The sequence below is a fragment of the Grus americana genome, chromosome 2 (assembly GCF_028858705.1).
Source record: "Grus americana isolate bGruAme1 chromosome 2, bGruAme1.mat, whole genome shotgun sequence".
Lineage (NCBI taxonomy): Eukaryota > Metazoa > Chordata > Aves > Gruiformes > Gruidae > Grus > Grus americana.
The window spans coordinates 40,644,734-40,906,067 of record NC_072853.1 but is presented as its reverse complement, the minus strand read 5'-3'; the positions used below and the strand labels follow the sequence as shown (position 1 = coordinate 40,906,067).

Below are 261,334 nucleotides of genomic sequence, written 5' to 3'. Positions count from 1 at the left end.
CACAGAACTGTAGGGGTTGGAGGGGACCTCTGAGGATCATCTAGTCCAACCCCCCTGCTACAGCAGGATCACTTAGATCATGTTGCACGGGATGGCATCCAGGCAGGTTTTGAATATCTCCAGAGAAGGAGACCCCACAACCTCTCTGGGCAGCCTGTTCCAGTGCTCGGTCAAAGTGAAGAATTTTTTTCCTCATGTTCAGATGGAACTTCCTGTGTTTCAGTTTGTGCCTGTTGCCCCTTGTCCTGTCGCTGGGCACCACTGAAAAGAGTCTGGCCCCATCCTCTAGACATCTGCCCTTTAGATATTTACAAGTATTTATCCCCTAATCACTTCTTAAACACACACTAGTTATTTCTATTAATGTCAGTCCCTTTGAATTATTGCTCAACCACATGGGAAAAAAACAAACATTCCCCTAAATCATCACTGATTCTGGTCCATCTAACTGGAAATCCATTTTCCTCTTCAAGCAGAGTCTCACATTTTGAAAATAACAGTCCTAGGAGGCTGGGTTCATTCCCTTGCTCCTTGAAACAGTACTTCGTTCATGCCCTCTATTAAGTTCTTTCCTGCGGTAGCTTTCCTGTGGGACGTCTGTTCTAGAATTTCATACTTAGGAGGGACAACATAATCAGACCTGCAAGTTCCTGTTTTGTAATAAATAGTTTTCATGACTTTCCATAGTTTTCATGGTTTCCATTTATAACTGAATTTAAGAACTAAACTACTTAGATTTGTTGCTTTTCCTTTTAACCTTTCCATTCTTTCCATATCTCTCTGCAAAATTAGGCATAGCAGGTAAAGCTGAATAGTTGGCATTTCTTTCTTCCCATATGTCTGCTCAGTTGTTTTCTGCGGAAATATCCTATTTCTTCTGTAGTTGCCATCAGGTGTAGCATGATGTTATCAGCAGTTTAGATTCCACTGAAGGTTCCTATGACTCATTTGATGGTAAAGTGTGTAAGTAAGAAAGGAGTTCATGGGTATGTCTCCACAATGACATGGAGCATGGGACAGAGCCGTCACATTTAACTCCAACCACAAATGCAGATAGTGACCTGACCAACCTCTGCACAAGCCGACTCATTCATTTGTGGACCCAGCTTCAAGTAGAAGGACTGAGACAATTAAATGGAGATAGTGGCATGTTCTAAGCCTTGTTCAAGATCAGTGGGATTTGGTCTCCTTTAATGATGTAGGCACTCTTGAAAGTGGTATGCTCTGTCAGTCCATTGTTGTTCCTCTGCACAGGATATCGACGGTGTCCACTGCCCTTTGCCACATACTGATGGACTGTGCAATCATCTAGAAACACTCACTGGTGTAGTGTTATGTTACCTGATATATTTGCCCCAAGGCATCCACTTCCACTTCACAGTTCCTTCCTCTTTAATTAGGTGCACTGTTTGTGGGGATCACATGGTTTATGCCAGCCATCTGTGTTCCATCTCTCTCTTAAACTGACCTGACATCGATCTTCAGAAATTTTATTATCACTACACATCTGAAGTTGAAGTTTGTGCAGAAGTTCCCGATAGTTGACTTTACTATGAAAAGATGTAAAATATATAACTATAATACACATAAATAAACTCTTCATTCTGTAAAAATGCATTGCTTGTGGTGTTTGCTACATTGGCTCAGCATATTGAAAAATCTGTCAGGAGGCATAGTTAGGGCTAGTATTAAATTGATGGGCGGAAAGTAGGAGAAGCCCAGCCAATGTGACCTTCTTAAGTGACATGGCACCTCACCAGCAGAAGCAGGAGCAGGGCACCTCTCTCCTGAATCCTGGTTCAGCCTTTGATTCTGTGGAACATGCTGGCTTCTTGTTTAACTGGGATTAATGATCACACCTTTTGATGATACCAGGAAAAACAAGCTCAGGCACAGATCCAGGGCTTAACAGTTCCTCTTTGAACTCAGAGGACAGTAGTAGAAGCAGCAGAGTCTCTGACATTCCCTTTTGTAAAATGAGAAATGGCATTTTGAAACATATTTGGTATAATAGTTAATCCTGGTGAGAGTGCAAACAACTATTCTTGTATTTCCTAGATCTACGTATACCTATTTGTTATACTGTTACCTATTTTTTCAAAAGAAAATACACCTTCCCTAAACACCTAAAAATGTAGGTACTGGGAAAACCAGGCCTGAACCAAAATTCTGCATCCAAACACTGTGAAATTTTTATGTGTAAATTGTCATTAATGACTAGCAACATTTTTTTAACAGGTTCATTTTCAATAACTGTACTTACTGATTTCACCACCCTGAAGGGAAGAGTCCAATGCAGAGAACTGTACAGGTTACAAAGAAATCAGTAGGAAAAAGAAAATCAGAATTACATACAAGTAATTTTAAACTATACAGTCCTGCCTGCAGGACTCTGTGCAGGCCACAGAACTGATAGCTATTTCTCTGATTCGAGGGATGAGAAATTCAGACTGTGAGAGGATCATACTTCCTTTATTATTCACTTTTTACTTTATTACCTTGCTGCCAACAAAGAGCAGTTGAGGGCACGCAGGACTTAATATTATGATAAGGAAAAACTGTTCTGTGGGATATCAGAGTATTCCATTTGGGGCAATTCAGAGTACATTTATGCTTCTCTAATCCAGATCTCAGTTCTTGCCAAGGTGTCCTGAAAGAAAAGGCAATGTCCATACAGCAACATAGGCAGCGTAAGGGATTAGGAACATCTAGCTTTTTTGGTGAATAGGGCTTCCTATCTTGCGTCCTGTGTCGGACTGTGAGGTTAGCCAGCAATCATCTCTCATGTGGTCTTGTTTCTATCTTTATTTCTTGCCAGGTTAGTCTCCCAAATAAGTTTGATTCTTTTACAAACTTAGAAGTGTAAGCAGAAAGTTTCTGCATTTGACCATTAAAGTACAAGCTTATATATAATACAATTGAAAATCTCTCTGCATATTTTAAAGGAACTTGTTCATTACAAGAAATAATATTCTAGTATTCCTGGAATAATATTATGTGCCTGTCCTTTTTTTTCTGCAGCTGAAGTAATGTGTTGCGAAAAGGAAAAGGATGGTCAAGTAGTATAAATAGTCCAAGATGAGAAGGTAAAGAGAGACCATTTTCAATAAAGGGACCATTTATAGCCAAAAGAAACCACTTCCAGTGAACAACTCCGTATGTTTGCCAGTCGGGTTTACATTGGCAAATGCTGTCCTGCAAACATTGCAAAATATGTCGGCTGGATCCCAATTTCCCCTTATATCCACACCAAAGGGTGGTTTCAGTGGCCTTGCGCGTTTTGTGGTCTGTAAGTGTAAATTGTGCTTCTTGGCTTTGCCAGCTAATAGGATACCAGGCTGGTCCTGCACACACTTCACACATTTCACTTTACAATATTCATAGTTTTGGGGGGAATTAAAAGATCAATATATTGATCTGAAAGTGCATACACAAGTTTTTCTACAGCACAGGTATAAAACTCTTACATGCAAAATTGCGTCTGCAAGAGTGCACAAGAGATGAAGGGAAAATGGGAACAGGCCAATATTTCTGAACTAATGAGCATAATTGGCATGTATTCTCCCAGTGTTCAAATGTGTAAAACAGGACTTATGGCTGCCCGTGACAATTCACCCATACAGCTAGAGGACACTAAAACTATGACAGGATAGTTTCAAGTTCTTTAAAGAAAAGCCAAGGAATAGGAAGCCATTTCTAAGGACTAAAAATACCACAGTCAAAAGGGAAGCAAAGAAATAATAAGAAAAAATACAGTGTAATTAAGGGCATACTAAAAAAAATCGGAGAATAATCTAGAGTAGTCTCCTGGAGCTTTTCTTTTCCCTACCAGGGTCAAGCCCTGGAAAAAATCTGTAATGAATTTTAAAAAGTGGCGAAGACAACAGGAACTGCTGATGAAGTAAAATAAGTACCAAAATAAAGCGAAATCCTGCAGACAATAGAAGAGTAGAACGGAAGTTAGAATTTTTTTCCCCTAGTAGGCTAAAAGGAAAAGAGAGATAAAGGATGAAATAAGATCGCTCTGAAACACAGAATGCAAATGATAATCAAGAGCCCTGACATGGCAAAACTCCTATGTAAATAGTTTTTTATTTCTTTAGGAAGGAAGCAGAACTAAAGATACACTCAGACCCAAATTGAAGGAAGATGGGAAGCTCAGAGGAAAAATCTGCAATAAGGAGATGATAAATATTTATTTACCTAACTGTAATAATTTCAGATCTTTAACATTAGATGAGATTTCTGAAGGATTATGAGTTTCATCTAATACCTATTGAAATGAAGTGGCTCTTTGTCAGTGGAACTGATGTTAAATCCGCTGCTTGCAAATTAGATGTTTAAAAAGGAAGCACTGAATCAGGGAAAGACATAATGTCTTCTACTGTTTAAAATAAAAGGAGAGAATGAGCTAAATAATGAGCCTGAGCAGTTTTTCCCTAGAAGAGCACAAGCAGGTGTTGGCTTAAAGGTGTTGGCTTTTCATCTGGGAAGCTCATGAGAAAGGGGAAGCAGTGATCAGGATTAAGTGGCAAGGGAGTAACAACATATTTGAGTCTGTAAAATGATGGTAAAAGTCAAGTCAGTTCTTCATTCATTCTACTAATTTTTTCTTATGAATGTGTAAACATCCATAGATCACAAAGTGCTCACGTGCCCCGTTCTGGTAAAGCTATGAAATCATACATTCAGAGTGCAATCTGGCTTCCTCTATCACAAGCTATTACATTTCACGCAGTTACTCATGTATTAAGTTAATTATTTAGCTATCAATAAATAATAACTTGCATTTTGCCACAGCATATTTTCCAGAAATGCATGACCTGAAGTCTTCAAGAAATGAAGAACTCATTAGTTTGACAGTTTGTTCCAGTGGTTAATCCCCTTCAGTGTTAACTAATGGGCACCCCATTCTAATTTGAATTTATCTGACTTTTACTTCCAGCCACTGGTTCACATGATGCTTGTTTGCCTTGACGGAAGAGCCTTTATTGCTTTGTTTTTTCTCTCAAATGTACTCACCCACTTTAGTCTGGTCACCTCTGTGTGGTCTAAACAAGAGGAGCTCATTAACGTTTACTTGAGGGTTAAGACCAGGATATTTTGGTTTTAGCTTTTCTCTGCACATTTTCCCGTTTTCCACATTAAAAGTACAGACACCAGAATTCTCCTGTGTAGCTCTTGTTTTTACCTCTGTGTTCTCATTCATTTCTTTATTATGTGAAAAAATTGACCATTCATATTAGTCTTTTTTTTTTTTTTTTTTTTTTTCTGTTGAATTAGACATTGGAGCTCTTGTTCTGCTGCTGTTTAGTGTAAACGTTAAATCTTCTTTCTGAGTCAGGGCACCCGGGAGCCAGTCTAGAGAATATGGACATAGCCTGCATTATCATTTTACATTTAGTTGCCCTAAAATACCATTCATTTGAATGAGCTCTAGTGCTCATTTTTAATCAAAAGCTTGTACACTAGTAAATCATATGCCTCATAAAAATCTGTAATCTCATTATATGTTTGTTTGAAAAGACATACTTTCTGTAAAACTGTTGTCACTAGCATTAATTATATTCCTCTCCATCAAGCTTTTATGACTGTAATCCCATATCAATGGTTTTCATATTTTTCCTGGAACTGTCATCAGGCAAACCAGACAGTAATTACGTAGATTATCTCATTTCTGTCTTTTTTTCTTTAATATTTACATAATGTTAAAATTCTTTAAGTCTTTTAACATTTTCCTAGATTTGTTACAAATTGACAGAAAAGACTGAAGATCTGTTCAGCCAATTCTTGTAGAACTCTAGGATGTGAGTACATAGATTTAAATCAGATTTTAAAAAAATCTAAGTTTTATGATGTTGTATAATACCACTTAGCTATTAATAAACTGCAAAATTCTTTACCCACACATGATGTAAGAAGATCAGACTCCTTCTCTCCAAACATGGAACCCCCAAAATATTTATGAATATTTTATTTCTTTATCATCGTTAACAATTCCACAGTCTCAGCCAGTAATTGACTTTGGTTTTCTTTTCTTACTAATGCAGTCAGAAAATGGTTACCTGTTTGTGTGAACCCTAGCTATGGATTTTTCTCTAAAGTGTTCATCAATATTCACATAGCCCACAATTTCTACTTCATATCAATATTTGTTTAATCCTTTTTCCATTTATTACAGCTTTTATTTCTAATTGTTTTTTCAATTCACCACTGAATCAGCACCAGATTCTAAGTACAGCTGCTTTTTTTTTCACTTGTGACACTTTGTCACATTTTATAGCAATTAAAGAACTCTGTTTTCATTCCATTTTGTCTACCTTTTCCCTCTTAAGTCATGTCACTTGTAATCTTAGCTATAGAAAACAGACCATATGATTTCAAAGTATATACAGCAGGAAGCAAAAGATATGGAAAGTAGTTTGCAGTTTCAAAGTCCAGTGGTCAACAGCAGTTAATAATTATGAAGGAGCAAGTATTTAAAGGGAGACCAGGCAATAAATGATAGAGGACAGTGTGAGATCACACTGTAACGCTGCTAGAAAGACTCTTAGCTCACTTCCTTGGTTCAAATGGAACCTAGGAACAGGGTTTCCACTCAGATTTAGATTTTCCATCTGTAAATCATTTTTCAATGTAGATAACTAGGAAGAAGCAACAGATTTTGTTCTAATTGAAATGTTTGGAGTAGGAACACTGAACGCTGATTTCTTCAATTAGTGTTCTTCCAGGGTGATGATATCATCAAAGATAATGTAGTAATACCCGCCTTAGATTAGATGTGTTGTAAAAAGAGTCAGTAAATGGATTTATCTTTGTATTCTTGTCTTGGTTTCAGCTGAGAGAGAGTTAATTTTCTTTCTAGTAGCTGATATAATGCTGTGTTTCGGATTTAGAATGAGAATAATGTTGATAACACACTGATGTTTTAGTTGTTGCTAGGTAGTTGTAGTCCCTACACTAAGTCAAGGCCTTTTCAGCTTCCCACACCCTGCCAGATGCACAAGAAGCTGGGAGAGCACAGCCAGGACAGCTGGCCCAGACTGGCCAAAGGGATATTCCCTGCCGTATAACATCATGCTCCGTATGGAACTGGGGAAGCGAGCCGGGAGGCAGGATTGCTGCTCGGAAAGAGACTGGACATTGGGTTGTTGTTGGGTTGGGTTTTTTCCTTCTGTTGTGGTGAGCAACTGCATTTGTGCCTCACTTGTTATTATTATCTTCCTTTGTTATCCTATTAAATTGTCTTTATCCCAACCCACAAGTTTTTTTTCCATTCTCTTCCCCATCCCCTTGGGCAGGGAGGGGTGAGCGAGCGGCTGCGTGGTGCTTAGCTGCCAGCTGGGGCAAAACCATGACAATCCTGAACTTCAGAAAACTGAGATCTTGCATGGATGGTTTATATTCAGAACTGCACAGGGACTACTAACTTTCAAGGCCACTAAACAACTTCAAACAGCTGCCATTAAAAAAAAAAACAAAACACCTTTCACACACTGAATATGAAATCTTTGCCCAAAACGCCCCAGATTTCCATCCAGTAAGTTATCCAGTGGCTTTAATGTTTTATCCATGTCCTGCAATACATCCATATACAGCAGTTATAAAAAAGGGGGATAAAAGAGGCATGAGAGAAGACTAATTTGCTAAAAAGAAGAGTTTGATATAAGTATTTTTTATTTTTTCCTATAAGATTTTGTATTTTGCAGTCTCCACCCTCCTGTTTAAGAATCTGAAAACAGACGTTTTCTGGTTTACAGTGAAACACAGGAGTCTTAAATACCTCTTCAGCTGCTTCCTAATGTTTGTTCCACAGGAAGGGAGTTAATTTGTAGCATAGTGTGCTTTGTTGTATCTGCATCAGCAAAACTGATAAGCTCAGCCTCTCTTCATCTGGAAAAGGGGCAGAGGAAGAGCACCAGGAGACAGTGCAGTACTTAAGGATTGTTTGAAGGTTTCAGGGAACAAGACGACTGTCAGGTAAGCAGAAAAGGTCCTCTGCTATTTACATTCCTGTGCTGCTTCCCAAACTGCTCAAATATGGGTAAGCACTTTCTCTGAAACAGCTTATTTTTGGCTCCCAGCTGTGGGTCAGTATTTCTCCTAGTGAACTGAAATTCTCCTAAATTCTATTATTATTCCTGCTTAGCACTTAAAATCTCATTTTGGCACTGAAAAGCTCTGTCTTGGGTATGTTGTCATACATTCAAGCATCGGGTATTCCCTTCACGCAGCTGATGGCCCATCTCCAGCAGTTCTACCTGACACGCTTGGCCTAGTGTCGTATTGAAGGAGCCGGCAGGGCTTTTTGCTGAAAATCTGACACTCCATGAGATTTGGCTACCTATTAAACAACAGTTTGCTCCAGAGAGAGCTTATCACATGAAAAGGCAGGGTCCTCATGAGTCGTCACGTGTTTTTGGCTTTGGCTGATCCCTCCTTGGAATTCAGGGAGATGGAAAATACTTTTCAGGTTGAAAGGCATCATTTATAGTTTCTTGGGACTTTTCCTAGACTGTCTACATTAGCAATAAGTAGAAGGCCTGCAGCAATAAGTCTGATGGCACTAAATCAAAGCATCTACAAAGCTTCTAAAAGTACGATTCTTCTGTCAGCTTCCCGTGAGTGCTTTCTCCTCTACCCTCGGACTTCTTTTAGCGTCTCTGCTCGAGGCTGAGCTTTTGGCACAGTCATCAACACACAGCTTTGTCAAGTTGCAAATTAGGAACTAAAAGTGTGGAAATACAAAATTAAAAGCTTGTTTATCACAGAGCTTCTTTGGTAGTGTAGGGCATCGAAGCAAGTTGTTCTGTGACAGGAGGGCTAGTGCTTTTTCAGTGTCACGGGGAAAGTGAAATCTGTGCCAGGCAATGCAGTGCATCCAGCCCAGGAAGCTGCAAGAGTTTACAAGAAAAACTTCTCCTTTCATAGTTAAAATCCCAGAGACTCTATAAAATCCCTGCGACGTGGTGTTTAAAACGAAGTACTGCAAGAGTGGCAAATAATGGTGGGCATGCTCCGCTAATGAGGGCAAATTGTGCCAGCTCTTTACAAACAATAGCGTGTTTGCACCCACAGCAAAGCAGCTGTGCCGATAGATGTGGAAAGAGAGGGAAGAGAGGCTATGGCACTCTCTATTCCTTTCTACTCACCTCCGTCTGGCATCTCATAGAGACTAGGGATCATATGGGATCTAATCTTGCCCTTATTGAAAAATAACAATTTTTTTGTGTGAGAGTTGGATTGCCTAGGGGGAAAATGGCAGTATTCAAATTCTCACCACGCACCCAAATGTAACATGCTCTCAGATTACATTGCTGTTCACTTTAACAACAATAATATGATTGACAACAATAAGATTGTGGCCTTCATTAGGTTCAGGAGTTAAGACGCTGTTTGTTGTAAATGATATTTTACAGCTACAACTTCAGGGTATTTATATGCAGATTCAGACAGTGCTGCAATGTATGGAGAGCATCCAGTTGGAGGGCTCCAGTTTATAAGAAATTCTGTAGCTCTAATAGCATTCAACTAAAGCAGACATTTTTCCTAGTATTAGGCCTTTTTTCTTAAGTACTTTCTCTGGTAATTTAATAAATCATTCCTCATATCCTCATGTTTCAATTATACTCTGATACAAACCACATCCATCAGAGTTGATGAGAGTGCAACAGTGCATGCTGTAACTTCCAAAGAGCTGGCATCTCATACCCTCATTAGCAGAAATGTATCTGGAAGTTATAAATGCTTTTCTAAAGATACGTACAACACATCTCCCTGTGACTTACTCACTTCCTGCTTTTCTCCAAAAGCAGCTGAAAGAGGCACTCTGCGCCTCCTTTCTCTTTGCGCTGACATCTGTTTCTACATGAGAAAGGAGGCAATGAATGTTAAGCTGAAGGGACTTATTTTTTATGTATGATTGCAAAGATTCTTGGCTTGAAAAATCAGTTCAGTTCCAGCGCCTTTCACCTTCCATGCTAAGCAGGGAGACAAAGAGGGCATTCATAGACACAACACATGTGACATGGGGCAGTCTAATGGCATTAGAACAGTTCAGTGAGGCATTAATGAATTTACAGTGATGACAACAGAACAGTGCTAGGATCTAATCTACTCTGTGGTAAGTGGTTTTCGTAAGTGACCTCAAACACAAATAACCAGTTAGGACGCTAACTAAAATCTTTTGTTTTCTGACAAAACATAAACAACTAGTTTTCTTTTGAAACCAGCAGCCATTCCCTTGTTTGCTACGTCGCTGGGGTTTCTCCAGTCTATGTCATATCTCAAACTGTTTTCACCAAGCTCAGGGAAGACTTCAGCTGTTACGAACATCTGATATTTCAAATACATTTTTGCCCATAATCTCCTGTGCTTCCCGTCACTAGCCTCAGCAGCTGCTTGGAACTGACATCCACAAAAAAGCCTGGCACAGAAAAAAATGTGGTATGATCTTGTCCGTAATGACATGTTTTTATTCCAACTTTATAGTCACATCCTTTTCTTCACCATCATTCCTCCTTGCTGTCACATATCTGTGCTTACCCATGTATTTGGGTGAGGTGGACATATAAGTTGTTAAGTAAAAGTCAGATATCAGCGAGGTTCTTGAGATGAGGAAAGATGTGAGTGCTGGCTGTTTACACAAGATCTTATCCTGCCTCACTGACATCAAAAAGGTTATTGCCATTGACCTAAATGAGCACGGTGACAGAGACAGCAATCTCTGCTAGACTGACTGCCCATTTCCAGAACCCTTGAGAGGAAGGTGTTGGGCTTCAGGAGGTAAATATGTGTGGGAGCTTCTCTTCACATTCTGCCAAGAGTGGTGGTCACACATTAGTATCCACAAAATTATTCACAAGAGTAGTAATTTCATGGTAGATGTTCCCTCGTAAGGAGAACTATGAGTTCTGTACTTGAAGCAAAGCAAAGCACAGTAAAATTAATTCCAGTATTTCTTAAATGTCTGTGTTCTTAAACATATCCCCTTTCTCTAAAGAAATAGGTGTTCTTCCAAATGCTGTAAAGATACATATTCTAAAGCACATCATCCCTTCCCAGTAAAAAGGGTAATGAAACTATACTGGAAACAGGCAAGGAGAACAAAGAGGAGAAAAAGTGCCCATTCTTCTAAGTTTTCAGGGATCTGCCAAATGTCACTGAAGATGGATTTCAGTTACTTAGATGAAGGCAGGCTGGAGTGGGAAAATATGACAGTAAGAAGTGGAGATACACTGCGGTCTGCGGTGTTCCAACAGCATGGGTAAATACAAAGCAGCTTGCCTTACTTTAGTTTACTCCAGCACTAATACCAGTGAAACCAAGCAGCGTGGGGTGCAGTGCAGACCGGCTAATTGCAGACATACCCAAAGGTCTGGGAAGACTGGTGTAGCACAGCAAAAGCCTTTGTGATCAGTACCTGCATCAGCAAGATCAAAGGTAACTTTCGTAGCAGCTGGAGTTTATTAGTATACCGGTAAGATCTATAACTGCGCTCCAGGTGCGCTGTAGCAGTTTTCTTACTCAAAGACAATGTGGTTCTAAGGACATTGTCATGAGAGAGGGACTACAGAAGCAAGGCAGAACAGAAGTGCATCCACAGAGTTTTATTTACTCCCCAGACTGCTTGTCAATTGATTTCAGTGGGACTTCTCATGTCAGCAGGGATTGCTGGGAGAAGACAAATCTGTCCTTTTTCTATCAGAAATACTTTGCGAATCAGATTTACAAAAAAAGGTTATATAGGATTGATTGCCTTCATTAGCCTCATTTCAGTAATATTATTAGCTATAAATCACAGAACAGTTTCATATGGAATTACATTCTTATTAATATCACAACATCCTTATCCCCCCACCAGTTATCAAGTTCATTCATTGTACGCTCAAAATCCTAATAAAATTATCTAACTGGAGACTAACAGCATGGCTATATCTTTCCCTCTTCCATATGTTCTGTTAGTTTGTTTTTATCTTTCTTTAATTTTTTGTTGTCAAATTGTATTGCAGAGCACAGAATGCTTTTCAGGTCCTTACCATGTCTCATACATTAAAAATGCATTAGGGAAGATATCAACCACCTCAATTTGCTTTAAAATGTTGTCTTTCCCTCATAGCCACTGAAAATAAGACTCATGAATGCATTAATCCTAAACAGAGTGAGTAGTGGTTCCTCATTTATTAAAATGCAGACCAAACCTTACTATTAAAAGGATGATGTAAAAACACACACAAAAAAAGTAGTTTGCTCCATGTGCTTGATGTTCAAAACAATTCATTGATGATAATAATCATAACAATAATAGGAAGCTGAAGAAAAAATGAAATGACCTTGTCTAATTCAAACCTGGGAAGAAAATGAGTTTGCCTGAACAACCAAAAAAACTGCTTTCAGAAGTGGTTTTATCTCTGTGGAATTGGTGCAAAAGTCATGCTGTTACATATTCCCTCTGTTCAGTACCTAAAAGGCTGGGGGAGATATTTTTTCACACATATTCCCAGCCCTGCTCTATTCCCTTTGTGCTTTGTGGGATCAGCACAAAAGGTCTAGAAAGTAGGCTGGAAAAATCAGCTGCGGGTTCTCCTTGAGAGAAGGGCTCCCCAGCTGCCGCAGTGCCAGCACAGCCAGCTGTCCCCCACCAGCAGCTTGCTCCTCCTCTCCAGCACACTGGATGCACCGAGGTCGTGATCTTCGCTGTGCTCCTTACCTTGGGACGGGACAGTCTAGCCCCTAAGGGCTGCGGCTAGTGAGGAGCGGCAAAGCATGCCCCATCTACCCCAGAATCCGGGTGCCAAAAGGTCCCTGCAGTCTCTCTGGTTGGATGTCAGCATCCTGCATGCAACTACGCCCCGCGGGTTTATACGGGAATTCTTTCTAATAGAACTTAATAACACCAGAAAAGCATGATTTCATCCATGCCTATAATATGGGGCTTAATATAGAGATAGCATTCTTTTTAATTATATAAGCAATGATTTCACAGAATGGCTGAGGTTGGAAAGCACCTCTAGAGATCATCTAGTCCAAACCCCCTGCTCAAAGCAGAGTCAGCTAAAGCAGATTGCTCAAAGCCATTTCCCACTGGGTTTTGAGTATCTCCAAAGACGGAGACACCACCACCTCTCTGGGCAACCTATGTCAGTGTTTAACCACTCCCAGAGTAAAAAAGGGGACTTTCTTATGTTTAAGTGGAATTTCCTGTATTTCAATTGCCTCGTTGCCTCTTGTCCTGTCACTGTTTCCATCCTCTTTACTCATCTCCATCAGGTATTTTTTCACATTGATGAGATCCTCCCTGAGCCTTCTCATCTCCAGGCTAAAGTCTCAGCTCTCTCAGCCTTTCCTCATGTGAGAGATGCTCCAGTCCCTTAATCACCTCTTGGCCCTGTGCTGGACTCTTTCCAGCAGCTCTACATCTCTCTTGTACTGGGGAACCCAGAACTGGACACAGTACACCAGGTGTGGCCTCACCAGGGCAGAGTAGAGGGGCAGGATCACCTCCCTCAACATGCTGGCAACACTCTTCTTAGTGCAGCCCACAAGGCTGTTGGCCTTCTTTGAGCATGGGTGCATTTCTGGCTCATGTTCAACTTGGTATCCACCAGGACTCCCAGGTCCTTTTTGTTAAAGCCGCTTTCCAGCTGGTTGACCCCACAGCTTGTACTGGTGCCTGGGGTTGTTCCTCTCCAGGGGCAGGACTTAGCATTTCCCTTTGTTGAACTTCGTGAGATTCCTGTCAGCCCATTTCTCCAGCCTATTGACGTCCCTGTGGATGGCAGCACAAACATTTGGTGAAGCAGCCGATCGTCCCAGTTTTGCATCATCTGCAAAGCTGCTGAGGATGCACACTGTCCCGCTGTCCAAGTAACTTACGAAGCTGTTAAACAGTGTTGGCCCCAGTATCAACCTCCAGTGTACACCTTTGGTAAGTGGCCTCCAGATGGACTTCGTGTTGCTAATCACAATCCTTGCAGCACAGCAGTGCAGCAATTTTCAGTCCAGCTCACTGTCCTCTTACCTAATCTGTACTTCATCAGCTTGCCAGTGAGAATGTTATGGCAGACAGTGTCAGAAACCTTGGTAAACACAAGATAAACAACATCCACTGCTCTCCCCTCAGGCACCAGACTACTCATTTTGTCATAGAAGGCTACCAGGTTGGTCAAGAATGATTTTCCCTTCCTAGAAAATCAGCCAGCTCTCCTGAACTCCTCCTCTCTTCTTCAAGAGGTCTCACAGGATTCTTCCAAACAGGTCCCTGAAAAGGCCAGTGTTTGCTCTCCTAATGTCCAGGGGTTTTAACCTGCTACTTGCCTTCTCTTACGATCCTGAGCTCCACCATCCCATGGTCAAGGCAACCACAGCTGCTCCTGACCTTCACATTCCCAATCAGTTGTTCTTTGTTTGCAAAAATCATGTTCTGCGGAGCATCTCTGCTCTTCATCTTCTCAACCACCTGTCAGGAAATTGTCATCAATGCACTCCAGAAACCCCCTGGATTGCTTTTGCCCTGCTGTGTTGCTCCTCCAACAGATATCAGGGTTGTTAACGGCTTCTGTGAGGACCAGGGCCAGTGAACATGAGATTTCTTCAGGTTATCTGAAGGAGGTCTAATGTGCTTCTTCTACCTGATCAGGCAGTAGCCCACGTTGGTCTGCCAGCCAGCCCAGATCCATCAGCTCTCAGCTGGCTCATGGCAGAGCTCCATGCATCCCTGCTTCTCTCTCAAATACTGGGCAACTGTCCCTCCCCTCCATCCCACCCTATCCTTCCCACAGAGCCTGTATCCAGCCATTGCAGCACTCCAGTTGTGTGAGTGTGATTTGCCCATTAATCAGAGATTTCTAAAAATGTAGGCTCCATCTACTGAAGAATTCAAAGGTGAGCATTTTCCTTTTTTCATTTCTTTTCCAAACAATTGGCAACAAACAGAAAGTCCATTTCTCAGTACCATTGCAAAGTGCATCTGCTATGGTCAAATGCATCCTATGCTACTGTTAGTTTTGTAACAAAGAAATATTTCTATCAAATGGTTCTTATCAACAAAATTAAATAGAAACGATAAATGGCTTGCTAATATTTTTCTGTGAGCCAGTTTTTAAATGGGTCACATTTCTTCTCTTTACTAGCAACCTAAAATAGAAGTTATTATATCAACAGTGGTTTGCACATAATAGAATGTTATCTGAAATTGAGTTTGGTAATGTTTTCCTTGAAAATTAAGGCTATAGTAGTATAGTTATTGAAAATTATCATAGTTTACTTTTTATTTTTCTATTTAAAAGCAATATTCTTGATAGTAAAAATTGCAGTTGGAGTACTCACTAAAGAAAATGATCTCTTGGTACAGGCAATAAGCAAAATGAATGCTCATGTTGAGCGCATAGCATTATTGAGGCTTCTTTTCCCTTCATGGGCCAAATTCTTTGCCAGAATATTTGATGCAATTCCACATACCTCAGTGGGACTACACCAAATTGTGTTACAGAGAATACAGGACTTTTTTTTTTATTGGTTAAAATTGAACTAAGTTATAAAAATAAGGATATAATTTAAGTAAATGACAGCATTTTCTTTCACAAATCTTGCATTTGAGAGGCTATTTAAGAAAATCATACTGTGGTCCATTTCTCCCCGGAGTATCTTGCAGATGTATAGCTGTAGCTCTTCAACACCAAGGAAAATATGAGCCACCCGCGGACACCAACATAAAGCCAGATACATGCAGCCCACCCAAGGCGTGTGGGGCCATCCAAGGGTCACCGGCATCTCCAAGGGAAATTCAGATATGTGCAGGGTGCAAGTTGTTTGGCCCAGCTGAGATTTGTGCATTACTGCAGTGCTGGTGAGGACTGTGCTCAGGCAATGCCACGTGCAGCTGTAGAGAATTCCTTCTCAGAGAACGGATTTCCCTGCTATCGTGTAAGCAGCTTCTGCTCCCACTCAGCTCTCAGTTCAGGATTAAAGGGCATCTCAGGGCTCCACTTCGGTGGCTTAAGTTAAAGTAGGGCTAGAATGGTCAAAATCATTTGCAACCCTTAAAAACATAATAAGGGAAAATAAAGAGGTCTTTCTACCCCCTGCTGAGGAAAACGCAAGCACAGGAGAGAACAGACTTGAGTACAAGGTCCTGACTACGCCTGGGACCATGCGTTAGACTCTTTGGGGATTTCTTCAGAGAGGTGAACTTCACTTGCACTGAGATCAATGAAAACCTGCGCATTCAATCTGTTTCTCGTAAAAAAATACCTGTGAGTCTCTCCAGTGTGCAAGTCAGAACTGTCTGAAAGTCACACGGAAATGAAGGGCTGAAAGGCTGAGAATTTCATGCTTCTTTTTCTTTTTATATACTCTTTATTCCTGTAGATCCTATGGGAAGCATAGAACTTCAGCACAGGGACAGCCAGAAAGATTCAGGGCTGTTAAATTTGTAGCTTGTTTAAATCCCAAGGTAAGCTAGTTGTGCTAAATTAATCTACGAAACCTCACATGAGATCTAGAGCCTCTGAGCAGTACAGATATTTTGAGATGATCTAATTGTGGTCGGAGAGAAGGGAGAGTATGGGCACGAGTAACGCTATACTGTGCGCTGCAGCGGGGTTAGCACACAGCACAGTGCAAAAAGCTGACACGAGCAACACTGCCAGAGCACCAGGGATCAAAGACGGCTAGGCATTTCTAAAAATTAGTTGCTGGAATAATCATAGGATCCCAGATTTGAAATACTTGCTAGAAAACACAGGGAGATGTGTAAAGCAAAAAATGGGAGTTTCTGGAAGTGGCAGAGGGATTGGAAAGAGCAGGGAAGGCTACTGCTGCCAATTAATAGGTTAATAGATAGGAGCTGTCTCTCATGGGAGTTTTTCCAGCTCTCAAGCAGGAATCAGAGGCACCCCAGCTAGCTTTGTTTTATAAACACAGGCAGGACCACTTAACAGTAATGCCTCTCTCTGGAGTGAATTAGAGGATGCAGGTACTGCCATCTTTAACATCCACTGGGAAGCAAGGGACAGGTCTTGACAAAGCGAAGGCTGCGCCATGGAGCCGAGCGAGAGCAGCAGTCGGGGTAAACCAAGGCTCCTTCTGGACAATGCTCTTTTGTGAGTCCAGCGCTGGTGGACGCTGTGGCCTGGAAGCACTACATCCATCCCCACTCCACACCTAACCTAACGTCAGCACTATCAAAGCACACACAAATTGTCATAGTATTGTCTAATTTAATTGCTACAACCAAACAAGAAAGGAATCGAGAAGACTTCCAATATACCGCTGGTAAATGTGAAATTTGTAGTATATTGGTATATCCACCTTCATTGGGTGGATGACATTTATGCACTGAAATGGACTTTTTTTATAAAATTCTTGAGATTACACTTTTGTTTTTACCCCTCTGCATGAAGGTGGAAAGCATTTTTTTTAAACATGCTGCAGACAGAAAATAAAATGAATCAGCATTATGTAGTTTGTGACTCCTTCAAGATGTGATTGATCATTGTCCCATTGCCACAGGTCAACCTCTGCCATAGAAAACTCCAGATAATCTTCAGCTGCATTTCCTAAACCATTAATAGGATGGACAAGGCTAAGATAACAATGCACGATTTATTTTCCAAAAGCAGCTGACAGGAGGAAATGGATACCAAATGAATTAACTCATTAGAACAGTACGGCACATTTGGAAATTCAAAACAGACTGCCTGGAATGATTTAAATCTAGCACAAGGTTAATGTCAGTCCCTTGCTTAGGCATGTCAGTGTGGTAATCTAGTGCTCCAGTTTTAGAAAGGTGGATGGGTGCACACCCTGGGGCTTGCATGTTAGGGTGATCCTGGACTTAATTAATTACATGACTACAATACCACCTACCACGGCCACACACAGGTTGTGCATTATGTGCAAGGGCTACATTCACATGCATGGACACACACACACACACAACACACAGGCATACTATCACTTTCTAATATAAACAAAAAATTCTATTATTTGCTTGTTGAGAGCCATTATTAAAAATAGCAGGTATCTTATGGGCTGTAAATATGTTCTGTCTTTAGGAAATTGCATCTGTATCCAGGGCGAAAACTTGGCAGTCATCTCAAGGGAGAAAGGTTTCTCTCATGCCTGATTTATAACTAAAAGAGAATTTCTTAGAAATTGGGATTTACCATTTGTCAACCACAAGTTGTCAACCAAGCCTATTTTCTCCTGGTAAACTTCCACCTGTGTCTCTTTCAAAGTTACAGGAGTGTATTTTTAGAAAACTGTAGACCTTTATTCAGCATACCAGACTCCATTACAGCACTGCTAAAGTAATATGTATATTTATAGCAGTCATTGTATATTTAAGAACTTCAGTTGCTTTTTATCCTTCATGGGGTAATAAACCATAATTAAAGGCGTCAGGGGCTGTATAACAGAAACATTTGCCACCACACCTGTAGCACAAAGATTACTTTGCAAAGAGACAACTGGCAACCAAAGCAGTTCAGGGTATTTCTTCACATACACATGGCAAAGGCATGATAGCACTTTTCATTAAAAAAAAAATAAATCTAACAGAAGACCTTGTTAAATCACTGTATCTGAAAATGGCTCACACTTGATTAGTGTGTGCAGATAATGGGGACTAGGCAAGACCATGAAAATGGTCCTGCTGATGGATATCTGAGGAGTCCACACACAAGCAGCTGTAAAAAGCTCTTTGCACTCCTTTTGGTGCAGGAATCACTTGGAACAAAGGTCATCCCAAAACAAAAGCAATTCAAGCAGCCTATCTGAAAGGAAGATAAGGAAAGAAGGAGGAAAGCTTATTTCATCTTCTGCACTGCCAATCATTTTTACATCATCCCAGATTGTGCAATATACCATAGCAGGGACTGTGAAGCATGAATACAGCAGGAAAGGGCAGTCTTCGTTAGCACTGTCTGCTCCACAATGCATGCTCTCAGGTGTCTGAGGTGGAAAGGTCACAGCCACAGACTTCACAGCATCTCTGTCCAGCTTCATTCTACACACACTCTTGATTATCCAGGGTTATGAGGAAGAGAGGTTAAATGCTTTCATGTGAAGTCTGTGTTTATCCGGGTGGCATATAAAGAAGAATCCAGTTAAAATCAAATTAATTAGCTCCATTCTTAAGAATGACATTGTTACTGTGCAGTACTGCTTCAAATAAAATTCTATGAATTAAGTATCTGATTTCATTTTGCAATGATGTTTTACAATGTGTACTGTCCAACAATATATAGTGATAACCCTAAAGAGAGCACATGAGGATTTACAGTGTGTAATGATGTGTAATGTCTTTGGTGCTCAAACTCTCATTCCTTTGTTTGCAGGTAAACCATAGTTATACAAACTGTCTTGGCATAATCACAGAATCATAGAATGGTTGGGGTTGGAAGGGACCTCAAAGATCATCTAATTCCAACCCCCTGCTGCGGGCAGGGACACCCTCCACTAGATCACGTTGCCCAAAGCCTCATCCAACCTGGTCTTCCAGGGATGGGGCATCCAAAACCTCTCTCGGCAACCTGTTCCAATACCTCACCACCCTCACAGTAAAGAATTTCTTTCTAACATCTAATCTAAATCGACCCTCCTTCAGCTTAAATCCATTACCCCTTGTCCTATCACAAGACTTTTTGTCATCTGAGAAAAAATCAGCTCTACTGGAGTGAGGTAAAATTACAAAGATAAGGGCAGAATTACTTTAGTTCAAGGGACTATGTCATATGGTCACAACCCTTCTTTTCCTGGAGCATCTGGGTTTATTGTGATATTCCAATAATCTTCAGAGAACTGTTGAAAATCTTCTTTTTAAACTGTATTGGTCTCTCTCCTTTAACTGAATTCCCCACATACACACACACTCAACCTTTTTCGTTATGCACCAAAAGGCTTTCGTGGAGCCCCACGCCGCAGCACTTCTGAAATCAAACATGTTGGTGTTTTATGGAAGCTATCCTGCAAATTCTTGCAGAACAGATGTGTGATCCCAATTCAAGGCAAGCTCCATGCAACCTGCCAGCTCTGTATACAAATTGAGAGTCCAAATCAGATACAATCCTCTTCCTTTATTTTGTTCTGGCTTAAAAAAGCTCTCTGAGATCAACCTCATTCATGCAAATGTCCCAAAGAGAAATGCTAGGTTTAGCTGACAGATGCGTAAAATCTCATGTTGTCACAGAATTCCCCAGTGTCTACTCAGCACCAGATGTCAAAGAATGCAAATCTGCAGCTGGGTCTGGTGTTCATTTGTGCTCCAAATTCCCTCCTTCACAGCTGTTGTTTTCCACTTCCATGTACATAGAGCCAAATTTTCAGAAGCAGAAGATAGACTATGGCTCCCTATATTGATGTGAATATACATGTTTCTTATTTGCCTGGAAAACGCCCATTTTACTTGAATAATAGTGTATTTGTGAGGGCATATTTGAATATGCTAACCCACCAGTATTGACAACAACCTTGTTCATCTTTCAAACACAATCTCTTTTAAAGAAGTTCTCTGGAACCAGACTTGTCTTTCCAAATATCTGTTTGAAGGTACAGAACAGGATTTTCATCCTTGCTTAGGCCTCCTGGGCACCATGGAAATAATAATCATAACCACAGGGATACAAAACAAAAGACATGTAATCATGAGGAACTGCACAGCAGTGTTTCTTCAGTTATCTGGGGGGGTCTTTGCTGGCCATCCTATGTGTCCCTCAGGAAAGGAAGCTCTAGCCTGGCACTATAATGACTGTTTTAAACTTTTGTATTCCCTTGTGTAGATATTACCAGCCTGCACAACTTTTGAAGTATAGTCAGCAAGTGCCATTAAAATGATATGTTTGCAAGAGCTAAATTGATGTCATTTTCCCCTTTTTTTTTAATCTAAATGGATGGAAAATTTGAAACAACAGGTAATGATGACTACAACAGTCCACATTTGTTTTCCTGAGCTTCCTTTAAATTAATTCAGATTTCCAAGGTTCATCTCCAACAGCCTCAAGTGTAGTTTAGATTTCATTTTCTTAAATGAAGGTAAAATGCCTATGGAGATGTTTTCTTTCCCTTTACTGATGTAATGATCTTCAGTTCACTGAGTTCTCAATTGTACAGGTAGTAATCATAATCTAACCAAATACTTGTTTTCTTACACCTCTGATTTTCAGCCAGACTTGAGAAAGTTGGTTTCACCTAGGGCTGAAACGCATGACTGTGTTTAAAGTCTTACATGACGGGAGAGGAAAGTACTCAAAACACAAGCTCAAATTTAAACAAAAAGTCCGAAGTGGACAATCACATATAAATACCTGATTTTTAAAGAAAGCATAGCATGCACTTTACCAGTGCAACATGCCTTATATCAGACTCCATTAGTTTCCCAGAATGTTTGTCTTTTCCCAAACTGTTTTTATTGGCTTCAGCTAGCACAGGATATTTTTGTCTTGGTTTTATGCCCCTGAATGTTTCAATGCCTGTGCCAAACGCAATTCACCTAACAGCACTGTCTCCCCAACTTCACTGAGACCTGAGGTGGTAAACCCGTGCTGTAAACAGTGTTGTACAGATTTCTCATCCAGTACCTGTAAAGGGTATAGACCAGCCTCACTAGAGTTACTGCACACTTCAAGTCCTGACCTGGCCCACATGCACCTACCCCAGCTCTTTCTACAGCACCGCTACCCAACACTTCCAGCTCTGGCCCTAGGGCAAGCAGAGCCAGGTCAGGTACCTGCGTCTGCCATATGAATACTCTTATGTATCTTCACACTGCCAATAAGATTGAATCAGATGATAAACAAATCTGGCTACAAAATACTGAAAAGTTGACTCCTAAAGTTGCATAAACTAATGCCAGAGGCCTATTATTGTCATGAAATGTTTTAATGTAATTCGAATCATAGCTATGAAACGTAAAAGTGGAAGAGATGTAGGGAGAGTCCCCAGCTATTTCTGTATTTATTAACTGTGACCATAAGACAGAGCAATGGTAATGAAAATGTTAAGTGTTAAAAGCACTTTTGGGCAGTCTAGCAGTGTTCATTACTGCTATTATTATATACATATCCACAATATCCATTTTGAAAAGTAGACAATAGTCTCAATTTAGGAAAACAGTGATTGAAGATAAAAGAAAAAGTGGTGTTTGCTGGTTTTACAGTAAGCAATAGCAGAGATATCCACCTATCAGATAAGAAAAAAGGAGGGAGAAGAGTTTAAAATACTTTGTTTGAAGTGATATGACCCGGAACAAATAGCCTGAGTGACATTTTAAGACCAAATAGTCCAAGCATCAAGTACATGTACTTCAAATCATGAAGTTGTGACGAGTTCAGCCTGATCTGCTCAAGCAAAGGAGCTAGTGCCTGGGTGACAGAGACTTTTATTTAATTCTGAGTTTCTGAAGTTTATCCTGCATATTTTTACAAGTATCATCAGGTTGTACTTACTTATTTACTTGGCTTCGAATACTTTCTAGTGATAATATCCCAATGCAGTGTTTTATACAGTAATTAAAAGTGCATCTACCGAGTTACATTTTTAGGTTAGTGACTGTTTTCCTGAAAGAAGGGAAGGGAATTACTACCAAGGCAAAAGCAAATAGTTCTGAAATTGATAAAGAAATACATGTTCAGACATTTAAAAAGCAAAGCAAAACAAACCTATCCAGAGATGACATTTAAATATGATAGTTCATAAAAAGAACATTAGAATTGTTTAATAAATACTACACAAAGGTAGGGAAGTCAGGGAGATTTTCAAATGGTCTGCACCATCAAAAATACATTTAGATCTGAGACCCAAACTGTGAGAAGTCAGCAGGAAAACAAAGTGCTAATTGTGCCCAGAGTAAAGCACAAGAGGTGCACAAGGAGGGGGTTTAAAAACCTGCCTGCGGTTGTGTTTGGAAGATGTGGGGGAAGGATCATTCTGAGGCAAACGGGCAGGTGGGCAGCCGTTGCATAAAAAATAACTGTGGGGAAAAGCAATGTCACCTATAAAAATCACTGGAAAAGAGGGTTAGAAGTTTTTTCCGTTGCAAAGGCTTTCATTCATAGGAAACAAAGAAAGGACGTTTGCGCAGTAAAAAGCCGTCTGTCAAAGCCTGCCCCCTACACAACAAACATCACTTCTGTTAGAAAGGAAATGTACGTTTTTCAGCCAGCATCGCTCTCGGGGACTCAGTACGCTGCTGGAGATGGCTACTGCTGTGGAGCACGCTGAGCCCCGGCAGGACCCACGTGAGAAACAGGCTGCGGAGAATCAGGCCACAAGGAACAACCGTCGCTGCTCATCCAACGCTCACTGTATAAAAGCAGATACCTTTGGATTAATTATATTGTATGGCTGCTTTAGGTTCATTATCATAGAAATTTATCTCAGAAGCAATGCCTTCTGCCCAGAAAATAAATGTTTCTACTTTGCTTCATTGCCTAATAGCTGGAGGAGTCCATTATCTTGGGAAAACATTTTTTCCATTTACGCTGACTCTTAAATATTTTATGATCATTTTCCTTTCTAGCTTTCACAGTAAATAAAACAAATACATGAGAGACACAAGATGTTAAATAGTCACCAATGTATATAATTTAGTGTATACATTGAATCCTCACCTATTTTAATCCTGACTTTCTATAAATTGTACTGTATACTATACTGCTTCCTTCAATTACTTTCATTTACTTTAGACTGTCAGTGCCTAGTCTGACTACCATTCAGTCTCTATGTTATAAATACTTCATAGTGGGCTTCAGGAGGCACAGCTTTTAAATGATGTTGCTCCAGGACTTGGTGTTTGAAAGGCATTTAATTATTACTTCTCTGCAGTGACATTTCAGTGCAATACCTCTGCCACTAACTCACTTTCAGTTAGTTTAGAATCAAACATTATTTTCATCAGCCTGAAAAAGATGGTAGAAGAATTTTTTTAATAATCAAATGTAATAGATTCTGTAGCTCTGCACGTACAGCCAAAATAGCTCATGTAATCCAGCTGCACTGGTTGAAAGCAGAGAGGAGGGGGAGACTCAAAGGCATCTTAGGGATGCACTGATTGAAAATATCCCTGAAAACTTATTTCTATGGCACTGCTTTGGCTTGCCTCCTCTCTGTTTTTGAGATTCCCGATGAAAGAATGGCAGTAAGATCACCTGCTTTCACTTGCATATATCAGCTGCATGGAAATGCCCAGGTACGTACAGGGAGATGGAGCCAAGACCTCCCCAACACGGGAGCAGACTCTGCTTTCTATGCTGAACCGCTCCAGACCAGAGGTTGTAGGTAATAGGCAGTGTCCTTGTTGCATACGTAAAGCACAATGTGCATGCGTGATGCCATACAAGTAAAGGGATGATCAGTATAATAATCACAAATGCTGCGCAGTCAATTAAACCAAGATTTTGTAACATTGCAGGAAAAACACATCTAGGCTTATGATGGTCTGTAAAATCTTGTAAAATCTGGCTTGGTTTTTTGAGTCTTAAGTTGAAAACACTTTGAGGAGACATGCTTCTCACTTTCTGAAATGGAAAAAAAATAGACCTCTTTCATACATTGTATTTTGACTACCAAAGCCAAAAAATAATTAGTGGCTCTGGAAAACCTCATCCTTTTCCATAAAATCTCCCTCTTCGTTTTGCTGGTGCAAAATACACATTGATATTGAGCAAAATGTTTCAGGAACTCCTACAATCTTTGTGAAACTGTTACTTTTACTATGTGCAGGATATATATGACATCAATTTTCAAAGGTCGGGATACGAAATATTACATTATTACAACATATTAACTGCACCCACCAGCTATCACCATCTGTACACCATTGACTAGGCATCACAGCATTAACATCTTTTCTCTGAAAAAGAGAAAAATACAGGTCTTGAGAGCACAGTCTTTTTCCAAACTACCTTCTCTGAATCTTGCAAGCTTTAGAAATTTGGTCTGTTTCCAAGGAGTAGTTACAAAAGAGGTGAGATTTAAGACTGACTTCAGAGCTGGGCACATAAGCTTTTGTATAAAGTAAATGAACTATGGGGCACTGGAACTAAGGAACTTTGGATAAAATCAGCTAATAAATTCAGCCAGAAACAGGGACTGACTGGGAAGAATAAAAAGGTCACAATATTTTAGTTTCATATTTTCCTTTTTAATGAAACTCCTTATTTTGAAAGCACTAAATATTTTGTTATGATAGCTTTTAAACAAAACATTTGACATCATGTTTTTAACTACTTTTAATTACTAATTTTTTTATTTTAATAAGTTAATCAAAACGTCTTAGCCCAAAATCTTAAAACAGCCTTTTGATCTTTAAAAAAAAAAAAAAAAAATCCAAAAATGGGCTTCCCAAAACTCTTGGAATTAGTTTCTCCTCTGAACAAAAACGTTGGCTCTTCAGATGACTTTCTCATAGTGAAGCACAGGGTGTTGAATCTGCTAAGCTGTAGCAATTGGATTTACTTTTTAGAACGTTTTCTGAAATGTGCTTTATAGATATATTCATTTGACCTAAATTTTGCCTAAATCCCTGGGCCTGTTGTCTCTTATTGGCCAACTCTAGACCTTCAGAGGTGCCTTGTTAATAGAGAGCACTACTGCTCAAAAATTTAACGGGTTAAGCTGTTTGAAGGTGGTCCTAGATTTATTGCATTTCCTTACATTGAACTTTCAAAAGCATATATATAATATCTAATACAATGCTTGACATTTTTTTTGTTGACTGTTCATATGGTTCATTTCTGTCTCCACTAAATGAATAGGAATATTTACAGGAATGTTGTCTGAGACTGTTTATTAAACCGTCATACTGGGGAATTGTACATCATGAGCACACTCATTTCTTAAGTCATACCGAGAGGCATGACAGCAGTGCTATTATGAAGAGGAATAGAATGTATCCAAACTATATATTAAGTAAATACTACAGAGTGCTTGTTTTTTGCAAGCCTGGACAGACAAGTCACTCTATTTGTAATATTAGAACTTAATTCTCTTTCTATCAAAGAGTGGCAGCTTGCCATAGTAAATAGAAATCTGGAGCCCCTGAGTGCCAATTGCACCACTTCTCTTCCACATCACCCAGAGATAACATGACTTTATTACCACAGGCTGCCATGACTCATGTTTTAGTTGATGCACGTTCTCTAGCTAACATATATCAAAGGTTCACACAATATAACGGACAAGCTCTATTTTGCTAAAGCAGAGAAAAGTGTATGGTTTCTGTGTAACGTTGGAAAGATCTGGGAAAAGACATTCTTTTTCCTGTTGAATTTCTACATTGAAAACATTTCTACGCTGCAATTCAGGGTGAAGCAGTAGCATTGGCCATAACTTCACTGAAACACTAGTCAAGGAAATATCCTCAAAGTAGTTTAATTTCCTTTCAAATATTTATTTCAGTGTATATATTTTGTTCTTATTTATAGAAATTAATATGAACCCATTCTATCACTTTAGATATCCAAAGCAACATATTCCTTAACATTCCCTTCATCCCATCCCCAGTATTCATCACACAAAGACCATCCCATAACTTCATTCTTGCTTTGCATCCCTTCCTTCAACTCCTGAAAAGGAGTAAAGGAGAACAGAGGCTTTCCAGCCTGCCCTGAGGGAGAAAATAATCCAGGACTAAGGTCAGGAGCAATTTCTGAAGTTGAGGAGGGCACATGAGAAATCATTTTCCTCCAGTCCCAGAAGTCGCACAGGTATAGCTGCAATTTCAGTTCTTCCACAGGTGGGCACTGAGGTACAGAGCTCTGAGCGCTGAGTAGGAAAAACTGCTTATTTCTTCAGGCCAAATTTTTCTTTAGGAGTGGTGTTTGCTTAGATTGTCCAGGTCATCTGAATAATTGGGGTTCTCTGATTCCACACCAGACTAAGAAATACACAAACTGTAAAGGAAGAGATATTATAAACTTAATATTACTTCCTTGCATTAATTATTTGTACCCTATTGCTGATTGTTGTTTTTATAACTTCGGCTTCATGCAAAAGGTACTCTTCAGATAGTATCCATGCAAGAAAAATCCCTCTGGCTCATCCAGGTTTTGCTCGAATAAAAGTAAAGGAACAAGTCTTTGTTCTCTTAACTTGAAGTGCTCCATCTTTCCTACGTATCCTCATACCTATATGACAAACAGTGCTATTATAAATAGAAAAAACTACCTACTGATAGTAAAATGGATGCAAGCTTAAAGTATTGGATTTGTCACACTGGAACTTAGCCCAACTGTATTTCATCTACTCTCTGACAGAGGCCTCATCAAGATGTCTCTGCAGAAAGCAATATCATCACTCTCAGTGCCTACAAAAATTCTCCACAATGCATCTGATCGGTGTTTATTCTCACACAAATGACTCTGACCAGAAGCAAGTGAACAAGAATACCATCAGCCAATTTTCCTTGCTCTTTATGTTGTTTTGTTTTCCCAAATCTCATAGCTAGAATCTGCTTAGATAGATAGATACAATTGTGAGGGATTTACAGAAAATATCTAAACACTGCATGGCATCGCTTAATCTATATCCATTCTCTTGACACGATTCAAGAAGGGTAGGGCTTAGCTTTACCTCAGCACTAGAGATGGCCTTCTGCTTTTGCAAGCCCTGTTTGAGTGTCTGTCACACGCGAGTCCCCAGAGAGCACTTCCTTTTCTTTCATCCTCTGATTTCCAGCTGGTATTCACTGCGGTTTAGCTTCTAGGAATCCCGTCTATAAGAGCGAAATGACTACACTGAGAGTTTTGACTTGTTTTTCTACCTACATAACCCAGCGGACAAACCTCTGCGCTTCATGAAAACACAAATGCATGAAGCAAAGTATGGGTGTTCAACGTTGACTTTGTTTATTTTCTGTAACTATGTTTCGCTGTAAATTTAGGATCTAAACACTCAATTTGAATCCAGGCAGGCAGAGGCGTGCACTTATACTGTTTTTTATTACTACAAAAATAATTTTCCTACACCTTGATCCACTTACTAATCTTACAAAGACTTTCTATTGAAAAGATATTTTTTTTAAGCTAAATTTTATCCGTTTAACATATAATGATTTATTATAAACATTTATGGTAAATCTTACATAGCTTAATATAACTGGCAAACAAAAACATACTATCCTCCCTCTCAGAAATATAAAAATAAATCAGCAATATATGTTGGCCTATGTTAATATATGAGCACCTCCATCATTCCTCAGCATCTGGTGCCTCTTCCTCGACAGGATCTTTTCCCTGCCTCTGCTGCCTTCCAGTGGCTCTCTTGCCTTTCAGCTGTAACTTACTCTTAACGGCATTCGTTCATTCTTCTAGGATCTTTGTGGTCCTTTGGCTACACTCATAACTCTTGTTTTACCCTCATTTGCCACATTTATTTTATGATGAGCATTGAGAGTGGAGGTTACACAAGCTTCTCCCAGCCTCCCCTTTCATTTCTTAATTTGAACTGTTTCTTTGTAGAGGAAATTGGAAGGAGCTCAATTTCTAGAATACTTCCAAATGGTCGAACATCCCCAAAGTCTAGATATCTCAAATTCTTGATCTGTCTGGTAGTCCTCACTGTTATTTCTTTGTCATTCTTCTCTTTAAAAAAAAAAAAAAAAATCTACTTCTGGCTACAAAGAGCCTCTTCTTTTTTAAGCATCTCTCTCCAAGTATGGCATCATTCCTCATCTGATCCAATGGAAACATCACAGCACCATTTATCAAAATGTGAAGCATGGCTAGGAACTTCTTTCAATACCATTAGAGATCCCACAACTTTGTTCCACACTTCTATTTCCTGCATCCATTTGGTAACAGCCACCTTAACAAGAAAACCCAGCTCTCTGGAGTTGTCTCTTCTTGATGCTTGTGTGAATGACTGTCTTCTTTCAAACTGCAGATAAGATAAACTTCTTAGAGAACAAACAGGAAATTTTTTACTAAAACAGAAGCGTATGAACAGCGTAAGTCTCCTGATGAAGCTCAGACAGGGTTCATTATGCAGACAATACAAGCTATTAAAGCAGAAAAACAAAATTAGCTCTTATATCATTCAACTGTGCCTGTGCCAAAACAAGAAGTAAATCACTGAAGCTGTGTATTATGCATGAAGTATACAACATTGTTGAAAATTGATTTTTTTTAAATTATAAAAGGGAATTTGCACAGGAGTGAGATGTGATTTTAAATTCTTAGCCTAATATCATTGCTAATTTTAATTGCTATTAGAAGAACCTTGTTTTCCTCTAAGGCATTATGTAAAGAATCATTCTAGCCCAAATATGCATGGGAAATGTTTAAGGGCCATTACAGAACAAACAATGAATATGAAAGCAACAGCAGTAAACTAGCAAATATCCCTAGCTATGATGCCAGGACTTGGCTGTTTAGCTATCAAGCAGACGTTAACAGATGACACATAAGTAATTATTCAACAAAGTTGGATGGAAAATGCTTAAATGCGTCCAAACAATAATGCAAAATAAAATCTAAAATTTGATGAATGGGAAAAATTACACATAACATAAGAACATAATTTCTGTGTAATATCCTTAATTATGAAATATTAACATTTCAGCATGCGAGGTTTTAGCAGCAGTTTGGAATCCCATTTATGAAACCGAGTCCTACACATTTACATATAATTGGATCTGTGCAAAAGATTCCAGTCTGGGCTGAGAACAGACTTTGGCGTGCAGTGCCTGGGAGGGGGAAACAGCACAAGGGCCACTGCATCCTCTATCTTGCCTAGACGCTTTTCTGCTCAGAAGCAGAGCTGTCCTGCATAACAATAGCTACAGCCAGAAGCTCTTATCACCTTGCAGGAGGTGACCTTTGCAGGAAGGCAGAAAGGGTCTTTAAAGGCCCACCCTTTTCCTCTCCTGACCTCAGGAAAGCCCCGCTCTTTGCTGAAGGGAGAGAAATGACACTGGTGAAGGACAACGCGTGGGATAGTAGTGCCCACAAGAGATACCAGCACATAGATAAAATGGAGTGCTTTGCAATGGATGGGGATTTTAACACATCTAACTAAAATATATGAAATTACAGAGAAAAAGGAAATCTTATATTTTAAGTAGCACGTGAGTAAGTATGACTCGGTGATGAAAAAGCAAAACACAGCAAAACTAGAGAGGGATGAACAATCAACTAAAACCAGCGGAGGGATGCAACAAGAAAGATATTTATTAATGTTGTCAAAGACATAAGTAGTTGGTGTCTTCACTGAAAAATAAAAAAGCAAATAACAAAGAGCAAAAATATTTTTAATCAAGTTTTCTAAGCAAGTGTAGCTTCTCATAAGGATGGGAATTGAAATAAACCAGTGCATATAACCAAATCCAGCATCAAAATCCTGATCATTGTGATGGCACAAACTCAAATGCCTGCTTCATAAGTATCTCCTGTAAAGTGTATTACTAAATGGGAGAATAAGGAAGCAGGAGAAAAAGAATACACAACGCAGAGCCCAGCTCAGTAGCCAAAGCATTCTCTAATAAAGAAGGACCTAATTTGTGCTATTCTGCAATATAAACTCAGAGAACTATCCAAAGTAGACAGATTTTAGGGTAATTTGTAAACCAATTACTTACTTGTTAACACTGTTGTGAAGAAGGCTTTGGACATTGCACAAACATTTGCCCAAAACCACAACCAATTTGGGTTTAATAGCAGAGAAGTGCCTGTAGCCAAACAAACATGCAGGCCATAAGTAGAACAATTTCACAAAACTGATAACTATATTGAGTCAATTTATAATCAGTTAATTTGAAGTAAAACTGTAGTTTAAAATATCCCATGAGACACGTAGGTGCTAGAACTTTTGCTGTATGCTCTGTGTTGTAACTGGCAGGAACAATTTGGTCAAAACAACTATATTTTAATTAGTAACAAAACAAGGAGGTAATATAAAAGATATAATGACAAGTGAGAACAACAAATCCTGGCACTATAGTCTGGAAAAGAACAAATAGAAAACAAAGTATTAGTCATAGTAGTCACAACCCTTCATTTGGAAATATTTAAGGGTGTGAGAACAAAACTGAATATTGGCATAAACATTTTTTTCCTGATCAAGCAACATAAATCTTTTTGTGGGTGAAAAGATGGAAAAATGTTTAGACAGAGTCAAGTTAAACACAATATTCTTAGGTCATAAAAACATCTGAATTACTTTTTTTTGTCATAAAAATGTTATTTGTGTATAAATACAGTCTGATTGGTAATGGCTGGAAAAGTTGTCTGTATGCTAACTCATAAATTGCTTATCAAGTATTAACTTGGAATTGTAGTTAACTATTTCAGAATTTTTCTAGTGAAAGATTACTTATATTGTTCGACACGGATATGCATATCTTCTGCCATCCTTCGTTGCTCAGTGCTTTCCATATTTCGTAGGAATATAAGATTGGAAGCCCCTCTCCTTTAGTTACTAAATACATTCCCTGCTGACAAAGACAACCATGTGAATAGTTTGCTATCATTCAGTTATTATTAGATACATTAGACAGCTTCCTTTTTCTTTTTTTAATAATATTGTCCAGGGAAGCTCTGTAAGTCTCATTATGTTAGGTTCACTGCCAATGCTCATGAACAAAGGGGAAAGAAGTACAATAAAAGCAAAACCAGTTATCTTTTAACCACATGTGAATTCCTGGCATGACTGAAGTCAATGAGTGCCTTGCCATTTGTGCGGGATTTCACCCTGCCATTACAGAAAGGGGATGTTCTCACTCTTTTGGGCTTTTCTCATTTAGCAATCAGAAGCACAAGAGCAAGGATGGGAATATAAAGCTAGATTCATAAAAAGATTAGGGTCAAGGATTTACACACTGAATCTAAACCTAACCTACCTGAAGCCTTCACTCAGCAACTCCTTGCTCTGGAAATGCCTACATTTCCAGATACCTAAATTTTGCCAATAAAATATCTGGGGCACACCCAGAATTGCTTATGTCCTCAAAGGGCATTCCCAGATTATAGAAGTGCCATTGCCTTTCTCCCTTGTGAGGCCATATGTGACACATGTTCTTAGACACACACACACAAAAAAAAAAAAAAAAAGCAAGCTATTTCTTCTACAAAATTAAGAAAAAAGTACTGTATCTTTTGTCTTCACCTTTTAATGTCTTCGTCATTTATTAAAAATTTAGAGGACAACTTGAACCACATCACCCACTTCCCTGGGGAATATATTATCACCATTTCTCAAAAATTCTTTCAATTAGTCCTCTTAAACTGATTCCACTTTGCATACAGCAATTTGAGAGGAGTTCATAGGCTGGAGAGATCTGAACAGTCTAAGTCCATTCAACTACCTCATAAATATGCAAAAGTTCCATCAGAAGAAACTATAAAACCCACTCTCAACTCTCCCTGCACTGCCATGACCAAAGAGGGAAAACCAAGTTTGAATATGGCAGAGGGTGTTCCACAACGCTGAATAAATTGTATTGGATCTGCCTCTTGCCTGCTTTAGGGATTTCTGAGAAAGTGCATCTCATTCAGGAGAGAGTTACTGAAGATGGAGAGCCTTAGCTTTTTTAAGGAGCAAGGCTTACGCTCACTTGGGATTTCTTGTTATCATTGCATGCTGACAAGTGGCTTCCATAGACCCCACTCTTGCACACCTTACTCTCCACATATACAGTATAATTGCTTAACTACTGAGTTCTCCACATTGAGAAGATGGCCTCTAAAAATTCTTTAACTGACGGAGGATACAGGCATAGAGAATAAAAGAAAATAGAACTTCTTCCTGTCACTCTTTAGTTCTACATTAGTAATCTTACTGATCAAATGGGATATAATAACGCCAGTGTGAAACTGGACTGTTAAAATATTTTCCTGGGAAAGTAATACTTCTGGGACTTGAATAAATGTTCTTGTGTTCATGAAAACATGGAGTTGATTAAGTACGTTTGGACTGAAAATCAGTATTTCCCTTACACAGAATAAGTCATGCAGACTCTCTTAACCAGTTGCAAAATAAGCAAAAAATGTCAGCTTGAAAATATGCTTGAACTGACAGGTTAAGGTAAAAGATGCTTGCATCTGCTGTCTTCAGAACACAAAATAAGGCTTTTACTTTCCAGCAGATAGTGATTTTTCTTACACATTTGTGTTGTGCAACGGTATTGTTGAGGTCACTTTTACACAGTTGCTTTGTGACAAGAGGAAGGAGTCCACAACCTTCCTCCTTGTGAGTTTTCACTTGTTCTACAGATGTCACACTTTAAAACAAAAATCTCCGTCATTACACCTGAACTTTGTGTCCCATGATTTTATCTCTGTCTGTGGACATCTTGGCTCCTGATCTCTTCTTTCTGCCTTAATTAAATGGAAAACAATTACTCAGAGTAGCCAGTTATCTGGAATGTTTCCATACAGAGAGATCTGAAAACAGGAGGTTTTTTCTCAGTTAGGCTCTCACTTCTGTTGCTTTGAAGCACAACCAAGATAAATTATTTTCTGTTCTCTGTCAATCATATAATATTTGAAAGTATGTCACCCTCCTGTAGCATTACCTGTACCGGCACACACAGGCTGTTACAATGGTTACAAGAGCTGGCAGAGCAAAACCTATGGTGAAGATGACTCAAGAATACTCTTACACACGGAATATAGTGCTAGAAAATGGACCAAACAAACAATTCTCAACATAGCAAAGACATTAATAAACCCTCCCTACCTGTGTTGAAATTAGAGGATCTTTTGCTTTGCTGATCAATTAATCCTTTTCAAAGCTGTACCATCCAAAAAAAGAAAAAAAAAAGTGCAATTGTTAGCTACTGTTTTATTAAATGATAATATCTAGATAAACCATTCCTTCAAAAAGCAGATAATGAAGTAGAGGTGATTTGTAAGATATAAATACAATAGCACTCCTTACGTCTACCATGTTAATTTGGTACTCTGACATGTGCCTCAGTTAAACACTTCTGAACACTTTTAAGCACTTATGAAAACAAACAGGAAATGTTTTCTCAGAAAGCAAAAAGGAAAAGCAGAGAGACTGTATTTCATTATCACCAAACCAGAAGGTGCAAAACTGGTACAATGCAGAAGTCAGAAGAGTTGCTGAGATCTAGGTTTCTGAGAAGCAATCTGCATTTACCAGATTTTGGGATGGGTTGAAATAGATTTTCCTGTAGTGATGACACCCGCACCCCCCCAAAAAAAAAAAAAAAACCCAAAACAAAACCAAAAAGAGTTTTAAATTCAAAGAAGTCAGTTTTCCTTAGAAAACTGAATCCTTTGCTTTTTATACCCAGGAAAACCAAGGTGGTTCAACCAGACAAAATAAAAATTTTTTAAAGTTCATGAAAAACTCCCCGTTTGCCTTCCATACCTTTGCAGATGGGCCTTCTTGTGTCCAGGCTTTGTGACAGCCAGCTCAGTGGCCTTCTGGACCAAAGAAAACTGCACAGTCTCCTGTGGATCCCAGGAAATTTCTCTTTTCCTGTCTACGGACGCTCCTGCCCCTCTTGGAAGTCTCTTGCCCTGAATAGCAGTGCCCAGCTCATGCTGCAAATCTCTCTCTGCTCTTCTCCCACAGGCTCCAGTCAATGAAAGTTTTGCTCTCCAGCTGTGCCCAGATGTTCCCATGGGAAGAAGTCATGTTCTTCCTCCTTCAGGTAGTCCCTCTGACTCAGTCACCCTTTTACCTTTTTCCCAATGTACAAGCTAAGAACAAACAAACAAACCAGAGAGATTCTGTCCATAACAGTCCATTGCTCACTGTCCCTACTTTTCAACTTGTACAAGAAAAAGAGAGAAAAGAATAACTGGAAATAAGAAGAGTCACTAAAGGTTGCTACAAGCTAAAAAGGGCATTAAATGGCTGGAGATATCCATTCATTTATCTGCCAAAGGACAGAGATGTCCACCCTCCCCAATTTTCACAGTATCTTTTATGCTGTAAGCATTGCAGGTCAAGTGAAGAAAAGGCTGTCATACCACGGTACAGAATATGCATTAAGGTCTACACTTCTACCAGTCCTGTTGACGTACATGACTTTCATGGTTTCTTGAAACAACAGCGAAGCCTTTGGTCAGCGGCCTTTGCTGTGTGTGCACCACCACTGTGGATCCACCAGCAGGAGACCTTAGACCACTAGAGCAATCAGACCAGACCAACTTTTTGTCCACCTTTCCTTATGTTTATTACCCTTTAGCATTGTCTGGCCTACACCTCCTTTCAACCAGATTTGCTGTCACTCAACCCATGAACATAATTCCTGTAGTTGGGTTTTTTCAGTTCAAAGTGTACAAATAATGAGATTTCCTTCTCACTGGCCACCAGTGTAATACCAGTGCTATGCAATGTGTCTAGAGAACGATGCGATGGATTTTGGGACACGAGTGGGTGTTGGACACATGTCCTGGCAGACAAAGTCACATTCAGTGCAGCCCTCTGCTAAACTGTCTGGGAGATACCCTAAAGCAAATTATCAACTGGACCTGGATTTACATTTGGGTGAAATGTAAATCGGGGTTGGAACTAGATGATCTTTAAGGTCCCTTCCAACCCAAAGCATCCTATGATTCTATGAAATAATTGCCAGCTTCCAAAGGGAGGTGGGCATGATGACTCATCAAGGAAAACGAGGCCCAGAAATGGAAACAAGGAACGAACAAGATAACGTAAGAATACCTTCACATTCCCCAACCCTAACGCAGGCCTTCATCATGCCCATGAGGCAAATTCATGCACTACAAGAAAACCTAAATCTCAGCTACCACTGTCACATGTCTTCTGTCTCACATCAGTTCTTGCAGCGCTTGTACAGGATGACACAATCCCAGGGCACTCCCAGGGTGGTGGGGCAAGTCTGGCAGCCTGTCCCATCCCACCACCCCAGCCAGGAGCAGCTGGGGGCTATCAAACCCTCACCCTGGCTCTGACTTTCATTCCTGGCAGGGATTCCCTTTCGTTGGTGGGAAGAAAATAATGTTTTGCCCCCTAATGATCAATGCCCCCTTTCTGCCCCAGAGGGCCCTACAAAATGCCATAACAAACTTGGCTCTTCCAGTATTGGGTTTCCAAATGATAACTCCAGCCCTAAATTCAATCTTAATTATGTTTAATTAGATATGGCCTCTAATTCCAGTAATATCTTTTAAGAAATTGCCCTTTCCAAATATGGGTAGACCTTACCTAAGAGCGGAATATACTGTACTTTTGATGCTTTAGATTTCTAAGCTCTAAATTAACTTCCAATCCTGAATCTAAACTTAACTATTAGCAGGAGTCCCTTCTAGTGTTCTCCCCTATATTATTTAGTAATTTTTGAAAGCTATTATTTTATAGTAATTATTACTATAAATAAATATTAATTCTTTCTGGCTTTGTAAATCACACAAAGTGCAAATCCTAATGCAAAAATTAATTATATGAATGAATTGAAGGAAGCCCAGAAGTAAATGAAAACATAAAGGATTGGCCCATCCAACCATTTTCTCTATTTGTACTCATCTAGACCCTCTAGAATGCAAACAATAAATAGGTTCCTTTAAGCATTAAGCCCAAAACCTTAACCCTAGCTCCAATCCTAATGCTAACATCAACACCAGCAGTGAGCAGCAATGAAAGTGAAAGAAGAACGTATTCCCATAGAGAAACACGTCATCTTTGTATTTCCCTAGTCCCTGGAGAATCCACCCATAAACTGGGAACAGTAAACTTTAGATTCCCAATTTCTAATACTAACCCCAGCCAGTACAGCTGTATAAATCTAGCCTCTACAAGAAAATGTACAATGATTCTTTCCAAAACCTGCCCATTTCCAACAATTTAGGAATAATAGGATGCAGCAAAGCTCTGGGCTCTTAGGAAGGAATGTGTCAGTAAGGGAGAATGCCTCTTAACCTGAAACCTAACCTCAGTCCTAAATTTAAAGCAAGTTAGCGCTTTAACCTAACACATAGCCCACCACTAGCCCTAATCTTAGTTATAACCTGGGATGCATACAAACAATAAAATACACAGCATTTGCCTTTACCAGCACCTGTTAATCTTGTCTGCTGAACTCTCTGCAGGCCACAAAGAATATATTATAAACTGGAGTCTTGAAAATCCAGTTCCAAACCCTATGTCTGACCTTAATTATTCACAGGGTTAAGAGCATAATAAAAGAGCACATCCAACCTTCTACCCTGTCATCACCTGCCCTCTTCCTAACTCAGTCAGGCCACCAGAACAGAGACATGAACAAATATCTTGAAGACTTGAATTCCCAAATCCCAGCTATAATAGTTGCATTAATTAAACACATAAATAGTAAAGAAGGATATCGAGCATTTACCCCTTTTTGTCATCTTCCTTATTCTTCACTCCCCTGAGAAAAACTCCAATTCTCTCTTACACTCCCAAACGCCAACTCAAAACACACCTTGAAGCTTAACATTGGCTAGCACACCCAAACAAGCAATGGCCCTTTCTGAATTGTCCTCTTCTAAACATGTGGGTCCTAGAAGCTTTTCACTTTAACTCTTACATAAACCATATACCACTTTTTAATTATTTTCAGCAGACAAATGTGAAGATCACAAATTCCCGGCAAATTTGTCTCCACAGATTAGTCCCAGCAGATTAAGAAAAACTGGCCCCATTACTCTTTATTCTCCTCCCACCTGCATGGGACCTACAGAATACTGCAATGCACCTGGCTCCTGAGTCTGCAGAAACTCCAAAGTTAACCCCAGTCCTAATTCTACTTAATGGTTGGGACCTATATCCAACACAAAAAGGCACGTTAAAATATTCCCTTTTGTTGGCATTTGTGCTCTTCCTAGTTCTGAGGAACTTGATAACTTAATATTGGCCATGACAGAACCAGGGAAAATAATAAAATGTAACATTGCCTTAGTTTATGATTAACTGGGATCCAGTTAAATAGGATTTTTTAAAAATAAAAGATTTTTCACTGTTTCTAACTCTAGACGGTCTGCATTGTCAGCACCTCATTAGAATGAGCTGGATGGTGAAGAAAAATGTTTTAAATTAGTATATTTCATAGAAAAGTTGATAACTACTGAAATCAACTTTTCCAGCTAATATATCAAGAAATATATGTTAATCCTTTTATTAATTTTTAAACATAAATTAATACAGGGTTCTACAACCTCACAGAATTTCTACACTACAAATTTAAAAGTGCTCTTCACCAGAAACGATAAAAGGAAATGTGTTGGGTTTGCGTGGCAAGGTTTTGGTAGCGGGGGAGGGCATAGGGGTGGCTTCTGTGAGAAGCTGCTAGAAGCTTCCCCTGTGTCTGATAGAGCCAATGCCAGCCGGCTCCAAGACGGGCCCGCCGCTGGCCAAGGCCAAGCCAATCAGCGCCTCTGTGATAACATATTTAAGAAGAAGAAAAACACTTAGAGAGAGCGAGCTTTTGCAGCCGGAGAGAGGAGTGAGAAGATGTAAGAAACTCTGCAGACACCAAGGTCAGTGCAGATGGAGGGGGAGGAGGTGCTCCAGGCGCCGGAGCGGAGATCCCCCTGCAGCCCGTGGTGAAGGCCATGGTGAAGCAGGCTGTCGCCTGCAGCCCATGGAGGAAGGATGAGGGGGTGTAGAGGTTCCACCTGCAGCCCGTGGAGGACCCCACGCCGGAGCAGGTGGAGGCACCTGAAGGAGGCTGTGGCCCGTGGGAAGCCCACGCTGGAGCAAGTTCCAGGCCGGACCGGTGGACCCGTGAAGAGGGGAGCCCACGCCAGGGCAGGTTTGCTGGCAGGACTTGTGACCCCGTGGGGGACCCCACGCTGGAGCAGTCTGCTCCTCAAGATCTGCACCCCGTGGGAGAAGCCCACGCTGGAGCAGTTCATGAAGGACTGTAGCCCGTGAGAGGGACTCCATGCTGGAGCAGGGGAACGATGAGAGGAGTCCTCCCCCTGAGGATGAAGAAGCGGCAGAAACAACATGTGATGAACTGACCGTAACCCCCACTCCCTGTCCCCCTGTGCTGCTGAGGGGGGGGAAGGTTGAAGCCGGGAGTGAAGTTGAGCCTGGGAAGATGGGAGGGGTGGGGGGAAGTGTTTTAAGAGTTGATTTTATTTCTCATTCCTCTACTCTGTTTTGCCTAGTAATAAATTAGATGAATTCCCTCTCTAAGTTTGGTCTGTTTTGCCCATGACAATTAGTGAGTGATCTCTCCCTGTCCTTATCTCGACCCACAAGCGTTTCGTTATGCCTTTTCTCCCCTGTTTAGTGAATGAGGGGAGTGAGAGAGCGGCTCTGGTGGGCACCTGGCCTCCAGCCAGGGTCAACCCACCACAGGAAAGTATGATGCAAAACCTGTTCAGTTATTGGGAGTTTAATTTTTGCAGCAGCGGCTAGCATCTGAGTCCGTGCGCACCTTTTCAGTTGCATACTTGATGCAAGTTCTCCACCTAGTGGAGTAATTTTTAATGCGCCAAAGGATCACGGTTCCTTGCATGTCATCCCTTTTATTTCTGATTCGTTAAAGGAGTAATAGCAACAGTTTCCTTACATAACTTATTGTAAGTATTTAAGCTATACAATAAGTTTTTGCGAAATTAAAATTCATTTCACACAGTGGCTGAAATATTTATAATGGCTTCAGAAAACATAAAGGCCAAGAGAACTATAAAAGAAAACCCGGTCACAGCAATCAAACTGTATTCGCAGACTTATTTCAACAAAACAACCTCAGATATTTTGTTCATCTAGGTTTTGGTAGCTGAGCAAATTTCTATTTTTAGAAGATCCTATACACTTCACAAATATTAACAACAATCATATTTTAAAGAAAATTTTAGAGCAGGCAACGTACCTGCTCATATAACATTGACAAAACAAACCCATCCAGGTACCCGAGTGAAAAGTAGCAATTTCAGCAACTTCTCATGGGACACAGTAAATTCCATATCACCAAAAGTTCTTACTTTGAGGCTGGGTAGAACTGTAAAATATGTATTCTGGTCTGACCACATATGTATGTGTGTACATACATCATGCAGGAATTCTGGGGGAAAGTAGAAGGAGCATTCCCATGCAGAAAGTCAAACTGGATGAACAGTCATCCACCCTGCTTAAATGTATGAATCATGGTAATATTCCTCCCCGTGCTTGTGAAGAACAGCCTCTTGGGAAAAAAATACAAAGGTAAGAAGTGGTCATACAAAATATAGTTTGCACCTCAGACCTATTAAAACTTAAGCTGGCCCCAGCTCCAGTACCTGGAATCACAACTGTAGCACACAGCACAGAGAAATAAATGTCCCTTCAGACAGGTTGGTCCTGAGCCACTTCAGGAGACAAAGGTCAAAACCGAGGATATGAATTTAACCTCCCTTCTTGCCTGCGACGAGTGGACTCCCAAAGCAATTGGTGTAATGCACTGTGCTCCTTGCATGACACATTACTTAATAATTGCATGGCTGCATTTCAAGTCACCTTCAGTTCACAGCAGTTTTTAGTTGTGACTTGACAGCAAGACTGGGTTACAGTTATCCTGCACTTGAGATAATGAAGGTATAGATTATAGCAGAGAGCCCACATCAGACAAAAGAGGTCACACGTCCCGACTCGATACAGATCAACATTATAAACTGGATCTCATATAACATGAGCATCAGAAAGGTGCCTTGACTCGTTCAGTGCACTTACCAGAACTCAATTTGCCAGTATGGGAGATCATATTCTCTCGAGCTGATGAACTTCCAGTTTAATATTTCTTACTGTACCGGCTGACTCCACCACAGCACCAAGTCTTGCAGGTGCAGGTAGACTTACTTGGGTAACCTAGCTGTCAGCCAGCGCACCATCTCACGTGCACACCACGTTGCTTGCACAGCAGCAGCAGGCAGACGTACGTCCCTGCTGCACAGAGGGGGAAACTGAGACAGCAGGAGGCTAAGGCTTATCTGGATGGATCGCAAACAAGCTGCAGTGGAGGAAAGAGACTTAACTGAAATCTTTTCCTGTATGCTAATAATGCATAGCCTTCAAAAACAGTGCGTTATCCTTCTATGCAGGAAAATAGTACTTAATCCAGCACAAAAGATTTCTTAACGCTATATTAGGCAGCAGAAACACAGTATCCTGCAGGGTATGACACCAGGCAAGAAAGACAGGAGAGTTTCCTTGTGATCATGGGATTGCATGTAATACTGTCTTGTACAGTGCCTGACTTTCAACTCTGGCACAAACCTTAGCACATGAATTTTATTGTATTTACTCTTAGAGAAAAACTAAAATATGGAGCTGTATAGCTAGTGGAGTTGTGCAACTTTTTTTTTTTTTTTTTTTTTTTTTTTACACATTACTGATCTCTCTGAACTCTCACCAAATTTTGGCCATCCAGAAGCAACTTCAGTACACTTTTTACTGTGATTCTGGTTCATGATCCATCACCAAGACCAAATCCCTCTTTCTCATTTCTGGAGGTCAGAGTGCAGGCTTTAAAAGCCAAGCCAGTGGAAACAAAAGGATTAAATTGGAGAACTCTCCACCATCACCTCCCCAAGTGGAGCCTGCAAGGAATAAAAGTGTATGGCAAAGGTTAGGGGTGGAGCTAACAGGACCCAAAAGACTGTGCTAAGAAAGGTCTTCACCTCCTCAGCAATCTTTGCTGTAAACTTTTCACTTTGTTTTCAATGTACACGGGGTAAATTTTGTGACCCCTCTTATTGCAGAGGGCTGCTTAGGGAGGTGGGGCTGCCTGATCGCACTCATGCGTGCCCAAAGCCTACGTCCCAGCCCTTGGCGTGTTCCAGTAGTCATTCGCATGGCTGAAGTCAAACAACATTGCTTTACAAGGTCTGCCAAATATTAGGGTGCAAATACACCAAGCACAATGACAAGGAAAGATCAGACTTAGTAGCAACTAAATCAGACCATATGAGCAATCTGGTTGAAGCAGGAGGGCAAAATTCATGACCCCTCTTCACTGTTCTCCTGCCTAGAAACATGCCTTCTGCTCTTCAGTTGTAGTTACGCTGGCCTTTTGCCAACGTACTGCTTTTCAGTTTTTCTTCTTCAGTGCCAGTAGTCTACTGATTTCATCTGCTACTCCTGCTTATAAGTTCCCTTTATTTCTTCCTGAGAATCAATAAATATTACTGTCCTTCAGAGGCAGGAAGATAGACTGAGTAATGACATTCCCTGCTTGCCAGGTTCCTTCCACTGAGATTGCAACAACAAGGTTTCTGGTAATGAGCTAGAAAACCTCCGCAATATTCTTCCATCCTGCTGCCCACAAAGAAGGGAGTGCATGTGCTATACGTTTATATTCAATTAAGTCCTAAATTTTTGTAGTCCGACTGAAATTTGTTTGTTATCTGAATGAAAACTGACCTTAGGTTCCTTGCTAAAATGCTAATAACCAGAAGGAGAAAAAGACATCCTCAGACATTTGAAAAAATATCCTTAATTGAAAAGTATGCCTTGATTTTTATACTTGATCACACAAGGGTTGCTGAGAAATCTCTTGATACTGAGAAGCTAGTCATTTATAAGGATGTAGCTACAAGGCACTGCTTCAAGAGTAAGAACTAATGCAAGTGCACAGGGCTGAGGGGTTTGGGGTTTTTTTTAATTTCCTTATGGAATTGCATGACGTTTTCAGTACGCCAGCAAAGCAAACTGAATAAGTCAAAATGAAGTTTGGGAGCACAATTCAGAGCTCCTACCCTGCCAAATATCATCTTGCTTACCACCTACTGCTTTGGTTCTAGGATTGCAACAAATTTTAAAATAAATTATTATGAGAAGAAATATTTTTTATTCATCATGATAAAAAAAAGAAAGACTGAATTCTTCTGTGAAATTTGTGCAAAAAACCCCCTATGAATCAGAAAATGTAACTGAGGCATTTAAGTTTCTAGAAGTCGTGAACACATGGAAATATTGACGAACAGTGTTAGCCAGACTTGCAACTACTACACTGGAGTATGCAAGCTTGCTATGTACTTTACTTTGGAATAAGGTCACAACCATTTACAATTCACACTATTATCAGTGCTGGTGCCCTTTTGCATTGGGGTGGTTTTTTCAGTTATATTAAATTAAGCTGGCATCTGGTGTAGACTTTGGGCTACTTGGTACTTTCTTAATAGCATGGCAGATTCTCCTTTCTTAGTTGCCGTTCATGAGAGGATGCCTTAAAAAATGTGTGCTATTACAAGAACACAGCTCACAGTTAGAAAACATATATACATATATCTACAGCTGAAGGCAATTTTCTGCAGATTGCCGCTGTGCAGATAAAGGAAGAGAGGGAATATTTCTTCATTATATTATCTTTATAATTAGGGACACAGAATAAGTATCCCTTGGGACTGGACAGTGATTCCAAATTCTTTTTTTTTCCTAAAGATGATAAATGCAAAACATTTTAAGTAGCTGTTGTTCCTTTTTTATCTAGAGTGGATAAAAATGGACAAAATCTGTCACGTATTGTTCTTTTATGAATTGACAATTTACTACGTACTTCAGAAATTCTAAAACACCTTTCACAGTCAGACCTTGTTTGTTGGCAAGGATTATATTCAGAGTTACGATTGTGGATATTGTGGGAGATATGTAGTCTATTTATGTGTATATGACTTGGTTTTTCCCTCTCATTGGTACCACAATCCCTAACTGAAGATTTACACGAGAAGTTTTAGAAAATCAAAACTTTCAGCTTTTATTGGCTTGTACCACCGATTCATCACTTGCTTGTTACCTGCTAAAATAAAGCCCAGAACACAAAGAAGTTGATTTCATACTGCCCAAAGTAAAAATCCTGGCTCCATATACAGTTCATGGAGCAAGACAAGTCAAACTGCTATCGGAAGGAGCTTCTGAATTGCTTTCTGAAGATCTGTCTTTCTCCATTGACTAGAGAGGGAACTTAGCAGGGCTGATGGCTAAAAGTTAGAAGTTTTGGGGAAGATTTTGATGTAAATTAGGATAGCCTCAAGGAAGTAACTATGTTAAGCTCTGAGATTGTTATTGGGACAAGAACAGGTAAACATTTCTATCTGCAAGGCTGAGGTCATCTTTCTTCTGAAAGCAGCAATGGAAGGCTTAGCTGGGCAAGGGGGTGGTTGCTATTGTCATGACATTAAGATTGTGATATGCAGATTTTTTTGAATGTTCTTTCCATTCACAGTTGCAGTCTTACAGTTAAGCAAAATGGATTGCCATCCTGCCCTTTGAATTGGCCCTTCAAATCCTTGTGTTTTCCTGCCTCCCTAAGATAGGAAGAGATTAAGGGTGACTGACAGCAGAAAAAAATTATGCAGCCACATATATGTTAATCTTGCCATCTTTTCTGCAGGATTTGGAAGGAGAGGGATATTTATAACTGTTCCCTTTGTCTTGCTTTTGGACTAGCCGCTGATTTCCCAGCACCCTAGAAAACATTTCTAAAGGTCTGGGACAGAAAAATAATTCTCTCAAGACAACTAATCTCTCCATTCATGTCATTCATATGAAAGTAATTCTACACCCTTAATATTGGCCAGAATATTTGGTCTTGAGTCTCAGGCCAGGAAAAGACTGGGAGACTCTGATAAACATTTCCTTTATCATAGTCTTAGCGAACTCAATTTAATGTAACATTTGAAATTAAATCAGCATACTTTTGCATGTTGGCAAACTTGGGACAGCAGCCTGTTTCTGGCCACAGGCTGCAAAGGTTTTTTTGACCTCAAACACAACCAAGGTCTTATCTGAAGGCTTTCTTAATTGAGAAGGGCTCAAAATCTTGACTTGTATAATCTGGCTACATAACTGTTATTAATTCAAAGATGTTAACCTGGTTTATAGGAGTTAAGATCCAAGATTTTTTTAATAATAAGTTAAGGCCTATTCATTTCTCAAAACAAAAACAAAAAACCAACCAAAAAAACCCCTCCAAATCCCCTCTAACATTTGTTCTCCTTCATGTATTTTCAGCATTGTTAGGTCCCACTTTTCCAGAGTTCAGCCTCAGAATATTGGTACCTTTGCATCTGAAACAGACCTTTGTCTTTGCCTGTTCAACCTGGCATTAAGTACCAAAGCAGAAAAGTAATCTGCTACATATCCCTAACCACCATCATTTGTTATTACTACTTTCTTGAGATGGCCATATTGGATACCATGACAACATATTCTGGACGAGAATGACAAGACTTACAGGGAACATAAATGAATGCACTTTGTTCACTTACAACTAAGTCTGATCACTTCCATTTTTCACTTTATTAATATTTTACATACATAAAGATCTTTTTGTCCTAATGGATTCCAAAGCAAACCATTAAAAAAGGAATAGGAGTGATTTAGATATTACTCCCCATAATTGGATTATATGTTCCTTGCTTCTGTGTTAAATTACTGTAGCAGTTCAGCCTACAGATGACCAAAGTCTCTGATTTCTCAGTTGAGAAACAGTCTTTTCTTTGAGCAACAGACTTGTAATTGTAGCACAGAATTTGTCAAAAGATCCATTCTATCCTCTGCTGAATTAAACTCATAAAAGATGCAAGAACACATTTGTGCTGCTGATAGTGACAGTACTAGCTCTGCAGATGTCACTGTTGCTGTCACTTTGCCCCACATAACTCAGGCAATCTTGGGTATCTTTCCAGAAACTAGCACAAAGCCTGATTCAGTCCTTCCCTTTTAAACGTGGCCTTTATAGTACATGGAATTACAGCAGGCAGGAAAAGGAGGATGCCGTGTGAAGAGTAATTTCTAATTAATTTATATTTTCAATCTCCGAACTACAGTTTCAGCAAGCTATTGGTCCTTAATTTGGCCCTTTGGGGTTAAGTCCCTCTAGATCTGTGGCTTTGGAACACGTTTCTAAGCCAGTGGGCTCAGTGTGAAGTGCTGACTGATGCAGAACAAGGTTTTTTGAAAGATCAATATTCAATTATATTTTAGAAGTTCTATGTTGTAAGCGGTTAGTGGGATAGCCACAGGACTTCTAAGGGGAAGCCAAACTATACTTATAAATGTTCTATTTCTTTCAGGATTGGAACTCAAAGAAAGAGGTAAAAGGGATGGATAACAGGATTGTAGCAGTCATGTTTTCTTTGTTTTATGGAAAATCGACCAGTACCCATGCGAGCTATGGTATGAGGGTTTTTACGTGCCTCAAGTTAATAGATCTCTAGTTTTAAGATTGCCCCTTTTAACATTTAACTAGCTCGGCAGGAGAAGCTGAAATGTTAAGAGTCTCATTTACCTAATGCAGATTGCTCTAGGAGAAGTGATTGTGGCAGATTTAGTTACTCACAGGTATAATCTAATGAATAGTTGAAAGATTTTTGCATTGGGATAGGAGGACTCCTGCATCAGCTAAAGAACGAACATTTCAGAGAAGTCTTTGAGTATTATTTGAGGGGAAATGGCACAGAATTACAGCAAAAATCCATTCTCACAGAATCAAATATTAAATTACTTAAAGAAGAGCTAGAAAAATGGAAATGAACTTCAACAAGGGGGAAAAAAAGAAGGGAGAATTCAGAAACACTATAACGAAAAACTAAAATTGACATACTGTTCCAAAAAAAGCATAAAGGAAACTATGTGCCAGTGGAAAATCTGTTAACCATCAAAAACCAAACCCGGAACAATTAAAATAAAACAGTTTAAAAACGTAGCTCCCTGTAAACGGACAGATAAGTCAGCTTTAACTGGTTTGGTTTACCATAATGGAATTGGGATTTGACCAGAGTATCCTGGATAATTGAAAAAGGGGAGTGTTAATTTTGTGAAAGGTAGTATTTGGGACCGGTGGCTGAGATACAGGATTACAGAGTAGTATCATCCAAAATGTCATGCAGAAGAATAGCAAGTGAACAAACACAAAGCAGAAAACACTGGCATCTAAAATACTGTGAATAAATTAGAGTTACTAATTTAGTTGGAAAGAGAAGAGTAAAAGATGAGTTTTTGTGGGACATTGGAGGCCACAGGCAGATGATTTTCTGTGGATATGCCCTAGAAAGTTTGGAGAGTGAGGAAACAGTGTGCCTGACTGTTAGTGGACATAAATACATTAGAAAGTATAGAGGGAAATCTTTTTTTAATTAAGCACAAAGGCTACAAAGTTAGTCATTAATTGTCCCCAACTGGACTGGGCACTTGATCAATAGCTACAATATTCCTGATATTATAAACATAGTGCAGTACAGTACAGTAATATGGCTGCAGTTCACTAGCGTGGTATCAAAATTGACCTTGCTAAGAGTGTGGAATATATTCTTCATCAGGTTGACATTTGTGGACATCATTACATTCCTATAATTTAGGCAAACTGAAAAGGAAAGGAAAGAAAATTAATTGTTTCCCCAGAGAAAGTCCCTAATGTGGCATGCCGGACTTGTGGACTTGGTTATTGAAAATTTAACAGCAGTATTTTGGAGGAATGCTACTGCTCAGCAACTTGAGAAAATAAAACATACTAATCTAAGTATTTTAAAGAATTGTATTGGTGTTATTTTAAAAAGGCAAGACTGTTGGTACATTTACAGATACGAAATTGCAGTGGACACTCAGCATGCATAGGTGGAATCTATCTGGAAAAAGAAAGAATTTGTGTCTTAGATTAACCAACCCAGAGAATAGCTGTTTTGAATCAGCAGTAAGCCACTTATCGGAGATGTACAGGAAAATAGCTTATAAAATACTAGAAGAAGAGCATTCAAACATCTTTGAAGGATTAGACTGGATCCCTAGTCTGCATGTATTTATTAAGAAATATGACCAGTAACCCGTAGAGAAGACGTACTAATGTCTTACCTAGTATACCAAATGATCAAGGAAAACAAAAAGGAATGGTAAAGTTAACCAAACTCAGGGTCTGAGAAACTTGAGAAAAACATACTGGTACACAACAGATCTCTCAAGTCCAGGCCTTTCAGCAGGTAAATCTTGCTAATCACTCTTAGAGCAAGAAAAAGCCTATCACTGAGGGTTAAAAGTTGAACAAAGTATAGTCTTCTGTAGGCACAAAAATCCCATTTGGTTGAGCAAGTATACATGAAGCTTGTAACAATGGATAAAAATATTGTGCATAACTTCAAGGTGAGATATGTATTCCAAAGGTGGAATAGCCTTATTGTTGTCCTGTCGCCACTGAAGACTATGCAGTGAGTGTAAGAAAAATGTTGCAGCTATCGTAACATCAAATACATCTGGAAGTTAGGTAAGCCTTCAAAGAAACCTCTTTGCTTGATTAAAATGGGCTGAAATTCATCCTCCTGTAAGGGACTTAAGATTCATTGGCATAGTATTGGTGCAAGTTGTTAAACTTCCTCATCTGCTTTCAGATACACATTTGAAATTTTTTCAAGCACCAATACGTACAAAAACACTAAAGGGAGGAAGGGAAGGAAAAGATAGATACTAGCAAAATTGGATTACAGAAGTACACGTTTTCTACTGAGTTATCTAGTTTCAGTTGACTACGTATCTAATATGCTTGCATTGCCCCAATTACTGTGATATCTGAGATCTTCAGTCTTTCTTGATCCTGGTAATATTTGTGTAATGCAAGAAAGTGCTAACCAGATTTTTTACCAAGACAACAGCACATTTATGGTAAAGCAGTAAATTCAAGTGACTAGCTGGTGTCCCAGTTCTTAAGCCAACTTTCCATGATATGGTGTAAGTAAATTTAAACCCTCCATCCTAAAAATACCCTACTTCCACATTTAAGTGAAGTTTTGCAGCAAGAGAAGCTGGCAGTAATAAGGTTCTTTGCTGTTTCTACATTATTTAACCAGGAAGATGTCACTGGGTGGATGGTAAAAGTGACCTTGAAATTTCTTTGTGTATAATAAAAGTAAATTTTGTAATGTAGGCCTCTCAATTAACATAGAATATTGCAAAAGAAACACTGACTTCAATAACCTATGCTAGCCTAAATTGTTTATTTTGACAGTCACTCAAGAAAGTGATGTTTCAGCCGTGACTGCTGACCTTCCTCAAGGCTTCTTCCAAATGAGTCAAAGCAAAATCTCCAAATACCTAGAAGAAACGCAATGTCAAAACAGTGTACTTCAGAATAACTGTCAACATGTATGACTAAATTAAATTAACCTGAACTGAAGATTAAACGTTGTTGTTCTGAAATACATATCAATCTTTGTATTTATTGAGGGAACTGCACCAAGATAACCTTGATAATTTCTGTGGATTTGGGGAGGAGGACACAATCATACAGCTCCTTAAAATCAGCGGTCAGCAGTCAGTGTTGGCCCATGGAAACAATGAAAAGTCAATATTTTGTTAAATGAAACATCAATAATTTCAGTTTTAAGATTTAATATCTGAGGTATTGACAATGTTGGATACAAATACCATAAATCATGGTTTGGGGAAAGAAGCTCTACGTTCTGAAGTATCAAACCACCATAGTTATTTAACTGCAGTAGTGTTGTGGAGGTTTTTAATGGTTACCTCTAATTTCTTTCTGCAGTTAGTAAGAGCATCCAAAAACTCAAATGGTAGCCTGTAGGAAACAACTGCAGTGCATTTAGCTTTTAAAAGCCAATCATGTTATTCAGCTCGCTTTCACTGGTAATAAAATAATTACAGTAAAGGAGGAATAAGCTCCACTGAAGACTAAACTACAGGGGTTACTATAGCTGCTATTTACAGAAGCAAAGCCTGGAGAGATTTTATGTAGCTATTATTCATACATACAATCATCTCAAACATTTAGGCTTCCTCAAGCGAGTTGGATTTGCACTGCTTAGCCCTGAGTTAATTATATACATCTAAATTGTCTATTTCTCATCTCTTTTAATTCAAATTCCTGGCCGTATAACTGTGAGAGTATATGCGTGCTTCTATACACACAATTTTTTAAAATGATTTAACTGAAAACAGACAACATTGCAAACTGAAAAAAACCAACACCTAGAACAGGCTGTTAGTTGTGAGACGGACATCGCTGTTTAGTATCTGCAAAGTCAAGGCTGGGTTTTTTCCCCTTGATGTTAACAGATAGGTTTCCTATTTAAACTCTCAATAATTCCTCTTTTAAAGATCCACTATCACTTAACATGCCAGGAAAAGTACATGAGCCAAAACGCATCTTTGGGGAGGTGCTATGCTGCTCTGAACGGCTGACTGTTCCAACATTATAATCTATGGTTCTGTCATTAGATTACGGATGACATTTAAACCTTCGGGATCTGTGAGGTTTTGAGGGGAAATCAGTCCAGTAAAAAAAGAAGCTACTGGTAAATTTTAAGTGGTTTCTTTCCTTTGTTTCTCAATGGAGGCTGCTATCATGTAAACTACTCCACAGCCTTACTTAACCTTACTGGTGTAACTGCAGCTCCAGGAAAAGTTTGCATGCCACTGCAATCCATGCAGTTAAAGGAGCTAAATTATTCAGTGAAGCATCTTTCCCATACTTCAAATCTTGGCAAAGCCTGCTACTTAGAGGAAGACTCTACTAGAATGGACCATCACACTCTGATTCCAGCAGCTCCTCCTTCCTGTGGTTACTAGCAACTCCCCAGAAAAAGGCTTCTTCTTAGGTTTGCAATTTCTTATGAACATAAATAATTCTTAAGGTCTCTTTCCTTTCTTATTCTGCACCTTTCAGCCATAACTAACATACTGTACCAAACTTCCATTGCCCTTCCACAACTCTGCCTTGAGGCAAAAGGACTGAGAAACTCTTGCTGACCTTGTTCCACCATTGGAAGAGGGCTCTGGAGTGCTCATTTCCCCTTCTTCCCAACACTTCCACAAGGTAGCCTTCTCTGATGAGGAGTTATGTTTGCCCTTGTACTGCCTTCCTTTCAGCAACAGTTCCCTAGCCATTGTCAGATGCAAAGACCATTATTGTCTGACAAAGAATTTAAACTCTTTGACTCACGTCTAAAATCTGATCTTGTTTCAGTATCTGAGGAAATTTGCCAGGGGCTGACCTGATTTACCTTAATAGATTCAGATTCTGACTCAGTAGTCTAAGTTCAAAGCATCCTAAATATACTCTGAGCCCAGTTCGTCAGCTGTAACTGAAATCTGAAGTCCTCAGGCTGATGGTCCTTGGTTACTTTTTAAGGCTTTTCATTCACAATGTGCTTCTTGTTTTCTGTAATGTATTCTCCATGATGTTAAGTTTCTCTTTATTGCATCACCTACTATTTCCTCCATGAAGAGGCAACAGTTTGTAAGAAGTATTAGTGTAATACTGAAAATGCTTGTTCTTAAATAGTGTTGAAAATCAGAGAGAGGATACAAAGAAATATCAGACACAGTTAACTAGGTATTTTCAAAAGAGCAGGATAAGGAATGTATATTTTTTCTGACAGAAGAAAAGATTTTCTTATAAATAAAGAAGATAATACATGTGACAAAATTATGTCAGGGATCCTTTACTGCAGACAGCTGTATTTATTTCTTGGAAAGCATTGTTGCTGTTTTAAGAGTAACATCTAGTGATTCATGCATATAATTTGAAGTAGGTTTGGGGAATGATGAGTATATCTCTCTTTGTGCCTATTTTAAAGATACAAAGCTTCTGAAATAATGTTATTCTTCCCATCTATTTCCGATACATGACATGTACATTTCCAAAGTGTTTTAATGCCACAGAGCCACATCTTCTATGTCTTCCGGTCTGTGGCAGTACTTTAGTCAAAAGTGCTTTGAACCCTCTCCAGCACATCATTTTGTTTCACATTTACCTTAAATATAAACCAGCATATACACTGTGTCACAGCTTTCTTTGGACTTGTATAATTTCTGTTTATCAAATATGATACTAATCATATTAATTTGTTATAAATAAACATATAATAGGTAATGTATTTTCCCCTCACAGAACTGCCCTCATGAGAGTTAAATTTGTAATTTCATTTTTTCTGGTTCAATAGACAGGATTAACAGAACTTCAATTCTGATCAAGGTAATTACTTTAAAATAAGGCTCAGCAAAGTACTATTTCTTACTGGTTGGTTTCTCAGTTCCAGTCTACTTTTCTCTAAAACTCAGCTAGATCACATGCATTACCAAGCATCAGTTACACCTCATCCTGATTTTGGCTGGGATAGAGTTAATTTTCTTCCTAGCAGCTGGTATAGTGCTGTGGTTTGTATTTAGTATGAGAATAATGTTGATAACACACTGATGTTTTAGTTGTTGCTAAGCAGTGTTTGCAATTAAGTCAAGGACTTTTCAGCTTCTCAGGCCCTGCCAGTGAGGAGGCACAAGCCTTCTGCAGGAGGTGCACAAGAAGCTGTGAGGGGACACAGCCAGGACAGCTGACCCAAACTGGCCAAAGGGATATTCCATACCATATCATGTCATGCTCAGTATATAAACTGGGGGAAGTTGGCTGGGGAGGGCTGCGGCTCAGGAACTAGCTGGGCATCAGTCAGCAGGTGGTGAGCGATTGTGCTGTGCATCACTTGTTTTGTATATTATTATTATTATTATCATCATCATCTTCCTTTTTTGTCCTATTAAACTGTTTTTATCTCAAACCACAAGTTTTACTTTTTTTCCATTCTCACCTCCATCCCACTGCGAGGGGGTTGAGCAAATGGCTGTGTGGTTGTTTTAGCCGCCTGCTGGCTTAAAACACAACTCTCTAATTCTCTTTGACAGAAAAGGCAGACCCTGATTTATATATACAAAAATGCATGGAATTTACTCACCTCAGAACATAAGGTCAAGCAGCTGCTTACTGCAAGTATGGTATTTAAAGCTATTTGATCTTTACCTGAGGTGTAGGAGAAAATGTTTACATGTTTTAAGAGACATTCGTAAACTTAGCGTTTGTAAAGCTGAACTATTCCAAACAATGGGACAATTCCATGTTCCAAATTGACTTATGTAAAACAAAATAAATATGCCTGTTGTCATTACAGCAAAAGTTTCATGTAAGAAAGTACAGTGACATCTTCAGTAATTTTTTCATAATTTGAATGCAAATTACTGGCAGAAAATTCAACTTATTAAGATGAAACCTGAAAGAATGAGCCACAGGGTGCATGGAATGTTCAGCAAATCCATCCAGCTCATGTCCCAAAAAGTCCCAATTACAATTCTTCTTTCCAGTAAAAGTGGAAAGAGAAGCAGGCTTAATTCAGACAAATTAAGGATGAATTTACTGGGAAATGTTAACAAGCCTATGAATCTCTGTATGGCCCCTTTGTTTTGGAAAACAGTCAATTTGTATAATTGATCTGTACTTCTCTCTTTGTTTTCTTTCTCTTCTCTTCTTCCTTTCAATGTCTACTGTAATCAAAATTTTTTTTCAAAAAAAGTTGTTTTTATTTTATACGTGATATTGTACAATTTAAACTGGATATTGCATTATTTCCTCCATTTTCATTGGACCTAAATATTGCAATTGTCATAAGCTTTTCTCTCTGTTTTGTCTTTGCTTCAACTGACATTATACTAGAGGAACTATATTTTCATTGCTTTCACTTGAGGGAACTGCTTTAATACCTTGATTTGAGTCATCAGGATACAAATATTTTGATCTCTATTTAGTCTAACTCATGTGAATTAGATGAGAGCTGTCATACCTTTCTGGGAAGGACAAGTTGCATTCCCAATACATGGAAGAAATTTATTGCATACCTTCAGCACAGTAAGTCTGATGCACCACGGGAACACCGCATTTACTGAGTAGGTAAAGACTGATTGTGTTACACAGAGTATACGCAACAGAGAGGATGGCTATGGTCTGACAGCTAATGCAAAAAGAACTCATCTAGTATGCTCCTGGTCGTGCTTTTTGTCAGGGACAGCTCTGCTTTTCCCCATCATTTGGCTAGGTTCATGTGCATGGCAACAACTATGGAAAATTTCCACATTACTGGTTGTTCATGTATGATTCTCCATTTTTTCTCCTACAGCACCAAGGAATTCTGCAGAAAGACTGGACATCTTACCTTTTGAAAACACAGGAATAAAATACCATGACTGAAATTGTTACCTAGAAGGGCATTTTGTCAATTTTCATTTATTTTTTGACCACATAAAATAAATGAAGGTCATTCTGCAGAAAATACAAATAGGACTGAGAAACAGAGCAGGGAAAAAAATGCTGAATAGGAACAGGGTTTGGAGAAGAGGACTGTCAACATACCACAGGGCGAGCCTTATAAAATGAATCATAGAACCATAGAATGGTTTGGGTTGGAAGGGACCTCAAAGATCACCTAGTCCCAACCCCCCTGCTGCGGGCAGGGACACCCTCCACTAGACCAGGTTGCCCAAAGCCTCATCCAACCTGGCCTTGAACACTTCCAGGGATGGGGCCTCCACAACCTCTCTGGGTGTTGCCGCATTACAATTCATTTTCTTGGGTTTTTTGCCTTTCTAGGATGCACTGTTTACCTTTCACAGCCAGTGTATGAATGGCAGACAGATAATGATATAGGAACCTTAATGAAGAGAAAAAAATTAACACTTGTCCACCTTCAGATCTGTGGAATTAAAGACTCCCTAGCTTATGATGTAAGGCTGCAATGGCACAGCTTGTGTGGGCAATAACAGCTTTGGTGTAACCTTCACGGTCAGAAGATAAGTGAGGGAAACTGTGCTGAAATAACCTTAACAAGGCTGAAGTTCCGAAACAGACTCAATCAAATGAAGGAAAATACATGCAGAAGCACGTGCTGCCCACTACATCAACAATGGCTGAATACAAAAGGAACCTACATATGTATTTGTTAAAGTAAAACATCTTCTAATTTAAAATGGTTAAGATAAAGCCTATTCATTGGAATGCACACTGAACAAGTATTTAAAAGAGAAATAAACCTCTAGTTTCATGCTATTTTGGTTTGTTAACATTTAAATAATTTCAATAAGAACGTAAAGCCTTTTTACGTCATTTTAGCTATGGTTTAGCTGCAAGCATTTTAGTTAGAATTACCAGACATTGCTATCATACCTTCTAGGATCTTAGGCAGTTCCTTACTTTCTACAGCCACCAAAAAACACCCATGGAGGTGTCTGAAAAGGAAAAAAATCATTACTATTGGAAGAGAAAAAGAAAACTTTTTTTTTTAAAAAAAAAAGCTTCTTTGTAACCCTTTCAGACCAAAATAATTTCAATTTGAAAAAAAAAAATGCGACCAGGCTTGCCTACTCCTATTGTCTTTTAAGCAAATCAATTGCCTTATAGTTGTCTCACTTCTTGCTATAAGTAAACAGGAAGTTTTCATGATTTTCACTTCCTGTGAGCCTGTACAGTAGCTCTTTATTTACCTTCCACTTTCTCTTTACTAAACCATTGTCAAATCAATTTTTAAGAGCGATCTAAGGAAAATTATGAAAAAATCTGTCTCTAAAGTAAAAAAAAAAACCTGAAAATTTGCCTTGATGCCAGTTTAAGTAGACTTCTATATTGTTCTCTGACATTGTCTGTGTGGCCCTAATACTCCATGCTCTTGCGATTCTTGTGACATGAGCACACATTTTCTAATGTTTCAGAGAATAATTAAAAAATCAACATATCTTTTCAGTTGGTTTGTTAGCCAATTCAAGGTTATTTCAAGATCCTTTTGTTTTCCCAGTTTTTATGGGAAAAATGTGTTAAAATGTGCTTGTTTGTCAAACTGGTTATTTTTACGTCAAGCTAGTGAAAAACAAGGTTATTTGCAAGGAAAAACAGGGTGCGATGATAACAGTGGCAAAGGCCATTAGTAAATAAACAGCGATAAAGCAGAGTTCATGTAAATATTTCCATGGGTGCACAAACCTAAACTATTAATACAGCTGGGAAACTGAAGAACTATACTTTTACTTTTTGTTGCAGTGGCTTGAAAACGTAGTCTCAAGATTGTACTTTGAAAACAAAAAATGCTGTTAAACCTGATTTTTTTTATTCTCCAAAAATTATTTGTCAATGTAGTTGATCTGTATTAAAACATTAAGTAACTATAGTGATTGGAGAAATATGGTGTCTTGCAGAATGCATTACTTTTCTTTTTAGTGTTCAGCTAATAGCATTTAACTAAAGCTGTTAGTTAAAAACTACACTATTCTAAACAAAGGTTTTAAAAAAGAAACCCACTTCCAAACTTTTTTCACCAGATCAAAAGCAACAATGAAACTTAGCTTAGGTCTTTTGAAAATATATTAACTGCTGTATTTCTGAAAGCAAAACAGAGGCTACAGAAATTATGGGGAAACAGCCTCCGCATATATGTTCCAGCTGTTAGCTGAAATCCTAGCCAAAGCTGCCTGGGCTAGGACCCTCAGAGCCCAAGTTGCCTGTCCCTCACAGGCACATATTTCTAGTAACTCTGCTCAGAAGCCTAGTCTCCAGTTTCCCACTTCTGCACTCCAAAATTTTAATTTCTCAACTCTTTGCCTCTAAACCCCCTGCAGGGTCTTCCAGTCTCTTCTCCAGCTTTTCACTGGAGGTATTTCTTCTCATATTGCCCCAAATCCTCTCTCATTCCAATCCCCAACTTCTCCCAGCACAAAGACCCCTACTCTTTCTATTTCCTGCACTCACTCTCCTCATACCTGAGTGGGAACAACTAAGCACTTTAATTTCTTTGCTCCAGACCATCTGTCCCAGAGTCCAGCAGATACCTGCTGCTCTGCCCCTCCTCGTCCTGTTGTTCTTCACATATACAGCCTCTGCTGCTTCCCACACTCTGCGCCTAAATGGCATAAAACATAGTAGAGATTCTAATATGATCGCTATGTCGTGAATTACACATCTAACAAACCAGTCAGAAAGTAAAGGTTTACATCATTCAAATGTTAAACCATACTCACATTCTTGAGTGCAAAAATTAAAAAAGCAGTGGAAGACAAGCCTGTATTCCAGCTCCACAAGTGAACATCCTATTATGAAGCCCAAGTGAAGGAGGACTGGGAATTAAAAGACTAATTTCCTTCATTCTTTCTGTGCAAACAAGAAATCCGCATGAAATCGCCCATTCAAGATAGACAACAATCCATCAGATCCATCTGAAGAACACAGATTTCTGTCTGCAGGAGGTAAAGAGACCAAATGCCCCTGAGCCTTTCCTAATGCTTCCAAAAGCCCCTGTTACAAAATTAAACCAAACACAAACAATAAATGAGAACCTTGCACTGCCCAAATCAAGTATCCCAAGCTGTGCAACTGGAGGGAAAAATGGAATTTCATCACTGGACTCAGCTATAAAGTCCAGGGTGTAGGCTGGAACACTTCAAATAAGTCCCAGTCAGAAACCAAAAGGGAATTTCAGAATTTCTTTCAGAAAGGTTGCACCAGCAAATTTCAAAGTTAAGGACAAAAAAAATACAACAAGCAACTTCAGCAGCTCTCTGGCTGCAAGTGAAAACTGTTCCCACATCTCAAGGATGTACCTGAGCATACAAGATGCTTGCATTAACAGACCTAACAAATGACATGCCAATTTTGCAAGAGAACACTAAAAAAAGAAAAAAAATAGTGTGCCATCTATCTCATATTAAAGATAAATTAAAAAAAAAAAATCCAGTGTGGGTTGTGGTTGTGGTAATCCACAATGAAAGTAAAATATCCGTAATTTCACCACAGACAACAGAAAAAGTCAGTAAATACCACTGCTTAATACTGCACATCAAAGACATTACATGGGCTTCTACCATTACTTCAGTCTACAAGTCTGGGACAAGTAAAAGTGTTATGAACCTAAAAACAAAGTACTAGACTCTTAAAATCCTAGATTGGAAGGAGGAGGTACTGCACTGATCAGTTGACAGATCTTTCTATATGCCATTAATGTAATGATCATTTTATGATCATTTCAGAGGATTTATCAATAGGCCGGATTGTCCCTATAGTCACTAATCTTAATAAAATCTAAAAGAGATTCTACAATGGAATTTATAAGACCTCAAAATATCCTAGATCTTCTGTAATTGAAGGAAAACCTAGGATGGCTAACAAGGGGCCATTCACTTTTTATGCTAGAAATTCTCTTTCTAAAGGCAGAACTTCATGGAGATTTATATACATTTAGCTGTCTTCCTGCATGATCTGCTCTGCATATTTCCACATGAGGTGGGGTCCCATTCTCAACACTTATAATAAATAAAATATGTTATATATTCCCTTGCTAAATACATAAAATTCACAGATAAGATAAATTGTAACATATAATTAATGTTCAGAAAAAGCACAGACAGATTAAATGCCAGACGCTAGAAAATAACATTTCCTATTCAGCATCTGTATAAATAATTTAACAGCACAAAGGATGGATTTAAAAATGGTAAGCTAAACTGAAAAGCGGGTAGAGATTGACTTCTAACGGTTAAATGATAGTATAGTGCAAATTATAATTAAAATGTGGTTGTATTCAAATGTTGTGCTGGGGTTCTGCTTTTGTGTTTTAGTTTCCATAAAAAAATTCCCATCTAATGCTTTGCTCTGCAGAGTAGCTAGAGCTTTGGATGCCTCTGTGGCTCTTTCCTAAATTGTACTATTAGTGGTAAGGATCCTGCAAATCCTAAGGCTTTGCTAGAAACCCCAAGTGAGTTTGCACAGTGATAAATGACAGAAATTTAGGGAAAAACTGAGTTATACAAAAAAAGTGCAAACTCTATTTTTCCCAAGTGTATCAAATTTGCCAGAATATAATCCCAATACTGTCATCTTAGTGAAATATTTCATATTTCTAAAGAGCATGTTCTATAAAATCACTAACAGATAGCATGTATTATTCAAGAGAACATTAACAAAAAAACAAAAGCAAAGGTACCCTCTGCAAGCATTATGATTCAATATTGTATAACCACTGCTTCTTTTATATCTCCTGGCTAATAATTTTTTCAATAAGTGAGGCTGAGTCCATGGTACCCTTCTATTAAAGTATTAATGCTTAACAAAAGAAGATACTAATTTGTCTGGAAAACAGAAATTTAGACAGGTGAGAGGTAAAAATTAAAAAAAAAAATACAATACCTATTTACTTACGTGCCTCTTAAGAGCACTTAAACAAATGTATGCGTGGTGGACTGACCCTGGCTGGAGGTCTGGTGCCCACCAACGCCGCTCTGTCACTCCCCTCCTCAGCTGGGCAGGGGAGAGAAAAATATAACAAAAGGCTCATGGGTCAAGATAAGGACAGGGAGATCACTCACCAGTTACCATCACAGGCAAAACAGACTCAACTCAGGAAAATTAATCTAATTTATTGTCAAACAAATTGGAGTAGGGTAATGAGGAATAAAATCAAATCTTAAAACACCTTCCCCCACCTCTCCCTTCTCCCTGGGCTCAACTTTACTCCCAGTTTTCTCTCCCTCCTCCTCCCCAGCAGCACAGGGGGACGGGGAATGGGGGTTGTGCTCAGTTCATCACACGTTGTCTCTGCTGCTCCTTCCTCCTCGGGGGGAGGACTCCTCACACCCTGCCCCTGCTCCAGCGTGGGGTCCCTCCCACAGGAGACAGTCCTCCCTGAACTTCTCCAACGTGAGTCCTTCCCATGGGCTGCAGCTCTTCACAAACTGCTCCAGCGTGGGTCTCTCCCATGCGGTGCAGACCTTCAGGAACAGACTGCTCCAGCATGGGCTTCCCACGGGGTCACAGCCTCCTTCAGGTGCATCCACCTGCTCCAGCGTGGGGTTCTGCATGGGCTGCAGGTGGATATCTGCTCCACCATCAACCTCCATGGGCTGCAGAGGACAGCCTGTCTCATCATGGTCTTCTCCACAGGCTGCAGGGGGATCTCTGCTCCGGCACCTGGAGCACCTCCTCCCCCTCCTTCTGCACTGACCTTGGTATCTGCGGAGTTGTTCCTCTCATATATTCTCACTCTGTTCTCTGGCTGCAAAATTGCTCCTGGCTTTTGTTTTGGTTTGTTTTTTCTTTCTTTCTTAACTCTGTTATCACAGAGGCGCTACCACTATCACTGATGGGCTCGGCCTTGGCCAGCGGCGGGTCTGTCTTGGAGCCAGCTGGCATGGGCTCTGTCAGACACAGGCAAAGTTTCTAGAAGCTTCTCACAGAAGCCACCCCTGTAGCTCCCCCCGCTACCAAAATCTTGCCACGCAAACCCAATACAGTATGTTAAACATAACTTGGAGGAAAAGCAATTTGCATTAATCTCTAGTTGGAGGCATCTGAGATTTGCAGAATGGCTGATAACAATAACTCAAGGATACGACCTCTTATCCAGAAGCAAATTAGCTTCTATTTACCATAGGACAGCATAAGCAACTACTTCTTGCATGTTATCCTTACAAACCTCTACCAAACACTGATTCCGTAAATATCCCAACAGCAGCATCACAAGCAACTGAAATACTCCACAGTCATGCACATCTCAATCTTCTCAAGCCCTGCCAGCTGCCTGGCAAAGCAGAAGAGGTCTGGCTACCTATTTCTTCACTGGGTAGCTGCTGACACAAGCCAAGCAGCCACTGAGCCAGCCAGCAGGGCATAGCCCTGCCACGTGGGTCGCCTGCAAGTTGGTTACCTCTCTGTCTTACTAGCTGCCAGAGCAGAAACAGGTAGAGCTGCCATCCCTCTGAACTGTGAGTCACATCAGCAGGCTGTTAGACGGCTAAGCAGTGGTGTTAGAGATTAGGTCTCCTGTTTCGCTGGAGATTCTACAGTGTCTGTATTTTCTCCCCACCAGCAATCTGCACTTTTACAAACTGGAAATTCCCTTTTCTGATCAGATTTCATTCAATCACGAGGCCAATTTTGCTTGTGTCAAACCTCAAGTCTAGATCACATAATTTGGAAACTAGGAGACCAAATCCCATCAGCGAGGTAAGCTCCCTTGAAACTTACTGCACTGGGATGTTGAGGACAGATTGCCAAGGCTTGGACAGGGTAATACCCTGTGGCTCAACTATGTAGTAGCAGTTGGAGACTTGGAGCATGTCATGAGTGAGAGCAAGGCTCTGGAGGAGAAGGTGAAGCACACAGAAGCCCACACAGTTCTCCTTCATCCTGCCAGCCATGATAGAGGTGCCTGAAGGAGAGGGCTCATCCTGAGAGTCATCCTGTGACTGGTCCTACAGAATGGGCTTTAGCCTTCACAACCACAGGACCCTCTTTGAGGAGTGAGGACTGCTGGGCTGGGGTGGGATCCATCTGACAAAGCTGTCAAAAACATTATAGTTTGTTGGCGTGGCTGTGGGACCCAGAATGAATTTGCCTGAGAGCTAATATGGAAAAATTAAAGCATAGCCACTTCTGTTCCCCATTCAGCAGATGACTCTGATAGCGCCAGAACAAGGGAGGGTCCAAGAGCGGGTTAGTGGGGGCAGAGGTGCCCCATCTCTGTTAGCAGCAACCTTTACTTATACTGGGTGAGATTGTATCTGCTTACCAGTTTCCTGCAGTTTGATTCCTGTGGTTGAGGTCACATAAACCCACGTGAACAGCGTGAACGCTGCATGAAGGGCTTACCTGTAGAGGGAGCAATTAGGAAGCCGTGCTTTAGTGTGACTTCATTAGGTTTAACAGCCAACCCGAACTGCCGCTTTTCCTTCGGCCAAGGCACTCTACTTCATCTAGCTCCCAGTTTTCATGATCGTCATTTAGGACGGGGAACATACAGGCAGACCCCTACACACATGGATATGTTAAAACAGAAGCCTAACTTTCATAGGAAATGAGGCAAACCCCTGTTTTTCTGAGAAAACTCATTCATAGGAATTGTTAATTAACAAAAATTTATATTGAAACTTCACTTCTTGTATGTAAAATAATGGGGAAGTGGCTTTCTTCCATGTGTAAAGGGTTTTTAAACTAGGAGAAAATTTCACATGCCGCTTTCCAACGCTCTGTCCTGTCCAGGCAACACATATCCGATATTTTCATGAACAACTTGGGTAACAGAATGGCTGAGATGGAATAAAAAGAAAAAAATCAAATATGTTTGACAAACTGAGTGGCCCTGGCCAAAACTAGTGAAATTTAGCAAAGAGACAGTGCTTAATAAGGAGATACCAAATGTATAGATACATTTGGGTAGTAACTGTCTAGAATAGGAATCTAAGATGAAAAATAAAATTTAGATGCTACTGGGGAAAAAAAAAAAATCATGTTCAGAGAGGAGCAAGACTGGAGATACTTGTATGACTGTTCTGAGGTGATGAGGCTGCTGTTACAGACACATGAGAACTGCTATTTTGGACTCCACACCTGACAAATAATGTTGAGAAACTGGGAGAAGTACAGAGGAGAAAAAAAAAAAAGAGGAGAAAAATGACTGACAAGGGAACATGGAAAACGTGAATTTTTCAAGTGGAAAAGGTAGATATAATGTTTATAATTTATAAAGGAGCTCCTGTCCCTTTATAGCAATCATTTTTTGCATGTCCACAGGGAAGAGGACAATAAAAAAATAAGGTTAATTTTGTTGTTTAGGTCATGAAATATGGAAACAGGATTTGGCATGATCAGCTTTACTGAAGGCTTTTACAAGTAAGTTAGATGTGCATCTGTTAGAAGTGGTGTACGTCGATGTCGTCCAAGTTGTTGACCTGATGCACCACAAATAAAAACCTTTATAAAGTTAAAAGCTACTAGACTGTGAGTTCATATGAGGAAAATGCCAACAGGCCTTCAACAGTCCCACCAATTCACAGTCAACAAACAGCTGAGCTGAAGGGCACCCCAAAGCATCATCAGCCTTAGCACCTGACTGGAGCGTCCTACCACATTACCATGACCAGATATCTGACGTAGCCTTGGTGTGGAACCAGCCCATGAGCCAAGCTACCTTTAACTGCTCCAGGTCCAAAGGTCTGGGTACATGGGACACTTTACGAAGCAGCTTAGGCTAAGGAAGACCTTAAAGTTTTTCCAACTCACCAGTCCCATGTGAACTTTACGTAGAAAGTCCTGAACAGCAGCTGTGAACTTGGGCTGCCTTCCTGGCTCTCTGCTTCCAGTTCGAGGAGGAAAGGCAGGAACGGAAAGGAAAAAGCCCTTTCCAAGCCAGAACTCAAGGTTGGTAAGTGATGAAAATAAACTTGCAGAGAAGCACTCACTAGTGTTTATGCTTAAAGGCTTCTCTAGCTCAGAGCTGGCTTCACAGCCTTAGATCAAGCTTTTCTCCCTGGATCCTCTTAGCCCGAAACACCATAAATACTTCAACCAGCAGCCCTGGGTTTTGCTGCATCCTCGTACTTCAGCATCCCCGACCCCGGTGCCAACCAGGAGCTCAGCAACGCCTAAGAAAGGCCCGATTGCCTCCACTCTCCTTTTCCCTGCCTCTCCCCGCAAGGCAACTTTGTCCCCCTCCCGTAGGGCAGGTTTACGGCAGGGGAGACGCCACCGCGCCCGCCGCCACGACACCCCCTCTGACAGAACCCCGGCCTCCCGGGACGGGAGCACCTCGCCACTTATTGCTCCCACCAAAGCGAAGGAAAAATAGCGGCCCCAGGCCCCGGCACCCGTTAGAGCGGACGAGAGAGAAAGACCAGGCCACGCAAGCCCCGCAAGCGAAAGGCCCCACGGCTCCGCTCTGCCGCCTCCCCTCAGCCCCGCGGGGCGATGGGGCGGGGCCTGCGGCGGAGCCCCGCCCCCTACGCCGGCGGGAGGTGTCCGCGCGCGCCCGCCCGCGCCGGGCCAGCGGCTACCTCAGCACTTCCGGGTCGGGGGCGGGGCGGAGCGAGGAGGTGGGTGCGTGACGTTGCCGGAGGGGTCCGGGGCCGCTCGGTGCCTGTTATTGTTCTCGCCGCCCGCTCTTCCCGCCGCCGCGTCTGCTTTCCCCGGCGCCTCGGGGAGCGGCGGGAGGGCAGCAGCGACCGAGCAAGCCCGCAGGGGCGGAGGTAGGAGGGAGCGAGCGAGCGAGCGAGCGGTGCCCGCGGAGACGCCCGGCGGGAGCGGGCCGCTGCCCGGGGGCCGTTAACCGTTTCCACCTCTCCGCAGCGCGAGCCCTGACAGCGGGGGCGGGGGGAGAGCGCGCGCGTCACGAAGGAGCGAGTGAGAGCCGGAGAGCCGGGGACCGGGCGGCCATGGCCTACGCGTATCTCTTCAAGTATATCATCATCGGGGACACAGGTAAGGGGCGGGGGCGGGGAGGAGAGGCCGCCCCGGGAGCGGGGGGCGGGCAGCGTGGAGAGCAAGGCCCGGCTCCCCGCTCCCATTTCCGCAGTGCTGGCGTCGTCGACGTGGTGGCTCTGCGCGAAGAGGCGGCTCCCCCCGCCTCTGCGCTGGGCCCCGCCCGGGCCCTGGGCCTGCCTCTCGGCAGCTCCGCGCCCGGCGGCCTTGGGCCCCGCACCAGGCCTGGAAGCCTGACAGCCGCCTCCGAGCCTGGCTGACAGGCCGCGGGGCAGGTCGGGCTGTGTCACGCCACAGGCTGCGGCATCTGAGCGGGGGGGGGGAGGGGGAGGAAGAAGGCGCTGTCACTGCAAAACTTGTACCCGCGTAGTGCCCCTTATTTGCATCCCTACAGCAGTGAGGCCAGGGAGGTGCCACATGCCATCCTGCAGTTTTGTGATGCGTCCAAGACTACTGCTGTGAGGTACCTTTAGCTCGGGCCACAAGGATGGCCTTTCCAGCCCCGGCTAGAGGTGCTGTAGCAAACTGTTAAAGCATTGAGACATGCTGTCAAAGGAAAATTAAAAGATCTGCCTCTCCCCTTCTAGTTTATGGGGTTTGTTTTATTTTTTTTTACTGCTGCGTTCCCAGGTGCTTCAAGTTGCTTCTGTGGTCTCTTCACTTTCTCACCCATTTGCTTGCTGCTTTTTAAAAACCTATTCCATTCCATATGTCGCTGGCTGCTGTGCAACAAATAATAATTAATGCTTAGAAGTGCTGCTGACATAACCATATGCTGATAGGAATTGCTCTTTGAAGCCCCTTAGCCAATGTATTCTATGCTTCCTCAGTATAGTGTGGATATAAGTAGCATACTTGCATCAAACAGTTGTCAGGACAAGGTAAAACATGGTTAACTATTGTGCCTGTGTATTGTGCATCTTTCTTGTTGTTTTCCTCATACCTGAATAAATGCCTTCTTTAATAAGATTGATGACACAGCTGACATTTTACATTTTATAGGGATACCTGCATAATTGTACTTCATACCTGTGAACCAAATTATCTGTTGCTAGAGTGTAATTATACACTAGAGTTGCATTACATGTGAGGTTGGATGCAACTACTGTGTGATTTTATTGTTTTTTAAACCTACCTTTAAACTCTGGAAGCTTTTTTACAGCTGCTGCTGCAGTAGTCTAGTACAAATGAATCTTAAGAAATATATCACAGCTATAATGACTGTGTTGGAAGCATTAGGCTGTAGATGATGACTGAAAATTCTGATTTTTCTTGAGTATTTCAGTGAGTGACAGATCATTAAACCAGAGGACAGGAGATTACCTGAGCAGATTCAGGGGAAGTAGGAAGAGGTTTGTCTGCCCAGGGTGATGCAAAATGGTAGTGCAGAACTCAGAATGATAGTGCTTCAGAACAGGTGGCTAATTCTGGTGCATCTCTAAAAACTGTAATCGTTAAGGTGGTAGAGACAGCAGCAAACAATTGGTTTGGTACATTGATCGTATACTGATTAAATTTTTACTATGAAATATCTTCAGTGTAATGGTCTGTGCTGCACTTTTGCATTTCAGTTGCTTGAAATGTGAAATACAGAATGGATGTGCATCGCTTCTGAAGTTGTTTCAGCTGCGTAAGACCCAAATATGGGAAGAGTGAGACAGAGGAGAGGAAAGCAGCTCACAAGTTTCTCTGGGGTTTTTTGTTTTGTTTTGTTTTTTTAAATTCCTGTGGCTTTTATTCAGAGTTGCTACAGGAAGCTAATTAATACTACTGCAGCGATCATTCTTGAAGTAAATTAAATATGCCAGTAGTGGTAAGTTCGTTTTGCTTTTATTTAGATCTTCTATGAGCCCTTTAAATATTCTAATATAGCTAGTACAGCTAGTAGTGAAGAGCCAATTTATGTAGTGCACAATCGTTTGTTGTCAAAATTACTGTGATGGTTCAAGTGTTACTACTGTTCCTCAGATGAAAGCAGCTGAACTCACAGCTCTGCTGATGGAAGTTAAGAGAGGATCAGGACTGTCCTGTTCAGTTCCAGTAGTGGTCTGCCACAGCATTCCAACCAATGAAGATATCCCAGTGGCCTTGCAGGCCATATAGTTTTCATAGCGATCAAGAAATTTATTTTTGGGACTTGATTTAGATTCTTTGGAAATGAATCAGCTGCCTGGTGACTCAGCAATTAGTTGTAAACAAACTGTAGAAGAAGAGTAAGACAGCATCAGCTAAAGACAGATGTTAACATTTAGTTCATCTTCCTTTTCAGCACTACAAAACAAAGTTGGTTATGCAAGCCACAGACAAACCAACGAAAAACCCCTGCAGTTATACAAGATACCTGCATGTGTCTTCTCTGAATTGTGACTCCACATGCTTTCATCTACTTAAAGACAGGAATTCAGTATGATCTCAGTCTCTTAAAATGACAGACACAGAAACTGACTGTGCAAGGCTGCTTTTTTCTCAACAGCTCTTGTCCCCTTGCATTGCTTGCTTCATTGGTCATTGACATTCAGTGACTTTTTTCTTTAGCTTGTACTTCAGGCACAGTGGCTTTATGAACATAGAATTGATTCTATTCTGGTTGTTACATTTTCTTTTTTTTTTAAAGTTTTTTTTTTTTTTTCTATGTAGTTGGAATTGTTTTAAGATCTAGTTAGTTTTCTGTTTTGGGAGAGACCTGAAATGGCATGGTTGTCTTTCAGGTATTCAAACAACATTGTCATAAATCTGTGTGGGTTTTACATTGTATCAGTGGGACAGTACTTGTGAATTTCATGTAATACTGACTGCTGAGTTAACCATGAAAAATCTGGATATTTCCAAAACATTATAGGAGTTTGCATATAGTTTTTTGAAGCATAGATGGTGCATTCTGCTTAGGGCTTTGAGACCTTTGCCTTGGTGGTTGATAGTGTCTGTTTCAATTTGATTGCTGGTAGGAGTTGGCATGTTCGTCCACTCTTCCCTACACATCTGCTTTTGGCCACCAGTTGAGGTGGACTTTGATCGGATCCAGGATGAACACTCTTGGCACACAACCGTTGCCTGTTTTTGCAGTCAGTGACTGAAAGTCTGTCATTTTTTTTTTTTAGAAGTTTTTCTGTATGATGGTGAAATCTTCTTTTCTGTTTAAATGTTTTTGTTACCAGCAGTCTACCACATGGGAATAAACTAGGAATGATACATGAGATTTCTGTGAAGACTACAGCTGGAATTTTTTTCCTCAGAATATTTAAAATACATTAAACAAGATTTTATTATATTAGAGTATCTTTACTAGATTTCACCAGAGAATGCTACTGAAATTTAGTATACCTGAAATAGCAGTTTTGCAATGGTCAGATTCTTGCCACCAACATAACTGTCAGTTGTATCCCATCTAAATGTCTCTTTATGATCAGTGTTGCTGCATCTTCCATGAGCAGATATGTCTTCTGCTTTTCTTGAATGTGTTAGTTCAGCAACCCTCAGAGCTTCTTGCATAATAAACTTCCACTTGCCTTTCAATTTCAGCAGATAGTTGCTGGTTATAAACCAAAGATATCTCAAAGTTATTCTTATTAGGGGAAGATGATGAAAGTATAATTGCTTGGTGATCTAATTCTCCTTAGTCTCTAGAGTAAGCTGTCTAGTCAACCATTTCACTTGTCTAGGAGATTCTCAAATGTTGAAATTAAGCAATTGAACTGGCTTTATTTTTCACTCCTCCTTGTGAAATGTTTCTAGTGTTAGTGCACTTTGTTCTGGAACAGCAGCTGTTATTAGCTAGCAGTGTGCATGACCAGAGCCTCTTGCCCTTATTTTCTGTGAGTATGTAACAATGCTTCTAAACTAAACAGGTTTTCCTCCCATTAGAGATGGTGTTAACACCCCATGATAGTTTGAAAACTTGTTTATGCTGAAAATCAGAGTACTGATCTGTGCTACTTATATCTTGCTTTGAGACACTTTCGATGATACTTTGATCCCTAAAAGAGCAGATATTAGGTGTTATACATCATCTTAGCCTCTTAGAAGTTAACTAGAAATAATAAAGTGTAAGTAGATGCCTATACAAATGGTTTCATGAGACTGTTACTGTGCACCTTTGTACTAATTCTAACCTTTAATTAACCACTCCGCCCCCCCCCAAAAAAAAGTCAACGAAAAATCACGACAAAAATACACACACACACACCCCTTGACTAAAACCATTTTCTTATGAATGGCTGGCAGTTTTCTAAGTCTTTTGTGATCATCCGGGACACAAAGAGGTTTTCTACAGTGTCATGTAGTTTAATTTTGTTTGGAAATAATTTTTATTTATTTATTTTTAAAACTTGCAGAGTTAGCAATTGGGTAGTACCATACTAAATGAAATATGATAAAGCTGAACAGCTCCTTTTAGTTTATAAATCTGCAATTTTTATGTAGAAAGGAAAATTTAAATCTTTGGCTTCAGATATGCTGTTGTAAATAATTTGCAGCAATGTTTAAGTATTGAAGCTGAATCACCTTTAAAACAGTTAAAAATCCATTTTTATGACATTACTTTTCCCAAACTTATGTAGCCATGATGAAGGATTTTGGAGGTTGTTTTTCTTCCCTTCTTGTCCATGCTGTAATATATAATGGTATGTTAAGCCCCTTTGCTCTATAACTGGCAATTTGGAATTTTATACTTTCTTCTTCCTCTTAATTTAAATAACATTTTCCTGTTTGATGACAGAGTTTTGTCTAACAGATAACTGGCTGAAAAGAGATTAAGAAAAATTTTTGCTTTAGTTTAATGTCTCATTATGCTTAGGCCTTATGAAAGGGTAATATTGCACTTTGCTGAGTTGCATAAAGATGCTGTAGTTGGAAAGGAAGGAGAGTGGAAATGAATTGTGGCCTGTGATAAGAAAAAGGCTTATAAAACATCTGGAAGCTGTGCAGACTACTAGAAAAAACTAGAGGTGGCTCGTAAGCCAGGTTAGAGGCATGTATCTTGTGACATTTGTACCATTTAATTACCCTTAAAAAAGGTAAAATCTATTTTAAAATCTATGTTATTTGAGACTTGTCTGTTGTTTGAGACTGTCCTTAGTCTAAAGTTTTATTTTTGCTTGTTTTCTAAAGGGAGGTAAGAGAAGCAGGAAGCTTGTTTCAGCTCATTTGGTATCGGGGATTTGGTTTCATGGGCATCCAAACTGACATAGTTGATTACACATGAAAGGAGGAAGTCTTGCTCCCCTTACCTTCTGGTGACTTTGATAGTCTACTAAGAGTTAATTAAACTGCTAATGCATTAGAAAGATACCAACTTTTTGGGTTAACTTTTTACTTGGTGGCTGAGTTGGCCTGGGGAAATGCTTTCCAAGGTCTGGAGTACTTTCAAGGGAAGTAATTGGACCAAAGAGGATTGGTGAGAGCAAGATATCAAAGGGGGACTATATCTTCATTTGTGTGGGTGCTGAGCTGATTTATCACCCTGCCTTGTGAAGCAACAACAATAAAAATGTAGTTCTGTGAGATGGCTGGGTTAATCCAATGTTTATCTGCTGCCAAAATGGGTGGACCTGGTTACCACTCCTTGTCTCAGCTATGAACTTCTGCTTCTTAGCTGTCAACATCAGTGCTTGTCTGATCCTTCAGAGAGCCAGTTCAGCTCACAAAGATGATTTAAAAAACAAAACCAAACAAATAGCAGGTGCAGTCAGGAAAGTGTAAGGGCCATTTTGAGTAAGGAGGTGGAACCATGTGGAAAGGAGTAAGTCTGCCCATCAGACGCAGATTAACTAAAGGTTTTTGCCTTCAGGCTTCAGTTTTGATACCTAGGTTGGGATGATTGCTGCTGCAGTTCTTTTCCTCTGTCACCTTTGTTGACCTATAGTGATGCTTATGTGAAAAAGTAAGGAAATTATCTTAGCCCCCCTCTCCCTCCTTTCTTGAGGCATTTTTAGTTTTGAACCATATCAGCTTTCTAAGACACCGAAACATCATTGGAAGAAACAGGAGTGCAGCGGTTGGTTTAAATTGTTGTGGATCCTTTTCTTCTGGCTGTAATCTGACAGTGAATGAGTTTTGTCTAGTGATGAGAAAAGCCTGGAAGTTTTCCTCATGTTGACAGTAGCACACCTCTGACTTTGCAACTGACGGCTGAACTTTCCTTACCCTTTGTGGTGGTTTAACCTTGGCTGGATGCCAGGTGCCCACCAAGCTGCTCCATCATTCCCCTCTTCAGCAGGACAGGGAGGGGAGAAAAATAAGATGGGAGAAAAAAACAAACAAACAAACAACCCTCATGGGTCATGATAAAGGCAGTTTAATAAAGCAAAAGGAAAAGGCTGCACATGGAAGCAAAGGAAAAACAAGAGATTTATTCTCTGCTTCCTGTCAGCGGGCGATATCCGGCCACTTCCTGGGAAGCAGGGCTTCATATGTGTAGTGGTTGCTCCGGAAGACAAATGTCAGAAATGACGGATGCCCCCCCACCTTCCTCCTCCTTTATTTTGGCTTTTATTGTTGAGCAGATATCATATAGTATGGAACATCCCTTTGGTCACTTGGGGTCAGCTGTCCTGGCTGTGTCCCCTCCCAAGATGTTGCCCAGGCCCAGCCTACTGGTGTGGAGAGGGAAATGTTGGGAGAGACAGCCTTGATCCTGTGCCAGCACTGTTCAGCAGTAGTCAAAACACTAGTGTGTTTTCAACACCTTGCTAGCTACCAATACACAGCAGAGCACTGTGAGGGCTGCAAAATTAACTCCATCTCAGCCGGACCCAATACACCCTATTCACAGGGAGTCACCAGACCTGGAAGGGGAGAAGGAAGCAAGTCAGCTTTCTTAGCAAAAGCCATTTAACTGGCTCAGCTGTATCATCACCTGTGCTGTAGTTCCAGAGCTGCTTTTTTTAATTGCCATAAGTGTAGCCTGCTACTGAAAAGAACAACCCTTCCCATTGCTATGTATTTTGTAGCCCTAGTCTCAGGCACATGCTAGTGTTTTGGGTGACTGTAGTTTTATGCTGGATTCATTTCTTGGTTTAGCTCACTGTGTAACCTCATGAGTGAGAAGGGAGAGGTTAGTTTACCACTTAGCTGTTCTGGCTTGCTGAGCAGTGAAATGAACACTAGTGTTGATATAAGGAAGGGAGGTGTCAGAGGGCGCCTGGGCCAAGGTGGACAATAGCAAAGTTCTGGCAGCCCTTTGCCTAGGGAAACTGACTGCAGAACAGCACCCAGATGAAGAGGAAGCTGGAGAACCAACTCAACCTGATAGTTTGGAATTCAGAGCCAGATGGTATAACTACTGTCGCACAAGTTCCGCTTCCCATCACTGTTTGGGTACTAAGAAGTGATTAAGGGATCCTAGAATAGGCACTTGCAAAGAAGCATGCTGTTCCCCTCTGAACACATAATCCATTGTTTTAATTTGTTCCTAAGCAAGAGCTTTTGTTTACTGTGTGTGGTGGTGAAGTTCTAAGCTTTGCTCATTTCTTCTTTTAAGATACTAAGATTTTTCCTCTGGGGGTGGTTTTTCTGAAGTTATATTAAAGTAATTGTGGCAGTGAAATGGAGAATGAGTTAATAAATAACCGAATCTGTCCCTTTTGTGTTCTACAATTGACTATCATAAGACATTCAACTACTTTTCCCAGAGTGTCTGCCTCATTTCCGGTATAAGTAGTACAGTGCTAAGTGAACAAGATACATGGCAAACAGTCAATTTGCTTGTAGAGTTAACCAGTGTAGTTACTTTAAACCATTTGTATGCCATGGAATTGGCTGCCATGCAACTGTTAATTGATCTTTGCAGCATCTGTTTATGTCACAAAGTGGTAAACTGCTTGGGGGGTCATATACAGCTCCTGGTCCTGATACAGGTTCCTGGCTGGCTGTGTCTATGATAGATGGCACAGTCTGCTCAGGCTCTGAAAGAGAATGCACCACAAGCTTTTCTTAGAAGAACCTTCCTGTTACAAACTTGCGGTGTCTTAAAACTATAAAATTAAAACAAAATATTACTATTAAATGTAGGCAATAAAATATGTAAAAGTGCTACCTAAACCAGATTGTAACCTAAACTTAACAGGCACTACAGCTTTATTTGCAACTTTTTGAACCTGTTTTTCGGTCAACATCAGTACAAAACTTAGGGACTTCCAGACGTTTTTTGCTGTAAGGTTATGAAGTAGCAGGGATAGCACTAAACAGAAAACTAGTTATTTCTTCTGTTTCTGTGTGTGAACCCATCAGTCTGCTCCTGAAAGGCATGCTACATAGAAGTAACTAGAGGTGCAGTTATCTTGTGCCGGTTTGAGACAGTGCTTGCATCAAAGGGGCTGTGCTTGTCTGTCATCTTTGCTGTGCTGATGCTAGTTTGTTTATGTTCTCCTGAACCAACAAGTTGGTCGCCAGCCTTACAAGAAGAAGAAATATCAGATTGCTGTTTAAGAACTAGTGCTGGGACACCTAATCAAGTGTTACTGTTTGGTTTTTTTAATAAGATTTGTGCTTGAATATTGGATAGTTTTGAGGTTCTAGTTATTTGAATATCATTGGATAAACTTTGTAAGGTTAATGGCAAAAGCTATTCTACATTCTATTTCTGGTGCGATTTATAGGTTGTTTTTTGTAAGTGGGGTGGTGATTATGTTCTGTGATGGGGCAGCTGTATTTCGTTGGTGGTATAAAAGTTATCTGTAAATGCAAACAGTATTCTGTGAGTAGAAGAATTTTTAATATTTTAAGGTTCCTTAAAGACTTGTGTTTTCTGCCCCTACAGCTCCAGTATTCAGGAGCTATTTGTTGGATAAGATCCATACCTGCTTCCAAGCTGCTTGTGTTCTGACAGCTTGCTATCATAAGCCAGAGAGCTACAGAAAAGAGCTCTGTTGCCTTGGGCTGTAGATTCATGCCAGTCTAAGCTGTTGATCTGCTGGCTGCTGCATTTCTTTTCCCTCATTTGAACTATCTCTCGTGCTTCTCTGACCCTGCATTAAGCCATTTGCGTCCGCTTTGTCACTCTTCTTGTCAGGTTAGTGTGCTAACCCAGCAGACAACTGAAATGGCTCAGATGGGTTCTGAAGCAATATGGAAAAGGGGGCATGAACGTGTTGTAGGGAATAGAGTAGAGATAGCAGCACCAACACTGGCTTAGGCTGCTGGAACTGCTGCATCGCTTGGGATATTAATCTCAGCGTGTCATCAATTTGTCACAACTTGTTTTGTGACAAAACTAAATGCAAGTCTCCTATTTCTGTGTAATTTGATTGAAACCGGCCACTGGTCTTAGCTTTTTAAGACCAAAATGACAGGTGGGCAGTGATTACAATTGTATAGGCTTGGTTTCCTCATGAAACCATACTAAAAAACTTTGAGATGCTGAATTTAGCAGTAGAAGGATCAATGTCACTATATGTAAACTTCTGGTATACATATCTTATGTCTTGCAGTATGGTTCTTTTCCTTATCCCTTTGTTTGCTGTCTTTCATTACCAGATATGTCACTTGTGATCAGCTGTTGCTGACCTCTAGTATGTGGCTAAAATAACCTTATCTTGCTGTACAGATAAAGCAAAGTACAGCAGGAACTTGGATGCTACAATATTTATTGTATGTTATGTGATACAGTTCAGATTTTAAATGTATGTAAACCAAACGTATGACTGTCAAGTTTTAAAAGGCTGAAAATAAGAAACTTGAGCAGAACAGAAAGAATGACCCCTCCAAGTAAAACAACAAGAAAATTAACTGTAAAAAGTATATTTACAAACCCATGTACTTTGAGTACTCCCATTGACTTCATTAAATTTTCTGTGCTTTCACATACAGAAGAAACTGCCCATTTGCTGACCAGTGTCCAAGTAATGTGATGTAGTTAACCGACTTGGGTCAGAAATCAGGATATCTGAGGGGGACAATGTTAGTGTTGTCTGTCTGGCTGTAATGTGAGCTCAGTTGTTGCCAGTTCTGCTTAGACTGGTTTTTTTTGGCCTAGTGGGAACCAGTGGGCAGTAGCACATAGTGGTTGTAAGCAGCCATATATATACTGCTGTTACCTCAGCTGATAAATTAGGAGATGGGGGGGGGTGAGGTGCTATTCAGCATCTAGTTAGCTTGGAAGAAGGCTGAAAATACTGAAGGGGAAGCAGACATAGGGTTGTGAGGAGCAGCAAGACCTGTAGTTACTGTGGAGAGAGGATGTGAAACAATACTTTGAAGGTCTGTTAGGAAACTCTTTTCTACTTAATTTTAAAGGCAGAACTATTTTTTTCAAAAGAAGAATTAATTTTTGTTCAATATTTGAAAATGACTGCTTTGACTTCAATGTTTCTGGAACTTTGAAAGCTGTTACAAAAAGGTTGCATACCCTTCAAAGTAGGTGAAATCTAATATCTCAAGTTCTAGTAATGAATTTTAAACAATATATATTATTCACTTTAATTTCTATTGGTTCTTAACAGACTTACTTGAGTTTGCTTAAAACTTCTTTCCTTTTTTTTTTTCCTAGGTGTTGGGAAATCATGTTTATTGTTACAGTTTACAGACAAGAGGTTTCAACCAGTCCACGATCTCACTATTGGTAGGTCTCTTTCATACCCCGCAGTGTTAATGGTTAAGCAGCTAGGGTACCTCAGCATGCATTTGAGTTTGTTGTGCTGCAGTAATGTAGGATTTGTGCCGTATTAAGGTAGCAGTGAATCTTTAGCTGATGAATTTTTTTTTAGTTAAAGCCAAGTGGAGGCCTTTTTTTCTTATTGGGAAGGTACAATCTGAAACAATTTAAAAAATTCATAGCTATAGTATCCCAACTGTCTCTTCAGAAAAGCTGAAAGCTGGACATGGAAGCAGAATTGGCCAAGCTTGAAATGCATGGATGGTGATGCAAATGGCACATTTTCCACTGGGGAAATATTAGCCTAGCCACAGAATCTTGAAGGCAAGTTACAGATAAACTAAAGCAGAGTTAACCTTAAAGATGAATAAACAAATTTACTATTTGGGAAGACTAACTTCTGGATAGAGAAGATTGATGTGTGAAGGTATTCACTGTTTGGAGGGGACAGGGGATTTTCTTCCTGACTCCTTAATTGGATATGGGCCATTTCTGTTAGGTATGATTTGATATTGATACTAGGGGAAATGAATATATGTTGACAGAATGCATTGTCTCTGACCTAACTACAGTAAATTATACAAACTTTTGTTTATCTTTCCACATAAAATATGAGGCATAGTGTGGGAATAAATTCTTCTATAGGCAGGCTTCTTCTTCAGATCAGTTTCAGTGTTAAGCATAACAGATGCTAGCCTTTGATAAGGTTGCTGAACCTTCTTGATGTTATTTCAAGGAACCATCAGCTCTAGTCATGATGAGCCTTGCACAAAATGTATCCCTAGTCTCTATTTTTAGTTTGTGCCCTGGAATAGGTAGGCTTCCTGTGTTTGGGAGTACTGAAATAGATGCTTGAAATATAAATAAATATTTTTTTCATGTCACAGAATGTATCAGGTGGCTTGGTTATGGCTTCCCTTTCTCTCTTGACAGTGTCGCTGTCTAATATAATTTAAATTCTTAGGCTAACATCAGTTTTCAAATATTTCTGAGGTCTTGGCAGCAGATAGGCTGGCTGAATAAAGAGCCTGAGTTCTTTAGGGAGGCATGAGTTATTGTCATCTTTTCTTCTTTAGGCGTGCCAAATATTTGACACCTTATATATCACTGATGCCTTTGGCAGCTCTGTCACGTCAGCAGACTGATAGGCTGTGGGAAACAGCTTCACCTCAGCAGGGCGGTTGTAGTACCAGTTCTTTGCCTGGCATATAGCTAGCTGAAATCTGGGGGCAGAAACTGAAGCTAGTGGGATGAGGAGGTAAACCTAGATAGCAACGTAATGAGGGATGTAGGAATGGAGCATGGGAAGCTGCTTGGAAAAGGAAGAAGGAGCATAGGCTGGAATTGGCCTCCTTTCTCCTAACTGATAGGGCGTGTGTTTGTTTTGACCAGGCGAATGCTGCTACCTGGTACTCAAACAGATTTAGAAAGAGAGAGATAAATAAAGAGTATGGGTTCAATGTCATAGGAGTGCCTGCGCAGGGTGAGATGTGGTGGGTTGATATTACCTAATGCACTTCCAACTGATGATGTTAAAGCTCCTGAGAACCTGTAATTGAATAAAAAGTCTTGTGTTACATAGGCAAACTTTTTTCAATATAATACAATGATTTTAGCCTGTGGAACTGCAGATTCTATTCCTGCTGTGAGCAACTCAGGAGAGAAGAAGGGAAAGTGAAATTGGACATGTAGAAAAAAGACATTTCATCTAGAGTTGTGCAAAATTCAACCCCAAGTTTTAGTATAGCTAGCCTAAAATGTTATCTCTAATATTTAAGAAATTCTGAGAAATGTTACCTCTAATGAAATAAGATATGGGGGGGAAAAGGGAGGAGTAAGAAAGATAGAATACATAGAAACAGGTATTTTTTCTGGTTTTTGAGCTACATTCACAATTGTGTATAATTGTAATAGTGCACTCTAAAAGCACTTAAAATACAACACCTATCTCTGTTTTTCATTTGGAAACTGAAGTATCTGTTATTAAAAGAAATGGAGTGAGGGAGAAGCTGCATGATGCAGTTGGGGAAAAAACCAAAAACAAAACCAGAAAACCAAACAACGAAAACCAATCACATACACAAAAATCTAACCCCACAACATTTGTAGGTAGATATGGATAACAAAACCAACTGTAAACATTCTCTTTGGTTTGCCCATTGCCCTTGGGACATGCCCTTACTGTAAACCTGAACAGCTTCTATTCCTTCTTTAAGAGAACAAACTTACCATCAAACTATGCGTGTTGTTTCAAATTCAGAATTTTCTCTCAGTAGATATTTTGATGGAACAGGATAAATATATTCTATTTTTTTCTATGTGGTTGTGTGTAGAAAGTAAACATTTAGGATGATGGCTGGATTTAAATCAGCAGCTCTATATCTGCATTTTAAGATCAAGTAATATCTGTGGTATTGACACTTGTAGTAGTGCAAGGACCTTCCCCTGGCTTTGCAATCAACTTCAGAGACCATTGTTATTCACCTGGTTCCTCCTTTCTGCTCCCTTACCCTTCTTTTAATTTGTTTCCATAGAGTTACTGCAAGTTATTTGGATGCTGAAGAGAGCATAATGTTCTTAGGCCCATGGCTTTTATTTGGCTTTGATATCCTGTGGGGGGGAGACTGGTTCCTCTCCGTCCCCTTCCCTGAAGGTCATTCTGCCAAAAGCTACACTGCCCCCCCCCCCCCCGCCGCCGCCCCCCCCCCAATATTCTAAACAAGCTTTTGAAGAGACATTTGGAATACTTTGAATCACAGGTGCTTAATTGCAAGACTTCAGTCCAAATTTAGACAGTGACCGATTTTAGACAAAACTTAAGCTACCAGATCTTTTTTTTTTTCCCCCCTGAAATAATGGATATATGAAGCATAGATTAATGCAAACTTGATAGCCTTTAAATATGTCTGCTATCTTCCAGGCATTTGTCAGACTTTTATCTACTATAGTAATAGCCTCATTTTATGCTTAATTTACTGTTTATCATCTTAAAATTGCTTTAAAAGACAGTACAAAAGGCTGTATTTTTCCACTGAAGAAATTCCTTTTGTTTATTTGAAACACATTAATTTTTTCCTTCCCTTATTACATTTGATCTTTAACTAGCTAGAATTTTGGAAGCACTTTTTTGATAAAGGCAGATGAGTTTTAATGGATACAGTAATAAAATTAATTTTGGTGACATTTGTATGCTCAATAGAATATTGATAAAGAATTGTAGGTTTAATTTCTTCTAAACTGACTTCAGCAATCTATCATTAGTAGAGTGTTAAAATAACTGTGACTCTTCAATTTCCTGATGCATTCATATGGACATGTTTTTCTCCCTCTGATCTAGAGCTACTAAATGGTTTGGAAAACTTTGTAGGAAATACCTCCTTGACACTTGATCTGATTAATGCATTTTTAAAGCACTTGGAAAGTAACAGTTTTCTTCTTTCTGGAAAACTTTCCAGCTCTTTCAAGCAGCTGGGAAATTAACTAAGAGCAGACTGTGAAAGAGATTATTTCCTACAAATACAATGTTGAGTTAACTTAAACTTACTTTCTTGCTTTTATAGCACTTGACTTTCTTCTTTCTGATACATGCTAATAATGTAATCTTCTGTAAAATCTATTCAGGTGTAGAATTTGGGGCTCGAATGATAACTATTGATGGAAAACAGATAAAGCTTCAGATATGGGATACGGTAAGTAATAAATCATAGACATTATTTAAACATATGGCTCCACTAGCTTTCCCTTTGTTCTGGTTAAGCTCTCTATCATCAGCACCCATGTGAGACTATGTACTTTGTCTTGCAGCTTTCTTTGGTTTCTATGAAGATTAAAAATTTACTAAAATTTCCTCTTTTAGTGTGATGTGGTCTTAGAAGTGCAAATTTCTGCTGTTTGCACTGTAACTTAACTTCCTCAAGTAATGCTTTGTCAGATTTGTAAGACTGGAATTTGTGCTACCTCACTTTCTTGTGAAAGTTTTCTGTATTATTGAGAACTTTTCTCTAGTCTTTCTCGGGGTGTTCATGCAAGGTCTGGTTAATGTAACATCCTGTTGGGAACTTGTCATATGTCTAATAGTTTTAATCAAGAATTCTGTAGAGAAAATGTTTACATTTCCAATGTAGAAGAAAAGATTTGGCTCACTGTTTTCATAGAAGAAGACTTAAGAACTCAAGTTCACTATAATCATGAATATAGTAAATACTTCCAGTCCCTTCTTGATTGTCTGTAAAAGCTTAAAGCTTCAAAAAGCCTACCAAAAAACAGACTTTGACTTTTGAGAGGTTCAGGTTAAGAATATACATTAACAAAGTTAGCAGTTTTCTTCTTGTCTGTCACTTTACCGTAAGCAGTCAGCCTCAATGTCTGCACTTGTGATGCAATGGCTTTAAGATGCTCAATCTGATAGCTATGGCTTTCAAATGTGCTTAACTGTTCCCTAATGCAGGGGTGTCTGTTTCATTTTCCAAAAACATTTTAGGATACCTTTAGAAACTGACAGGTACGTGAGCTTGTACGTGAGCACATGTATGTGCTCTTTTTGGTGCAGCAAATCAGTGAAGGGAAATACATTCATCTGTGCATGCCTACATACATGCATGTGTATGTAAACTGTAAACAAAAGCAATATTTTAGCTAACTTTGTAGTTAGATCTAAAGTACCTTACTTATTTTACAAGTTCATCACTTGAAATGGCATCTAACACCTGTGCCTTGGAAAGTACATAGAAATTCTCCTTGGAAAGGTATAGAAGAACATGGTCAGATTGTGCTTACTTTAGGCTTTTTCTTCCTTGGGCATTTTTACTATAGTAACTGTGGATTACTGATTACCAAGGTGGCTGATCATTTTTAAGTTCAGTAGGCAAGCAAATCTCTGCATAAACAGTAGATTCAGAAGCGTACTTTTAGTATGTACTGTGACTACATGAGAACATACCTACGTTGGTCCTTGTTTCCTAAAATTGGGACAGATTCTCTGTAGACAAAATTACTAATTTTACTACCAATGCAGCCACTGTCTTTCATTGACTTTCAAATAGATTTTGTTAATGTGCCATTATCTGCTCCCTGAGTACCAGTAAATTTCAATGATTTTTGAGTAGATTGTGTTTTGATTAGTGCCTCTGACTCAGTGGCTCTTTGCAATGTTTGGTTTCTTGAATGCTTGCAAAGTGTCTGAAACCCAAAGTTTCAACGGATTTGTTTTTGATTATAACTTATAAACTCTTTTTGAGCAGGGATTTTATCTGGCTAGCTTCTTAAGTATATCATACATAAATTAAAAATATTCATTAAAAGCTTTCATGTACTGAGTAGACTGTATGCTTGTGTTGTAGTTAATAATTTATAAGTTGTAAGCAATGAACGACTTAGTATATTTGCCATAGTTAATATTTAAAAAAATTAAATCTGATTTTTAAAACACAGGATATTTCTATTCTAATCCCTTCTTGGCTTGTAAGTATATCTAAATTTCACTGTCTCAGTTCTGATCTTGGGTGCTAAGGTGTTGAAGGAATAGCAAGATAAGAAATATGATGAGGTAATTGTCAAGAGATGTTTTACTTATGAGTGTTAAGGTACGCAAAGATGAGGTCACATAATGACCAAGGTTACTATGTCTGTATTGTGTATCTGGGGTGAGCATTTTCTGAATTTCTTTTTCTGTTAGCATTGGTAACAAGTAGCAGTTTTTGCTATCTCTGTATTTATTAAGCTGTAACAATTTCTGTTTGATAAGGGAAAGTTTGTTTTACCCTTAGCATAAAGGAAACTGGTGAAACATAAATGTTTTCAGTTGGTGCTTACTGAGTCACAGCACTGGCACTTTTCGGTTTTGCTGCTAGCCTTACATACCTGCTTTTAATCCATCACTGAACAGGAAGCATCTTGAGCAGATACATAATAAGTGGAGAACTGGATAAAATTTGTTTTGACTTGTTAACAATGAATAAGGACTTGCTTTCTTAAGAGAATCAAACACTTTAATTCAGATATTTCTGGCCAGATATTTCTATGCAAGGGTGCTCAGTTTGTGTAGTCTTCAGCAGATCACTGCAGCTCCAAGGAAAGTTATATCTTAATGGGAATATGTGGAAGCTGCAGCATACTTCACTGCAGGAGTATGTCATAACTTACAGGGGCAGCTGAAGCTGACACTGTTCCATGTCTGTGAGATCCATTTGTGTGCTCTTCTTATGTCACAAATCAAGAAGATTTGACTTTTTCGTTAGCATCTTTGGATCAGGAGTGTGTTACAGAAGTTAGCTCTGGTTACTGCAGTCTGGTTTTCGTGTGGGAGTATGCAAACTGAATTCCTTTTGGATAGTATGCTCAAGGAATGCATATATACCCATTAGAAATTGTAGTCCAGTATTTGGTCCTGTGAGCTGGTAGTCTAATAAAACCAGTCTGAAAAAAAAACCAAACAAAAATAAAGCCAAAAACCCCCCAACGATTCCCCCCCCTTCCCCCCCCCCCCAAAAAAAACCCAACCCAAACACAACCCTAAACCACCACCACCAAAAACCCCTCATTCCATGAAAGATATTCAGTGTGGCCCTTGCATACTTATTATTAGGTGTTGCAGTCTTGGCTCTACTGCTGATCCTATGTCTACACCAGCAAATTGTGTGTCCTGTTGTTCTCTCCCAGCTGCAGGCTGCTCCTGATCTCACCACTGCTGGGCTCTGCAAGCTTGCTGCTATGTGTGCTGTGGCATGCCCAGGTTTTTAGGTCGTGAGTCCTTGGGTTTCACTTTTCCTTTCTGATGCATTTAGGTCAGTCAAGGGGAGTGCAGGTATTGGACCAAATTCTTCATTGTCTTGTCTGTCTTTAATCTCTAGATTATTTTCTTTCCTCTGTCTTTAATCTTAGTAATGGTTTTCAATAGTTGGATAGACTGAGAAATATTTTTGTCAAAACTAGTTAATTGGTAATTGCCTACTATGAGAAGTTAGGCTACTCTTCTGTGGAAGTGTGGTATCTGAGCTAGTGTCAGTTGCAAAAATAACTTTTAGGGAACTAGAAGTGGTCTGCAGAAGCTGGTAAGGATCAAAATGACCGTTGTGGCAGGTATCAAGCTTTGAGTTTAAACAAGCTGTGTAGATGAGGTTGTTTGTCTTGTGGCAATGTAATACTTGAAAAATATTAAAATTGCTTCTCCTCAGAAAAACTTCATTGTTAGAGATACTGGGCTTATTACCAGGCTGAGTCAGTAGCCTTCATTTTGTTGTTGAGGGGGATGTTCCGTATTGTATTGATTGTTACTAACAAGACATTGTTGATGAGCAAAAATAAATTCCCTCTTTCAACTGCTGCTTAAGTTCTCTCAGACACTGCAGGGGGAGAGATCAGTGATGATACCAAGTAATACTACTTATGTTCTCTAAATTAAATTGATATGGATGAGATTTTTTTGTGTGTATTAAATACAATAATTTTTAATATCTGTTTCTGCTTCATTTAATGGAAATCTGGGATAAAAAGTTTATTTTCATTATTATGTTTCTGTAACACCATAGTCTTGCTTAGACTAAGACTAGTCTTGCTTAAACTAAGGCTAAATATCTGAAATAATTTATTTTTTATAAGCTAATTTCAAATAATTTCTTGGTTTCAATACAAGTGAGCATTCTAATTAAATTGACAGTGTTTTCTAGTAGAGCTTGCACAAAAAAAGCAGGTTTGTGCAAGACAGAAGGCATAACTGTTGAAGGCATGTCTCTTTTCCCTAAAACCATGGTGTGGCTTATCTGTCCACTTTCAGATATTCTGAATATACTAATCCTTATTGGAGATTCGGTTATTTTTCATATATTTGCAAATGCTTTGGATCTGGTAGAACAAAATAAAGTTCCCTTAATTCATTAAGTGAATATTCATTTCATCTTAATGATACTGAGAATTGCTAGGACGTAGCGTTCACCCCCAAGAGTTCTTTACTAGTTGTCTACTTCATGATATTTTCTATTTGTTTTGGTAGTCAGAGCATATTTTTATGTTCATGGGCAGTTGGTGAGTAGTTCTACTGAATTTTTATTAATTTAACTCTTTAACCATTGTACCTCCAAGAATGGGGCTATATCTTACAGCTCAAGTTGTGATGACTCAGTGCTCATGGCCCTCTGTTTTACTGTTGTGAAGTAACATCAAGAACTTGCAGAGGATCTATTTTGGTTCCTGAAACTAGTTTAATCATCAGTTCACAGACTGTGTTTGCCACTATGTGGGAGCATTAACTTATTTCCAGATTCATGGATTGGGCAGGAATTTGTCCATTTAATAGCTATTCCTATTGCAGTTTGTGTAATAAGACCATCATCTGAACTTCAGTGTTGGTAGCTAATTATTGTTCACATCCATGATAGCACTTTAGGAAGCTGAGGTAACTTGATAAACCTAGATTAATGTTCACAAACCTTTGTCTATCATGTGCTTAAATGTATTTGGTTTTTGAAATACTGTATTATTGGAATTTTATTTTTTTACTAATTATAGATTTCTTGTCAGATTATCTGTGGCTTTTTACAATAATAGAACAAGCTTTTCCTTAGGGTAGGACCTTAGATGAAAGGAGGGCGAATCGCTTCCTTTATGTCCGGAGTGGAACTCCCATTTTAGTGAGGGTAGCTAATTAAAACCTAAAGGTTTCAAATGTATTTATAAACTGAAATAAATCATAAGAGTACTTCTTATGATGGAGGGGTAAAGCTTTCTGTTTCTGTGATACGTTAGGAATTGCACACCTTCAACAACATCAGAAGAAAAGGCATGTGTGCAGATGATCTGTATTTAGACATATGTACAGTTTCACTCATTGGGATCTCTAGTCCCCTTGAAATTTTAAGTCTTACTAGGATGTTGGCAGGGTTATTCTGAAACAACATGTAACTTGGTTGAATCCTCCACGTAAATTCTGACATTTTCTTAAATTGTTACGGAGTCTTCTTCATAAGCATCTTTAGTTCTGTTCTTGTTCAGGAAAGTCTTTGCTGGAAAGCAGCAGGGTTTTATTTTTATACTACTTTTGTGCCTATTCTCTGTACTATGTGCTAGTAAATCACCTTAAAATTCTTTTTATTCTGGAGTCGAGACCTGATTGCAAGAAAGATTACTGCATTTGTATAAACAAGTTACCGTGTGACTAAAAGGTTGTTAATTTATTTATAACTTTCAAAACTATATTCAAAGGTATGTATTACTCCTCTCTTTCTGGAACATTTTGTTCCAGGGATCAACTTTGTGGAGTAGTTCCCAACTGGCAGTTGTCATAGGTAGTGTGACACTTGTGTGAGTTGGTTGTTTCTTAGATGTCATCTTAGTTTTCTGTACAGCTTATGAAAGTGTAAACAAGTTTAAATGAGTAAAAATTCCCAATGTGAATGCAGCGTTCTGCCATTGGGTTTGAACATACCACACATGTATGCCCCTTTTTAAAAGTGAAGGAGTCTAGAGCTACTAGCTGTGGTGTGTTTATAGTTTCTCATTTTTCATGTATACTATAAATTTCCTCCTAATAAAAACTGTTGGTCAGCTCAGATGTTGAAGGCCTGCTGGGATGTGCACAGGTAACTTTATCCTTGGAGAAACTTTCCAAATTCTTCAGCATTGAGGATAGAGCAATCGCTAAAAGTAATGGACTGTTTTGTAGAGGGTTTCTTTATTTTTTTTTCCTTCCTTAGATTATAGATTCAAAAATACACAGTTAAGGAGCTTGTAAGGAACCCTTTTTGATAGCAGAGACTTGCCTGCACATTTTGCAACTGACACCTACATGACTACACCACACACTTGGAAATGACATGGAAATTTCCTATAGGGATAGTAACACTTGGAGCCTTTTCTCAAAGGTACCACAGATACTGTGTCAATGGTAACACAGTTACGTAGCTTAAATGTTCCGGAAAACTTTAGTGGAGGCCCTAAATCTATGTGTATCTTAGTGACCTAAGGTGATTGATAATACTTCATGTTCTGCTTACATCATTATTTTGAAATTGTGTTTTGGTCTCTGTACTGAGGTATGTTTAGAGAAGCACATGGGATATATGTCCATGCAGTTCTACAGTTCAAACAGGAATGAAGATTTTTGTACTATTTTGAAGACTGTTCAGTCTCTCATATATCAGAAACTTTTTTTTGTTAACCAATATGATATGAATTGTAAAAGCTTACAGTCCAGAAAATAGCCAAAAAGAATGTTACTTAGCACTTAAAACATCACTTATCAGAGGCCCACATTTTTTTCATGATCAGTGAACTACTCATGTCAGAGCTAGCACCTTTTTCTCTGAAGAGAGAAGATGCATGTTCGGTATGCATTTATTGGTTCCTGTAGGGAACCTTGTCTGAGTTAGAGTTTCTGTGTGTGAAATAGTTGTCATGGTCTATCTGTTACCAAAAAGATCTTCCATCTTCCCACTTCCACTGCAGTGTAACTCAAAGTGGGTGTAACCAGGGGTTGCCTCAGAGCAAAGGCTTGTGTTGCCTGTACCAGCTGTAATATGGCCTTGGGAAATACCCTGTTTAACATTCATTTAGTGGCTACTGCCACTACTGGTCCTCCACTGAGCACTGGCACAGGTTGCCCAGGGAGGTTGTGGAGTCTCCATCCTTGGAGATCTTCAAAAGTTTACTGGACGCGGACCTGGGCCACCTGCTCTGGGTGGCCCTGCTTGAGCAGGGGGGTTGGAACAGGTGACCTCCAGAGGTCACTTCCCACCTCAACCATTCTGTGATTCTATGAAAAAAGTGAGTTTTCTTCCCCATATTAAAAAGAAGTGCTGGATTTTGGAGGAACATGGAAGGGATGTTAATTCCACATAAGGTAAAGGGCTTTTCTCTGGTATCAAAGCTGTTTAGTTTATATTGACCTTGCTTACTGCTGCTTCTTATCTGTTGCTCCGTATAACAAGTAGCTAAACTTGGTTTGGTCCTACTTTGCAAGACTGATAAAGTACAATTATAACACACTTTTTAAAAAAAAAAAAAGTTGGGTTTGTCTTTGAAATAGCTTGTGCCCCTTGGGCAGAAAAAAAAGGAGGGGCAGAGAGGAAACAGATGAAAAATGCCTAAAGTAATAATGATACTAAAAAAAACAAAGCTGTGGAGTATATTCTACATGCCTAACCCTACTATGTTGACCTTCTAGATCTCTCATTCAGAGTAATACTGTTAAAATAGACAGTAAATGATATATATATAAGGTGTTATTTTATATATAAAAAAATAGATATTATATGAACATAAATCTCATGGAGTTTATTTACAGAAACTCAATTTTCTTCTGTTTAGAATGAAAGGGAACTCAGTTTGTGTTGTCTGTTGGCCTATGGAAGATTTTATCTTCTTTGATGAAGAAGGGGTAAAGTTTTCCACCCTTTCCCCAGTCTTTCCTTCAGGAAGCAATGAGACACAATTAAAAATGTTATAGTATTTTCAGGATTTAGATAACGGACTTTTGTAAGTAAGTGATTCTTTTAAGAACTCACAGTTCTTACATTCTTGTAAGGTCTGCTAGAACCTCTGACAATCTTGGCTGACCATGATTAATTTACTCAGGGAGACGAGCAATTTCATGTGTCAGGGTGGAACTTATGATGGTGAAACAGGCAATCTTAATGTGGTAGGATAAGTTCACTTCATGTATGATTTTAGGCAATACATGGAAAACACTGGTAACAACTTGTCTGTTGTCTAGTCAGGAGGAAAATGTTTTATGCATCTAGCGTGCACTTGAGCTAGTCACCATACTAAGAAAAAGTTGTAGAACTTAACAGAGCTTCTGGGTTGGGAACCAAGTATTGCACTAAAAACTTGGGGGTTTTACTATTCCTTGGTGCGTTCTAGCAGATTGTCTGTATTCTGTTACCTTAGTTTACATAAAGATGCACTTGGACTCTCAGCCAAGTGCATATGCTAGTGTATTCTAATCGTGTTGAAACTATTAAATATATTGTCTGTCTTTGGTAACTTTTTCCACTGGAATGGGTAAGATAAAGTGTTTTCTTAAACTGAAATAACTGATTATTCTGAAAGATAAGGATGCTTTCTGGAGACCAAACATGTTGAAACTTGTGCCACTGGTCTTGTTCAAAGACAGAATCTAGATCAAGTTCTTGAATTCAAGAAGACCTTATGTTAAGAAAAGTACAGTAACTGTGAGAAGAGAAAGTTCTCTGTATGCTAATTTTGTAGGTAGGGCTAAAGGGTAGCTTGTATTTGATAAATATTTAATTATTTTCATGGTTTCAAATCAGGGTCATTTCCTATAGTTCTGCAGGTAACTCTCTTAATGCATAGAAGTTGGGGTTTTTTCAGCATTAATATTAGTATTTCTTAATCATGTTCTGTGTTATCTTTTGATTATGCTAAAGCTTCTGTTATTACTAAGTATTATAAGTAAATGTTTGTTCTAACAACTGTCAGGTGCTAGATAGCGCTTCTGAAAAACATGAGTGTGCAGAGCTCAAGGTCTGCAACTATGAATATGTATTTTTCAGGACTGTGTTCTTTTGAGCATATTCCTTTAAGTGTTGAGATTTTTACAGAATACTTTTCTGTGGGAACTATCTAATTTATGTAGGATCTCTGAAGTTTTTCACCAGAGCATATGAAGATGACTCTTGCATCCTGGAGCTGTTTGACAAGCATTATTTATCAAGTACAGAGGAAATTGATTAACTGTGGAGCAGAATTGTGTAAAATTGAATTCAGAACCATTTTCTGTTTTTTCATCATAAAATGATTACTGAAAGAATTCCATCTGAAGACTGTTGAAAGCTGGCTGCAGTTTATGATATAACGGATAAAATCTGCATCCTTGGCCTTCCAACAACCTTTACACCAGCAGATGGTGGGCGTAAAGATGTCATTCATCATTTATTTACAATGGGCTTTATTTATTCTAGTGTCAACAGCTGCCCCAGGGAGCGGGTTATTGAATTCAAATGTGAAGCTCTGGGTTATTTGCTTCCTTTCAAATTTGTCTTCAGAGCTTAGTTGCTAGGAGTCCATTCTGTGCTCTAATAATGATTCATGTATTGTGAAGCCATTCAGTAAATTGGGTTGTCAGGGATTGCCAAAAAAGGTTTAGAGGTCTTGTTCCCTTTTTTTTTTTTTTTTAAACAGCACTGTGCGGTAGTTGGTGTCTTCTCCTTATATGCCTTGCTAGAGACTTTGTCCGATTGTCCCCTCTCTGATTTCTCCTCCGTATTCCTTCTTGTCCCCGTCCTCTCAAAAGTAGAATTCTATGATTCTGTGATTCTAAGTTTGTGCTTTTCGGTACAAAAAAATAAATTTGATATATGAAATAATGAAACTTTGTCTTCCTTCTACAGGCAGGGCAGGAGTCCTTCCGTTCCATTACAAGGTCATACTACAGAGGGGCAGCAGGGGCTTTACTAGTGTATGACATTACAAGGTGAGAATACCAAGGAGATATAACTGGATTAAAATAATATGTCTTTGTAGAATTATGCTATGGTATATAGCAGTGTTAAAATGTCTGCTTTAGTTTGGCTTTTTGTATAGTTATTTGTAATCTAATGTTTTGCCAACTTTCCTTAAGTGCTCGAAATCAAGATATAGCCTACATCACCCATATGCTTCCAATTTTCTCTGTGTAGTAGTTGAGAAGAAGTATATGTAAAGTCTCAGGAAGAATAAACCAAAATATTTTTATAAACTATTTGTCCATGAACCTCTGGATTACCTTTATTGAGAAAGACCTTAAAAATATTTCATTAATTCATTTTTATTGTTTTTATTACCACAAGCTATAATTTTTCTTTAATTATAGCAGACTTTTTCTGAAGTGCCATTCTGTAAAGGAGCAAAATAGTAAAACATCAAAGTTTGGTTACGTAAAAATATCAGGAAACTTCTGCTGTTGCTGTGTTGATGAGGTTGGAAAAATACAGGTCTTAGTGTGATTTTTGTAGCAGGTGTTCAGAAGTGAGTAAGGTTTTCCTGCTGTATTGAATAAAGTCTCTGTACAACTTGTTATCTGCAAAACTGTGGGTACTGTGGCTGGTTTATGAAAATGTTCAGGCTCCAAAATCCTATTAGGGTGTGTGGCTCTCTTTATGGATCTTGGATCTTGTTGCTGTATTAAACAACTTTTACTAGAGATTTCCTAGACATTTTTTCCTTTTGTTCCCCATTTATTTTTAAATACCAGGAAGCAATGTATTCTTTCCATTGGATTTCCAGCAAATTAATCTTTGATTCAGAAATAGATGGGTTTACTCTTGCAAAATCTTAAACATGTGATTTAACATGTGATTTAATATTCAGTGTATACATTCTGTAAAATCTGTAACATGCCATATTCGTGTATCTTTATAAACTGAATAATGAATTTAGCAGCAAAGTCTTTTAAACTCACAGAAAATTATCAACCATTTTCTACCTTCAGTAGAACAAATATTACTGTAGACTGATTATTTGTATTGTTGTTTGGTTGAGGCTGTTAGGGACTTATAAAATCTGCTGAATGGAATTTTAGATGTATATAAAATTACAGATTCTTACAGCTATAAGAATACTCTTTACTCTTTGTATCAAACATGTTTTCAATGACATTTTAGGCAGTGTTCATTAATGCTCCTTGTTTACTAAATTCTTGTTTGCCTATTCTCCCTCTCACAAAGGGATTACTAGCTTTTATCCCTGGAGCATGTGTACTAATAAATGAGTCAGTTACTTAAGTAGAGAAGCTGACTAACAGAAAGGAAAGAGATTTCTTGAAATACTGCTTCTAATTTTCATTCTTTTCCATACTTAGGAGGGACACTTTCAACCACTTGACAACTTGGTTAGAAGATGCTCGTCAGCATTCCAATTCCAACATGGTTATAATGCTTATTGGAAATAAAAGGTAAAATTTAAACAGTTAGGATTTTGTAAGTGGTAAATATTTATGACTTCTCTGCATTTCAGCTTTTGTGTTGTCTTATTTGTAGGTGGTATGTTAACTTTAAATTACTTTTAGTCACTGGACATAGTTCTGTGGTGAATCTAAAACATTTCCTTTTCTAATTAGCCTAATTCCATGTGCAGCATATGGATCAGCTACCTTATGTTCTGAGTACCATTTTTAGAAGTAATTTTATTTTAAAAGGATTGACTGTGAATGCATGAAGCCATGGATTATATGAATTATTTTTCTCGTTAGGTTTTTTACATCTGGAATCATCATTTAGAAGCACCTAGGTCTTTCCCTTATAAAGAGAATATGACTCCTAATTATAGGTGTTTTAAAGTGCTTTAGTTTTTGATTAAGAATCACAGCAGAGGAAATATTAAAAAAGCCCATACTACAGGATTCACTTCAAGAACTTTTCTCAAATGTAAAAAGTGCATACCTCAATAATAGTGTTTCATATTCTGTATATTTTAGCTGGGGTTGGGGGCAGAGAATGCTTTTTCACCATTTCCTGGTGAATTCAGGCTGCTCTTAGACACTGGGTGATGAAACTACAACTAAAAGTATTGGACGGGTTTTACCCAGTTTCTAAGCAATTACTTACTTGATCTTCTCATCACCTAGACTGTCCAGAGCTCTAAAATGGTTTCCTGTTAATGCTGAGGCTTTGATCTGTATTGAAGGTCTTTATAAAAACACATCAGTGAATACGTTAAGTTTATCTGTAATTTTTCTAGTTCTTGATCCAGTGAACTGTAGCATCATGTCTAGATTTTTTTGCTGGATGTAGTGTGTGTCCAAACGTCAAAAGCATCATCTCAGAATTTAATAACCTATTAGTTATGGGCCTTTACCTAATTGACCTTAACTTATCTCCATGCCTCAGCAATTCTTGAAGGTAAAGATGCCAGTTGACATAATGATGTGTATGCTTGTCCCTTAGAGTTTAATGGACAGCCAGATCATTTCTTAGATACTACTGAGAAGCAGCCTTGTGGTAAAGTTCAGGTTTTGCTGCTCTGGCCTGTTCACCTCCTTTTTTTTTTCCTCCTATTTTCTTCTCCTTGCCCCACAACTTCTACCTCCCCCTGAAAAACATGTTAAGCATCAAGTAATTGTGAACCTTGTCCACGTTTTTATACATAATCTGGAAAGCTACTAATTACTTTTTTAATTGAGGAGTGTGATAAGCGTAGTCTTCACAAATTAGTATAAAAATGTAATCTCTTCTATTAAATGAAGCTTTGGTAAGCCCGTGATGTCCCTGACCAACTGTCTGTATGCTTATGTGAGTAAACATATGGTACTGAGAGAAACAGTAAAGTGTACTGTTTACTTGAGATAAGTATTACATAAGTCTGCATACTTAGTTGACATCTGTAACTATTCCTGATTATTCTTAGCTGTGAAACTAAATTTTTATGTCTTCCATTCTGCTGATGCAGACTATACCACATGATTGTATATTATAATACGCTACTTGCAGCTAGCTCAGTAATTCCCAGTTACAACTAGGTTTTATTCAAATTATAAATATACTTAAATTGTGTATTTTAAGTTACAGATTAAAGTGCCACATGAAGTAAAAGTTCTTTAAGAAGCTTTTTAAAGGGGATTATTTTCAAGCCTCAAAGAGGAGGACAGGAAGAAAACTCCATCAATTATATTGCATTATCCTGAAAGTATGTTACAGGAGTTCTTATGGTAGGGCATACTACTAGAGGTGAATGGAAGGAAGAATGTGTGTACTAGCATAATATTTCTGAAGGAATAAATTTCATTCTTATGAGTCCCAAAAGTGCACTTGATATAAGTTTGTAGTACTGATTTATTGCTGGATTTGAAGAGTGAGAATTTAATCTGAAATATAATAGCTGTTTTTTTTAAACATTACAAATACTAGTGTTAAAACATGACAAATACTGTACTTAATCTTCTTTCCAGAACAAAACATAGCTATATTGATCTAGTAAGACCAAATGCTTCGAATTATTGGAATGGAGAGAGGAAGACAACTGTGGTTAGTAGAAGCAGTTAAAGATCTTTAATAATATGTTTAGATATCAGTAGTGAGTTTTGACTGGGTTATCACTGCAGTTTTCAATGCAGCTGCACTATTTCAGTCAAAAAGAGTTATTTCTGTTCTATCATGGAGATAACACTGTAGTGAATCAAGGTTTTAAATAAGATATTTTTGAGGGTAGCAGCAAATAAAGACATTGCTCCAGTTCAAAAATACGTCAGATAGCTACTTCAGGGACATGACAATGGACACCTTGTTAAGATCTCTTAAGCCTGAGGCTGAAATACTGGGAATGCTTACATATAATGAACATCAACTTTAAAACTGTTTTGCGAAGACATTTCTTGTATCCTTATCTTCAAATGCTCCATGTTTTAAATGATGTGCTGAATTGTCTTGACTGCATAACTCATCTAAGCTAGCATGTAGTTGTAAAAATAACAAAAAACTGCTTTGCTGCAAAATCAGTGCCACAGTGAGTATCGTTTATTTTTAATATATGTATAATTACAAGGATGGCAGAACTGAAGCCCAATATGATGCTTTTTACTGGTATTCTGGCTGCAAATTAAACCTCTGTGTTTGCATGCTGGTTAGTTTAAAAATGTGTATCTGAGAAGATATTTTTACATGCACAACTTACATGAAACTCTTTAAATATGTTATTATTTATGTATAAATGTAGCATTGTTATTGCTTAAGATGTAATGTACTTGCAAAGAAGGACAGAATCTGTGTGCTACTTGTTCCTAAAGAAACTTTAAAAAGTAAGAGTGAAATACTTATGTGTCTGTATGGCTTACAGAAGTGAACATTTCTAGTTGTTCAGTACCAAAGGGGTTTTTTTCTGTTCTTTTGTGTAATATTTAACTTTGATCTGAACTGCTTGGAAAGCAGGAAACAAGAAATGGTGTAACAGTAACTTCAAATTCTTCTGCTGTTAGAGGGCCAGGCCTGGAGTTTCAAAACCTAAATGCTAGCTTGTTGGGAGAAAACAGATAATGTAGTTCAAAATAACTTATTTTTGCTTTTAAGTCTTTTTATCAGAACAGACATTGACTGTACGAAGTTTTGTTACTGAATAGAAAAAAACCCTTGATTTTTGAAATTAATGTCAGTGAGAAATTGTTTATAAAACTCCATTATCACCTCAGCTTTCTAGTGGATTGGTAGATAGCGTTATACTAGAAAAGAGTGATATTTACCTAAATGACAATGTCTAAAGTTAGCATTGAAGGAATAGCTAGATAAATATACACACATCCCGTTGAAAGCAGTTTCATGAAGTATCTATGTCAGCTAGCATTGATAGCTCAAGCAAGTGTGATGTCTGTGGCTACTCCATGTAGTCTAAGTGCAGTATATGTAATTCTACTTACAGAAGTAATTCTGCTTTATGTAAGGGCTTGAATTAGATATTCCTATCTATGTAAGTTCTAATGGGGGCTTTTGGCTTATAAGGATGTCTCTGAAGAATAGTATTTACATAGACAGGTTACACCATGAAGCTAACTTTTTTTTTCCCCATCTTAGTGATTTAGAATCTAGACGAGAAGTCAAGAAAGAGGAAGGTGAAGCATTTGCACGAGAGCATGGACTTATCTTTATGGAGACATCTGCCAAAACTGCTTCCAATGTAGAGGAGGTAACTTTGCTGAACACTGATATTTTAGTAAAACAGTTGTTTTGAAATGTACTTTGTTATTTGTACAGATACTAAGGTTTTGGATTCCTTAATTTGAATTAACCACTCTTTATATTACGAGAGAGACAATGTCTACTTGTATCTGCATAGTACTAATTACATTGTTGAGATTCTAGTAATTAATATACTTGTTGTTTGAGGTTTTTTAAATATTTGGTCAGAGAAATGGGTATTTCTGTCTGCCCTGAAATCTAAAAAGTAAAACTAGAATAGATTTGCTAGTCCAAAGCAAGTCACGCTATTGGTATCCTTGGCAGATGGTATCCTTGGCAGGTGTCAGTTTAACGTGCTCTAAAGACGTCTTAATATTTCACAAATTCTTCAGAGCAGTCTGCTGCAGTGCTTTGGTATTTGTATTGTCCTTTTTCCCCTCTGATACCTAGCAGGAATCTTCTTTGCTAGAATTTCTTTTCCTGTCCTCTACATAGCTGCTGAAGAGGTTATTATCTTGGTTGCTGTAGTCTGCTATATATTTGAATAAGTTTTACAGTGTTTGCTACTTTAAGTTAAGTCTTCTGAAGTTTTGCTTGTATTTCATATTTCTGGACACATGTGAGTTCTTAGATGTTTCACCTTGATTTACTACATGCCTTTCTTGAAGGGTGGCTCTGGTGGGCTGACCTCAGCCAGCAGCTAAGTGCCTGTCCAGTTGCTCACTCCCTCCCCCTGTCTGGCAGGATGGGGGAGAGAACCAGGAGAGCCAAAGCAAGAAAAACACAGGGGTTGAGATAGGGTTTACTAAATGAAGGAAAGAGGAGGGGAGAAGAGTGATGGAAAGGCAGTCACTCACAACTTCCCACAGAAAAGATTGATTCCCAGCCAGTCGCTGAGCAACAGCTACTTTGGAAAGACTAGCCTTTGGCTTTTGTTGTTGAACATGTCATATAATATGAAATACCCCTTAGGCCAGTTCTGGTCAGCTGTCCTGGCTGTGTCTGCCCCCCAACACCTCACCAGTTTTTGCCTACCCCAACCCTAATCACCGCAGGGTGTGGAGTAAGAAACAGAAAACCTTGACACTGTGTAAGCCAGTAGCAGTAGCTAAAACATTGGTGTATTATCAACACTGTTTTAGTCGCAAATCCAAAACACAGCATTATACGTGCTGCTGTAGAGAAAACTAACTCCATCCTAGCCAGACACAGTACAATGGTGGACAGAGAGCTCCAGCTGAGATGTTAGTGCTATGGAAAGCAGAAAGATTGCTTCGCATGTCTTTCAGGCACATACTCAGTTCATACATCCCCACTTACTAACCTTCTTTGTAATAGCATGACGTAGTTCAGTTTCTCATACTATGTAATCTGCCCTTACTCTTTTCTAAAATTGTCCCAAATGCAAAATGGTGGACAACTGATGAGGGGGTGAGGTATGTTTTTAGTGGTAAAGCTGCCTAGTTTTGAAATATTTAGTATTTTTTGAAAAATTACAGTAAGAGTAACAAACAGCTTTCACTGACTTCATTCTGGTTTGTTACTACCTGATTCTAACATTATCATCTCTCTCCACGTCAAAAAATATGTGCTAGTGAATGAGTTGTCAGTGCCTAATACATCTGTGATTATCAGAAGGAAGATGAGCACAAAGTTCTATGTCAAAAAAGTTCATATAGAATCCTCTCCTCCTGATCATGTGAATGATTGCATGTATGTACTAACTTTCTAGTTCTGGTGGAAAAACTTTAGGATGTAATCCTTTTTAGTGACAAATTCATTCCTTAAATGGTATTCTCAGCCAACTCCGCAGAGGTGGCATGATCTAGAGTAGTTACAGCTGAAGAAGCAAAATCTTAATCTTTGAGCCAGTAAAAAGAAATGAGGAGAAATTGTAAGTGAAAGATACCACTTTGTGGACAAAAGACACCATTTTCATTTTCATGCTAATTCCGGATTGTTCAGTGTCAAAAAAATAGGAATGAGGAAAGAAATGGTGTGGGAACAGGCAACGTTTCAGGAAAGAACAAGAAGTATGCAAAATGGAGGCAAATCTAGCAAGCCTTCAGTACTTGTCTTCTGGACTGGAAAGAAATGATAGTTTTGTGACTGCCTGAGGATGTAGAAACTAAACAGGAAGAACAACATTTGAGGTAATGCAGCTAAAATTCGATGAAATTTTAAGCACATGAAATCTGTGGCCCTGTGTCCACAAATGTTATCTTATGTGGTAGCAATGAAGAACACTTTTACTGACTCATTTGGGAGACTAAGGGCTGAGAAAGTGAAGGGTTTTTACTAGAAAGAGTATGTATTTATATTGTTGGATTTTTCCATTGATGGAAATAGACTGGATTTAAAAAGCTGGACATTTTAAGTATCTGAACTTATATCTGGATTATTATATCAGATGTTTTCAAATGTATTTACATTAAAAGTGTCAAAGCAGACACTTTCTTCTACTTAGGTTTCAGATAAATTGTCAAAATACTTTAATGCATTTAATTTGAGTCTTGGAACGCTCATCTTTTCCAAAGTACTAAAATTTTTAGGTAGAACTGCTGGGGTCAAAGGGGCTCTCTCTAATTGTTTATAGGTTATTGGGGGATGACGGGGGAAAAAGCTATGGGATTTTTGGGAGAAGGAATATCCCTTTAATTACTCAGAAGCATCTTTAGTCCATGCTGATAAATCACTGATGACTATGGTGTATCAGGCACGGGTTATGTAGTTAACCATTACAGTTCCAGGACACTTGCAGAAATCATGTCTGTCTATGATACAGCATCAACAGTGCTGAAAGAGCAGGTAATTTTACTTGAGAGAAGGATATAGCTCCAGAGCAAAATGATGTAGGTTCTAACTAGCTAGCAGCAAAGACTTACGCAAACAAAAGTTTACATGAATACAGCTTCAGAAATATTTAAGAATTACGTGTAGCTATTAGGCCTCTGTTCTTTACTCTGTATTTAGCAAAGTCTTATAGAATGATAAAAATGAATCTTACATGTTAGTTTTAATTGCGTTATCAGCCTTTTATCCTTCTTATCCATCAGTAGGAAATATTCCTCAAAAAGGATGTTTTGGAGAAAGACACTGTTACTGTCAGGCACATTCATGTGTACATATGGAAATGCATAGATACAACAGGCTAGAACATTCCTAGGTAACAACTGCTGTCTTGTTTGCTCTTTCCCTTCCCAAAAGAGGGATTTCCTGTACTGAGGTCATGTAGTTGACTAATAAAGCCTTGGCCTGCTGCATTTGTGCCTGTGTTGTGTTGCTTAGTGGTTGCTATACAAAACAAAGTAGTAATGAAAGTGTATTTCTGGGTATTGAAGGAAGTAATGTGAGCATGATTGCCAGGAAAAGTGACAACAAAGAAGCTACACAGTATCTAGTAATAGGGCTTAAACTGTTCTTCCACCCATATGAGAGAAATAGTTAGATCCAACTTTGAGGCATCTGTCAAAAGTAGAATTAGGAAGAATACCCATTTTTCCTGGTCAAACATGTTTTGTGGAGTAAATGTTTCTTTCTCATTACAGGGCTGGTTCTCAAACATTGCTTTCTGAATCTGAGGCAAAAGCACTCATGACAAAAGAATCAAGACTGTTAAGGGTTTAGAAATAATCTTCTTGGGTTGTTCACAGAAGCCTTTCCTCAAATCACGTGAATCCTGTAGTCCTCTATAGCCTACCTCAGTATGTGGAAGCAGTCTATCTTGTTATAAATATAGATGGCTGCTCGAAATATCCATCTCCAGAATTTTATTTATTTTAACAAAAATGCTTTAATGCATTTTTAGTAGAATAAGAAAGAGTTTTTAGAGTAGAAAATAGGGTAAACTCATCTTCTTTAGTTCTTCAGCATGGCTGCTTGTGTCGATAATTTCTGAAGTATTAAGGGAGACTTCTCAGGAAGTTCTAAAAACCTTCTAAGGTAATTCTTCATGGAAAAATTAATGAGCATTTCTATAGGATCTGGTTCAAGATCTGGCGTGCATTTCTGAACATTATTGTCTCTAGTCTATGTCCAGACTAATACCTGGCCCTGCAACAACAGGGCTAGTAACTCTGTGGCTCTTGTACGCTGAATACCAAGTTCTTATCACTGGGGAATTCAGAAGGGACAACATGGCATAACAAACTGGTGGTGCCACAGAAGTTAACAGACAGATCTGCATCATAAAGCACAAGCAGATAGGCATAAAAGTCTGCTGTTCAGTGTATTGACTACTTGCATTTCATGTGGATGTAATACTGAAACACAGCAGCATGTGGGTGTGTGTCTGCTATGTTGTACCAGAAGCAGTTAAATGGCCAGAGGAGACTTTTCCTGATGGATTTTTTCATGTCTAGTTGAAAAAACATGTTTCTCTGTCAAAAGTGACAAGACAAGCCTCTAGACTTTGTTTTGATCAGTTTGACATTGATTGTGACTCAACATTATCTTACTTCGTGTCCTAAACCCAGGTTGGATGAGGCTTTGGGCAACGTGGTCTAGTGGAGGGTGTCCCTGCCCGCAGCAGGGGGGTTGGAACTAGATGATCTTTAAGGTCCCTTCCAACCCAAACCATTCTATGATAAATGTCTCTTGTAGAAGTTTGCACGCTAATGGTGCAGTCTTTAGCAGTTTCTTTATATGAACAAAGTGGTTTCTGATATAATGTTATTTCCCTTGCTCAAACCTGATTCCACCACTGTGTAATGCCTTAGTCAGTCTCTAGCTGTAGCAGTACATTGACCTGTTCCGTGTTTGGATCTTAAGACAGTTTAAAAATGTTCATTGTGCTCTTCAGGATTATGTCTCATAACCTACGTCTTGGATAGAAATGTGAAGCAGTGGAGAATATCCTGTTAGCTGTTTATCTTGTGCAAGGCTGTTAGGGGATGTTTATACCCTGTTTGCACAATAGGTAATTGGTAGTTGGAGCAGGAAGTAGATGTAGGCTCTTCCTTCATAGTTTCTGTGGAGATTTCTAAGAATTCGGTGTGGCCACAGAGTTAAATCATCATGTTTAATATGGAGTGGGACTGGGTGAGAAGAGTTTCTGAATCACTGGGAGGATAGAAAGATTTTTTCTGCTTTTTTCCTCAGTGATTTCTAAGCTGTACCACTAGTGCCTATCTGTTCTGCTTTCTGGAATTGTGGATCTGGGGATGTGTGTTCTGAAGTACTGTTCGCAGAATTCAATGTTGCCTATGTTTTTTTTCCTAAGAAAATACTGTGATGCCTATCAGTGGGCTTTTCACTTGTATACACATAAGTCTGAGGTCCAAACCCCAGGCATGTTTGCACTTGTTTTAATCATAACATCAGTTACTTTCTGGCCTTGCATTAAAACTACACATAATACTTAAGAATCTTTCTCTCATTTGCAAGAGACATTAACAACTTTATCACATTTGGTTTTTCATTAGTAGTTCCACAATGGTATATGACTGTTAATAGTAGCCTTACCTGAAACATGCAGTTCAAAGCTTGCTGAGTGGTTGCTGCTTCGGCAGTGTCTAACACTTGTAGAGGCAGAATAGAATCACCTGCATGAACTCAGGGTGACCATGCAGTCTCCTACAGCACATAGTACTTATCTTTGTGTCCCTGGAATATCATTTGTTTGAATCCATTTACATGCACTGATTCTCAAGAAGTAAAGTGGTATTTGGGAATAACTTTGTGCATTCTTCTTGCACTCCAGACTGCTACTTTAGTAATGATTAATGCGATCAACCTTAAGCAAAAGAGTTTTCTGGATACTGGTCAAACCAGTACTAGACACCGTCACTGTTCTGAAGCTGATCTCCCTTGACTTGTGCTGGTGTTTCACTGACTCCTGGTGTGGGAGTTGGTTTTGGTAAGTTGTTTCCTATATGGAGGGGATTATATAGCCCAATGCCAAGCTTTCACCTTAAGAGTATTGTCTTTGTTATTCCAAGTTGTCTGCACATAAATAGAATGCAATAATGGATTCTTTATTTAGGATTAAATCTGAATAGACTAACGATTTTGACTGAGCAGTGGACCACTTCTGCTACGTATAGCTGGATAGTCATTCAATGGTTTTGTTTCAGCTGTAACTTGATTTTCTCTTCAGGCAGCTTCTTTCATACTTTTGCTTAAATGGATAATGAATATTCAAAACCCCTGTAGCTTAAATAGTGGTACTACTCAGTCACAGATAAGGGAAAGAAGATGGCCTTTGTAATATTCTGAAGGGTAAAAATTAAAATCTCATGGAAAGATGGGATTCTTAGCAGCTCCCAATTTAGGAGTGTTTTTTGTTTCCCCTCCACACCCTTCCTAAACTCAACTAATTGCTGGTAAACAAACAGTTGTTTGACCTGATAATATGGTTAGCAGGGATGCAGTTAATAAAACTTGAAAATCCTAAGATGTTAATAGCTTTCATAGTAAGGTGAAGTGACAGACAAGATGTAACTTGCCCAGAACTTGCAAAAGAGCTGCATTTCTAGAGCATTGAGAGTCTTAAAAAACCCCAACAAAAACCAAAACAAAAACCCACCAAACAAAAAACACCAAAAACCCCCCAGCTGTTAGGTTTATCTTAACTTGTATCAAAACCAGTATTCCTCAAGTTTCTTGAAATCAAAGTTCTGTGGTGTCTCAGCTGCGTGAAGCTGGCACTTTAGCCAGTTTCTCCCATGAGAAAACAGAGAAGCAAAACTCTTGTCGATTCAGCTGTGGGAGAGAGAAGGGGCAGGACACCTGGTTCCAGGGAACAATCATAGCTTTTACCTCCCTGTGGCAAACCCTTGGACTGTGCCCCAACTGCACAGTAAGGAACACTGGCTCTGCCATGGTTCTTGAGGCTTCTGGGCATCCCAAGGTATAATCAGAGTAAGTTTCAGTTAATCGAGGGGTTTCAGGCTTTATAGAAGAGTACAAGAGGTATGATATGGCTGGCTGCCTGCCTGAGCTGTGGATTCTGCTGGAGAGATGGATTCTTAGTTCGGGGGTTTTTTTATCTTCTTTTTTCCTCAGGTGCTCTGTCCTTTGTTCAACAGCAGCTGCAGAACTTTTCAAGACACTTCAAGCTCTAGTAATGTGCATCTTCCCAATAAGTTTGTCACAAAGATTGAGCTTCAATGGGTACATATAAACAAATTGCTATCGAGTTCTGTTTTGCCCCTGTACACCTTTACTTCAAAAGTAAAGCTACAAATGTGTTGAGGTGCTTTTTGGGTTGTAGGCTTATTATATGGCATATTCCTACTGCTTGATAATTAACCCTTCTGTAACCCCTTTAGTGTCCTAGGCTTCTTTCTGAAGGATCATTTAGTTGTAAAAAGTATTGTTTTACAGTGCATAAAACAGCTGCTCAGAGCTTTGGGATCTCACTCTATTAAGTGACCATCCAGCACCACTTACACACTGGGATGGGGAAAGCTCTAGGGGTAAATCCATTTGTGGTCCATGTTGCTCTTTCAGATGCATTAATACTAATCTATATAATTTTACTGCTTAAAGATAGGAAACTGGGAGGGAGGAGGAAATTCTAGGTGTTGGCTGACCACAGAGGTGAGGGTCATGCTTTAGAATTTGGAGATATTTAACCTTTAAGCATTCCTCATTGTAAGAAAGCAACCAGAAATAATGACCACCCAATTTGGATTTCAAAGCACTAAATTTATTATTGCCACCAGAGGGCAGCATGTTACGTGAACTGGCAGTGCAGAATCTGATACATTCGGATTCTAAGTAAAGATGAACTTGTGAAATCTGAGTTTTGGAAAGTATCAGTAATTAGTTTACAAGTTGGTGGTGGTTTTTTTTCCTGTTATGTTCAGCTTGTAGCTAAGTCCTCAAACACTCATCATGGCATTGGCTTTCTGAGAAAGAGAAGTGACATTATTGACATCTGCCAAGTGAAAATTAAATGTAGCTGTTCTGTAACTTGTGTTCTGGTGCTCTTAGCTTATTATTTCTGCATCCAACTTCCATAAGACAGAGGTATCAGGAACTTACTCCCGTACTTCTTTCATTGTTTTTACGAGTTACAGAATTCATTCTTCCTGGTTTCATCTCAAGGATAATAAACCTACATTACTTGTTTTACTTTGTGTGGTGAAATGAATGTTGAAGTTGATTTAATTCTACGTTTGGTGTTTTTCGGATTAATTTGTCTTAAATGCAGCATCTGTGCTGTTTGGTAGTTGGGTTTTTGTGTTTTGAGTTGTTTGGGCTTTTTTGGGTGGGGTGGCTTTTTTGTTGTGGGGTTTTTTTGGGGGTTGGGTTTTTTGTTTGTTGGTTTTTTTGAGGTGAGCATTGTGAGACTTGAATGCTTGATTCCCATGTAGCAATATGATCTGGGAAACTCCTTATACAAACCATCTAAAGTGATATTATACTGGTATATTGTGACTCAAAGCCCTCCTCTGTTAGCTTTGCAGTAGGTGCAGGTTGACACAACAGGCAGATCACATCTTACAAGACTCACTTTCCCATTTGTACAGTAATATAACTTTTCTCAGCAGGGTATTACCTTTATTTGAACCTAGTTAAAATGTGAACACAATTGAAAAAAATGTTATATTAAAATAAATCACTGAATAACTTGTATACAACCTTTTTTTAATGCTGTGGTACAGATACATTCAGTAGTCTCATGCATAAAAGCATCACTAATTTGTGATTTAGAAAAATTAAAACCAAGAGTTAAACATTGAATGTAGACATTTTCCTGAAGTTACATTGTTTTTTTTAATCTTCCTGAAATGTAGTCTAGAATTTTTATATTTGGAAGTCTAACACACTTTTTTTTGCAAAAGTGTGTGTCTCCGTTTTTTGAGTAATGGAGTTACTGCGTACTATGACCTTGCCATCTGTCAGGTGACTGAGTATAAATCCAGATTGAATCTGGTACTGCCTCTCCTGAGGTGGTGAAAATAAACCTGGACCTGAGCTGATTTGGGATGGTGATGGTGCTCAAGCATCTTTGTGTAGTGCTTTAGTAACAGCAGCATTATGGGAGTGTACAGTGCAACTGCAGTAGGCTTGGTAGGCAGCCAGCCGAGTCCATGTGGGCTTGCTGGTTGAGGTCTTGTGCTGTGTGGAAGTGGCTAAACTGCACCTGGATCCAAGTTGGCGTGTGAAATGCTACAGCTGTGTTCTTGCAGTCCCCTGCACATGGTCTAATAAATCCAAACTGGATTTGAGGGGAAACCGCTCTGTCTCCCTGCATACATGGCTCAGTTAATCTGCAAATAGGATAAACTGCCCATAAATAATTGAGAGTTTATAGTATACTGCATGTTCCAGATAAGAGTTAGAACATGCAGTATTAAAAGAGATTTTTAGAAGAAGTCAATTATACTGAGTTCACCTTCTTGTCCTTGCTAATTGGGGCAGCAGCATGCAATGCCAAAATCTGATATAATATTCTTAAAGTGAGTAGACTGGTATTTTCAGTAAAGTTCTCAGGTGGTTATTTTGAGTCCACTTATACTTTGAAGTGTAAGCTGACTTAATATACATGGATGCAAGAAACAAATGGAAGTCTCGAGGGATGCAAGTCTCTTTTCATGGCTGATTAGTAGTAATTTTTCAGAATCCGTACCAACTGAGGAAAACATGAGGTAGATTTATTATGTGCTATATTCTTGTGAAACCATTGTTTTCAAATAGGAATTATTTATATGTGACCCAGTGCAGCCTGGCGTCTTGCCATGAAGCATAACAGTACGTGCTGGTTTAACGCTAATATGTGGTGCACCATAATCACTGATAGAAGTGTAGTGATCAGATTATGTCTCTTCAAGACAACTGAAATGATAGAACTGAGGTGAATGGAATACTTGAATTTTTCAGATCAACAGTTTCTTGGGCAGTATGTTTATATTAAAAATAGACTGTAATGAACTCAGTATGCTTTTTTGCTTTGTACAGTACATGTGTAATAACTGGGGGGGATGTGAGTGTTGTTAAATCACACCATTTTCAAGTGCATTTTATTATTTTTTTTATGAGGATAGTTGCATTCCTGCAGTGATCTGTTCTTGAATGTAGCATCCAGAAGATATTTTATACTTGGTTGTGTTAGTTTGGAGGTTGTCGTCTGTTAAAATTCTAGTTTTGTTGGTGTAAAGTAATTTTTATAGATCTAATGTAATTCCCATGAAATTAATTCTAAGAGCCTAGGCATACTTAGCCAACGTCTTCTAGAATTGTTAGAAGTGCCAATTGTTAAGTGCTTGTTTATGTGAAGTTATCATAACACATTTTTAAGACTTCAAGGTCTGTTTAATGTCCCACTGAAATAGAAGCAAGTAAGTATCCTCACAGATTCCAGCTGTGTGAATTTCCAAAGTTTTTGACTCAGGCCTTTCAGTGGGCCCATGTATGAGGCTGTTACAATAATCAGTGTGTTATCAGAAACCAAGATAACTTTGATTTTTTTTTCTTATGTTGAAAACTTCAATTTATGAGGAATTTGAATCAATTCGTAGTTGGCCGAAAGCCAATTTTTCTCCTCAACTCTAACGCGTGTTTGAAAAACGAACTCACTTCCTAAGTGCCTTGTGAATCTGCAATGATTAATTCTTCTCATTATTTTGCTGCAAATTCTCATGACCCTCTGTGATGATTCGATCACCCACTTAGAGTTTATGCATATTCATATCTTTCCACTCCTGCTGCAGTCGTTGAAGTCTCCTTCACTGGCTGTGGTGTGTGCTTGGTGCAGTAATTGAGCTGCAGTAGATTGATTACTCTGGGGAGCTGTAAGGCCTTTAAAGGTGAAAACATATCAGTCCTGTTAATTAGGAAACAAAGCTCTGGTGGCAAGTTCAGCAGTCAAATGCTTCCAGTGTAGAAATGAGGAAAGGTATGATTTGTTCCTTTCCATGAACCCTGTTTACTTTTTTGTATTTGAATTAGATCTATGTTTGCTGTAATAGGCTTGTGCAGAAGATAGCGTATCTTGTATGATTTCATGGTGTTGGTATCTTAAAACAAAAAGAACTATATGTTAGATATTGATTGTAATTATTAGCTGCTGTTAATTACCTCTTAAATTATAGATCATTTTAGGCATTACTTGACCTATAAAGTTAAATGAGAGATGAAAAATGGAATCACTGATTGTAAACTTCAGCCAAAAACATTTGTATCATTCACTTTTTCAGACCTGAATGTCAAAGTCTTTTCTCTGAATTAAAACAATAGATTTTCAGAAACCATAATAAAACCTGGGGTCCCTCCTTTCTACTATTAAGATGTCTATTGCCTATCTTGTGCAAGATTAATTAAAGAGACTACGTTCTTAAAATTAGGTGAATATTAAATGATAGCATAAGGTTTCATCCAGCAGACAGCATCCTTACATCATCATTGTAAGTACCCTGTGGTTTTATGTTGCTAAGCACTCTAATCTAGAGTGGCCTATTACAAAGATATTAAGGGTAGGGGAAACCATCTGCCACACAATCTATCCATAAGGGTCAGAAATAAATAATTTACAAGTAATTTATATATCTTAAAACCCACTTTTTCCCTGTAATTACGGGACAACAGATTGTAGAATACAGATGCTGTGAAAATGTCACTGTTTTTGTAAACAGCGTGTGATCCATTGCTACTTCAGGGCAGGTTATAGGATGCTGTTGTCATACCTGTTCCTGCTGAGGTCAGGAAGAAAAGTCTTCCTGAAACAACTGCACATGAGATCAGACTCCAATTACTGCGTCTTACACCAATGGATATGGATATCACATTCATTGTTTGTGTGGTGTTTTGTTTTTTTTTTTGCTTCTGTTTTAGGCATTTATTAACACTGCAAAGGAGATCTACGAGAAAATCCAGGAAGGAGTTTTTGACATTAATAATGAGGTAACTTTTAGTACTCTGAATGCTTTTTGTTTGTTTTTATAAATGTACAAAATTCACCATCTCTGGAAGGCTGGACAGTAAAATATTTGTCTGTTCCATTTGGATATAGAACTGTCTGCCATTGTGATAAAAATGGATTAAAATAAGTGACCCTATCCATCCATGAAGCATTGCAAAATAATATAAATCCCCAAAAGAGAAGAAAATCCACTTTCATCCACTTCTCCATATGGTGTCATCTGTTTTCAAAGATAATTTTCCACTATGTAAATGGGGGACCATGTTGATATGCCAGATGCACTCCATGAGCTGTCCAGTGTAGGGGAGGGATTGCTTTGAGAGTTACATAAAAGACTTTTGAAATGTTCCTGGTTTAGGTGGCTGGGTTCTGTAGGGAATAAAAGATTAGCCATTTTGCCTGTGCACATTACCGAAATTACAGATTATCGAGGCCTGACTCTTTGCTTGTTTGATGTGGGGGTGGGGAGGTGGAGCTAGGAGCACTTTTGTAATGCAGGAGCCTAGAAAGACCTATAATGTCTCTTGAATTAGGAAATGATTGTGCTGTTGAAAATCTTGCGCAGTTAGGACAGAGGTTCATGGCTATAGAAAAAGCAGATTCAAATTCAGTGGTAGTAAATAGAAATCTTAGGATCATATAGAAATGTTAGTATTGTGTGAGTTCTCTGTTAACATTTACATAAAAAGTCACATCACAAAGTTTAAATTTGACAACGTGAAGTGGTTTGTCCTTTCTGGTGCCCAGGTTTTTTTTATCCTGCATGTCCCTAAATATCATTGCTGAGGTGCTTAGTGAAGCCGCATGTGAAAATCTGCACCACCACTCTCTGTTCTGTATCTGCCCTGTGCAGAGGAGCATTCTCTGTCCGGGACTGTCAGTCTGACACTTCTCTTAAGCATTATAGTCCTTGCAGAATTGTTCAAAGAGTAATGAGGGAATTGGCAGGACTCAATTAAATAGTTTCACCTCTTTCTGCTTAATATATTCCAACATGAGAAAATTTAGACTATTAAAAATATTGCTTTTATGAGTTTAGAGAGGAAACAATGAGAAACTTCAGTCGTATGCGAAGTGTTTGCATTAGGAAACTTGTAGCTAAATAAGACCTGAATAGTAATCCTTCAAAGACATGAATTCTGACTGGAAAATGTGTGTGTGCGTGTATGGTGTTTTGGTGAAACACTTTTTAAATTCAGTTTAGTGATGAAAATCTTAACATTTTCTTTAACATTTTTCCTAAAGAAAATACACTCAGTAGTGCAATATAAATTGGACAGTAATCAGAGTGAATGAAAAAGCATGCTCGTTGTATCTGTCGAGTTTCATATAGTAGCTGACTGCTTTACTGTGCCTTATGGAGCTTTGATTGCAATATGCTGTCAAGAGCCAACAGTCCGTGCTATTTATTTGGCTTTATGCCAAGTCTGGCTCCTTGATTCCTCAAGAAGTTGCTATCAGCCCAGAGGGGGCAAAACCAATGAGCCATAGGGCATGCTTTTTATTAAAGAGGAGTCAAAGAGCGAAAAGAAACCACATCAGCTGCTGTCAATACTGAGCTAGTGCCAGAAACCCCAAGGCTACTACTGTTGCAGAACAACTGCCAAGCACTATAAATCTGAGATTTACTGTGACGCAAAGTTTCCTTAAGAGCTTAATTTCTGAAGCTACTGTATTACTTTTCTCAAAGTGCTGTATTTTTAGGTAAAATCCACTTGAGGGAGTGAGGGTTAAGATATAAGTGTGATTTTGATGAATGAAAGAGTTACGCTGTGTGTGGGTTCTTGGCAAGTAGCCATGTCTTTCGGGATCATAGAAATTATTGATGACACAGAACACTCGTATGCCCTTAGCCTCTACAGCTGATTCAACACAGAAAGAAATGCTGTCTAGAGAGGAAAAGTTTTATATTAAACTATTAAACTAATGGAGATTTTGGTGAGAGGGGAGAGGTTATACGTTCCTAGCCAATGCTATGTATTTTTAAAGCCTTATGCCAAGTAGTAATTCAAATACAGCTCTCGCTCTGTGTTTTTGTGTTAGGAGTTTAAGGTACAGAGTTTAACATAGCGATAAAATTTAAATGAGAAGGAAAGCATCTTGCTTTAAATGATATTTAATTGCCAAGGACATATTGCTAAAAAATATATAAACTTTGCTATATTTCTTGCATACATTAGGAGAACTTGCTTATATGATCTTCTAAAAAAAAAAAAAAAAGCTTTTCAGGTATATTAGTATTCTAGAATACTTACACTGTGTATTAAACTTCATTTCAGGCAAACGGCATAAAAATTGGGCCTCAACATGCTGCCACTAATGCAACACTTGCAGGCAATCAGGGAGGACAACAAGCTGGAGGAGGCTGCTGTTGAGCCTGTTTTTACTTTCTAGCTGCCTGGATGGGGCCTACTAACTTGTTTGTTCACCCTTCCCTCCCCCCCCGCCCCGCTCGCCTCCAATTCAATTCAACTGAGACATGAAACTTGTAAGTTGGTTTCCTGTTGCAGAAGAAGACTTTATCCTTCAAATTCTTGTATAACTTTGAATAAATGGTTAATGTTCACTTAAAGACAGATTTTGGAGATTGTATTCATATCTATTTACATTTGATTTCTAGGTCAATTGATGTGATTATTTTTGTTAAATGTTGTCTTGTGCCCTTGACTACGAACTGAATTGTATTAAACACTACAAAGTCATCTGAGTATTTTAATCAGTTTGTGTAGTTAGGTTTCCCAGCTCCTGCGGTTACCTAATGTTTAATATTGTAGAGCTGTCCTCAAGTTTTTTGTCAATTTTCAAGGCTATAAAGAGCAGCAGAAGGACTCTTTTAATTCTGTATTTATCACTTTCTGTATATATAGTTTAATAACCTGCTTGGGTGTACTTGCCAAGCTAGAATTCTTTAATGCATTTGCATAAATTCTATACTACTTAGAGCTTGAAAACTACAGAAGCATTAATAGAAGTTGCTTGGACGCTAAATTTTAAGCCTTTTTGACATTGTTAGCATGTTCATCCTCCCCTGTCATTATCCTGAAGTCCAAGAGAAATGCTTAATGTATATTACTAGAGGCTACATACGTGCTATCTATTTTAATGCCAAATGTTTGCTGTTTGTCCACAATTTCCACAGCACCTCTTCAGAAATGGATTAGCTGTTTGCCTTAACGAATACTATAGGTAAAAACAGAGTATGGATGAAAAGTAGAGGAGGAGTTGAAAAATTTAAAATGGCACATTATAAAAATGTTGATCTTTTCTAAATGTGTTTTTTTTTCTTGTTTACCACTTGATTTCTAGGTATATTTTTCATGCAAGGACAGTTTTTCAACCTAAATGTACAGTGGTTGTGTAAAGTTTTCTTTTAGTGACAACTTGTAATCCTAAATATATGGTAAGCATCTTGTCTATTGTGAAGAGGGTGTGAAAATAAAATCTGCCAGTTTGGAAATCTTGATGAAAATCAAAACTAGAAATGCTTTGGTACTTATTACAGTGGTGGTTGGGGGGGAATGTTTTGCCTCAAGTGAAAGGGTTGCAACAGTGCAAAACAAAATCCTGTGTTTAAGTGTTCATTTGTTAAAGTACAGAATATTCATGTCACTTTTCCTACAAATGAGGAAACAATTGATTTTCCATCTCATCCTATTTATATAAATTGCCAGATAAAAGGGTGACACTAATGCTAGGCCATGCTTCATGTATCCAAAAAAAAATAAAGGGAGGGGAATGACTGCAAAATTTTTGTCTTACTGGACCAATACTGACTGCAACACAACACTGGGGGACATGGATCCTCATGTCATCCGTTCTTGTTGTCAGAACTTTAACATCGAAAGTGAATAAAGTTCAGCCTGACAGGTGTAACATAGCAGTGGTTCTGAAATTAAATAAAGTTTGAAAAACGTGTGGAACCTTTTGTTTGTATCTGGGGAAAGGGAAAACTGATAAGGATTTACGTAAGTTGCTGACTTCAAATCTGTCTTACACATTCAGAAGCATTATGAACAATGCAATGTAATTTTCAACAATTTAAATTCCTAAGAGGGTACTTCATTTACATACTTTCAGTTGCTGACTGTTTATTACATAATATTTATATTTATAAAACACAAACACTTATTGCTTCAGTTGAAGCTTGAAAATTGTGCTGCATGACAGTGAAACCATGGGACTGAATTGCGTTGATGCTGAGGGAAAACTGGCTTGTCGTAACTAGATGCTCACAGGAGAGAATGAATGAGCAGGAGTATTTGCTTGAATTAATTGCTTGAGGATTTTTGGAACTGGCAACATTGCAGAACTCAATTGCTTGAGACGAGATGAGAAAAAAAGCATGATCTTCTATAGGAGCCTCAGCTACCCTACAAATGGGACCAAATTTCTCTTCTCCATAAAAATTGCCCCGTTAAGGGAGCAGAGGAGGAGAACTTGTTGCCCTGTCCTGAGAAAAACAAAAATGCTTGCTGTTTTAGGTAGTGATGATTTACAGAGGTAAAGTTTGACAGCCGCTTATTTTCTGAAAGCTTGGAAGATCTGTAGTATAGAATTGACCAGGAATCTAGGGCTATTATAGCAAAGAGGCACCAGTGCTATTTTTTGGGGGGGAGTGAGGGGCAGGGGGAATGTGCTGTGACTTATAGTCAAGTGTGCATACCAATTTTGGGGGGGTTGGGTGGGTTTTTTAATCCTGCTGGTTGGTCGTGACTTACATGCCAGTTGTACACTGTGCATTATGTTAAGAATCTGGTACTTTCAAAGAGGAGCTAGAGCAAAACTGAAGTTTCCTTGCATTCTGCCTGGCTCTTTGTCACAAGCTTTGTGCATATGTAATCCTTTTGTTGCCAGTTAGAAATCTGTGTATTTCTGCTGGTCTTTTGGGCAGCCTCTGATCCTATTTTATCCTGTTAGAATTTGAAAATTATGTAGCACAGAACCTAGCAGCAGGGTTTACTTCTAGAGCATGTTTATTCTTTCACAGGTTTCAATTTGACTTGCACATGACTGACTGATAACTTGCCTAGCTTTCATGTTGAATTCCAGTTGCTTTTATTGGTTGCATTTTCATAAACAAAAAATTAAGATTTAATTGTTCCCCGGCAACTTGTACAGCTGTTATATGTAATGTAAGGCTACTATCAATACTGAAAAATCATACCACCATGCAGTTTCCCTGTACTCCCAGTTTAGCATATGGTAGTTAACTTACAAAAGAGTAAATTTGGAGTGACAAATCCTCTAAGCATTATTTTAAGCCTTGTCTCTCTTATTTCTACTTAAAATGAGAAGCTCTGGGAATTTTGGCAGTCATTTAAGAAAGATTACCGCTCCTCCTCAATCTTATACCTGTGTGTTTCTGTTGACTTCAATCATTCTGACTTATTCTTGGGCAAGATCAGACTCAGCGGTGACTTAAGGTAAATGACTGCCAAAACACTTACTGATAAGCTAAAATAACGAGACACTGGCTGAAGCCCTGAACAGGCAGTGAGCGCTCTCTTCCCTGCTCCAGAGATGTGTCTCTCTTGCTGTGTTACACTTTTTGTGATACGTAGTTCACTGTAGTATCAAGTCGTTGAAGAGCCTTCAACTACAGTATTTATATATTGGTGGGGTTAGAAGGGTGCAGATTAGTTTTAGGCTAAATGGCATACATTTAAGTTGGGAAGCTTATTTCTGCCTTATGAGTTTACCTGTGAGCGTTAAAGCACTAAGTCTTCTTGGGAAGAAAGGAAAAACCCTTACCAGGCTCTAAGTTACAGTTAAACTGAATCTGAGTGGAAAAAATGTGTATTAAAAAAACTCAGAAGTATCAGAAGACAATTTTTTGCATTAAAGGATTTTTTTAAGTAATCATTCTAAATGAGAGCACCCCAAAGTTGTTACCAGTGAGGTATTGCTTTTGTAAATACTGATGCCTGAGATAGCAATTCCTCTTGATGGATTATGCTGACACCACTGATTTGTCCTACGTCTCTCTTAGTTGTTTGGGTTTTTTTCCCCCTCCTAAATCAAGTTTCTCTTGTGTATTACCTCCTTTTTGTCTTGTCTGTTCTGGTATTTTCATTCCAAGTGCTGCTCTCCATCTTTATCACTCCACATCTGTTACACCTACCTTTAAGGGGATTTGCCCAATATGGGGCATTTGCTTTGGGGATGGAAGGGGTGGGCAGGGGGAGAGGGGGCTATACTGCCTTCTCACATGATTTAAAGTCATGAGGAAAGTATTGCATGGGTTCTGTTACTTGTTACACATACTATGTGTGCTGGTTTGCATGTGTGGGGGGATATAATTTGCCTACTCCTCTTCCACTATTGCATGGGAGGAGATAGGGGAGAAGGAGGAAGACTAACAAGTTTTATTTAGGTATCTTAAGGATGCTATCAGCAAACAAATTTATTATGATTTGTATGTACTTAATGTTCCTCCCCCTACACTCTCTGGGTTTTCCTCTGCCGCATTACTGCAACGTAACTTTAACAGTATGCAGTGGTGATTTATTTTAATATGGTACTGAAATCTCCATTTGTAAATAATCCAGGCTGCTGCTGTGTAAGTAGCTGATGAAATGTCTTTACTGGGTCTGCTGCGTATGAAAGAAACCACAACATTAGGCAATAAAAACTACTAACAGAATGTTACAAAACCAAGACCATGACAAAAAAGCAGCATGTTGTGGATCTATCATTTTTATTCCTGGGACAGATTTTATTATTTTTGGAACTATTACAAGACTTATGTTAAATATTGTGGATGATAAGAGGAAACAGACTCTTGGCAAACATGGAAAACCAATTACAGCATATTACCCTATTCCCCTTCCAATAAAGGAGGGGCTAGGCTAAAAGTTTATTCTTTGCTTAGCAGCTGGAGGAGGGGAAGTGTTCTGTTCCTGCCTTAGGATTGGCTTAAGGAAAGAGATTGTTGCTGTAGCAGTCTTACCGCGGGCAATCCAAGCTGGAGAAGGCAAAACCAGCATGCTACACAGTCAGTTTTACCCCAGTCTAAAGAAGTCTGCTGTTTGTCATGGGAGCGCTGACTAAAGAAATCACTGTTCTGTACTGTCAGCTATACTGTTCACTTCAAAATAAAGTTTAAAAAACCGTGTTTGGATGCAGCTTTCAATACTGTAAATCTCTCTGTCATGGTGATGAGTATTTCTGAAAACTTGTTTTGACAAGTAAACTGGAACATCTATCTAATACTCAGAGATGGGATTTAACTGCTATGTCCTATGGCTCTGTGTGACATAGAGGTGAAATAAGGTGTAGGGAAAATCTATTCAAAAGTTTGTTTAGAATCCAGTCTACTACACTGTCTGTACATCCATTTGAACTCCTATCCCACATTACTATTCCTGTAAAATTGTCCATGGCAGCATGAATATAGACGAATCAATGCCTCAACATTTTTAGTGGGTTTTTTCCCCCCTCCCCACAGCATAGTTACAATTTTTAAAAATCCTTTAAAGAGTCAGAGATAAAAATGTATTGGGCAGAATTTTGCTGATGGCTGGGACTATGGTACACTTGGTGTAAATTATAGCAGGGTCCAGTTAGCCTTCCTACTTAAGCGAAGCCCAGTACCACGTGTCAGACTAACTGGAAACTGAGTGTTTCCTTATCCTAGACTCGGACGTAAAATACTGGGAGGCAGGAAAACCCTTAAGTGAGAGGACAGCTCAAAAGAGACTGAGGTACAATTGTCAATTGAACATTGTCCAAGTTAAAAATAGTCAAGTAAACAGTACATTTTCTGATCGAGGCTTGGGAAAACATTTTCAGATGCAGGAAATGTTTGAAATAATGTGACTTATAAGACAGTCAAATAACAAAGGTACTCGGGAAGACAAAAATCATGGTGTCTCCCATGAAGATGACATGGGGAAGAGGCTGGCTGTTGAACAAGCATTACCCAGTAGCTGAATGCTGCCACCTATGTCTGGGAAGATGTCGCTGCTTGAGAAGTGCAGCACTGAGTGTGATGAAGGAACTTCTAAATTTGGACACCCTCTGGCCAGGTGCACACTGGCAGCACTAAGACTGGAGCTGAGGCAGCTTCCAGACTTTGGTTTAAGGAGAGATGTGAAAAGAAACAGCGGCAGGGGGCATGGGGCGAATTAACTTGTCAAGTGCTGGCTCGAAAAATACCTGAATATACACACAGCACCTGTCTGGGATTGTTGTATACAGGTACAGCAAAGCTTTGTATTGAATGTAGTTGGAAGCAGATTTTTCCAGTTTTTCTATTGCATTTTAATTTGTGAGGATGACTGGACCTTACTCATGGTTGCTGGTTAGGTTCATGTCAAAAGGACTTAAGGTGGGGAAAAAGAATGTGTGTTTCATGGTGTCCTTGAGAGTCAATCCAGCCACTTATAAGCAAAGCCCAACTGACTGATCTAAACTAACTGGTCACCAACAAAGGTCTGTCAGCCAGTGGATGGGCTGTACTGCTTCTCCTTGCCTCGTGGTGTTCAACTCTCATCTCACAAGTAAAACATTCTTGCAGGGAAAGTAAAATGCTTGCAGTATCTGCCATAGCTATTACTATGAAGCAGAAATGAAGTTTGTGAGGTAAAGTATGTGCAATCTTGTAATCCTGTCTAGGATGTTTTTCTATAAAGCCACGTAACTTCAGAGAAAAGGGCATCCTTATCACTGAAGAAAGTCTAATGCATGTTATGTTACAGCACTGGCCTGCAGGACTGACTGACCACTCTGCATCATCAGTTAATACTTTGGTATTTTTTCTGGATTCCTATCCAAGTCATATTCTGTTTTCTTTCCAGTTTTCAGACCTCTGTGTCTTGTTTCTTGTGTGTTTCTTCATATCTTCTGTACCTCACTTATCTTCCTTTTTGTGACTTCTCTTACCTTTTCCTTCCCTACCTGGAGTTCGGGGGTGAGTGCCTGTTTAGGGGGAGTGATGCAAGAAAAGGAGCAGCATATTTATGGCCGTGAAATCCTCTATCCTAGGTCATCCCCAACCAGTCAAAGGCTTCAGTACAATCACAGAAGAAAAATGCAGTTGCCTATTAGCAATTTTTTTTTGGCGAAGCACCATTTGAGTGGTGTTTTTTTGTTTGTCTTGGGCTTTATTTTGAAGGTGTATATAACTTCATTCCATCCTACCGCCTTTCCAGTTTAATTCAATCGCTATGCAAGGTGAAAAGCAGTTTTCCTTCAAGTTTAAATGAACTGTGAAGTTCTAAAATTGTTATCGTTGCTCACCAAAGGTAAAGAGGATCCACTCAGGGTGGCAGTTGAGGAGAAGCTGCTACTGAAACCATTGCTTCATGAGCCAAGGAATAAGCTTGCGTGCTGCAGGAAAGAGGAGACGTCTCTCATTATCTGGGTGCTGAGAGCCAGTTTGTTAAGAGCCGTCTCCTCTTCCTGCTCCACAAGGACTGAGGCGTCTCTCTGAGGTATGCAAAGCAGCAATTCGATACTCCCCAGGCTTATCAACCACTATCAGCTGGATCTGCTGTTTGCTCCAGACTCCACCTTTGCTTGGAAAGTGCTTGCAATTCCATGAGGTAATTCTTCCTCCCAGCACTGTGGCTTGTTAGGACGACCATGTGCTCCTACTCTAAGCCAGAACAGAAAATGAAAAAAAACCAACCCCGACATCCATGTGCCATAACTTCCTTTTTCTCCATCCTATTGGGGAAGACTTCTGTGCTTCACACGCTTTCGCTCTTGCCATCGTGACAGTGGTCGGTCTGGGAGGGTGAAACACCGCAGCCCGAGCTGAGCCACCATCCTCCGCCAGTGAAGCGGCCTGACCAGCTGCCCTGCTCGGGCCTGCCCCAGGCTCCGGGGCCTATCTGCTCCCGAGCCACGGCCGGTTTAGCCACAGGTGTGAGGTAAAAACCTGCTCAGTTGGCACTGAGGCCTCCATGGCCACTCTGGGACTGATACAAATCTGCATTAGTTTGATTTAGTTCGGACTGATTAGGAACAGGTCTGGACTAATGTACCATAAACACCTATTAAACCGAAATAAATACGTCTACAGGGGGCTTAAGTTAAGCGGGTGCAGCTTTGCCTGTGTGGAGGAGCCGGAGGCGACGGTGGGCCTCGCACACGGCGGCCCCGCCGGAGCCCGGCCCGCCGGTGCGCCCCGCCGGGTCTCTGCACGGGGCCCCCGCGGCCCTCCGGCACGCCGGCCGGCCGAGCAGCGCCGCGCCCGCCGCCACGCGGTGCGCAGGCCGGAGCCGTGACTCATGGCGCCCCGGGGCCGCTCCCGTCGGCCGGCAGTCGGGCCGGGGCGCTCTTCCCGCACGGACCGGACAGGACGGGACTAAACAGGAGTAATCACGCTCAGCTCCGCGGCGGCACTGGGGGGTAGAGGGGGCGGGAAGGCGAGTGAGGGGGCGACGCTTCCCATTGGCCGGCGGCCGCGCCCAATCAGCGCGGCCGGGCAATTGCCGTCAGGGGAAGGAAAGCCCGGCCGGGGTGACGTCGCGCGGAGCGGAGTGGGCCGCTGGGGGGTGGCGGGAGGGGTGGCCGCGGTTGCGCCTGTCACCGCGGGAGGGGGCGGGGCGGGGGTTCCCCCTGGGGGGCGGGGGAGGAGGCGCTCGACGGGGGTGCCGCGCCGCGCCGTGCCGTGCCAGTGGCTCCCTCGCAGCCCGGCCCGCCGCCTGAGCGCTGCCGTCGCCACGGCAACCTCCGTCCTGTGGGGGGAGGGGCGCAGGTAGCGGGCGGCGGTGGCGGCGCGGGCGGGGTCCGGCCCTCCATCCCCCCGGGATCGGGGCCGCCGCCGCCCTGGGAGGCGCCTGTCACCGGCTGCTCCCGCGGCACCCGCGGCTTGTTCGCCCCGCTGCCGCAGCCCCGAGGGGCCTCTCCGAGCGGCGCGGGCCGCCTGGGGTCCGGCGGGCCGGGCCCGCGGCGCTGTGAGGGGATGAGCTGAGGCGGTTGGTTGGCGGAGGCTCTCGGCTGCGGGGGAGGCCGAGGGAGCCGAGCGCCTCCCGTCCCTTTCCCCATCGCGGTCACGGTCCTCCGGAGCGGCTCCCTGGGCGTGTGTGCGCGGTGTCCCGCACGAACTTGGCTGGGATGCCCGGGGGCGTTTCAGTGATGGTATATAAAGGTAACTTGAGGAAACGGGTTCAACGTTTCAGGCCTTGTAAACCGAGCCCGTCACGAGGTGATGCGTTGGTTGTGCTCTGCTGTGGAAGGGCGCCGCGAAGGAGCGCGCCCAAAGCCCAGCCAAGAAGGTTGAACCTGAAAAGGTGAGGTTTCCTCCTGGAGCAAGAGCGCTGACAAGCGTGAGGAGCCCTCCTCAAGCCGAGAGGAAGGGGCACAGAGTCAGGTCAGCACTTTGCCCGTGGGATCTGATTCCTTGGCGTTGCAATAACCATGGCAGCTGTTGGCGTATTTAAGCCAGGCCGCTTCTTCAGATCATCCGGGGGACTCTCCTTAGTGTTGATTTTGCCTGTTCAACAAATGCTTTCTGCACGCAGCCTTGCTGGCGGTAAGCGTTCTCCCGTTGCTATACGAGCGCGGAGCCATGCTATTGTGTGAGCGCAAGGAGATGTCCGAGGGGTGACTTCAGCAGTAAAATTATTCCCTGCAACCTGGGGCTGAATTTCTTGTGGTCGCTGCAAGGGCTGCCCAGCCTGTCGCCTCCCCTTCCCTCTGTCCCTGCGGAATCTGCCGGGAGCCGATCCCAGAGTCTCTCCTCTGACCCAGCTCCAGCTGAAGCATTGCTGACCTGTACGTTGTGGTACCTAGCCAGCTCTGTGACTGGCTGTTTACAGTAAAGGCACAATATAGCTATTCTGCTTAGAAAAGAAATAATGGGAATTTTGAGGTTTTAAACATCTTTCACTGCATTTTATTATTTCTAGTGCTATCTCCAAAGTAATTTCAATTTCTCATGTTAACCAGTTACTGCAGTGGAGGGAAAACACTCTCACTTTATTTTTGTACTTCGCAAAAGGAAGGTGAGAAAAGAAGCAGCGAAGTTAAATATTTTGATCTTTAAGTGGTTAAACAATTGAACCTTTATGTCTGTAAATTTTTTTCACAACATTAACAACAAATAAACATTTTTACTGTCATGTATTTTACTTGTGAATTCAGCAAGAATCTATCTGGATTGTATATCCCTGCACATGCCTTCTGTACCGATACTGGCTTTAGTACCAACTAGACTAGATGAAGAAAAAAATAATGTTTTATCTTTGCTCCAAATTTTAAAAGTGAAGGCAGTGCTTAAAAGTTGACAGTGGGCATAGTTGGTATTTGCCTGGACAACTCCTTCAGTTTTAATTTGTTTTTTAGACAGAGTACACCACAGGCATGCCTGGACATTTGGCCCTTTGGAGCAGTTTGTCATGGAGGAGTCAGATAACTAAACTGTGAACCTAAAGCGAAACCATTTCAGTGCTCACAGATGAATACCTCTTCTCCTTTTTTGACTTCCTGATGTCCCTAGTTTAGGTGAGATTAAATAAATGGAGAAATGTATGCAATGCATACTTTTAGATACATGCTGATAGTATGTATACATTGAAATACTGTTTAATAGAGAGATAAGCAGCATCTGAAAAGCACATAAGCTTAATTGATTCCAGACACAACTGGCCTGGATTTTGTTTCCTCTTATTCCAACTTTCTGACCTTGTAAAAATTATCTTGATTGTGTTATACTAAAACAAGGCCATGATCTTGCAAAAAAACTACCATGTGTGCTAGTGCTGAGGAGTACTGAGTAAAGCACTGTGTATGGAACAAATGTCGACAACATTAGGCCCCAAGTTCGTTTGTTTGTTTTCCTTTGCTTATATCTAATCATGATGAAGCAATAGTCTCACTTCTGCTAAAAGCGGAATCTGGGTTTTCATTTTTAAGGGAGGTGAAAAATGTGTAGTACAACTTATGATTTGAGGTGAATGATAAGTTTTTGATTCTTACAGCAGTTTAAGCTACTGGGATTTTATGGCATTTAGGCTAGGGGAAAGAACAGTGAGGGTTTAAAAATATGTATCACCTGTAATTTTTTCAGTACTTTTTGTGCGTGTGTGTAGCGGTATCTTTGTTTTTCACAAGATTGTTTCTAGGGATTGGTAGGAAAGTTTAAAGACTTAGTGGCTTTGATGATAACCCTTACGATACCGTTGTGCTTTTGTATAAACGTGTAGAAAAGACCTAGGACAGCATAAAGTGTTAGATGTGCTGCTGTCTTTGGCGCTGGAGAACTTTGGAGTATAATTATATTTTCTGCTTGACAAAAATCCAAGGTCCAGGTACACTGATCCTTTTGTTGCAATAACTGCTGTTGCTCCTTCGGTTTGGGAATCTGTGGCTTGCTAGCCTTAAATCTCTGTGAAGAGTTGTGACAGAAAAACATCTTTCCAGCATGTTGAACTGAACAGATGATCCCTCTCTTTTTTTTCTGAAGGCTCTCCTTTTGTGGTTTCTTTTTCAGGATCAAGAATAAACTATGTGTTTGCGCCTTTGTCAGCAAGACTCCCATGGGGCAATCCTTGTAAGCGCTGGGATTGCCTGTTTGGTAGCAAGGGGGCTTATAAAAAGCAACTCCAGGTGGAAGTGGGCCTTTTCCTGCTCCTCCCTCTGTCCTGCTGCAATTCCCTTTCATCCAGGCCCCGAGAGCTGCCTGCCTTTGAGACTAAGCTATGAATGTAACAGAGTTGTGGTCACTTCACCAAGATATTGGGATGTCTGCCATCACTTAGGTTGATTCATTGACATGTAAATGTTTGGGGGAGTTTCCTTGTACATAATATAGCACATCAACTTACGGTGGTCATACAAAAAACTTAAAAAGTTAAGCGTATCTCTAAAGAAAATGAGCAGCTTCTATGTGTCATTAAACTTGATGTCTAAGACGTTGGTGTGAATAAGGCTGCCATCTTGTTTGGGCTTTTTAGCTCCCTTGTCAAGGTTTTTATTTCCCTACAGAATGCAAGGTGGAAATGGTGTGTGGTAAATTACTTATTAAATACAAAAAACTGACAGCATGTGCAGTGCTCTGACCCAAAAGTCATGTTGGTAACCTGCTACACCGAAGATTAAACAAGAAATACTAGTGCTACTGTATCTGTTGTCTTTATCTTCTAGCGACTGTTTTACATCTTTTCTGTTGAGTCGTAGAAGAGCTTCAAGTAAGATCCTGCCCCTTTAGAAGCAGTGATATAATCTGTGCTCTCAGTGTGGAAAAACCCAGCATGTTCTGGCTTGCACTTTTTAAGAGAGAAAACAATTGGTCCATTGCTTAAAAGTTGTGCCATTAAGCACAGCGCTACTTAGTGTGCGGCCTACGAAGTGTGACCCGTGGCGTTACAGATGCAGCGCACATCCCCTCCCTCCTCCGTCACCGCAGGGTGAGGACACCAGGTCTTTCTGCCTTAACTGAAATAAGCCAGTTCTGTTCATCAGCCAAGAATGTACAAGTAAATATAATGATTGGGTAAGTCGCTTGTAATACCCAAAGTATAAACAAACTTGTGCATAGGAAAGGTGAGTTTGTGGCAGGTTTCCAGGGCAGTTCCCTCAGCATCGCAGAGCTGAGGCGTTCCTCTTTAAGGGTAAGACAAATTTTAGATCTTTACACAAGACAGAAACAGAAAAGGTGTAGAATGGAGGGATACAAAATGAGGTGTCTGGTGGTGGTGGTGCTTTTAACACTGACCTGTGGCTCTAGATTTATTTATTCTCGAGTGGCCCTCGGTGGTATTGGACACCTCCACTTTCAAATCATGTCAGCACGAATGACACGTACGCAGCATCTCCTGGAATCAGACCTAACATGTCTCCTATGAAACCTGTGGATGAAGTGAGGTGTTCCTTTATCTGTGAGTTGTTATTATGCAAGTATTTTGTGTGAAATTCAGGTTTAAATTTAATATTTGTAAAGTTCAATTAATGGTGCATTGTTTTAAATACTCCGATGATCAAACTCTACCTAGCCAGGCAGTTGTTTCTTTTCTTGCAGTGAAACACTGCGCAAGGGATATGCGTTTGTCTGGATTGTGAGAAACTGCGAAGATGGTACAAGTAAGTTTAAGTCCTTACATGTTTGCTGAGTGTATCTCATGCTGTTTGAATGTCCCAATACCCACAGTAATTAATGTGTGAGCGCATTATCCTTTTCCTCCACGTTTTGCTGTTTCTGTAGAGACATTCAGATTCCAAGCTTTGGCCCTTCTCTTGGAGTGTTCTGTGCCAGTGAAGTGAAGACCACAGCTGACAACTTCGCTACTCTGTTGCAACAGAACTTTTGCCGTGAGCTTTAAACTTTACTATGTATGAGACTGTTTTCTCAGGGGCAGGTCTGAAATAGTGGAAGGAACAATTTATTTTACTTTTTCTCCTCTATATAAAAGTACAATGATTTTATGTATGTCCCCATATCCTTTTGAAAGCAAATTTTCCATGCACGCCCTTCTGGAGAGAGATAGAGAGGGAAGGAGACAGAAGAGATGTCGCCAATTACTCTACTGTAAGGCACCAACATACTACTGTGGTAAATGTGGTATAAGATCACAAAAGAATAATATGGATTGACGTAATGTAAAGTACATTTATGAAACGTTTCAATTGCACCAAGCTGTGAGGATGGTGACCATTATGGATGATCAGTTCAGAAATCAAAATGCACTTAATAAATGCAAAAGTGAAAACAATGGTCGATTTCTTGGAGAAATCAAGGTAGGTGGTTAGAGGGAGTTTGTAGAGAATCACTAACAAAAAAGCAATGGACAATGCAATGCTTTTGCGAAATGCAATGCCCTCTTAGGATTTATCAATAGGTGGCATATGTAAGTCATAGAGAAAGATGTAAAGATGACTCCACTAAGTGCCGGTGAGGCCTCAACTGCAGTATTGCCTTCAGTTTCATGTTCTGTGCTGAAAAATAAAGTACAGGACAGGGCAAGACAAAATAAAAGATGTAGAAATGGTGAAGGAAGGGAGGATGTTGAGCCTGAAAAATACTTTTTAGAGGAAATTGGATAAATTTTTCAATGTGTAAAAGGTTAGAAGAGGTTTGATCAACTGTTTTTGAATGCTGGGGTAAAGATGAGATAAATCGGATCTGTACAGAGGGGAGATGTCTCAGACCGGATATTAGGAGGGTGAGAGGATGATTTAAATTGGATAGTAGGAGGAGGTGGGGGAGATGCAACAACTTTTACATCGTTACAGTGAAATACCAGAACAAGCCACTTAGGAAGTTCGAGTATCTGCTCCACGGAGGGTTTCTGAGAACAGGTTAGACAAACATCTGTTGGGGATTGTCTGGGGCTACTTTATCCTGTCTTTGTGTGGCTGGGGGGGACCAGATGGTCTCTTCAGATCCCTCTCAGTCCTCTTCCTAGAAGTTTACCGAGCAGGGAGGGCAGTGGACCCGAGTTTAATGAGAAAACGGTGTCATCCTCTTAGTTGATCCTCTTTCAGAATAGAAAAAGAATCCAAGAGAAACCACATCTAACTTAACTATATAAGTAAATGGGGTTTTTTGTTTGTTTTTTTTTTTAATTGTTGACTTGCAAGTTTATGAAGCATTTACCAAAAAAATACATGAAAAAGTCATAAACTTTATAACACATTTAAGGTGTTCCTTAGTGCATTTGTAGTTAAACAGCTTAAAGAAACACTTTTAAAAGTACCTCTTTTTTCATGAACATAAGTAGCAAAAATAACAAGTTTATAAGTATTTTTAAGTATATTATAAATGTGTGTTTGGCTATGGGTTTTAAATTGCCTCCCATTTTAAAACAAGTAACGACTACATGCGTAGGTATTTCTGACCATGTCCGAGAATGTCTCACCCAGGTGCTCCTTGCATGTGCAAACCCAGGAAATAATCATGACGAATCGCTCTTGCTCCCCAGTCCACAGAAGGAACGAGTTATTCGGTACCTGCTCTGAAAAATCTGTCTTGAAGGAAAGCTGAATGGAAATGTGAAAGTCAGCGCCTCACTTCCTCGGCAGGTGAACTCTGTGGCTGCAGCGGCGTTTCCCTCCTTCCCTGCCTCCCTCCCTCCCTGCCTCCCCCGGGCTGCGCGCTGGGAAGTTCCAGTGAAATATAGCTGCAGTGGAAAGTCCTGCTCACAGCGAGGAGACGTGACCTCTCAGCGAGTCAGATCCAATTTTACAGGCGGCTCTGAGTCAGGGTGGAGCCCATGAACTGAACTTTGTATTTAAGAAGGAAGTGATGTTGGTGGCAGCTTGTGTTGCTAAGCAGATGAGTTGCCGTATTTTTATGTCAGCTGATAGTTTCGTCGGGTGTGTGACTTCATTCTTAGATATGATGCCTTCCATTTATTAAGGACAAAGGTCAGAAACTGTCAGCAGGGTGATAGCCGTGCCTCTCCATATAAGAAGAGGCGTGTTCCACTGAGCCATCAAAGATGGAAATGGGAGTCCTTAATGATGCTTCTGCATGGTGAAAACAAAACCGACCGTGAAACTGTCAGTTTGTGTCACGGTCCAAGAGCAAGCGTCCTCGTGAGCAGGGATGTTGTGGAGTAGGTCAGTTCCCCGGTGTTGCTCCATTTTTATAAGAACTCACTACTGTTCCCGGTTAAAGAGGTGGCCTGTCTAACCCAGTGTCTTGTTTCCAGTAGTAACAGGAGCTGGGGGCTGAGGTGAGCAGTTGGGCACTGGCCTGTTAAATCAGAATTGAGATGGAAAGCTAAGCGATCCTGCCTCTGACTCTGATAAAATAAGTGGTGAGTCTATTTGGGAAGGAGAGTGGGTTATCACCTCTGTGCCGCTGGCACCCCGATGGGTCAGCTGCACAGCTGTCCAGATCCTCGCTGGTCAGTGGCAGCACCCGGGCAGCGTTTCTGAGACTCCTGAGCAGGAGAGTGTAGGCAGGTTCCGGGCAGCTGCCCCCAGCTGCCCATGCACCCATGCAACCCACAGTGGCGCATCACAGTGTGCTGTCTCAGGTGGCATTTCCCCCTCTTCCCACTTCAATGTCTTTGCTTACATCCCTAAGTTAGCCTTGAGAGAGCTGTATGTTGCTATCCTTGTTCTGAGAGGTACTACTGTATGAGAAAATTTCCACAGAAAAGAATGAATTTTGAGAGTAGTATTAATTCTTCTTGTTGTTGGATTCCCAAGGGTGAGGCAGCAGGAAATGCTGACATCCCTCAGAGAGCTTTGCCCCTGTAAGGCCTGGCAGGTGAGTGGCATGAGGACACAAGCTGCTGGAGCTTGCTGCCTCTCCGCTTTTCTGGTTCAGTTCCTCAGTTAAGGAGTTCCCTGTCACAGAAGTGGCTGTTTGGGCCAATTCCAGCTTTTGTCACTCTGGCTGGCTTGACTTTCAAAGAAAAAAAAAAACAACAAACCAACCAAGCCACACAACTGTCTACCCTGGTTTGCCCTCTGTTCCCTTAGCTTGCTGGTGCCACAGGGTGGCTCCTTGTAGCACTTGTATTTCTAATGCTTTTAGCTTTTCAGCTGAAATCGTTAAGGTTGTTCTTTCTGATACGAGTCTACTGCTTCCTGGTACCAAAATCCACGTGCTCTCAGTATTTCAGTGTGCTGTACATTGGTGAACAATTTCTTCTAAAAAAGGAATATTGTTTAGCATGCGGCACATCGTTACCATCTGTGCCCTTTTGCCCACTGTACCCACTCAGACTCATGTGCTTCCATTGCTGCCTAATTTTTGAGAAACTTTGAGTAAAACTTTCACTTGTGAAAGAAAAAGAAACCATTTGTCTTTTTCACTTCTTCCCCATTTGCTGAAACAACGTTCAGAGATGAATAAAACGTGAGCGTGTGTCGGGGTCGTGGGATTTTGGAGCCACTTCCCACCAATCATGGGGCAAAATGTGATGCCTTAGCTTGTCTGAGGCCGCGAAATGGCATCCTGAATACTGAGCCTGAAAGGCAGCTGCTCCAAACACAAGCTTGGGCTTCTGGTGCAGTTTCATATCCCTCCTTGCACAAACAGAAGTAAAAGAAAGCCTGTGAGATGAGAAGTTGTTGAGGTTTGGGTACATCTGTACAGAATTTCCCTGGGAGCTGCAAGTTTCTTCATCAAAGCAAAAAAGCCTTTTGGGAGAAGGCAGCTGGAGGGTACGCCACGAGCATGGGTCCTTTCCGTCGGGACTGATGCATGGTGTGGACCGTCGCAGTGCTGAGCAGGTGAGGAAGCAGATGTGCTTAATGCAGCTTTTCTCAAGCGGAGTCCGAGCTCACCCTGATGGTCCTCAGCCTGGGTGGCTCCCAAACAAGGCAAATACCCAGACTGGGTTGTCAGAAATGAGGCGCAGGCTGCTGGGGCCTCGTGGCCCGAAGGCCTGCCAGCGCATGGCTTGCGTGGGGACTTGGCATTGCAAGATGTCATCTGCCGCCTTCGGAGGTGACAAACGTCTAGACCTTAAGATCACATTTCACTATACTTGCCTTTTAAAACAGATGCTGGTTCTTCAAAGTCTACTGAATAAACAACCTTCCTTTGTATTTTCATGTGATACTAAATGATTTGCATTTTGTAATACTGATGTTTTAAAACAGATGTAAATGCCGCTCGGTAATCTCTGTGCCATACTTCTTACGGAGTACATTAACTTATCTCTGCATAATTATGCCTGTCATACCCAGTGACTTGCTCAGCTTTGTACAAACTATCCCCACCTTGAAAGTTTACCTAGCTAGGTAAAGTGTAGCAATTCATCGGGGTTTTGTTGGTACACATACCCTTGCTCTGCAACTGCTGTTGAAATTCTCAGCCATTAATGCAAATTCTTTCTAATCTGCGAGCCAAATGCCTGCCTGCATCGGATGGATTATTTGTCCCAACAGCATACAAAGGGTTGGGTGGCTACAAGTGAATTTTCATCCCTGTCATCTCTTGGATATTTTAATAAGCTGTTACCAAAAAGGTTAATCATGAAGACTTCCATGTCACTGTTTCCTCACTCTCCTACAGAGCTGCAAAGTGCTTGTTGATAACTTGGGGAGTGACCACTTTCTCTTTGGGGACTGGCTGAAACATGAGTTAAGGCTTCAAAACTTTTTCCCCTATAGCAGCTACACAATGATGTATTTCATCATTGATTCTGCCACTCGACTCCGCTCTTGTGAGACCCCACCTGGAGTACTGCATCCAGCTCTGGGGTCCCCAGCACAAGAAGGACATGGAGCTGTTGGAGCGAGTCCAGAGGAGGGCCATGAAGCTGATCAGAGGGCTGGAGCACCTCTCCTATGAGGACAGGCTGAGAGAGTTGGGGTTGTTCAAAGTGGAGAAGAGAAGGCTCCGGGGAGACCTTATAGCAGCCTTCCAGTACCTGAAGGGGCCTACAGGAAAGATGGTGAGGGACTGTTTACAAGGGCATGGAGTGATAGGACAAGGGGTAATGGGTTTAAACTAAAAGAGGGTAGATTTAGATGAGATTTAGGAAGAAATTCTTTACTGTGAGGGTGTTGAGGCACTGGAACAGGTTGCCCAGAGAAGTTGTGGAGGCCCCATCCCTGGAAGTGTTCAAGGCCAGGTTGGATGGGGCTTTGGGCAATGTGGTCTAGTGGAGGGTGTCCCTGCCCATGGCAGGGGGGTTGGAACAGATGATGTTTGAGGTCCCTTCCAACCCAAACCATTCTATGATTCTATGATTATGATTCATCATGTCTGGTACTACCGTCAGTCTGCATGTGTGTGAACATGTGCCGCGCTAGGACTGTGTCCCACCTTGGAGTGGTGAAACCCGCACAGCACTTTGCCTAACTCCCCATTTCCTATTGTTGCTGAGGGGCTGGAAAGTGACTGTATTTCTCCCGGCTCTGTGAAAGTGCTGTTTGCGGATTCTGTTTTTTCTAATGTTGGAAAACGTTGGGAGACTCCCATCACGTTTTTATTACCCGAGCAGTAAGCCAGCTGATTTCATAGGCCACAGCCTGAGGATGATTTATGGGACCCGGGGAGCTGGTTCTGTGCCTTCAGCAAGCGGCACACACCAGAGATCGGGGCTTTTTTTTGGCCTCGGAACAAATATTTAACTACATACCTATACATGTCACCCTTCTTTGCTGGTGCCATGCTAATATACTTCTTTTTTAAAGAAATGCTGCATTTCTTTGATTGCCTTATGCTGTCACCACGATATTCTTTAAACACTTTTTATGCTCGGAAGCTTTGCAATCTGATTTCTGCTCAACAAGAAACTGAAACAAGTTTCTAGGGGGAGCAGTGAGGCTGCTGGCAGTTGGTCTCAGAATGAGTTTCTCCTGCCCCTAAATCTTGGAGAACTTAAATCTTTGAAAGCAAGGGGAGTTCCAGGTGAGTTTACACTATGCCAGGGTGCTTGGTTGCCAGATCAGGGGCGCAGTTAAATGACAAGGCACAGAAAAACAGACTTGCAGGTAAGTTGTTTCTAAGCTGTTTACTCTCTGGTCTGTCAACACACTGTAAGAGAAAACTGAAACTGATTACATTTAGTTACTTGGGAGGATACCTCTGTGTAGGTTGTTTGGTTTTGGTTTTTTTCACAAAGCGGAGAAATGCACATTAAAAATAGAATGATTGTAAATGGAGCAAATTTGGTGCAGGTATATTCGGGGCATGAGCTGCTTCAAAGTTGTTTTAAACACTATTTCCACTTGCTATTTTTAACTTTATGGAAGACCATGGTGAAGAACAGGGAACGTATTATACCGCACCGTCACGTGCTATCAGCTTTTCAACACGTTTTTCAGTTGAAAGCATGGGACGGCGTCACCTCCCCGGCTGCTGGCCCCTCTCTGCGTGACCGCGCGGGCCCGGCTGCACGAGAGGTGGTGACGCCTCTCCATCTGCAATCCGTCCCTTCTCCTGAAAAGGTACTTTCCCCCTAAACCCAAGAGAGATGGAGTAGGCTAGACGTGAACAACATGATGTTGAAGACTTTCAGACTTCTTCCGGAGAAGTCTGAAATATTTCTGTGGCTGTAGCGGCCCTCGCGGCCGCAGCACCGACACAGACACCTGGATCGATGGAGCCGATGACCCAAGAAGCGAGAGGAGCCTTTGACATCCATGGTGTCCGGGTCTGGCTCCCAGCTTAGAAACTGTGTTAAGAGAGCAGAGAGGAAAAGCTGTGAGAGCTCCTAAAAGGCGCCTTCTCGCTCCGCCATAGAAGAGGTATGAGGGTGGGTGCAGCAAACAGCCCCGAAAAGGAGCGGCGGTGGGGGGGAAGGGTGCCCCTGCGCAGCGGCGCATGACTTTGTTTTTCCTTCTCCAACCTGCGAGAAACAACGATGGTAAAAAGTTATCTCTTCAAATGACTCGCTGAAAATTCCTGTAATGCCGAGTGTCTTTACACTGGGTTTACATTTTAATCTCTTTATACTTTTAAGACGCTTATTTAGTTTCTAGAGCGATGCAGGGAAGGACCGTTAAGCGTGCTACTGGTAATCACTTTTTTGGTGGGATTTGTCTAATTTACTTACGGAATGAGTTTGTTTCGGTTTGTATCATGGATTTGAATGTATGGCTTACAAACACGACAGCAGCAGGGCTCGGCACCCTTCCCGGTCCCGGTGCCCCCGCCGGGACGGGGCCGCTGCCGCGGGCGGGCAACACTTAATGGCCGCTTCCCTTTGAAAACCCGACCCGCTCGGGACAAAGTCCACCCGAAATCGCGGACTCGAGCGATCCTACGCCCTGCCCCCGCCCCGCCTCGCCCCGGCGGCAGGGAGGAGAGCGGCGGGCGGGGGCGCGGTGCTCGCTGCCCGGCCGGGGGCAGGGGCCGGGGCCGGGGCAGGCCGCGGGGGGCCGGGCAGCCTCCCGGGGCACCTCTCGGTTTCACTTCGCCGTCGCGTTTGGGAAGTTTGAAGCGCGGGAGTGACACAGTGACACCACCTTCTTCCCCACCCCACCCCCCGCCAGGCTTCACCGGGAGTTTCCCGGGACGGGACGCGTCGCAGCGGCCGGGCCCGGCGATGACCCCGAGGTGCGGGGCTGCCCCCCCTCACCCACCGCCCCGGTCACCGGCAGACGGGGCGGAGCGGCGAGGGAGGCGCACGGAAGACGCCGTGCTCCGCGCCTCGTCCCCCGCCCCGCGGCAGCGCTTCCTCGCCCGGCGGCGGGAGCCCCGGCGGGGCGCTGGCGGGCCGGGCGGCGGGGAGGTTAGTGACCCCCACCCCTCCCCCGCCCGGTGCTGGGGTTCTTTTCCTCTTTTTTTTTCTCTTTTTTTTTCCTCTTTTTTTTTTTTTCCTTCCCCCCTCTCTCCTCGTTGCATAAATTATGCCGGGCGGGGCCGTGACGTCGCGGGGGGGCGGGGCGCGCGGCGGCGCTCGCCCCCGGGGAGGGGGCGGTGTCGGGGGCGCGCCTTGTGGCGGCGGAGGGAGGGGAGGGAGGCGGCGGGGGCGGGCGGGCGCAGGGGGCGGCAGCCGCGGCAGCCGCCTGGCTGGCTGGTGTCGTGCTCGGCTCGGCTCCGGCGGGCGCGCTCGCTCGCTCGGGAACTATCGGATTAAACTTGAATCGAGTGAAATTACACAAAGGAGCGAAGCGGAGCTGGGACCCGACGGAGACCCCGAAACTACCCGAGACCCGCGCTGACCCTTCTTCTCCCTCCCCTCCCTTCCACCCCTTCTTCGCTCGCCCGCCCCGGTCAGGGATCCCCCTCCTCCCCTCTTAGCCCAGCTCCGGTGCGAGCGAGCAACTCCGTGTGTGTGTGTGTGTGTGCGTGTGCGAGACCTGCACCCCGCCTCGCCCCCCCCTACCCCCCCCCCCTCCCCGACCGGCGGCACCAACTCCGGAGCGTGTCCCCTCCTCCTCCCCGGCCCCTCGGCGGAGGGCAGCGAGGGAGCGAGCGGGGGACACCGGTCCCCGACGGCCTCCGACGGCCACGCACCGGCCCGGTGAGTGACCCCGCACCTCGCTGGGCGCGGAGGGAGGGCGGGCGGGCGCTGGCCGCGGAGCCGGGGACCCGCGGCAGGTCTCCGTCCCCAGCGGAGCGGCGCGGAGCGGGGGTGCTCGCTGCCGGCGGCGGCCCGTGGGGGGTGGGTGGGGGATGCTGCGCCCTGTCGCGGCTCCGGGCGAGGCGGGGCGGGGGGGTGGGGGGCTGTCTCAGCGGGGCACTTCCCCGGGTGTAAATGGCTTTTTGTTGTGCTGCGGCCGGCCGGCCGCCTCGCCTCGGGGGAGGGGAGGGCACCGGGGAGCCGGAGCGGCGGCGCCCCTTCCCTTCTTCCCCTCCCCGCCCCCCCCCCCCCGCCCGCTCCTCTCCGCAAGTTTGGAGGGTGACTAAAAATCCGGGAAAAGTTGAGCGAAACTGCGCGGCGGCGGCGGGTGGGGGCGGCGGGGCCCAGCGCCGGCCGGGATGGCCGCGGGAGCGCTTCCCCCGCTGACCACGCTGACGGCTCCCGGCGGCCGCGGCGGCACAACAAGCGCTAACAAAGTGAGGGCGCTTCCCCGCCGTGCACGGCCCGGCCCGGCCCGGCACCGCCCCACCCGCCGCCGCTCTCGCCGCTCCGAGCCGGCACATGGGTCGACGGGGCCGGGGCCGGGCCGCGGCGGGGGCACCCCCAGCGGAGGCCGGGCGGTGGGTGGCGGCGGGCGGCAGGAAGGCGGGCGGGGAGGGAGGCGGAGGAGGAGGAGGAGGGAGGCGGGAGCACGAGGTGCCGCTCCGGCCGCCGGTGCGCGCGGCGGGGGGATCGTCCTGCCCCGGCGGCGGCACCGGGAGGGGGGCGGCACCGGGAGGGGGCAGGGGGCGGCCGGCGCTCTCCGGCGGCCGGAGAAGAAAGGGGAGCGGGGGAGGGAGGGGACGGGAAGGGAGGACGCTACCTAAGCCAGCCGGAGCGGTGCCGGCGGACGCCGCATAATAGGGGCTTCACCCCCGCCGGGCACCTCGCTCCGCCGGCGCGGGGCCGGCCGCGGGCCGGGGCGGGCGGGTAGTGCCGCCGCCGCCGCGCACATGGGGTCGGGGCCGGGGCGCTCCCCCGCGCAGCCCCCCCCGCCCCGTTCCGGGCCATTTTGAGGGTGAGCGGAAAAAGGTGGTTTGAGGCCAAGCGGTCAGGGCGCGGGGGGTGTGGGGGGGTGTGGGCGGCCGCGGCGCGGTCCGCGGGGTGGGGGGGTGGGGGAGCGGAGCGGGACCGGCGGCGGGCGCTGCGTGCGGGGCGGCGGGGAGCGGGCAGCGCGTGTGCGTGTGCGCGCGTGTGTGTGTGCGTGTGCGGTGGCGGGGGGAGGGGGGGCAGGGTTGTTAGTGAGTCTCAGGGAGAAGGCGCTGCAGGCAATGAGCAGCCATCATTACATTGCATTCATTTATCCCGGTAGCGTTACATCAGGGGACGCGCTCCCACGCCGGGGGAGCCCCTCCGGGCGGGCCCCACGCCGCCGGACCGGCCTTCGCGGGTGGGTGTCCGGGGGGGATGGGGGTTAAGGGTGCCTGGGGAGGGGGTGGCTGTGGGGCACGGGCTGGAAATGGAGCTGGTTTCCTCGGCTCAGCCGTACACCCCGCTCACGCCCGGGTTTAAAGTAGTTGTTTTTTAAACAGACAATGGACAAAAGGAAAGTAGCGATGCCCGGGAGTTCCCTTCCCAGGGCCGGGGCCGCTCGCCGCGCCGCGCAACTCTCCCGCACTTACCCACTTTCTGCCTTTGTTTTCGTTTGGGAAGGGACCGAGCGTGCCTTCCGAGTGCAGAAACGGGCGGGTTTCCATTTGCGATAAGCTTTTTTTTTTCTTGCCTTTTTTTTTCTTTTTTCCTTTTTTTTTTCTCCAGCCACTTGGTTTTTTTCGTGGATTTCTGGCTCGGGGAATATCAGAATAACCTCGGTGCGATAAGTTTGTGTCGATGTGCGTCTCGGTTTTACTTTCATCAAAGCAGATTGCGAGCTGTGTTTATCCTAGAAGATGGCTTTCAGGAGAACGTGTTTGTCTCTTTTTTTTTTTCCCTTTCGTGTTTTTTTTTCTTTCTTTTCTCGTGGTATGTGGGACTAGTGGAGATGCAAACAAGCAAGTTGAACAAAAAATGTTTCTGTTCATTTCCTCACAGATCATCCATTCTAACGACGGCAAAAAAATCTTAATGACTATGACCTTAGCAGCATGGGTAGCTGATTTTTCCCAATTATAGATCCCGTTAGTTTGCGGTAATGTGTGAGTATCAATATATAATTCATATTAAAAAGCATGATCAGTAATTTAATAATTTTTTTTTCGGTATAAAAGTTGAAATCCATCGTTTTCCAATGAGAGTGCTGCATCTGTCGCTTGGGGTGTTTTTGTCTCGCTGTTGCACAACAGAGGCTCTCTAGTCTTTAACCTAAAATGGCAGCTTTAATTTGACTGGGGCCCATTCATTGACAATGATAATAAAAAGGCTGAAAGCTAAATGTAGCTGGATGCTTGGGGCACGTTTGCAGAACTCTCTTCTTTCCATTGCTAGGCGCTGCTAAGAGAGGAACTTCGAAGCTCTCTAGTTTCTATCCTGAAAGTTTCCAACACGAGTGGTTTTGTTTGGGGTTTTTTTTCATTTAAAAAAAAAAAAAGAACAAATCATTTAGTCTGCATAAAACACATTCTAGATGACAGGGTTGCTGACAAACTTAACGGTGAGGAGATAGTTAGAGAGGGTTTCTTCCGAGAGGTCTGCCTTTTTAACAGCAGCGGAAATATTCTAGTAATGCCTTTTAAAATAAGATGCAGTCCGGGGGAAAATTAACCATTTGTTTCTGAGGTTTGTAACAGGTGATTAGAACAATTACCTTCTGTACGTTTTCCTATCTCCAGCACCTAAAAGCGGGAACGTTGCTTGTTTTCTCTTGTTTGGTGTTGTAAATGTGCTCAGAGTTTTGCAGAGATCATTTAGATACTGTGCTATTTTCCTCTAGGATAAACCCACAACTGCTTGGAAAAAGTGATTATTTTTTGTGTGAGATGTCATTTGAAGTTTGAAACAGTCTTATAAAACAAAATTTCCCCTACTATAGCATTGGAAAATGTCACAGATTCACACTTTCCCTGTCCTGCTTTTCTGTTAACCTAAACTACTTATTTTCGGTCTTTTTTTGAGGGGTTTTTTTATTTTTTAATAAGAAATATATAAAGATCATTATGAAAGCCGAAGAACACGCTCTTAGAAGAGCATTTAATGCTTGTGATTGCAAGTTTAACTGAATTAGTGATTCACTGATACTAATTGGATAATTGTATTTGACCAAATATCTCACTAAATATTTAACAATGTAATGATATTTCTGTTATTACTTGTAAATCCTGGTTAGGTTATTTAAACAGTGGAAAAAAACTTGCTTGGATTTGAAACCCAAAATGATTTTATTGCCCCTTCAGTAATTAAGGAAAGTTTTGATCACAGGTAAAGATCACACAATCCTTTTAGGAAAATAACCATTTCTAAGGATGTAGCATTGTAAAACTATCAGTCCAAGCGAGGTATAGCAGCATACAGCCTACTGCAGTCGAGACTCTGCGCGGTGGTGGGAGGTTTGAGTTGTAACCGTTTTCTTTTGAATTTGGTTAATGCAGAAACCTGAAGAGTTAGGTCAAAGGAGCACTGTAAGGACTTCCCAGTCCATGTAGAGGGGTCAGTTGACCAGAGCTGCACCGGAGTCCAGCTTTTTTCATGCGACTTATTTTCTGTTTTGCCCCAAAAAGCTTTTGATGAACATCCACGGTATTTCCTGTTTAACACTGAAATACTATTAAAGACCTTATACGATGTAAAGCGAGTTATTCACAGGTAAAGGTGGAAACAAGCCGACAGCGAAGCTGATAAAAGCATAGGGAAGAAGGTGATGTGCTGCTTGGTCCCGGTGGCCTCTCGGTGTCTGGGGGGCCGCCCTCCCCTGGTGCGGAGGGAGGGAGGGAGGCGGTGGGCACGGTCTGTGCCCCCGTCCTGCTGCAACCGGCGACTTTGCCAGCAGGACCTGGCCTAGGCCCTTCGCTGCAGGAGAATCTGCAGCATGGGAATACAACCCTGGTTTAAAATGTTAACAAACAAACAAGCAAAACCAACCCAGGTGGGGTTTTCTGTCAAGGTGGAAGGCTTGAGTAATAGGAACTTTGCAGGTTTTCAAAGAGCTGCTGAAATCTGGCGGTGAGGCTCTGTGTTTTGCCATATCCATGGCATCCTATAGCAGCTGGCTGTTTGGGGTTTTGTTTTGTTTTTAGCATATGGCATGATACGTAAGGGTTGTTGAGGTGGGAGGAAGAGGAAAAAGTAACCAGAAAGGAAGAGGGTGGAAATAAAGACATGCCTTGTCTTGAATCCTCTGCCTTAACTCTGTCCCTCATTTCCCATTCATCCTATTTTTACGTTAATTTGCGGAGGGAAAGCTTTTACAATCGTTTGATTGATATTTGCTCTCGTGAATCTAGCATTATTCAAATAAATTTGCGTGGCTAGCCAGGCTACAGGCAACTGCGTGACAAGTCGTGTGTGTCTGAACGTCCTCCTTCCCCCAGTCCCCTTAAATCCCAACTTCCAAACCCTTTTGTATTTGTCTGCTATGAACAGATCACTAACTGCGCAGATTTATGAGCTGGTTAACGGATGCCCTTAAGTAACATGGGTGATACTTTTATGTTACTTTTACGTTCCCTGTATATATAAGAAAACCGCAAATTTTAGTAAATAATTAAACTGTGTTTTTTACAAATGAGTCTTCTGTGTGTAGGTGAGGCTTTAGATTTCACTTTTCCAACAGAAAAGTTATTGTATTAATTTACTGCATCTATTTAGCTTCATCATTAAGACACATTAACTTCATCGCTTCTCATCATTTATATTTCTATGAATAGCTTGTTTGCACAAATACAAACCACTGTATTTTAATGGGAGAAAGTCTCAAATATTGTCTATGTTTTCGCAGCGATAAAAAGGCAAAGGGAAGCTCCAAGTATATTTTTAGAACTCTTTCGGAGGAAGGAGTGAGGTACAATATGCAGAAACATCCCATGTTTTTATTAGGAGCCTGACAAGATACTGAAACCTGGTGGAAGAGTTTTCCTCTTGATTTCTTTTCCACCTGTGAAATCTAACTGTAACTTCTAGTGGTTCATATCTTCCCCGAGATCAGCGGTCGTGGAAATACCACATTGTAGTTGCACGCTAAAATTCTTACTTGGAAAATGAGGTTGGAAGGCATGATACAAAAAATAAAAAGGAGGCTGTGACCTAAAGGACACATTCCAAGCGCCTGAATATGACAACAAAGCTCTTAAGGATATTCTTAAGTATACAAAAGCTGATTAGCTCTTAGCTTCCAACATTGTGACTTTTCAGAGATGTAAACATGCACCTAGATGCAGCCAAGTCAAAACCAAGGATCTTCGTGCTGTTGGGTTCTCTTGTTTCATGAATGCTGCTCAGTAGTGGTTTCTAAACATCCTGATTATTTTGCTGCTGTTATGTTAAATGCATTCTCCTTAGGAAAAAAAAAAAAAGATGCTACTTAATTCAAGCATTTTCATTTAAAAGTTGAAATTCAGTAAAAGAGTGCTAGTTACCAAATAAGCTACTGTATTAGTAGAGCATCGTAAGACATGACTTTGAAAGCTTATTGGCGTATAGGAACTAACCAGAGGCCCTTGCTGGCATGATGTAGGTCTCGCTTTGCTTTGTAGTGACCTATATAGCTATTTTGGGTGTGGTTTTGCTTGGCTTTCATGGGAGCTGCATCCAACCTTCCTCTGACATAGACAGTTGCCGTGACGAGAGGGCCTTGAGGGGAATGGTGGGGAATAAATAACTTCGAGAATCAATTGTCTGGAAAAAGTCATTGCAGCCAAAATGTCTGCCTTCTTCCTAACAGTTCTGAGAGGAAAATTAAATTTCACATCTATGGTCCTGATCCTAGAGGTTAGGTTACTCTGTTCAGGCTTCGTTTAAATATGGGCTGGTATCATAATGCAGGTAATCATAGCGCAGGAACTTACCAGCCTGGGAGTAGCTGGCATATGGAGAACCCAATGCTGAATAGTTTTGGAAGTGCTTTAATTTTAATGTCCTTGAGCCACTTTTTAAGCCATTCAGTTTAGCTTTGTTTACTGCTAGAACTTCAACAGGTAGCTGGCTTTAAAATTTCTTCTGAGTGAGTTCTTTCAAAAGACATTGGCCTACCCACAGCTTATTTTGATTTCTACCTACAAAGTAAGCGTCACTTCTTAAAGTATTTTATGGAGGTGTACATCAGATGTACAAAGTATGATTCCTTTTACGCAGCAAAACCAGTCCTGCTCTGAAATCTAAACCTTTCATTTCTTTCTCTTTCTCTTTCGTGCGTGCTCCTCCCGCCTCCCCTGCCAGCTTTCCCATAGATTTTTCTTCCTCTTCAGATTGTGTCTTTCCTATTGGGTTTTTAATCTTTCCAATTTATATTGCTCTTTGTTTGCTTAGCAGAGTTGCATTTTTCTTGCCAGTCTCAGATAATTAGGATATGTTGCAAAATAAACATGCATTTCAACTCCTAATAAATACTACTTTCTATCCAAAGCATGGAGGATGCTTTTGGCACTGTGGGAAAAGCTGGCTGGCTGCACCAAACCCTGATGAAGTCTCGTGTTAGACCCTGGGCGCTGCCCAGCAAGGGCACCGGAGAGCCAGAGCAGGGACCGCTTGGGTGTTGCAGCCGGCAACTTTCTGAAGGCTCTTCACAACCCTTTGAATAGGAGCGTCACCTTCATCATTTCAAACCTTGTCTTCATCAAAATGATGTTCCCCCATCGTTTAACATTTAAGAAACACAGCTGTAAGAGTATCTCTTGCTCTGCACATAAAGTAGTTGAGAGTGGGGCGAGTCTAGTCCCATCACGCGAACCATTGTGGGATATCCCTTGCCAAATGGAGGAATTTGGGGTGTGAAGAGGAGCTCCCGTGGGGGACTGCAATGTTTTTGAAAGGAGTAGGGAAGGTTTGGAGACTGAGAACTATGTGACCAGTGGTAAAGCAGATCAGAACCTGGAGCAAGTCCAAGGAAGACTTTAATAAAGGAAGTTTTGTCCTGGATCTTAAAATAGGAAGCCTGTGGATTTATTTACAGGGTAAACAGGATTTGTTAAATGGGTAGTCTCTAGGTGCAAAGGAATACTGGTCATTCTTTGAGAGAGGATTCAGGGGAAAGCTAACTAAAACTAATCTGAAAGCTGGCATTTTAGAAGCTTAGAGATCAGTGATAGGACAAAACAAGGAGAAAAAGTTCATCAGAGAAAGCGTTGGGGTAGTGCTGTTCTGGGAGAAACGTGAAACAAGCCCTTATGTGAGAGGAATGGAGAAATTCAGTTTAAGTCTTCAGTATTAACAGCTTAGGTGAGCTAAGTCAGTGGGAAGTTTGAGTTGATGGTAAGTTCTTATAAGAAAATATTCCTTGCCTCAGAGAGGATTCATTGATGTAGCTGTTGAGATTTAAATCCAAAGCTGAAATGTTACTCGGTAAAATGTCTTACAGGAAAGTGCAGTTTGGTCTGGACTGTAGAGAATAGCAGTTCAGTCTGTCTTCGAGTTGAAAATAAGACAACCAGAAAGGAGATACAACTGACTTTGTTTTTAATGCTTGATAGAAGAAGGATGAAAGAAAGGAAGGTAATGATGAGGCTAACAGATGTTCAAATATCGCTCTGATAAGGCTGAGATAAAATTGTACGTAGGTGAGAGACTGGTAAATTTCAAGGATGCATCTTAATTAGTCGTTAGGGTATAACAATTGTGTTCAAAACCTTACCTGTTCCTGGGTAGGACAGCATTTCTGAAGTCCAGAAATCTGGCATCCCAGGTAATTTACTGCTTTTAGTTCTGTATTTGAACATGTGTTGTTTGTTGATGTGGGATCAGAAATACCTAAGCAACCATAACTGTGGTTATTAGCTTGAAATAAGATCTAAGAATATGATCTTTTTCATCTCAGCTGTCTGGTGTCTATCCGGGCAAGTCCTGTGGCTTGTTGAGGATGTGCTCTGGTTTGCGCTGCTATTAGACTGGAGTAGCTGCTGTGGGATTTGGTGGTTTATCTCAAGGCAAAAAGCAGACAGGTTGTCACCTCCGTTTCTTGGTTTGAGAGGTACTTAGACTGTGTTGCTAGTTGCAGCTGGGAAGATACTGCAGACTTCACAGGGTGGTATGGTCATGTCAGGGTGGCTTGAAGGAAGGCCCTGTGTCATTGTAGCCATTGCATTTGTGAGCTCAGAGATTCCTTTAAACTCTGATGAGGGGACTCTTGCTAAGAGTATAATTCTTGCCTCAAGTTGTTTTAACCGTGAAGAATTAAACTGAGAGTTTATAGTGAGCAATTTAATCTCTCTCTTGATTTAGGAAGGAATCATTCAGAAAGTGAGTTAAATAGGGGTTTCTGGACTGCCTCAGGAGGTTAGTCTGGGAGAGACCTGCTAAGTAATTCACTTTATTTATCAGTACTGTTATGAGGTGTCTGCTACGCTTTGCATTCGCTTGGCTCTGTGAATGGGGTACAGCCTCATTCATCTGTAGTTTAACCATCCTTTCATCGGTGGGGAAGAGAATAAGCAGGCTTTGGCTTCACTCCCCCCACTCTTTCTCTCTTGATCTCTGCAAAGGTACATTGTCATTTTGTTTGTTTTGTTTTGTTTTGTTTTGTTTTTTTTTGTACAGAAGTAAGTGAAGGCAGTTACGCAATTCTTTAATTCCATTGTAACCTTATCAGAGGTTACTGAAAAAATTGCATCAGTTCCACCTGCATTTCTCCTTTACTACAGTTCTGCAGTAATCCCCCAGCCCATGCCTCCTCCCCTCGCATAAGTGACTCTTCCTGATTGCACTTTTGTATTTTAAACAGGATTTGAACTTTGTGGCAGCCATGCAGAAGGAAGGAGTTGTTTTGTAGAAGTGGCATGGCTGTTGGGAAGAATCAGCTTGTTAAAGGCAGCGCTAGAACAGAAACGTGCTTTCCAACTTGGGTCTGATAACTGTTGTAGTACATTGTCTTAGAAGTCGAGTCTGTGAGATGTTGCACTGAAACTAAAAAAAGAAAGGAAGGGGAGGTGTTTTTGTGTGGCTTTTCACTTACCATGGTTAGATTTAGAGAAATGCTATGGTTAAGGTGACTGAGTTCTTGAATGGCTGTTCTCAAGGAAATAAGCTAGTGCCTCACACCCCTGCTCCCCCCTGCGCAAACCAATGATTACTTAATTTTGGGGTGTTTAAAAAGAAAGCCTTGGCTACAAAAAGGATGGCAAGTGAAAGGAATTGCTTCCGTTGCTGTTCTCATAAGAAATTTCCCTAACACAGTTATTTAAAAGATGAAATCTCCTTGCTCTATTTCTCTCCATCCACCACCAGTCCCCTGCCCCTTCGCCCAGAGGAAAGGAAAGCAGGATGCCCGCCTCCCTGCCTGCCTCTCTAGCTGAAGGATGGCTAACCTTTGCCTTGTCAGCCCTTCACGTGCAGTTCCCCTGCTGAGAGTGTTCCATGACTAGTGGCACGACCAGACTGTGCAGTACGGGGGTGGTTGGGCAATGCAAATTTTCGATGTGGGAAGGACTGGACTAGTAGGGGCTCTTGGAGGCAGATGTTACGGAGCCAGCTGGGATGCAGGCTGCATGCCCCATCTTATCCCCTGGTGGGGCTTCTGGGATCTGCTGCTGGCTTCCTTTGCGGCAGTTAGAAATTCGTGGTGTCCTCTGTGGCTGCATTAAGATTTTTGGTAGGCAGCTGGTAGAGTCCGGAGGGCTGAAAAACCCTTGTCTAATTCGATAAGGTGTAACGATGGTGGTGTTTTGGGGCAGGGTGCTTTTTCTCTTCAGTGCAAACAACTGCAAGTTGTTTCTGTTTTGAGGTGCCTCCAGGTAGGCAATGAACTCTGAAGAGCAAGACGAGGACTCCAGCAGCTGAGCTGTCCCGTTTGCTGCTGTCATCGATTCAGTTTGGCTGTGGGAGTGATATATTTGATACATGTTCACTTCTTGCTTCTCAAGTGAAATGGTATGTGAAATGGTACATCCATGGTAGGCAGTCCGTCGCAGAAGGAGGCAGATGGATCTATGGAGAGAAATCACTGGGCGGAAACCTGGGAACTGGGGATCTGGAGCACATTGTCACTCGGCTGTGGTACGGTACCTTGCAGCACCTTGGCCTGACTGCCTCCCTCCAGATTCTTTCTCTTGGGGTTTGTGGAAACAGGCACATCAGCCTTCCCCTACTAGGTTTACTTGGATACTGGTGACAACTTCAGGAGAAAAGCAAAAGTTACTGCTGTTTTCTTCTTATCAGAAATACTTGAAGCTTTTCTTCATCATAATGCTTATTGAGATTGGTGGTCACTTTCCCAGGGCTTTTTTTTTTTCCCTTCTTGGTTTTTTTAACCTAGGATGAAGTCTGCAAAGCTTTCTTTACCCTCCTCTAATTGAGTTATCCTTATCTTACTATTGTCTTTGCAAGAACTTTTTTTTTTCCCCCTGCTGGAGTATTGTACTTAAATCTGTATAAGAATACATATTATTTTTTTTAATATTTTTTGTACAATACATTTTTTGTAGCTCCAAAGATAGCTGAAAGCTATTGAATGTCTTCTTGTGGTCCATCTAACCATTTATAAGTCAGGGTACGGCTTGAGAAATGCAGTGAGCTAATTTAACCGGACATTGTTCTGGAGGGAGAAGTTTCCTCTCTGCCTTTGTCCCCCTGCACCCTTCCTCCCAAACACATGGCTCTGCTACTTTGTTACAGCAGCAGTGCTTGTCAGGTCCTTCTGCGAACCACTTTAGTTCACTAAAATGGCAGAAAAATAACTCGGTAAAATGAGAGCGTTTTGCTGTTGTAATGAATCAAACCGGCTCATAAAAGGATCTGATGAACACCAGAGCTGGTACTAAGGACGAGGGGGGCTGGTGGCTCGGAGAGCAGCAAGCCCTTTTCATCTTTTCATTTTGGTGGCAGTGAGCAAGTGGATTGGATCAGTTGCCTGGGAACCTTCATGGGAGAAATAGAAATAATCATCTGGGAAGCAAAGGACACCAAAAGAAAAACATGCTGGCCTGAGTTCAAATTGATATTAAAATCTGTTTATTCTAGTGATGGTATAGATTGCATGCTATAAACAGTTTGTTAGAATTAATAATCCACTGCCCAGAAATCAGTTTTCCTCTTGAGGTAGGAAGCAAAAGCCTTAAAGATTTACTGGTATATAAATGGCTTGTCTGAGATTTCAAATTTAAAGTATTTAAGATTAAATACAATTTATTCACCAGAAAGTACATTGCTTGGGGGGGCAGGGGGAAATGTGTGAATTTTTTTAATTTTTTTTTTTGCAAGCTTGAAGTTCTCCATTAAGTTCATCAACCTTCTAAGTCAATTTGTATGTCTCAAATTTTATCAAATCAATGTTTAATTCAGTGTATTCAAATATTCAGAGTTTTATCCCAAATATCTAGATTATTCCTGTTAGTTTGAGATGGTATGAGAGCTCTCGGTCATAGTAGATGGCTGAGATTGTTACTTCCTATCATAGTCTAAAGCTTTCTCAAAGAAATGAACGTACTCTTATTTAAAATTGGTGAAAAAATTAGATTGGAAGTAAAATAACATACTGCTTAGTTACTCTTGTAATACTATATATTTGCTGTTCTCCAGAGAGAGAAACGGGCAGTTTACAGTGTGTAGCTCTGCAGAGGAATGAACACCTTACCGAAAAATCAGGGATTCTGACTGTAACTCCTGCTCAGGCCATCTGCCAGCTCGAGGTGACTTTCAGCATAGCAGGAACGCGGCATGAGAAGCTGCTTGCTTTCTGAAGAGCCCTGGTTGTTTTGTAAAGTTATTTCTGTAAACTGCTTGCACTATGACAGGAGGGGGCTTCTTGGCAGGTGGAAGAGTGGAAACCCATGCTTTCCTTCCTGTTTTTCTCAAGAGTTGGGCAATTGTTTGTGCCTTAATGGAAGGTAGATGCTTGCCATAGTTATCTCAAAAAACCCCAATGTGGTGCATCATCTAGATTGCTCTCTGCAGGTTTTACATCTAAAAAATTCCCTTTTAGGAGCTGCAGGGGATGGCAGGAGGAGCAGGAGAGGGGACTTAGAAATTCTAGCTGGAGGCACCAAGGATATTGCAAGCTGCTTTTGGTGAAAACTGTGGAGTGGTGGCCCTGGCTAGCATTGTGTGTGTTCAGGGTGAATATTGTAGTTACTAAAAGCAGCTTGTTTACATTAGGAATTGTATGTGCTAGCTCTAATGGGCTTTAGGAAGCCCAAAGCACAGCTGTAAAACATCTGGCTCTGGGACCTGATCTTGTCTGTCTGAATTTTTGTCCTGCATTTCATGTTCAGATTTAAAAAAGAAATAAAACTTTTTTTTAAAAATAGAAAAGTTTCTGCTTGAAGACTGGTTTACACTTGAAAGGCTATCATGCTGTTGTCTTGAACGCAGAACTTAAAATAGCAACTCAGTATTAACTTAACTCCACTTCCTCTTTAATCTGATCATCTTGCTTGCTATATGACCTTATAACACCTTAATTTAAAGGCTGCTTATTCCAGTGGATTAAATTTGGAAGTGTCTGGAATGGTGGGCATTGCTACACGAAGGACTTAAGAGGAACTGAGAAACAGTGTTGCCTCAGAAAAAAAGGGGAAAAAATAGGAGCAGCACGGGCATTTTCCCACTTGTTGATGCCGACTGTTGGCTGATGTATGGTCTGTGCAACGGCACAAGGCTTACTGAAAGGTCAGGAAGAGTTTTGAGCACATGGTTCTGCTGTACCATAAGAAAAAGTACATTAATTTCCAGTGAGTGACTTTGATGTTCTTTGTCTCAGTTATGCATGGAAGTGATAGAAGGCAAGATACCGGTTTAATGTGTGCACCTCCGAGAGTTTGGATCGGTTTTGTTCTTTTGAAGGTTAGTGGCCTGAGCAGATGGTCGGAAGCCAGGAACCTTCGTGCTACTCCAAACTGGTATTCCCTGTTCATAATGGTGTATTTTGAGGTCTGCCATATTGGGATTTGTAATAGTTGCTGTTTACCTAGCAGCTCTTGTCGTATGATCTTGGTTCTTTACCAAGCTACTGCTCCTGTGAAGTAGATAAATGCTGTCCTTAAAAGCAGAGTTGCTCTGATACTCAGCACTTTAAAAAAAATCTGGTTTAAGTGTTTAGAGTCTATATCTGAATAGCCTGCTATTTTTCAGAATTTACATCTTCTTCCTTTAAAAATGTTTCTCAAGAGTAAACGCTAAACAACTATATTTTGTGTATTGAGTTAAGGGACTATAAGCTTCCCCCTTATCCCATGGAGTCTCCTGAATAAGCTCTGCCAAATAGTCTGTGATTATTGTATATTGAGCTTAGGTTTAGGAGTAGAAAGAGTTCAGGTAGTATACTTTCTATTCTATGGTATGTTATTAGCTACTTTGACTCGCGTTTTCTGTGAGGTTTTTCTTTGATCTCAAGTCAGGTATTTAACTTGACTAAACTAAACTACATCCGAACAACCTCTTCGAAGAACTCTGTGGTTCCAAGCAAGGGTATGTAATTTGTTGGGTGTGATCTGGAGGTTACGGTGAGTTTTACTGTACCTGTGGAAAACTTCAACCATTTGGGGCATAGGCTGCTATCTTCAAGCTTGGGCTGTGTCAGCTTAGAGAGGCAGCAGCGCCTTTCTTGTGTCGGAGGAAGCAACATAGGGTGGAAGATGCAAAGAGGCAGAGTTCTTCCATTGCCTACAACAGCAATCGCTGTGTCTTCTGTATTTGTTGAGGGGAAAAAATTGCATCCCTAATTTAGGAGATGAGCATGGTCTCCACTTTATAGGTAACAGGGTTAGTTTTCAGCAGCTAAGATGTTGCACAATGGCTTGTGGATTGGAACTGAGGATTGAATTCAGTCTTCTAGTAATTCCTTTAAGTGCTTAACCTAAATATGTTGTAGTTATTTTAAGTACCCTTTTATAACAGTAGTAAAACTTCAGGCCAGTGCTTTGAGTTGATATTATCTGTTACAACTGCTGTTAAATCAGAAAAAGTGGGAATATGGTTTTTTTTTTCCACCACATAATGTTGTTTTTAATTGTTTCTCCTTCAAATGTGAAAAAATGTTTTTAATACAAGTTCAGTATTCCTAAAACTTCCATGTATAACATAACTTTGTTTTGAGTTATTCCCAAACCGAATTTAAGTACACTGCAGGTACTGAGTAGCATCCAGAGAAGTACTGCTTGTGATGCAATATTCACTACTGTCAGCATTTCTGTTACTACCCTTATCCACCCTTTTATTTTTCTTCCTCAATTGATCATAAACTCTTTTTGAATTTTTTGTTGTTGGGATAGGGTAATCTTATATACAGGAATGGTAGAATTTCAGCGGAGTCTGATACTCTTTATTTTGGGTGTCCTAGTCTCATTCATGCTGTGGTCCTCTCCAATGTTGTAATCTCACTTGCATTCTTGAAGTACTGATAACATGGACTGAAATACAGTTTCTTCATGAAAAGAAGGTGAAATGATGCACTGGAAATTGTGTATTATTGAAGTAGCATATTTGTCAAGAGCTATTAAAACCACGTTATGAATACGAGGTTGCTTTTTTAGTACCAGAGAATAGCTCTGCCAGTTGAGACCAAAAGTCTGTCTTATCCAAAATCCTATTTCACAGTGACCAGAAACAGAGCAAGCCCCTTTAGCCTCTACAACTTTGCAGCTCAGAATTACCTCGGAAAAAGTGATAGGTGACACTTAATGAATTTTTCTTGCATGAATTAATCTAGTCTTTTCTTGGTCTGTGTAAACTCTTGGCTTCCATTGGGACCATGGCAATGAGTTCTGCAGCTTAAGTACACATTGTATGAAGAACTGCTTCCTTTTATTTGTTTTATTTTGAACCTACCACCTGCTAGTTTTGTTTGATGTTCTCTAGTTTCCTTGTTAAAAGGGAACAATGGCTCACTACTTACCTGCTCCATGCTGCTCCTGATTTTGTAGACTCTCTTATTCTCTCCCTGGTTGTCCCTTGTTGAGGCTGGGGATTCTGAAGGGTGTTCGAATGCCTGTCACCACCCTTTACTCTTGAAGTGGAGGTGGGCAGAGCAAATGCTGTTGCTGCAGCAAGATACAGGTGCCTCAGACTTGTGCATCTCATCTCTGTTAAAATTGTGGGGTTTTTTTTAATTTTTTTTTGTCAAATATACTTAGCATTCAGTTTACTCTTTTAACAAATCTTGTCTTCCTAGATCTATTTATTCTAGTTCCCAAATCTTTCTTGATAATGAGGTAATTGGGTCAGAGCTCAGTAAAATGGACGTAAAACAGTCAGACTGTATTTTCTCAGGTGCATTGCATTCTATTTACCTATGCTGAATCTCATCTGCATTTTATTATGCCTTTGCCAGGTACAGTGAAGGTCTGCTGCTTCTTGCGTAGTTGATTTTCATTTTTAGCAAAATGAACTTGTTAATATTATCAGCAAACTGACTTAAAGGCTTACCACCTGTTTCTACATCTTTTATGTGCATGCTAAACAATACAGGTCAGGTGACGTTTCATAACTTTTTTTCCTGCTTTGAACTGGTTCCTTAAGCATGTGAAGACCTTCCCTCTTTTGCCATTGTAGCTTAGTGTCTTTATGAACCTTTGGTGGAGGACCATTGTTCAGCAGCTGGCATGTGTTTTGGTCATCTAGGTTAGGTCTGACTTTGACCACTTATCAGTTGCTTCAAAGAATTCTCATGTATGAGTTAAGACAGGACTTTTCTATGGGAAAGCATCAATGTCACTTCTGTAATCTGTATTTATGTGCCCATGAACATTATTTCTTGTATCTTCTACTTAATTGCTCTGCTGAGACGTTGGACTTGCTGGTCCTTGAGAGTCTAAAGGTGTGACCACCTTTCAAAACTGATGCACCGTTGGACATGAAAGCAGCATTTGGCACCAAGTTGTTATGTGATGTAGTGGATAGATAGGCTATTTTATCCTTCAGCTTTTCAGAACACTTGGGTGAATACCATCTCACTTTGGTAACTTGCTACTGTTTGCTTTGGTTTGACAAAAAACTACCTCTGAGGCTTTATACAACAAAAAAGATGAAAGCCTCCCTTAGCTTCTCCAATGACAGTAAATGCAAAAAACTTTAATGTTTGTTTATTTTCTTGGAGTGTTTCTTTCATATCTTGGTTATATGTTAGCCCAATGGATTCTCTAGCAGGCTTCACATACCTGGTGTTTGTGAAAGGACCTTTTATTACTTTGCCCCTTTATCAAATTACCTTTTGTTTGCAGTTTTACTTGATTTTTTTTTTCTGATTTATTTTTTCCCTCTTCTTGATGAAAAATGTTCTTACTGATAGCCTCCCCAGCTTGTGGTTTAACTATGATGAATTTTTTTTCTCTAGTTTCTGCATTTTCAATACAGTAGTTTTTCAATACAGTTGTCTGCAAATGTTTTGCCTGACTGTCTCATTTTGTTTCTCTTACCAAGCTTCCTCATTTTCATGCATTTTCTCTTTGAAAGTAAGCACTCCAATAATGCATTTTTGTTGCTCTGGGTTTTTTAGGAATGCTAAGCTTAAATATATTTAATGGATTTCATTAGCAGTAGCCGTGCTTCGTGGTATAGTCAAGTCAAATATGACATGGACAAATCTGAATGTAATATAATTTGTTGGATGTTGAAAAGTTCATAAACTAGTTAAAATGCAGCAGTGTTGCTGTGTGTGCTTCACCCTGACTTTGGAGAAGTTTGATAAATATGGTTTATATGCTTTTATAGCCTGTTTTCTTCCTGTCAGCAAACTGGTCACCTTACCAAGTGGTACAAGTGGCATGGAAATTTAGTTTGAATGCCACTGATTTATTTAAGAGTGAGACAAAGTATGTGACTGTGTCCTTCACTTATAATTCTCCATCAATTGTAAATTGATGCATTTGTTCAAACATACAGTATAAAATAGTATTACAATCAAGCTGTAGTTATCATGGGAACCGTAACTTTGACTTTTCTTTTTCTTGGCTTCCTACGTGAAAAACCGTACTGTAGTATATTATTTAATTGTTTAGTACTGAGGTCTCTCTGTTTTATCATAGTATGTGACATGCTACAGTACCACTCTGTATAAAAACCTTTGGTGCTTGAGGCAGTGGTGGAACAGTAAGAGTTTATTCATGTCTTCATGTATAGATATGCAAGTACCATATTTAGAAAAACGTTTGCACAAATAATAACCACTTTGCACGGGTGGTTTTGGGGTTTTTTTTTGAGAATTATGTTGCTCTGGTTAGCTGAGAAGTCCTTGGAAAGTAGTAAGTCTGTAAATCTGAAGTCATAGGTATCAACTGTTACTTCTGTGTTTCATTTGGTAATTTCTGCTATCCTGAAAGTTACTTAGACTTTCCAAGTAGTCTGTAACATGCACTCCTGCAGTATTTCAGCATAAGCAACTAAATTTTGGGGAGTTTTATACAGCAAGCATTTTTTCTATTACTGAAGTGTAAAGATTATGAAATATTTGAGACCCCATACTCATGAAATTAGGTGAACTGATTTTATAAAGGAGCTGGTGCATTGTCAAAATGGATGCTCTGAAAGGTGGAAGTGAGTTCATAATACTTAAACAGAATTTTAAGAGAGATCTTAGCAAATTCTTTTGGTTTTTTCCTACCAAGAATGCAGGTGTTATGAAAGGCTTGTGCCTATTCCAATTGTTGAGGAGTCATGGTTGTGCTTTGATAAGTTAATTTTTAAACTTTCTCATGAAACCTACTTCAGCTCCTAGACAGCATGCCATATGTACAAGATAAGCTCATCAGGTTTTTTGTTTTCTTCTTAAAATAAGTTGATTTGCAATCAATGTGTTTATAGGTAAATTCATTGAGGGAAAGAAACTATATAGAAGTACAGGGTTTTGGTTCAAGAAAGAACTTACGGGAATTTTAGGATGGGGTCGTTTCTTCAAATTTACTAGCAAAGCACCTAGAAGAAAGTGGAGGGGTGGTTTTCTGTCTGCAAAGCAAAGGTTGCTAACAAAACTTGAAGTAACAAAGGTTGAAATTAATCCATCCTAGATACAATCAAAAGCAGTGTGTTGTGAGATGGTAAATTCTCCTAGGTGGTGTTTAATGAGGGATGCTCTTGCCATTTTTTGTGTCTTTTCCTGAACTAATGCATTTTGAACTTCTCCTAAGTAACTTTCATGAAGAATAGAGGGGAAATCTGGAATTTGTTTAAAAGCTGAGTAGTTGTTGTGCATTAGTACAATATATTTCTGCTATTGCAAGATCACAAGCTATCAGTCATTTAGTGCCCAAGTTTAAATGGAATAGGGGCTTTTATAGGCTGATTTATTGGAATACATTGCTTATACATTTGTTTAAAAGTGTCACTAGCAAATTTGATATGAAAAATGGCATGAAGACAGTTGGAGAAGATTTCGTCATGGTCTATGAATAGCTGATAAACAAAATGAGGTGCTGTAACACTGGCGTTTCCTCCCTTAGCCTCCTTGTCCTCCATCCCCCCATGCACATGGGATTGGGAAGGGGAAGTAGGTCTTAATCTAGTAGCATGAACAAAGCTATGGATTATAGGTATCTGCTCCTGTTTCTGTGATCCTTGTCAAAGGCATATATCACTTTTTTGTTCTTCCCATCCCCCAGCAATAAGGCAGTATCTTTTGGGGCTGGCAACAGGCTTTTAAAAGGCCATGCTCCATCAAGTACGTTCTTAACAAAGACCTCTAAGTAGCTGGGTACTGCACCACAAATGACAATTACTCACTAAATTGTAACTTTGAATTGCTGAAAACCGAGACAACTGTATATTAGGTTTCTTTATTTTAAACTACATTAGAATCTCAGTGTTTTAAGTCTGAAATATGCAAAAGGTATCAAACTAAAAGGCAGGACAGCCTTTCTGCAGGCCAGATAAGTCTTTCAGATAAGTTTGTCGATGATTTAATGATTTTGTTAATATTTTCTTACTTTTAATTGAAAAGTCATATGTGTTCATGAGTGGTGTGAAATTAAATCATCTGCTTTGGGTTCCACATCCCTGTTTTAAGGATTTATGGAGCACTTATGCATTAGCAGGATAAAGTCTCAGCGTAGGGTTTGTTGTAGGATAAAATGAAAACTGACTCTTTGACAGTAAGGTATCAGTCTTCCCTGCTTTTTCAGAGGCTTGGATACATATTTGTTCCTTCTGGTCTATCCTGAAGTTTAACAGGGTGGTAGAGCTCATCCTGAGTTAACTACAACAGCATGCTCTTGGAAGCTTTATGTGGAAAGTACTTAAAAACGTTCATAAAGACCGACTATCCTACTGCAGTTCTGAGGTCTCCTTTTCCCCCATATGATTATTGATAGGAATCAGACCTCTGTGATTGGATCATGAGTTGATTTACATTTGCCCATCACTCAGCCTCATTTTCTTATTAATGAGATAGATCAAGATAAGTGGAAGGAAATAAACTATTTGTTTCTGTTTAAGCACAGTTTTTGCATGTTTAAAAAATGATGCTTTTTCTTTCCTCTCTTCTTCCCCTTTTACTCTTCTGCATCTACAAAAGAAATAGTCAAACTACTGGTTACGTGTTTTTAGCTGGAGGAGTTGAAGAATAATCCAACCATTTAATGTGTCAGGTATAAAAGGAAGATGCTTATTTGAATATTCAGGTAGATAGTACTGAAGATGTAAATTACTACAAAGATGATGTAAATTTGGAGTAACTTCTGAAAAACATGCAACTGCAAGGAAAAAAAGCAACAAACCAGTATGGCAAATTCTTGCTTTATTGAGCAGGCAAGCAAGTTGGAGCCTTAAGGTGAAGGGTCTAGATAGTTTCAGAATATGGGGATGCAATTTAAAATGGTGGTCTTAGTCACCTGGCTTGAAAGGAAAAATACAACTTCTGTGTTTAAATGGATGCATGTTTAGAATTGGTAACACTGTTGACACTAACATTACAAACACTTCGCATTTTTATAGACCCAAGTCCCATCCATCATCTCTGGCCTTTCCCAAAACTTAAGAGATCTGAATTCTGTTAGCATATTCTGTCTTACGATAAGCCTGATTGTATCTAGCTGTTCTTCTGGACATGGACCATCATTTACCCTATGTGATTACAAAGTTCTTGTGCATTAACTGATAGAATCTATAACAGATTTAAATACATGTGCATCTGGCATCTTCTGTGTTAACGATTCCAAACTTTATGTTGGGTTTCCTTATGTTTTGTAATTTCTCTTTAAAAGCTTTGTGAAATTAGTAACTTGGATCATCTGTGTAATTAACAGCATCCATAAAAGTTATCTGTGAAGGAAAGATCATTGGGGTTTTTTTTGGACATGAACAAAACTTAGTTCTATCTATTGTGCATCTTAGTCCAAGTCAAGGTTTATATAACATGAAATGTCATTCACTGGAATTAAACTGATTTCATACTGAGGCTTCTGTTTTAAGATACAGGTATTTTCAACAGTGGAAGGTTAGAAATGATATCTTGAAATATGTTCCTGTTATCTTGAAATATGTCTTGAGTCAGCAGCTAAGTCAAGTTCTTGTTTTGAAAGTTGATAGATCCCAGCCTCTGGTATTCCTTCAAATAAAACTGTCTTTTGCTCAGAGATGGAACATTTGGAGTTAGTCATAGATGTGAGCTTTGTGAAGCTGTGAAAAAGAGGCTTGGGTTATAGAGCCAGAAATCACTCTCTCAGAAGTTTAATTTGTTCATTCAAGAGATTTGGCATAGTCAGGGGTAGAAACCTGTTCTCCAGAACGGCATTCATTTTCCCTATATACATGTATATATTTCATTTTTTGTTGGCTATCTAACTGACCGCAGCCAAGTGATTATGTGACGTAAAGCAGAAAAATTATAAAAGAAAAGTTGTCCTTTTGCGCTAATTTTTGTATATTAATTCAGGTTATTCTTCATTTATGACCCTGAAAATCCAAGTTTCCTGCCAGAGAACTAATAACTCTTTAGCGGATAAAATTTCTTTCTCTGGTCTGTAATACATACATGACGTAGGTATTTGCTGTAAGATTTAGGATCAGATTTTTGTCAGTAAATTTGCATTTTTTTATACTATTTGTTGAGTATAAATCTGATGCAGTTGCCGATCACAGCATAATTGCACTTGATAGACTGAGTGGACCCCACTGTATGTAACTTTAGGTAAAAAGATCATCTATATAATGATGCCAAATGATAAAGTTAGAGCCACTGATGATTTCTTTTTCTTCAGCCAATAGTATTGCAATTCTGTGATAGCACAGTTGGTATCCCTTTAAAAACACTTTCCAGTTGTTGGAGAAGCACCCTGTGTGATAGCTTCTGTATCCAATGAGTTCTTAGATGTTCCTGAAAGATTTATAGTGAAGTCCAAAGCATTTCAAGGCCAAGTATAGCAGTCTTGTCAGATACAGCTTTACAGCCTAGTGACTTATAATGAGAGTAGAAAGTAATTAGAAATTGTCCATGTCTTTACTGAGTACTGATGAAAACTATGGCTCAAAGGTTAATTCAAATAATAATTAATATTGGTTTCTGTCAGAACAGGGTGGTAATGAAATCTTTGTGGTATGGTGACTCTGATTTTAAGAAGTGGGTGCATAAGAAATAGAGGCTACAGTTTACCTTTTCTGATTATATTCAGTTATCTTACAATCAGCAGGATAGCTTGATAAAGCATAATTTGAGGGCAATTTAAACATACTCAGAAATATTACAACCTACAATGAAAATCATCTAACATGTTGTATCTGTTTAAGGAGATAGATTCGTAGCCTGATTGCTGAAGTAGATGGATTTACTACAAATAATCCTTAAGGACTGCATAAGATTTTTTTTTTTGTTAATTACTGAGCAATACCATGTGTTTGTGGAAAGTATTCTTAATAAGATTTGCTAGCATGAGAAATGTGGGATGTTACATTGATGTTTGTTTAAATTGGACTAGTTTCAATGAAAGCGATAGACCAGGTTTTGCTGGCAACCAAAACAAATTCTGTTCAGTTTCTTTTTCTGAGTTGAAATTTTCTGTTGGAAAAAAATAAATGCTGTTAGCTTTTGCTTAAGCTAAACCCATAGTTTTTTCAGTTGCAGGTAGTCAGTGAGCTACTAGACCTATTATTTTGAGAGGCTTTACATGAATACTTTGGTGTCTTCTGATTTTTCTCTGTCTGCTCTGATCCTGTTCTTAAAATCTGCCTACCAAAAAGCTTCTCCAGAAAGTTATAGCTGTAGCTGGGTTTTATGAGTCCAAATAGTTCTGCATAACATCCCTTTCTCAAACCTCTCCTTTCTGTTGAACCTGCTTGTCTTAAATGTTACTGGACTGCCTCCCACAATTTTAAACGTTGTAATTTTAAGGCTGTTGCCAAAAAGGAAACTTAAATGTCTCTAAATTAGATCTGACAAAGATCAGGTATTTTCATTCTTAGACTTGTGAAAGCGATCAGAAGACTTGTTCTTCCACTCATCTAGATAATACTTTCCATACAAACTGTTTCAATTCTTGGGAAGCAAAGAGAAGAGTCCGCAGTCAAGATCGGACCTCTTGGGAGCAGGGGCTCCAAGAGCGGGAAATGAGTTACATGGCAGAGGAGTATGTTGAGAAAGGGGGTGTGCGTCTGTGTGTTTGAGGGGTGTTTTAAAACTGTTGTGAGAGATGAAGCATTATGTTGATTTCTCAGAGCTATTCCTGCTGTTCTTACTACTTCATTTTCTCAAAAGCCTGGATGAGAGAGTCAGTGCTGTGCTGAAATTTCCACTAGATGAGGTGTGGGAAAAAAAAATAACCTAAATTTTAATGGTAGCACCGGGGAAAAGCTCACTGTGCAAGTTAGATGCTTAAATTGTCTCTCCTTTATTTTACTGTAAGCAAAGAAATACTGGCTTGGGAACTTAGCTGCACTTAAGAGTCTTACGGAGATGTCTGTAGCTACTGGGTTTGATCAGGAAACAGAGACTTTATAATCTAAAATTAAATCTGCATACAGATTTTCAAAAGCTAACAAAAGAAAAATCTGAAGGATGGCTGAAATCTTTCTTAGTGAATTAAAGTTGCGTGTTTATGCTTTATGATTTAGTTCCTTAAGAGAATCCATTGCTTGTACAGTTGGTCCAGCTTCTGTAGAAGGTCTGCTGTAGTGGTAGCGGGAAAAAAATCTAAATCCGAAATACTGTGAGATTTACTGAAATGCAAACTCCTAATACAAAAATGCTCCATTTGTGGCAAGACCTCAATGTGCCGGAATTTGTGCTAGTACTCAAAGGTGTCAGTACAGATGTGAATAGATGAAATTTAAAAGTAGGTGTTTTGTTGAACATCCTAACCCCATATTTTTTTATTTCTCTGTATTCCTCCAAACAGCAATTTGAACCACACATTAGGTTGTTCTCCCAGTCAATCCCTTTGCATGACAGGTCTACGTATTGATAGGGAGTTATCAATGAAGACTACCCTTACTTAACTAGAGACATATGCACTGATGTAAATACGCCATCTGCAAATAGCAACGAGACAACATGGGTGGAGGGCAGGGAGGGAGGGAAAAGGAGGATGGTCATTTCACTTCATCTTTTTTAACAGTGTAAGTGGCAAAGTTGCTCATGTTAGGTCTGGTTGAAATGGGCTGTAGACTGTCCTGTAGCTTGCTTTCTCCAACCACTTGAATTTCTTTGGGAAGGGAATCTTCCAGAGGGTTGTATCTGTGCTGTGGAATAAACAGTTGTCCTGTGAAACTGATGTGAGCCTTAGTTTTACTCTGCCTCCACTAAAATACACTTTTACGGTAGTTTGTGCAGGATCAGCACAGAGGAGTACAAAGAGGGAGCTTTTCAGTACAAAGGCTGCCTGTTTGGCCTGCCCAAACCACCGTGAATGTGTTTAAAGGGGACTTTTATTACCATGGAAACTCTCAGACAGGAAGGAATTTGTCCTACCATATCTAGAAAATAGTCTGTAATGGTTAGCTTTTGGAACAAAAGTGTTTCAAATAGTGGGATATATTTAAAAATTCTTGTGGTGATATGTTTTTAAAAAAAGAATATGTAAAACCCAATCTTATGCTAATGGGCTTTTAGTATGGGGATTTAGGGAAGACTGCAGACAAGTAGAACGTGAGCAGGGGACGTGTTATGAGAAAGCTAAGAAAGTTTTACCTCTGTGTGTCCAGAAGGCTTCCTAGGTGTTGAATGGATGTAGGTGAACTATTCTCCCTTTAAGTAGTGTGTTTATGCATCACAGCTGTTTATGGAGGGACCGTGCATGTGCTTGGCTTGAACTGCTGGAGGCAGTCCTCTGAGCACCATGGATTAATTGCTTTTGGAATGTCTTAACTAAAACCTGTTCTTTGACTCCTTTGACAAATATCCCTAGTATTCACAAATGGCCTTTATTTTTCTAAATCACACTGAGATATAACATTTCTTGTCTAAAATAAATTCTAATGCCAGATCCCAGAATATTTGCACATCCTTCACTGGAGTTGTACGTTGTTATGAAATAACTCCAAGTCAGCAATCTTCCCTTCCAGCCAGCAGGAGTAGCTAGTGGTAACTGCAGGATTTTTCCATGCTTTGCATAGTGTTTGGTGTTGATTTTATGGCATGTTTGATCAGTTAAATGCAAAATATTTTTTCACATATTTGATCAAATTAGATTTCCTTTTTTTTTTTCCTCTGGAAGTCATACCAACAGATACTGTTCTCATGTTATTTCTATACAGCAAATGCCTGGCTGTTTTAATGCTGTGCTTTTCAGGTTAAGTTGTTGAACCACCTGGCCATGGCCTGAAGGCAGTTTGAATGAGCGGTATAGTAATAAGCTGATCCAGTGGGTTGTGCTGCTTGAAATCAGCCATACCACTCTTGCTTCTTCCCTTGTGCTGTCATTGCTGTTCAGCTGCCCCTGTGGTGACGATCTTCTGATGGCAATTGATGGTTGGATCAGCTTACCTCTAGTGTCAGGCTGCACCCAAACATTTTCTTGATGTTTGGGGTAAGCAGTAGAATGAAAGCATCTTGTTTGTAGTTAGGAACAGTAATAACTAAGGAGGAAAATTTGTCATGAAAACTTTTCGCTGCCCTGTCAATTTTGCACTGGCTCACGGCTGCTGAAAATCAGTGTTCAAAGTCTAAATCTACTTAGCAGGCCAGGTAAAGAACAGGTTTTTTATATATATATAATGGCGTATTTCTGCGTGCCTTTTACAAGCATTGAATGACCTTGTTTGCATTATCTGGGTTAACACTGTAATCTGCTGCTCTCTCATATGAGGACTTCCGTCTTACACGTTGATCAGTTTAGTTTCTTGTCTCCTGACTTGAGGAGCCAAAAGGATTGCAGAAGGTAGTTCCAACCAGGATTAAAAGAAACAAACAAACAAGAAAAAAACCCCACCCTGCTGCTCTTGTTTATAAAACTATCTCTGCTTAATGACTCTTTCTGTCACAAGGTTTGGTCCTTTTCTCTCATCTGAGAACTGGGCTAGGCTGCCATCCAAACTGTGCCGGGGATGGGCATCTTATGAACAGTCATTTGTCTTTCCAAAAGTATACAAACCCCTGTTAGATGTATTTCCCTAACAGTTAACTAAGTTGAGAAAGGAAATACTGGTGACATCATGTATGACTTAATATGGTTATTAACTGCGCAGGTGTTGTAAAGCTGTGAATCTAAACTGTAGTGGAATAATTGTACCATATGTCAGGGGGTTTTTTTCTTCAGTTTTTATTCTTCCATATTTAGCAGGTTTGTTTTTTTCCTCTTTAAAAATGTATTTCTGTGCTACTTTGGTTCTGTAATAACTCTTCTTTTAAAAAATAAGGGGGGGGGAAGGCATCCCTCAAACCTTGATCTGTTTTGATCTTAGTTCATCCACTGTTTTCTTACTCATTTCTCAAGCATGCATGTGTAGTTCTCCTTGCTCACCCTTCCAGTTCTAGGCTTTCTCAAGTCAGCAGTTCTTCATGTGCTCTGCTTTTCAAGAAGGCAAATGCCCAGCTTGCTCTATTCCGCTACCTCCTGCTCCCCTGAGGAGCCAGCACCCAGTGCTCACAGGTCTGTGTTGTGTGGCTCAGTGTTGCTCTCCTGATGGGAAGTCTGGGAAGCACTAAATCATCCGGCCACGTACTGCTTCCTTCAACTTTCTCCCCAGCAGATTCGGGGGTTGAGTCTGTAGTACAACGCGACGGCTGCGCACAGCTTTAAAGCTTGGGAGTGGGGATGGGCTTTCTGCCCCCACCCCACCCCCTCACCCCACGCCTGCACAGACATTTCCCTGCTCTCCAGCTGCTCTGGTTTCCATCTGTTACAGGGCCTTCTGGTGTGGCTGTTTCCTCATCTGCTGAGCCGAGTAAAATGTTGAAGGACCAGACACTGCGCTGACCCGGGGAATTAGGGGGTTGTGGTTTTGGAGAAAATGGCTTGCATGCTGCTTTTCCTTTCCTCTCAGAAACTTGGCATGCAACATATGCACATCTAATATCTTGAAAAACTTCGCTAGGTGCATTTTAATTTCTTTGTAGTGAACGTGTTTGCTCACTGTAGTTGTGTATGCGATGTTGTAGGCCTATCCTACGTGGCAGCTGCCTCCTGCCCTGGGAGGGGTGCTGTGCTTCAGTCTCTGATGGGCTCAGAAACGTACAGCGATGCTAAACGTTAACTTGCAGCAGACAGCGAGAGAAATAGCTGAAGCCTTATTTGTGAAGACAAAAATACACAACTGGTAAGAAGTAGCAGAGAGCCAAGGGAGGTGTTAGGAAACCCTGGAGTGGCCATCGCTCTCTTGGCCCATGGAGCTGGGAACTTTACCCTGTGAGGTGTCTTCTCTTTTGGCAGGCAGATGCCTGCTGCCCATCTTCAGACTGCTATTTTAGGCTGTTCTTGTCTTTAGCACTTCTTCCATCCTGCAGTCGCTTGGATTATCCCTTTCACAGATCCCTGGGCTGTTGCTCTCTCTTGAGTGATACTGGTAAGTTACTGACAGCAGCAGAGATGGTGGCAATGCAGGCATGCAACCGAGGAGTATTCCTGTAAAGCAAAATAGGTGAACAACAAAACACTCGTTTTATGTAGTGAAGAATCTTAATGCTTTTGGCTTGCCAATATGCAGAAACCTTGCAAAACTTCAATAATTATCCTTGCAAAAGTCCATAAAATTATCAGAGTGCTGTCCCTTGCTAGTTAAGTTGTCCTAGGGAGTGAGTAGCTTCCCTTTTTCTGACTATTGCATCATCTTACTTTTGGAAATATTCATTCTTGGCTTTTAAAATCTGTTTAGACACTGTCAAATTGGTTTGGATTTCAAAATTATATGTGTGAATGAGAAACGTACCTAACACCCACTTTTGTAATTGAACAAAGCTTTTCTTTCCAGAACCTGACTGCTACTCAGCGTGTGGGAAAGCATGCTCTGACAACTTGGGCTGTTTTTTGAGGACTTCTGTGATCTCACTGAAGGGTTTTAATATTAATTCATCACTAGTGTTATGTTTGTGTTTTGATGATAGTCACTTAGGAGATGGGTGTTAGGCAACCAGTTGAAAATTACTGTAAAGTGTTTTTTTTTTTTAAGTGGTTCATACATTAGACTTGAAATCCCAGAGCACATTAAAAGTGCTAATGCTTATTCTCCTGAAAGCAAGGTTTCGATGTATTTCTCAAATTAGCCCCCCTGTGCCCCCAGATCCCAGCTAACATGGTATATGTAACTTAACCACTGATTTCTAACTGGGGATCATGCATTTATTAGCTTGATGTTGGCAGAAATTGATAACTGAGAAATAAAATATTACGGAGTTGCTGATAGGAGCAATTGTTTGCCTTTTAGGAGGATAGATGTATTGCATTATCACAGATGTAATATACTTCTGGATGGTTTTCTGTTTAAATGCATGACTGTCAGTGCCGCTGCCATGCGTTGTTCTATGCAGAGTGAGAAGCTCTGTGCTCATGACATGTGTTGCCTTCTTGAAAAACATGGAGTGAATGAAATGGTGACCAGGAAGGAGAGAGAGGACTTGGTGAAACAGGAATGTTTTTAGTGATGGATAACAGTTGTGTGACTCAGCATCTCAGTTGCGTGCTCTGTTGTGAGAAACTACCACATTGTTAATAGTTTAGCTGAGCAGTGAGAATTGGTATGGAGATGTCAGGTAAGAGGCTCTGCAATGTTTTGGAAAGAAGCTTCTCCACCCCATCTTCTGCACTTGGAGCATTACTAGGGAGGATACAAAATCAGGATCAAGGGGAATCCAGCTTGTGGTTTCTAAAGTTTGGGAACAACAAACAGTTGAGTGAGTGTCTGCTGATGGTTTAAGGAGTTTGGTTATTTGTTATACCCATCTGTCTAGCTACAAGGCTCTTGGATTGCTCAATGGTGCAGCAGAAATGGGAAATTAATTTAAATGACTGAATTAGTAGTTATCTGGGCTTGAATTCAGTCAAAGCTGCAGATGCCTAGATCAAAAAGAAGTAGGGGAAACTGGCCGGACAGTTTCCTGGTTCCAGTGAAATGTGAAGTTTGTGGTAAACACTGAAATCTTCAGCCTAGTTCTCAAAACACTAAAAATATTTCAGAGTGTGTTCTGTAGCCCCCTTTCATTTGTATCAGTTGTTATAAAAGGTGGTATGTCTTTTTTGAAATAACAGATAGACACTCCTTTTCTAACAAAGTATAAATGATTGGACTATATTGCTGTCATAGGCTTGAAATAGAGGCACTACATAGATTTCTATCCTGTAGATGTTCCTTGCATCGCTGCTTTGTTGATGTATACTTCCTCCTTGCTTCTCAAATGAAACTCTGTCTTTAGACTTACTTTAGTAGCATGCAGCTCTGGAAATAAAGGCTTTTATAGTACTGCTCTGGACCTTACCTGTAAATTCACCCCAACTTTAATGCTGTTACTTCATCCAGTGTTTTAAAAGGTGTGAGAGGAAGCTCAGTTTTGTCCTTGTGGTGAAGAAGACCTAGGGAGTGGGTGTGAGACATGAAAAATTAACTGTTTATTCTCAGGTATAGTAATAGGTTATGGCCATATCAATAATCTCAAATTCCCAGATTATCAACAAGGGCTATTTGCAGACCAGGCTGATAGCATGGAGCTGACTCTTCTGGTTTAAATGAAGTAAATTGAATTACATGTTTATTGTAGGCAGAAAAAGTGATTTAGCCTGTTTCTTAGTAGAGCATCTTGATGTTGTGAAAAAATTTAATAATCCCTCCTGTATGTGATGCTGCTTACAATCTTGAAATCCCTCAAGAATAGGGGAATTTTTCCTTTTAAGCAGACAGATGTCGATGAAGTGGTTTTGTTGGGTTTTCTTGGTGGTTTGTGTTTTGTTGGTTTTCGTTTTTTTTACACCTAATGCTTCAATTACTATTTACTAAAAAGATTATAGATACATAGAAATTCTTGTTTCATAGCATCTTTCATCCCTTCTAAAGAAAATCTGTTTTACATGGAAGTGTCAGGAAGAGTTACTAGAGTACATACACCATTTAGCATTTACTGTTACTAACACCTAACCGCTGCGTCTATAAATGCAGGTGCCTAAAAATGTAGGTAATGAATAATGAGAAAAATAAGTCTGATGCCATTTATGGTTTCGGATAAGATACTCCCTTTTTTTATAAGATACTATCAATGCTGTCAAGTCTGAGGCTTAGAATTTATTCAATAAAACCTTCACTTAGCTTGCCCCTAGAAAGCTACTTTTTAAGTAGGCACAAATCAAACACACATGCAGTCTTCCCCAGAAGAAAAGACACAAAAAAATCTAAATGTAAAATAAATACTTCTAGTTTTTGGTAGCAGCAGCTTTTGAATATGCTGAGAGTGCAGCCTGTGCTGTAACCCAAGCTTGCTGTGAGAGGCATGCCTGACTAGTGAGGGGTGCATTTGAAAGGGAAGGTGGCAGCTGGCTTACCTGGATGCTCAGAAGCTGGCCGGGACTCCTGACAATCCCAATGAACAGATCCAGTTGACAGCTGCTGCTATTGCTACAGCCTTGTAGACATCTCTTGATTAAGCTGGTCCCAGTAGCTCTCCTGCTCAGTTACTCTCTTTTTGGTTTTTGAGTAATCTGCAGAGCGGTGCAGAATGTACTGGGTGCTATGGAGATATGATAGGTGCAGTTGGAGTTAAATCCTTCTGTTAGCATCCATTAAACTGAGAAGTGAAGACCTGGGTTTTAGGGAAATACAAACAAAATAGCCCCCTTAACAGTCTTACAAAAGCCAAGTGGTAGAAGAGCAGTTTATTGAGATAAATCTTCATGTATTTTAGAGTAGTAAGACACTGAAGTTTCTCAAATGGAATTTTTTCCCCAACAACTCCTTGTCCAAGCTTGGCAGGCCTGGTATACGGTGTCCAAGGGGACCTGATTCTTACAACTGGCTGTTACTGAAGTGAGATGTTTCATTGCTTGCTTTGCTTTGAAGCTGTGGTCTCAGCTGACAACATAACATGTACTTTTCTGAGGTGATCTTCTCTCTTGCTTTTATTTCAAGACTAAGCTCAGGGATCACTGTTGTCTGAAAACAGAGGTACATGGATTTCAAGTGCTGAGCAGGGTAGGAAAGGACGAGTCACAATCCTAAGTGTTTTGGATTTTTGGATGGTGCTTTGTGATCAGATACAGTAACTTAAAAGGTGCTGTAAAAAGTTGGTCAAGAAAGCTCGTTGTGGAGGTGTTATTAGTGACAGCAGGCAGTTCTTCATCCCTTTCAAGTACTTGTACTTTCATAACTAGTTTTATATAGTGTATATAATTGGGGGGACAAGGAGCTAGATTTTACTGCTTTGTAAGCATCATTAAGTACACAGTTACCAGAGTCTCAGCTGTAGGTCCAAATAATATTTGCTTATACAGCTATAAGCATTTAATCTGCCACTAATTCCTGTGACTCTTGAATCAATTCATCTCTAGCAGAGCCTCATCCGTGCTTTTTCCTTAGCTGTGTGCTGTATTATTGGGTTCAGGTGATGTAAGTCTTTGCATGCTAACTTAGGAAGACAGACCATCAGCATAGTTCTTGATATACTAGGGATTCTATAATAATGCTATGCTTAAGTAAAACATAATACAGGGCTTCATGCTTTTAGTCTTTTGATGGCTGTTTTATTTCTTTTTGTAGAGATAAAATAAATTTGGAAATGTTGTTTAGCACTGGAACTTCAGAGTTCTTTGTACATGTTCTAATTTCTTTCTCTATGTTATTTGTAAGCAAAGGAGTTTTTAGCTGTTTGAGTTTATTCACCTTTGACTAGCTGTTTTTTGACCCTCAATAGAATAAAGGTTTTCCTAGTAGTTTTTCTGCATTGCGCTGTAGGTGTTGTAAGTCTTGTTCTGACAACTGGATCTGAATAGTAAGTGAAATAGCTCTAAACTTTGGTGGTTACACAAATCTGTATGGTAGCAGTCTTCATATACTACTTGATTAAAAGTCCTGAATTCTGTTGTTCTAGGATCTTTGTTACTTAAGTGTTTTTGCTTGGGGTTTTTTTGCTTGTTTTTTTTTTCTTTTTTTGACCCATTTTATGGGTCAGACTTTCACTTTTCCAGGTATTTATAAACACAAAATAAAGAAACTGCTAGTCCAACAAAGCTTGCAATCTAAACTCCTCCAAAGTTATCAAAATAAACCTTCCTATTTCTCACACTTGTAAAATAGTACTCTAATCTTTTAGTCAGCCTGCCCCCTCCTTTAATTTGCTTGGTTTTCCTACTTAAGAAAATAAACAAAAATCCAAAACACAAAAACCCTCTACATTAAATTTTAACCTCACAGGTTCAATAGAGAGAAATTTTTGGTTTTGTTGAGGGGAGGGCAATGTGGGAATGTATCTTTTTGTTTTTTCTTATTTATTTAAAAGGACTTGGAAACTTCTAGTCCTCTGTAGATGCTGCAGCAAGATTGAACAAAGGTAAATTTAAATGGAATGTGAATTGTTAGGGACAGTGAAGATAGTGCTTTTTATTATAAAATTAAGTTCAGGCCTGCTTTTTGAGAGAAGGTAGAGCTTCTGTGAAAATGTAAACCAGTTTCCAAGTGTGTTTTCAGATGAGTAAAAATTTCTGTTCACATCTTATCCAAGAATGCAGCACTGCTCTTGTATGTTCATCATCAATGTCTGAAAAGCTTGTGGAAAATTGAAGGTAGCTCAAGAACTTTCCTGTTGGGCGTAAAAGGGTTTGTGGTAGATGAACGTCAGCTGCTTCTACTGCATGCAATAGCTTGAATGATTGTGGCTCTGGGTACTGGGTCAGTAATTATCTTTGACTTGCAAGCTACTTGCAAGTTCTTCAGAATCTTGATGAGAAGAGGAGTGAGATTGCATAGTTCTAAAACTTGCACTCATCTGACAGTCCCCATTCCAGTTTATAACTTCTGGCACCATTGCTTACACTGTGTAGGCACCCTTTTTCCATGGCTAAGTGAACTTGAACGCAGCGGTTTGTTTATTCTTAAATATCTTAGTCTTCTACACTGAGAGCTGTTGAGAGCTCCAAACTCTTTTCCTTTGGCATTTTCCATTGCAGAGATTAGCTTGGTATAGTCATTTATGTTGTGATCTGAATAAGCACTGATGATCACTGTGAGCCAGGTGTTATGTTAAAAACAAAAAAAAATAAACTTCATTTGTACATGCAAGAGCCTGCTTCCATTTCACAGGCCAAGAATAAACCACCTTTTTTTGGCATATCCTTCAAAAAAATAACAGGATGCCCAAGATGCATTTCTTGTGTTCAAACAAACTCCTCAAATAAGTAGTCCATTAAACTAGTTGTGGAAGGTCTTTCCGGTATCTGTCCTGTATCTCAGCTGTCCCCCATATTCTGTGGGACGTTATTGGACCCACATAATGGTCCAGGCAGCAAATGAAGGTTCCTGGAATCTACTGAGTCCATCTACTGCACTGGTTCCGGCAGCGCACTGTCTTTCTTCACACCCCTCCCTCCTCAAACCTTTCTCTTTATGGTGGACTTTAAGTTAGTGAAATAATTCAGCACTTCTTTTAAATAGTCTATTTTGAATGATAAAATACATAATTGCTCTGGTACCACAGGTCTTTTTTCTATCAGAAAATAAAGATTGGTAATACCCAACAGCTCATGTGTGATTTCATTTAAAATACTTTATAAAACATTGATATTATTTTTTCTAAAAAAGGTAATTTGTAATCCTTTCCCAATGTAATATGTACATTTTTTTCTTTGCTGAAATGTTCAAGACAGTATGCTTAAGTGTATTGGGCAAAAATTATTGTCAGTACTGGAAGTTGAGTGAGGGCTTTTGTTCAGATGTAGGATGATTCATCTTGCCACATGTAAAGAGTGGAAGGGAGAACTACCATTTTGTTCCACAATCCTGAAATATGTTCTCTTTAGTTCTGTGAAAACTCTGGCTTTTCACTTTGGATGTATAAGGTGTATTTATCTTCACAGAAATGAGTGTGGATATGTGGTTCCTGTACAAGCGCAGACTGTGATCTACCAGTATTTATGAAGAACACATGTACAGGAAAATGACTCTTAAGTACAAGTCATAAATTGAAATGATTATAGAATATACGTGGACAAATATACCATGTGTGGTATCGGTAGACTGTAATTTCATCAAGTGGTTTTTCAGACTTCATAAACTATGAATGAAACATGATTGTATTGGCCTTGTAACAGGTAAAGTAAAATATAGGGTCTGGCTACTTTAAAGTGCTCATAATTCTATGGCTGGAAATAGCCTTTTGGGAGACGATTAAGTCTTAAAACCTGCCCGTGATTAAAAAAATACATTTCAGTGAAAATCACATGTTCAGAAACCCTGGGAAACATTTGAGTATCCACCTCATTAATTTTTACCATTCCCAGCTTTCTGGGTGTAAACACTGCAAGCTACTTTCAGCAAAAGGAAGAGAAAAGACTCCCTTTCACTTTGAGCTTCGTCACCTCTCTGATGATTTTGTTGTTTACAATGTTTTTTCGGTGACTTGGACCGCACGGGGCTTTGTTTACTTCAGGGGATGTGCCAAACTGGAAAGGCTCCGGCCTGAAGCTGCTGTGTGGAGGTTGCATGAGGCGGCCATGAGCGCCCAGCCCGGCCCTGCGCAAACCCTCCCGCTCGCTGCGACGACCTCTGCCCTTTTGTATCCTGTGACACTCAGCCCTGTCTTTGTGCTCAAGTTTATTCATGATGGATACGTTTCCCTCCCAATCGCATGTGCCGGGAGCCCGGCGGAGAGAACAGATAAATTATTTTCAGCTGCAGGCCTGGGCTGGGGGAGGTGGGAGAGGGGCCTGCTGGAGCGGGGGCCCCTCCGCATCCCAGCCAGCCGGACGGGGCACAGCCTCCCACTCCCCCTGGAATATGAAAGGGGATGACTCTCGGCCTCTTAGATCCTTTTTAAATGCAAAAGAATGTAGGAAATTGCCAGATCAGTTGGTTAATCAGTGACAACTGCAGTAGGTGCACAAAAAGCACGGCCCTTAACAAGAGTAATCGGTTGCGCGGGGTGTTTTTTCAGCGCCTCAGCGGGTCGCCGCTGGCCCCACCTCTTGAATCCCCGGGCCGGTTTAGTGTCAGCTTTATAAGAGAATGTAATTGCTGGGAGATTTCTTGGTGACTGATGGCAACAATATAAGTCTTCTCCCTGACACCACCTCCTCCCCCCCCCCGCTCCGGCCCTGCCTAGGCTTTTTGTCCGCCTGGCCGTCGCACAGCCGCCGATCGGGTCGGCAGCTGGCACCGAGCGAGCGCCGGCGGGAGCGCGCGGCAGCTGTGAAACGCTCCCGGCCCACCGAAACCGAAAATTATATAGGCTACATGCGTTGTGTTTGTAACATTCAAACCTCGTTTAGGGTTACGCTGAACGTGGTACGGTTCCCCTTTATAGAGTCGTTTGCAAGATAACGCTGCTATCAAATATTTTTAAAAGTATTCCTGAAATACTTTTGTTACTGCAGTTGTTTCTCTTATCTAGGACTATTTTTAGATAAACCTCCTTCTCCTCACATCTGTATTTTAAACTGATGTTGGGAGAGAGGGTGGTCGTATGACCAAGAAAGGCCTCTTAAAATTCCAGGCTACATAACGCTAAAACTGAAGTGTTTCTGGCTTAGGCTTCTCCCCCCTCCTCATGCCTCATGTTTGTAATGTACTTAAATGCAAAAAACATTTTTTTAAATTTTTTTTTTTATTCCTCTGGTTACCTCATTAAAAACCTCCAAGTACATACTTCTAATAAATGGCTATAAACTTTCCCCTTTTTCTTCTGGATGGGAAAGAAGGACATGCCGAGGCATCTTATTTAATGTTGTAGGTGCTGACTTAAAATTAGCAGTGCCCCATATTAGGAAAAGAGTTTGCAGCCCAGCTGGTACGGCAAATGCAGAAGTCATTTGCCATGGGAGCGTATGATGTAACAATGAGGCTTGGTGGGTTTGCATCAGAGTGTTCCTATGTGATGCTGTTGTGGTCTTGTATCAGAGCTCCTGTGAACTTGAATGACGTAGGATATTGTTTCCAAATGTGTGGCACAGGCTGAACTCTAGCTGGTCATTCCTGCATCAGCTGCTTGACAGTAACAAGCTGCCAAATATTCGAAGGCTGTTGTGCCCTCAGTTGCCTCTGTAAAAGCCCGTTCCTTGCCAAAGTGCGTGATGCATTAAGGAAATAAAATGCAATCTGGTTTCCGCTTAAATATTGTGTGGGAAACTTGGGATTTCATGGATTTCTTGCCCAAAAGATGTTACTGAATAGCATTCATGGTGTTTAGCTGACTGCATGTGTGCAAAAATTGTGACTTTTGAGGAAAGGCATGTGAAGTTGTTCCCCCCCCCCAGTTCTTAGTTTAACAAGAGATATTGACTGCCTTAAATTTGCCAGTGCAAATTTCTGTAGGGATGTGTTTCTGTAAAGAACTAACAATTTTACTATGACAGATGTGAAATTAAACTTGTCAGAAATGCTTATACTGTATTTGCTGACTCTTCCCACTGAAGGCAGAGTATTCCTGAAGTGCATGAGGTCAGTCATTTCATCTTTGCAAGTCGTGTCTCTGTTTCCCTGGGTGGGGGGGAATGAGATTCCTGCCGTCCTTTGATCTGATACGAACTATACGGACTTAATTTTTAACACAGCTGTACTGTGTGGTGTGTACTAGAAAAGCATTCTATAGGAAGGGAGGGGGGAAAAAAAAGGTGTGTTTAGGCATTCAGATAACCAAGTTTCTATGGAAGTTAGTCAGAAATCATGCTGCAACACTGCAGATCTGCTCGTCTGTTTTGGCTAATCTGTACGGAGGAAGAAGGTACCACGCATGAAGAGTTGTCTGACAGCAATGAGAACCAAGCATTGAACACACAGGAGCCTAGGTGTGCTTCCCATGGACGCGATCAGGCACTTGCATAACTGTCCTGGCATCAGCAGTGCTGTTAGCTCAGTAGGTGAATGAGCCGAAAGGGAGAAGCCTTATCAGCTATCTTCCCCAAGTTGAATGTCTTGGCATGACTTTTCCTGTGTTGTCAGGGTGGTACACGTGCTTATGAAGTTTTTGGTAAATGTTTTCCTCCAACTCGGTTCATAAAATAAGAATGTGACTTTAATTGCTGTCATTTGTGTCATCTACTTCCATGCAGCAAATGCTGCTTAAATTACTACCCCTAACAGCCATCAGGAGCTTAGCAGTTTTGAAAAGCAGTTTAAATATGCAATGTTTAAATGCAGATTTAGTAGCCTAGTGTTTAATCCTACATTTTGAAGCTCCAGTCTCAAAACGACCTTTTGCGTGGCTTTGGTTTTTAGCATGAGAGGTCTTTTTAGCTTAGGTCTTCAAAATAGCACACTGTTCGCAGTGTTTATTGTATTGTGTTGTAGGTGCATAGTTCCATTATATGAGTAACTGTTTTGTTTGTGTCTGTCAAGTACTTAGAATTTTGTCTCAGGTACCAACTGATAGCTGTAAAAATACCGACTCCGCATGACACATCTCTCTGCAAAGCTTGAAGCAGTCAGCATTAGCTACCTTCTCACGTTCTGTTTATTCGATTTACTTGCTGCATGGCCATCAAGAAACGCTGCTAAATTTCTTTGGATAGAAGGATAGATACCCGAACCTGTTGATTTACAAGAAGTTCTTCCAAATGGCAGAATGTGAGGATGGGGTTGTGGAGGGCACGTGCATCTGTGTGCTGCCCTTGCTGTTTCCTGGTCTTGACTGCCTGGATCTGCTGTTTTGGGAGCAAGACTAATGAAGTCCAGGTTTTAGTATTTGCAGCCCTAGATCAGGTTATGCGTATGCAGCAGCCAGTTTAGTTCCACTCATAAAAGTGGGAAGCTGCCCAAGGCTACTAAGTCCATGTAGCTCTGAAATACTAAGCTGAGCAATGGTTAACTACTACTTAGATTTGAGATGTAGCAGTTCGGGACTGGAATATTGCAGACTGGAGTAAATGTAAGCTTTGTCTGTTGAGACAACAGGATTGTTAAGCAATTGACTGTGTCCTAGTAGTCGGGAATCGTACCATTGCTTTGAACAGAAATAGGTTGTCCAGGCAGTCTTAAGGATATATACTCATTGACTCTTTAATTCGGTCTTGTTGGTGCAATCTTTCATGTTAAGGAACAGAAAAACTATAGAATTTTATAGCAGAATCTGTATAGCTTAAGATGACTTTTTTCCCAAAAGAAGTTTACTAATTCTTCACACTTTCACACTTATATTCAGCAGTCCGCCTTCCTGAGGGTTCAGATATTCTCTCCTTTGTACCTGGAAAATAGTCACTGCTTCATGAATGTCTCTTGGTTCTAACTTATGGGATATTAGAGAAGATGATGCACAATTTATATTTTCAAACTATTTAATCCAAAAAAAGACTTCAAGATGAGTATCTGGTCAGTCTTGCTGTATGTCTGCTCTCACGGGGAAGTGAACAGTGGCGCTTAGTGAATATTTTAGCTAGAATTATTTGATGCGGGTCTTACCTTTGTGGGGGGGTCTTGTTTTTGGTTTTGTGGGTTGGGGTTTTTTTTGGGTTTTTTTGGACCAGCATTGAGGATTTAAGCAGAGAAAATACATTGCTTGTAGTGAAAGAAGTAAGGAAATGATTGCAACTTAAAATAAGGCTGTGACTCTCATGACTTACTTAACTATCTATAAGACATCTGTCCTGCTAGCATAGAAGGTTGAGAGCTTATTAGGTATTTCCAGTATTGACTATTTTCTTATCAAAATGTTGGTTAATTATTTTGATCAAACTGTAGCTGCTAACTGTCTTTCGTTCTTCAACATGCGCTATTAGCTGTGTATCACATGAGAGGCGTGACTTTATTTTGGGAAGTAGAAGAAAGTTTGGTGAGAGCACAAGTGACTGTAAAGGGCTGTGGTCATTAAATTTAAGGCCAAACTTAGATCTGAAGAAATACTACTACAATTTCAAGACATCTTCTCAAACACGTTCTCAGGCTGTGTTTCAAACGTAATAGCTTTAGCATCAATGGCTCAAACATGAAATTAATTCACACTTCAGGTAAAAATGCAGAACTAAAATCATAAATATTGGCAAACAGTGTTTTCACTCTTAATTTAGATGACGGATTTGTTTGCCTACAAACTGCATCAAAAACTTAGAGGTTACTTTCTTTTGAAAGAGCATGTGCTCAGGAAGCCAGGCAAGTGCTAGGTTCCGTAACACGTCTCCTTCATTGTAACGGACAGTCCCAAGCCCAGACCTGCAAATTGCATTGGAGTGAGCTGGGCAGAAATACGCTGTGTTTAATGAAACAAAACATTTACCCCATTTTAGTTTGATTTTTCTGGGTATAGTAGCAGGTCCTAACTACTCTTAGCCAATATTGACTGTGATTGGTGGCTGACTCTGGCCTGAGTTTTCTTGGAAGCCTGTCAGCTGAAAAACAGTAAATGAAGGAGTACGATTCCAATGCATGCTTGATGCTTGTAAACTTGTTTCTGGAGATGCTCTGTTAGCTTGTGTATAAGAGATAACAAAGAGAAGTCTTCTGTGTAGATTTCAATTATTTTATAGCAAAGTTTCATTAATGCTTCAGGAGAGTAGAGCATACTTGCCTTCAAAAATGGTTCTTTTAGTAGGCATGATCTATATAATAAAATGAGTGAAAATTCTTTCCTGTTCATAATTCTGTGGCTGTAAATAGATGTGATCCTTTACTTGGCTCAAGTTTGATAGTGCCCAGATTCTGTCAGTGGTTGGGAGGTAGCAGTATCTGTGCACTATGCTTTTTAGCATTTCCAAGCAAAGAGACTATTCCATTAGATGGAAACCCTCAGTACACACTGATGTCCTGCTTTGCCAGCTCCTGATGGCACTGTGCATCAGCAGAGGTAGCAGTGTCAGAATCCTCGAGCAATCTTAAATCACTGGAGGGATCTTCACGACAACAGTGGTGTGTCTGCTCTGGAGCAGTCTAATACCAAAAACTTGTTTTGGTGAAGGAGATTCCTTCTTGCCTTGTTGTTGGAACTTCTTACCCTGTGCTTTAATAAACTGATCGAGGTGGTAAATGTTACAGATGGCTTCTGCTTAATAAAAAAATGAAATCAAAAGAAATAGCTATTAGTGATACAAAGATGGCTCATAGAAATTTACCCCCAAGTGATTTAGAAATATAAGTGTTAATGTCCCAGCTGAGCACTAATGAGATTTAAGAGTATGGTTTTAAAGGTGACATTCAAATGCTATTTTAAGAGGAGTGATAAATGCTTGTGCTTTTCCTCTTGCCCTCTGCTTCATGCTGCAGAAGGTCCTCTTGACAATGGCTACAAGAAATGTAATAAATGTGCTGATACTTTCTCCCCAAAACTTGTCTGGGACAAATTGCCTTCAGTTAAAATAGTCTGGACTGGCATTTTGCATCCAAAGTGACCAAAAGCATCCCTCCTCCACAACGAAATGTGAGATATGAAAGTATAAACTTGTAAATCTTCTTTTCTTTGATCACTGATTACGGGCAAGTTGGTATCTGCAAGTACAGTTGCTACTAAATTATGACAAAGATGCAAAGTAGTTGTTTTTGTTTGCTAGGTGGATGGGCTTCCTTGACTATCATCTTAAAGTTTATTTTGAGATGTAAGAGCATTTAAAATTCTGATCTTAAGAAGGAATGATAGCATTAGACTAGTTTTGTTCATAGTAAACAGATGCAAACAAAATCTTTCAAGTTGTTGCAGGGAGAGGATGGGAGACACATTTCAGAACGTGCCAGTCTTCGTTGTGAAAAACCTAAATGGGAACTTTTCTGATTCTAGTCTGTTACTGTGTGTTGCTTTTTTCTTTTTTTCCCCAAGTCCAAGTGCGTACCTTGTTAAGTTGGCATTTTATTATTTAAATTCTTTTGCCATTACTAATTTTCCTGATTGAGTTTTCAAGATGGTTATTCTGGAGAGAACAAAACTTCAGTGTGGTCTTCTAAAGTGCTGTAGTTGCGGTTAGTAGCATGATTGCCTGAAGATGAATAATGAACTCCAATGATAATGTTCTCTCTTATCGTTATGAGAGAAATTAGGATATGAATTGAGAAATCTACCCTTGTCATAGAATGAAGCTTTTGAATTTAATTTTCTTACACAAATTGAGCATATAGTTTTGCTTAAATGGGAAGAAGTGTCACATCTTTCTGTTTACAACTTCATTTAATGAAGATAAATCATATGTTTTTAAAAAAATATATATTTTTTTGGCTTCCTAAATGTTAAGTCTTGGTGTTTGGTATTTTTAGAGGGTCACCTATGTGTGCGTTTGAAAAATCTGTTATCCGTATAACTAACTGTAGTCTGTTGTAGGTGCTTCTGCTTGCTCATCTGATTACGCAGCTCAAGGGAATAAGGTTAAGGACATGCTGTTGGTAACTAGAGCGTTTTCAGGGCTTTAGTTCGGCAGATGGGCTGCTTGGCTATATTCATACATCTGCCTACCTGCTGTGGCAGCTGCTGCTGCTGCATGTTGTGTTCTTTTGTTCTGTTCCACCCAAGAAAGGAGCACTAGGAAGTGTAGTGAATGGATTAATTTAAGGTTAAGGCCAGTGTTTTGCTTGCTTCCTAACTCTCTATCATAATAAAGCTTCTGATAAAGCTAATGAATCCTTCGTAAAGTGAAATAGATTTTTAAGATGTATTTCAGGGGCTGGAACTAGCTAGCATTGTCTAAAAAGCCAGTCAAGTATGTTTTCTTTATATTGCCTGACATTATTTATTTCAATATCTTCCTCTCTTTCTCCCCCTTCCCCCGCTTTTTCTAGGAGCAGTAACCAGACTTTGCCTGACACTGCGTGGTCCAAAAGAATTAAGGAAATATGGAATGACATGAAGGAGATTAGTTGAGGATTAAAGGCTTTGAGGACAAAACACCTCACCGAGGTGAAGCACAGACTAGCATTCTAGTTGTAGCTCTGAGGAGCTGTGTGCTGGAAAAAGATGGCAGATCCAGGAATGATGAGTCTGTTTGGAGAAGATGGGAATATTTTCAGTGAAGGGTTGGAAGGTCTTGGAGAATGTGGGTATCCTGAAAACACAGTAAATCCTATGGGGCAGCAAATGCCTATGGATCAAGGATTTCCCTCTTTACAGTCATCTCTTCATCATCCCCCTGCGAATCAAAATCAAGCCAAGTTGACCCATTTTGATCACTATAATCAATACGAACAGCAGAAAATGCACCTGATGGATCAGCCGAACAGGATGATAAGCAATGCCCCTGGGAATGGTATAGCGTCTCCTCATTCACAGTATCACAACCCTCCAGTTCCTCAGGTTCCTCATGGCAGTGGTGCTGGTGGTCAGATGGGAGTCTATCCCAGCATGCAGAACGAAAGACACGGGCAACCCTTCGTAGACAGTGGCTCCATGTGGGGACCACGGGCAGTTCAAGTGCCAGACCAGATAAGAGCACCGTACCAGCAGCAACAGCAGCAGCAACCGCAACCGACACAGCCTCCACAGGCACCCTCTGGACCCCCTGGGCAGGGCCATCCTCAGCACATGCAGCAGATGGGAAACTACATGGCTCGTGGTGATTTTTCAATGCAGCAGCACGGCCAGCCGCAACAGCAGAGGATGAACCAGTTTTCTCAAGGCCAAGAAGGCCTCAATCAGGGAAACCCTTTCATTGCCACCTCAGGACCTGGCCACTTGTCTCATGTGCCCCAGCAGAATCCCAGTATGGCACCTTCTTTGCGACACTCAGTCCAGCAATTTCACCACCATCCCCCCACTGCTCTCCATGGAGAATCAGTAGCCCACAGTCCCAGATTCTCCCCTAATCCTCCCCAGCAGGGTGCTGTTAGGCCGCAAACACTTAATTTTAGTTCTCGGAGCCAGACGGTACCCTCACCTACTATAAACAACTCAGGGCAGTATTCTCGATATCCTTACAGTAACCTTAATCAGGGATTAGTTAATAATACAGGGATGAATCAGAATTTAGGCCTTACAAATAACACTCCAATGAATCAATCTGTACCAAGATACCCAAATGCTGTCGGATTTCCATCAAACAGTGGTCAAGGACTAATGCACCAGCAACCCATCCACCCGAGTGGCTCACTTAACCAAATGAACACGCAAACTATGCACCCTTCACAGCCTCAGGGAACTTATGCCTCTCCACCTCCCATGTCACCTATGAAAGCAATGAGTAATCCAGCAGGTACACCTCCTCCGCAGGTTAGACCTGGTAGCGCTGGAATACCAATGGAAGTTGGCAGTTATCCAAATATACCCCATCCTCAGCCGTCACACCAGCCCCCTGGTGCCATGGGAATTGGACAAAGGAATATGGGCCCCCGAAACATGCAACAGAATCGTCCGTTTATGGGTATGTCTTCAACACCACGGGAGATGGGTGGGCACATGAGACCAAATGGTTGTCCAGGTGTTGGCCTTGCAGATCCACAAGCAATACAAGAGCGACTAATATCTGGCCAGCAGCTTCCTAGTCAACAGCAGTCTTTTCAACAGCAAATGCCAACCTGTCCTCCCATGCAGCCTCATCCAGGGATACATCATCAGTCTTCACCACCCCCACATCCTCATCATCAGCCTTGGGCACAGCTTCACCAGTCACCACAAAACACACCACAAAAAGTGCCTGTCCTTCAGGTAAGCTACTTCCAATGAGTAGAAAATGGTTTAAATTACTGTAAATGCGTTTCATGACACACAAGATCTGTGGTTTCAAAATTAGTCACTCCTGTTTGTTGTTACTGGTTATGTGGCTTTCTTGATGCACAGAAGCTGAAGGTAAAATGACATTCAAGTAGCTTGCTAATGTCCTTACAGTAATTTTTACAGGATAATATTGTGCATAGACCGAAATACAATACAGCAACAGGACAAGCTGAATACCTACTTTTTTCCCATGTTGGTTCCTTTGAGGGGAAAATGGAAAGCATGTGTGAGATGTGCCATTTAAACTATTCATTTTTGTATTTGCAACTTGGAGAAAGAAGTGTGTGTTATAATGGGTTTGTTTTGGCCAAACCGAGGGTTTTCTTTAAATCCTAAGGGAATGTTTTGTGGTTTTAAGTAAAGCTGAAATTTTTACATGTGAAAAAATTTCCAGGATGAACTTCTTCAGCACTAAGTAATGCAACTGAGAAGTGATGGGGCGACAGTTTATGCAAGGAGAAGACAGCAGACGTGAATCATAGTCTGAAATCAAATCTTCTGTGGCTTAAATGAAATCTCAAATAGGATAGAAGTTTTATTTTACTGAGTCTCTGATCTGCCGGGTTTTGATGAAAATGTATTACTTTCCCGTCACTTTTCAATTAAAAGCTAAAAATGGTAAAACTTCTTGATCCTCTGTAGCTTAGCAGGTTTGACTACATGCTAGTATGTTAAACTTGAGCTGAATAAGTGCCCTTTGGGATCTTTGCGTTTGCCGTTGCTTGCCTCTGGCTCTTACTAGTCATCATTCAAGAGGTTTTGGTACTGAATGGTGGTCAAGATACTCGAGGTTTAATTTTTTTTTTTTTAAACCAGTCAGTAATTAATGCCAAGTAAGTAGCTCTGCCCATAAATATTTGGAGACAATTGTTGGAATGCAGTAATAAATGATATGATGCTACAATAACCTTAATAAATCATAAAAACAGCTGTCCTAGCCAGTGTCCCAGGCCTGTGCGGAAAGCAGCTGCTCGGCAGTCCCCTCCACTGCTGCCTGCCGGCTGCTTCTGTTAGCCGCTCCGCACAGCGTGAGGTGGGTCTGGGAATCAGATGTATGCGCTGCAGAGAGGCAGCTGACAAGGAGTGGTAGATGGAGCAGCTCAGCAGCTGGGAGAGGCTTCCACATTCCCCATGTAAGCGAGGAGGAGGGGAGCGCTGGAGGTGCCAGAGCATGGGGAAGCCCTGGGAGGGCAATCAGGGAGTGAGCTGGCCAAGGGGAAGGACACTGTCTTTCTGGGAGGGAGGGGGAAGCTCTCCTCTTGAAGGGCAAAAATATCTTCAAGACCGTCTTTCTCTCCCCTGCCCCCCTCAAAACTGGCATGAAATTTTATACCTGTGTTGGCCCTTCCTCTCCCCCCACCTCATCTGACCATCCAGTAAACCTATTTTTTTTTTGACAGCAAGAAATGGTTTGGGAGGAGAAAGTTTACCTGTAGAATGGACAGGCTTGTTAACCGTTCTTGGGACATTAATTTCCCTTTAATCAGTGAAGAGCTAAAACTAGACAGTTCAACCCGTAAATGAGCTGTGCAACCTATTACAAAGTTTTGAACTGCAGATGAATAGCTTGAACAAAGGTAAGTGCTGAAACTCAATAATTAGAGGAAAACCACATGACAACTCAAGTTACTTGATTAAAATCAGTAATTCACACAGTTGTAGCTAGCCAAGTAACTTCTCTGTAGCCTACTTCAGTTTTCTTTGGTAAAAGTTATTGTTAAACATACTTTCCCATTAAGTAATTAGTTTGAGACCTGGCTGTAGTAATGAAACGGTTGAGAGGCAGGCATTCCCCCTTGAAAACTGTTTGGATGAAATAAATATTGTTCAAGTCAATGAAAACTCAGCTCCTCCTCACCCCCTGGGGCAAAATGCAGATGTGCGAAACCCCTGCTCTTAAGACTGAATACAGAATTTGTAGCTCTCCTGTCTGTGACGTGGTTTTCCCTTCTCCTCAGTTGGCAGAAAACCATTCACAGCAGAACAGTTATTTAAATGCCTGGTTTGTTTTTATTTGTATACAATGAATCAACAAAATAAATATAGTCAGCGAAATGGAAATCACTATGTACTTTTAAATCAGCAGAAGCCATCTTAGTAATTATTTTTCAGTGATTTGAAGTTAGCCTTATCACGGGAAGGCTGTAATACTTGTGGTTAACCAAATTACTGTTTTGTTTTTAGGTATGTTGGAAGGAAAGTGAAGTTCTTTTGCTTTTAACTTTTAAGAAATCGCCGTGTCAGTTTTAGGGCTTGTTATTTCTTTTTTTGTGTGCAAAACTGCAAATTATTTTGGCTGGGAGATAGAGCTGGTGATTGACAATTCAGCTGGTTTAGATTAATAGCTGAAAACTAGACGTGGTTATTAGGACCTTGTTAGCAGTGAGTTGCTGGCTTCAGTGGAGTTCAATAGGTTTATAAGCGTTGGGACATTCAGTCAGCGTGCTTGGTTTTTCAAGCCCTCTTTTGAAATGTTCCTCGCCAAAGGCTTTTGGAAGAGCTCAGTGGCCGTGGGGTTCTGCTGTGGCTGGGTAACCGGCCAAACTCCAAAGCAGAGGGTAGGAGTAATTTGCTTATTTTCGCAGTGGAGGCATCTGTGTTGGGCTGGTGAGCTTGTGCTCTTCAAAATACTCATGAATGATCTGGGAAAGAGTGAAAAGTCAGATGGCAAAGTTTGCTGCTGCTGTTAATGTACTCAAAGATGAATGCCAAGTGCAGATGTGGTAAAGAGCCTAACAATGATGAAGCTAAATAATTAGAAATACAACAGGAATGACAATCGCTTGGCCATAAGCTGAATCAAGGCATGGTCAGGGGAGGTTCAGATTGGCTATTAGGAAAAAATTCTTCACTGAAAGGGTTGTCAAACACTGGAACAGGCTGCCCGGGGAAGTGGTTGGGTCACCATCCCTGGAGGTATTTCAAACATGTGTACATGTGGTGCTTAGGGACATGGTTTATTGGTGGGCTTGGCAGTGCTAGGTTAACGGTTGGACTTGATGATCTTAAGGGTCTTTTCTAACCTAAATGATTTTATGATTCTCAAGTGCCTGGGCAGTGAAATAGCAGGCAGAAACCTCTCCTTAGGAACAGGGTCTTGATGTTAGAGGGCTAACGGAAAATGTGCTATGATAGTCAAAAGAAATAAAACTGTAGGAATTGTTACAGAAGCAGTAGAGAGCAAAACAAAGATTGTTGTCGTGTTGCTACCTGCATACATGGTGTGCCCATGTGGCAACTGCTGTGCAGCGCTGGGTGCCTCCCTCAGGCCTCAGAAAGTACAGTAGCACTTGAAAAAGCACAGAGGGGGCTGGCTTAGGGGGGAAGGGAAGGAGGTAGATGGTGAAAGCCTCTAAAATTGTCAGTGATGGGAGTGCGTGAAGAAGGTGAATGTGAAACAAGGGTTGTTTGTCACCTGGTTTTGTCTCCTTGAATTCTTTTAGGGTCTTCAGCAAATTATCAGGTGGTGAGTTCAGAACCTCACATTAAGATGCTGATCGCTGAGATGTTGTGCAGAAAAACGCATCGTCATCTGATAAACATGAAGGCACCACATTTGGCTCAGCATATCTGTGCTGTAAATAAGGAGTGACTGAGAGTTTGTTATTGGGGTGCATCTACTGTGTGTGTGTGTCCAGTTCTTTTACTCTCCCACAGACTTTATCAGAGACGGGATGTCAGGTTAGACAGACCTCTGGGGGTCTGATGCTGTGCAGTTGCACTTAACGTATCGTTATTTTCAGATAGTTTTATTAGTGATAGAGCGAGTGTAGGAGTTTCCTCTGCCAAAAATAGGCTATACAGAGTGTGTTGTTATCCAGAACTTCTTGGTTACCCACAGCTACTGTGTGGGCTGAAGTTTCAAGTCTTGTTCGTTAATCATGTTCCACAAATGTGATCTACATTATTTATAGTAAAACATAGGCATACCTAAATGACAAACAGGGTAAGCCTCCATGGTCAACTAAATGGTTGTTCAGTGGTGGGCACTGACAGTGTTGAAGATTGCTGGGCTGCAGTGTCCAGCTTCTTGTGGAGAAGGAATTAATTTTGTGTGCGTTATGGGTTCACTGCCAGGTTTACTTTGCTGGCCTTACTATCTGTGGGCATGTGACTTTGCTTTAAATCCTAACTCATAGCTGTGTTTGGTATGAACACATTCTTTTGAAATTTCCTGCTTTCCCTTGCAGGGAAAGAGGCAGGGAAAGTCCTGCTGAGTCACTGCCTGGGTCACCCCTGTCATAGGCCCTTCCTGCATTTTCAAACACTGTGTTGCTGCCTCAGTTTAATTTATATTTGGATATACCTGAATGGAGAGGGATATTAATGAAAACTACTATCAGCTGGAAGTGGTTTGACACAATATTCTAACCCAGCAGAGAGTGCATGTTGAGTCAGTTACTGCTGGCATACTAAAATGAAGTTGACTTTCTCCTGGGTATTTAATTGTTTTAATGCCTTAAGAGTACTAAGAAACTGACTTCTTACTTATTTCCTTACTGTCTTCGCATAACCAGTTATCTTTCAATGTGTGTCCTTATAATTTTATTTAGTGAGGAAATGGTATCATTTCAGATGGTTAAGATTTTTCCCATAAATTAATTCGTATGCAATGTCCCACAGATCCAGAGAGAACTCTTAGCTTTGTCATCCCTTGAGTGTTTAGCTTTTTGACTATTTTCCTGTCAATAAGTAGAACAACTCCAAACTTTTTTAAAACTTAGAAACACCATTGGGTACTTTTTGTTTTGATGCAGAGGCTATTTCACATGACTGCTAGCTGGTTGTCTTGGGTACTGTATGTGCTGCGCGTTCAGCAAAATCTCGTGGCTGCCCCTGGAAATTCTGCTTTCCCTTTCAAAGTGTTTTTAGCGTTCATAGACCAGCAAGCTTGTGTGTGTTGGCAAGATTGTTGAAGGTGCTAGACTAAATGGAATTAAAACCCACTAATACTGAACCTTGATTGATTATGCTATATTATTATATATAAAAATATGTTTTTATAAAATTATATATAAGTATAATAATTTATAATATAAATTTATATATAAAATAGATATTATTCTGTGTTCATTATTATTTTTATCTGTAGATATGTATACATGTGCACGTACATTTATGTAAAATATATGTTACAAACCTAGGCCAAATCAGAAGTTGTGGAGAATGATGAAAGAAAAGCTAAGAAGAAAATCCATAGTATCCATCTAAAAGTAAAGGTTGATAATAGTAAATTTTTCTTAAAAGTTTACAGACTTCTGCTGTATTTTGAGGCTCTGAAGAACTTATGTATTTGAGCAATGTACACTATAATTTTCCAAATAAAAGAAAAGCTATCTTTGGTTAAAAGTACTAAAATTATTTCACCTCTGTGAAGTAGAATAGTCTCTTACGCTGATAACCTGATCTATCCGTGAGCTAGTTCACATGCAGGTCTCTCAAAGGATATAGTAATTAATATGAAATACTTTGTTGGATAAAAGCTCATGTTCTAAAACTCCTCAGATATATTCCAGTCTAACGGTTAATATTAACATCTCCACGTTCTCCTCACCCTTTAGAAAGCTTTATTTACTTTTGTAAATAAGAGGTTGCAGCGATTCTGCAGTGAATAGGTCTTTGGGCCAAAGACTTGTAGTTTTGAGGTGGTTTTGGTATGGATTTTTTGGCCTTTTTTTATTGTTAGGGAGGTACAGGCAACTTCAAGAATACATCTTTCCTTGGGTGCCGTGATTTGACCGTGATGAAAATAATTTGTGCCATTATATTATCTGCTCTGGAGTTTTGGGTAAAGCCAGTTTGCAGCATTAGCATAAAAACACAAGTCTTCATCAGCATACTGATTTTGTAGGCTTAAGAGCTGCCAGACTTGTTCTTCAACGTGAATATGTTGAAAGTTTGGATATGTTGGTGACCTGAATGTGTTTTTTCTTGAAATCATTAGCATTATCTGAGGAATCACCTAACTAGAAATATTTTTAAACTTATGCTCCTGCTCACTACTTCACTACAGTATTCTTATCTGCTGATGGTCACTTCCAGTGGGATTTGGCAATCGTCTTATTTTTCCATGGCTGAACACATTCTCCTATATTTATTTGAACGAATTTAAATCTGTTGTTTCAGAGAAGCTTTTTTTTTCATGACTGAAAGCTGATAGTCTAATACAAACCCTCATGTCTGTATCATCATCAGCCTGCGTAACTTACAAGGATGGAAAATTGGGACAAATGAAATGAGAAATTATTGATTTTTTTTTCATTTATTTTTTTATTTCTTTAAATACAGTGGCAATTTTAATAAGGAACAAGTTGCAGGCAAAGTAACAATTTCCTGCCTTTTTATTATGGATCCTCCTCCTGGTCTTCCATCCTGTTCTTTCACGTGGAATTTGAGACATCCGTTTGTTTTAAACTAATCTGCCTTTGCTTGTATCTTGAAACCAAGTGTCACAAACCTGCGTAAGTGTCCTCTCCTTTTTCCTCCGGGCAGAGTAAATGGCTGGGTTCCCACTATGATGGGACACCATCACTTTGAACTTCGATTTTTAACTTTTGTCTATAGAGGTTGTTTTCTTCCTTAGCTCAGTGAGCCAGTGCTTTTCAATTTTCAAATTTGAGTTCTAATGAAAGAACTGGTAACCAAACAATTATGAAGTTAAAATACTGGAATGGTATTTTTAAAAAGGGATGGTCTCACCTGAACAACATATCAGAGTTGGAAGTGTGTACCCCTCCTGTTCCTTTCTTTATTCTTTTTGAGAGCTTTCCTTTCTAGGTATCAATGTTCTTTTAATTGTATGGATATATATTATACAGGTGGTAATGTGGTCTGGATTTTGGGAACAAATCGCTTGGGTTTTTTTCTTTAGAGATATAATCTATAAATATTTGGTACCTTCTTTTGTCAACAGAGTTGTAAAGTTTTGTAGCTGAGGAGTGAGATTAACACCCCTGAATTTTTTCACAGTGATTACAGCATCTGTTTGTACAGATCTTTCTTTTGAAAAATTCCCAGTTTACAGGTGTGGTTTAAAGATGGTGAAGCAGCTTCTCAGGAGTTGGCGGGAGCAGAGTAGGAAGCGTGGGCAGGTGATGAAGGAGGGGGCAGTGAAAGGCTGAGCTGAGCTGATGGAGCAGTGCTCAGCAGTAAGAACAGAGAGGAAAATGGCCGATGTCCATGTTAAAATGGGGACAGACAAGCTCAAGGGGTCACCTGCAGCTTCCCAGCATAGTTGTGTGAACTCAGTAGTTCTCAATATCTAATCTGCTTTAAAAAAAAAAAAATCCATGCAAATAAAGGTGGCTGAGGTCTGGGATACAGAACCTTAGCTCCTTCCTTGCATTGGCACACCTGATCATTTGGTAAACTGGCTTATCTGGCCAGCTCACGTTCCTGGCATCTCTTTACTGTGTTGACCACAAGATTACCCAAGGTGGTGGTGTGGGAGTGGGAATGCTTGGTGAGGGCAGATGGGGGCTTTCCCTCTTCCTCTGGCACTGAGCTTTCAGGCCCTTTATACCCTTACACAGCTCATGTTTCTGTACCACTTGCCCTCAGTAACCAGCCCTTGAGTCCTCCCTCAAATTTTGATAAATTAAAACTTCCATTAGAAGTCAAAGCTTTCTATTGTTTTACTGAATTAGTGACAAACAGGTCGCATTCCAACTTCTCCCAATTTTTTTTAACTCTCACCTTTTGCTCCTTTTTTCACACAAATATAAATGATTGATTTGATTTCAGAGGTATGTTTTCATTTTTAGAAAAGAAGGACATTTTTCCTCTTCCAACTGAATTATTTGCAGCTATTTTCTTACTGAAGAGGTGAAAAAACATCCCCTTTCTAGCAAAGAGAGCTTGGCACAATTTCATTAGATGTGCATCATGTGCATTGAAATGAGGGAGGATGCCTCCAATATCTGTCAATGAATTGTTTTCCTTGAGCCACTGAATGGGATTTTTTTTCTTCAACATAGAGAATTGTTTAAAAGCATGAAAAGTTCAAAATAAAACTCAAGATTAATTTCTTAGTCGTCTTTATGAGGAAACAGAACTGAGAGATAGGATGGCTTAGTGATCTGAGTGTGGGTTTGATTTATAAACTCTGGAATCAGCATTCTTTCTGATTTTACTGACCTTGATATATCACCTGTTTAGTTAGAATTTTCTCCATTTCTGGGCAAGGTTGGTAATAATGTTGCCCCTGTTTACCAAGAAGAACGTATAGATGATGGAAATAAAGATTATTATTTATTCAAAACCCAAATTCATAAAACTCCGGATTCCAGTTCTTACTCAGATATTTGTTACTCTAAAACATGCCCTCTCTCTTCTCTCCTTGTCACTCCTTCCACTACTGCTCTTGCTTGAGAGTGCAGCTGAAGAAGACTGAGACAACCGGTCTAACAATCCAAAGTAGGAAATCCCACTTGTGTAGGAATTTTGTAATTTTAGAGGTTAACCTGAGAGTAGTGCAGTTATACAAGAGGTGGAAGAAAACAAGCAGATCTCTGATCCTCCACTGTTGGGTTTGGAGGAATCTTTGTTCCTCTGCTTCTGTTGTTCCATCACCTGTTCATCCCTGAATCAGTACCGAGGGTCTGGATGCAACTCTGTCCTGTACTCTTCCTCAGCAGTTTTACTGTGTTAGCCAAGCTTAGGAGACAGCAGCTCATATGTTACGCTGAAGAAGCACAAAAATTTAGAACTTCTGGGAGTGGGTTCATATTGCATGGGTTGCTGCTGTAGAAGTTGAATGTCAAGAAATCTTAATTTCTGGACCTTGGCAGGTTTCTATGGAATATTGTTAACCTTTTAATTTTGGAAAATTGCAAGTATTTGCAATGCTTATTCCTCAGTAAACAGCACCAAATGTATCTTTGCTATATTGATATAAGCTGTTGTAGGGAGTACCAAACACTTACTCAATTTTCATCTTTCACTTTTTTTATATTTTGCTAAATATAAACTCTTGTTATTTTAACAGAGATGAAATTTTGCTATGTGATACAAGAGTTCCCAAAAGGAATGTATACCCACCTACAATAGACATCTTTCTTAAACCAGACTGAATAATCAGTTTAATCAGAAAAACATTAGTCAATTTTAATTGTGCTCATTAAATTGTGGTTTATTATGTCTCCCTAACTCCCACAACCAAAAACATAATGACACAGTAACTGAGAAGTTAATACTTCCATGGTTTTTTTTGATTTAGTGTTCTGTAAGGAAAGAGAGAGAGGACTCATAACAAGCTTCATAACAAACTTCCTAATATCTCGTAGTCAAAATGAACTCTGGTTTTTCCACTCTCCTTTTATGTCTCCTTTCTCTCCAGATGGCCCTCCATCCACTTGCATTCTGGTACTGCCTATCTTTTTTGGCCCTGCAAGACTCTGATAACTGTGATAGAACTGTAATTTTCCTTACACGTGAGCGCTGAATGATATGAAGTGCTTTATTTTATTTTTGGAAGAAATCTTTCTGTACCAGCCAATTGTTGCTAAATATAGTGGGAAGGTTATAATATGCAGTGCCTGTTTGAATTTAAAGTGATGCCTTACCGTACAAATTTGACCTCACAGTTTATTTGTATAACTAGATATGAAATAGTCATTAAAACTAGGCAAAACCTTTGGATTTCATAGTTACTATTCATCTCTCACTGAGTTTGCTAATAGGATATTGCACATGTTTACCAGGGCAAGCATTATCAGTTGCGGACGTAGGGATAAATGCCGACAATATGGGAGGCTGCTTAGTTCTGAAGTCGTTCTCTCTGCTGGCCTCCTTTGAAATACTCTGGGAAAACTTGCTGAAAACAAGATAGTTGTGCAACTAAGGATTAAACCGGGATTCAGGGAATCTTTGCTGTTGGACATAGGTTGCTTGTTAACCATTTGTTTCAGTTTGTATCACCAGTATTGGTGTTGGGTGTGCTTGAGAGGTGTTCTGCAGCCGTGGCGAGCGGGGGACATCAGAGCAGTTCCCGCAGTTCCCTGCCGCGCTGTACAGCAACACATGGAAATGTAACTCAGAAACTGCTGCTGGCAGTGAGGGGTAAGTTAGGTATAAAGGGTCGCTTCAGGCACAGCTCTCCAGCTACAATATAATATTACAATATAAAACAAAATTTAGACCTGATATTGCTGTAGGCACATCTGATTTAAGACTCACGTGTAGGGATTTTTACATTTAACTATAGGTTGTGTAAAGAAGGACTGGAGCTAGGATACTAAAGATATGGTATTTAATGTTTCATAGAACAATGTTAATCAAATTGGTTGGAGAACTAAAGTATGATTTAGACATAATTAAGAGTTATCTCAATTGGTACTGCTGAATAAAGTGTTTGTCCACAGAAAATGAAGCGTGGGGGGTTTTGGCTGGGTTTTTTTTCTCTCCCCTCCTCTCCAGTTCTAATGACACTTTCTGATTTAATTGTTAGTTTAGTTCAATTACTAGAGGAGCTGGGAAAAGGCCTACCTGTGACATGTCATAAATACGTATTAGATAACATATTCAAAGGCTTTTTTCATTTGTTGCTGTGCCTAAAGAACTACAGCTTGAGAAGTATCTTGGGCTCTTTGACATAAATGGATCTTGGGCAGCATATATAACATCAAAGGCTTTTTAACAAGTCTGTGATTTCAAGCCCACTTTGTCATGCTGAAGTCAATAGAATACTGCAATGAAAGGCCATTTACAGAACTGCTGTCTTCCCACCCCAAGAGAAAAATAGAGTTGATTACTGACGATCTCTTTTGGTTTTGTATCTCACGTGTATCCATTAAGATTTCTTTGAGTCGGTGGTTTCAACCTGTGGTCTGTGTACCTCTGAAGTCCCCTGCGAACTGCTTTTAAGTGCCCTGGGAAAGGTGATTAAGGAGAGCAGGTTTATATGCTAAGCAACAATAGTGTATGGGAAGTTTTTAAAGGGAATTACATCTCCATTACTAGAGGCTTACAGATGAAAAAATTTAAAAAATGGAGAAAAAATTTGATAGAACAGAGTTTTGTGTTGTAATGTAAATCTCACTTCAGATGAGATCTGCTCAGGCTGGTGTCTGAAATGACAGCAGTTACACCTTAAAGCAAGGTGTAGGGACCCCCTGTCCCAGCAAAGTGTATTGGGACCAGTACTGTTTAATATCTTCATCAATGACATAGACAGTGGGATTGAGTGCACCCTCAGCAGATTAGCAAATGACACCAAGCTATGTGGTGCGGTTGACACGCCTGGGGGACAGGATGTCATCCAGAGGGACCTGGACAAACTTGATGAGTGCGCCCATGTGAACCTCCTGAGATTCAACAAGGCCAAGTGCAAGGTCCTGCACACGAGTCAGGGCAACTCCCAGTATCAATACAGGCTGGGGAATGAAAGGATTGAGAGCAGCCCTGCAGAAAAGCACTTGGGAGTACTGGTGGATGAAAAGCTGGACATGTCCCGGCAATGTGCTCTTACAGCCCAGAAAGCCAACTGTATTCAAAAGAAGCGTGACCAGCAGGTTGGGGGAGGTGATTCTCTCCCTCTACTCTGCTCTTGTGAGGCCCCACCTGGAGTACTGCATCCAGCTCTGGGGGCCCCAGTACAAGAAAGACATGGAGCTGTTGGATCGAGTCCAGAGGAGGCCACAAGGATGATCAGAGGGCTGGAACACCTCTCCTATAAGGACAGGCTGAGGGAGTTGGGGTTGTTCAGCCTGGAGTAGAGAAGGCTCCAGGGAGACCTTATAGCAGCCTTTTAGTACCTAAAGGGGGCTTATAAGAAAGAGACTTTTTACCAGGGCCTGTAGTGATAGGACAGGGGCTGATGGTTTTAAACTGAAAGGTGATAGATTTAGATTGGATATAAAGAAGAAAATTTGTACTGTGAGGGTGGTGAGGCACTGGAACAGGTTGCCCAGAGAAGCTGTGGATGCCCCATCCCTGGAACTGTTCAAGGTCAAGTTGGACAGGGCTCTGAGCAAGATGTCCCTGCCCATGGCAGGGGGATTGGACTAGATGACCTTTAAAGGTCCCTTCTGACCCAAGCCATTCCATCATTCTATGATCTCTTCAGGGGGGAGTCCCAACGGTGAGTTCTGTGTTGGCTGATCGGGATGGTGTATCCTCACCTCACTTGGAAGTAATGGATGGATTGTACAGTGCCACCTTTTTTGGAAAGGATACAGAAAGACTGAAGAGAGCATATGCTAAAAATGTTGTATTTACCTTTGGATTTGAAGGGAACTGGGCATAACTGAGCCTCCCCGTGGGGCTGCAAATCTTGTAGTGGAAAGTGACAGCACGAAACCACAGTTACCGGAGTTGTTTGACAGGTTAGTATTAGTAAGCCAGCTAGAAAAAGATGGCTTTAGCCTGTGATACGTACCCTCCATGTCTGTTAACTTCTTCCATCAGAGAACCTTTGAGTCAGTGGGAATGTGCTGGCAGGGCAGGCAAACCCGATCACTGTTTCCATTTCACAGGGTGGAAATGTGCAGCCGGGTAGCGCGCCTGGGGTTACGCAGGCGGCCACAAACCTCCTCCCTCTTCCGCCCCACCGCCCGGGCAGGCTCCTGCTCGCTGCCTGCTGCTTTGAGGGGTGCCCGCCTCGGCAGCCCTCCCTTGAGAAGAGTTAACACCGCTGGTTCCTCAACTTGACTTCTCCTGTGCGTTTATTTGTATGTCCTCAAAAAGGCGAAAAGACTTTGGGTGTAGTCTTCTGTTCTGCTTTGTCTTTTAGTATATCCAAAATATAACCACTTCAGAAAGTAACTTTTTGTACTTAAAGGGCTTCTACTAATTATGTCTGATTGGATAATCAAAAATTCTCGTGCAGAACTGTGGGGACTAACACGTAAAAAGGAATATTAGCAGTGCAAATGCAAATATCTACCTTCAGTCCTAGAAAACCACCAGTTTATTTCTTGCCAGTCTCAAATGCAGAATTACTTAAATCTTGACCAGTGTTATTCTCCTTTTAACTCAGGAACATTCTCTGTGATTTGTAGATGCTCAAGAGGTAGATGCTTGTATTCATAAGTAAAGCAAGGAAAACATTGTGGGGGGGGAACACATATATTATATAAGAAAATCTGGGCTGTAAGTAGTTGAAGTATGATCTGCAGATTGTCTTGCTCTTCAAAACTGATATACATACTAGGAGGTGTAAAAGATAAAAACTCTTGCTCCTCTCCGTCTCTTCCAAGTCTCTACACTAACTTGCACAAACTCACTCCCAACATGAAGCACTCCTGTAAAACACCTAATTGCCTCAGTGGGTGGGGATGGGAATGGGAGAAGGCGTTTACATTGTTAGTTAACTGGTCTGGAGAGCCGTCAAAGCAGGCCAGGGGCTTCTGGTCTGGGAGCTCTGGGGTAATTTTTATGGCAAACCAGTCTTTTTTTTTTTGAGGGAAGAATTTGTTCTGCCTTTATTTATCCTGGTTGATTCAGATCTCTTGTATTAGGGATGTTGTGTGTAAGAAGCTCTTGAGGAGGAGCAAGTTTTCCATCGCAACATTAGAAAGAAGTAAAATTCTCTCGGGAGTCTTTTTAGTTGCAATATTCCTGTTGCAAGTTCAGACACATGCCCAGCAATTGGATACCAGCATTTCCTGCACTAACCCACTCCTTACAAGTTTATCACTATTATTTAAATAATGTAACTGTAAATGAACAACTGATGACCAGTAATTTCATAAATGTTTACTTCTGCTTTTCTCAAATTTCTATCCTCTATAGAGTACCTAAAAATAAAAATTACTTCTGTATTACTTTGGGAAAATTGTCCAAACCAGGGAACAGAAAAGCTATTGCAAAAGGACACTGGGACCGTGGCATCTTTATTTAAAAAGTAACCCTTCCTGTTTTAAACAGCACTGTTGCATTTTGTATGACAATCATGATATGAATGAAGACAATTTCTAGTCAAAGATGTTATAAATACAAACATTTGAAATAACAGAGGTTTTCCTTAGGGTATCTTGAGTAGTTGTGTTCATAGGTGTGATGATTTGAGGATGTGAGTGAAGTAAGGCTTATAAAAGAGGTAATACTTAAGGCTTTTTTTCTGATTATATTTGTCAGTGTAATTATGGAAGCTGTTTGGGTAACCAACCCCTTTTTTTAGATTCTAAGGTAAAACTTCTGCAACCAAAATCTTGTCTGACCAGCCCTATTCTATTAATCTGCTTAACAGAGATTTCCTTCCCCTAGAAAATTAAACATAGATGGTTATTCTAAGCATATTTAACTCATTTCTGAACTAATATGTTCTGTGTTTGTCATATTTCAAATTACATTTGTTACAATATATTTATTTTTTAATCTAGACAGATTTTGCTGTTGATTTTTTACTGTCACCAGTCATTAGGAGCGAAGTACTTACAAAGATCTGGGCCTTTGAGTTGAGCCTCCAGCTGTCGCATGTATCATCTTATGAACTACTTTTCATAACCTTATCAAACTTCAATTTAAAGAACACTTGGCTTTTGCTCCCAGTACTCCTTTTTGAAATTCATACCCAAATCAGATTACTCTGAATGTTGGAACAGGCATCTGATTTTCTGTCCTAAATTTATTAGTCGCTGGTTTTATACTCAATTTGCTCTGGTGCCAATTTTTACCCATCTTAATTCTTTTTATTGCCTGTATTAGGATCTGCCAATGTTTTCATAAATGGCAATCTATCTAAAGTAAGTTAAATTCCTTTTTGACTTCCCCTTCAAGATAATCTGTACCTGTGTCTGAGGTCTAATTGTTGATGGTAGATGATCAGAATTTTGTACTATGGCACAAATACTTCCCTGGGTTTACTGGGAGCCATCTCGAGAGGCACTTCAACATTTTAATTTTCTTTTCCTCATTGTACGTCACACCAGTTGTTGTTTACAGACATCCTATGGTTAAGGACAAACTACTTTAGTCTTCAGCTGCACAGTCTTACCTTGTTTTATGTAAACATAAATGAATACCAAAAGTCAAGGGTAATAATAGCATAGCACAAAAATTACAAGTACTGAAGTATTTCAAATTTGGAAATGCATATGAAATGCCAGTTAAATTTGTAAGGGCTTTGCACTGATGGGCTTAATTTCTTCCATAGTGTTTTGAAGTTGAGGTATCCACAAGTTTCTGAGCATCTAATTTAAAACTAGGATTCTGAGTAAGCACAAGCTGCTCTACAGCTTCTAGAGTTGCAGCTGCGTGATGCTTAAAGGATACCTTCCTTTGCAATAACATTTAAAAATACAAATTCCTCTTACTCATCTGCAATCCTCTTCCCACAGCTTGAGCTCAGGGCTATAATGGAACCTATTATAGGCAAAAGGTCTATGACTCAGCCATTGAGCCATGCAAACTCTTGGCTTCTTTAATTGGCACCATTAAATCTTCAGTAGTTTTTCTCTCATAAAATAGGTATCGTTGATGTAAAATGCATCACTGCTGAAGATATATTGTACCTTTTGCCCTCTGATTTCCATGAGTTGATCAAGTGTAGGTGTTTAAAGGCTGGTTAATCGGAAGGACTTTTCTAGAATTACGGGTTTTCCTTAACTATTTAGGAGTGTATCTAAAACAAAACTAAGAAAGCCATCTCACAAGTCATTGTACTTTCAGGTTATTTTTCTTTTCTGTTTAGAGATGGAAGAAGGAAACAAAAACCTGCCTTTCCAATGTGTTTTATCTTCATAGAACTTAGTTAACTTGAGAACTGGGTATCTTCTGCGTGACAGTATGGAAAACGTTCATTCTTGATTATGTAACTGGGGAGGAACCCACGTGATTTGTGATTTTTTTTTTTTTCTTTCTGTTGCAGGGTTTTGTGGGGGTTTTTTGTTGGTTGTTTTTTGATATATTGGACCATGAACATGGAAACAGCTGTAGTTTGAAAAGGAGGTCAGGTATCAGTAGAGGAAATTTAAAGAACACTAAGAGTTAACTATTTGAATATATACGTATATATGTATGTAAGGAAAAAAGTAGCTTTTAACTCTTTTGTTTTCTCCCCACGCACTTAATATGTGACACCTTAGAGCTTTTAACTATTTATATTACTGTAAGCATCAGTGCCTCTGAAAGAGGGGTGTGATGAGAGCATTCAGAAAACTATAGTTGTTCATTACCATCTGCAGAGTCTCCTCTGTTTGTATGTACAGTTGGCAAGAAGTTTTTAGTTGTTATGTTTGCATATACTTTGTTGAAAGTATCACGAAACAACAAAGTTATAGAAAATGTTAAAATATGTAGTTTAATATACATTTTAAGTGATTGTGTTTACAGAATGATGAGAAGCTGCAAAGCTGGAAGTTAAGAAAGATCAGAAGTAGGACAGTGACGACACATTGCTTGTGCCTATGAAATAGGATGTAATCTGTGTATGCAACCATGTCTTCTCTGTTCCCTTTTTTCTACCTGCAGAAGACCTGTGATATAAGTAGCTATATAATTCATTTGGTTTTGTTATTTGAGGTATGGCCTGATAATTTATTTACTGTATATTGTCCAGTACACCCAATCCTGAATAGCACTGAATCTCATGAAACTCTTCCTACACTGTCTCTCTTCATATCTTAGTAAAGAATTAATAGTTAAATGAGTTTTTTTTAGGTAATTTTAAACATAACACAGAAAAACCTCAACAACCACTAATTCATTTATCTTCTAAACAATCCTGCAATGTGTATTCTCCATTTTATATACAAGGAAACCAAGACAGAGGGACAGGGAGTTGCCTGAGGCCAGAGTGATAGATACAGGATTTAGGCCTTCTTAGTGCGCGTTAATCTGGGCTGTGTTGCCCTAATGCTGAAGCCATTGTTGTCCAAGTAGGTACTCTCTTACAATCATGGTGGGGCACTTCTCAAGAAGAGGGTCCATGGCAAGTCCTTTGCTGGAGATTCATGTTAGAAGGAAATGAGTATGTCATTTAAAAGGGAGGAAAATACCCCTCCACAAAAACCTCTTCTGGAAAAAAATAGAAAAGTATCACAGTGAATTGAGGCTGGTGCAAAAAAGGACAGTAAATTATCTTGCCTGATGTTCACCGATTTCATCACAGATCATCTCCTTTCAGTCTTTCCCTTTTCTGTAGTTAAGGTTTCAAGGTAACATGAGTCTTGTCTTCAGGGTAATATCATAGTCATTCAGATCTGATTTAATCTAGGAGTCTCATCCATGCTGTATGCTGAATGAGGCAGAAATTCTGGATACTAGGGAGGAGTCAGCCTGTATGTTAGAGATATTAATGTAAAAAGTTAAGTACTAGGAAGTAGAATTTGTTTCATAAGTGATACGATATTTATTCTTTGTTTTCAAGTATTTGAAATACTTAATGATTTAGGCTACCATTCAAAAATGAAAAATACATTTATAATTTGTTATACTTAGGGTTACAGTGAACTTTAAATACTCTTTTCCTGAGACAATAATGCATGTTTACTATTTCACTTGCAGGGTAATTCATTTGGTCAATGGCTGCAGAAAGCTTTTGAATTTCTGCTGGACAAGAACAATCTAACATTGGATAAAAATGGATTAGAAAAATCACTCCAACTTACTAGGGACAGTTAATATAAATAAAAGTGGTAGTGGGATTTGGGAGTTTCTTTTTCTCTTCTGATGTGGAACTTCTTTGTGACTAAGGAAATCGCATTTAAAATGTCAAAACAAAATGTTAACTTTTACATAATTTTAAATTGTGAATCTTCTAGTACTAAGCATGCTCACCTGGACTGTGAGATTGAAACAGCAACAAATAAAACACTTTGAGATTTGGAGTAGACATAAACAGTAGAGACAGGATGATTGAGCTACTGTGGATATCATCTTGTGATATTGGAAAACATTTACCAAATATGGCTTTTTTGGGGAAGTTCTGAAATGAGACTCTCTTCATCAGAGTAAGTCAGCAAACTTAGAGATGAAAAGTCATAAAAATAGTAAAGTTGGTTTAGACTAGGTTTAACTTCCATTGCCTTGATGGTGCCTTATGTATTTTAGTGTTAGAAGTCCATGGAATTGGAGAATTCTGTGTGTTTTTAAAAAATTGGTAGCAGGAAAGCCCTGAGTACAAGTTGAAACTAAAACAAAGCACTAGCTCAAGAAACAAATCAAAAAGATTTTTGATTGTGGATACAATGCAACTTCACCTTGCAGAGGGGTGAGATCGCAAGGTAAGAAAAGGAGAATTGTATTGTTTGGCTAGCGGGGTCTGTTAAAAATAATCCGAATAAAATATTGATGAACTAAAAGTTTGTCAGCTCTGAACTGAAACCAAAGTGTAGTATCTGTGCTGGCAGTGTTTCTTCTCATGCTTTACGCTGGTATGTTCTATCTGCAAGGTACCCTGGTGAAATTGAAAAAATCTTGCTGCAAACCGTGGAAGAATTCAGAGTGTTTTATTATGTGATAAAAATACATACGGATGGTATTGTGGAAGTATCACAGGACTGCGGTGGGACCTCCTTTCTAGGAACAGGAACAAAATCTCAGGGGTTCAAGTCCTGTGTTTAATCTGTTGAAATCTTAAGAAAAGGGCAATGGCCTTAGATGCTTGAGCTATTAGAATGTGATATATATTTATACCTTTGGGGAAAACTTGCTCTTTTTTCCTGACGGCTCGCAGATAGGAGAGGTGATAAAGTTCTTGGTAAAGGCTCTCAATGAGTTTCATCCTCTTTTCGTCAGCCTCATAATTTGATGCATGTTTGTCATTAAACTGTTGATCGTTACTTTTTTATTTAATATGTGCAGGCTTCATAAACATGCATGTTTAGCAAGTCTGGAATCTGATGGGAGAGAACTTTTAAAACAAAAATGCTGGGCTTTTCTTTTCCTGGGTATATAAGGAAGGGGTTAGGAAAGTGATAGAGAAGTTATCTTAAAGTCTTACTAATATATTGGAACAAACACTGTATGCTAAAAAATTGTCTAAAAAAATACATTTGAAACCATTTTGCTGGTGGTTGCTATATTTTATATTTTGATGCATATATGAAGTAAAGCCCTTCAGTTGCTGCCCTTATTCATTTCTATGAGAGGGGGCTTGGTGGTGGGCAGCAGAGGTGTCCCCAGCTTGCCTCCTGAGAGCCGGCTTTCCCTGGAGGTGGGCTAGATGCGTTGCAGACCCTTGCATTAGAACAGGGGCAAGAGGCTGCCCCGGGACAGGCGTGCGTGGCAAAGCAGAGTGTGACTTACCACAAGAAGGCCAAGAGAACTGGCTATGACTAGTGGCTTTCTAAGGCTTCGTGAAGCTGGTAGAGGGCGACTGGAAAATATCCAAGTGCAGAAGAAAGGACATGATGGTGTGTACCACAAGTGTGGCACATAGTCATGGACATGAAGTTGATAAAGCTGAGTTTGAGGACTTTCTGGCACAGGCATGATGTAAAAAAACCTCAAAACATATGCACACAGTGGTGCAATATGCACTTACATCCACGCTGCTCCCGTCTGTACTCATCTCTGCTGCTGCTGTGCTTCCTTACAGTATTTATTGCCGTTTGGTCCTTTGGATTCATTACTAAAGTTGTAAAGCATTTTGTACTGTCCTTACAAGCAACGAACTAAGTATCATAGGATGTCCATCAAACAGGTGGTATTTCTAAAGCTTGTCTTTGCTTGATCCTTAGGCGCTGCAGAGCAGGTAGAAGAAATAAAAATTTCCTGGCCTGCTAGTCTTTGCTTCATCTAGTGAAAAAAAAATAAATTTGCTGCTTTGCTCTCTGTTGTTGTTCTCCCTTCCTTAGATTAAAGTGCACTTTATTTGATGTAAAATATAAGAAGATAAAGTGTACTTTATCTAAATTCAGATAAAGCATACTTTATTAGAGATTTTGCAAATCAAAAAAGAGGTATCACTTTTGAATTTACATGTACAACTTATATTTTTGATTTTTAATATTATGTATCTGTTATGTAAACATGTAAGATACATATGTGTCTTACTACCTCACACCTTATATATTTACATATATAGCCTGTTAAATAAGTTTTCCCGTTAACTCTTTTCAGGGGTTAGAAGAGGTGGAGGGGAAAAGTACCAGAATAGAAGAACCTTGCTGTTGTCGCACGTAGTGCTTTTGCTGCCAGTGCTGCTTGCAGCAGTGAAAGCACAGGCAGAACTTTTTTGGCTGTCTGCGGTCAGAAGCAGCAGCGTTTGCACCAAGTATGCTGGTCTTTGATTTCCCCCGTAGTTATAAACCTGATGCCATTTGCTCTGTGTTACTGTGATTTAGATTTGATAACTGTAGAGAGGTACTGACAGAAGTAGATATGAGCTAATTAAGGTTCCTCTTAAAATGGTTTTCTTGACTTTAAGTCTTCTGTAGAGAAAACAAAATTTTAGGGGACATTTATCACTTTAATTACTATTGGCAGGCTGTAAGCACTTAATACACCAAGTCAGTCAGGACTGTTTTGTTGGGCTTTCTTTTTCCAGGTAGGGGACAGGGTGTTAAGTGGAAATCATAGTTGGTACCAGAGCACCATAACCTGTGACGATGGCAATACAGTGTGATGTAGGAATGGGTTACCCTTCAAAGAGGGTGGATCTCAGCGTATTTGACAGTCAGTAGTTGAGTGGAGGGAATTCTGCTGGGGGAGGAAGGAAGCTGCGTGTATAGGGCAGTACACATCCCTTCTTCCCTCAGGACCTTGGATTTCAAAGTGTGGCTGTGAAACATGCCCAGGGGAGGGAGAGTGTTTGCATGTTACTATTATGGAGGAACTGCTTCACTTTCACAGTGGAGCTGCAGGGCTGTGGGGAGAACAGGGAGGCAAGACCAAGAGCAACAACTCAGCCTGTATGTATGCTAAGATGTTAGGTTACTCTTTATAAGGCTTATGTGTTTAATAATAGCAGTTTCAATATTACTGTTTTAGTTGGATATGTGAAGGTGTTTCCTTCCCTATTCCCCCTTTCCTGGAGAAGCTGAAGTATTGTACTAGGTTCTCGGGAAAGCGTTTCATCTTGGCATGTTCTTACTTTACTGTGTGACTTTCCTGTCTTGCCTGGAGATATGCAGCCACCACCTTGTTTTACAGGGGTTGGAAAAGACTGGTGGTAAACCTTCTGGATGTTCTCTAATCCAAGGAATTCTCTAGTAAGCACTGGGTATCTTGATAGCTGTGCTTGGGTGTAACTTCACAGATGTAACTTCACAAAGAAAATACCACATTTTTAAATACAAGTCAGTATAGACTGCATAGCATAAACTCCGCAAAACTTCTGCAGTAGTACTCATGTTGGCATGTTTCTGGCATGTCTGCCGCTTGATAATGGAGTGTACACAGAAGTGAGGCTTCCTTCAACCATGGCTGTGCAGGAAGGGCAGGCTTGAGTTAGAGCACAAGCCGTCAATAGGAGCAATATGGCTTTTGCCAGTAGAATTCGGTACCTAATTGTCCCACCCTTTCTATGTGTCTCTACAGCTGGAGTTAGTAAAAACTTGACAAAATCAGAAGTCTTTGACCAGTCTACGCAGTGGTGATGGAGAGTGGAGAGTCAGGCTTGTGCTGACTACTGGTCTGTAGTATTTAGGACCTGCCTTGCTTGCCTAAGGAGCAATCTTACACTGCTGTCTAAGTATCTATTATGAGGTAATCTGTAGCAAAAAAGTATTAAAGTTTGTCTTGTGGACCATTGCATTAGCAGTTATATACAATCGGTGTGGTAGCTATTGCGGTTTCTTACATGGAAAGCTGATCTGGAGCATACACGCTTCATTACAGTAGGGGTGGCAGTTGTCTGAGATTCTGATCAACATTGATGTTGATTCTGATGAAAGGTCAGGAAGCAGAAGAGCTCTCGTATGGGATAAGTTGGTTGTTTTGGAGCTGTGAACAAACTATCAGCGCTCATTGCACTGGCTGATATTCCATAGGCTTAGTAATATCTCACACTTTATGTGAGCACAAAACAGTGATGGGTCACAAGAACCCCATGCAATGCCACAGGCTTGGGGCAGAGTGGCTGGAAAGCTGCCCAGTGGAAAAGGACCTGGAGGGTGTTGGTCAAGAGCCAACTGAATATGAGCCAGCAGTGTGCCCAGGTGCCCAAGAAGGCCAACAGCATCCTGGCTTGTATCAGAAACAGTGTGGCCAGCAGGACTAGGGAAGCGATCATCCTCCTGTACTCGGCTCTGGTGAGGCCGCACCTTGAGTGCTGTGTTCAGTTTTGGGCCTCTCACTACAAGAAAGACATTGAGGGGCTGTAGCGTGTCCAGAGAAGGGCAACGGAGCTGGTGAAGGGTCTGGAGCACAAGTGTCATGAGGAGCAGCTGAGGGAACTGGGGTGGTTTAGCCTGGAGAAGAGGAGGCTGAGGGGAGACCTTATCGCTGTCTACAACTCCCTGAAAGGAGGTTGTGGCCAGGTGGGTGTTGGTCTCTTCTCCCAAGTAACAAGTGATAGCACAAGAGGAAATGGCCTCAAGTTGTGCCAGGGGAGGTTTAGATTGGATATTAGGAAAAATTTCTTCACTGGAACAGGCTGCCAGGGAAGTGGTTGAGTCACCGTCCCTGGAGGTATTGAAAAGACATGTAGATGTGGTGCTTAGGGACATGGTTTAGTGGTGGGCTTGGCAGTGCTAGGTTAATGGTTGGACCCAATGATCTTAAAGGTCTTTTCCAACCTAAATGATTCTATGATTCTGTATGATTGCTACAAAATACAATAGAATGCTTGCTTTTTGGATGGCCACATTGGTGTCATTCATCTTTTGTAACCTGTTTTACTCCACAGAGTACATGACCAGAAAATAAATAATAGTGATACTGTAGCTATGCTGAGACTCAAGTAAGGAGCTCTGTATTTTGTATAGAATATTTTTATTCTTTCACACACAGTAATTGGGTGATATTTTCAGCTCCCCCAAATCAGCAATGAGTGTACTTATGCAGTGGTGGCTGAGGGCATTAAGATTGGTTTTAATCACTTCCATCCCACTGTTAGGATGCTGCCAGCATCAAAATAAGTTGTTTTGATTCAGAGTTTTTCTGAAAACTTTGGATCAGCAAGTTTTAACTTTTTAGTAGTTGCACCTGTTCAAAAATGTCTCCATTAGTAGTAACAGAGCAGGAAGACTTCAGAAATGGTATTGCGGCAGCACTTCACTAAAACATGAACTTTTTTTCATGCAAAATAGTTTTTAATTGTCAAGCTATATGTTGCTAAGAAGGTATTAATAGAACTTTTGTTTTCCATACATTTTCATCTGTGCTTTGTAGAAGTATGGCAAGACATTTAGTAAACTACAAGATTCCTTTGGAGTCTCTTTGCAAAATAGTCTTCATTCTCATCTGATGTAATGGCTTTCCCTTTATTGCAGAAAAGATCAGTGACACCACTTGTTGGTTTATAAATGCAAGTTGGCTCTTTACAACGGCAATGTTTTTAAAGGCTTTTCTGAAGTATTGAGATAGCAGATGATTCTAAACAGTATCACATTGCCCAAAATATTTTAAGGTAATATTTTCATATATTAAAGTGAAAAAGACATATACATCTTCAATTCAAGGCAGTAGTTTCACAGAAAAGGGAAGGGATCATCACTGACAATAAAGGAGGAGAAACTGATTGGTAAAACAGATTTTGGAAAGAATTATGGGTACAAGCGTAGTCTTGAGGATGTTTCTGGGCTTGAGTTACTATAGAAAAAAAAATGTACAGCTGTACTGTTGTTGAATATAGGTACTGGTTGCAATTTCAGAGGTGGTGGTGATGCCTTTTTACTCTGGAGTTTTTACTGATATGTGAGCTTTGCAGACAGACAATGTCTGCGAAGTATTTACGTTGGTCTAGAAAAGCCGAAGTGTGCTTCAGATGGAGGGAGCACCAAGGCAGGCCTAATGCTGTGAAAGCGTTGACAAGACAAGTTGAGAATTGCAGGGACAAAGCAATGCATAGAGACATGACACCAAAACGTTCCAAATGATTTGTTTGGAAGATTGTCAAGATGAGTAGTTTGTCCTAAATAATCCAGAGGGATGATGAATCCTTTCATTAACCTTTTGAAAGGAAGAATCGTGGAGCAATTTCTACATTTGATGGCTTTTAACACCTTGAGGACTGTGCTATCAGGAAGGATACAAATTCAAAACGAGTGATCTCTGTGGCACTAGGTAGAGCTGATTCCAGAAGCAATACTATAAGTCTGTCTTCCGTTTTAAAAGAACTTTCATTGGTCACAGGTTGCTGTTTTAACTGTTCCAAAGTGAAGGTGGTAATTTACCAGGGCTGCAGTTGCTGCAAATGAGAATATTCAGTAATGATTTACCTAACATGAAATTATCCATTGTATAGATGTCAAATTGGAGAGCTTTGCGGTTTCGAGCCAGTGGGAACTGACTGAGCGCTTGCTCTACTGTTATACAACGTAGTTGTTAAACCAAAGTTCAAGAAAATTTAAATAAAGTGTGGTTACAGTAGATCTTTTCTTAAAATATGTAAAAGACCAGGGAGTCTGGAAATACCTGTGAGGGAAATGAAAGTAGTCCTGGTAAAAAGGAGTGGTTTTGTTTCTTTTGTTTGGTGCTAATGTTTAAATTTCACAAAGTTAGCTGAGTCATGTCGCGTGCTTTGCTGCTCTTGCTTCATACTTCTTAAAGCTCAATATTGGCTCAAGTTGCTGCTCCGCTAGGGAAACGACGACACTCGGCTACTTTCAGTGCTTAAGTGCAGTTGATTGTGGTTCAATCCTTGTTTAAGCAACAGAAAGATTCTCCTCCTTAACCTCCCTCCCTGCCACTAACCCTCGCCGGATTAATCCTACATCCTGTCCATCTTGCTACTTCACATAACAGGCTTGGTTTGAGGCATCTATCTGTGCTTTGGGTGGCAGAGAATGAGCTTAGCTCTAAACATGTCAGCAGCTGTGAAATGCAGGCAGCTTCATTTTTAATTTTTCCAATCTTGGTGATAGATGTTTGGAAGTTTAAAAATAAGTTTGAATTCCAGAAAAGTCAGATTTTTGCACTCCAGAAACAATTTCTCAAATAGTGTTTTCATTTATAATTTGGCAAGAGCATATTACCATCCTGGGTAACCTGTTGAGCTGCAAATTATTTTAACTCCTCAGAGTTCCTGAAGAATCTCTGGTTTGCTCTAATAAGCTGTGATCTTTAGGAGTGTCCTGCATTGTGATATTGCATGTTAATAGCATTGATTAACTGTCAAGTGGTGGGAATTGATCAGAAAATGTCTATTGTAAAATTAAATGGTATTACTGAAGACTGTACCATGCTGCTGGTTAGGGAGGTGACTAGCCCCAGTAGTTGGTGGTAGGAGTATTAATGCGAGCTCCAGGTTTTTTCGCATGATTAAAACAGGCCATCTGTTCTTTGTTAAATGTTTACAAAAACAGCTTTTCTCTAAAAGATTTAAAGAGCTGTGGGTCTAGTAAACACACCAATATTTTTGAGCACCTTTTTCACCTTATCTCAAATAATGCAAAAAATAATTCTGCTGCAATATCAAATAGGATGAATACCTATTTGTGTTTAATCTTCACTGGTTTCTTTCCTGTGGAAGATTAAATTCTGTACCAACATAGTAAATTATGGCTTTGTTATTACTGAAAGCAGCAGGAGAAGCGATTTCTGGGAAGTACACAGCTAAATTTTTCAATCTTTTGGTAAAAACTTGTAATATACATATTTTTTAAAAAAAATTTGTAAATGGAAAATGGGGTTCTTTCATTAGAAATTGTGACCCTGTAACTAGAGTTAATCCTTCGTAGATTTAAAGAAGGAGAACTATTTGAAATAATTCCCTGTGGTAGGCTTAATCTAACATTTACTAGTGAAAGCCTGTTCTTCCTTTTCTCCCTTCTCAAGAGCAGACAACTGGTTTGGGGTAAGAAAATGCATCTTTCAAGCTGCTTCTATCTCCTTTTCTCACTAGATTTCTGCTGCTCCTACACAGCTTCACACTAGGGAGCAATGTGGGGTTGTCAGTTAGGGATAAACCGTTTTAGCATATTGCAAAAGTGTAGGCACAGACTTCCTAGAAAAATAAAGTTCATCACACCCATTTCTTTGAGAGTGCGCTACAATTTAAAAGATCACGTATAAGTGAATTACAAAGTGTGCCAAACTGCAAAAGGAGTGGCATGTGGCAAAAGTAATGTATTTTCAAGTAATAGGAAATATAACCGAACCTTAATTAGGGCAGAGTTGGCTTTTTGTAGCTTAATGTTTTGGGGATTGCGAATGATACGAAACAAAACCATAGTATGTGCATTGTATGCTTGGTAATGCACATAATGTGGTACTGTAAATACAAGGCAGTAAGTTGTTTTTTTGGTAGTTTTTTCATGCATAACGTTTAAGTCTAATGTATAGTCTTAAGTAGTTTTACAGCCTGAGAATGACTTTTGTGGATAAGCTTTGTGAGGTAGTAAGAATCTGAATTTTCATAGGATGATGTCTTCCGTAGTGAGTTACCGAGTACTACAGTATGGAAACAACCGCTGCCATTCTCAGTGCCTTACCTTCTGGCCAGATCTCACACTAAAGCTACAAATGTCAAATCATGAAGGGCTGACATTGCTGTCGTGGAGACTTGGAAAGCTATCTGCCTTACCTTATGTTCAGATTTGCTTATGACTGTGCTGAAAGTTGTTGTTTAGATTTCTAAAACAAACAAGCAAACAAACAAAAAAAAACCCCAACCTACAAGTCTTAGAAGGGAGATAAGGATTATTTTTTTTTAATTAGATTAAAAAGGTAATGAGAATACTCAAGCATGTATGAAACTTCATATTGACTTCAGTGACATGGTCATATCACTAATGAAGGTGCAAACTTGGAAATTTTATAGAATTAAATTCACATTGCATTACTGGATTTCTTGTGGGTTTTAGTATTTGTTGGATTGGCTGTATCAGATGCTTAAGAGAAAGAAAAAGAAATTAAACTACCAATTCTGATTTGTTCTAGAAAGTTGTGCCTTATACATAAGCTGTTAGATAGTTGTAAAAGTCTCTCTTAATATGGCAAACAAATACTGTAGTGCCAAACACAAGGAACTTGCTCAATACCAATTTTACAAATAACGGAAAGAAAAACTTAGCAAGTGAACAGTATTTAAAAAGAGGACTGAGTATTGTAGTGAACAGCTCGGTGAAGACATTGATGAAACTTGCACTTGAGGTCTGAAAAACATGGGATGTGTGAGATGTGAAATGGAAGATAATATAGAAATATATTGACTACCTTGGGGAAATGTAGGTTAAAAGTACTGCTCTGAAAACCAATGGATAAGAAGTACTTACCAGTGATATGTTGTAATATTCCTGTCTTTTCCTACCTAAAAAATAAGTGTTAGACAGTACAAGTATGTAACAGTCTGAGGTACAGAGAAGATAGTTTTGTTCTTTGTCACAGAACAATCATTCAGTTCAGTTCTGTCAACCAAATTCAAAACCAATTAGAAGATTTTAAAATCTATTTTATGTAACGCATAATTGGACTGCAGAACTCATTGGCACCGACTTCCTGGGATCAGTGTTTTCTGTACAGATATCCAGTCTTTGAACTTTCCATCATGAAGATACGTGTTGTGGTGACTACAGATTTCCAGAAGAGGTGTTGGTTCATACTTTAGGATGCCTAACATGAAATTGCCTTGAGGTGGGGCTGACTGATGCGGTGCTAATGCAATGAGTGCATCAGGTTTGCATTAGAGCTGAGTTTCCACTGTAACTGAGACCCTGTTGCACTAAAAAGTATCTTAATAAACAGGTGGAGGACAGAAACATGCAGAAGTCACTGTGGAAGTTCTTAGTTAAGCCAAGTAGACCCAGATCTTAAGTCAGTCATTCAGGCCTTCCCTCTTGTCTGTGAGTCTCTTCCATAAAGAACTGTAGTATCTAGCTTGTACCCCTCCCAAACAGCAATAAAGAGTTGTCTTAACTTCTTGACAGCCTTGCTTCTGCTGCTGCTTGGGTAGCTTCTGAGTATTTGAGTGTATATAGGGCACAGAGGTTTTTTGCTACTGTGAAGAAATGCTGAAAATAGGGCTGCACTGATTCAGTTTGTTTACATTGAGAAAACTTTTATTAATATATTTTGAAAGATACATATGCATTCACTTTCTCATGTAATGATATTAATAATTTTATTTCCTAAATCTTAAGTGCATTGTTTTTTTAAAAAGATCCAGGTGACTGAAGTATATGTCTGTGTGTGCCCATCAGCTCTCCTTACACTCAGGGACTGGGTTTGTAGTCATTTATTTGCATGCTTGCCGCTCCTAAGTAAATGCAGTTAGAATAAAAAGCGGAGAAAAGGAAACGTGAATAATGCTACAGACAGTTACACGGTCACTGCTATTCCTGGAAGTAAAATTCTGATTTGCTATAAACCTTTCTTCTTCCCAATTCAATGGATCAAACATCTCAAATGGCTAGACTTTGTGACCACGGCTAATGGGGTACTCTTCCACCTAGAATCACTCTGACTTAATTTTTAGGGAAGAGAAAAGGAAGAGAAACAGAGGGAGAAAGAGGATAGGAAAATGGTCTGATCGAATATGGAGTTGCAAGAAAGGCATCAGTACGGTGTCATGCTATTACTTTTCTTCTTGAAAAGTGCTGTCGTCCTGCATTCATAACCAGGCAGGCAGTGAGGAAGCAGGTTAGAGCTTTGAAATGCTGCAAAGTCATGGTAGGGCTTAAACATTTTTCTCATTGCACTCACAGATCTTTGTGTAGAACAGAACCATTCAGAGGAAGAGAGTTACAAATACATCCACTATGTTTAGTCCAGGCACTTGGCATTTGTGTAATTATACATAGGTTTTCCTGTACTTTAAGTCTGGTGTAAACCTGATACACTATACAGACTTTGAAATAGGATGCTTTTGCAGGTTCAGAAACACTTAAGGTAGTTCTCTGTCGAGTCTGTAGCAGGAACAAATCTATTTCAATTACAAGTAGGGAGCTGTGGATCTTTGACATAAAATGTAATGGTATATTACATTTTAAAGTGGCTTAATCCTTCACCTGCTGATCAAAATACCTGCTGTCACAGCTGTACCTATGTAAATTGCGCAGATTAATTTTATATAAATACAGCCTGTGAATATACTTTATTTTCCTTTTGCATGTCTAGAAACAAACTTTAACAATGTTTTTTTTCCCCAGAGGACCAAATTCCAGTGCAACTGAATAATTTGTAACACGTTATTCATTCTAACAGCTATTTTTAAATATCTGAAATAAAAATTGCTTTCCTTTTACATCTAAATGTTGAAGACCCTAAATATTGTTTATACTTTCACTTTATGTACAAGCTCTAGGATAATTTTACCCGTGCTATATCAAGAATTTCTAATCATTTTGCTACTGCTTTAACTGCAGAAAGCTTTGGGGTTTACTGTACAATATTTCAGATATGCTGCTAGATTAGTCTGCTTTGTATTTTCTCCCTCTGTTGCCTTTTGCTCCAAAAGAGCAAAGTTTTAGAAATCAAAGTTGCAAATCTACAATTTTGTTTCTGTTTGTGTCTCTCAGCATTCTCCGTCGGAACCCTTTTTAGAGAAACCAGTGCCGGATATGACTCAGGTTAGTGGACCGAATACCCAGCTAGTGAAAAGTGATGATTATCTGCCATCAATTGAGCCGCAGCCACAGCAAAAGAAAAAGAAAAAGAAAAACAATCACATTGCTGCAGAAGGTCCCAGTAAAGGTTTTGGTAAAGAAGACTTTCCTGGGGGACTTGACAGCCAGAATCTAAGCAGGAACTCAGTGGATTGCTCCCAAGAAGAGAAGAAGAAAAAGAAAAAGCCCAAGGCAAAAAAAGAACCGAAGGATCCTAAAGAACCCAAGGAAAAGAAGGAACCCAAGACCCCCAAAGTCCCTAAGACCCCTAAAGAGCCAAAGGAAAAGAAAGCAAAAAGTACCACGCCAAAACCCAAGACCAGCAAAAAGGCTAGGTAAGTCAGGAAACTTCTATACGTGATCAGAGAAAAACAGTGTGTTTGTGGGATTTTTAGAGCATCTGTGCTCAATGGTGTGGGTGGAGAGGAAATCTCGTTTTGTCGTTCGCCTTCTACCATCTACAACATCATGTTTTTGAGGAACTCGGGCACATTTCTCTTGTTTGGCTTTCCTGTTTATGGTTTCACTGTTATTTTAAACAAGCTGGAAAGGCAGAAGGTTAATTTTTCTTTTCAAGACATAAAAATTTCTGGATGTGTTAGATTTCAAAACTAACTCTTTCTCTTCTAATGCTGATCTTTCCTCGTGTTTGGTTTGTGTATTAAGAAATTGCTTCAACATTAATGTAGGTTTGACCCAATCCAGAGATGAGGGCTTAGAGTAAAAACGTTTGATGAAGCAAGTTAGGTACTTAGTGTTGCTACAAGTTGTACAACCCTTACAGACGCTATTTTATACTGATATAACCCATGGGCTATAAGTTCTGCTGTTAAAAAGGCATTTTTATATGGATATTGATGTATCCTCACTGTAGGGATTATATCCTTTCTGCTGTTTCATGTAAAGACAATTTTCCTAGCAGAAGAATCTTTGTGGATAGACCATATGCTTCAACCCTGTTTCTTAACTGTTTTCACTCAGTGTCGTGTCCCTTTATCAGGATAGGCTGAAAATGCTAGAGAGTAGTATGAGAAAGAACAAACTGCCGTTACACATGAATAAATACGTCATAGATAATATCACAGATTCTTTCCTTACCCCTCAACTCCCTAAACACCATGATTATAAATGCCTACTTGAAAGAAAACTGAGAGGAAAAAGACATTAAAGCTCAATTTTTTTTTCATTTGTACCTAGAATTTCTTACAACTGTTCTGAATTTGTTCCAAACATCTGAATCTGTTTTTCAAGATGTGGCTAGCGTTATAAAATATAACTTCCAGATGGAAGCACAGCCAGACTTGGTTAATCCAAATCAGTTTGCAAAATCCATTTGTATTAGGGTTTTAAAATTGCAGTTAATGAATCAGCTTTGCATATATTGTACAAGACTGACTATTGGTTAGGTTTGACACAGCTATATGGCTAAATGAGGGATGGACAGTAAGATGTTACTGTTCCTTCTGGCAAGAAAAGTTTCTATGTTAGAAGAGACAGTGTTTCCTCCTGAAGAATTTATAAACAATGGTTTGTAAGATCAAATGTTGTCCCGAACAGGTTGTATTAACTGTTCAGTAAATTACAGTTGATTAGCCTATCCTATTGCAGAAGTTACTTCGGCTATATTCCTATCCTAAGGATGGGGTTTACGTACATACCAATTCACAGCTTATGAGTTTTTGAAAGCAAAATACTGTATCAGCCAAAATAACTTTTTCGTTCCATTTCCCTATACTCATAGGTTTAAAGGCTGACCAGGCCATATTGCATGGTATTGTGCATCTCCCACTGCTTTTTGCCACCAAGAAGTAAAAAAGTTTTTACTGCAGGACTTCTCAATTAGTGCAGTTTTACAAGGTCTTGACTACAATCAAGCTTTGTGTAATAAGCAATGGTTAGAAGGAGTCTGCCTCAAAAACGTGCATGGGTTCCTGTGGCTGTTCTGGGCATCAGACCTCAGAGCTGGTCTGTCCCTTCCACTCAATCTTAGTATCTCTTTGCATGTCTTCTCTAAGCCTTGGGACATGCCATGCAGATGAAAGGAGCAGGGTTTCCTTTGCAGGAACAAATCACTGCTTTCTTAATTGTATTTGTAGGAGACTCTTTATCTTCTTTCCCATGCAATGACTCTTGTCCCTGGGTGGCTAGATGACGATTCTAGTAAGTACTAAGCTCTGTCGTTTTACCCGCTTACTTATGGGTGCGGAGAAAGTCCTACTTTTCCCGTAATGGGCTTGTGTCTCTGTTACCAAATGCTCTTTTGAAAACAAGGTTGTTCTCATTTTGTGGTCTTGTCAGCCTCAGTATCAAACTTCTTCAAAGAACTCTGAGACTGTGTTGGGATGCTATGCTGCCAAAGAATTTTAAATCGGTGAAAGAAATTTGCTTACTTTGGCAATATCACAGACTAGGGAACCTGTCCAGTGACAGATCATTGAATCAAGTTGTTAAATAAATCAACAGTCCAAACGTTTAAATAGTCTGAGCCACAGTATTTCAGCAGCGCTAACTCCAGAAAGGAAATAATACAGTAGCTGAGATGAGTGAGATTAATGCAAGTTGATCTAGATTATGGTATGATTATGTAGAAGTATAGTATTTTGATAAAGTTTAGTGTCTGGCATGTGTTTACTACTAGTGCTTATATTGCTCAGTATTTTGCTTTTAAGTGTTGAAAGGAGTAGTGTGATTTTTAGATTTCTAAATGCTGTGCAAAACTAACAGTTTTCATTCCTGGATAAGCTGATCAGTTTTAATAGAAGAGTTTTGTACTCCTGTAAAATTCAGGTAAATAAAGTCAGACATATGAAATGTACTTATTGAAGAGCAACAGTTTTTTGGACAGAGCATAACAAGTCCTTGATAGTTAATTTTGACACAGGCTGTATTACAGTATACACATAGATAAAAAATCTGGTATTTAAGTATCTTAACCATTTTGTAATTGAATATAGCTCATAATTTAACCCTGTTATTTCAGTTCCAATTTTGACTAACAGTATAATCCTTTTATTAAACAAATAACAACAAAAAAACGGGAGAGAAACTTTATCCTTCACATCTCTTCTAACTTTGGTGTAAGTTGTGACAAAATGAGCAGCCTGCCTCACTGAGATGTACCTTCACGTGAGTGACAACAGTCAGATTAGAGAATGGAAGAAGCTGATTAATTTCATGCTTGTTTGAATTGCATGTCCAATGGCATCTTAAAAACACCCAAACAGGCTGCTAGTATGTTATACTGCATATCTAGTGATTTTGAAAGAAAGATCACATGTTAATATTGTACTATTACACTTGTGACAGATATTAGCCCAATCCTGCCAAATACAGAAAGCCAAATACAGCGGTGGCTGGGAAAAAAACCAAATCTTTTGTGGATCAAACTAGTCGGGTTCAAAACAAAAATGCAAGTATACCTAGGATCACAAATGAAGGGTTTTAATTAATTTGTTTGGGTGTCAAGTATTATGTGGGCTCTTAATGTTACAGAGGCAGCTTCAGGCACGTGCAAAGCAGGCAGATTTTTCCGAAAGTAGATGGACAGGGAAAGGCAAGTACTCCTACTGAATTGCAAAGTCATGGCTCAGATGTCTGTTCCTCCTGTGCCTGTCCCTGGAGGAGATGAGGACCACCTGTTTGAGAAGATCACGCTGCAGCACAGCTGATATCTCTCCCGCTGCTTCCTATGAAACCCTAGAGAGTGGCCACCAATTACGGTGGGAGAAGTAGTAACTACTTGTGAGGGCCAAATGGCAGCTCCTTGCAGGAGCTCATCCTTTCTCCTATCTCCTCGAAGCAGTGTGCTGTGCTTCGCAGGGCTGCTCTTATCTGCTTCCTCCCCTCCCTGTGGCAGGGGAAACTGTTCGTCCTTCCTACACACATGGCAGCAGCCTGGGATGCAGAGTAGGGCAAGTGAGTTGCTGCTTGCAAGGGGAGTGCTAAGCATGAATGTAATTACCTCTTTTAGAGGGAGATAGACTTTTTTGGCGCACAGATTCACTGTTTGTTGTATCGGAAAGGGGACGGCTCCTGGCCGCGGAAGCGGGAAGAGGCTGCTGCGTGGGGGAGTGGTGGGGGCAGCAGGACGGAGCACTCTGGAGAGCTGGAGGACAGGAAGAGAGGTCCCGAGGCGGTGGTGGTAGTTTCCACTCCCAAGCTCGGATCGTACTGAGCAAGGCAGGAAGGGGGGTGCCTGTGAGAGGGAACAGGAAATCGTGCGAGATTTCCATGTGTGTGTCCACTGAGGCTGTTCCTGTTCACACCTGTCCTCATCTCCCTTTTGAACCAGCCCAGCTGCCAGATATTTACCTTTGCTGCAGGCAGGCCTTGTGGGCTTCCCTGTTACCAAAGCCTACTTTTTTGTAATTTGGCTGAGTTCTCAGGCTGGAAAAACACTTGTTGTCCTATTGTTTTTCCTACTTTTGTGACATATTTAAAACTGATTTAAAAAAAAAAAGTTTTGATTACACTAGACACTTAAAATAATTGCTTTCCTCTGGTAAGGCAGTACAGAAAGTGTGGCAGCTCTAACACTTTGAGAGGGTGGGATTATTTTTGTTGTTTATGGTTTTGATGCTCCACAGTGGATGTGTGACATTCTTTTAAGCCACGTTGTGATCACGAATTTGTCACAGGACAGCGTTCCCAAATGGTAAAATACGGATCAACAGTCTGACTTACTTTAAATGTTACAGAAAAAAGCATCATCCAACTCCTCATGGCCATCATAAATTACACTAATAAACAGATCTGTCAGTTACCCAGATGAGATGAAGTAGTTGCACAATGTAAACATACGGGCTAATTACTTCCCCTCTTAATCTTGCAAAGCATGCCATGCTTTTTGGGGTATTTTTGAGTCAGATGGTTTGGCCCTGGTAAGTTCCTAGAATTTGGCCTAGCTCTGTAGGTGGCTGCTTAACTAACTGACACAAAATGCTTGGTCAGAGTTTGGATACTTGTTCTCAAATTGCAATTCAAGCTTTCTGTTCAGTTATCCTACTTACTGTTTTCCTCTTCAGCCCCTGTTTTCCTTCACATTGTTCGCTTGTCTGACCTTCTGCAGGTTGTCTTTCTACTGATCCCCTTTGGTCAGTATGCTATGCAGTCCTTGGGGATAAGAGGATGAAACCAGAAAGTGCTATTGGACAGTGAGATTGTAAGACATCTAAGCTGAAATGTCTGTGTTTGTATCACTTGCATAGAAGGACTAGTTGTAGCTGATGGTTTCAGAATATTTTAGTGGTTTTTGTGTGTGGCAAATACTACTTTAGTTTCTCCCAGATTTTCTTGTTTTGGGACTGGATGCTATCCTGTCTCTAGCAGGACTTGGCTAAATTTTGTATTCATGCATGTGTAAAAACAAATATGAGAGTTGTCTAAGTGCGTATATTACAGTTCACCTTCCTTGTTGCCAGATTTGGAAAGTACTATCAGATGTGCATGCGGAGTTAAGCATTGACACGGAGCCCCTAACGGTAATGACAAAGAGTCTAAGAACAGGTTTTTACCTGCCTGTACTTACATGTGGAAAAGTAATTCTGGTTCCTGAACGGCATGAGTATAATCTGCTGGAAAGTGGAAAGGCTGAGTCAAAAGTGGGTACGTTTAATTGTCAGGAACAGATCACACTGGCTCTGTGGGAAGATGGAGAGGAACAGTGGCTGACAGTTGGAGGAAGCCGATGCTCGCACTGGCCAGGTGAAGCTCCGGGGTGCATGATGCCCTGGGAAGTAGTGCCTCGCCTTGCTCAAGGGGACGGTGCTGTTCTTCTGTGGTTTATTTGTACTTCACCTTCCTTTCTTTCCTTGAAACTGTAGCTGTGTATTTTAAAAGAGCAATTCTTCTGCTGAATTTAGAACTTAAAATTCCTGATAGAGCTGTACACGGGCTTTGTTCTCTCCAACTTAGTGGCTCTTTCATGTGTCCGGTTTTAACTGGCCTGGCAAGGGGGGAGATTTGAAAGTGTGTCCGAATTGCTTCATCCGCCTTTCCGTTACCGAGAGTCACTCAGTACTCAGGCAGGGCTCGGGGGTATATGTAGGTCATGAAATACTCTTAGCTTGGAGTCCCTGCCGCTGCGAGCAGGGACAGGTCTAACGCAGACGCTAGAAAGAAACCGTTGTCGGGGTGGACCTGCCGCCAGGGCCGGAGTCCCTGGCAGGGTCTTTGTCTGGGCCGTGCCGGGCGGCGAGCTTCGGAGAGCGCAGTGGCGGGTCGGTCCGCCCGGGGCAGGCAGGCCCTCGTTAGCGCTTCCCGGCCTTTCAGCAAATTGATATTTTATCAAACCTAGGCCACGCTATTCTTCCCGACTTTAAGCCTGTTATTCATAGGCGGCGGTGCACCCGGGGCACGGTAACGACTACTAAACTTAATTGCGTGCCTTGCTTTGATTTACGGGGGTCAGGGGCGAAAAGCGCCAGCCTGTCAGCTCGCTTCACCTGGCGGCCGTCCAGCTCCCCTGACAGCCTTACCTTTGATTTAAACAAATTCAGGAGATATGTAAAGTGTTTTTAGGTTTGGGGGTTGGTATTTTGGGTTCTGTTGCTTTTTGGTTTTGGGGGTTTTTTTGGAAGCGGTTTCGCGGTGATTTGATAAAAGGCGGTGGTGGTCGGGGGGTGTATGGGGGGGGGGGGGAGAGGGGGGGGGGGGGGGCGCACAGGACGCGGCCGCGCAGGTGCCGGGAGCGCCCGGGCGCTGATTGAGGGAAGCAGATGGCTGCAGTCGGTGGCCGCCAGCCAGCGGAGCAGGTGCTGGTCACGTGGCCGCGGGTTGCCGGGGCGACGCGAGCGCTCTCGGCGCGCGGATGAAAGGCAAGGGGCCCCGCTTCAGCTGCGGCTTTGTGCCATTGGTGGCAGCTAGAGCGGAAACAAACGCTGGGAGGGGAGCCGCTGCCCGCGCGCCGCCCGCGCGCCCGAGGGAGGCCGGCCGGCCGGCCGGCGGGTATGGCGGGCTGCGCTCGGCCCTGCTCCTCCTCCGCCTTCATACGGGTTTGGCTTGTGTCCGCGCTCCTTCCGCCGTGGCAAAGACTTCTTTTCCCCCTCCCCCTTTTTTTTTAATTCTCACAGTTTGAGGTGTTGGGGGGGGGTGTGTGGTGTGTGTTTTTTGGGGTTTTTTTTTTTTTTTTGGAGAGGAAAGCTGTGTTGTGCCCTGTAATTTCACAATACACCTTCCTTTTCAAAACTCTCCCAGTCTTTTCACTGGTAGGACTTACTTTATTTTTAAGTCAACATTAGTTTAAACGCAGGCTGCAAGAAGAGGATAACACCACAACCGAGTTGTCCCAGTCCTGAAGTGACATATAACCATATTTAGGAATTTTAAATTACAGCTCTAAAATACACCTCCTGTGGGCCGATGTGCTGATCAAAATGAACAACCTTAAAGCTGATGTTTGTTTGAGAAGTTACAAGGCTGGGGATTATGAAGGAAAAACAAACCCCAGGCAGGGTCCCGGGTATGAAATAAAAGTGCTGAGGGTGGAGAAGTCATATATAAGTGCCAACATACAGCAAGTGCACGTCACCAAACAGTATGTTGGGTACCAGTGCGTAATTCTGCTCTTAAACATCTCAGCAACTTCTAAAAGCAGCCTGTTAAATTGGTAAAGCCCCAGGGGGGTTGACCACAGAGGGGAAAAAAGACTAGCGAAAACCCATGCAAGACTCAAAGGCTAAATGTGCTTAAAATTATCAACTTGTACTATCGATTCTTCTTTGTTGCCATTTAAAGATTTCACCCCCGTGATGCTGAAGATTGTCTCGGTGCGTGATTTGGTGACGATGTATTTAAAGTTGGATTTTGGTATGTGTGTTCTCACCCATTTCAAGCTTCTGAGTGCAGTTGGAGAGATGGGGTCCCAGCTCCTCAGGTGGCGAATGTTTTCATGGGGGAGAAGGGGGAGAAACAACCCCCAAAACCTTTCTCTGCTACCAGTGGATACAGCTTTCTAGTATTGTGTAGATACTGAGATACCAGCTGGGTGGGTTTTTTCCTCTCACACAAGCTGCGGTTGCATGTATTGAATCTGTATGGGTGCCCTCAGCTGACACAAAGGCACCTAAATAGCAGGGGTGCTGCAAGAAAACGAATTTTCTCATTCAATCCTTTGTTTTGGTAACGCTTCCTCTGGTTCTGCTCACCTGGTCCGCACAGTTAATATCAAGACAAATGCACGTGTAATCCTGTTTCTCTTCGCACGTGTCAGGTTGCCTGAACACCGCTCTCAGAAAGCGCAGGTTTTGAAGAGAGCAGCTCTTCCTTTCCATTCTCAGTTTTAGTTTCTTGTTGAATATGTATTCAGTGTTGCTGTCTAAGATCTTGAGGAAACAAGTGAGGTGTCCGTTCTTAAGGAATGAGAAATGTATAGTGATGGCCCATGCATCACTGATTTTACAGTTATGTTTAAACACAAAGCAGTTGAAAATAATGAAGTCACTGAAAATAAACATCTCGCAGATAACTGTTTTGTTAAGCACTTTTCTCTTACCTTTTTGTACAAATACTGATTACAAATACCTCTGTTTCAGTAACAAGAAACCAGATTCAGAAACCAGTGCTGTGAAGAAAAAGGTTAATAAGGGAAAGGAAGGTTCTGAAAACTCAGATTTGGAAAAAACTCCACCACCATCACCTCATCCTGAAGATGAAGATGACCCAGGGGTTCAGGTAATGCTATCTTTCAAGTTCAATGTAGCCTTTGGCAATTCAGATGCATAAAACATTAGCTCTCACAGCCTTTTACAGAGGTAGAGGTATTTGGGTATTTTCTGTGTTGTTTAGAATAGCTTACCAAGAAGGGTGAATATTTTACTAAAACAAATATTCCTCCTCATAATTTTGCTTTACAGTCTTGTTAGCTGCAGGTATGTGTGCAGTGCTGCTGAGTCTTCACGTCTTCTTTTCCTTCACTGTTGCAATTATGGTGCTGAATTTTCTGTTCTGTAAACTTAATGTATGATTATGAGGTCTTGCTTATAAGCATCGTTTTTCTTCTTGCATTGGCTTGCAAACCACCTGAAATCAAGAGTTAAGATGTGACAAAGCAGGAAGCTGGAAATGTGCATGTCAGGGACTTCTAACTACAGTGCTTTAGTGGTTGAAGGGCCTTTTTGCAGGGCTGCCAGTCATTGACTAGCATTGATAATTTCTCGGCTGCTGCGCACCTGTCACTTTCTGTCCAAACTTTATTTCATCTAAAGAAAATCTGGAAATAGAAATAGCATATATGACAACTTTTGTGTGCTCTGTCATTAGCCGTGTTAAGAAGTGGTCGGCTCCTGGCTTGCTTCTGCTGGCAGTGGTCAGAGTGGGCAATAAAATTAAGAATTCCCTCATGAAGGGGTAGAGACAAGTTGTGATGGAGAAAGTATGAGACTCCTAAATAGTCATCCGGTGTTGCCGAAATCCATTGCGTTCATCCATTGCATATCAGGTTGTGGATGTGTTGGGTTTAGTTACGAGAAATGTCGAGACTGATGGTTGTTTGAGAATGGTCAAAGCACCCTGGTGAAAAGGTTGGCAAACAGTGGTGTCCTAACACAAACATGGCTTATGCCTCCCCTCTTACTGTTTTCCAGAAGGATGTAGAGTATAATGAAACATGAGCAATCTGTTATATTGTAGTTAAAAACAAAAGTAGCAATAGAAGAGGTAGTGTTATTTCTGATTCGTGCAAACCATGTATTCTGAATTAGAAAAGTTGAGATACACCATGCAAACATTAAAAAGCTTGAAGAGTAAGTTTTCTGTCCCATGCCACACATCTCTCTCAGCCTGATTAATGACACTGACAAAAGATGTAGAAGAAACTTTTGGAGCTGATGTTTTTTCAGGGTTAATTTGCAGATGATTATATACTGTCTGCAGTTCAATATGTATTCATGTTTCTCTTGTTTTCAGTTTAGCAGGACAAAACTTTGTCTTTGTGAAGCTCAACTGGTTGAATTTTACATTTGAAATATTTTTTCTTTTTGTGAATACAAGTGTTAGGGTATTTGCATGACTTTTTAATTAAATGTAATGAAATATTTCAGGTGATTTTTGTTTTCTTAATACTTTCTCACACTGTGAGTGTTATACTGCACCCACACTTCTTTGCATAAACTTAGGGAAGTTACAACTGCTAGGACAGCTAGAATTAAAAAACTTGTTATGCCTTTCCCAACTGAGATTGATAGTATGCAGTTGTCTAAAACATTGTTGCATTCTTAGTGTTAAATACTGAGTCTTCTGTAACAGTATTATGCAGAAATACACAAAGTGATGCATTGTTATCTTTAGAGAGGAAAAATACTTACTTTTGTGTGTTACCATACGGATTTTTTTATATTCCGTCATCAAGCCTATTACTTACCTTTCTGCCTATAGATCAGTTAATGAGTAAAAGATAACCTGATGCAGTTAAAGGTAAGCACAGTTTTTGACAACAGTGCATTACAATTGCAAAGCGTCACGTGGATGTTAGGGGAAACAGGAAGCTAACCAAGTCAATACAAATCAAATAGAAGATTACCATTATGTTTTAGGCATCCTTTCTATTAGGGAAATGGAAAAAGAGATATTTGGCACCAAAAATAATGGTAAGACTTACCTATTGAGCCAAAAGAAAATGGATATTTTCTCATCAGTGATTATGGAAATGAGGGTGCAAATTTGCCAAGTGGTTTTTATTTTCAAGCATTAAAATATGGTTACAGTTTTGAGGGAACCCCTGTAAGTTACTGGGTTAAAGGTAGAGGCCACATCACCATTGTTTAAAAGGGTGGTGTAAACTTTACCTTTGCTCAAAAATTTCATTTTCAGGTAGAGAAAGAATATCTAATTTTGTGAAGTACATCAGATATTTGTGCTTTAAAAAGTATGATTAACTACCTAAAAGTAAATATTTGACTTTGTCTATGTACGTTGGGAGACCTGGGTGCATAGATCTGTTAAACAAGCTACGTAAGTATTTGAACGTACTGGTGAAGATGTTTGTTAAGCTGAGAAAGATGTAAAAATAAGTAGTATATTAATTTCTAAAGGTGGTGGTTTTGTTACCAGTTGGTATTCAATGTCATCTTTTTTTAATATATACATCAATCCATTGAGATATTTGATGTTCATGCAGACTACCTGGGAATTTGAATTTTATTGTTGTGGAAAACAGTGTCTGGCACTAAGCATCAAGTCGCAAATTCTGTCAAATGCATGCTTGTGTATTTTACAGATTGTTTTCTGCAGTTTCTCTGAAGCTTTCTCTCATCCTGGAGATGAGGGTATGGGGACCCAGAAACCATGTTTTCAATTTGGGGTGGTTCAAGTTTTTCATTCTCTTCTTAGTTTGGGGTCTTTTCCCATGCTGTACTGCAGGATGTCTTTCTGAACAGTGCTGGATCAGTGGAGTGAGGAAATCGTATTTCATTGTAGTTCCCCTACAAGATAATCTGGGTATGACTGGGTGGATGGGGAGAGCAAGAAAGTGTGTTGTCACTACTTAGCAACACTGGGCCATGCTGCGGAAAGGTGGTGTTTGGTTCCTGCATTGGCCATCTGTCAAAGTTTGCTGTAGATGTGAATTGAGAGGTGCAACTTACTGGGTTTTAATTGCTTTCTGAGATATGCTTTCTAATTTTCTAACATGGTTTAGTAAGGCTAAAAAACAGAAAAAAAAAAAAGAAAAAGCCAAACTACTCTTTTCCAGCTCAGAACAAGCATGAAGTGGATTTTTTTTTTGTTTGGTTGGGTTTTGGGGTGTGTGGGTTTTTTGCTTGGTTGGATTTTTGTTTGTTTTTCCCCAAAATTTAAGAGCAGCTAACAGGCAGGAATTTAGAATAGTAGTGTCTTGATACCACTATTTCTACCAGGGTGCTGTAAAAATAATAATATTTGCTACACATTAGTGTATGTGAGAAACACAAAGAAGTTTTCTCAGTTATTCTGCTGCTTATCAGTTTTGTTTGTCATGAAAAATATTAATGCTTTCTATTTAGAAGCGACGCTCCAGCAGGCAGGTGAAGAGGAAGCGTTACACAGAAGACCTGGAGTTCAAGATTTCAGATGAGGAGGCTGATGATGCTGATGCTGCTGGAAGAGACTCTCCTTCAAATACTTCTCAATCAGAGCAGCAGGTCAGATATGAATGGACTGGAAAGGTGGCTGTAACTGCACCATTCAAAGTTCAAATATGGGCCCTTTTCCTGAATGCTGTTCATCGGTGGTTGGCACAATGTGCCAGAAGACATTAGCTTTTTACATTTTTAAAGAATATATTAATTCATGACTTCGCTTACAAGCTAATGATATGCAGTTTAACACAGTTCTTTGAAATGAATGGTTTCTACCTAATGGAAACCTAAACTGGACTGCTAGGAGTCTTGAATTTACTTCTGTGAATTCAGTGGTCTGGCTTCTGTGACTTTAATAAACCACTCAAGCTTGTTCCCTGCTGCTAGGCACCATAAGAACCCCTTTATGAAATTACTGCCTTGTAGTACCCAGCAGGGTACACTTTATTCTCTGTGCAATGTAAATGATGGATAAAATAGTTTGAATAAGATGAGGGGTAATAATGTAGGAATGACTGTTGTAACAATCTCATTGTTTTGTAGTGCTTTTTCAAAGAACTACTTCACTTAACTAACTGATGACCTATTGGAGAATATATACATGTTCTTTGGTATTTAATTTGGCAATTTGTTAAGCCCTGTGAAATATTGTATGCGATCTCCATTCTTAATTGTATCTTATCAGAAGCAGAATTTGGTAGGTTTGCCTGCAGTTGTAATAGTGAATTAATGTAATAGAGAATCGCAGGCAATTTCGATAGCTATCGTTTGGATGCTTACACAGCCAACTAGAGTTTTTGAACATCTAATATTTAGACTGTGCAGTGCTGGAAGTCCGTGTTGTTTTAGGAAAGGTGAACTGCCCGTGTGATTGTACCTGTATATCTGTGCATGTGAGCCTTACTGAGAGAGCTAGACTTGCATTAGCTCTTAAAAATGGGCTTAAACAAGTATCCTTCAATCCTTTATTTTGGTACTAAATCTATTTCAATCCTCCTAAGTTCTTGTGCAAGGGGGAAGAAGTCTTCCTGTGTATTAAACTCCAGTTGCAAAAAATTATTTGGAGTTTTTCTAATGAAGGAAGTCTTTAACAAAGATGCACTCCCATAACTCTTGTATGGTATTTGTGATGTAGGAATCTGCTGATGCTGAAGGTCCTGTTGTGGAGAAAATCATGAGTAGTCGCTCAGTCAAGAAAAAGGTAAAACAAATCAAAACCCATTTCCCCCATATATTTAAACGGGCTAAGCATATGTCTCCTGAAGCTCCTATTAAGTTCTTAAAATACCTTGGATATTCCAAATTCAAAAACTTGTGAATTGAGGAGGTTCCCTGAAAGTGTCTTTAGATGGTATTTAACATGCTTTTGGATAGACATACACAAAACAGATTATTTGTTTAGTCTTCTACTCTTCTGTTGTGGTTTTTTTTGGGTGAGAATTTCGATTTTTGCAAATATACACACCTGAACGAAATCTGTGGTGCTCTTCACTTCAGAGTGATGTTTCATGGAGTTTGAGGAGTGAGAACTCTCTGGCATCCCAAGTTTCTGCCTTCTCTAGTAAAGAAAAATCCTTGCCTGTAATTTTTGCATCTTTAGATAGTGGTTGCGCTTAGCAGCGAAAACAATTTCACACGCGATCAGGAATGTTACATGTATAGATGGTTAATACCTTCCTTGTCACTATGTGAAGGTGGTGAAAGAAACACTATTTAAGTGTAGTTCTCTTTTAATTCTGCCCTGGTTACTAGTTATGTTATTTTGCTTACAGATTCTTGTAATCTGCTTCACAACTTGATTGGCCTTTGCACTTCCAAACTATTAAAACTTTGAGTAGGAACCAGAAAAAAATCTTGTTCTAAAAAGAGCATTATTATATTTTATGGATTATTTTGTGTAGCTAATTCTCTGACTTGTACTGCAGTTGGGCAGAAACCTGTCCGGTTAATATAGATATGGTGGTCATGTTGATCTTAGTTAACAGAAATACTTCTTTTCCTCAAAGTGTTAATTTTCAAATTGGTGGAGGGAAAATTGTCTTTACTGATGGATATTTTTTTTTTTTTTAATGTTGTGGCATTTCGTTGGGGGGGGATTTTTTTGTTTTTTAATTTTATTACTACTGTCATAACATCATTAACAGCTTTGCAAACCTAAATTCATGCAATGTCATGACTGGCTGTGATTGAATTTGACCTGTTTCTGCAGCATTCACAGCACAAAACCTCTAGGGCTTTTTTTGAAGTCTAGAGCTTGATTTTTGTGTTTCAAACCATAGGCTTATTTTTCAGATAAACTTCATGTAATATAAACTCGGTAATTAGTTGCCCTGATGGTCTACTAGGCAGGAGAGGAGAATGTGGTCTTTTCATAAATGTCTTTACATTGGAAGCTGTTTTTCACCAATTATTCTTCTCTTCTTCCTCTCCCCTGCAAACAAAGGTGTGATTACTCATGGGGAGTGTGTATTTTGCTGCAGTTTGTGGGAAGTGGTTGGTCTGCTGCCTACATGTCTTTGATTGCAAGCTCTGCTGGAGGCAAGCTCTATTTTGAGCTCTTTCTTTAATGTTTTTTATGGATTGTATTTGCAGGTTTGAGGGGTGTCTCTTCTTTCCCTGCTCTTTTCCCCCAATCCTCCTTTCCAAAATAAAAAAAAAGGATTTCAGAATGTTAATATTTAACATCTGAAGTATCCAACTGTGTTTTTATTAAAGGTCTTTTACACTCATACTAACGTCATCAAAACCCTGGTTGTTAGATTACTAATCAAAGTAAAATTGCCATGATCAGGACCAGTGCATAAAATAAACATGAGGAAAGGTTTCACTAGGAAACCTTTCAGCGGATTAGGTTGTAACAAAGATGTTGCGTTCAAGTATAGGACATTAGATAATGAATATGCTTTTGGAGCAGTTTTCTTATTGTAAAATTATGCTGGTTTTCTCAGAAATAGCCTTAGTTTAGTTTTGGAGTTACCAGATATGATGCAGCACTGTACTTGGCACCATTTTTTAAATGCACAGAATAAAAGGTAGAAATTACTTTAGTTCATGTTTGAAGTATAAAAGACAAATGTTTTTCCCTGTTGTTCTTAACGTTGAATTTAGAATTCTGTTGAATGCTCTTCCCTCTTGCAGAAAGTGTTACTAAGGTATCACTCTTTCCAAACCATCATGGTCCTGATGTCCTAAGTTTGTATATGGAAATTTTTCATTTTTCTAACTATTCTCTTGGCCAGCTTCAGTCCTCTTTGATTTTCTGCTCCTTTAACTTTGAAAAGGAATGGCTAGAACTAAATATGCTATTCAGCACAAGTAGCACATATTATGGAAGGATGCGGAGTTTGTAGAACATTGTACCTGCATGTTACACATCTGAATTTCTCTTTTTGCCTACCAATATGTGGTGAGAATTAGATCTAAACAAATGCTTACATCTCTTCCACAATCTGATTAGTTTACAATCTAGTGCTGTGTATCAATTGAGGTGATTGGTTTTTATGTGTTGCTTTGCATCTGTTATTAATGTGTTTTGTTGGCTATTTTTCTAGCAGTTGATATTTCTGTGGGGGGCTTTTTTTGTTTGGTTTTTGTTTGGTTTCACCCTACACCTGAGTGGCTTGCTCAAATAACTTTTGCATTAGCAGGTATTACTGTATCATTTCTGTGGCAATGGCAGTGCAAGATTTTGTGTTTCTAAGTATTTGCTTGAAGGAAGGGATCATTTATTTCAATTATCTGCAGAGACTGTGGATCAGATTATCAATTATGGTCTCACCTGGGCAATGATAATTTGAAGTGTCTCCGTCACCCAAGTCTGCCATGTGCTACTTTAGGATATCCACGTAATCAGTTTTGGGAGAATTTTGCATAAATGTTCTATCTCACCTTTTTACCTGGCTAATGTAAACGTACATGTAGTGGGGGTTGGACAATGATGCCAAAGGCATAAGCTTCTGTCTCTTATATCCTAAACAGATGTATTGTTAAATGCTACTTGAGTGCTGGTGATTGTAACTTGATTAGAATTTTTGGGGGGCCATAAATGTGAATGCCAGCGCAAGATTCTTGAAAGATTTTTTATTTAGGTGAATCTTTTGATGCACACTTATAGAATATATAATGACATAGACCAGTTATTACCTATTAGACAATACAAAGTACATTTTATTCATGAAGGTTACAGGATGTACCAAGATTTACATTGTAAATTACTGTTATTAAGTTGGTAGTTGACAGAAAATATACATGACTGAAATGCTGTTGAGGGGAGTTAAATTGGCTAATATGAAACCTTTTATATAAAAGGTGTTTAACCATATTGTCATTGTAAGATTGATGTACCTTAAAGAGTTCTGATTTAAAACTAATCAAGGAGACTTGGCCATAATATATTTCAGAAAATAAAAAAAGTTAATGTCTTAAAATTAGAGAGGACTTCTTAAAGACTGATTTTGCTTCAGGGTAGTGAATAGATTCAGATAATGGGGTCTCCATTTTTTTAATACAGATTTGACCTCTAAATATGAATACCTTCTTGAAAAATACTCCCTCTTACTTTTTTTGCTTTTTAAAAAAAAATTGATGGTGTTCAAATTCCTTCCTCTGACAGTATCTTTGTAAGTGACAGAAGCTTCTTCCCTGTGTTTAGGGTTAGGGGATAGTTTATCTCCTTCAAGAGCGGATTCAAGATCAAAAAGTAGCACCAGGAATACCTTATCTTCTTCCATTTCTGTGGGGAGAACTAGGTGGAACCTGGTGATGCTCCTTTCTCTAGAAAGGAACGCAAGCAGACTGTACTGGAGTAATGTAAATGCTAAAATGGTAAAATCCCTTGCTCGTCTGGAAGAGAAGGAATACTATGTAAATCAGGGATTAGGAATGCATTAACTTTTTCTTTGCTGTGCTAGAACAGAGTTTAATGCAGCTGCTGCTGTTGATCTTTAATTGTACTGTTACGGAAGTAATGTCTAGCCAGCAGCTTTTCTTTTGAGAGAGAATTTAGGAAATGACAATTCATCCTCTAGCTTCAGAGTAGTCTCTCTTTTATATATTCTTTTTCTTCTTTTATATCTGTCTGTCTGTCTATCTATCTATCTATCTATCTATCTCCATCTGTAAAAGATGGAGGATATTGACTTATACAGGGGTCAACAGTTTTGTCTGTTTACCGCTACATACAATATTTATTACAGATGTTGTTGTCCCTGATGAAGTATGTAGAACAGAAAATCCTCTTGTATTTAAAAATGTTCCAAAGTTCATTAGTAAACACAAACCGTTAATGTTGTGATATAAACTGAATTCTAAACGTGTGCCTGGTGCACTGTCCTTAGTTTGTCCTATGGCTGGGTTCAGGAGTAATTCAACAAAGTATTATATGCCATATGTTATGCAATACTTTGGCACTAGGGATGAGTTAAGGGTAGTCTCAACCCTTAGCACTGAATGCCCTTGGTTTTGCTGGTTTATATCACAACTTTAACCTTGCTTTAAATGTAGTTTTTGGGTGTTAATTTAATTTGGCTGCTCTGTATGTGAGACATCTTGCCTGAGTGAATTTAATTGCACCGCTGAGTAAAACTAAAGCCATGAACACTGATGCACTAAAATTATAGCAGAGGTATAAGGTTTAGTTTTATATGGCTTCTTGTTTGGAGTTATTAACTATATGGAGGAATAAACCCCCTTTAAAACTCTTTTTTAAAACATTACAAAACCCACAATGTAAAGTTGCCATGAGCCAGCCAAAAATAATACATATGGCATTCAGGAGTGCAGTTGCTAATTGGCTGCTGCCTGAGAAAATGGTACACTTGGCTTCTACTTAACACTGTGGGTTTGGCAGAAAGCCAGATTTGGGGTGAGGTTGTGAATGAAGCTGCATGTGGTTAGGGAGGAGTTCAAATGATTCATGTCTTGGAAGTTGTAGTAAGCAGTGCAGTATGTACTTGGGTAAGCTGCTGGAAGAAACTCCTCACCCGTGTCCTCCCCCCACAAATGCTTTCCTACACCTCCACTTGTGTCTCTCTATGTAGGGACCGGATTCTGTATTTCAGTTAGTTTTAATCATTAACTAAATTGGGCTGTTTAGTGGTTTAATTCACGTTTCAACAATTCTTTTCTTGTAGATGGAGAATGGAGAGGAGGTAGAAATAGAGGAATTCTATGTAAAGTACAAAAACTTGTAAGTAAAATTATAGGTTTGATTGCTATCTTTACATTTACGTAATTTCCAGATAGTTTTTAAAAACTGGTTTTGTAAATGATATGACTGTTACTATCCAACTCTAAACATTTCTAATGTTTAATCCAAAACAGAGGCAAATAAACAGGGAAATACTTTTCATTGGTGGTAGCAGGTTTGATAGTGTTGTCTTAATTTGTGTTCTCTCAAAAATGAAATCAATCATTAAAATTGCTCCTGCTATTAAAAACTTTAATCTAAGGCTTGTTACAAATGCAGATTCATGAGCACATACCTACGTATCTGTGTAGATCTAACTGCAACCTTAGAGTAACATGCCTGCAAACGACTCAAAAACAACCCTTAACATTGTTTCGAAAACAAGATGGTGTTCAACAAAATGTCCAAGATAACAAACGAGATGGCTTCCAATATTCCAGCAGATAGCTGCCTCTCCATAAGAGGGATGCAGTAGTGGTGAGAGCAGCGTGTTGTTTCAGTTCTGGGCTCTGAAACTGCAATGCAATCAGTATTTAAGATACTTCACAGCTCGATAAGCTCATTCTTCTGTTAGCAAAATAGCATATCTTGTTTAATTTCAGTAAATTTTCTATCAGAGAGACAGAAATTCACTTAAAGTGAGTTTCTTGTAGCTAACTGCAGGTAGTGGACTTCACTTTAAATATGCTGCCACCTTTGTACCCTTTGCACTATATTGATTATTGCATGATGTTTAATAGCTTAATTATGCTTTGTTTAGTTTTATTACATTGGCACGTAATTTTTGTGTTAACTATTCGTATCTTAGACTTCTTAGCAATATAACTTTTGACAGACTCTAATTATAAAGTAGGACTAGTCATTTTGGCAGAGATGCTGTTCCTTACTTTGTGTTTTCTTAAAGATGAATTATTACCATTGAACTGCATTTACAATGTTTTTTCTTTTCTTTCTATCAGTGCTAAAACTTCAGCTGACTCATATGTGATTTCTAATTACAATGCTGTTCTCAAAAAAAAAAAGTGTATAGCATGTTACTATTTAAAATGTTTGCATATATTTATTAACTTCTAAATATCCTACTCTTTGCGAGAATATGATGTTAAATAGTGACATTTATGATAAATGTCCTGTATACTAATTCTGTTTTAAGTATGCCCAATAAAAATCATCTTAGCTTTGTGCCACACTAAATGTATGAGGTATGTATATAAATTTTGACTGAGAGTTGTTTTTACTTACTGACAAGTTTCTCCATTATTAAGTATAATTACTTCCAGTAAAGGTGATTGGTTAATTAATAACTTGGATGACGAAGAAGATAGTGTCCAGTCTTCCAACCGTAGCACTACAATGTGCTGGAAAGATCTAGCTATATTAGTGGGATGCGTAGGAATATGCAGTGGAAGTATATAGCTGAGTAAGATTTTCTGTTTCATCTTCTAGTTCTTACCTTCATTGTCAGTGGGCATCTGTGGAAGAGCTGGACAAAGACAAGAGAATTCAGCAGAAGATTAAGCGGTTTAAGGCAAAACAGGGCCAGAACAAATTCCTTTCAGAAGTACGATTTTTTTTTTTTGTTTGTTTCTTTTGGGTATTTAAACAATATTCTTACGAATTCTTGTTCTGTATACAAGCAGAAGATTTTGAACAACTCGGTGATGTATCAGTAGCGTTTATTCTGGTATAAAGTATAAACATGCGTGATCCAAGTCTTGCAAGTTTATGAAACTCAAGTGATCTATCCTGACTTGATACTTTTTACTTTTTTCTTTTCTTTTTTTTTTTTTTTTTTCTTAGAGTGGTTAGTTGTTTGCCTTGTAAGCATGACTCTTACTGAATCAGTATCAGGTCTCTTTTCTCAGGAACTGATTATGCCAGAAAAATGCATCACATTTTTCTGTGTTATGGACTGCTGCTCACTAGGGATTTTAAGCTTTTTATCATCAATTTAATTTCACTTAGAGCCATAAGCAGTAGTGTGGCAGGGGTCCTGTCAATAAAAGACCGGATCTGCTGATTTGTGTCTCTGAAAGCTTACCTTTCAGTAAAATGCTGTCTTTTGAGAAAAAACAGGTTCATGTGCTACTGTATTTATTTATTTATCTGTATTTTTACTATATAGTTCAAGCTAAACAAAACCTGTTGCAAATTGAAAACTTCTGTGAAGTCACTATGGGTTTCTCATTAAGTGCATCTAATTGATGTATTTTGATAAAATTTCCAGGAATTTGGGGGAGGAGGAATTGATGTGTTGTGCTTCTAGGCGAGAGTGCAGAACATGTATGAACACTATGTCAGAGCATCCAAAGATGCTTTGAGATTATTATAAAATAGGGTGGCATCTAGAAAGAATTAGCTGCATTGTAAAATACTAATGTCTAAGGAACTAGATTAAACTAACTTTCAAGACTCCTGATATTTGAGTTGAAGTTAATAAGGAGAAGTTAATAAGAAGTTAATAAACATGAAAATTTAGAGTAACAGTCAGTTCAGTATATCATGTCATTAAGCAGCAGCATTGTAAAATTTAACATCTGTTCTAAGTGAAGATGCCTGGAATTGCTTCTTTGTTGTTCGTGTTTTGGTGTTTTATTTTTAAATCTGTTTTCAAGTGGGTCACAAGTTATTGTAAATACGCGGAATTTGTTCGTGGTTTAGAAAAAGCTATCAAAATGTGCATAGTCTGTAGTCCTTTTGTCTACTTTTTCTATTGGAGAATATCTTAAAAGTATAAAATGAAACAACACTTTAGTCCACAAAAGAATCCTGTAAGTCATTGAATGGATAAGAAAAAACATGAATTGTTAGTTTTGGAGAAACTGTGTATGCATGCAGTGTTTTTTTCCCTGTTTTTGAAATAATAATCTTTGAATCTTGCTTATAAAGCAGTTAGACAATTCCTGTAGTTAAAATAATCCAAAGGCACTTAGTGTACAAGGCTCTAATTTCTTTATTGCAAGCTGTAGTTTTCAAGAATGCTAAATGCATTGCATGCCATAAGCCTTTTCGATTGCTCATTAGTGAATTGTAATTTCACACTTCATTTAAAATATTCTTAAACATTCTCTCACAGTAAAAGGTTTCACACAGTAATTAAGAGGCCCAGTTAACAAAGTCTGAGAAGTCTGGTTCCCTCATGGGGAATGATCTTGCTGAATTGTAGCATTTCAATTAACATGTTGAAGTTTGCCAAATATAAATTCTGTGTCACCGTGACCCAAAATATTATTGCCTGGTGAAATATATAATAATTTTTCTCTCAGGAGGGGCTAATAGAGATATCTTTTATATTTTTGCCTCTTTCCTTGAACAGATTGATGATGAGCTTTTTAATCCAGATTATGTGGAAGTTGATCGAATCATGGATTTTTCACGTAGCACAGATGATAATGGCGAGGTAAACAAAACTTTTGGAGCATTTGTAGTCGTATAGACACTGTGTTTAGAATTTATTGTTTAGAAATGTGGATATATTAAACATTTCAGAAGCTACCAGTCTATATGTGTGGAGAATAGGAATGCATTTGAGAAAACATTGCCTAATATAGCAGTTTTCGTAAAATAAAGGGGTGTAAGTGAGAATTCCAAACTTCTTATAAGTTGCCTATATTTTAAAAAAATACGACCCCCCAAAAACCCCCAAAAACAAAAACCCCCTCTGATACATAGATCTAAGGTGGTACTTAATACTGTAGAAATATGATGTCCATGCAGATAATACAGAACTTAAATGAAAATTGCAAGAATCTTAGCTAAATGTCGTGATAGTTTTGACACTGTTTAGAATATCTGTTGCAGAAGAGGCCCTGAATTCACCATTTCTTACTTTTTAATGACCGGTTCTGCAGACCAAGATCACTTTGTCTTCCGGGAGATTCCTTTTTGGTCCTGGGAGAATAAAAAGCTTCACTGACGCTGTCAGTGTTTCCATATTGCTCTATCAATGAATGGTGGTGTTTGGCTTACCTGCTGGGAATTTTGTGATGGCACTGACAAAGAAAAACAGTTGACTCTTTAAATATGCAGTAAAGCACAGAAATTATAACTGTTGGAAAATGCATATGGTTTTACTTCTAAATTTTAGTTTAACCTTAGTGATTTTAAATGTAGCGTTGTGCTTGTTTTGATGGTAAGCCTGCATTCCCAGCATTCTAATCTTACTTCATTAGGTTCTCAAGGTGTCAGCCTGCTGTTTGCTTATCCTTTTGGCTGATTCAGATATTCAGGTCTAGTAAAGCTTTTTGAATTTTATCTGGCCTGCAGATCTCTGCTGTAAAAGAGGTTACACTTTTATTCTTTTTAAATTGTGATGTAATCTTATTTTTGTCTTAACAAAGCCTGTAATGCATTATCTGGTGAAATGGTGTTCACTTCCTTATGAAGACAGCACTTGGGAGCTAAAGCAAGACATTGACCAAGCTAAGATCGAAGAATTTGAGAAACTGATGTCTAGGGAGCCAGAAATGGAGCGTGTGGTAAGAATTGACTCCATATAGAGGATTTTATTTGAAAATAGTACAGTAATGTGGTCTTTAAGAAACCACTAATGGGATTTGCTGTATTTGAAACAGGAGCGACCTCCTGCTGATGACTGGAAGAAATCAGAGAGTTCCAGGGAGTATAAAAACAATAACAAACTCAGGGAATACCAGTTGGAGGGAGTAAACTGGCTTCTTTTCAATTGGTACAACACGTACGTAAAATATTGCTTACTACTACATCCTGCTTTGGAAAAGCTTTTATAGTTTACTTGAAACAATAACCTTTTAAAGTAATCTTCTGAAGTGAGGTTTTAGAATTATTTACGTGTTTCATTTTTTACTGCAGCAGTCATATACAAACTAATTTTGGCTGGATAACATAACGTTACATAAAACATGAATATAATTACTGTTTGCCCCAGAATCATAGCAGTTCTCCTGTACTCCTCTTCTTGTGACAAATGCTTTTGTATGTATATGTGTTCATCGCACCCCTGCTGCCCCTTCCTCCCCTATGTGATCTTGAGAGGTACATAAAATGGCTATATCCATGCCTGTTGCATCACAAACCATAACATTTATTTAAAATGCAAAAAAGATTGAGTCTTTTCAGTATAAAATTGCCATTCTAGAAATTTCTGGTGTACTCAGTTTAGCTCCTTACTGATTTTCTATGTTTTAAGTTAGGAATAAATCATTCAGACTGTTTTTATTATTGTTTTCAGACGAAACTGCATTTTAGCAGATGAGATGGGTTTGGGAAAGACTATCCAGTCCATTACGTTTCTCTATGAGATATATTTGAAAGGAATCCACGGTCCTTTCTTGGTTATTGCACCGTTGTCTACAATTCCCAACTGGGAAAGGGAGTTCCGCACCTGGACAGAGTTGAATGTGGTTGTGTATCATGGGAGTCAAGCAAGCCGGCGGACCATTCAGTTGTACGAAATGTATTTCAAAGATCCACAGGTAAAAGCTCTTAATGATTATTTTTTTCCCCTTTCTTTTTTGTACATGCTTTACTGTTGTTAATTAATCTAAGCATCAATTAGGTTTTCAGTACTGGTATAGCAGGTTTTAGCTAATAATTCAAGATATATGTATTAATAAAGACTGTGGGTTTTAATAGTAGCCAAGAGATCGGCTGGAAATAGAAAGGGACCAAGAGTTACTGAGATGGTGCAACTCTTGTTCGGGGTTTCATTGTTTCATACAAGGTTTTCATTATTTTGCGTTCCTGAGGAGAGCTGGCAGAAAAGACTCTTAATGGAGAAATTACTTTAATTGGAACTAAGCTTAAAAATCAATCTTTGCCTACCATTCCAGGAAAGACCAGCTTGCAGAAATTAAACTTGTCGATGCTTCTTTATCAAATTTTATAAGTCAGATATATTTTGAATCTGTGTTATGGCAGTCGCATTGAATAGTTCTTATAAGAGAAGGAGAGCAAGTACAGAAAAGAGTGGGGGTAGAAACAAAAATATTTGGAAAACTGAAGCTATGAAGAGCAACAGATCTCTACATTTAAATGTACGGCTTTACTCAGAGTAAGTAAACAGGATTGGGGAATAATAATGTGCATACATCGAATGTTATTACGAAACAATATAATCTTCCTCACTTAAGAGAAAAAATCCTCACTTAAGAGAAAAAAAAGAGTGGAAGTTCAACTTGATTTGATATATTGTGGAGTATTATTTCCAACTGAGCTTAAAGAAGTGATAGTGGTGAATTCATATATTTAGATTTTCTGTAAAGCATTTGATTTTATGCCACTGAATATTTTGATTAATAAACTAGAATGATATAAAATCAATATGGCACACATTAAGTGGATTTAAAACTGGCTAACTGATATTTCTCGATGTAATTGTAAATGAGAAATGATTTGCATTTCCAGCATAGTTCTTCAGGGATTGGTTCGTGTCCATGAGCTATATAACACTTTTATCAATGACCTGAAAGAAAACATAAAATCATTACTGAGGAAGTTTTCAAATGACACAAAGATGGGGAGAGTGGTAAATAATTAAGACAGTTCATGGATACAGAGTAAGCTGTATTACTTAATAAATTGGATCCAAGCTAACAGTACTCAGAACAGCTAAATATAGGGCTATCTCTGGACAAGGAATGGAGGTGATTCTTACAGTAGGGAGAGCTTGGTTCTGGGAAGACTGTAAGAAAAATGCAGATCTTTTGTGTCATGACACACAGCCAGTTAAACATGAGTTCAAACTGGTTAAAAGGCCTAGTGTAGTGAAAGTGTGTAGGAGGAAAGAAATCTTTTTATTAAAGAGTAGAAAAGTTACAGCATTCTCACAGTTGTCAGTAACATACTGGGTAGTCCATTTTTGCCTAGTTCTCACTTCCTGTCTTCAAAAAGAGTGTTGGAAAACCTGGAGTCTTAGAGCAAAGCTTATGAGGGTGGCTGCAAGATAGAAAATATGCTTTTACAGGGAAAGACCTGAGTAAAAACTGTTCTGAAGGTGGTGACTGTGCCACAACTTGACATGCCATTAGGGCAAACAGAAATCACGTACTTAAATATAGTTGAAAAACACATAGTAATTTCTAGTAGTTAGAAGTTATATCTGTTTGGCCTAGGAACTAACCATTTTCTCAGTAACTTATCAAATAAACTTTCAAATCAAAATCATGTATGCTATTGTTAAAGAAGATTGATTTAAATAACAGTTGCTACACTGAGATCTAGTGGCTTATATTCCTTATGATGATAATCATATTTAACTTCTTACCTAGATGTATAATACACAAATAAACTGGAATTGATTTGTACTTTTTATGGTTGTAAAATTATTTCTTATCAGAGATGGATATTTTGTATCAAATTTAAAAATTTGGTTTTATACAAATACTCTCTCTGCTGAAGTCTTTCCTGTGTTAAAAATCATGCATGTTTGTTCTTTAAGCAGTGCTTGTTCTTAGCGTGTTCTTCCCCTTAGGACATGGCAATTATGTAGCATGAAACCTGAAGGAAAGTCATCAGAAAAATCCCACTTACTGTGCGGATTCTTTAGTGTTATTTTGGCAATATTGTTTCGTTGATTTAAAGGCAACTAAAAGGATCTGAAGCAAGATGCTGCAGAAAGTTTTGTTCCCCGTGTTGCCATATTCTTACCTCACCTCTTGTAATCACCATGGCAGTCATTTGACCCCATAGCGAGTAATGACAAAGCACTCATGGCACAGAAAAATGAATCATTTTCTGCTAGCTTTGCTCCCTGAACTGGCTTAAGAGGAGAATCAGATAATTGCCATGGTTGGGGATAAAGAAGTGGAGTGAACTTACCCTTTTGGTGGCAGCTAGCTTAGATGTGTCATGAAATCACCTTCTGTGTTGCATTCTTTGTAAGACTGTGTCAGCTGTGAAACGCATGGTAGAAACTGCATTACGGGGAAAAAATCTCTTCATGTTCTGACAAAAAGAATCCCCATGTAGTGTTCAGTGTGACATCCTCTGAAGTACCCTCAGTAGGCGTACGATGGGGGACGAGAAGGGAGAGAAAGAAGGCAGGCTTTGGCAGTATCATTTCTAGTCCCCTTGTCAAACACATCAACCCAGACATTGGCATCTCTGGCATTTTAGGTCTTAACAGGAAAAGAGGCCTCTCAAGCTGACCTGGTTCTCAAAAAGACAACAGTGAGAAAGTCTGAGTAGCTTTGAAGGGCAGTAATAAGAGACAGCATGCATAAGAAGCACCTACCCCATCTGCAGTAGTGGGATTTTTTCAGCATCAACACCAGTGACCAGAGTTGGGTTGTTGTGAAAACCTAGAGAGTAGTCGATAACAAAATACGTTTATGCAGTGGTGTGACTTCAGCACTAAGGGTACCACTCTGCCAGAGACATTCCCCTAAGATCCCTTCCTGCCTTCCTGCTTGTGAAAGACATGCAGGGAGGCCTGTTCTGGTGCTCTTGAGCAATAGAACTGAAAGGTCCTTCTGGGGGTCCTTCCCTGTTTGGAATACCAAATAAACCAGTTGCTGTTCTGTAGTATTCTACCTCTGAGAAGGAGTTCTGTTGTAAGATCAGGAAAACTATATATGCCAAATAAAATTAATGACCGAGCCCTGCAAAATAGTTGACTTTGTGAGGGAAATTTGCTTCACAGTGTAATGAGGACTAAAAAGAGAAACCACCTGGCTCATGTGTAGAAACAGAATACCTTGTCCTTGGTTGATTGTAATTCGAAATAATGCTGTTGACGTTCAGGACTTTTTCTGACTTACCTGGTTCATTCCTTTTGGGCTCAGTGGTTGTTGGCTTAAGAGAGTATTTTCTTGCCTGTGTGTTTTCTTCCTTGCTGAGAAGCTACTGAGCTATGAACATGTCATCAGCGTAGGATTACCTCAGATTTCTGCAAGGAATGTTTAGCATGCAGCAGATTAAGGCAGTATTTCACTAATAGGGACTCTTGTCTTTCATGGAAGATGACGTTGAATTGCATTTCACAAAGTGACTGTGAGTTTTCCAGATGCCTTCCAGCAATAATTGGTTAACATGCACATTTCTTGCATCTGTTCTCTTGTTCCTCAAAGTGGAGTCTGGTGGGAAAAGACCATAATAATCTTTCACCGTTCCCACTGGTGGAATGTACATCTTTTTAGAAGTCCACTTCTTACACGCATCCAATTGATCTTTTCAGTTTGTATCTGCTAAGAGGTAATACCCCAAAACATAACCCCAACTTCTATTTTCCTATCTAATTGTTGTACCTTGTGGCTACCTCTGTTGCTTGAGTTACTTCCAGAAGAATTTCCCAAATAGAACAGAAAACTGCTACCTATTAGGAAGATTGATTTCCTCAAATGGAAGAACTTCTCTAAGTGGTTGTGAAATTCCTGTGGTTCCAACATCAGAGAACTTCATTTGGATGCCACACTGAAACAGGATGCATTGATTCCTAGTTCCTTAGGAATTCACCTGTGACAGTGCTATAGGTCACTTTTCTTGAAGTTTCTACATTTAAATTTCTCAAATGTGACATTAGTAGGATTACCTAGGATTCTTTCCCATACTTCCCCAAGTGTTGGAGGTCTGAAACTGTTGAACAGCAGCATCATTCACTTTCTAAAGAGCTCTTGAAGAGCTCTTCGAACTTTCTGCTTGATTTACTCCCGTGTTCTTCAGTACAGCATTTGACTCTCTTTCAAATAGTGAGAGCTCTTGTGGCAAGACAACAATGCATATTTTAATGTGAGATTTAGACAGCCCTAAATATATAATCAAGGGGTCCCTCTTATGATTTTTGCTTCACCTGGATGTGCTGCTTTGTGTAGTGATCATTTTTGAAGAGCATTGCTTGTCATACAGTCGTGAGGTTGCTCACAGAAGTGTTTCCCATTACTTGGAAAGAATCTCCTGGGCTGCATTCCTGTGTCTTCACAGTTATATCTGGCTCATGAAAAGGTCACAGCATTTCAATTTGCTGGCTTTGTAAGTTGCCCACTTAATGTATGTTCATCTGCTGTTTGTTAGGTAACAACTCTTTTTCTCCGTAAGATAAATGTTTCTGGACTATGTTGTGAGAAAGCACTGCTGAGCAAAGTACTCTTGATGTGCATAGGCAGATTTAGTGCCGAGTTCAGGATACCAGGTTTCCAGTCATTGTAGAGTCAGTATCCAGTTCTGATCCCCACAGTTTGAAGAGGTTTATACGCAGATGACTTATAAAAAGGATTCAGATTTGCACATGCTTGAAGGAAAAAATGGTCACCTTACTGTAAAATATCTGTTTCTTTTTAAATGTATTTGATATACAACCCACAACATAGTCCTGCTTTGAAAACATAGAATGGCTTTGAACTTGGTGTGAGGCCACTCCTTAGAGAGACAGCGTTCCTGCACAGACTCAGTGACATAGGAGATACAAGTTACATTTTTCTTTGAACAAGATTGGGAAGAAATATAGTGTAATGTCAGAAAGATGTTCATTTCATGATCTTGAGTAAAGTTTATTCAGGGGTTTTTTTGAACAGTCTTAGTATCAGTCCTAAAAATAAGACCCTTAACTAACCACATAATGAATATGGTGCCAGACATCAAGTAAATCATCCCATTGAACTTTCCTTAACACAAATTTACAAAAATATCAAGGAAATGTATGCAGATATATACATTCTTAATTTAAAAGTTCAGAGATTTGCTTCTTTTTAAAGCTGTTTACTAGAACTGTAGGTGTTTTGAATACTTGATGTCCACCAAAAAAAAAATACTGTTTATTGGGAGCAAAATATTCTAATAGTCATAAAAATGAAGCATTAATGTATTTCTGGCTTATTTGGATTGTTTGGGAGGACTGTCGCATACTTTTGATTTAAAAGAAGGAAGGAAATCGTCTTGACAAAGTCTAAAAACAGCAATACATTAATGTTTCAAGGCATTAGTATGATCCATATGAATTATGACTGCAATACTTGCATAACATCTTCGTAGTGAATATGCAGTGATTTTGTGGGCCTTTTTACAGGATTAAAAACATAGCCAGCATGAAGCCGGTAGTAAACCTACACATTTGTATTCCCTCATTGAGTCAGCAATAATGACATTGTTTACTTAAAACATCTTGCCCATTGTACTGTTTTGTATTTTTAAAGAACGAATTTTGAAGATGAAACAAATGTCCTTCCTTTCTTTGCCGGGGAGTTTACTTTAACTTTCGCTATTCTTTTTAGGGTCGTATGATAAAGGGGTCCTACAAGTTCCATGCCATTATCACAACATTTGAAATGATCTTGACTGACTGCCCAGAGCTGCGTAACATTCCATGGCGTTGCGTGGTCATCGATGAGGCCCACAGGCTGAAAAACAGGAACTGTAAGCTTTTAGAAGGACTCAAGATGATGGACCTGGTCAGTATATACATCTCTTACATTTCCATCTTCTGTGGTTTTATTATTCCTGATTTATGGTTTCATCAAAATGTAAAATAAGATATTTTCATCTCAAGTAAAAGCATCGAGTGCTAAGAAGAATGAGGGAATGCAGCTGAGAAAGTCTTTAAAATACCTGGAAGCATATGAATCCTTGAATTTTGGAGTGCTGATGTTTCATAAGTGTCTTCGTTGATATAGACCTATAATTACATGGATTCTGTTAAGAGAATCAAGATAAAGTTGTTCCATCCTTTTGCTCTTTTCACGTGGCTTACTCTGTAGTCACTTCTTCACATAAGCATTTATTTAAAGGTGTAGTATGGTCAGGTGGCCAAATACGGGTGTGAGAGTGAAACTGCTCTGTATTACTATCAGCTCTAATGATAATTTGTTGTGTGGCTGTAAGAATGTTCTTTCAGACTGGCTAAGGAAAGGAAAAGTAAGTTGGTTTCTGATGCTTACATAAATATGTATTGTGTTGTGCGCACAAAATAAGTGTATTAAGCACACAGAGAAAAATAAGATGATGGTGTTTAAAGGTATTTACAATTTAAAAGACGAAGTAATTACTCTTTTTTTTTTTTTAATTGGTCAGAAGGTTCTTTAAAAATGTGAGTGGAATGCAGCCATGCTAAGTTAATATCTGGAACTCAAACCCTCTTATTTCTGATAAGAATAAAGAGGCATAAACATTAGCTTACACAAGCACTGGTGACCTATAGGTCACTTTTAGTTTCTTTTTCCTTGTTTGTTAAATGATGCTTTTCTTGAACAAGTCTTGAGGCTTAACAAATGAAAGTTTGTAAAAACGCTGTATACGATTTATTTTCTTTGTTATGGTTGCTGTTAGCAGAAAGCTGAGCTTATAGGTGTGGCTGTAGATGGAGATATGAGACTTCTCACGTACTTCAGTTCTTGTTCTACTACTAAACTCATGTTTGACCTTGGGCTAGTTGCTTTACCTATCTGGGCTCCTCCTCTAAAGCAGTGTGCAACTTTTCCTCTTGTCTCTGGCAGTCTCATGCTCTGTTGTGTGTAGATGGAAAGTAGGAGTCTGCTTCAGGTTCCATATGGGTAGAAACTTACATCTGCCCTGAAGAGATTCATGCGCTGGGATCTGTTGGAGGTGTAAAAAATTGGTGGGTTTATGCTGGAAGTGATGGGATAAGTTCAGCTGTTATTTTGCCATTTAAAGTTCAGTGTACTTGTGAAAGGGCTGGGACGTTGTGGATCAGTAAAATCTGTTCTTGTATCTAGAGGACTTTTGAAGGTGCTTAAGTAGTGAAGTATTTTTTGGGCTATTGCTGAAGGAAGGCCAGACTACGAGTTAGAAATGTCTTGAGAAGAGCTATATTTAAGTAGGTGGGTGGCAAGGGAAGAGGAAGCAAACATGAGACGTACGTATAGGGGAAAAAAGAGATAATTTTGTGTATTTCTCAATTGAAAAATGAATTTAGATGGATTCCTAGGCAACTGTTTCTTAACTTTTCAGGAACATAAAGTGCTGCTTACTGGAACCCCTTTGCAAAATACAGTAGAAGAGCTATTTAGCTTGCTTCATTTCTTGGAACCAGGTCGCTTCCCATCAGAAACCACATTCATGCAAGAATTTGGTGATCTGAAAACTGAAGAACAGGTAAACTTCTCCTGCACACTTATTTTTCTATTTAGATATTGAGAATTTATCAATTTTATTATATCTGAGCTTCATTATTTGTTTCTACAAGTAAAATATATTTACTTTTTTGAAGACTACAGTAACTTTATGCCTTGGTTTTTTGTTTTCATTTTGTTGAGTTTTTTTGGTTTTGACCAAAAGTTATTTTGCTTTGTCCCTATTTTGTGTGTGGTTGGTTGTTTGGGTTTTTTTAATCCTTTGTCGATTGATCATGCAGAAATGGGGAAAGATTCCACTCATTAAAATGTGGTGTTTAAAAATGGGGATGGGGTATTTTTAACAGTTGCTGGATGAAAATACTTCTAGAATTGCTTGTTTACTCTAAGAGAATTAACTCACCAGTTGACATTTTTCCTTAAGCATCAGTAGCAGAGTGAGGGGACTATTGTCTTTAACTTCTGTGGATGTAACACCTGGGAGTTTTATCAATGACTTCTGTGCAAACAGGAACGTATTTAAAATCTACTTTAGCAAGAGGCAACCAAATGGAGGGAGATATTTTTGGTCGACTCAGAAACAGATTTCTCAAGCTGTCCAATAAAAGAAATGCATGAAGCAATGCAAAATGAAAGACTCTCAACAGAGCATATTTTAGATCTAAAATGTAAAAGTGTCTGATCATATATAAAACTTTTTTTTTTCTTGTATGTGTGAAAATGTTTTAAAAAGTCAATAGGTAACAGTCAAATCACCTTAATGTTAGGAGTTAACTGAAGCATGGCATCTTAATTTAGGCACCTTAATTTGGCCCTTTACACCCTATGGTAATCTAACTTCACAATTGCATGCATTTTTGTGTGCAACTTTATGTTGGTTTTGTCTGAAAATTCAATTTCTGGTGTTTCTAACTTTTGAGTGCTTGAATTTGTTAACTTTCTTTGAGAACCACTCTTTCATAGGTAATAGCCTAAATTAAAAAGCAGCTCTCCCCCCAGCCCTTTACCTCCTGGAAAAATCATAGCGTGTCCTGAGGGAATCATAGGATGTGTTTCCACAGATTGTGCAGGCAGTTGCGTGCCAGTCAGGCTGGACTCTGACCTGATTGGAAGTGAGCCAGCTCTGATCCAGAAACTGCGTAGTCCTGTTAATGTAGTGTTTGAGCTGGAGTTAATTTATCTTAACTCTCAACATAGCTTTTTGTCTGGCCAGCTCAAAATGTCAGCAGGGAAGAACTGGAAATATTTGAAGCCATACATGGAAATATTACTAAAATAATGACATCATCTGTGAGCAGAATTGAAGCCTGGGTTGCATAGGCCAACAAGTTTTGGAAGAAGTGCCTTCTCTGCTGACAATGCCATTAGATGTTTTGGAATTTATCTTTCAGGTGATGGAAGAGATTATCTGTTAGTGACAGGTTTTCTCCTCCATTCCTTGCAATCCTGTTCCATGTACTTTTTTGTTCATCCATCTATACCCATTTATCTTCTCTCTCTTGAAGTTGGTTTATTAGTAAGGGAATGATGTGAATTCAGGAGAAAGTGGTGTCAGTTCATGTTTCTGCTATGCAGCTCTGCATCAGGAGATGATGACCAATCTCTGGGTAAATTATCAGCTCTTCAACACTGAGTTGGCTCAGTAGATGAGAGAGAACCTAAACCAACCTAAATGCTAGTCTTTTTTTATATATGGAATATTCTTGAGCTTTTTATGTAAGGGGGCTTTACAAAAACTTGACAAAACTTAGCTAACCTTTTTGAGGAAAATGGACTTCCCCCCACCCCTGCTATCTAGGACATGTCTTAAAGTATATGCTGTAAAACCTAGAGACACTAAAAATTATCAGTATGTTAAAAATTTCCAGAAATAAAATGTTTTCATTTTGAGACCAGGCCTTAAATAGTTTTCTATTTTAGCGGATGTCAAAACTAAGGAAATAAAAGAATTAGAAACAGATATATGAAGGGAAAAATAGCATTAAACACTGTTGTGGTGATTGGAAGTTAACTGCAAAACTTGATCTTGCAGTCAGGGTTGCTTGTATAGCTATGCTTACTTAGGATTAGCGTTGCATGACTGGTGTGCAGTACTATCCTTGTCTGGAAGGGTAGTTGTAAGTGAAGTCTGTTTAATAACATTCACTAAACAGAAGTGATGCACACTAAAAGGCGACTCAAGTCTCTAGGTCACTGAGGAAAGTTTTGGTTTTTTGTTTTTTGTGTTTTGGTTTTTTTTTTTTTATAAATGTTCTCTACTTGTGATCTGGGGTGGGAAATAGGGAATTTAGAATTAAGGAAATTAAAAAATAAATATTTGAAGCCTCAGAGTTTTAATTCTGTTATTTATTAAACATAATGCTTCCTAGGTGCAAAAACTCCAAGCTATTTTGAAGCCGATGATGCTGAGACGTCTCAAGGAGGACGTAGAAAAGAACCTGGCCCCCAAAGAGGAAACCATCATTGAAGTTGAGCTGACGAATATTCAGAAGAAATACTATCGTGCTATTCTTGAAAAGAATTTCACATTTCTTTCCAAGGGTGGAGGTCAGGCAAATGTACCTAATCTTCTAAACACTATGATGGAACTAAGAAAATGCTGCAATCATCCGTACCTTATTAATGGTAGGCCTCCTATTTTTCTCTTCATTCACAAAATGATTGTAAGGAAGTTCAGTAAATTAGAAATTCTATTCTAGTATGTCTTTTTATTTATTCATTTACTTTAAGTAGAAAAGTGAGATGACCTTTTAGGTTCTCCTAGGTATGGATGTCCGCTAGTCAAGACAGTGTTACTTTTGAAGACGTCTGTGCTGCTTTTTTCACAAGACTTACTAGCCCAGACAAAGATAGTGTTGGTATTGTCAAGTTTATCTTTCTGTTATTTCTGATAAGCAATACTTGGGTTATCAAGCAGTTTGTTGGATGCTGGCATAAATATGACAATTTTTTCTTCAGAGTTATAGTTAATGCTATATGCAAAGAAAATAAGTAGCAACTATGAGATAGTAACTTAAAATTTCTTAATAAAAGTTGTGTGGTAGGAAATTATGATCAGGCATGCTTTTATGGCCACATGTTGTCAGTTCATTTTTTTAATTTAACTAGTCAGATTTGTTTGAATGTCATATTAGACTTAGTGACAAATATACTTTTTCAATGTGATGCTATTGAGTTTAGATCAGGATTATCTCTGGCAGGTACCGTATGATGAGCCAGCTAGCTATAGCTGTCCGAAGCATGCTAAACTGTATGTGTTGGTCAAATCAAATCGTCCCTTTGAGGATGTAATACAGGCCTCTATACAGGGTTGCATTCCACTAGTTTCTTGTTTCCCAACTCTTCTTCCTTACTGTATATGATCTATGCTCTGGTTGGTTTAATGCTGGTTATAAGCTTCATGGTGAAAGACAGTTTAGTTCAAGATCCATATGTGATTTTAGTTTTTTATTGTATGACTGCCATATTGCAGTGCTTATGTGGGGGTTTTTGTCTTGACATTTTTTGTTTAACTGAGGGGGAAAATGCTTAAACTGATTCACAAAATGACATCTAATTATACTTCATGCGCAAGTAATCTTTCCAAGGACTTGATAGAGGGTTACTCCGACGTACTTCAACCCAACCATGCTGGTGGGCTGCTCAGTTTCTATAGATGAGCATACCGTAGCTTTGTGGTTCTGGTAGGGGTTTTTTTATTTGTTGGTTGGTTCTTTGTTTTAAGTAAACCCATTATATAAACAAATTTACCAGAAAATAGCTCAGGGTGTTCAAGTTATGAGCTTCTGAACTTGACGTGTTTTACATTTCTTGGTTTTCAGCTAATTTTAACCTTGCCATTATTTTTCCTTATGTTTGCTAAAAGAAATAAAGTGAATGTTTTGCTGCTACTTTGTTTTGTCAAATAGAGTTCATGAGTAGTGCTTGCAGTGTTGCCTATAGCAGCAAGTTTTTCCCTTGGAAGTCTGGTATCATTTAGTGTCTGTTACAGACTGCTGAAGTCCAGGTGGCTATATAGATGTCCTGGTTTCAGCTGAGAGGGTTAATATTTTTTTCAAGTATTTTTTGATGACTGTATCTTAACCCTAATAAAGGGAGGTAGGGTTGTCTGTTGAGTGCTTTTGCCTTTATAGCATTTTTTGTGACTTTTGAACATTTGGACTTGCTTGGTGTCATGTATCAACAAGGCAGGTGGGTCAAGCCTTCAGATTTGAGGGAAGAATAAATAAATCCTGACTATTATTAGTGTGGAGGATGGAACTAAGCAAATATGTCCTTTGTAGTTCTAGGACAGAAAATACTCTTACATCTTGTAGTTGTCTGAACCTGAGGTTTTAATTTTTGATCGATAATTAACATTTTCGTACTGAGAGTGACAGCACAAGCTTATTTTAGTTCTACCGAGAGGTCTTGCAGTGCTAGTACATAATGTCCTGTAGTGTCCTCCTGATGAATGATTTGTTGCAGTAGAAAGTTCTCAAGACTTAACTGCTTTTATAAAGGTGTCTCTGAATCCTTCTCTTCTTCCAAGTTTACAGGTTTTCTGAGCAAGCAGTACTGCATGTGTATTTGAATATCCAAGTAGAACACTGTATGTCTTGTTTTGCATAAAAGTTGCAAGCAAGTCTTCTAGATAATCTTCAGTTCAGAGTCACAGAAGGTTATGTGATCAAAGTGGTATGGTAGGAGTTGAATGTGGAGTGAGTTTTGTGTTTGTTTGTTGATTGGTAGATCTGTTCTGTGGAGGAGAGAACGGTGGTCTGCTGAGACTGTCTTTGAGAAGACTTCTAGAGGGATTAACTTTATTTTGTGTATTCTCCAACCAAGTTAGGCATTCTTCTTGTTTTCTCCTTAGCAACCTCAAGTATTTATACATCATTCCTCTTTCTCCAATTGCCAGAGCCAGCAGTAGGGAGTGCCTCTGTACTTGTACATCCTACAGTGCTGCACACTGGAAAGGTTTCTTACTCTTTTCCTTATGCTCTCTTGAGTCCTAGAAGGCTCTCCTAATCACGAGTGGAAGTGAGGGTTTCCCTGATGGACCAAGTACACATTCAAATACCTTCCTTTCATCCCCTACTAAAAATCAGCTAGCATAGAGACTAGCATTACAACAAGTAACTTTTGGGTAGCAGGCTACTAGATGTATGTCACTTAATTGCAATTGAAGTAGAAATGAAAAAGACAGGGCAGTCTTTTACAGGATTTAGCTAGGATAGGTTTATTGAAAGAGCAGATTTTCAGAGGTCGTGGTCTGTTATGGAAGTGAGTCTTGCTGAAACCAAACTCTGACACTGAAAATTCACCATTTGTTAGACCTGTTTGTGGGTTTGTTGTGGTGTGCTAAGCTTAGGTGGTTTGCTTTTGCAGGTGCTGAGTTTGCATATTGGTTTATGTCGTAGTAGTGAAACTTAAATTTTGATACCACAGTTGAGTAAGAAATCATGTAACCAAGAAAGATCACTGCAGTTACTGTATGTGAACTACTTGACAGCCTACTATATCCTGAAATTGCCTAAGCTCAGTACAGAATCTGAGATTTACTACCCAAAATCCTACCTGTTTTACAAGATGGGAAGTGATACGATTGAAGGGAAGTTGAAGGAGTGTCTGATTGTACTATTTTCACATGGGTTTATTTTTTTTTATGTGCAAACCATGAGGATTGGTAATGATTGGAGTAGAGAATGCACATAAGGAAAATTCAGGGATGTAAAATTACCTTCAGTTGGTCACATCTTGAGTGGTTAAGTTCTGTTAAAGCTAGTAGTGCAAGTGTATTGAGTAATGCAAAGCTGTCAGACAGCCTGCTTAGGGTGGTATCTAGTTAAGACACCACATTACAGTAGGCACTGAACCAGCGATCACACAGGGAGGGTGCGTTTGCATGTTTGTTTACAGGCATCTACTTAGAACTGGGATATGAGAGAGATGCTCAGCAGAAGCCTGGCAGTAAGCTGTTCTTCCCCCCTCCCCCAACTCTCCCACCTTTCCTCGTGTTATTCAAAAGCAGTATTGAAGCTGAATATTATTACAAAGCAGAAATACTTTATAAACTACATTTTGTTTAAAAAAACAAAGTGAGGGACTGAAAAAGACAGCTCCAAAAAAGGTTTTATTTGGATGCGAAATAAGCTTAGAATGAAGATTCCTAACCTTTTACATAGCCAAGAATAGTAATCTGATAATTCTTGGAATAGTCCACTGTTTGTAGAAATGACGTAAAAAATGGAATAAAAGCACAGGAGAGGTTGAAGAGAAAACTTGAACTTGGTCTGTAGTCTTCAGGTAATGAGCAGTACGAGGAAATATTTCCTGCTGTGCATCTTGTTCATAGGCAAAGAGTGGCAAGAACGAACTTTTGACTAATTCTGGAAAGAATGTATACATTGGATAGCTTCATCAAACTGAACAAAAAAATACATTCAGTGAGAAAAGAAAGCTAAATAGAAGGTAAAATAATAATTTCACAGCTGCTTATTTTTTCCCCCTTGAAATTAGTTTTTTCATTGTTTGGATTTTGATTCTATAATTAATAATGGAAGGAGCAGGTCCAGGTGACCTGCTTGTTGAAGGCTGGTTTTGGTTTTGGAGGCATAAACAACAAATGTGATTTGTATTCCTTGTATTTTCCTGTGGAAACGAGGTATTTTTTCTTTCATGTTGCATTTACAAAAGGAACTGAAAATCCATTTAATCAGTTGGAATATGGTTTACTAGTTCATGTTTTTTCTTAATTTTCCATTAAATGTTGTGCATTAAATAGTTGTATGAACTTATTTAGGAAAGAGTTTACTCCTGTTTAAAAGAGGAAACAAAAAGAATGAATGCTCAAAGTTACTTTTTATTTATGCTGTATTTGTGTATATGTTTGCTTTAAATTTAAGCTTAATGTTTTTTATAAATGTTTATTCACATAATGCTTAAAACATTCCTGCAGTTTCTATAGAGTATTGAAGGCAAGCTCATTGTTTATTAATAAAACCCTTTGCTGTGCTCATGTATTGCTGTCCAATCTTTGCAGGTGCTGAAGAGAAAATTTTGGAAGAGTTTAAAGAAACACACAATGCCGACTCTCCAGATTTTCAGCTCCAGGCAATGATCCAGGCTGCTGGCAAGCTAGTACTGATTGACAAGCTGCTGCCAAAACTGAAGGCTGGTGGCCACAGGGTGCTTATCTTTTCCCAGATGGTGCGCTGCTTGGACATACTGGAAGACTACCTCATTCAAAGACGGTAAGAGCAACAATATAATACAATTCTAAATAAACTGTGCTTTCCTCAGTGGCCACAGTATTTAACCTGTGAGTAATCCATCTTGAAAAGGGGTGAAATTCAAATACTTTACAGTATTTTCTGTAGTGATCTGACCAAAGGGAAAAGCATACCTGTAAGTTGCAAGTACTGAGATTTTTCTTGCGGGTCAATACAAAGTGGCCTCACATGGAGAGCTTTAAACCTCTTAGTTTACTACTCAGTTAAATGTTTTGGTGGCTCTAGAGTTTTTTAGCTTAAGCCTGAATGTTTATTTCATTTCTTTACCAAATGACACAGAGCAGGAGACGAAAGTGATATGTCTTCCACTGATGAAGTTATTGACTACAGTAGCAGTCACTCAGTTTGTTGTAGTTCTTTTTACCCTATAGTAGCATATCTTCCTTTTATTTTTAAATTGCATATTCTTACAAAGAGACAATGCCATTGCAGTAAAGTTCTCCTTGTAATGCATCTTTATTTCAGGTACCCATATGAACGAATTGATGGCCGAGTAAGAGGCAACTTACGTCAAGCAGCTATTGACAGGTTTTCAAGACCTGATTCTGATAGGTTTGTTTTCCTGCTGTGTACAAGAGCAGGAGGTTTGGGCATTAATCTTACTGCTGCTGATACCTGCATCATTTTTGATTCAGACTGGAACCCCCAAAATGACCTCCAGGTAATATTATTGGAAATTTTTTTTTTGCCTTTTGGCTGTGAAATTTTCTTCACCTACAAGAGAAATTATCTGTTGTCCCTCTCTTAAAAAGAATAAAGATTATTATTTATATTGAAAGCAATAACTTTTTAAACTAAGAACTCTGTATGGACTATTTTAAATTTTTTTCTTCCTTTTGTCACCTGTAACTGAGTATCTGTCTTTGTTTCATCAGGCTCAAGCACGATGTCACAGAATAGGACAGAGCAAATCAGTGAAAATCTACAGGTTGATAACAAGGAATTCTTATGAAAGGGAAATGTTTGACAAAGCTAGCTTGAAGCTTGGCCTTGATAAGGCTGTGTTGCAGTCTATGAGTGGAAGAGAAAACGCTACAAATGGGGTGAGAATTAATATATTAAGGTGCATGATCAACAAATGCTATGAATGTGTAACACTTCTCTTACTTGTTTGCATTTACCTGGAGAACAGTGGTTTTCACATGAGTATGGCATGTATTTTAAAGTAGGGTTAATTAAGGGCAAGACTACATGAACTGACTCAGCCTATCTAATGGCTCACTTATTGCCGAAAGGGGGCAGGGGGAGTCATGTTCCCTCAATCCTCATCCATTCTCATCGTCCCACCCTTTACATCATGTTGATCCTGGCACTTTTTGGAGGAGTTCTAGTCAGCTTTTTCTGGTGTAGCCTTTTTGCTTTGGAGGTTTTTTTTGCTTTAGCTTTTTGTCGGGTTAGTAAGTTAAATTTGCTCCCAGGAGGAGTTTAGCAATCATCAGAGCTAAAGTAAAGGGATTCAGTGACAATGAATTATTAAATTGTTTAAACCACTCGTATAACTTCACCCTAAGAATTTTGTTGTTTGTATTCTTCTTTTAAAGGTGATTTCAGCATGAATGTTTAGTTGACTGACACCACATTATCTTAGAGTTTCAGTTCTTAAAATGCTAAATAAGAGGACAATCAGTCTGATTATGCTGTCAGATGTACACGTTGGCTGATGAAAAAAAAACAACCACAAAACTCTCTTCAATGTTACAGGTGCAACAGCTTTCTAAGAAAGAAATAGAAGATCTTCTTCGAAAAGGGGCATATGGTGCTCTCATGGATGAGGAAGATGAAGGGTCTAAGTTTTGTGAAGAGGATATTGATCAGATTCTCTTAAGGCGAACACACACAATTACTATTGAATCTGAAGGAAAAGGCTCAACATTTGCAAAGGTATGCATTGACATTCAGAGGAACGTTAATAAAATATGATCAGGATAGATGGAAGTAATATTAAATTGCCTTCTGTGTCAATTTAGGGTTTTTTGATGTACTTGTCTCAGATATTTTCATCACAAATGTTGAGATACATGTATTTCCAGTCATGATAGTTTCCAGGCTTACCTTTTTTCTTTTGTGAAACTACCACTTTATAAGTCCTAAGTATTGTATTTACCAATGAAAATATATATTCTTTGTAGCATGCAGTTAAGAAATCAATGTGTGTGTTTTCAAATTTACTAGGCTAGTTTTGTTGCATCTGGGAACAGGACAGACATTTCCTTGGATGACCCCAATTTTTGGCAGAAGTGGGCAAAGAAAGCTGAGCTGGATATTGATGCTTTAAATGGAAGGGTAAGAGCTTTGTGATAGCTCCTAGTACAATTAAATTGAAGATTTTCCCCCCTCCTAAATTTCTACATTTTTCACTTTCATTTTAGAACAACCTAGTTATCGATACACCTAGAGTAAGAAAGCAAACCAGACTCTACAGTGCAGTCAAAGAGGATGAACTGATGGAGTTTTCAGACCTGGAAAGTGATTCTGAAGAAAAGCCTAGCACAAAGCCCCGTAGGCCTCAGGACAAGTCACAGGGTTATGCAAGAAGTGAATGTTTCAGGGTTGAGAAGAACTTGTTGGTTTATGGGTAAGGATATACAGATTAAATATACTGATTGTGGCTAAAGAACTGAAAATATGGAAATGATATATAGTAAATAACTCATCCTTCTCTTGGGACACGTTCACATAATCTCTTACTGTGTAGCCTTTACCTCATTATGGCGTATACATGCCAGTGAGATTTTAAGTTGCTATATATATGTTGGTTATATATGTGTTATTTAGCTTAAAGTATCTGAGTGTCTCACAGATGGCTATGAGCTCACTGGTAAGATATGTAGTTTTGTGATGATGGAATACTTGTTTCTGGTTTCTCATAGTGTAAAGGATTCCTGAGTTACTCAGATTTAATCTCTCTTTTCTAAGTGTTGTGGAGAATAACAAAGTGTATTTGTAAAGAATAACGTGGTTGTGAAATCAACAGTCAATCTAGAGGTTTTCAACATAGATTCTGGTATTTTGGCACCACTTAAATTCAGCTATTTGATACTTTATATTTTTCCCCATTGGATTTACCAATTTGAATTTTATCTCTTTGCAAGGGAGTAGCTATATTTGATTGCTAACATGGTACTTCAGAATGACTGGCTTTATTTTAGGAAGTTACATACAACAGCTGCTAATAATGAATTTCAGGATCAAAATAAGAACGATTCCCCAAATCCCATGATTGCAGGAATTGGTTGAATTTCCTATTCGTAGCTTACTGGGACCATTAGAGTTAAACATATGTACTTTATTATTTTGAGTGTAGTTCAAATGCAGCTTTACGAGCAGTGAACTTATTGCCCGTTCTGTAAAATAAACATTCTTAACTCTTTGGTGCTAGAGGTTGGATTCCCTGACGTAACCTGCAAATGCAAAATGCATTAGTGTTAACACAGGAGGTCCCAACTTACTTGGTACCAGGAGTTAAATTGAAAGTCACAAATGAAAATACCACTGCCCTGGCTGTTGTATTGAACATATTTTTCTTATAGCTGGGGTCGGTGGACTGACATCCTCTCACATGGGCGCTATAAACGTCAGCTAACAGAACAAGATGTGGAAACCATCTGCCGGACTATCCTGGTATATTGTCTTAATCATTACAAAGGGGATGAAAATATCAAAAGTTTCATCTGGGATCTGATCACTCCAACTGCAGATGGGCAAACTCGAGCTTTGGTTAATCATTCCGGTATGTCTACCACAATCAAATAATGACGCTAGTAAATAGGAAAGAATTACTTCAGTCATGCTATGTATTTAGTTTAAACCATAGCCATTCTGACATGTCGTAGGATCTTGTCAGATTTTATGAGTAAGGTGGGCTTTGATTTGGTCTGTACTTAAAGGGGAAGTTTCCCTCAGACACTTTGCAGGATGCCGTGCTCTTTCCCTTAAATCAGTTTTGAACAAATATTCTAGCATAATTTTTAAGTGGCACCTACTGATGGAGTTAATCTCTTTCAAATTGCCAGAAATCAGAAAGCTTGTTTCCTTATGGCCATTCAGTTCATGAGAGTTTTTACAAGAAATATTTATATAACACCATTTTCTGGCTAGCGCTCTGAATTTTTGCAATCTTCACACGTAAATTTGCATGAAAGTTTTGGTTGATTTTGTTATTTGCAATTTTCTGTGCTGAATTATGTTGCTGTTCAGTTTTTGGTGGTTGTGTTGCCCACAAAGGAATTAATAGAGCAGTGGTACTTAGCTTAAATGTATGTTTGCAATGCAGTTTGGGGTGAGAGCTTTTTTTATTCAGATTGTATAAGAAATATTGGGGTTTTATGTAGGTCTGTCTGCACCAGTGCCCAGAGGGAGAAAAGGCAAGAAAGTAAAAGCCCAGAGTTCACAGCCAATGCTGCAAGATGCCGATTGGCTTACAACCTGTAATCCAGATGTATTATTTCAAGAAGACAGCTATAGGAAACATCTCAAACATCACTGTAATAAGTAAGTATTAATAAATATTTCATTTGGAGGGTGGTTTTTTTTTTTTCACTGCATGCTTTTGAAAAGTCCACAACTTCCTTTGAATATTTTTAATAGAACACAGAGCCATATAATAGGATGTAAAGGCCATTATTACTTTTTAATTTGGGGATAATCATCTTAACAGATATCTGGATACTTCTGTAAGCTCTTTATGACTGATCAGCACTTAAAACACGGTTCTGAAGAAAATTGTTTTCTACTTACTAAATAAGAATGGAATCACATGAGGATATTCTTTTTACCATATAAAGCAAAGACAGTATCCCTACACTAAGTCTATTTCTCTTGACAGTTGGCTATCTTTAAACAAAAGCTGTTTGTTTCTTACACTTCTTGTGGGGTCTGTCAGGCTGATGTCCTTAAAGTTCTGTTCCTTAGATGTTAAACTCAAATCTCCAGTTCTTAGTTTCCAGAGTTCCATGTAGCAGTTCACCTATGTGTGGATGTATCTCTTCATTCTTTTTCTCCCTTCCTCTCTTGCTCTCCATGTTATGCAGGGTATTTCTTCTTTTCTCCTTTGTTTGAGATGAAAATTTCTCACCAAGCTCTCTTACCTGAATCAGTGCCTCGATCTGATTTTTTGAAATTCTAAACATGTTACTAAACTGAGAGCCTTTGGGGATAAAAATCACTGTATTTTGATTAGGATTTTACATTGCTTTATTGTTGCATTAATGTCTCTTAAGAGCCTCTCTCACATTCTTTTAGCTTTTGTTTTGTAGTATCTTAGTTATTTTTGTGTCAGCTTCCTTTGACAGTGTCCTGGTTCTCCATCTCAGTTTTGCTAACTATATTTTCCATTATAGACACTGAACCTAACCCTTGTCCCAAAAATACAGAGTTTTGGGGTTGGAGGCTTTTTGTGTTTGCGGGGGGTGGGTGGGTTGGTTTTAAATTTATACACTTCATTATATATATGCCATACAGGTGTAATGCAGTGTTACTGAAAGGTCATTGTTACTTTTGTGTTTCTAATATATATTGTGTCTTATTAATATTGTTTATTGGAAAGAAATTATTGATTTGAAAAGTACCTGTGGCCTGTCAATAGGGGGTGTGATGTGAAGGAGGAGAGGCATTTAAGGGGTTTATTAGCTTGTTTCCAGATGCTAACCAAGCTTAATTCTCAGCTGATGAAAACAGATACTTACAGAATTACGTTAGCAAGTGCACATCCAAATAAACTGCTTTCTGATTTTTTTCTAAACTGTTACTCAGATCTGTTATTACATTTCACTTGCTCTTAAAGTAATTAAATTCTTTCCTGTAACATTATTTTAATCTCCCAGGTAACATGTCCTCAGTACTTGTTATATCAGTTTGCAGATCAGACTTAAATTCATTTTTAAAATATTGCTTCTGTAATAATACAGTAGAACAATTACAAGGATCGGGAAGACTGATAAATGTGCAAGAATGTTTTCAGTTGCTATCTCTTTCCTTCACTTCCCAGATCCACCAGGACTAAGTGAATTGTAGAAGCAACATGTTTAGCCCAGGTAAAATCAAACAAAGGTGGAAGCCAATTAATAATCTGAGTAATTTCCTTCAAAAGGTAGCAGTAGCAATTGGCTTTAGAAGAACCAGTGTCCTGTCCTTACGTAACATGTGTGATGTTTTAATGCATAGGCCTCTTGAAAGGTGCAAAGAACCTCTGGTTTTTGGTTGATGATGTTTGGATTTTTTCCTGCTTCTCTTCTTTGGCTTGGTGTAACAGCTGTTATTGCTTAATACTAAGATGATAGAGACCCTCAACAGCTTATTTACGTAGCCACACAGGGAGCAGGGACACCTTACTGGTCCCAGTTATCATGTATACAAAAAGAAGCATGTCTGACATGTTTTGAATTGTAGACATGACCTTCATTCAAATCCCTGCTCTTCCGAGGTTTGCTTGAATAACACGTGTAAAACTGAGTATTGCTCCGATTGCATCACATCTCTAATGAGGAGCTCTCAAAACCGGTGGTGGTCTAAATTTTTCATGCAAGTGGGTGATCAGATTACTGCCTCTCTGGTCACCCTTGCTGTTCCAGGAGCAGCAGCAATTCAACAGTTGCCGTGATGGATTTGGGTACAGTGAGAGGGCAGGCTGAATAATCTCCATCTTAGCTGGTACTGATTTTACTTCATGAACTAGGCAGCAGGGGGTGCCCTGAATTGGGTAAACATAGGAGAGCAGGATTATTTTCAGGTAGATACTTTTTCTATAGAGATGACCTCTTTTCTAGTCTCCTTGAAAAGCCAGAGTCTGCCATTCATTCTCCTGCCAGCTTCAAGTGTGACCACAACACCTGACAACGCTTCCAAAAATGACTGTAGTATGGCAGAGATGGGAAAAATAAACATGGGCAATGAAGATTTTTCACTTCTTTGTAACACTTAGGTTGTGCACAAGTAAAATTAAATAGCAGTTTGAACTATAAAGAGTAAAAATAGTTAATATCTCCCGAGGGAAATGGGGGATTTATTCTCCACCCCCCCACCCCACCCCCCCATTCTCGGAAGCAAAAAGTTGTATAATCTGAAAAACCTGACATTCCATATTGAGGGTTTATTGTAAGGTAGTAAAACCAGATTTTATATCTCGTTTATTCCTACAACTTCTGATGTGCTTCCAAAAATGGTATTAAGGCAGCAGCTGAGGAAATTTTATGAGATAATGAAGCAGAACAGTTACTGAAAGCCATCTGCTCAGTTGTTTACAAACTTGCTTCAATACTTCAGAGGCAGTGGTAGAGTACGTGTCTAAACTTCACAAGCTGCACTAGGTAGAACTAAATGAAATGCGCCGGGGCCGGGCTGAGCTGGGTCCCTCTCTGTGCAGTGTAAGCGGTTGCCAGGCAGGCCTGTTGGAAGCCAGCAGAAAGCACCACACAGAGGTGATTATGTGCCACCATCTGTCACGCTTCAAGCCTACCATACAGCATGGCTAATCAGCCTTGGCAGGATGATGGATGAACAGCAGCAGCTGCCAAAAGCCACTGTTGGCAAACAGTCCTGAAGTTAAGAACTTTTTCCCCCCTCTGCCTTCCTCTCCAGGGTCCTGCTGCGTGTCCGCATGCTCTACTATCTACGACAAGAAGTTATAGGGGACCAAGCAGACAAGATCTTAGAGGGTGCTGACTCAAGGTTAGTGCAAGTGCAGGTTTATTTTTTGCTTTGTGACGCTGGCTTTTATAAAGTACACATACTGTAATAGCGTACAGCCTTACAAAGATTGCTGCTGTTTAAAGGTTGTCACACTTTATCTCTTAAATGTCTCTTCTCAAGCAGCGCAGTGGGTAGTTTTCTTGGGGAAGGAGACAATGTGGGAAATGACAGAAGCGGATTTTCAGTTCTGCTAATATTGAAGGATTATTCTATCTCAATGTAAAAAAATTTAAAAAATATACTAAGACCTTAAATGAATCATATTTGAATAACCATTGGCATTCCACTCCCAAAACAGCGTAATGTTGGAGGTTTTGGATTTTTTGTTGTTTTGGGGTTTTTTTAACCATTCTAATTATTTTTCAACATCTTTCAATTTCTGAGTTGGGTTTTGGTTGTTCCCCCCCCGGTCTCAAAATTCATATTTACAGAACAGCGTGAACCTTTTTTTTTTTTTAAACATCTTTGTCCAGTAATAGCTTTGCGAATGTATATAATGCTGTCTTCACAGTGAAGTAGATGTATGGATACCTGAGCCGTTCCATGCCGAAGTTCCTGCAGACTGGTGGGATAAGGAGGCGGATAAATCCCTTTTAATTGGAGTATTCAAACACGGTAAGTGATGTCTCACTCTGAACAAAACTCAGTTGTAAAGCTTTCTGTGTGTAGGACTGTTCAGTCATAATATTAACAAGTATTGTTCCAAAGAACTGTTGGCTTGTATCTCCCTTTTTTCCTTGCCTGCATTAAAAACCTAATATGAGCTGTAAATATCAGATGCTGTTTTTAAATGTTTGCAGAACATTTGAGAAGAAAACATTACTTTCTTGGCTGTAAATAAAACAAAACCATATTTGTTTAAATAATAGCCAAATAGTAAGATAGATCTCCATAAACTTTGCTTCCAGCACTGCTTCACTTGCTAACTCTGCCAACCAGTGTCAAAGTGGACGGTGGGCTTAACCTCTGCTATTAATCTGTACAAGTGCCTCCTGGGCTTTGTTCCAAGCAATATTTCACAAATGTCAGTGTTGAGAACTCCCGGCTCCCTTGAGTGGGATGCAGCCTTGTTAACTTTGAAAGGCTGGGGATGCAGAGCTGGCATGATATATACAGTGAGCGATTCCTGATTATAATCCCAATTCTCTGGAGGTCGCAGAGGTATTCTCAGCAGCCCAGCCTGACTAAAGGGGAGAATGATGGCTTATAAAACCTTTCATGATTACAGTTTGGCTTGAGGCTCTACAGCAGTTAGGAGCAGTGTGTTGTAGTACAAATTCTAATTGAATTGTGCTGTTCTGCCTATGTACAGCAGCTCTGTTTTGTGGGCTCAGCTGAGGCAAGTCTAGTCTAAAAATCATTTTCCTGCAGTGCACTGTTGGGATCTGCCATTTTCCATCTAGTCAACTTGGGCAGTAAAAAAGCAAACAGCAGTTTGAAAACCATAGAGGGAACAGTGTCATCTTACTGACATGCATCATCCTAAACCTAATAAGACAGGTTCGTTGGCCTTACGTATAACCCATGTATACAGCATTTTTGCAGCCTACATTGAGGGTTCCAGCAGGGCTGCAGCTATAGAAAATGCGTGTGTGTGTGTGTGTGTGTGTTTCCATTCACATCTGCATGTTTCCAGCAGGGAGTATTGAATGTGGAGAACCACTGTGAAAGTCATATAGGAAACAACTTTAAGTTTTTCACTTGTCAAATATTTTTACTTTACCTTATAAAGACATTAAATTGAATGCTTTCTTCAGTATCTACTGTCTTAATGTTATTGATGTGAAAATGTTTCTGTGCTGATGGAATTTACCAATATGATGTATTTCATTACATGAATGAAATGGTTGTTTCCAGCATGGTGACAGCTCCTTTGTTTTATTTAAAAATAAATAAATGAATCTGGAAAATTGTACTTCATTGCCTAAACCTATTCTATTCAGTTGGTCATAGCTTTTTTTTTTTTTTTTTTTTAAAATTGTCTCCCACTCTGCATGCAGGTTATGAGAAGTACAATTCTATGAGAGCTGATCCAACACTTTGTTTTCTGGAACGGGTTGGCATGCCTGATGCAAAGGCCATAGCTGCTGAACAGAGAGGGACAGACATGTTAGCAGATGGCGGTGATGGGTAAGGAGGACATGAAAAAATTAATAAACTTTATCAGCATTGTATATGTTGGCATGAGTTCATGTGTCATATTTTGCTTACATCTCGCCTGAGGATCTGAAGTGATCATATGATGTAAAAAGTACATAGAATTGTTTACACAATTAGGCATGAGATACAAATGTGTAACTTGATGCACCATACTGATGGCTTTTGTAGCTTTTTTGCTTTTGTCCGGAAAATCAACCCCCTCTCAAAAACAATATATTGCTTGAAAATATTTCTTTTAAATGTTTTATAGTGGTGAATTTGACAGAGAGGATGAAGATCCAGAATATAAGCCAACCAGAACTCCTTTCAAGGATGAAATTGATGTAAGAACTTCAACTTTCTGTAATTACAAATATATATAATTTTAACTGATTTTCCATGTGTATATTAATGTGCAGCTCTTAAGTTTGAGAGCTACCAGATAAACACACCTTACAAACGTTGTTTGCTACTGCGTTTGAGAGATGACATATTTTTCTCCTGAAATGATAACATATGGTCAAAACTGAAAACTAAAATAACTTCTGTCTTATCCCCAAGGAATTTGCAAACTCACCTCCAGAAGACAAAGAGGAGTCCATAGAAATACACCCAAGTAAGACTGTACTATAGCAAAGAAATTAAAAAGGCAAAAATGGACCATTTAGTGAAAGGTGGACTGTTTATTTACCATATGAGGGGATAGGTTGTGTTTTGGGAAACCACTACAGTAAACTTTTTACTACCAATTCTCTTCATGCTTCACATCTTTCAGAACAATTATTTACTGTCTTTGAATAATCCACATTATGGCTTTCTGGGTTTCTAATTACATAGTAGAAGTTGTGATGATAAAGACCGGATGTTTCATAATGCAGCCGTTGATGTTTTTGTCAAGATAATCTTGGAAGTTATAGATAAAGTCATTTCCTCCGTATGGAGGAAAACTGCCAAGTTTGTGAGAATAATAAAGTGGGAAATTGTAAGCGTAGGTGTTTCCTCAGAGGCAGAATGATCTCCTTCGTAATATATTTAAAGATGCATTGCATTAATTTAAATATTCACAGTATTCATAATATGTTTGCATTCATAACATTGAATAATAATGCTTGATGGTTATCTCTAAATGCTTCACAGGCATTTCTGAGTTCTTAGAGTTGGATGGTTTGATGCTATTTTTTATTTCCTACCAATGTAGTTATCCTGTTTCTAATTTGTTATGCACCAATATTAATGAGGCATAGGTTCTTATCAGATAAAACAGGAATCCAGTTCTAACCATGGAAACTTTGAAATGTTTAGTGGTGGTTTTGCAGTGCACAAATACTTCTCTATTCTCTAGACAAGCACAGTGAAAGCAATGCTGAGTTAGGCCAACTCTACTGGCCCAACACTTCAACCCTGACTACCCGTCTGCGTCGCCTCATTACTGCCTATCAGCGCAGCTATAAAAGGCAACAAATGAGGCAAGAGGCACTAATGAAGACTGACCGCAGGAGACGTCGGCCTCGGGAAGAAGTGAGGGCACTAGAAGCAGAAAGGGAAGCTATAATAACTGAAAAACGACAAAAGTGAGTTTCTCAGTGATATCTTTCTTTAAATCTCATTTGGGCCTGTGTGTCACCAGTACTGCCCTTCTGTTTTGAAAGAATAAGCTAAGGGGGTTTGGGGGCATCTAAACTATGTTTGCACTCTCATTTATTCAGTGGCCTCACTCTTCTTGCTTCTTCCTTGATTAGATGGACAAGAAGAGAAGAAGCCGATTTTTATCGTGTGGTGTCTACTTTTGGAATTATTTTCGATCCTGTGAAACATCAGTTTGACTGGAATCAATTCAGAGCATTTGCCAGGCTTGATAAAAAGTCCGACGAAAGCTTGGAAAAGTATTTTAATGGCTTTGTGAATATGTGTAGACGAGTGTGCCGAATGCCAGTCAAACCAGATGATGGTAAGTTTTAACTGACTGTAGGAATCAAAATGACTGTTGTGACAGTGGGACTGTTCAAACTCCGTGCCCAGGTGTAATGATTTCGAAATGGGTGTACATTTAATCGATGCTAAACAATACAAATCATTGTCATTGCAGAACCGCCTGATCTTTCCACTATGATTGAGCCTATCACAGAAGAGCGTGCTTCTAGAACTTTATATCGTATAGAACTGTTGCGTAAAATCCGTGAGCAGGTTCTCCATCACCCGCAGCTGGGGGAGAGGCTAAAGCTTTGCCAACCGAGCTTGGACCTGCCAGAGTGGTGGGAGTGCGGTAAACATGACAAAGACTTGCTGATCGGTGCTGCTAAACATGGAGTCAGTAGGACAGATTATCACATTCTGAATGATCCTGAACTCTCTTTTCTTGAGGCTCACAAAAACTTTGCTCAAAACAGAGGGACGGGTAATGCAAATACTGTCTCTTCTGTGAACCCTCTGGGTGCTGGCTGTAGTCAAACACCACCTATTGTCCCATCCACACCAATACAAGAAGAAAAGACTACAGAACAAACGGAGTCTAAAGTTGAAGGGTCTGAAAATCCAGCAGCCAAAGAAAAGTCTGATATCAAAGAGGAGACAGATACTGCAGATAAGGACACTAAACCAGACTGTGATGCTGAGGCTGAGCCTGGCTCTGTTAAATGTGAATTGAAAGACACAGAAATGAGTACAGACGTAGACCCAAAATCTATTTCTGAGAAAGGTTCGGAAGAAGATGAAGAGGAGAAACTGGATGATGATGATAAATCAGAAGAATCCTCCCAACCTGAAGGTAACGCATTGGTCAGATCAATTCTGTGTGCTTAGCATGAGCCCCACAGCTGTTGTAACTTGGGCCAGCTGGTAAGTGGCACACACAGAGCCATTACGGAGCTAGGGATGGGCTACATGTAGCAGTTCCTCTGCCCTTCCGCGTATCAGATGGCTAGATAAGCTTTCATCAAAACCATCCAGCGTCAGCGGGGTATTCCCCCACAAAGGATGGTTTCCAAGATAGCTTACTGAGCCAATAAGCACAGTCTCTGTGCCAAATGCAGAAGGCTAAGGCTCTGCTGTAGTAATTACTGAACAAAAGCCCGAGTTAGAAATGTTCTGTCAAGCCTGGTTGTCTTAACCTGTCTAGTTGGGTTGACATTGGGTGGTTGGGAACTTTTGTAGTTAATGCCTGGTCATGGTTGTTATTCAGCAGGAGCAGTTTCTCAGGGTAAGAATTTCGATGAAGAGAGCAATGCCTCTATGAGTACCGCAAGGGATGAAACACGCGATGGATTCTACATTGAAGATGGGGATCCCTCTGTGGTTCAGCTGCTTCATGAGAGAACATTTGCCTTCTCTTTCTGGCCTAAGGTTGGTTAGGAGTAGAATGGCATGTGTCTTTTTCAGTACAGATAAACTATGGGAAGTGTGTTTGCAAAACAGCAGCAAGCTTTGTACGATTCTGCACGTCTAGTGGGCAAGGGACTTTTTTTCTATGAATGATTTGTGGAATAGCATTTTATTCTTCAATTTCATACAGATTAGCACAGGAAACGAAAGGAATTGCTTTACTGTAAATAGTGTCATTTAGTAAAACAACAAACTACTGACAGACATGAGTTTTTATAGGCTCCGTAACTCTGTGTCAGCAGAATTGCACCTCTCTCGCACCTCTGTTCAAGCAAACTTCTGTGTTAAGAGCAGAGATCCTGTAAGATCACCTTTATATTTTGGGGTGAGGAGACTGTAGAGAAGGTTATTTGGTGACCTACATGATCTAAGCCATTATGTAATGTTGACAGATGTAATTGTATTAAGGTATCCTGCAAACATAAGCAGCAGTTTTAGATAGGATAAAGCTGTATGTTATTTTGGTAACAATGCAGAAAATTATCTAATATAAAATGTTTTTTAAAATATGAAACTGTAACCTCATAATAAATCCATACATAATGTAGTACTCTGCAGTAAGGGGTAGAGAGAGAAATAAAGTAGTAATAGTCTTAAGCTTACTAATCACCATAACAGGGCCATCTGGTTTGGGATGGGGGGGGCAGGGCAGGAGGACCTTGCTCTTAATAGGCTTATTCCTGGGGAAAGCAAGCAGTCTGTTGCAGCTGCTGAGATTTGCTAGTGGCTTTTGCACTGTTTTGCTGTTCAGGAAGCTAGCTGATGCTCATATTCCCTAACCAGCACTATTTCTCATAGTTCTGAAGTTTCTACTACTTCAGGCAGGCTAGCATAGAATGTGCTTGAATGCTGAAATGGAAAAAATCAAATGATACTCATCATCTTTGCTTTCCACATATATTTTGGAAACATGGACTAAAATCTTATTCCCGTCATAGTGTAAAAGCAAAAGAAAAAATCATTCATCTGTATAGGTTCAGCATAAGTAGACTAATAAACATAATTAGAGATTTTTAGTGTACACGCTTCAGTGAAATTTGAAGTGATAATGGGCGTGGAATGAAAATTGACATTCATTAGATGTCCCTAGGTTGGTGCCCGTTTCATAATGTTGAACTTTATTAATAGTGACGCTAATGAGGATCCACTTCCTAGGACAGAATTGCAGATCCAGCCTCTTGGATCTCGAGAACTGTGCAGCTTTAAGATACTGACTGCAGATGTTTTGATTTTCCCTGCCTAACTGTTGATTTTGCTAACTACAGAAGTTTTGCAGTGTAAAATAATATTTTCTGTTAAATTTGTCAGTACATTGATGTATAGAAAACTTGCCCTGTCTTCCGCCCCATATAAATGCAACTTTTAAATTCTAGTGATGTTTTATTCTACAAAATTGTCTGCATATTAGCTTCTTGTGAGGCGATCAGTTTATCCTGACCTGCAAGAATAGTTGGTTTTGAATGTATTTCTTAAGTTTTGGAAGCTGGACTGTGTCATTTATACTCATTTGAGTTTAAAAAGTGACTTTCATACTGAAGGTTCATGACGTACTTTTCCTTTATGCAGGACCGAGTAATGATCAACCGATTAGACAACATCTGTGAAGCAGTGCTGAAAGGGAAGTGGCCAGTAAATAGGCGCCAGATGTTTGATTTCCAGGGGCTCATACCTGGGTATACTCCAACAGCTGTGGACAGCCCCCTACAAAAAAGGAGCTTTGCAGAGCTCTCCATGGTTGGTCAAGCCAGCGTCAGTGGCAGTGAAGATATCACTGCTTCTCCTCAGTTATCAAAGGCAAGGATGCATCTTTCTCTTTCTTTCATAAAACATTTTAGCTTGCATAATAGGAAAAAAACCCCCAACAAACCAACAAATAGCATTTCTTTAAATAAAAAAGGAAAAGTGTTTCTTTGAAAACAAAGCCTTAATTTTATTCAGAGTTACATGTTTGGACTTTTATTTTAAATTCAGCATAGCAAACAGAGCTTTGCTAATGTTTGGAAATGCTGATTTTTCATTAGGAAGATGCACTCAATTTGTCGGTTCCACGTCAGAGGAGGAGGAGACGAAGAAAGATTGAAATTGAGGCTGAGAGAGCTGCCAAGAGGAGAAATCTTATGGAAATGGTTGCCCAGTTACGTGAGTCTCAGGTGGTCTCAGAAAATGGACAAGAAAAGGTTGTAGATTTATCAAAGGCCTCACGAGAGGCAACAAGTTCTACCTCAAATTTTTCATCTGTTACTTCAAAGTTTATCTTGCCTAATGTCTCCACACCCGTGTCTGATGCCTTTAAAACTCAAATGGAGCTGCTGCAAGCAGGTCTTTCGCGCACACCCACAAGGCATCTACTAAATGGCTCTTTAATAGATGGAGAACCGCCCATGAAGAGGAGGAGAGGAAGGAGGAAAAATGTAGAAGGGCTTGATCTGTTATTTATGAGCAACAAACGGACATCATTGACTGTAGTAAGACAGCAACCTTTTTGTCTCATATTTGTTCTTCTATGTCTAGTACTTTCTGAATGTGAGTTTAAAGTGTTGTTATACTCTCCCTAATAGTAACGTACAGTTCTTACCCAACCAGCTTTTTCTTTGTGTTCAGAGCTGTTATTTCTTTTTGAACCAAACAAAATGGTGTTCATGTCATTCATACCAAGTTTTTACTCTAGCAAATTGTAGCTGAGTTTTAAGTAGCTTGTACTTTCAAAAATACAAAAAGACTTTTTTTCCACAGAACATAGTATATTTATAACAACATACATTATGAGGCTTATGTCTGTCTTACTGTGTGGAAAAGGGAAGGTCTTGGGGGCCATTAACTGGAAACACCTGAAAACCGCTCTGTCTTTAGCTGTGTGTTCTTTAATGTTCAAGAATGCTAGATTTGCAAAATTCCCTAATGTAACAGTATTGCTTTACATAGTATGACTATTTAAACCCCATTAACTCTTGCCTATGCAAAATCTCCTTGAGCGTTTAGCTTCAGTCCCTCAAATTATTTCTTCCAGGTAACTGTTCCCTTGAAATGAGAATTAATACAGATGTTAATGTTTTCAGGAGGACGCAGAAGTGACCAAAGCTTTTGAAGAAGATATGGAAGCCCTACCAGCAAGGAACATTCCATCTCCTGGTCAACTGGACCCAGACACTCGCATCCCTGTAATCAATCTAGAGGATGGGACCAGGCTGGTGGGAGAGGATGCTCCTAAAAACAAGGATTTAGTTGAATGGCTTAAATTGCATCCGACTTACACTGTAGATATGCCAAGTTATGTACCAGTAAGTATGTGATTCTAATGTGGTGTTGTGTTACATTAATAAAGAAGTCAGTTTTACAGACATCAAAATGAATTTCCTTACATTGGACATAGTCATTTGGATTTTGTAACTGTTGGTTTTCAGTAGAGGTTTTCTCTTTAGCCACACTTACTATAGTATCTAAACGCTCAGGTGGCACCAGGGTGTATGGGTTGCTTTTCCTTTCTTAATATTTGTATATAACAATGTGTTAAAACAGTGTTGGTGTCAAGTTCTGCAGAATTTCTTCATCTGATAAGAAAAAAGATTTTTCTGAGATAATCTGAGGGTAGAGTAATTGCCCCTTCTGAAAATTCTTGTGAGAAGGGGTTCCATTATTGGTGATTTTTGTCAAGAAAATGAAAAACTAAAAGGCAATACATTTCTCTTCTTTCCAGAAGAGTGCAGATGTGCTGTTTTCCCCATTTCAGAAGCCGAAACAAAAACGACACAGATGTCGAAACCCTAATAAACTGGATATAAACACCTTGACAGGAGAAGAAAGGGTACCTGTTGTAAATAAGCGAAATGGAAAGAAGGTAAAAATTAAGTTAGTTCAGTGGAGGTCTTTAATAATGTCTTTGCATGTGGAAAGCAGGTTTTCTATTCCAAGCTTTCTTTTTAAAAGTTTAATAATTTGGCACTGCCAGTTACTCTTACTGGAATGTACCACCCAGTTCCTTTAATTCCTTCATTGCTCTTCTTATATGTTCATATTAATGACTTGAGTAAATAACTCTTACTTTTTGAAACTATATAGCACATTTTTTCCTTCCATCAGGTACAAATTTCATTACTAGCCCTGCCTAAGCTGCAGCATTTTACGGTATTTTTTACAAACATGATCTTCTCAATTCTAGTATCATTAGCTGGTTTCCATGTAGTTTTCCACAGTCTGAACTGAAAGACTTTTTTGCCATCCTTCAGAGATGAAAGTGCACAGATAGAAAATAAAATGTCCGTATAAATAGATGTTTGTCTTTGGTTTTATTTTAAAGTATTAAACTTGTATTTTGCATTAGATGGGTGGAGCTATGGCCCCTCCAATGAAGGACTTGCCAAGATGGCTGGAAGAAAATCCTGAATTTGCTGTTGCTCCAGATTGGACTGACATTGTTAAGCAGTCTGTAAGTGAAACTCTCATTCCATGCTTCACTGTAGATTATAGCACGGAAAAGTTGAAGGCTGTGTAAATTGATTACTAAGTCTTTATCTCATAGCTGGTTTTGAGCTGAGGAAATTGTAGTGTCTGGATAGGAGTTACCCAGCCTGGGGGAGGGTGGTGATAGGAGGCTGCTGCAGAAGGGGATTGGAGTACACTTGAAAAATCAGCCACAATAAGGCAACCTTCAGCATTTGCTTTGCGTTGTTTTTTCTTATAAGCAACAATCCTTAATAAACACAGTTATTCATATGTTAGGAACTATTAAGAAAATATTTGTTGTAATCATAACAGAAATAAATTCATCATCTTGGTAACAGGCAGGATCAAAGCATTAGGTTTTCTGCTTTTTGTTTTACAACAGTTGCTTGAAAATAAAGGGTACAGTTCTGCAAATACCATTTTAGTAAAATATCGCTATACTGTTCAGTATGAAGTACAAAGGTATAAACTCGTAACTGCAGTATATCAGGGCAGGTTTTCTTAATGAAGCCACAGAGTTTTGGCATGTGTTGTTTTACTGTTGTGTTTAAATGTAAAAAAAATAAAAAAAATCCGTGACTTCGCTTTCTTCAGTATTTCTTACATGTTCTACTGCCATTCACTCTAGCAGCTAGCTAGTAAGGATTTGCCAGGGTTGAAAAAAACCCCACTTTTTTGGAGCATGCTGAAATCCCTTCTGTTTCTTCCATCGTCATCAGTTAACTGCTGAAAGCTATAAAAGCTAATCAAGACTAAAGCTTGGGTTTTTTTCACATCCCCTTTTCAGGGTTTTGTTCCAGAGTCTATGTTTGACCGTCTTCTCACTGGACCTGTTGTGAGGGAGGAAGGAGCAAGTAGAAGAGGAAGAAGGCCAAAAAGTGAAATTGCCAAAGCAGCTGCAGCAGCTGCTGCTGTAGCATCAACTTCGGGAATCAACCCACTACTAATGAACAGTCTGTTTGCTGGAATGGACCTCACAAGCCTCCAGAACCTACAGAACCTGCAGTCCCTCCAGCTCGCGGGCCTCATGGGCTTCCCGCCAGGGCTAGCAACAGCTGCTGCTGCTGGGGGGGATGCTAAAAATCCGGCTGCCATGTTGCCTCTGATGTTGCCAGGGATGGCAGGATTGCCCAATATGTTTGGACTAAGCGGATTGTTGAATAACCCGATAACGGCTACTACTGGAAATGCCACTACTGCTTCCGGTCAAGGAGAGACTGAGGATGGCGCTTCAAAAGCTGAAGAGAAGAAAAATGAGAATGAAGAGGAGAACAAAGACTCTGAGAAAAGCACAGATACTGTTTCTGCTACTGACTCTGCGAATGGATCTGTCAGTGCTGCTACTGCGGCGACTACCGCCACTGCCACCACTACCACCACCACCAACACTGGATTGCCCACAAACCCTCTGGCCTTCAATCCTTTCCTGCTGTCTACCATGGCTCCTGGCCTCTTCTATCCATCTATGTTTCTACCTCCAGGACTGGGAGGATTGACTCTGCCCGGTTTCCCAGCACTAGCAGGACTTCAGAACACAGTGGGCTCCAATGAAGAGAAGGCTACTGACAAAACTGAAGGAACTGCCTTTAAAGATGAAGAAAATCTCGAAGGCAGTGATGCAGAGGAGAGCCTTGATAAAACTGCAGATTCCTCCGTTTTAGAAGATGAAATAGCACAGGGTGAAGAATTAGACTCACTTGATGGGGGGGAAGAAATAGAAAACAATGAAAATGATGAATAACCAGTACCAGTTACAGTTAAAGTGTTTTAAACTTTTGACAAGTGGTAGTCCTACTGTTTACACTCACAGTTAATGTCCATACTTAGTTTTTATAAGCTGTTCTGTAACATAGTGTAGCAAAAAAAAAAAAAAAGTTCAAGTCATGTTATACAGATGTGTCAAAAGGTATCTTGGTCATTAAGTATTGTGCAGTGCATTATTTATTATCCCTAGGAGAGATGAAATTTGAGAGGTGATCATGTCTTTTTAAGGAAATTGACATAATGCTCTGCTTTTTTTTTCTTTTGGTACCATTGGTATTATGAATTAAGCAGCAATTTGTAATCAAGTGGCACTAATAGAAGGAAGTGCTGCTTAAAGGAAGGATGAAGTTATATATTTAATTTTTTTATTTTTATTTTTTTTTTGCTGTGAAGGTCAAGATGAAATTTACCATACATATCGTACTCGCGCTTCATTTTGACTGTATGGGAGTTCACTCGCTCACGTGCGCGCACACACCCACACACACACTCTCTCTCTGACAATCTTCATGATAGTGTGAATGTCTCTGTCTTGAGACGCAGCAATAATAAGGCAGCTGTTGAATGTGAAGAGTACCTTTTGGAAATTAACCCGTGGAGAAGGTTCTTACAGGATAAAGCTACAGTTTAATCGTCTCGTGATCTTGTAATGCACTGGTATAAACAAAAAGAAAAAAATCAGGTACCTTTTTTAAATTAAAGGACTTTGTTACTTTAGCCACAAAGCTAAACAGCATTACCTCAACTCTAAACTAGCCTTGAAGTTTACAGACATGACTTTGTAAATGTATTGTTTTTCTTTGTTGTGATGTCTTTTTATTTTTTTTCTTTGGAAACTGCTATCATGTAAGATAAGATGTAAATTGCTGCCAACTGTAGTAATGATGCTTTTAATAAAAGTGACCCATGATATGCAGAGATGTAATTATGGAATGTAGTGTTTAGGGACATCACAACTGGTGTTTGCTTTCTGTATTTGCGTTGTGGCTTTTTTATAGTATTTCTCTGCTATATTCTTTATAGATTAGTGGCTGTAAATGCTGAACTGATTTGTCTTCAAGGGACTAGGCAGGAAGAGAAACCTTGAATTACCTTCATATTTTCCACTCTAAGTAACTCTACAGAAATGCACACTAAAAACCCTACTTTACTCCTTCAAAGGGGCATGAGAGACTGCGAATACTTTAAAATGTGTTCAGCATGTGATAATGTGGTACACTAAAGAACAAAAGGGCAAAAGAAAAATGAGGCTTTAATAGGCACAATATCTAGGTCATTTATCCTTGGTTAATGGGTAGAAAAACACAATGCTGTAGTGACAGCAAGGGATACAAAGGCTCTGTGGTGTCCTGTAGACCAGAGCTTGTGATGCCAGAAACCACTGTGTCAAACAACCTACATGAAACTAAAACTGACCCACTTTTCATAAAAACCAGTGTCTCTTCTGGAGAGCTACCGATTTGTACCCTTTTGTGACCTTTTGATATTCGAGATAATGTACCATTTGAAAACTTCTGTTTTCACAGTGTTGTCACCTTGACACGCACATACACAACCATCTTGAGAGTGAGGATGAAAGGTTAGATTTTCAGTGGAGTACATGAAAAATTAGCTATTTGAGTAGCCAGCTGTGGGTGGACCCCCATCTTAGCACTAATGTTATCTGTGCTTTTGGAACACTGGAGAGCTGCAAACCTCGCTCTTGCATCCACTGCGAATTTGCACAAGAGCTCAAATGGATGAGTATTGCA

General features: G+C 39.9%; 2 protein-coding genes and 1 long non-coding RNA gene across 14 annotated transcripts; all 3 read left to right on the top strand.

Moving 5' to 3' along the window:
* Window positions 1-63,519: 63,519 nt before the first annotated feature.
* On the top strand, window positions 63,520-108,898 carry RAB2A (RAB2A, member RAS oncogene family). The gene is made up of 8 exons (XM_054818683.1): window positions 63,520-63,931; window positions 74,415-74,486; window positions 78,141-78,208; window positions 87,863-87,945; window positions 89,311-89,403; window positions 93,008-93,119; window positions 104,894-104,962; window positions 107,261-108,898. The coding sequence occupies exons 1-8, from the start codon at window positions 63,886-63,888 to the stop codon at window positions 107,354-107,356; spliced, it is 639 nt and encodes a 212-aa protein (XP_054674658.1). The 5' UTR covers window positions 63,520-63,885; the 3' UTR covers window positions 107,357-108,898.
* Window positions 108,899-117,697: 8,799 nt separating this feature from the next.
* LOC129203653 (uncharacterized) lies at window positions 117,698-124,380 on the top strand. 4 transcript variants are annotated; one of them, XR_008576097.1, is made up of 3 exons: window positions 117,698-119,809; window positions 119,950-120,011; window positions 120,133-124,380. It is a non-coding gene; the product is annotated as an uncharacterized LOC129203653 (long non-coding RNA). The 4 variants fall into 4 exon arrangements; XR_008576098.1 differs by having other exon boundaries at window positions 117,698-120,011; window positions 120,133-120,239; window positions 121,850-124,380; XR_008576099.1 differs by having other exon boundaries at window positions 117,698-120,011; window positions 120,133-122,689; window positions 123,729-124,380.
* Window positions 124,381-127,948: 3,568 nt separating this feature from the next.
* CHD7 (chromodomain helicase DNA binding protein 7) lies at window positions 127,949-260,499 on the top strand. 9 transcript variants are annotated; one of them, XM_054816222.1, is made up of 40 exons: window positions 129,867-129,926; window positions 130,221-130,298; window positions 130,940-131,043; window positions 170,150-172,007; window positions 201,581-202,002; window positions 210,199-210,337; window positions 213,643-213,780; window positions 214,853-214,918; window positions 219,849-219,904; window positions 221,351-221,465; window positions 223,221-223,304; window positions 224,245-224,382; window positions 224,479-224,600; window positions 225,114-225,357; window positions 231,088-231,264; window positions 232,781-232,924; window positions 235,272-235,527; window positions 239,927-240,137; window positions 240,642-240,837; window positions 241,052-241,219; window positions 241,878-242,057; window positions 242,349-242,459; window positions 242,546-242,751; window positions 243,707-243,906; window positions 244,508-244,667; window positions 247,752-247,841; window positions 248,374-248,477; window positions 249,863-249,992; window positions 250,273-250,345; window positions 250,563-250,617; window positions 251,344-251,572; window positions 251,741-251,949; window positions 252,088-252,765; window positions 253,180-253,340; window positions 254,946-255,173; window positions 255,401-255,844; window positions 256,436-256,657; window positions 257,074-257,214; window positions 257,698-257,802; window positions 258,607-260,499. In XM_054816222.1, exons 4-40 carry the CDS (start codon window positions 170,325-170,327, stop codon window positions 259,558-259,560), a joined length of 9,039 nt encoding a protein of 3,012 aa, XP_054672197.1. In that variant the 5' UTR covers window positions 129,867-129,926; window positions 130,221-130,298; window positions 130,940-131,043; window positions 170,150-170,324; the 3' UTR covers window positions 259,561-260,499. The 9 variants fall into 9 exon arrangements, with proteins under 9 accessions (XP_054672200.1, XP_054672199.1, XP_054672204.1 ...); XM_054816224.1 differs by lacking the exons at window positions 129,867-129,926; window positions 130,221-130,298 and adding an exon at window positions 127,963-128,074; XM_054816229.1 differs by lacking the exons at window positions 129,867-129,926; window positions 130,221-130,298; window positions 130,940-131,043 and adding an exon at window positions 128,302-128,809 and having other exon boundaries at window positions 255,401-255,518; window positions 255,747-255,844.
* The last annotated feature ends 835 nt before the right edge of the window (window positions 260,500-261,334 follow it).

Excerpts from the sequence above, each read along its gene's own strand:
- RAB2A (XM_054818683.1), top strand. The coding sequence starts at position 63,886 with ATGGCCTACGCGTATCTCTTCAAGTATATCATCATCGGGGACACAG. Across the intron at positions 63,932-74,414 it reads TATCATCATCGGGGACACAG|GTGTTGGGAAATCATGTTTA; the intron begins GTAAGGGGCGGG and ends TTTTTTTCCTAG. Across the intron at positions 74,487-78,140 it reads AGTCCACGATCTCACTATTG|GTGTAGAATTTGGGGCTCGA; the intron begins GTAGGTCTCTTT and ends AAATCTATTCAG.
- CHD7 (XM_054816225.1), top strand. The coding sequence starts at position 170,325 with ATGGCAGATCCAGGAATGATGAGTCTGTTTGGAGAAGATGGGAATATT. Across the intron at positions 223,305-224,244 it reads GCACAGATGATAATGGCGAG|CCTGTAATGCATTATCTGGT; the intron begins GTAAACAAAACT and ends GTCTTAACAAAG. Across the intron at positions 231,265-232,780 it reads GACTCAAGATGATGGACCTG|GAACATAAAGTGCTGCTTAC; the intron begins GTCAGTATATAC and ends TTAACTTTTCAG.